General features: G+C 42.1%; 7 protein-coding genes and 1 long non-coding RNA gene across 24 annotated transcripts; 4 read left to right on the top strand and 4 right to left on the bottom strand.

Moving 5' to 3' along the window:
* The first annotated feature begins 55,700 nt into the window (after positions 1-55,700).
* On the top strand, positions 55,701-70,220 carry GPR139 (G protein-coupled receptor 139). Its single transcript, XM_065684265.1, has 2 exons — positions 55,701-55,821; positions 69,286-70,220. Exons 1-2 carry the CDS (start codon positions 55,701-55,703, stop codon positions 70,218-70,220), a joined length of 1,056 nt encoding a protein of 351 aa, XP_065540337.1.
* Positions 70,221-106,446: 36,226 nt separating this feature from the next.
* Positions 106,447-140,652, bottom strand: LOC136016683 (uncharacterized). Of its 2 annotated transcripts, XR_010613672.1 has the most exons (5): positions 140,464-140,652; positions 135,387-135,465; positions 117,317-117,407; positions 107,793-107,888; positions 106,447-106,719 (listed from the first exon to the last, which is right to left on the bottom strand). It is a non-coding gene; the product is annotated as an uncharacterized LOC136016683 (long non-coding RNA). The 2 variants fall into 2 exon arrangements; XR_010613671.1 differs by lacking the exons at positions 135,387-135,465; positions 140,464-140,652 and having other exon boundaries at positions 117,317-117,454.
* Positions 134,358-155,266, top strand: GPRC5B (G protein-coupled receptor class C group 5 member B). 2 transcript variants are annotated; one of them, XM_065684263.1, is made up of 4 exons: positions 134,358-134,536; positions 140,444-141,457; positions 145,929-146,041; positions 154,538-155,266. In XM_065684263.1, the coding sequence occupies exons 2-4, from the start codon at positions 140,452-140,454 to the stop codon at positions 154,595-154,597; spliced, it is 1,179 nt and encodes a 392-aa protein (XP_065540335.1). In that variant the 5' UTR covers positions 134,358-134,536; positions 140,444-140,451; the 3' UTR covers positions 154,598-155,266. The 2 variants fall into 2 exon arrangements, with proteins under 2 accessions (XP_065540335.1, XP_065540336.1); XM_065684264.1 differs by lacking the exon at positions 154,538-155,266 and adding an exon at positions 147,402-149,692.
* Positions 142,288-190,930, bottom strand: IQCK (IQ motif containing K). 6 transcript variants are annotated; one of them, XM_065684270.1, is made up of 9 exons: positions 190,618-190,760; positions 189,167-189,222; positions 187,355-187,493; positions 185,472-185,569; positions 178,225-178,277; positions 177,999-178,076; positions 168,341-168,425; positions 164,336-164,447; positions 159,595-159,980 (listed from the first exon to the last, which is right to left on the bottom strand). In XM_065684270.1, exons 1-9 carry the CDS (start codon positions 190,664-190,666, stop codon positions 159,871-159,873), a joined length of 780 nt encoding a protein of 259 aa, XP_065540342.1. In that variant the 5' UTR covers positions 190,667-190,760; the 3' UTR covers positions 159,595-159,870. The 6 variants fall into 6 exon arrangements, with proteins under 6 accessions (XP_065540341.1, XP_065540342.1, XP_065540343.1 ...); XM_065684271.1 differs by lacking the exon at positions 190,618-190,760 and adding an exon at positions 190,122-190,528; XM_065684272.1 differs by lacking the exon at positions 190,618-190,760 and adding an exon at positions 189,936-190,114.
* KNOP1 (lysine rich nucleolar protein 1) lies at positions 190,621-200,948 on the top strand. Its single transcript, XM_065684262.1, has 5 exons — positions 190,621-190,794; positions 191,667-193,032; positions 197,414-197,482; positions 197,970-198,047; positions 200,339-200,948. Exons 2-5 carry the CDS (start codon positions 191,668-191,670, stop codon positions 200,648-200,650), a joined length of 1,824 nt encoding a protein of 607 aa, XP_065540334.1. The 5' UTR covers positions 190,621-190,794; position 191,667; the 3' UTR covers positions 200,651-200,948.
* A 3,219-nt stretch (positions 200,949-204,167) lies between these two features.
* VPS35L (VPS35 endosomal protein sorting factor like) lies at positions 204,168-260,952 on the bottom strand. Of its 3 annotated transcripts, none has more exons than XM_065684248.1 (31): positions 260,850-260,952; positions 258,092-258,191; positions 256,967-257,149; positions 256,443-256,565; positions 256,066-256,090; positions 254,937-255,013; positions 253,719-253,847; positions 248,830-248,914; positions 247,806-247,865; positions 245,545-245,641; positions 245,093-245,140; positions 243,954-244,047; positions 241,825-241,902; positions 241,321-241,443; positions 240,558-240,604; positions 238,292-238,403; positions 237,969-238,085; positions 237,560-237,613; positions 237,067-237,147; positions 236,153-236,215; positions 235,265-235,350; positions 234,147-234,227; positions 231,702-231,765; positions 229,365-229,463; positions 228,450-228,527; positions 227,174-227,288; positions 216,888-217,027; positions 214,925-215,090; positions 213,038-213,156; positions 205,478-205,624; positions 204,168-204,934 (listed from the first exon to the last, which is right to left on the bottom strand). In XM_065684248.1, exons 1-31 carry the CDS (start codon positions 260,864-260,866, stop codon positions 204,836-204,838), a joined length of 2,907 nt encoding a protein of 968 aa, XP_065540320.1. In that variant the 5' UTR covers positions 260,867-260,952; the 3' UTR covers positions 204,168-204,835. The 3 variants fall into 3 exon arrangements, with proteins under 3 accessions (XP_065540320.1, XP_065540321.1, XP_065540319.1); XM_065684249.1 differs by having other exon boundaries at positions 256,982-257,149; XM_065684247.1 differs by lacking the exon at positions 260,850-260,952 and adding an exon at positions 260,768-260,839.
* A 29-nt stretch (positions 260,953-260,981) lies between these two features.
* Positions 260,982-279,790, bottom strand: CCP110 (centriolar coiled-coil protein 110). 8 transcript variants are annotated; one of them, XR_010613670.1, is made up of 16 exons: positions 277,517-277,673; positions 276,038-276,166; positions 273,033-274,674; positions 271,948-272,072; positions 271,620-271,803; positions 270,795-270,934; positions 270,473-270,589; positions 270,116-270,217; positions 269,715-269,831; positions 269,197-269,276; positions 268,552-268,614; positions 267,518-267,577; positions 266,857-266,939; positions 262,591-263,103; positions 262,422-262,489; positions 260,982-261,752 (listed from the first exon to the last, which is right to left on the bottom strand). XR_010613670.1 is itself a non-coding variant. In XM_065684243.1 (15 exons), the coding sequence occupies exons 2-15, from the start codon at positions 277,661-277,663 to the stop codon at positions 263,051-263,053; spliced, it is 3,042 nt and encodes a 1,013-aa protein (XP_065540315.1). In that variant the 5' UTR covers positions 277,664-277,673; positions 279,586-279,790; the 3' UTR covers positions 260,982-263,050. The 8 variants fall into 8 exon arrangements, 5 of the variants coding, with proteins under 5 accessions (XP_065540315.1, XP_065540314.1, XP_065540317.1 ...); XR_010613668.1 differs by having other exon boundaries at positions 262,422-263,103; XR_010613669.1 differs by having other exon boundaries at positions 260,982-262,489.
* Positions 279,791-280,217: 427 nt separating this feature from the next.
* On the top strand, positions 280,218-286,868 carry GDE1 (glycerophosphodiester phosphodiesterase 1). Its single transcript, XM_065684255.1, has 6 exons — positions 280,218-280,521; positions 282,166-282,341; positions 283,332-283,437; positions 284,186-284,278; positions 285,261-285,472; positions 285,866-286,868. Exons 1-6 carry the CDS (start codon positions 280,267-280,269, stop codon positions 286,011-286,013), a joined length of 990 nt encoding a protein of 329 aa, XP_065540327.1. The 5' UTR covers positions 280,218-280,266; the 3' UTR covers positions 286,014-286,868.
* The last annotated feature ends 1,490 nt before the right edge of the window (positions 286,869-288,358 follow it).

Here is a 288,358-nt window from a genome sequence, read left to right as displayed (position 1 = left end):
CTTGTTTCATTAGATCATTTAACAGAGCTTTGCATGAATAAGGTGTGTAAACACAACACAACCACACCAGCTGGCCCTTTGTTTTGCACACTGAAGTGCTAATTCCTCTTACTGGCTGTGAGTGCACATGTACTGCACTCCACGCATGAGCGTATACATGTACTGTGGTCATGGAGGCAAGGGAAGGTGGTGGGATTTCTCTTTCCTGAAAGCCAAAGAGGAACTGCAGGGAATTTCACAGATCCCTGAGAGAAGGCTTTGACGTGTTAATGGTCTCCAGTATGTTTAGAGCTCAAAATTGGAACTATCTTCCTTGCACTAACAGAGTTGAGAACAGGTTCTACAAGAGCCAACTAGCACTTTGGGACTTGACAATGTATACAGAACTGTCTGTAATTAATAACACTTAGATTTGTAGCAGGACTATGTGGATCTGACAAAGTCAAGGCCTCAAGACTCCCTCTGTTTCCTGTAAAGTGTCTAAAACCTAAGCGTCAACACAGAAAAAGAAAACACAATGAAGGCAAAAGAACAAGCTCCCATTTCCTGGGAGTGAAACCACAGCATGGAAGCAGCACATGACCCTGGCAACAAACCCAGGCGCGAACCCAAGCCCTGCTTTTTCATTCAGCATCTGAATAAAACTCCTGCTCTGATGGTCCCACCACAGTGCGCCCAAATTACATGCTCGTCCTCTCAATGTCTGTCTCTCTGATGAGAGAAGAGATCCTTCCATTCCAGGGCTAATCAGAATGTTAATTTTCTATCTACTTCAGTTTTTCAAAATGAGAGTTCTTTGCCATTCTGACCAGCAAGTTGAGGGTAAATGCTATAACCCTTAGTCAAGCAATGCATCCATTAAGGAAACATTTTGCACCTTTTTTGTTATAATCTTATACTGCACAACTGACTGACCTCCACATCATTGCAATCATTTAATTTTCAGATACAATATTATGATGTTTCCCAAGGAAAACTTCAAAGCAATTTCAGCAACTATTAGGCATTGTCAGTGAAACTCCATTTATGGTGAAGAACAGAATAAACCCCACAAAAATGTCAAGGAAAACAAGAAAGTCAATGTCTCAAATCCTGACAGTAACAACAAATCTAGTGTGAAATGGCATGAGTTTTCCCCGGATATCCATTTTGTAACTTGTATAGAATAGACATCTTGTTGAAAATAAAATTAATGTACAGAGCAAGGACGGCACAAATTAATAAAAGCTGTGGGACTTGAAATGGTTTCTTTCTCTGTTGCTTTCATTTGTGTGTGTATTCATGACTGTGTGTAAATCTAAATATATTCCCAAGCCTGAGGGCAATGTTGATTCAGAAAGGCAGAACACAAATTAAAGAGTCAATGACCTGTTGAAATAAAAGACAAAACTCCCTTGACTTCAGCAGAGACAGAATTTCGCCCCGGATGTTTGGGCCAAACTTATCAATAGCCAGTAGGCAGTAAATGTGATCTCTGAAATCCAGTGAATAGAAGGAGGAAAATGGTCTCCGGATTGTCCATCTGGTCTGTAAAATTTTCCTGAAAATGTATCAGATGATGCTCAAACTTGCTTTCCTACCCCCACCTTGTCATACATCTGGTGATACCTCTTTCTCCACTACCTCAGGGGTGGTGTAAGCTCCTTAAGTGGGTGTGTCAATCTAGAGTTAGGTGGAGTAATTACAAAGCTTCGTGTGAGACAGGACAGATCAGAATTTACCTTCAAGATGTGGCAAATGACTCCATGCTTACTTTGTGTTAAGAGCATGCAGTGGGAGGATTAGTGCAGACTAGCTCATGCGGTATATACATCCATCCATGGCACCCTGTATTGTGCCATATACACAAGCCTATACTGGTTACCATGACTCCATCCTTGAATCTTCTCATCTTCTCCCACTTACCCTTACAGCTGCCATCCTGAGATGTAGAGAGGATGCATGGTCTCACATTTCCAGATGGAGGCACTGAAAAAAAGGGAGACCATATTTCAGCCTCTTTAATGTAATAAAACTGGTTTCAGAGCCTGAGTTAGAGAGAACATAAATGTCATGAAGTGTGCAATGAAGCCTGCCAAGATATCTGTTGATCTCCCTTGGTGGCCCACCAACGCCTGCATGACAATGGTGTCCTTGCAGTCTATTTCACTGTAGCTGCTCTGGACCATGCACTGAAAAGCAATCTGGATGTCATCATTGGCTCCCTCAGAGACCAAGAAGCCTGGACAATTTCACTGACATTGCCTGTGCATATTGCTAAAAGACTGTGGAAGATGTTCTCGGAGGTCTCAAGCACTGCCCTGACTCTCAGGTTTTGACCACCCTCAAGCAACCTAACCACAGACTGACCAGGGAGGGAGGCTGCGAGGCTGCACAGGAACAGCCATTCTCTTGAACCTACCTGTGGGTTCCTGAAGCATCCTGGAGGATGGGGACAGCATGGCATCAGCTCCTCAGAGACCCTAAGTGCCCTTGCATTTCTGGATTTGCACCCACTGCTGGTGATCAGTGGTCCCTGGGCAAGCTTGTCTACTGCACCCAGACCAAGGGGCTGGCTGACTGCATCGGGAAAATGAGGTGCAGCAGGACAGGCACTGGTTCCAGTAGGTTGCCTGATCCTACAAATGAACCTTCTTTCTATTGGCATGAGCACAGATCTTCTCTTTCCTTGTTATGGTGGTACAAAGCAGCACTAACACCCAACAACCACCAGACAGGTAGAATTTAACACCATCATTATAATAACAACAGTCTTCAAGCAGAATGGAAATCACGGCAGAAGAAAGCATCAGCTTAAGGTGGAATGATGCATGCTTGGGACAACCCCTACTGCTCTCATTTTTGTGGTATTCATGTTTTATTACCTGGTAGTTCAGAGTGCCTCTGGGAGTAAATCCCTCCTGGATGAGTCCCAAGGTCACTTCCATAGCTGCAGGTGGGAGAAATGTACTGAAGCCTGGCCAGCTGATAATCTTTTGCCTTGCTTATGCCAACTGAATCCTTTCTTTTCTTGGACAAACTTATCCGGGAGCTAGCTAGACTGTAGGCCCCTGTTAAATAATGATGATTATGTTCTTTTTGCTCACTGCTGACAAAGAATTATAGCCCCTCATTTAGAGCTCATTTCAAAACCATGAGATTCTGTAATTGAAAGTGGCTGAAGCTAATTTGATAACCCAGTTCTGAACACAGCCGACTAACTACTTTCCCTTTGTCCTTTCAGCAGTAATGGCCTTGTCAGGAAAGTCTTCTGTGCTACTTTTAAGAGGGCAATTATGATGGAGGTTGAAAACTATTGTTCCGTGACAGGCTGCAATTTCAACATTGCCTTCAAGTTCCCAGCAAGGTGAGGGGCATGGCAGCAGGTTCAAATGCCCTCCAGCCACAACTGCTCTCTAAAACACCTAAGTGCTCACTCGCTTGGGCCACTGGCTATTGCACTCACCAAGGTGCAGAGCTCTGACCAGGAGAGCATCTGACACTTCACCAGTTGATGAGGATACTTGCTGGGTTCCCCCAGCACAGGATGGAGAAGGTTGTCTCTGTGCCCATATAATGCCTGGCAGCTCCCTCAGAGCTGCCACACTCTACGTCACACTGGACAGAATGGTCACACTGGACCACTGACTAAATCCCACATCAGGACACGCTGAAGGCTCCTCCTCACTTAGCGCTGCCATCAGCTGCTGTACTGGGAGGCTACTGGTTAGATACAACAGATCCCCTTCTTGTGCTTAAGCCATGCATTAAATTTCTACAGCACAGACAGGAAGGAGCAATCTTTACCCCAGTGGACAGCCTAGAGCAGGGACACATGCCCACACACTGCTGACTGCGCTGGCAAAATACCTTCAGTTAGGAACACACGCCAGCAGGATTCCCTGGCAATGCTTCCTGCCCTAAGAAAGGTCAAAGCAGCCTAAACAGTCAATACCACAAAAGATGGAAGATAAAGCCTAAATGCAATGTCTGCCTAGTGCTCTATCTGCCAAACTGCTGTCTCTGCTTTGCTCTTGTGATTAACAGCCCTGATCCCTGAACACATTTACCCCGCTACAAGCAGCAGTGCAAGAAGCCCCTTTTACCTCTGATTCTTGTCTGTAGCCGGTTCGCATCTGCATCTCCAAATGCAGTGGGCTCAGGAGATGAGTCTCCTTATGTCTCCTTTGCAGTGATCACCGAGGGAAACCTGCCCATTGCAAGATGTGCATCTTTGGTATCTAAGTAAATATTTCCAGGTGTGCTGTGGATTCTGGGCCTTCCCCCTGGTAAACAGAGGAAATGTAAATAATACAGCAAACATTTCTCTTGCCGTAGCCTAGAGCTGTGCTCAGAACGGCTCTAGCTGTTGTAGTAATTAGCATAAGCAAATTGCTAAATTGTGTGCTGTGATAAAATGATGGATTACAGCACGGAAGAAATCATTAACACATTGATTAGCAGCACATGCCTTCAAAATCACTATCTAAGCAAATTCTGGGGATTGAGGGAGCTTTGTGAATGTTACAAGCACTGCCTTCCGTAAGCAAGAATCAGGAAATGCTAATATATAAATTGCCAAAGTACCAACATCAAATTTTAACTATTAAAGTTGGTTCTCAAATGGTTTCTGATATTTACTGCAGGCTGTTCACATGGGGCTCCTGTTCGGTGTCTCCCAGTACCCCGAGGCAAATAGCTGTAACAGTGTCTGCCCGGGGCAGGGTCTGGCACTGGGAGCTTCTCCAGGTTTCCTGTTGCATGTCCCCCTGTATCTCTGCCTCTGCTGCATGTGTTTTAAGCATTGCACAGCAGTGGATGGTGCAATGGTGTGTTCATACCACACAATGTATACCTCCTGGCAGAGCAAAAAGATCATTTATGTACAGCATGATAGTACCTCTGTAATTTTTTTGCAGAATAGTTTTGTTTTGAATGTAGTGGGAATCTCATTTTCTTCTGTTCTATTAAAGAAAATGTTTCCCTACACTTGCATATTGAAAGGATCTCCTGCCCAAAGTCTGTGTGGTTCACTGGCAGCATCTGCTGCTAGGTATTCCCTCATGGTGGCTTTAATAATCAAAATCAGCCTGTTATTGCCAGAGCTAATAGACGTAGCTCTGGCAATAACTTCTTATTCAGCACAAGTGCTCAGTAGTTTATAAAATCACTCATTTGAATGGGTTTCCTTTTATTAGGATTAGCAGGCCCCTCTACACCTCCCCCACCTCTTATTTCAAATGAAACACACATATTGAATTTTAATACATCACTGTTACAAAAACGTGTGTGTCAATAATGGCTAGCTGCTCTGCAACAGGAATACAGGAACCCTCCCCGTAGCTCTGTGTCAGCACATATACCTAATCCCAGAGGATTCCCAAGTTCATTATCAGCGGAACATAAAATCAATACAAGGCTGTGATTTCACTTATTGACTTGGGTACTGCCACAGTAGAGAAGATTATACCTGTAGGTGCTTACTGCCAGAAAGTATGAACACTCACAGCCACCGATGGTGGAGAGGATAAATCCATGTGCGGGGACACTAGAGTCTCTGTCTGCGTTGCAGAAATGCTCAGCTCAGTCTCTCCCTGCCTTTTACCACACTCACAACTCAACTGGTGCAGCTCAGAGAACAACTCCACCTGAAAGACAACTGGTTATCACAGCTTGGACCTCCAGAGGTCCCCATTTGCTCCAGTGCATCCCCCTGCCTGTGTTTTCTGGCATTTCCAGCATTTCTCTCTCTATGCATGCAGAATGCTACGGCACCTTCTTGTGTTTTTCCTTTATTTCTGACACCATTCTGCCTTCTAAAATGTGTTGGTCTCTGCTATCACCCATGTGCCCAGTAGGACCAGAGGTTTAGCTATTCTGATTTTACAGATCCCACAGCACACAGGCAGGTCATTAAACCTGTTTTGGGTCCTACAGTGGGCTGGATGGGAAAAGACAATATCTGAAAAATGTTTGCATTTGTTTTGCCAGAAGTAAATATCAGGGATTCCCTCTGTTTCACTATGAGGTTAAATTATGGACGTGGAAACTAGTGACCTAGCACCCATAAATGAAAGAGAGTTTCAGTAAGAGGGTAATTTATTTCACTTAATTAAACCCACTGATTTGCAGTCTGGACCCATTCAATAAAATGCCTTTTAAATAAACAAAAGAATACCTTTTGAAATGGAAAGATTTGCAGATATGATCTTCAGTTCCTGCTGCAAGGCAGTTCTTGGAAATCAGAGGCAAAGCGCTCTTCTCCAAGGAGAGTCCATTTTATGAGTGCTTCGTGGCTTACTGAGCTGCTCACTGCTTCTCTCCCAAGATCTAGCATCTAATTGGAATGCCTTTTTTAATTTTTTTTACTAATTAGGCAATTTTATACATAGTTCTAAAAGCACCTCTCAGGACAGCATTAATTTTAATAGCATCTGAAAATGACGAATTCAAGATATGCCACTAAGTGACTATATGTAGTTAATAGATTTTCTTCTTGCTGCACTTGCTTGGCACTACATTTGTCACAGCAGTGTCCTGTTTTGGCACCATTCTCATCCATTCCTCGTCTACTGATTTTTATAATCACAACCTATCATTCACTAGCAGGATAATTTCTGCATTACCATACAGGCAATGTCACATACTTAACAAACTTTTCATAAACATTTACATCAGGAGCTGTCTGTGTTAGACATCAAATGTTCTCTTCTGGAGGAGTCTGCAGTTTCACCTACTATTATGGTAAATCATCTCCCAGAAACAGCCTCAGAAATATCCTGCACAAATTTAAGTGTCATAACTTCCACAAACAGCCTCCACACAACCAGACATAGAAAACTGTCGGGATTCTTCATCAGCCATAAGGAATCTGCAGGCTGCAGGCAATGCTGATGAATACAGCAGCCAGCCCCTCCACTAGATTGCCCCTCTCAGACCAGCCGGACTAATGGTCTAATAGCATGAGTCCCTGTTCTCCTATTTTTAGTAGGATATTCCCATTTTCATTCTTCTTCAGGGAGTCTGAAGACACTTGACATTGTTTGTGGCTGTTTGAAGAATACATGCTGTTTCACAGTAACACAAAGCAGCACAGTACTTCCTAAATTTGTCTTCCATCCCCTTTGAATTTGGAAAGCTGGTTTGTTAAGCCTAGACTTTTGAGTACTTATTCAAATGGAGCTTGCACATAAAAGCTATGCAAGAGCAGAAATGAAGTTTGCTGCCATTAGTCCCAGAAGAACATAGACACTGAAAATCGGAACCCAGGGAGGATAGTTATGTTTTCCCAGTTATATTTGAGTGATTTCATTAGAGTACTTATACAGTTTTTTGGTACTTCATGATAGCAGTAGCCACAAAGAGCACAACACTACAGAGTTAAAACTACTTGCTGTAGTTTCAGCACACTGAAACTATTAGGTTGTCTGCTAAACCCCACCACTTGTGTTCCTTCTAGAACCATCTAAAATTTGATTAATTGAAGAAGAGGGAACAAAACCACTGGTAAGTCCTTTATAGCACACAAAGCAATTGCTTCAGTGTTTTACTTCTGGCTGTCTTCCTGGAGCCTAGTAATAAAGACTACGACTGAAGACCTTCTGCTATCCAGCTGGGGCCAGGAGTAGATACAAGCAAGGATGGAGGCTTCAAAAGGGCTTGTGTTTTCTGGCCTATCTTCTCACTGTTGATAGAACATGGGACAGTGGCACGGAACAAAGAGGAAGAGCAAAGCTGATTTGACAAGTCTCGGAATAAGCCCTCAGGAGGGCCAGCTGAGAGAAGCTGTTCTAGGGACCCTTTGAGAAAACAGAGTGGAGGACCTTTTGTACGGAAAGACAACATCTCCGTAGCTTCCAGGAGAGGAGGAAGACAACAGCTGGCCTGGATGCAGGAAATGAGAGGCATGCAAAGCAGTAGGGCTCACACTGCACACAGGTTTCCCCTTCCCTGGCTGTTTGCACCACTTCCCAGCCAGCCCCTGACAGCAGGTAACTACCAGGTGCCAGCTTACGCCTACAGCAGTGAGAAGGATTTCAGGACACAGCATCCTCCTTACGCAAAATGCCATAAAATTGTGGTGCATTAAACATTATAGTTGATGAAACCCTTGTTCCACTGAAAGCAATTCCAAAACTACCTCTGACTTCAATGGAGCAAGTATTTTTCCCATCTCACTCTCCCTCTGAGCAGCTCTGTTTCCTGTTATCACTTATTCTATTTTTCTGAAGCTCTCCCAAACATTTTCAGAGGAAATTAACTGATTTCATATCTTCTGGCTTTAACACTTCTGTAAAAGAATTGTATTCTTTGTCCTAAAAGGAATCTCTGTCAATATGCATTTCAGGTTTTCCATCTTGGACAGTTCATTTTTGAAAGAATCAATAAAGGTCATGCTATGTAAAAATGCACAGCCTGAGCAGAGTGCAGAAAAGACCACAGAACTGCTCAGTGTTTCCACAGCGATGCATCTATTTCTTTTTTATCAGCAGATGGTACAGCTGACATCTGCAAAAGCAAAGGGCACAGCTGGGTTGCAGCTCAGGTTGTGGAAAGCAACAACATCTACTATGTGTCACCTGTTTGGACTACATAATTCATCCTTCTCTGAGAACAAAGTGCTTCCCCTATGAATAGAAAATGACTGTGTTTCCTATTTATGACAAAAGTGATGCCTCGACCCTTGTGGGGACAGAAGAGCAAGGAAGGACCTGTAGCATTAACAAACAGGTATGATATTCATAACAAAAAGCAAAGCTACCAACCTTCAAGGTGCTTTATATGTTCTGGAATTGAAACTCATTAGATGAAAAATGTTAACTTAAAAGCAATAATCAGCATTTTGACAAAAAAAAAACAAGACCTTTTCCTGTGGGAATGCATTTGCTTCAGTACTCCACCATTTGTTAAAGCAATGGCGATGTTTGCACTGAGGATGCTGGACGATGTGGACTTGGAGTAGCTGGAGCACCATAGCGGCAGTGAGGGCTGGGGGAAAGGGATGCCCACATGCCACAAGTTCAGGTGGCACCAACAACGTGCTCCCCCTGCTCTCTCTCCCCAGCTGGCTGCAGGTACTGACAGTCATGTCAAACAGAGAGGGAAACAGCTTTCAGTACTGGGAAAAGAGTTAGCAAGCAAACCCAAAGAAGGTATACAAGAAGTTTCCAGCCACTCCGTAGGAACTGGTGAATTTTAGAGAGCACTAATTGTATTTTTTCTGGCTTTACTGTCCAGCATTGCTAAAACGAGCTTTTTATAGTTCTGATGTGATTCATTCTGTGCCAAGTGCTTCCCAGTCTGGATTCCACCTCAGGTATTCTACTTCTGTGCATTACTTGAATGTACTGACCTAATATACAATATTACAGATAAGGGACGTCTGTGGAGAAGGATGCTACTGAATGCAGAACAAACAGTTGCTGCTGTCAGATGCTCTAATCTCTGCACCAGTTCTGTGCATTCAGAGCAGCTGATAATTCAATTTGATGTTTCCCTGGAAGCAGGCAGAGGGCATGCACTTTCAGAGGAATAGATGGCATGACTGCAAAAGCACCCTAAAGTTCAGTCCCACCCTCTTATTTGTACTGCATTAAAGATACTCTGAATGTGTGCTTTCTGTCAGGGACTTTTCTGCATGCTGGTGATAATGTTGCCTTGTTCAGAGGGGTCAGCAAGAACAGTACAGAGTATTTTCCAATTAAATGGTCAGAATTACTTAGCTGAGTCCTTTTATTTAAAAAAATAAAAGGGTTGCTTAGTATCTCAGCAAAACAAGATCTCTTTGGCTTGATTCAGTCTTGCATCTAAGACCAAAAAGGGCAAAAGTGCGAATGGCATCCTATGCTTGGAGTGGGGAAAAACCCCAAAAGTGCGGTCACACCTTCCTGAACTCCTCTTAACTCAGATTTTAACTCCTGATGTTATAGTTCAGCACTGAGGTGCTCATGCCTTGAGCATGCTTGAGTTTCCATCTGATGTATGGCATACTCTCAGCACTATAGCACTTCACAGCTTGATGTAAAACTGTAGGAGTGTTCACAGCCATCCAGAGGGCCCAGAAAATTGTACAAAGTAGCACTGAGATTAGATATAAGCAATAAGCTATAAATAACTCACATTAAGGCACTCCAATCACTGCCTTGTTATCATTTTATATATAGCTAATATTAGTAACTATCAAAAGGGTAATACTATACTATTAGACAATTGATCTCTATCCCCTAAATCAGAGAGGCAGTTGATACCCAGCTCATGGATGCTGCTGAGTAGCAGAAATGACAAGGAACCACAAAACAGGACTTTCATGCGTAACTCATGCCTGGGGCTGTCCTTGGCCTCTAGAAATTAGGAAGGCTCCCCCCATTCTTACTTGTTAAAGCAAAACCTCTGTGATTACTGCATTGAAACCTGGGCTGGGGACACCCTGGGCACCCTTCTCAGGAAATCAAGCCATTGGTCTATAATCTCGAAAGAATATAGGTTCTTTGTTAGAAAGACACTGTAACTACCACAGGGAGTATCTCAAAACTGAAAAGGAAATACATGTATTTTAGCAGCCCAGTGACTTTGGAGCCAGTGCTGTCTCCAGGAGGAAGGGCTCCAGGAGTTTGTCCTCTGGAGTTACAGAGTAAGACCCTGAATTCCACAGGCACAGATCAGTGTGTGACTTACACTGCAAGGCATTTGAGGAACTGCAGAGTAGACTCTAGCTGTTCTTCCTGTTTTCTCTGGTGGACAGAGAAACTTTTCCAAAGCAACTGAGACTATACAGTAGATGGATGATGGCTTACAGGGTTGGGTATGAGCAGGAAGCAAAAAAACTGGCTGGCTGGATTAATACTATCATTAAGTAATAGCAATATGTATTTCAGAGCCTCATTTTGCAGGGCTTCCAGCCGTCTCATTTTCTGCTCTTGATTCACTCTCTCCTTTTAACAAGCCTGTATCTTACCTTGTGCTACCCTGTCTGACGTTCTTGAACACTCCTTTTCCTGCTGGTTAGGGATGAAGAATAATGGACAACTAAGTGTAACTATCCAGTGTGACGCTATCAGATGCAGCATGGATTTAGCAATAAGCATTATGTGCCATCAGCATTCATTCTGTTTGAAAGTCAGTTCCTGCCTTTGAGGACTCCTTGTGTGCACTTCAAGAAGCTTGTGAGCAGGGCTACAGGAAGAAGACATGGGAGACTTCACCTTACATTAACACTTCAGTAGGAGAACAGTTTCCTGATAGGATAGGAATGCTGCTTCATTGAGGGGGACCCCCTCTCCCTTGTTCTGAAGGCATGAAGGCACTCCTGCTTGGCTGGGACATAGCAGCTCCTGGGCTGCAGCCACTACATACTGCAGTGTGGAGGGGAGCAGGGCCAGTCAAAAGCACCTTCGGGGACTGCAGCAGGAGCTTCCCTCAACCTTGTCCTCACCCGGGTGGGATGCAGGATTGGGCTCCCTCCCGTGTCTGAGGAATGCTGTGAATTAAAGGCCGTTTTTCAGCTGAAATCAGCAGGAGCTGTGATAGTGGCTCCTGACCCCTGTCCTTCCCTAAAGCAGACCCATCCTGAGGAGCGCAGCACACTCAGGTATTTGCCTTCTGGGCAGATTTAACTGGACTTTGAGGTGCCCATCATCCTTCCTCCTCAGCTCCTGGTGAAAGGCAGGGCAGTGCTCCTGACTCTGACAGCCACATAATCATAATAAATGCATTTGCTGGTAGAAATTAAACAACAACAGGTGTCCTTCAGAGCCCTCAATGACTGTTAAAGGAATTTACATTTGTGAATAAACAGCAGACGAAATTATTTGTCTGACAGCTTCTCATTATTAAAATTCAGGCCCCGCTTAATCCTGCCCACGTCAGTGGGACCCAAGATGACCCGCTAAGTGCGGTCGCAGCAGTTAATGTTACTTAAGGGAAGTTTTAATGGAAGCAGCCTATTTAAAAAAAAATAAAATAGAGTATAAAAATATTTTGGAGCTGTCTTTGTGGCTGTGGAAGTCAATGACAAAGTCCTGTGGCTTTCAGTGGAGCAACGAAGCAGAACTTTTAGACACTGTCTACAAGTGCCCTATGCAACATCAGAGTTTTGGGGACTTACACCAGGAGGAAGTTTGGTCCTATGCAGTGAGATGTGCTCCACCAAACAGTGCCCAAACAGAAGCTGCACTTCTACTAGGAGGAAATTCATAATCTGCTATGCAGCCTTCTTGTCACCTTGACAGTCCTTTTTTCGCCTCTGCCTGCAAAATGAGTATGCCAGTGGCCATCTGTACCTCTAATGTGCTTTTAAAGCTTAATACTATTGGAAACTTTCTCCCTAGTGCTGTAGTTAAATTACCAGATTTGTGGTGTAAGATAGCCCACAATGCCAACATTTCAAGCAAGACCTTAAATGTAAATCCTGGTCACTTAGGAGAGAGCCTATACCACATATGCTCAATGAGGCTTACTATGAGCAATATTAAGTAAGATGGGGAAGGTTTTATGCTGACCAGCTTTCCTTTTCTTCCCATTTCATAGGTAAAACAATGCATTTGCAACAGATTTGTCAAATGTAAAAGTATTGATTTTTGAAGAAGCTTGCCCGCAGGAGGAAAGGAAGTCAAAGTTAAAATCAACAGGGATACCTTAGGACTTCTCCAGCTATATAAATGTTACAATAACAGAACCTTTCATGCACAAAAAATCCTGTACATCAGATGACAAAAGCAGTTTAAACTTACTTTTCACTTAAATGTTAAAAGGCAAGATAAAACGTCAGTCATCTCTCACTCTACATTTTGAACAGTATGTTGTTTCACCAGAGTACCAAGAGTCCTACCAATGCCCGGTAGCCTCACAGGGTCACACTCAGCCCCTGATGTAGCAACACAGGACACACAGCTACCTGGGGGAGATACTCTTGTCCCAGTAGCACAGAGAAACAGCAGTCTGAGAGACATCATAACCTGTCTGTGGCCACCTCCAAACACTTTCCACCTGCCTGTAAGCCATTTGCCCAAACTCCAGAGTCACATCCCACACAGACAGACACATCTGAAGAGACTGGAAGGTGTTAGTGCCCAAGACTAAGCCTTCTGATGGTTTCTCACCTAGTGCTGTTCACCACTGCGGTTTAGTGACAGGATAGCTCTGTTCTGGGCCTTCAATTACATCTTTGCTACTCCTGTTCCCATCTTGCTTTCCTTCTCTTGTTTGTCAGTGATTCCAGCAAGTGTCTAGCATAGCTCCTTATTTGATCAAGTTGATCTGCACTTCTGATTATTTTATCTCTGTGATGTCTGGCTGAGTTAGGCTGGAGGTAATAAAAAGCACGATTTTCCAGGCAGGAGCAGACATGGCTGCTACTCTGACCTAACGCCATGTTTCGTGGAGATTGAAATGACTCCTTGTCTTAGATCACTAAACAAGGATAGCTCGACCTCTCAGGCACTTTTTTGTACCTGTATGAATTAAGTGATTCTTTTGTTATTTATGAAATTCTGCTAGTGACCTAAAGAAACATTCTGGGTTGTTGGGAATATCCCATGACTGACCACAGAAAGGGAATGGGCAAGCGATCAGCCTTGTAGCTGGTGTGAGAGTTCTGGTGTGGCACATACTCCTGGGAAGAAAAAGGACAAAAGTTCATCTTCCACGTTTCTGCCTGTCTTACCAGCAAGCTTACATTCAGCCAGAACTTGCTTGTGAGAGAAGGTTGGCAGCTCTTCTATTCTCGCTGGGTCTGAGAAAAGATTGTTTTAAATACTTATGATGCGCTTTCACACCATACATTTTTTGCAACAGTTACACTATTCCTGAGAAGTTGCTCAAATGAGACTTTTCAATTGCTTATGTGGGAGGAAGTATTTGGCAACCAGACAAAGGAAAACAGATTCTTTTAGGACATGCTTTATCCCCAAAGTGCAATTGTTTTGTCACACATTTCTTTCACTCTCTCAAGGTTGAAAAGTTTTGGCAGCAATAACTGTAGAGCTTGCAAAAGACATGGTTTCCAGCACAGCGTGTCAGATGAACCTAATGAGACAGATCCTTGGCGGCTGTAAGCGGGTACAGCTCCATTGACAACAGTACAGCAAAACTCATTTACACCTGCAGAAGATAAGCCCCAATATGTTTTAAACTTGGAGGTTGCAATTACTCTGAATACAGCTTAATGGCTCATGCCCTTACTCTCTTTCAATACTGTGTACAATGCCATTCCATGAACTGTGGTAATGGGATATTATACCATTACAACAGTTTTGGTTGGCTTCTTCTTTCTCCTCATCTTGTTATTGGAAATATCCATGCAATTGCCTGTAAACAGATTTCTTTTTACAGCTCTTGATGTAAAATGACTTTTTAATGGTATTTTTGTTGCATCTGCTCCTGATGATGATCAGGCCTGAGAACAGTAAACTTTCTCCAGTACACTTTCTTGACTCGAGGCTGGTAATGCTCCTGGTGCTCAAAGGACTGGACATATGCAAAAGTTGGGACCATCAGCCTGATCTGTATACGTGTGAGCATACTGTTATGAATGCAAAAACCCCATATGTTCTCAGCTGCATGCAAACTGTGCTTTCTTAAGTGGCACAGAAGGATATTTCCCTCTGTAGTAAATGAGGCTTTACAGCCTGTGTCATACTGGGCATGATATTATGTGACTATTGGTTCATCTTGACCTGACAGATAAGAGTCTAAATATTTTGCTTAATATACTCAGCATTCACCCCCAGGAGCATTCACACACACATTGAAAACTAGGAATTTCCCACGCAGGCAAATACCGAATCTGTCAGTGCAGCTTTGCGCTCACTTCTACTTCTATAGATGTACACAAACAGCTGTAAACAATCCTAAAGTGACAGGCACCAACAGCATATGCAGAGGCTTTACATCCACAACGAGATCTGGGGACATGCTGTAAGGGTTCAGTCAGACTGTGTAACATATACCTTTGAAAAGTAGACTCCGCGGCCTATTCTGTTTACCTGGCATGGCAGGTCTCCCATTTCCTTAGTAGAAGGTAATAATCAGGTCCTGAGTGTTAAGCAGAATTCAAAATTCCTATTTTTCATATTTATTAAGATTCCCCAGTGTGTGGGCTCTCTAAAGAGTCATTAATGGATGTGCTCTTTACACAAAATTCAATTCACCTAATTTCCTTATAAGCTTCCCCATACAGAGCTTCCCAAAATGTTCACCAGTGCAATAAACCGTTACAGGGATTGTTTTAAGTCATTTGCCTCCAGACAAAATAGACATTTTGGGACATTTTGATTTCTTCTGTCTAATAAATGAAGTGCTACAATTCTAAACTTAATATCTGGCATCACCATTATTTTTCCTTGCTTTACATCCTTCCTAGAGGATGACATCGAAAGATAAATTGTTGTAATATTTTCTGCACATGGGGAAACATCTATTTTTTCCTCCAGGTTTGTCTTTCAAGATGACTTACTGTAGGTTGCCTTTTCCTATTTTCCCATGTTTAGTTTATAAAAGCTTGACCTCTAATTAGAGGCTAATTCACTGAAGCTGAGAAATGTTCTGCAGTAAATGAGAAGTGTGGATTTTTGGACAGAATCCCACTGACTGTGAATGGACCTTGTCCTTGAAGGGCTTTAACAGGCTTGACATTTCTTATTTTATTTAAAACATTGATGCTTTTAGATATAATTTATAGTTTTTCTTGTATTTGTAATTCTAAGTGCAATTCTGAAAATGTCTTATACTATAGTATAAACACTGCCCACCATCACCAAGAATATTTTCATTGATGCAGTCGAGGACCGTATCAGCTCATTTCAGACTGGACACTTTGGCAGCTCATCATTTTATTACAATTGACTCAAGTTTACAGTCTCCAACTGCTAAGCCTGCAGTATGTAGCAAAAGCCCCTGTAGTCTCTGACACTGAGTCCATCCTGTGGGACACAGATGCTAACACCTGTCACATATTCTCATGCCTCCTTTGGAAAGGATTCCAGTGTTTATCATTCAAAGGCATTTCAGCTAGGAAGCTGGGATCACCAGCCACTGCCAGTGCCAAGACACGTGAGAGCTCTTTGACCTTAAACCCTTAAAAAAGGGTCAGAGAAATAGACCAACCCTAACTATTCTATGATTCATTTAACAATCTTATCATCTCAGTCTTGCCATCTTAAACACCAGCAAAAATGAATGCTGCATCTCAGACATGGTTCCTGTGTCTCTCTATGAAGACCTATTGCTATGGAGCTGTTTAACCATTCTAGCTGCATTCATTCATTCATCATGTATTATGTCACTTATCTCTTGGGTTCTTGAAGCATTACACTTCTAAGACTCATATTGCACAAGCTGTAAATTCATTTGATAGCAGTTTCCCTGCTATTGAAAATAAAAGTAAGAATTTGGAAATGGAAAAACACTAAGCCCAAGCACAGAATCACAGAATCACAGAATCCCAAGGGTTGGAAGGGACCTAAAAAGATCATCTAGTCCAACCCCCCTGCAAGAGCAGGGTAACCTACAGTACATCACACAGGAACTTGTCCAGGCGGGCCTTGAATATCTCCAGTGTAGGAGACTCCACAACCCCCCTGGGCAGCCTGTTCCAGTGCTCTGTCACTCTTACAGTAAAGAAGTTCTTCCTGATGTTAACGTGGAACTTCCTATGTTCCAGTTTACACCCATTGCCCCTTGTCCTATCACTGGGTATCACTGAAAAAAGCCTAGCTCCATCATCCTGACACCTACCCTTCACATATTTGTAAACATTGATGAGGTCACCCCTCAGTCTCCTCTTTTGCAAGCTAAAGAGACCCAGCTCCCTCAGCCTCTCCTCATAAGGGAGATGTTCCACTCCCTTAATCATCTTTGTGGCTCTGCGCTGGACTCCTTCAAGCAATTCCCTGTCCTTCTTGAACAGAGGGGCCCAGAACTGGACGCAATATTCCAGATGCGGCCTCACCAAGGCTGAGTAGAGGGGGAGGAGAACCTCTCTTGACCTACTAACCACTCCCTTTCTAATGCACCCTAAGATGCCATTTGCCTTCTTGGCCACAAGAGCACATTGCTGGCTCATGGTCATCCTCCTATCCACCAGGACCCCCAGGTCCCTTTCCCCTTCACTACTTTCCAGCAGGTCAACCCCCAACCTGTACTGGTATATGGGGTTGTTCTTCCCCAGATGCAAGACTCTACACTTGCCCTTGTTAAATTTCATCAAGTTTCTCCCCGCCCAACTCTCCAGCCTATCCAGGTCTCGCTGAATGGCAGCACAGTCCTCTGGTGTGTCAGCCACTCCTCCCAGTTTTGTGTCATCAGCAAACTTGCTGAGGGTGCACTCAGTTCCCTCATCCAGGTCATTGATGAAAATCACATATAAAGCACACTTTATATATATATCATACTATACCAATGATACCCTGGATAACAAATAAATGCAAAAGTTAACCGAGTTTCAATGCGTGCCCACTCAGTACATACAATTTAAGAGTCTCCCTTTACAGGGAATGACATATTTCAAAGCATTAGTTAAATAAAGTTAGAATATTTTATATACTTAAAACCTAATTTATATCTAGTGCAGTCCTTTTACATCATCCCTCACTGAATGTTCCCATGCAAAGATTTAAGACTGCTACGCTCAGAACAGCAAAAGCATCCTGGTTACCCAGGATCCCGGCCTGAGGGGAGGTTATGCCAGGCTTTTTGCAGTCCCAGTAGTTTGTTTGCAAAATACTTCACAAGAATATGCAAATCCAGCTCCCTGATCCATTGCCTCCTCCAGTGCCATCTTGAGATTTAAGCACATTTTTATAATTTGACAAGGGCTGCATTAACCTAAGAAACCTTGTTGAATCTGCTGTGATTCTTGCTCCAGAATTCTCTTGGATATCCAATATTGCTATCAGATATTATATAGACATTCTAAAGGAGGGAGGGGATGTCTAGCTATGCCTTAGTCCTTTCCTAGAATCTATAAGATGCCTTCACTGCCATTTAGTTCAAGCCTAAGCCTGCTCTCAAACCTAGAGTCACTTACCAGCCACACTTCATATACCAGCATGCACTGAAATGCAGACTCAACCTGAGCTCTCTGGAGGGATCAGTCTCACCACCTTTGGCATCTCTGCATAGGCCAAAGCACTCTTGTAATCTAGGAGCAGGCACAGAGTTGTGTATGCTTCATCCCAGTCTCCGTTCTTCCTATGCCTAGACATAAAGGCAAAGTGAGAACGGAAAGCACATAAGCTGTTGGGCTTGGCACACCTGAGTCTGCCTGAACACCCACTGCCCACTTAAGGTTCTCAAGAGGTCACAACAACAGAATCCCAAGGGCTATCTCGTTCTTGGCACCGCTCCCCTCACTGCCTCTCAGCTATGTACATTCCATGTTTTCCAAGCACTGAAATTCTTTTGGTCATCCAAACTCTCACACCTCCGACCAGCTCACCTGAGCCAGAACTTCCTGTGTTTTAACATTTCAGTAGTCACCTAGTCCTGGGACATGTCTGTTACCTGAAGATAACTTTAAAACCTCTTTTTTGGACAATCCCTCCACAGAGGCAGTGACCATCACTTCAGCCACTGTTCCCAAGACAGACCCAAACTGCCCGAAGGTAATTTCGGGTCATTTACCTGAAATTCCCTAGTGAGTCAGGAGCAGATCTGGCACCTGAAACTAGAGCTGCCAAGTCCTCCTGCACTGCTGTGACACCCCAAGAATGCTGCTTGCTCTGTCATTGCTGTTACTGTGATACAAAGACTCTCAAATCTGGTTTGCTCTCCAAAATGAAATACTGGTGCAACTCTGACCCCTTAGAAGTACCAAACAGCCTGCTGAGCTCAGGCAGATAACCTGTTTCCAGGGTTGCAGGACTTTAGCAGAAGAATCAGAAAAATCAATGGTTTCTCTTGTCCAGCCCTCCTCTTCAGAATTACAAGGAATTTCCAGCCTCCTGGTTAACAGAGACAGTATAAATCAACCCAAACACCCAAAGGGCAATAAAAAACAGCTCAAAACCAGACAAAGCTTGCTTAGCTACAAGTCTGGAAGAATAATAAATGATATATACTGAAACCATGAAAATTTGCTTATCTACATCAATGCTTCTGAAGAACCTTTAATCTTCATTTTGCACAGAATTAATATGATAACCCTGCCTATACCAGGCTCTGAGCAGAGGTTCCTCCCTGCCCACAGCACCAGCCAAGCTCCTCAGTAACACTGCCAAGGAATACCAGGGGCACTGAGGCTCTCCCAGCTCTCCTCCTGACACCTGTATATGCACCAGACCCAGCAAACACTACAGCAGCAAGGAGCAGAGATGAGGAGAAAGCCCTCCATAAGGCATCCACTATGGTACAGAGGAAGGACCTGGACATCCAGACAGTGAAGCAAGACCTAAACTAAACTTTTACTGCTGTAAAAGGGCTGGGTGTGCCACTCGTGCCTAGAAATGTGATTGTGGAGATTGTCTAAAGGGATAAAGGAATGGCAAGATCTAAAGACAATGGCAAGATCTAAAGGATCTTGCCAAGTCACACGGACACTGCACTGCTGCATGACAGAAATGTACCATGATCAACAATAAACTTCAAGAAATGTTTAAGCATAGCAATTAGTTACCAAATTAGAGCCATTCTTGATCTCTTTAGCTATTTGCCTTTCCAGAAAGTCTCAACTCTTAAATTCTGACAGAGGACGTGAAAAAAAAGCTTCTCTCTCCCTAATACCGCGCAGACCTGAAACTGACACTAGAAATCATTCCTTACTACCAGTTTCAGAGCGGCTATATCAGCATAACTTCAACAAGATCTACCCCTTCTTAATGAAATATCCCAGTGTTTCCCCATGACAACAGTGGCTCTCTCAGCAATGTTTTAATTCAAAATGGATCGCCTGTCTCTGTATTTCGGGATTAGTTTGACTACACACATCAACACTATCAATGCATAATCACAGTTTATGAAGCCAATTTGCCAAAAAGTGACTTTATACAAACAAAGTCAATGTTTGCATGCCGCAGTAGCTGGTATGTGCTCAGCTGCACTGACAGTGGGTTCTGAATAAACGCGGGAAGGAGATAGCAAGAGCACCAGTGACTGAGTTATGCAAAGCCCTAATTGTGTTTGCATAAAATCTACCTGATTGGCTCCCTAATGACGTGCTCCTCCAGTTTCCACTGATTGTATCTGCTCCTGCATTCGAATCAGAATATGCAACCTTAACACCCATATTTAGAAATGCTTTGATGGGACCTCTAAGATAGAATCATAGAATAGTTAGGGTTGGAAAGGACCTTAAGATCATCCAGTTCCAACCCCCCTGCCATAGGCAGGGACACCTCACACTAAACCATCCCACACAAGGCTCTGTCCAACCTGGTCTTGAACACTGCCAGGGGAGAGCATTCACAGCTTCCCTGGGCAACCCATTCCAGTGCCTCACCACCCTAACAGGAAAGAATTTCCTCTTTATATCCAATCTAAACTTCCCCTGTTTAAGTTTTATCCCGTTACCCCTTGTCCTGTCACTACAGTCTCTAATGAAGAGTCCCTCTCTGGCATCCTTGTAGGTCCCCTTCAGGTACTGGAAGGCTGCTATGAGGTCTCCATGCAGCCTTCTCTTCTCCAGGCTGAACAGCCCCAACTTTCTCAGCCTATCTTCATATGGGAGGTGCTCCATTCCCCTGATCATCCTCGTGGCCCTCCTCTGGGCTTGTTCCAGCAGTTCCATGTCCTTTTTATGTTGAGGACACCAGAACTGCACACAATACTCCAGGTGAGGTCTCACAAGAGCAGAGTAGAGGGGCAGGATCACCTCCTTTGACCTGCTGGTCACGCTCCTTTTGATGCAGCCCAGGATACGGTTGGCTTTCTGGGCTGCGAGCGCACACTGAAGCCAGCTCATGTTCATTTTCTCATCAACCAGCACCCCCAAGTCCTTCTCTGCAGGGCTGCTCTGAATCTCTTCTCTGCCCAACCTGCAGCTGTGCCTGGGATTGCTCCAACCCAGGTGTAGGACCTTGCACTTGTCGTGGTTGAACTTCATAAGGCTGGCATCAGCCCACCTTACAAGCATGTCAAGGTCCCTCTGGATGGCATCCCTTCCCTGCAGCATATCAACCAGACCACACAGCTTGGTGTCATCAGCTATAGGATACATACAAGTTGTTAAAAATGAGAAGTTCTGTGGGACTATCTGAGACAAAAGTGGGATGTTCCTGTTCCTCCATCCTGGGAAGGTCTCCAATCTCATTATGCCATTTTTTTCTGCTTTAAAAGCTCAGTCAGAGCACCATCAGTTAGGATGGTTTGTGTAGGCTTGTCTTAACCAAAGGTCCCTGTGAATGCTGCAGACATAGCACCCTCCATAAACCAAAGCACATCCTGAAAAGTTTTGCATTTTGATTGCACTGTTTTTCCCATACTTTGTAGTAGCTGAAAGAGCTGCTCTTCCCTTTGCCTCCAGGTCAGTATCTTGAAGCAAACTAAATAAAAAGAAGATTAAAAGAACTAAAATTCTTCAAAGCTGCATTTGGAGGATCTCATCTGAGGTGTTTGGCTCTTGAAGGTTGAGCTAGTGCAGAAAGAATTATATTAGGGTCAAAGTCTATCTTATCTGGTCTTTGTATTGCAGCCATATAATGAATAGAAGCAAATACATACAGAAGAAATTAACTTGAGCCTGTGGAGTTTCCTTTATTTTATTCAGGGCTTGATTTAACGCACTCCTTTCTAAATAGATTATGGTACTGTACTTGTATCTATTTGTTTTTTAAATGCCCTTCCACTGTCAGTAACTATAAAGTAATCCTGGATTACATAGGAAATGTGTTTTAGCAGAACACTAATGAAATGATGAAGTATTTGAAGACAAGAGTGTACCTTTATATGAATAGCTGGAATTACCTTCATGTTATGTGATAGGAAACGCATGCAAGTAACAAACTCAATGTCATTTGCCTTTTTCCCTTTAGTCATATTGCTAAAAATTCATTAGTACAGGGATCTCTGAGAAAGTCAACACCCTGCTCAACTAAGGAACAGTGAGGGTGCCAGAATTAGCCAGTTTCTATTATTTCTGCTTGATTAAATGGATTAAGGGCTGAAGATCATGCGGTGCATCACAACAATGTTCCGTATTTTTTACATCTGCTAGTAAGAGCTGACATTTACAGTCTACTGAAGTACAGGACCCAGCTCTCATCTACTGTAAACTCGTACAACTTTACTGACTGCAGTGGAAAGTACTGGTTTATACCACTGGAGCACTGGCTGTAGAAGTTGGGACAGGTGCTCACTGGAATCAAATGTTTTTTGCTTCTCAGTTTTCCTAGCTTTGAAAGTCTTCGTTACAGCTAGCAATATATCATCAAGTCTATAAAATCCCTTTGAAGAGTAGCACTACTCTTGCCCAGGATTTAGGATTCCACCAGGTCAGTCAGACTTTAGTTTAGGAAACTTAATAGAAGAAATATTAGTTATTAGTGACTTTTACCCTTGAGAACACCACTGCAAATCTGATACAAGTACCTGGATGGACATTAATCAGGCATCTTTGTTTTAACACTGCTTTAAAACTCCCGCTAGAGTGGAAACAGAAAAAAAAGAAGATACGCACAGCATCATTCCTCACTTTCAGTAATGCTATTTACCAGCCCAGTATGGCACCAAAACACCGCCCAGATGTTATTGCAGCCCTTTCAGATCTTTATACATATGTCTCAATACAGAGAAACTCAAGCTGAATACCTAACAGCAATTTCAAGAGACATCTGCAGCCCTCCTTATTCCATTTGAAATCTCTTCAGCTATTCTGTCTCAGGCTTTTTCACATTCTTTAAACATGATTTGGCAAAATAATTACAATGAGAGATCAGATCAGCACTCTTGGTCAAAATGAACTGCTTTTTATTTATTTGAAGGTATATATTGCTCCCTGCTTCATTGGATTTCATTTCCGTGTTAGTGAGCATTTGTGATACTCATTCAAACCTTGTACTTCACATCTTAGTATTAATCTTTATTTCTTCTGTCCTTGATCAGGAATCCCAAAGTTAAAAGATTCTCTAATCTCAGCAGCACAGTCTCCTCATGCTTGTTGTATGTATTAGACTGATATCTGAGAAGTACAAAATGTTCCTCCCCAGGAGAAGGCTGATGGCAAAGTTACTTCTCCCTACTGCTCATCACTAGGGCTTTTCTCAGGAGAGAGGGACTCTTTCGGTAATCTACTTTGTAGATTTGAATATCATTCCTACTCCCAGAATACACAGCAAAGCAATCATTTGTGTCAAAGATGCAGAGCAGGACGTAGTCCCCTCCTGTGGAGCCAGGAGATAGCTGTGATATCCCACAGCCTCCCAGAGGTCAGCTTGCAGTGCTGAGGTGATGCTCTCCTTGTGCTGGAGTTTCACAGTCATCTGAAACCCAGCAAGAGCAACAGGATAAACACAGCCCACTCATCCATTCCACACCAGCCCAGCATGGTCAGCTACCACTGTGGCTGTGCACACTGTTACTTAGTACTGTTGACATGGTTTGCTGGGGTAGAAGCAAGTGATACAGGCTAGAAAGAAGGCAGCTGAGTTCAAGAGATAGAAAACAACATTGGATCTGGCTTCAGACATCAAGTAGTGGAGGTAACGCTCCAGAAGTGAAGTTAATGAAAGACATAAATTCCTCTTCCTTCAATAGACTACTGCATAGTCTATTCACTGTACTCTAAAACACCATACAAAATTTTCACCAAACCAAGAGCTTAACTGAGAACATAAAATATTCCTGAACAAGGTAAACTGAGACCTGTCTGCCCTAGAGGAATGCTGGGGAGAATCTAATAGCAGATAATCATAATATAAGCAATTAGAAGATGCAGACTTCTGCACCTACATTTAATCTGACCAAGGATTTCAGAGCCACCAGATAGCATTGTGAAGGGGCCTTATCAGAATTTAACTTTAAATGATCCATCAATAGAGAGGTGAATAGGTTAGGTTGCTTTCCACTCATTTTACTGGGATAAGAAATCTACTGCAGCGCAAACCTTGATGTTGGCAAAGGGATTGTTGAGCGTACAGCTCCACAAAGAGATGGTTATATAAAGAGATGGTAATATACAGAGATATCAAAGTACAGAGCCCTCAACTATAATGAAAAAAACACAGTCTACATTTTGAGGACACCAATACCCTTCCCCTTTCTAATCTCTCCATTAGCCTTCACCTCTGACTCTTGTTACACTGGTCTCAGCTATACAGATATGTCAGGTTGGGTTTGTCCTCCCCAGCATTTTTTCATTTGGAACCATGACATTTGACATTTTAGAGGACTCAAAACAGAATTAAAGAGAACAACTTGGTTTAAATGCAATAGTAGAAACAACATCAAACAAACAATGATGACTGCTGTAGCCAGCCTAAGCAAATGCCTGTCTTACAAGGGTCAATCCAACCACCTACACACCAGAAACTAGGTTTGAGTCTTCTTCCTAGTAGGTTCTGGAAAACTGTCTGGAAACTACTACAGCAGTTCTTAGATACCCATTGTTCCCTTTTTCTCCTCACCTGAACTGTCTCATCTGCAGTTGTGAGTTCAACAATAAAATGTAGCTTAATCAGAACTAACCCTTGCAGAGGAACAAACCCCTTCCACTGCTGAACAGTGGATTGTCTTCAGCATAATGTGCAAACAGCATGGTTGTCAGCATAAAAAGAGAATGGCAACAAATCTACAGGTAGAACATGCAGTATTGCAGGCAGCTCTACAAACTTCATTCAGTCTCTTAAGAGCTTATAGTCTAACACAAATATATACCTGACCCATCATTCTTGATGTCCAGTGTTCAAAATACCATCTCTGGGAAAGTGTGTGGAGGATAATAAGAGGTGGAAGGAAATCATAACCCATCCAAACATTTCTGAAAGCAGTTTGTCCATGTTGAAAGCAGCTCTAGCTATTTTCAGGTATTTTTTGGTGTGTCTTTGGTGCTATGGCCCATGTGCTGTAAACCACAGAATAAGATTAATTAATTAGAATGAGATTAGCTAACATACATTTTCTCTACACCACAGCACCATGGAAGTATGAAGTGCCTCTATGGTCTCAAGTCCTGCAAAAAATCATAGCCGGGAGGGAGTTACTTTTCTGTCAGCATACAAAATAATTGCTTTGTAGCCAGACACTGATTTGAAAATGAGTTTTTCTTCTCATTTCATCATTCCTGTTATTAGGACACACACTACTCTTTGTCCCAGCAGGCCAAGTCATGCATTCACAAGAGATGACCTGGGAGTAACTGCATTCACTTATCTATCTGTTGTATAGGATATAAGAACTGGGGAGCCTGCCTGCTGTTTCACAGAAAACAGGATTCATCATTCAAGAGAGTCATACTATACTTACATTAAACTATGCCAGTAGCACCTAATGGGGGGAACAGAGATAGCAGATAATGTGCTCAGCTGAAAGCTGGGGAGTTGAAGCCACTGCAACCTGACCACTTACAGGGTGAAGCTTTACCACTGAAACACAGAACTTAGGTGACTTGGCTCTCAGGACAAGGAGCAACATATCTTTATGCTGTCTAGTCATTTTGGCCATAATGACAAGTGAATGACATTATCTGGTGATGATCACACTTTCTTCTAGACAAATCTGAGCACTCGGATGAACATTAAGCTAATTTGATACACATTGATTGGGGATGAGCCTACAGTCATCTCGTTTCGCTGCACTTCAGCTTCCCATTTGTAAAATGGATATAATATTACTTCAGAGGTGATGCAAGGACAAGTAATTTCAAATTCGCAAGGTCTTCGTAACTGTTACTGATGGGAATAGGAATAACTCTTATACAGCTGTGATCCCGATCGGGACAGCACACAGTGCAGCCTTCCACACAACACCACATGCAGTATGCTTCAAAGTGCTCTGTGCCCAGGGGGTGGGCTACAACCCCATAAGCCCCACCAAAACATATGAATCTAAAAGTTCTCCTTTATATATGATTTTCTTTTTTTCTTAATGCTGTATATACAACTATACCTGAGAACTGCAGATATAGGTACTCCTGAAACTACAGCCATCTTTGTTGTATAGCACAAGGTGATCTTGAAATTCAAGATCCATCAGATCATCACAGTTCGAATCACTGCACATTGGGGTTCTTCCATCTAGATAAATTTTCTGATTAAAATTATACTCCATTGCTAGCTAGTAGTAGAAGAATAGATCCATATTTACAGGTTGATTTGATCATAAAGATTTGATAACACAATTTATCTCTTGATGTCATGAAATAATATTTAGCATCCAACTAACACAACCCATCCAACTGAAAAGGTAACTGTATCAACATATAGACATATAAGCATGCCTAGAAAAGTTCTGGTATTAGGTCAGTGCTAACCTAACAACTACAGAGTACTTTAATGGTACACGAAGACTCTTAACTTACACTTAGATCTGCACAGAATGAATCAAGAATTAATTCCTACAAATAATCAGGCAACTTTAATACAGGACTTATTTCAGTGATTTCAGTGGAGCTGTCCTGAGCTGCAGCAGCTGATGCATCAACTCACTGCAGTTACTTATGGTTGTAAAACTGCTGAATAAAAGGCTCCAGAGAAAAATGTCCCAGCACATTACTCAATTACTTCAAAAGTAGCATTGTAAATCAGCAAGGCTATCTACATGGGGGCTTAGACTGAGCGGGTTCTTAGCTTTGTGTTAGTTCATTAATGCCAGGGAACAGTTGGGGTGTCACTACTCTGTGTATTTACTACAGTGTCTGGAAAAGCATTTTATATGCTGCAGATAACTTTGCTCAGTATCTAGGCTTTCTAATAACCAGTTTTGCTTTGCAAGGATATATGAGAGCTATAAACAATGATGATACCTGCAGATCCATCTTTTATTATTTTTCCTTCATAGGAAAGCAAACTCCAGCATATGAGTACATACAACAGGCAATAAAAATGGGGAGCAGAATACAGGAGGCTCCTATGAATAAAATTAATAAATTAATGTAAATCTATGTCTACATTGTTATGCTGACGCATGCAGTTTCCTTCTGTTCATTTATGATGCCACCAGGTTACTTATTGGTACCCACACCGGGGTATCATCCCCCACCAGGCATTACTGATTTGCTTGGGTAAGTGTTGCAATCTAAACGCAGGCAGCTGCAGTGAAGCTTGCAACCAGTTACTCAAGAGCAGAGACTTCATTTTGAACTCCTGTCCCAACAATATCTCATCACCACAGCACTCACCCATTGGATGTTGTAACTGATGCCATCTCCAAATGTCCCAGCAATGGAGGCAAAATCCCACTTCGTGCTGGTGGCAGGAAGAGAATGGCAGGGAGTGGGTGGACAAGATGTCTTTCTGTGAGATCCATGATTTTCAGAGTCTGGCTGGATACAAGTCAGGGTGTGACAGAGAGGATGTGCAAGGGAAGAGAGTGTTGGTGGCAAGAGTGGAAAGGGAGATGCCAGGGAGAGTTAGGAAGCTGTCAGGAGAGGAAGGCTGGGAGGGGTGAGTAGGATTTTTGAGGGGGAAGCTGCTGAAGGGTTTGGAAATGAGTAAGGTGTAGCCCTTCCCTGTTTCCAGATCCTCTGTTCCTTCCCCAGTGCCCCAGGCACAGGATGCTTCTTGCTGTCCCTAGTCCTACCACTGGCCAGGCATTATCTGCCAGCACCTTCTGCAGTGAGGCTTTGGGAAAGGACCAGGGAGGGACAAAACCCCAGAGATTCCTGTTCCTGCTGCCAGGGAGATGGGGAAAAGGATGAAGCCAGTATTGGCAGCACAGGTAAAAGCCTTCCACTCCCTCCTCCCCTGGCAGAGAGCTATGGGATCTGGGAGCAGGGCTGAGCTCTTCCTATCCCTCCCTACGCCTATTCCTCGGCCAGGAGAGATGTCCCCGGCAGCCTGCCAGGCCAGGCTCCTGCCTCCTTTGCCCAAGGTTTGCACCAGCTTTGTTCTCAGTTCAATCTCAAAATATTATATTCAGAATTACATAACTAAATTCATGTCTCGTTCAGCCTAACCTCATCAATGATTAAAAAATTAAACTTATTATTGCTTTTCTATCTAATCCAGGAGGCATCATAATGAAATAGCGTGTCTGGAAGAAATAGAAACAATTGAGCAGTTGCAGACAGAGGTCCAGAGGAAGGATGAAAACCCAACAGGGGCATTTAATGAGTGTCTGGGCTATCACTTCAAAGAGCTTCATTCTTTCAGGCTCTTCAACTCCCTCGGCATCTTGCAGAAGAAGATCCTCATTATCAGTTACCAAATTCTGTTTCGAAGCATGATGTACACATTAGTGCAAACATAACGTCAGAGAAGCTGAGGTGCTGGATCCTTCCCATGTGCAAGTAATGGCTACCCCAATGCTCTGAACTGATGATAGTTTGGGATCTGGGTAGCAAAGAGATGGCCCTTCCTCCAAAGCAGCTCAGCTGTGACCCAGTGAAGTCAATAGAAGGGTTCAGGTTTTGGGAGCCACCAGAACATACCTACATTGTTGCAGCCAAGATCCATATGGGAGTTGCTTTTATGTAAATGAGGATATTCGGTGATAAGGAATTACCAGTGAAAACACTTCACCTATGGAGAATGCTTTCCTCCTTCTTCTGCCAGATCTTCTTGGCACGCTGTGCCTATCTTTTCTCTCAGGCATCTTGTAGACTTGGTCATTTAAGGACAAGGAGTAAAAAATCAGTAATGTGCTACTTTGGCAAGGCTCTGAAGCTCACCTTCATTTAAAACCTGCCAGTTGTCCAACCAAACACAAGAAAGTTTTCATTAAAATATTGTCAAAGGTCATACCCTTGTTAAAGCAAATCAATGCAGAATTGTTAGTGAAATCTCTAACGTAAAACTAAGACGGCTTTTTCAGATTTTCTAGAAATCTGAAGGAGGTTGAATTAAAATTCCTGGACCAAAATCCCTCTTTAAATCAGTTGTTGTACATAGCATTCAAAACACAGGCTCTCATCACCAGCTATGATTATATGCAGCCCAGGCAACAAATATTATTTGCATAGTTGGCATCAACAAAGCCTGAACCTTTTCCTTCAGCTCAGTTAATGCCATCTAAAGCTAGTGCAGAGCGTAAGGCTGCTTCCTCTACACATCTACACATTTGTTTTGGTTAAGTTTCATCCTATCATTTCCAGCAACCACATGGTATAATTATCTGATGTATAATTTACACTGCTATTCAGACAGCATAAATAGTTTACTTTATTGCTGCAGGAGCACAGCATGTCCAGATAACATCAATATTTTATTTATCTCGGTTTATGTATATATTTGGTTATCTAGGTGTTTAGTAATTACTATAATAGCTGAGAATAAATAGGAACTGGAAAGGAGCAAAAATAAAGCTGGAAACAAAATGTGTCTGAAATGAAGTCTGCTCTTCCTCTCCTGCCTGCCAAGTGTCTTAAAAAGAGACTGTTTTCAGGGAATTTCCAAAGAGTTAAACCCACCGGATGGGTAGTTCTCATTAGTGGTGTCTCTCACATTTCCAGAAACTCTAACGACTTGCCTTAACTGGCAGGTCTGAATGAGCCACTTGTATTTTCAGGCTTCTTAACAGCAAATGAGATCCTTAAGGGTGTTGTTTTTAATCACCAATTTAAATTCCATCATCTAGACAGTGATAAAAAGTGACACCCAAAATTCAAGCAAGAATGACGGTTTGACAGCTTTCCTGGAGTTTCATGCAAATAGACGTGTTTACAAGAAGTGAAACAACTTCCTCATTTATTAAAAAGTGACTTGGGTAATTAAACAAAAATTGGAAAATTCTGTGCTGCCTCAATTTTGTCTGTATACAGCAATACAAGCATTAACTGACACATTACATAGTGATGGCAGCTGCTGAAGCATTTAGTTTTTAATATGGATTCCAAGTTAAGTGGGCTAAATACATGCAGAAAGCAGCAGAAATTTTCAGAAAGTTTATGAGCTTGATCCTGCATTGCTCATGCATCAGGAGTGTGAGCAGATTCAATTTCATGTGCAAATATATTATATGAATTGCTCAATCATATTTACTTTGGACTATATAGAAAGGAAAAGAAAGATTATTATGGTGTCTTCAAAATAAGAAGTACATGGAGCTGTTGGAGCAAGTTCAGAGGAGGGCCACAATGATGACACAGGAGCTCAAGGACCTCCCGTATGAAGATAGGCTGAAAAAGCTGGGGCTGTTCAGCCTGGAGAAGAGAAGGCTGCATGGGGACCTCATAGCAGCCTTCCAGTATCTAAAGGGGGCCTGCAAGGACACCAGAGAGGGACACTTCATTAGGGACTGTAGTGATAGGACAAGGGGTAACGAATTCAAATTTAAACAAGGGAAATTCAGGTCAGATATAAGGAAGAAGTTCTTTATGGTGAGGGTGGTGAGGTACTGGAATAGGTTGCCCAAAGAAGTGATAAATGCTCCATCCCTGGCAGTGTTCAAGGCCAGGCTGGATGGAGTCTTGGGTGACATGGTTTAGTGTGAGGCAGGAGGGTTGGAACCTAATGATCTTAAGTTGCTTTCCAGCCCTAACCATTCTGTGATTCTCTGATAGATAGGAGAAGGAAAACACAATCAGCTCTGGTACCTCATTGTTCAGTTGTCCAGTTGTCTCATCAACACACAAAATTAAAATATGTTAATAATAATGCAGGTACAGAACATAAACATGTGATTATGTTATAGTCATATATATTCACTCAAAAATTACTTAGCTTTTCCCTTTTGCATATAGAAATTATTTCTGAAACCTAATAATACTCATATAGAAATAGCAATGGCTGATTGCAACAAAACTCCTTCCCTGCAGCTGCTCAAATTTTGTCAAGTTTTAAAAGAGAATCTAGGGTTTTTTCACTTTGCTAGCTAATGGAGAAGTAAGGGAGGAAAAGATGCAGATTCAACATCATAATGACAAATCGTGCTGAACATTTTGGAGTCATGGAGTTGGTTGAAATTTTAAGCAATCAACTTATTAAAAAAAAAAAAAGGAAAATCTAAATAGTAAAGAAATTTTAAAAATCCACTTTAAAAATCATTTTTTGCTATGCCTTTTTCCTTCCACACCATTTTCACAAGCTTCCCAAACCCAAATTTGCTCCCTCAGCTCTCCAGGTACTGTAATACATCGACACAGCTCTCCTGTAGCAGTACCTCATCTTTCATGCCACTATACAACCACCATAAAGACAGCACCCCTTAGTGGGATTGCTGTCATGATGTGGTATAAATAATTATAAGGATTGCTCAGAAAGGGAATTTCAACTCTCACAGCCCCTCACCTTCTCTTCAAGAAATAAAGTGGTTCTGAAAAATGGAGTAATATGATTCATGTGCAACTTTAAGGGTTTTTTCTTTCATTTCACCTAATTTTTCTAATATTAAATTGTGGTGTTATTATAGCCTATGTAATATAAGGTGCTTAAAGAACAAATGAGTACCAAAGGAAGCAGTTTTCTGGGACATATATATAGGCTTGGGTAGGTAGCCCATCATTACTACAGTTAGCATTACACAGTTCCCATCCCACTAGAATATTCAAGTACAAAGTACTGTAGGCAGCAAAAGAGCTGCCCTGCCAGCAGGCCATTAGTTAGTTCATGCCAGACACTACATACATTATTTGTGGCAGGCTTCTACTTTAAGAATAATGATAAAAAAGCTTATAATGAGAATAAGCCCCAAATGGTCCATCACTAGGAACTGCATGGCTTTTGCAAATACCTCAGCCAGCCAGTCTGATGTACTGTACTAAAGGAGACAACAGCTGTACAAAATACTGAAGTCTCCAGCAAAATAATGTGATTTATTTAAAGAAAGATAATGTTCAACTTCTTTAATGTCACAAAGCTTCAGAGCAGAGAACTTCTTTAAACCCAAGGCTGGGAGACTTCACCATCAGGAGCTACATCTTGGTTTGGGAATGGATTAATTCAAATTGTTCTCACCTTAGCATTCACACACTCAGGAGCCCCAGCCATGAACAAATCCTTTGTGCAGTAGGTCCTACAGAAGTACACAGAGAGCAGAGAGATCTGAGTCCATTCTGCCTGGATCCACTCCAAACCCAGGACACCCAGAAACGCTGGTGCAAAACCATCCCAGTAGGAATTAATCAGTTAGGTTAGAAAGTTGTCTGACTGCAACTTTAAAGCCCCTCCACCTGCATGCACTGTGCACACAGATACACAAGCATGTGTTGAAAACTGAAATCTAAAACTGTCAATAGTGAAGATGTGGCAGGGAAGTGAACTACAGGCTCTTAAAATGATTATTGAATATGATCTATTACAGAAAAGGGAGAAGCAAAACCTAAGCTTCACACTTGTGGATTTTTTCAGTTGCCCAACCAGAGCTCAGCCTCTGCACAAAACAATGGTGTTCAGACTGCAGCAACAACTGCCACACAATTGATGAGCTCAAGAATAACAAGCTGACGAGTGGACTTGGCATTCCCACAGCCAGAGCCTAAAGATTTATTGCACTGGAGTGGTGCACGTCAGTTTTCTTTATCACTGGAGTCCCACAGCAGATTTACACATGATGACGTTAATTGAAAAGGAATAAAGCCACACATTCTGCTAACAACTGGGGCTCTCTCAGCATCTCGCCATCCAGCCTGACTGGCAGCCCAGCACTCACTGCTCTCTCGGGGGCAGGCACCTGGCAGAGAGAATAGCCCTACAGAGAAACAGGATCACAGCTGGGCTCTTTGTCAAAGGATGCTCTAACCCAAATGCCAGCTATTTCCAAGGAATCTATTAATCTTCTACAGCTCTAACACAGTCATTAAATGCATCCCTTTTCTTGCTTCTCATGACCAAAATAGTTAATGATGTCTTCTGTATATGCCTAAGAGAAGATGGGCTTCCTCCTTGTAATTCAGTTTACTCTGCAGAAAAATAAGAGAGCCCTTCCCCTGCTTTACAGCAGTCCTTGTCTCTAACATAACCTGGTATTGGTCTCATTTGAGCCTTCCCACTGCTATTTCCATTACTACCAGAGAGCCAGTCCATGCGTTCTGTTTTCTGGGTTGTTTGCCAAGTTTGTGGAGACACTGACTGCTAAAAAGAAAACCCTTAAACCAAGCAGAATAAATAACCCGTTCTCTCTCCTGTGTGTTCAAAAATAAATGGGAGTTGTGCCTGATAATCTTTCCCAAAGGCCAGTGCTTCAGCAGGATCACAGTCTTCTTCCACAAAATACAATTTCAACCCTGGAAATGAGTAAAACTTTGTCTGCACTGTCGCTGAGTTAATCCTATCCTTAGATATGAATTCCACTGAAGCTGACAGTAGGAAGCATCTCTGCAGAGGTGACCGCAAAGGACAGGTCAGGGTTCCGGCTCCCTACACCACCACTGCCTGGCCAGGGAAGCAGGTCATTGGGGTGGGACATGCCGGCCTCACTCTGTTCTCTTCATGCTGCAGGTACTCATCTGGGAGCTCCATCACTGCTGAAAATCTCCCTGGAAAGCCCCAGCTCAAGGCCCTGTCTGGCCCAGGGGTAGACTCAGGCTCTCATTAAGAGGCTGCTTTCCCGAGCTCCACGCGTATTCCTGATTTCGAGGGTGAGCTCGTGGCATCTGAGAGGTTTTTCAGGGTTATTCTGTCCTGATGGTTACCTGTGAGCCCTGCCACTGACTCAGCCTTCCTCCCCCAGTGCCAGGGACTGCCCAGCTCCCTGCAGAGAGGGACAGAAAATGCCATCCCAGGCAAAGGTAGTTTTATCAAGGAGAGAAACCTTGTTATCTCTGCCCAGATCTTATGGCTTTTTGTTGTTTCCATTAACTTTTATGGGTCTAATAAACATGCCTGATTTTAAAAAAGAAAGTATTTCCCAGTCTTGGAAATTGGATTTTCCACCAAGTCCAAATGTAACAGCCATTTTAAACTGCTCACCAAGAGAAATCACTGGAATAACACCCTTGAGTATTTTGTATTATTTCACTGTGAATAACACGTAGATGATTTGGAATATAGCCACTAGATTAATTGTGTTTACTGTTGAATAAACCCCATGAAAGAGCAAAAAGAGCAGAGTAAAAACATCTTTACCTATGTGATAACTTTACTTACAGTCTTTTCTATCCAGCTGCTCATTGGCCAAATCTTTTAACTTGCTGACTCCATTCGTTAGTGCATTAAATCTATTTTGTGATGGTAAAAGACTTGAAAATAGCAAGACTAATGCAATGACTTGATGAGTCTTTACATACAATCAGCTGGATGTGTTACTGGCACCCCTGTCTCAGAAACATGTAAGTGATGGCAAAGAAAAGATATCATGCCCTGCTGTAATCTCATTTCCCTTCCAGTTCTCCTTCAGAGTTCACCAATCTCACAATTACTGGAACACAGTGGTAGTTCAAAGTCACCTTTGTTAAACCAGCCAAGCTTCAATATATGCATGTCCCTGCAGCCCCATTCTGCACCAGCGTCTGGCTGAATTAAAATAGGTGTGAACCCTCCCTAAAACTTGAGAGGTCTTTGCAAGGACTAAAAGTGTTGCTACACAGAAGATGGCAGCTGAAAAAAAAATCAAGCTAATTGAAGGATTGCAGGACCTGAAACGCAGTCCAGTTGTCCAGAGGGCTGTAGAAAATGAGGTCACATGGACCACACTGCATAATTACTCACACTGGGCTAAATACAGACGAGGACATTGGGTCACTATCCAAAGGCAGTTCCACTGACTTTTAATAGGTCCAGAAGAGAAATAGAAAATTACTAAAAACCTGCATTCCTTTCTGAAAATGCAGGACTTATTTAAATGCCTTTCCGGTAATCCCAGAATTATCATTTAGAAATAACCTAGGTTTTTATTTAACCTCTGTGGAATCCTACTTTATCCAGCCTATTCCAAAACAAACCTAATCAGTTTGCAGCTACTGCAAAAGCCCCAAGAAAGATGACACCAAGTCTTTGATAAAAACTGAGCTGCCTTTCCTGATAATTCCCATATTACTGCACTGGTGTAAGCTGTAATGAGATATAGGAAGTGAGATGAAGGCCTTCCCCTCTCTTCAGCTCATGTTCAAATTATTCTTATAAAACCATTTTGCAGCAAAACCATATTTGTTTGGCCCAGGCCCCAGGGCAGAAATTCTCTATCTGATGTTTAAATAACAACAACCAATTTGCAGGACACTGGTAATCTTGGATCAACTGCCCACAAGCTGTTTTAAAAAATATTAAAAACTCTTCTCTGCACACTACTCAGCAGAATGCCAGTGGGCTGCAGAACAGCGGGAAAACTGCAGAGCAGGGAGAAAACGGAGAATCAGACCAAGAGGCTTTATGACATTGTGCAATCAGCAGCTGCAACCCCGAAGAAAAAGCTATTTAGAAGTCTACTGCCAATGAAAACCTTTGTCTTTACACCTGTAAGCTGTGCACAGTAACCAGCTTGCTCCCACCGTATATTTCATTTGGTTTTTTCTCTTCTGGCTGAACTGTTCGGGTTTCAGCTCGGCAGGAACACATCTCCCTTCAGTCTTCCTCTTCCCAAATAGAACAGGGCATCATGTGGGAAAAGTGGCTCTGAAGACATTGAATGGCGAGGCTCAGCCTCTCTTTGAGGCAGTGGGACCTCAATAACCATACCTCCAGTGATTAGGTCAAGACCGCACCAGTAGGTCTCTAAGGTCAGACACTATTGACTGCATAGGAGACAACCCCTGGAACAACACAAAAAACCCCCGTAGGCCAGGAGACACTGGTCTCGACTGCACCCACCCTGTGCGGCCTCCACCTACCCCCTGGGTGCTGCGTCCTGCAGGCAGGGCCGTGGGCTGTGCCCTGCGCAGCTGAACAGCAGCAGCACCAGCAGGACCCATGCGTTTAGATGAAGCTCTTCAAGAAACATCAATAATCTTTCCCCAGAACTGTAAAACCACCCAACAGAGTTCCACTGTGGAGACAAAATTCCCCATAAAAATATATATGGCACCCAAGTCATCTCTGCAGAGCACTCTTCTCTTCAGGCTCATTCCAGTTTACAGGCTGAGTACTTTCAGATGAAAAACAAAAGGCACAGTAATTTGGTTTTGCCTCATAAGCAAAAATTAGTTACAAAAACTATTTTCATACAATCTGGGATATTGTAACTGGGCTACACAAAATATCTCATTTCCTAACTTCCATTTCTCAGTGTTAAGATTAACTCTGTCCTTCGCTCTTGCTGCATTTCTGTAGTCAGTGGGCGTTGCTGAATCATAGAATCAGTTGGAAACCTGGACACTTGGGTGGTTTTCTTTCTGGTCACACCTGATCAACTTCTGAATTTCAAAATATTCTAGTAACTGCATATTCTCAATAGGTGAAGGTAAAGGGACATTATACAACTAGTGTTGCTGCCATCCACCTACAGACCTGGCTAACAAGAGCCTTCTATCATAAAACTACATTTAAAGGATTCAATCAGACCTCGGCTGCAAGGAAGAAGATTCCAAACAAACCTGCTGATTTCCATGGCATTTCAGTGACTGAGTATAAACAAGTTGCGAGTGTGGAGCCATCTCCTTTTGATTGCCAACAGCTTTCTTTCATCACTAGTGGGTAAGACATGGAGCTATGTCAGGCAAGGTGGCCTCTGCAAAGGCACATCCCAGCCAAAGTTAGACCTTTCACTTGGGGGATATAAAAGCCCCAAGCACAAAGCTGTAGGATCCCCTCCAGCAATAATTCAGGCTTGCTGGAGACAACCAACTTAATGCAATTTTAATGTGATAAACTGCTAACTTGATTGGATTCAATGAGATGTAAATTATTAGATTCAATAAGTACACAGAGACCATTTCACCTTACATTCTGCTCAAGAGATTTCTGCCTCCAGTCTCTTCATCATTCCTGTTAATTATGTGCAATGCATCACAGAGATGGGAACAGTTTGGGACTTCAGTTGACCTCTGGCTCCTCCCAAGCCACCACAGTGTTTCCTTCTGTAGTAAAGTGTTCTATTGAGAAAGACCTTTTTCCAGGATAGCAGCAATCACTTATGAAAGCAGCATGATATGTGATCACTTATGATCTTCAGCATGGTCAAATTTGAACTAAAAACTCTATTCATCCAGACTTCTTCAAAGTTCCTATATGCTCAAGCCAGAGAGTGTCTTCTCATGTGGGTTCATTTTCAGTAATGAAAAACTTTGTGGCCACAAGCAGACATTTATAACTTCTCATTCCCTGAAAGATTCTTTAAAATCTGTTGTTGCACACAGAAACCAGTGCTACCATTCCAAAAAAAAGGGAAAAAACATAGTACATTATGAAAACGTGTACAAAGATATTCACAAAACATATGAGCTCAAACCAGTGCCTCTGAGCTTGTAAAACTCAAGTGGGATTTACACCCCCCTGTGGCTTGTAAACGCTTTGAAAAGATTTCTTCTTCTAACCTTTTCCAGGTTCTGACTCAGACAAGTGATGTTTCTTAATTTTATTTAGCTGGTGTATTTCTAATCAGAAAAAAAGGCAGGTTTACACTTTATGCACTCTGTAATGCTTGCCTTCTTTTCACCTTAAATTTTCCCTGTCTGCCATTGACACATTTTGAACCTTGCACAGTATTTTCAGACATTTTCAATTTACCATAATGTTATTCATAACTACCACCCTTTTTGACAATTAATCTTTGCTGTGATGAATGCACACTTCCACTTTACAGATGTTGCTTTTTTCCCCATCAAACATGTTCTTCTTCAAAATTTAGTCTTTCATCTTAAAAGCCTTTGAGAAAATAACTTGAAATACGTAACACATAATCTCTTAGTCCTACCAGGAACATCACAGTGTACCACTTAGCAGAGGTTGCAGGTATTCCTCTACTTCAGGCATCTCTGAAATGAATTCTTTAAACAAAACATTCCTACTTGAGTTGAATTTGCTCAGCAGTTTTGTACTGAATAACACTGTCAAAATCAAAACTCTGATTGATGCTTTCAAAGGATTTGTTCAAGAGTTCAAAACCCAAATCAGAACAGTTAAGTTCAGACTCCGTATTTCATGTTAACTTTTTCATTTTGCCTTAAGGAGTGCTTGAGAGATCCGAAGTGATATTGTAAATGTTCTCCCCTAATTCCCAAACACAGCCACTCAGCAAGACATTCTTCCTGTCCTCTGTGATATTATTATATGTTTCTATTATTTATGTTTATTATATTTATTATTATATGTTTCTGTGACAAAAGGTAACCAAAGAATTACCTAAGCAGAACAGATCTCTTGGGAGAGCATCTAGTAAACAGAGCAAGGGATTTCCAGTTCCTCTCTAACTCAACAGCCCTCAGATGAGCAGCACAAACTCTAAGCAACCCCCCCCCACAAGCCTGCAGCAGGCAGCCCCCTTGCACCCACATTACAGCTCCTCCTTTTCCTAGGTTCATTTTCTCCCGGTTTGGCACAGATCAGAGCTGGGCAGGGTCTGCCACCATTGAAGCCAGTTTTTCAGAGTCCCAGCTGATACCACACAAGGGACAACAGCAGCACCATGGCTGCCATGGACTAGCCCTGCAAACGTTTTACAGCCTCATGAGAAGGTGGATTGGCCCTACCGTCTGCTAAGAATCCAGCTTAGGTGTGGAGATGGCTTCTTGGTTTGATCATCTGGCCCCAGATGACTACAGGATCGCATATGGTCCCTTTTGTGGGGTTTTCAAACTGATGCCTAAAGCACTGATGCCTCCAACTTTGAAGTTATTATCTCTGTTTCTCCTCTTTCAAGTTAACACAGAGCTTTTGGACATTTTAATGCGCAGTTGCTAAGCAGTGGCATGGCTAAGGAGCCAGTAATATCAGTGGTACCTTTAAAATGACACTTCTGGGTATGTAAGAGCTGCTTATGCTGCTCTTTCTGCTCAGACTAGAACTGAGTTTCACACTCCATCAAAAATGCAACCTGCTGGCTGGCTTCACTGGCATTCCTCATTGCTTTTCTTTTCCTATACTTGCAGACAGCTGAGTTATTTCTAGTTTATTACCAGTAAATAACTAGCAATTGCCTTCCAGATTGGAAAATCCCTTTGTGATCCAAAGCCACAAATGCTGCAGCATGGCCATAAAGATAGAGACTGGTTCAAGGCAAAATACACTGAAGTCAAGAGACAAGAGAGGAGGACGCATCATGAGCAATTGCTGCCCAAAAATACAGGTGCAACTTCCGCAGGGAACTTGTGGAAGTGCCCCTAAAATATTAGTGGTGTTGGATTTGGGAAAAGAAGGCAGAAAACAAAGGAAGAGATAAGGAAATCTCTTCAGTTCTCAACCAGGATTGCTACAGTCATCATCTCATGGTGAAGGAAAATGTGAACCTCGTAAGGTCAACCTGGTTTAAGGGAGCAGTGCAGAGCATTTTGGGGCATGAGGTAGCTCCAGAGAGAGGTAAAACCTGAGTGGGCCTTTAGCAGACAATATCTTTACAGGCTTTGCCTCCAGAAAATTAAATTCTTATCCAGAACTGTGTATTTCCTTCCTGTTAATAGTCCCTCTTAGAAACCCAAAGGGATGGTTAAAGCTCATTCTGCTACATTAATACAAATAGGGACTTTTATTTCCCATTGACTTATGTGCTAATACTTGGCTGTATTATCACCAAGTGTCAATGCATAGCCCAAAGGGTAGGGTTTGAGTCCAGCTTTAATTACTTTACTCTAATGAGGTAAACCACGTCCCACCTTTCCAAGGAAGTAATTTGCACTCTTCCTGCTTTTCAGCACTTGCACCACCTTCTTCATTTGCAATGGGGGTGGAAGTTGGCTTATTCAGGAATGCAGCAATATATAACCTGTATATACAGAAACAAGGAGGAAAAGCTCCTGAAAATGACACAATGGACCAGATGTAAACAAATAGTCAAATCAGAGACAAGACGAGCTGCTTTTCAGACATGTCACCTCATTAGTGTCCAGCTTTGGCAGTGAAGAGGGCAGCCAGCCGCTCTCTGATTCTTCAGCCTCTGTCCCTGAGGCACTCTGCATATTGAACATGACATGGCCATTCCCAGCACATGAAACACAAGCTGGGGCACAGCAAACTCTGCACCATGCAGAGAGGCTGGTGGAGGATGTTCATGGGGGCAGAGCACATCTAGCACCGAGGTGCAAGGCAGCAGGACTCCAGGGACAGCTTGGGTAAACGGGAGCTGCTGAATGCCAGTGCTCTACTGGCCTGGCAGGGACGCAGCTGGGATGGATGGAAGAAAGAAATGGGTCTACAACAGAGCAGGTGAAATCTAAAGTAACAAAAATGTGGACTTTGAAGTTCTTTCCACTTCTCAGAATGAAGGAATGAAACAGGGCAGTTTCCCATATTTGGGGATTCTTCATCAAGCTATTTTTATACTAGGATCCGGAGTACAGGGATACAGGTTCCCTCTTCTGAGTGCAATAACATGAAGGATCCCCAGGCTGGGCCTTCTCCCCATCACTTCCCCTTAACTTCAAAAGCTTACAAGAGTTTAAAACCAAAATAAATAAGAAACCCAGACCTTCAAAAAATATTTGAGCATCAGTTAATACAGTGCATTCAAGAGAGTTGGGGATGAAGTCTGCTAAAGCAGAAGTTTTCAGTTTTTGCAAAAGAACAGGCAAATAAAACAGGGGTCATTTTTCTTTAAAAGTGGTTTAGCTCCTGCTTTCATGCAATGGTAGTCCCTGCAGGTGCCAAGATGGAGCAGCTCCTGCCTTCAGGGGATCAAAGAGACTGTGGCTGCTTTATTAATAGGGATTTTTGTCTCCATATGAAGTAAAGGCCCATTTTCAAAAAGCATTCATGGGGGGCTTTGACAAAGTGATTCTGAAAAGCCCAGTTGTTCATATCCCATACAGACACCTAAATATCTTGTGAAATCTTGCTCTAAATAAAAGTCGAGCAGGACCTCCTCAGGCTCAGTATATTCTAAATAAGCCGTTCCTGGAGATTTGCATTTTCTTCAGGAAAATGTATTGCTGCTGCAAAAATTTATCTCATGTTTTAAAACCACCTCAGCTATAAAAAAGGATTATATTAAGCAAGGGAGAGTCATGAAATAAGAATGATCAAATACTTCCAAGCCTTATCATCAATAAAACTGTAAAGTTAGCCACACCAGTTCACTTCAGGGCATCTGCCCACATGTAATTGAATGATTGTTTTAATTTTTCATTGTTTAAAACCACTCAACCACTTATCAAAAGCCAGTGCTGCTCTTAGAACCGAGTATAAAAACTTCTCGCTCAGCTCCACTGAAAAGTTCATAATTTTTTAGGGATCCTGGACACTGTGAGAGCTGCAGAAATGCAACGGTCAGGCCAGACCCTGAGGTTTCCCAGGCGGAATTTCCTGAGTGGGATCAGATCCTGAGACGTGTCCTTGGGACCATTGCTTGCTTTTATCAGAAGAAACCAAGGTGCTATTTCCTCCCCCAGTCTTTCAATAGGCAGTTTTCCCCTCTGGCATTTTGTTCCTTTAAGGAATCTCAGAGGCTGAACTTTGCCTGACATAATGCAGATAAAGAACACGTGTCCTTCTCCAAAGAGATTGAGTATATGGATCATTTTCTCTTGGGTAAGATGTTTCTGGAAAGCCTGGGGTAACATCTACCAGTATTGGCACTGGAAACACCAATATTGGCACTGGAAACATACCAGTTACCTTGTTAATATAAATGATGCAACCAGTTGACACCTATGAGATTTGAAGTCCTCAGCTCAGCGCTGTACAAAAAGAAAAGTGACCATCACTGCCCCAAAGACCTTCTACTCTATAAAATCACAGCAAAAAAGAGAAGAAAAGCTTTTCTTACACACACAACCAGTACCATGAATGTCCCCATTTCCACTAGTTGGCCAGATTTAGCAAGGTGGATGCCATGAGGGTGGTGGCAGCAGAGCCACACAGTGCCATGGTCTCTTCCCTTCATACCAAAAAGTACTGGCTGTGCTGCAGGAAGAGGGGCACAGTCCGTCTCCCCACTCCAGTCCCCCCACTCTAAATACAACCTAGCTAAAGCCTGCAGAGGCTGACAGCCCATGGGCCAGCACATGAGAAGCAGCAAAAAGCATCAGTCAGAAGAGCCAGATTTCAAGTCAGTGTTCCTGGGTTTGACAAGGTAATTCAATATAACCTCAAAACTTCTTTAAAACCAAGGCCTGGATGTGTGTTTTAATGCCCTGCTGATTACAGCCAGGAAGGTGAGGTATCCAGCTGAGCTCACTTTGTCACAATACAAGAAAGCCAAAGGAAAGGAAGCCCATAATATCTGCATACATAGAATCATAGAATAGTTAAGGTTGGAAAGGGACCTTAAGATCATTTAGTTCCAACCCCCCTGCCATGGGCAGGAACACCTCACACTAAACCATGTTGCCCAAGGCTCTGTCCAGCCTGGCCTTGAACATTTGAATTTGATGGAGCATTTACCACTTCTTTGGAGAAGTGGGCCAGATTCTGAGAAGCACTTGATTTTTCTCCATTGGTACTAAGGCACAAACCACTGCAGCATATTCAAGGTCTAGGCTCTATTTTCCTGGGGCAGCTTTCTCTGCAGCACTCTTCCCTAAAAGAACAAAAGCTTGCCAGCCACATCTCCAGACTAAGAGTGTGCATATAATGAGTGTATATTATGTCAAATCAAAATGTCTGCACTTCCATATTTTTTAAATCATCCCCTATTGTTTTGTTTATCTTCTTTGTTTAATTTCCTTTGTTAAGAACAACTCAATTCTCTAATGTAAACATTTGGTCAGAGCAAAAACTAGAATGTTTGAGAAAAGTAATTCAGCTTCTTCAAAGCAAAGTCTCCTGTTTCCCTCACAAAGTATTTGCTGAATATCATCTGAATCCACAGAAAGCTTCAGATCTGCTGAAACTGCCACTGTTGGGTTTGGGGCTTTTTTAAAATAGTAAAACTTAGCATTCACTGAAAGGAACTTCCCATTATGAGGCTGGCTGTACTGTGAGATGGGTTCTAAAATGATGAGATGTCAAGCAACAAACATCAGACTCTTCAGTCCATGGACTGTGAGCCCTTCCTAGTCCCTCAGCTCATCTCTGCAAGCTCATCTTTGGTACTCTGCAGTACAGAAACTTATTTTTTCTTGTAAGTGAAACTGAGAATCTTATGTAATTGAATGACTCCAGCACCAAATACTGTGATACAATACCAATTTGGAAAAGACTGTAGATGTCTTACGGCTAAACCCCACCGTTTCCCTGAGTCTGGATTCAATGAGTAGAATTACTGTGAGTTTTCTCAGCACGGCAGATGGTGGAGTCTCTAGGGAACCAACTCCAGGTCCCCGATTTTCCTTCCTATCCATGCCCTGTAGTACATTTAATAGTCCCCTATTTTGCCACTGGCAAGGAAACTACCAAGAATATATGGAGAGGAAATGGATTCTCTCACACTACCTTCCCATGCATGAAATTCAACTTATACTCAACAAAGACATAAGCAGAACTGTAAGGGCCACGTTCTCATGCAGATGCTCACCACAGCCTTCCTTATACTGGGGACACTTGTCGGGGTCACCCACAACCAAAAATTAGATGCCTGCTCTTCCCCATCCCTGTGTGATACAAACATGCTGGAATCACAGACAATAACCCACCTGAGATGGTAGCAGGGGCTGAGAGGCCCCAAAGTTACACCAGCTGGATGGCAAAATTGAGGCAAGCTGCAAATTCATATAATTATTGAATCCCTAGGGCCCAGTGCAAGTCTAATTGTCGACATTAAGTCTTTGAGTGCAATTACCAGCTCTAATGGTTGCAGGGACGGATTCCAAAACATTGCTATTTAAAACTTTCAGATCTGGAGGGTCTGGGATAATGCTAAAGCCAAGAAGGTCATCTCTATTAAAGAAGAAAACAAAATTGTGATTACATCTGGGCCATACTTACTTGATACTTGAAATTAAGTGAATGTTATGCCAGGACACACAACCTTGAAAGGGAACAATCTGGATTTTTTTTTTTTTTTTTGCAAATACTGTTTGTGTTAGATATCCAGACATTGGTCATTAGATCTAGTTTTATTACAGCCATAAAAGGAGTGAGTCAACAGCTTAGTCACATCAGGCAGGATATGCTTCAAGCACTGCCTGAATGAAAGAATGGAGTTAAACACTGAGAAATACAAGGTAATTAAGAAAAGCGCTAATATTTTCTTCCCTAAAAAGCAAGAGGTAACATACAGGAAAGCCTTCGAGTAAGACTTCACGGCATACTGGAAGAGAGCAGAGTATGGATTTAAAGGAAATAAACTGGACATATCAGCACACATCAGGATGGCAGTTTGATGGCTTTCAAGAGTATCAGGAGTCTTTGCCTTGTAAAAGAAATGCAAAGAAAGATAGAGTCTGGTTCTTTCCCTACATCAGCACAAAATCTGGCACCTGTTGGCTCCATTTGTGCAGATTATCCAATTACTAAGGCAGACACTGCCAGTGTGAAAACTGGAGGATAAATAAGAGAAACAGGTCAGCAGGCTCTGGTAACTTCACCATGCCGTGTAAGTACAGAGCGACCTTTCAAGAGTGATCCTGAAAAGAGTCTGATGGATACCTTACAGCATTATTTATTTATTTTAAATTAAGCCAGTAGCTAAATACTGTGCCCACAGGAAGAGAAAAGAGACAGTGAGTGGGATGGGAAGAGAGCAAGGAAGGAAATCTTTGCAGATAAGTCAAAAAGATTGTGTCACTGCAGGATAGAAATAAGTCTCTCACAGACAGCACGGCAGATTTATGCCACTCTCGGCTTGACTCCAGGAGGCTGGAAAGTTGGAGTGAGCTTTTTAGAATGTCATTTTATTTCAGTGTGGGTACATGGTTAAGACTCAACACTGAAGGAGTTTAATGAAGCTACATTCTCAAGGGAAACATAAAATATATAGACAGTCACATATGCCCTCCTATCTGATGGCAAGAACTAGTATTTCCTATTGAAATGGAAAATGTGAATGGGGTTAGTGGTTTGTGAGTAATAGACTGAAGAGCACCTCTCACAGGAGGTGGGGTGGGAGCCAGGGGACTGCAGATCCACAACTCTTGGGGTCCTCTGAAGCTCCGGATGTTGCCAGTGTTACTGTAGGCAACTAAGAAGGTCTCTGCACATTTGGTTTATGCCATGTGCAAATAATGACATCAGCTTCTCCTTTGGGATCCACAGATGAAATGGATGATATATCTGTATGTGAGGAAGGATTAATATAGAATCACAGAATCATAGAATAGTTAGGGTTGGAAAGGACCTTAAGATCATCTAGTTCCAAGCCCCCCTGCCATGGGCAGGGACACCTCACACTAAACCATCCCACACAAGGCTCTGTCCAACCTGGTCTTGAACGCTGCCAGGGGCGGAGCATTCACAGCTTCCCTGGGCAACCCATTCCAGTGCCTCACCACCCTCACAGTAAAAAATTTCTTCCTTATAGCCAATCTAAACTTCCCCTGTTTAAGTTTTAACCCGTTACCCCTTGTCCTGTCACTACAGTCCCTAATGAAGAGTCCCTCCCCAGTGTCCCTATAGCCCCTCTTCAGATACTGGAAGGCTGCTATGAGGTCTCCATGCAGCCTTCTCTTCTCCAGGCTGAAAAGCCTCAACTTCCTCAGCCTGTCTTCATACGGGAGGTGCTCCAGTCCCCTGATCATCCTCATGGCCCTCCTCTGGACTTGTTCCAGCAGTTCCATGTCCTTTTTATGTTGAGGACACCAGAACTGCACACAATACTCCAGGTGAGGTCTCACAAGAGCAGAGCAGAGGGGCAGGATCACCTCCTTCGACCTGCTGGTCACGCTCCTTTTGATGCAGCCCAGGATACGGTTGGCTTTCTGGGCTGCGAACGCACACTGCTCATGCTCATTTTCTCATCGACCAACACCCCCAAGTCCTTCTCCACAGGGCTGCTCTGAATCACTTCTCTAAAGATATATGAGATATGAGGATATGAAGAGATATGAGGAAAAGTGAATATGCCACCAGAGGGCAGTGAATGAAATGGGTTGGCTTCTGTTTGTAAAAGACAAGTTACAAGGAAAAAACAACTAAGCCATCTAAATTCTACATGCGTGCTTACAGACACAGCTCATGGCCTGGTTCACTTGTTGTTTATATCAGTTTGGTGCTGGAATGGCTTGGTGAGAGTCAGCAGAGATGTGCTGATATAAAATCACTTTAATGAAGTGACCGGTCAGTGCCATAATGTTTGGGACTGAACACATATTAGGTGGTGAAATAATGATGTAGGGGAGAAACATTCACATAAATACATCTAAATACCTAAAAGGCCGAAAGCTTCCAGCAGAGGTAAAGCCTCCTCAGATACCTTCCATGTTATCTCAGTCATGTAGCCAGGGACCTATATGAAATAGTCTTAATTCTCACAGACCCTTGGCCAAACTCAGAGGACAACAGTCTCCCCCCAGGGCCAGAGGCATTCTCTTGCCCTGCCCTGCTGGGACAGACCACCACCAAGCTTGCCCTTGCAAGGGAGGTGTGGGCAAGGCTGGAGGACACACTGCCATCAACTCCAAGGGCTGTTCTGCATCTGGATTCTGTCTCAGTGGGACATGACTACAAACAATGCTCCACCTCTTCAGCCTTCCCTTGCTTTCAAAGCATCCTCCACCCAAGGGAATATCCTTCCTTTGAACTGGAAGATGATGGGGGCTGCTGCTGCAGCTCTGCTCTGTTACTCTGCTTTGTCCTCAGAGTGCAATTATCCAAAACACATAGTCATAAGACACTATTTACAATCCCTGCAGTTTTTTGGCATCCCAGTGTATTGGCTTACAGACAGATTTTGTAGTAGGATGCAGCAGATAGAGCACTCTAATTACAGATTTACATTAAGAGGAAGGTTTAAAAGCTAATAGGACATTATTAGAATAATGATCCCTAGGTGTTCTTCCAGCTGAACATCTGCCATTACTAATTAAAAACAAGTTAAAGTCAGCCTGTTTAAAGAGAAATCAGTATTTACAGAAACTAGAGACTACCCTAATGTTCAAAGTGCTGCCGACCTACAAGAACCTTCCCACGTGCTAGACAAAATCTAAAGCTCATTGGTTATAAACTGGTACCTGCGCAAAAAACGCCTTTGTAAAAGCGAGTCAGAAATTTGACTCATGCGCAGCTTGTTTGTCTCTCTCATTAGTCAGCTGCCCAGCACTTCCAAATGATTGCCACATTCAATGATACGTTACCCACTTTCTGAGATTGGGGTGTCATTTTTTCCAGAAGCAGGTCAGAAATTACATTTTGAGTGGCAGATGAAAACGATCTTCTTGCAGCCTCTGTCTCCCCTGTCTGCAACCTTGATTGCTATTGAAGAGTCATTTTGTGGAAGCACACAGAATCTGCATCAAACTAACTACATGGGAATGTAAGAGTAAATCCTGGAAGTGAAGACATACAGTTACAGACAGAAAACAATTAGGCAAAAAAATTACAATAGCAAATTGCCTTGAAATCCATTAGCTACCTCAAACTGAAAACCAATGCTTATTTCACTGATCATTGTACAACCATCACAAAACAGAACAAACTCCTGAAAATGAGGAAACACTTGAGTGTCTGAGCTGAGGAGTATTTTAAGATCTACCACCAGTATTGTGCAAAAGAAGTGAAGTTCAGAAATATGTAGGTTCATTCAAAGACTAAAAAGAGAGTATTCAACCCACAGCTGCAGGCAACTCACTGCTAGCACAGTACTCCATCAATGCTTATACACATCCACAGAAGCTTACACCTGCATCATCTGGGTCAGAGGCACTGGCCAGTACCAAGAGAGGAAAAGGAAAGGGATGAAGTCCTCCTGATAGCTTTCCTTCCCCTCTCACATAAACCTAATTCCACTGAAAAAAACACCAAGGCCAAGTCTGACTCAGGAATGCAATACTGCCATTGATCCGACAAAGCCTGTGCGTATTAACCAGCAGGAGCAGCAACACAGCTATGAACTTCAGGCCTCATACTGGAAATGTTGACCACTGACAGCTTCCACTATCTCCAGGTGAAAAGCCAGTGGCCCCTTTGGAAAATACTGTTCTGTTCATGACATATCTGGAAGAAGAGCCCTGTAGTCTGGTAAGTGCTCTAGTGTTCCCAGGCCAACAGCAGTGCAAGAGAAGAGTCAATGGCAGAAGAGTCTCTGCTTTTATAGCAGTGCCCAAGTTGGACTTCAGGGGCCAATAGCAAGCACTTGTGTGACCTTGCATTTGTGATTTCCATAGACTGTATTATTAGAGGCTTCAGTTTGGTGTATGTTTTTGCAGTGTGGGAGCAATAAAGAGCAAAGGCAAGAAACAAAGAGCCTCCGGGTGCTGACATAAAATTAAATCCTGACTTCTCTTTCAAGTTCAAGGTAGGAAAATCACAGCCGTATGTCTTTGTCAGAAGTGTGCCCAAGCACTAATACCATCAAGGACAGAAACTTTGCCATGCAGTCTTACCACGCTCTCTGTATCATGGAGAGCCTATGTGGTCTTAGGTGTAAAATAATCTACTAACCCTCTTTAAAACATGCTGGCAAGCAGGATTAGGCCCCCTGTAAGTAACTTTAGATTACCGCTGCCGGATCCACAGGGAGACCAAAGCTTTCTTCAGGGCAATATCTGATTAGAGGAGAAACAGTTGTCGGCCTCTAGGAAACTGCAAATCATTTTTTGTTCAAACCCACAGGGATTTTTGCAAGGCCTGCTGAGCCAATTTAAACAGGGGAAAAAAATCTGAGAACCCTGCAATAATATTCTCTGCAGTTTTCTAAAAGCCAAATCCTGCCCATCCCACTCAGTGAAGCAATCTTACTGAAGTTAATGAAACTGGTCCCCGCCTAGAAAGCAGCCTTATTGCAGCTCAGCCTCTGCTGCTCGCTTGTCTCAGCTGAGTTGAACCACATCAGTTAGTTTGCAGTTACATCCCTCTCCCTGCTAATACTGACAAGTTCAATTTTCGGTTTCTTTTTTTTTTTTTTTTGCTTTCTTGAATGATGTGTTCCAACATCTTTTCCTCCTGCCACAGACAAAGCTAGGTGAGCTGTGGAATAAACATAAGGATATCAGAGTGCTGCACCTGTCTGTAAAATGACATGAATTTAATCAAAACCATTTTTAGTCTTGGGGCTCAGATACATCACTGGTCCTGCTGCTCTTCCCCCAGGCAACTGCTTGTTGTGCCTTTAGTGTAGGCTCGGACATACGCTCAACATCACCAGCAAGCAACTAAGCAGAGATGTAGAGGGACTACGTTATTTGATTTCCGATTATGTACAGCTATCTTCTTTTTTGTGCTCTCACTGGCCTTACGAATTACAGGAAAACTGCAGCTAACCTGAGCCAGATCCTGCTTATGCCTTGCTTTTGCCAAGGTAAGTTAGGAGAAACTGTGGCCCAGTCAGTGAAACTACATGAGAGTAAGACTGGGTACAAAGCTCATTAACGTTTTTAATGGCACTGCTGTTTGAATAAACGCTAGTTCTCTCTATCTAGAGCAAAAACAACAACAAAAAAGACAATCTCAAAGCGGGAAAATACATGTCCACTGACAGACGAATTACTCTTACTGAAGATTCAAAATAGATTTTTTTACATCAAGAAAATAAAAGCCAGACAAACAGCAGCTTTTATAGCCACTTAAAACATCCACCTGCAGGAAGGTATTTTTGCTGTATCTGCCAAGTGTGGTACCTAAAAATACCCACAATACCCAGAAAATTAGAAAAAATTAGTCTTCTGCTTCTGGTATGTTTTATAATGGTTACATCTCTATGTTTTATAATGGTTACATCTAATTCAGAGTGTAGCAGACAAGAAAAGGAGGAGTTCAAGGAAGACAAAACCTTTAATCTAGTTAATTAATAGGAGGGATAGCATGTGAAAACCATATGTAAAATGAGAACATAATTGTATTCTGCTCAGGCTGCTGCTCATTTGGTAGACAGGCAGAAGTTAACAAGGGGCCTTGCAATCTATTTAATTGGCCACAGGATCAGAGTCTGCATCAGCCTTTTGTCCACAGAGCCACACTCTTTCATGCCTCCTGCCCCTCCACACAGAAAACAAAGGTGATGCTGCAAGAGTCTCCTTCAGCTCTATCAGGCTGTCAGTAATAAGCCACATACAAGTCAGTGGAGAAGCTGCCTCTAGCACTCAGCTCCTGCAGCTGCAGGGATTGGCGCTGCGCACACCCGTGACAAGCACACCAATGCCAGAGCCACCACTCCTGACAAGACACTCTCTGTAGGAGCCTCGTTACCAGCCAGTGATGACTGCTCCATACAGAAACCATTTCCAGCTCTCATGAAGAGGTGCATTGATTTTGCTGGTGCTTGTTATGTTCCAGTAATGCAAAGGCATCAACAAGTACCTATGGGGAAGGAGTGTATTTTTTTCTTGAAGAAAAGCTCCAAAACTAAATGAAAATCACATAGCTTTATCTTGAGATGTGCAAGGAGGATTTACCCAAACCAGCTAAACATGGCACATAGGAAACTACAGAACAAAGTACGTAACTTTGTGACTTAATCTTGAAATGAGGTCTAATGAGGTTTTAGCATGATGAATATGAATCCTTTGTTGTAATAATAACATTTTTTGCAATAATTAGTACGGATAATTGTTATAATGATTTTAAAATAAGCAATAATCTAATCTGTTTTCACTCTTTTTCTTGGCATTCAAAGGCTGGGCTTGATTTCTGCACAGTAATGGAACAAGAAAGTTTCACCTTCATTTGTTAGGCCTTTGCACACTCTATCTTTTCTACAGTTGAACCATGTGGAATTTCCAGCCCAAGAAAAAACTTCAATATTCAAGTACTTTATTATTCAACTTTAAAAAATCCCAGCAGAAGAGACGCAGAGCGTCTGTGACATGAAACTCATGTGCTTCCTTTTCACCTTGGGGAGAGGATAAATTAGCCTCAGTCTTTACAAGTATTTGTCAAGTAGCTACATTTTAATCCTAATTTATGCCTGAATCCAGCAAAGCACTTAAGCATATCCTTATGCTAAACATATGAATTAGCCCATTAACACTACAGTTAAGGATCATGCAAACTCTGATGGATACTCTTCACTTCCTTATCCTGCAGAAAGCATTTTATTTATATTATAATGTATTAATTTTACCTGAAACACCACCTATATGCTGACAATCACAAAAATAGTATTAATTTGTCATAACCACTGCAAACTGGACAGGTGAAGCGAGTTTATCTCAGGGCACATTTCTGCCCCATGTTTTCAATGTAACCTGAAAAGACTACTATGGAAAATCAGGTGTATCACCTACTGGTTAAATGCAAACAAAACAGAGTTACCTTCCTTTGTTTTGCAATGCTTCTTTAAAACAACAGATGCTAGGCTAAATCTCATGTTCAGGCATTTATCACATCTGTTTTCTGTTCCCTTGGAAAGTATACTCACAATAGTGCTCAAATGAATTACAATGAGATTTGTCAGTTGAAACCTAAAAGGGAGTTCAGGGAATAAACATTTAATTTTAGGAGGAAAAACATAGGTGTTTAATAGCTTTAAACACGTTTTCAGATGGTTCAAATAGGCAAAGCTCCATTACAGCCACAGTTTGAGACCTGATGTAACCTTCATGAGGTCTCCAGAGAGATGAAAGGCCACAGGAAGAGGAGGTGAAGAGGAGTCTGCAGGGGTGGGGAGCCTGAAGGTGCAGGTCATGAACCCACAGCACAAGCAGGAGAAGCCTTGATGCACCAGTATTCCGGCCCTGCAGCCTTCTCCAGCAATCACCATCAGCACAAGAAAATTTTTTTCACCTTAAAAATGAATAAATCTTCAGTGTTCTCTTGTAAAACTGGAGCCTGCCTATTCAAAGGCACTGAGGAGGCTCCAGTAAAGAACTTTCATAATCACATTTTCTTCTTAACAGCTTTTATGAGAACACAGGAAGGTCTTTCTCCCCTTCCAAGCCTGAAGAGACCTGGAGAATGGTATTGACAAAGACAGTCCTTCAACTCAGGAGTAGAATTTGACTCAATTATTCTGCGGGCTAACAGTAAGTAAAGATAAAAATATTGAAGAGAAGGGTTCCATTGCAGCAAAATTATATACGAGCATCTAATAAAATATAATCTAAGACTTGTCATTCATACATCTATCATTTTCTCTGTAGCAGCTCTGAAACGAATTCCTGCAGCACTGCTACACAAATAAGACAACCTTGATCAGGTAAACCAGCTCTGTTGCCAACGTCCCTTCCTCTTATAACTATTAGCCCCCTTTTTTGTCCAAATTATACTTCTTCCTTTGAAAGACTCCTTTATCCTCACAATGGCTCTCCTAATCCCTTGTACAGACTCCATGCATTTGTCTTCCAGTTTTACCCTTGCTACCTTCCAGGCATGTTACTCATGCCAGTGTCTTGCAACAACACAACATTTAGTTCTTCCAGACTCTTTGAGTCAATGCCTCATTTCTCTTGAAGTAACTCCTTCTTTCCTCCACAGCTTGAGTGGAGGGGGGTGTATGTGACTAACATACTGTTCGATCTTGCTTCCCCAAGGATCACTGCCTAGCAATTTACAGGGAGGCTCAGTTCCTCTTAAAACCAGAAAGCTAACCAAGTTCAAATAGCTCTAGAATTTTAAAAGCAAAGTACACCTATCTCTTATGTAGCATGTCATACAAAGAATAAAGAGCTCTTTAGAAAAAAAAAATGTTATTTGTTGTCTGAGCACACGGCTGTTTATGAGATGAGATTCAGAAACCATCCTCCTTAAAGCTCCAGAGGAATTCTGCCTTCACTGTTAATTCACAAGCAGAACACAGTGCTCTTCTCACTGAGGGCCTGATGTTACATGTAAATGTCATCCCTTCAGAAACTAGCTAGAAAACAACAAGAAGTTTAAAGATAAACAGCTTCAAGTAGAAGCCAACACTGTGGTTAGGTTTGGATTGGCTTTATTGAAATTTCTTTATGTCCAAGGTTCTGTTACCACACAATTCAGTGAGCAGAACAACCAAATTCATTTCATTGAGGCCAAAAACTCATTTGAAGTTATTTGAAGGACAGAATGCTCTCAAATAGCCTTTTACACACTGAAGAGCAATCTTTGAGCCTTTAATTCTGACACATTACAAAGTATTTTGTTAACTTGTCTTCAGGGAAACAAAAGCAAATCAGACCTGGAAACCTGGTCCGTCCTGTTCTTAGAATCTCTTGGCGCATCAAGGCAGAAAAGTTCCTCAAACTTGAATCAAGTTAACTGAGGTACCAGGAGCAGATTCATTTTCTCTGGCCTCTCCATTTGCAGGGCAGGCCAGAAGAAGTGTCAGAGAACGTGCCCAGATTTTCCAGTTTTTCCCCTCATACACTGGGAACACATCAGATTGCAGCTGCAAAGCTCTAGTGAGAGCTCAAGGTGAGAAGACGGCGAAAGATTCTTTCTCTTCTGACCAAAATCTCCTCTCAGCACATGAGCAGCTACCTGAACAGTGCCCTGGAGACAAGTCTAACTCCAAAGAAACAAATGCTACTATTACAGAAACCTCTCCAGGGAAGTTCTATTGCTCAGGATATTTAAAACTAGGCCAGACAGAACCGTGGCAGCAGCACAACAAAAAAATGGATGGCAGAGGCGCTTCCTTAGTCTCCAGCCACTGCAGGATTTCACTGCTGTTAATTGAGAAGTTGAGAGACCCAGGGCACTGCAAATGGGATATGAAGCTTTTTAACCAGAGCTTGCTGACTACTGCTTCACTGTCCTCTGCTTTTGTGCACTGCCTTACCAGTAAACTTCACATAACTTTGAAACAGGGGGTCACACTTTCAACCCTGCTGATGCACTTACTTCTCCCAAGAAAAAGTTTAAGCAATCACCACTTCCTTTTTGGGAGGCAGTAAGAGTTCTCTTTCCTCACCAGGTCTGTTAGAGGAACATCAGAAGAAATTACACTTTTTAAAATAATAGGAAAACCCTGTAAGTTAACTGTCTATAAAAAAACCAAGCCACCCAGGCAGAGCTGAATTCACAAGGCCTTGTACTCTATAATCACAGCCCCCCCCACACCACTTTACAGAATTTGTTGATCGTTTGAATGAACAGATTCGAAAAACTTCATTTTAAGAAAACATCCAGTTAAAGGCCATACTAGCAGATTGTAACCACGTTTAAGGCTACATTCACAAAGACTCCAACTGAATAAGAAAAGGATAAATATGTTTTTTCCAGCACGTTTAACCTGGGAAACTTAACAGTGGTTTCAGTACAGTTCAAAAAGACCTCTTCTGTTAGAAAGCATGTGAATAATCTCACTGTGTCTCCCAGCAAACTAACCTGCCCAAGCCCTTGGAGGATCTTGCTTGCTCCTTGCTGTGTTTCTAAACAGAAGCTAAGCTACATTTCAACAACTTCAAACAAGCTCATGGAAACCCAAAGGTATACATGTCATTGCTTAGTCACCTGACAGACTGTTACAGCACTTGCCCTACTAGTGCCTTCCCACCTGTAGCATGTTTCATGCTGTATTATTGTTATGTTGGGTGCTTTCAGACAGCAAGAGACCACCTTTATTCAGCTTTATAACCCACCCACTGTACCTTGTGAGCATCCCAACAGACATGTCTCAGTGACCAACTTCAAAGGTATTGTGCACATACACCCCCTTGCCCTGCTCTGGCAGCAATCCAGGGGATGCTTTCCATATGCAGTACCAGGCTGCAGGACTCAACCCTACACACCGGGTGACAAAAAGGCATGCTTTCTCCTCAGTAAAAGTGTAATCAAACATCTGTTTTATCACTAAACTGTAACCTCCTCATCAGTGTTCAGCCCACTGATAGGTAGCATAAAACATAGGGCTCTACCACCTTAATGTAATGAGTGTAACTCTACTCTTTGCTAATTACACACAGGACTATGTACTGAAATATGCCAAGTGCTAAGGAAAAGGTGGAAACGATTTTAGACATCCTGATTTCCCTTCTGCTTTACCTCACACGAACGGCACACACACCTGTGGTTCCTGGGGGCGGGGGGGGGGGAGCACGGTGTATTTCACTGCTGGCCGTGTCTCTCTGGGGAGAAGAGGGACAGTGTAATTAACCCCAGGTTTGCGGTTCAGTTTTGCGGCTATAAATGCTCTTTTCCGGATTTACTACTTCCTTCACAGCCCGTTTGGAAGCGCAACCCGGGCTGTCAGACGGCTCCGCACCGCTGACAAACCCTGCCCGCCTCTCTCCCTACCCTACTGACTTGAGCGCCAGCTCGGGGGATCCGCTCGCTGCTCGTCGCCGAGGGGCCGGCCGCACCCGGGGAGGCTCACTCCCACAGCCGGGGCGGCAGCGCGGCTCAGAGCCGGGCACCCCCGGGCTGCCCCGGGCAGGGGAAGGAGCGTCCCGGGGGAGCCAAGGTGCAGCCCCGAGGCAGGGTGCCCTCCGGCAGCTCCGCCGGGCCACCCCTCCTCCTCCTCGGCCCCAGACCTGCCTCTGCCGGGCCGGAGGTCCCAGACTCCATCACTCGAGCGGCGGCGGGGCTGCCCTCAGTCGGGACCGGCGCTGGGCTGAGGCAGGAACAGCCGCGGGGGAAGGCCGCGCTGAGGCGGCGGCAGCCAGGGCGGTGTGAGGCGGGGGCTGCCCGCCCCGCCCCGCCCCGCGCTGAGCTCGCCGCCGCTGAGCGCGCGAGGGGCGGCCCGTGCGGCGGAGCGGGCGCCGGCAGCGCGGCCGCGGGGAGAGCGGGTCCATGGAGCACAACCACATCCACCTGCACAACGGCTCCCTCCTGGCGCACCACCGCTATGGCTGCGGCCTGGGGTACGCACCTGTCGTCTACTACAGCCTGCTGCTGTGCCTCGGGCTGCCGGGTGAGTGCCGGCCGGGGACGCGCCGCCGTGCCCGGGCTGCCCCGGGAGCGCCTCCCGCAGAGCTGCCGGTGGCGCCCGCCTGAGCGTCCTCTGCCCGGCTGCCTGCGGCGCGGCGCGGCGCGGGATGGGCGCCCTGCGGCGGGGCTGAGCGCGCGTGTTCCTTAGCGCCTTCGCCGCCCGACACGGCGCTGTCCTGCGTCTCGGGGGCTCGCCGGGGTTTGTCCCCGCCTGCCCTCGCACCGCTGCAGCCGCTTCCCCACCCGGCCTCGGGCGCTCTGACTTTGAACTTGACATGCAAAGTCTCAGCCTGCCGTGGAGTTCCGGCCGTTATCGGTCCGGAGATGTGAAGGCAGAGCCGGTGCGGGGACAGCCGGGTCTGTCCCCTGTCGATCGCGGGCCGGGCTGGCTGTAATGAGAAATGCAGCTGAGGAGGTTTTGTAGTGCAAATCTGGGGCAGGGTTGGCTTTAGGAGCAGCATGCCACCAGTGAGGAACTAGGCTGGGGAAGGAGCATGCTATCAAGAGGTTAGCTGACAGTTTTGTCTTATTCAGGAGCCTGTGTCTACAGCTGGTGGAGCAGGACAGTACCTAGAAAGTCCGGTTTTGGGGTCAGTGCCCTGCAAGGGCAATGGCAATACTGACATTGAGATCCCCAAGTGCAGGTACAGGGCTCAGAAGAAAGTCCCAGCTCACAGGCACCAGCCTCCAGCCTGCATAACCCTCAGTGAAATCTCCTACTTAGAAAGGGGACAAAGATGATATAGAGATACTAGAGATGAGAAAAGCAAGAGAGACCCCAAATGGGGAAGGAAAGGATGTTTCAGGCTTGGGTGTGAATACCTGTGAGGCACTGTTGCCAGCATGCACGTATCCACAGCTCAGAATGTGCAGATGCCACATGAGCATCACATCAGCATCAGTGTGTCAGCTGAGACAAGGGAATGAGCAGGTTTCACCTCCCGGAGGGGACTGTCTGAGGCTGTCAGTGAGACACCTTGGCACATAGGAGCACAGGGAACTGCTCGTGCAGCACCACTTCTGCAGTTAAAAGACTGGGCTTCAATAGGCAGAGCTGCCAGCCCAGCACAGCTTGGGTGGGCAAACGTCATGGCTTGCTCCCTCGCTTAACATCTCCAGCCTCAGAGTGCCCTACAGCGATACCAAGGACAGGCAGAATGAGTCGGGGAAAAGTTAGAGCAATGTGATGCACCAGGGTGAATCGGTATTTTAAGGGTGCAATACAAGAGTTTGGTTGTGTCTATGTACAGCTACACATTTAAATCGCTGTGTAAAATGACAAGCAGCAGTGACATTCAGGAGTCTACAATTTCTAAATGTTTTGTTCACCTAAATTCCTTCTTCAAGCAATTAATTCGTAGAAAAAAAATCTAATCAGACATGAAGAGCAGCCTACCATAGCAGGTACCTGCATGAAATGATGTTCTTTGTGGTGGGGTTTTGTTTGGTTTGGGGTTTTTTATGCCTCCCTGGCTTATAATTAAAATTTGAAGATTGGCTAATAGTTCAGACTAATACTTCACAAAACTGGGAAGTTAAGTCCTGTATTTCCCCACAGAGGATGTAGGGCATAAGCAAGTGTCTCTGCTCCACAGTATTGATGAGTATCAGCTCTGACCTGAAGGGACCCAGCCAGCAGGGGTAAGGAGGTAGTTTCCTCTTATTTATTAATGCCTTCGATGTCCACAGTAATGACAAGCTGTGTTTCAACACCTGTCCCCTAGGAACTGACCAAGACCCTCTCAAGATTATCAGGTGAAGAAGTTGTTATGAAGCAGTCTGTAGCTAAACTTGCCTTTGTATGTCTCTGAAAGGGGGAAAGCCTTACGTGCACAGACAAGAAAGATCACTTAATGAGTGTTCAGCACATACTTGCACCAGCTCCCTAGGGATACTGCATTGTACTTACAGACCTAATGCTGTTACTTTAAGAACATGGTTAAAATTGGTGTACAATCCACATTAGCAATGGTGACGTGCATTTCTTGGTGAATCGGGCGTCAGTTGATTAGAGCAGTGGCACCAGTGGTAGTAGTACTTAACAGAACTGACCAAAGCATTTGGTGGTGAAACAATGCTGGGTTCAGTGTACTCACATCAGGTATGAATGTGTCAGCTTGTTCAGTGCACATTATCTGAGGATAATGTTGGCACTAACACCTGAAAACACTGCACATGTACAGTGTGCTGAGTGCATGAGAAATTTATGATTCTCATGTGAAGACTGCACAGAGATGAGAACAAGCTGGATATGTTAAGGGAAGACTCAAATAGCCAAGCTTCATTGAGGATATGTTACAGGGTGAGAGCAGTGCTAAAAAGAGCTTTTCATGTTTTAATTTGAAGCTGCTTTTCGGTTTTCTGACATTAGAAAATTGTAAAGGTAGCACACTTACTACCTGTAGAAAAAGAATCCTGGAGTCTATGGGATCAGAGCAGTTAGCTTTGTGTGGTGCCAAGAATTTAAGAGAAACAGTGTCTAGGATCTGTTCTCAAATACAGCAGTAGTGCAGTGTTTTGCTGAAATGCAAACGGTTTACTCCTTGCCACAAATCTTGATGACAGACTGATGAGAAGAGAAACCAGTTAACTGTTTCTGCCTTTCCTGCTCTAGTGTCTGAAGGAAATTTCACTAACTCAACAACTCCACTTTGAGGCCAAGTGATGCCAGACCTGATTGTGCATGCAGAGAAAGCATCCTTTCCCCTCCCTTGCGTAACCCAGGCATCTCAGCAGATCCTGTTCTCAGCAGCGACTTTTTCTCCCTCGCTGTTCAACCAGGCACCAGAAAGTCTGAGAAGGGCAGAGACAAGAGAGCACAAAGTGAACTCCTTCACCCCTCCTCTGGCTGTGGCACACAGAGGCAAGTTCCAAGCTGTGCCCTGCAGAGAGGGGCAACCACAGAGGCACCAGTGCAAGCAGACCCTGCTGCAGCAGGTACTGTGTCCCCAGGTGGTCTGGTACTGTACTGCAGGTACAGTCTGGCAGAGGTGATTCTGCCTCCTGATCAGCAGGGATGGGAGATCTCTTTTCCTCTAAGCAGATACTGGTGAGACAGAAACTGTTTTCTCACACTTGTTCTGAGTGCAGATGTGCAAAGGTGTCCCACAGGTGTCTAGTCCTGCTGCCAGAAGCAGGCTGTGTGGGACAGGGAGAAGCTGCTGGTGCAAGCGTGGGGAGCAGAGCGAGGCAGTAGCACTGGAACTGGGGTCATACTCCCACTTGTGGGGGAAATGGTATAGTTTACAGAGCTGTTCTGCAGCCCCTCTTCTACCATCCCTGCACTCTCTTTGACTGTCACTCAGAGACAACTTCTGAAGCACCTCCAGTTAGCCAGGAGGCAAGAGCGGGGCTGCAGGAAGGCTTAATGGAAATGTTTCTTGCTTTAGTGAGAGAAAATGCCAGAGAAGAGGTGTTGTGGGATGTGGGGGAGAGAAGAAAGTGCTTTGATTCAATCTAGAAGGGGGCTGGTAAGGTGAGAAAGGAAACAGCAACAGCTACCAACTCTTAGTCCATCCCTTTGCTAGCGAGAGGTGCACAAAGCAGTTATACCAAAGAGCTCCTGCTATGGCTGTGCCTCTGAACATGGCCAGGAAGGTCAAGGAGAGAAGCAGCAGTGCTTGTTGCAGGCACCTGGCTTAGACCCTGATTCCTGCTTTGTTAGAAGGTGCAGCAGCAAGAGTTGCCTTCCATGCAGTCACCTTCCCTGTCAGGGGTGTAGTGTATTGCTGCAGAAAGGACAAAGTGGCAGCATTTCCCACACTGGGGCCTGGCCTTTCCCTTCTTTCCAGGGTTTTCCTCCTGGAGAGGGAGAGTAAAATCTGGCTTTCTTACTGTGTGATCGCTGGTTCCACTTTGCTCCCTGGTCAGTTGCCTACCTGGGGAGCAGCTCTGCTTCAGGGGTCATCACACCCCAGCGACACAAAGTACAGACATACCCGGCCGGCATCCTTACAGCATCTCCGGGAGGTTACAAACCAATGTCCCAGGGAAGTACCACTCCAAACTTTGAAAGTGCACAAACACTTTTCTTTGTGCTTAAAACTGGTCCCATCTAAATGCAAATTCAGGATTGCAAGCTTGGGAAAGCAGGCTGGACACACTTGGTTGTAAGCAGATAGCTCTCATGTCAGACCTGCTGCTGAACAAGGTGTTGTGGAGGTGGGGACAACCTGTATCATTCAAAGCCCAGCCATGCACAGAGCGTACTCAGTGGCCTCCACGCAGTGGAAGAGAAGCTGTAGCCCTGACCTAAAGGAAGTAAGCTCAGCAGGGTGCCTGGCCTTTATAACACACTGTCAAAAGATAGGTACAACATTATGGACCTTCCCCCAGCAGACTGGGTGTCCTCGCACAGCAAGCCAGATGCTCCCTAGGGTGTTGGATTGACACTCAGGAGCGTAACATTTGTACTGTGCCCATGCAAACCACAGTACAGTCACAGGCAAACTGAAACAGTGGAGAACTGGTCCTTCTGCAGGCTTCTCCCCAGATGCAGTGTGGAATAAGGAGGCTACTCGGAAGGAATGCAAGCCAGGATCATCATCCTGGCAAGGCAGGTAGTGCTGGTGGGCTGTGCATCCCTGATCTAAGAGACCACCACCATGCAACAACCCAGCTGTGCTACCTCCGCTGCCACGGTGTAGGGGGAATGAGACCTGAAGAACAGTGCCATCTCTGTGCTTATAGCCATGACCTGGTTAGTACCACGAGTAGGAAGGAGGACAGGTAGCAATGTTTGTTGATGACTCACATGGCATGTAATACCCAATAAATACCAAAGCAGGCAGAAGGTAGGTGTGCATAGAGCACACAGCAGTGCAGAAGTGTGTCTGACCTGTTTTGGATTCCTGCCATCTACTGCCTCGTATATTCTTCTGCAATCACAGTAGAGGCTTCTGATTAAAGAGAGCATTTCCAACACCTGAATAAATAGCCTTTTTCATAAAAGAACACCTGAACAATAGAAGTGCTAGAGGAAGATCTGAAAATATGAGTGGGAGAATTGTTACAAGCAGAGTTATGACCTTGAAAAAACAGCAATCTTTAGCTGTTGCTCATTAGATAGAGTTCATATAATGAATAAGAACTGAACACTCCTGAGGCCTAATTCAACACCCCTTTTAAAGGCCACACTTTCTCTGACTTAAAATCTGAACTGGACACAAAGCCAGTACATTGCATCCTGCTTAAAGGAGGGCAAATAAACTGGCAGAACTTTAGCTCAGCTGTCGGAGCAACTGTAGGGCACTACAGCACATTGCAGTAGCACTAGTGGACAGAGGGAAACAAAACTCCTGCTAACATGCTTAAAATGAGTGATTTCCTATTGTAAAATGAATGCTTTTTCTTTAAGGAAAGAAGAATCATTAGGAAAAAGAACAGTTTCATTACAGTGTCTCTGCATAGAACCGGCGACAGATGGGAGTGATTTAGTTTGGTCACTATGTCTGGAGACTGTGGCCACTAAAACCTTGCATCCTGAATGGCAGAGTGTGGCTGAATCCGCGCTAATGCAGAAGAGGACTTGATTGCGCATCTCTGAATGCCACTACAGAGTACAACTGCTAACTTTGGTTTTCTTCTGCCACATCAGTAGGAAACAGCACTGTCAGGGCTGTAATGATAACGAGGTGCAATATTTGGGAGGCTCAGTAGACTATGAAGTGCACAACCTTACATGGCAGGCTGCTAAAATGGATTGGGAAGGAAAAACTCCAAAGGAGATTTTTCCTTGAAATGACGACGCAAAAGAGAGAGCACAGCCAGTTTTCACGGTAGGTGGGTAATGCGGAGCCCCCAGTCGTTAAGAAGTCAAGCATTCAGTAGCACTAGGCAGTCTAATACCCTGCTGTTCTTCATCCAATCCCTTAGTTCTGTCCTCCTCCTCCTCCTCTTTGTGCTCCCTTCTGTAAAATGGGGGTGAATCAGCAGAAACAAGCCAGCAGGAGAAGGCCTTCATCCGCATACATCAAAACAATTTGCTATAGGCACCAAACAACATGGAGATATCTGTCCTGACGTGATGTGCTCTCTGCTTTCTCATGCCAAGGGCAAAACAGTCCCTGGCCTTTTACCTTCTGTTTCAGGTGGTCTTTTTGAGCCTTTAGTCTCTTTCCCCATTAACTTTGAGACACCAGAAAAGGAAGTAAAGCCACAATTAACCTCTTGAGCATAGGAGGCCTTGCACACAATTCCATTTTTATTCTGCAATGTAAAGATACATATGTATGTAAGCATCCTAAACCCTAGTGTCTGGAGTGCTGTTGGTGCTGTTCTAGGGGTGACCTGATGGGAGAAGACGGTATTGGGTTCCCACCCAGGGCACCAGTATGGTTGTGCAGAGGAAATGGAGTAGAGGCAACCAAGCAGGACCAGAATTAGCAGTACAGAAGATGACTACAAGGAGTTTTATGCCTTTGTAGATGGAAGAGGAGAGAAGCCTGCCTATGAAACACTGAACACGTTTTTCACTGAAATTGTTCTTTTCTACCACCTGAAACTGAGAGTTCCTGGAATAGAGTCATTTAACTTCTCCATCTTTTCAATCATACGGTGCATTGACTCTATGGACAGGTGCACTAGAGGTTGCCTTTGGTTTCAAGACAAATTACCTGTCACTTACATCAGACTAGGACATTTCACAAACATTTGTTCATTCCAGGTGTGTGTTTTCCTCAATGTCCAGACTAGCACGCCAAAGAGTGATCTATCTAGTATGGATGCAGTGTATTCTGTGTGGGGGAAATAAAGCCAAACTGTGATGATTTTACATAGCTTGTAATTTCCTGCATATTGTGTAAAATTGGCAGAGTCTCTGAGAAAGCTTGGCCATGGGGTTTGCAAGCATGAGCTCCTATTGCATTAGCTAATGCTTTAGGAAGACATAAAGACTGGGGTTTTTTTAGTAAAACCTCAATCAGAAGTAAAATCCTCTTAATTATTCATGTTCAGTAAAGAATTCATGCTGGTGCCCTTATGAAATCATGTCCTCCCTCCGTCCTAGTCATGCCATCAAATACCTTTGGCACCTGCCTTAATGCTTTGGTGTTTGGTATCAGAAGGGTATAATGCCATCTTTGAGCTCAAGTTACTCAGCTTGAGATCTCTTAAACTTTACTGACAGCCTACATTTAGAAGCCACAGACACCTGCCAAATGAGTTACCCGAATTGCCTTGAAAATTTCCTTCTTTCCAGATATGTTACATGGATAACCATCATTTTGCAGATCGCTTTTTCCTCCTCCCAGCACAAATTTCATGAGAAAGCTTTACTGCTATGGTGGCAAGATGCAACACTAGACTGTGAGATGGGAGTATTAAACATTTTTGTCCTGGTGCAAGTGCCTTTAAGAAAGGCTTCAAGGAGGGGGAGAACGTCCAAGAGTCATTAGAGGCTTTCTGCACTGCTCAGGACAGGTGGATAAGGAGGGTGAAGATGGCAAGAACCAGATCCCTGTCACATTCACATGTGTCATCAGTGAGCATGTACTGGACCTCCCCACATCCTAGCCTAGGGATCCTCTGGGCCATTCTAATATTGCAGAAATAGCCCTATTTTATAATCATTAGGGAAAAAAACCTACTCCAATGGACTAGGAAAGCCAAAAGCAGCACAATGTAATTACACTTGTCTGCCAGACAAGTTACTGCACTTAAACCAGAGTGGTTGGCAAGGCTCAAAGTGCATACCCACCATTGGCATCTCCATACCATTACCACATCTGTGCCCTCCAATAGAGAGGAAGTGCTTTTGGCTGGATTAAAATCCTTCTCTGGCCTCCATGACCCACTGACAGCTAGTGCCAGCTATGGAGCAGAGTACCCCATTCACTGCATCCTTCCTCAGAGCCACCTCAGCTAAAGCTGTCAGTGAGAAAAACAGCCCTGGGGGCCAGACTTCCTCATCAGAATCTGGCCTCTGACACTAACTCTTTGATTCACTCGTGACTTGTAAGTGCAAGGCCATGCCGTGTTTCCTCTGGCATCTGGGCAGGAGCTTGATCATCCTCTACCTTCAGGTTCACTCCCACCATCAAAACTGGCACAGTCTGTCCCTGTGCATGTGATTTCTAAGCACAAACCACATGAGAGCCTTCCAGCAACATTCAAAACCTCCTCCAGTGGCAGTCCTGCATCCGTGCCCCTACAGTAGCTTTTGTGATGATCATTTTCCATCTTAGACCCCTCTCCATCCCCTGGGAAGTGATGCAGGCACCAGCAGAAGGGGCTGAGGGCTCTCCCCTCCCCTGAGGGCGAGCAGGTCCGTGCCATTCAGCGCACTCAGACAATTGAACAACAAATAAATCAATTTATTTTATAAGTCAATCCTCACAGGAACTCTCAGGGAAGGACAGAATTGTATTGCACTAATTATAGTCTGTAAAGTATCTCTTTACACTTCACAGTGGTTTAAGGAAGGATCTCAGAATACAATAATAAAAGAGAGAAACAAATTACATTAGCCATGGGCAGGCAGCATTCACAGGGTCTGTCCCTGTATGCTGTAGTGTTGAGTTTGGCCAATACCAGTTGTATGAGGAAAACATGTAACTACCCTGTCTTCTTCAGGGGCAGACAGCATCCAGGGGTCATTTTAAAAGACCACATAACCAGCTATAGCCAACATCAGTAGTAAACACGTTTCTGTTACCACAGCATTTTATTTTCTTAACAGTTCTGTTGTGTAGCTTCCGTCAGAAATCTGACATTGTCATCATCTTCTCCAGAGAGCCCACACACAGAGTGAGTGCTGAATACCATCCTCATCTCCAATCTGGCAGCTATTGGCAAGTGACTATCTTCATAACCATGGTCAGATTTGGCTGCTGGACACTGTACCTGTTTACATCTTAATAACATTACTTCCTAGTTTAGAGGAAATAATCTATTTCCATCTAGCCAAGACATCACGTTTTTTCACCATATACTTTCAGCCTATTGGACTCAGAGTTTCTAAATCTAAGGAGGAGGTGTTACAAACATGTTTTCTATACCAATTTAAGTTTTATACTGTTTGTAACCATCTCTCCATGCCAGTCAGGTGACTAACACAAGGCCTGCAGAGTAGTTTCATGCCCTGCACAATAATTTGTAGGGATCCTAGCAACAACTGCATTCGGTAAAGGTGTCCATTATAGTCAGTGACCTAATGTTTATCACACTCAGTAAGCGACACTCACGGCTACTTCATTTAGGTGGTTTATGATGCTGAACTACTGCACCACACAGCAGGCCTTATTCCCAACTCAGCGGTGCTACCACTTGTGTTGTAAAGGCTATTTCACTGCACAGGCTGCTGTGTACATGCAAAATGCTCTCTCAATAAAAAAACCCACCACCAAAGCCCAGAAACCTGCCTGTTTCTTCTTTAGACAAATACAATTGCTCCTGCTTAAGCTCACACACTGTGATAATAGTCAGTGGAAGTAGCGCCGCAAATCGCCTGCATTTGAGCTATGACTATAATCCATAAAACAAGAAGGTGGAGAAAAAACTGTGCCTTTAGGTCACAGGCAGTGCTTTGAAGAGGCACAGAAGATTGACTGGGGTCTGCAGGCAAGGCAGAATGGCATTGGTATGGGAAGCAGACCTAAATCCACATGAGAACAAGGGTTCCTCCTAAAGGATGACCCCTCTCAGATACATAGGATCCCCAGTGGCATGAATTTCAGTGCTACAGTTTGTACTCAGAAGATGAGTCAGAGGAGATGTCAGAGATGCAAGTATCCCGTGACGAAGCCCGCCTGGGTTAGAAGGTTGCTGTATTTTGAGCAGTGTGGACCAATTGTGTTTGGGTGTCAAGAGACATTCTGATGTTGTGTCTCAATGTCTGAAGGGAAAGACTTGAGAGTGGCATTGTTACAGTTACTTCTCATCATCTGCTAGTGACATCTCAAGGCTTCAGCCGTCTAGTCCCTAATCAAGCCCTGGGTCTCAACCACATGCTTATAAATTCAGAATGCTGCACTGCAGCAAGCGACAGTGGCAGAAATTCCCATCTATCATCCCCTAATCAACTCCCAGCACAGTGATCAATGTCTTTTAAATTCAGATGATCTTAACTACTTCGTATCTAGAAAAAACACTGCAAGAAATGTGCAGTATACCACGCAGGACAATTTAGGAGCACTGACCTATCCAGTAGCTGCATCTCCCCAGTTACAGTAGGGACAAGACACTTTTATATCGCCATCGCAGTCTCTATCATAGTCTTTATCACTGACTACAATATCAGTGCAAGAATTAGGGTAAATTAAGTTAAGATCTGGCTGCAAATACTCTTTCATCACCTTTCACCTGGAGTAAATTTTTGCCTACAAGAGAGCTTGTGGGTTACTGAGTATGCACCCAGGAGTCACCAAGGTGCTAGCACAAGGACACCGTTATTCATGCAGTGTTGTTCCCACCCATTTCACTGAGCTTTAGGCAGTGTTTGAGGACACACCAGTGAGGACACTGGCTAGAAAATGGGTGAAGGACTGAGACTTGTCCATAGCTCATCTTCCCTTTCCCTATACATCATGCAGCAGGAAAAACAGTCCCAAGCCCTGTGCTAAGGCACTGTGATATTGGCAACTTTCTGCTGCACCCCAGTGTATGTCTGCTTTCATAAAGTAAATGATATTACGATATTTCATATAATCCAGCCAGAAAAAGCCCTAATGTGATCCCAGAGAAAGCATTTCCAATACAAGATACTGTAACCCTTGCAGAAAAATGGCATGTACTTTGTCAGATCAATTTTCTAATCCGGCTCATCAAGCAAAGCTCGCTGGCAGTAAGTGAATAACTTGCATTTCAGTACATGCTATTATTGCTATTGCTGGGAACCCTGAGAAAGACAGGGAGAGGGGGTACACAGGAAAGGACTGCTCATAAATCTACTCCTGTAGGAAAGTAAGAGTGGGGTTAGAACCAAACAGCAGGATCCCCACAATGGGCAGAAGGGGTGGGGAGCAAGGCTGCTGTGCCTGGACATGGTACGACTTCAGCATCCCTGCAGGATACCCTCCAACAGGCAGGCCAGTGTTACCAGCAGTGACCAGTGTCCTCAAGCATTCCCCTTGCTGCACACTGGCTTCAGCTGCTGCCACTGGAGTGAGTCATATCCAGAGGATTTAAAGAGAAGATGAACCCTGTGGGTCACATCCAGTAATTGTGAATCCAAGCCACTCAGCCTGGCTGGCCAAAACCAACATTTGCTGCAGAGTCAAGATAAACATTCCAGCTTGAGGATTTCCTTGACAGTACATCACTCACTGTACCTCTATAGCACAGCAGCAGGCATAACAGACGCATTTCATAAGCAAGTAAGTGAAAAATGACACAGCAGTTCTAGCTGTATTGCCCCCCATCTCCCACACCTGCTCTGAGCAGAAATCAATGCAGTTTTGCATTCATGTTAATTGAGGGCAGAACTGGGAAAAAATTACCCTGAAGGCGATTTGAGACTATGTTGTTGGAAAGTTCATGCTTATTTTTGTATTCAGGGAAGGAGTCAGTTGATTGTCATGTTTCATTTAGTTTTGTTCCAAGTTACAAAATTAATATATGAAGTTAATACAAAAGCAGGTGACACCTGTGAGGGCTATTACTCAGTATCATTCACTCTGCCGCAGTTCATTTCCCTGGTGGCAGAAGTCTGCACCCAGACAACAGGCTTTGAAGGCACTTATGAAGGCACAGGTTTTCTCCAGTGCCAACACTTGAAAAAGAATGAGCATTTTCAGTTGTAGGACGTATGTCCTAGGTCATCATTACCTTAACGTCAGCAACTTCCTTTCTCTCCGATTTAAAAGAATCCTTATAGTTATTGTTGATTTGTTTTGGGAAATCCATCAAAGCTGACAGAAACGTTTGAAGCACTGAATTCACAGAAGAGGTGATTTGTAGAACGCTTATGAAAATGTCAAATACAAACATTTGGCAGTCTCTAGTGCAGTAAACCAGAGCCCTGATTTTTAAGCACTACTTCAGGTATTGTAGGCAAATGATACAAACTTCTGATGGGAACAGTTTCACCTGTCTTGTTCCAGCCATACCACTAGTAATAATAGGATTTTTTTTCCCTGTTCAAGACTACACAGTAAGTTCTATTAAATGTGAGCAAGTGGTTAAAGTTCAGCTACAACTTGGTGCTCCAGGAAAGCTCTCAAGGACTGCAAGCACTGTTTGCAGCCATGGTGAGCAGCTCTGCCCGGCCAGGGGCTGTAGGACTGTGTCCTGCCTAGAACATCCCTTACAGCACCCGTTTCAAGCAGACACCAAAACATATCACAGCTTTAGAAGACTGAAGCAAACCAGACAGTGAAACAGCAGAGATAGGACACTTGCTTCACTGCAAGTGACACTATTCAGTGTCATGCAATACATCTAGGCATGGTTTAGGTGATGGGTCTGTACTGTGGCCAGAAAGTTGCAAGCAGATGCCTTTTCAGGAAACTCAAGGATGTTTATACTTAGCCTGAATTAGAACATCCATCATGTCTGAAGTGACCAGCAGCGTTTCCTTAAAGACTCAGCTGTATCACTCCAGAGGAAAAATGCCTTCCAGTTGAAGGACTTCTAAAGAACAGCTCTGGATAAGCAAGCAGGTCTGTGGAACAGACTGTTTCAGTGGTGGGAAGGGAGAAGCTTCTTCAGAGCCTGCCTGTAAGAGATGACAATTATGGGAGACTCATCCTGGGCAGAGCTGAAAACTTTGTGTGCTGTAACACACCTCCAGCTCTCAGGAGACCCAAGGACGTGTTTCCCCGATAGTCCCTCTCTAGATTAGGTTCCCACTCAGTCAAGGAAGAATCACCTAATCCAGGTGGCTTTTCAGCTCTTTCTAGATGGAGTTCTAAACCAGAACAGGGAAGCACCATGAGCTAGGATGAGGAACAAAGTGTCTCTCTCCACAGCCCACCCCATCCTTCTCATCTGTCAATTTAAACAGTGAAAAAGTGAAAAAAGCAAGTGGGGAAATAAGAGTGTGTGTGAGAGATACCAGTTCCTTTCTCCTGCTGCCCTTCCTTGCAGTGCACAGGCAGGGGCCTCAGCAGCCCCTGCTCACAATGCTGCTGTCATGCCCACAGCAGCAGCCGGGCTCCCCAGAGAGCAGCAACAGAGCTAGCACTATGACTCTACATCTGCTCCAAGGAGCTAGCCAAGGGATGTTGGATACCACCTAACCCCATGCCTGGGGTCCCACATTCCTGTGTCTCTCAGACCAGTCTGCCAGTACACTGTCAGTGTGTCCCACAGCTGGGAGCAGGGCCACGTGCTCCTCATTGCAACAGCTTCTCTGAAGGACCCAACCGTAGTGCTTTCCTTTTGGTTTCTTGTACTTCATTAAAGGTGGCCATGTTGATAGGTGATTGAACAGAGCTACTGCTCCAAGCAAGTGCTCAGGAAAGGTAGTGTTATGTCTTAACTGCCTAACTCTGTGTTTCTGTTTCCACAGCAAACATCTTGACAGTTATCATCCTTTCCCAGCTCGTGGCTCGCAGGCAGAAGTCCTCCTATAACTACCTTCTAGCTTTAGCTGCTGCTGACATCCTGGTTCTGTTCTTCATTGTCTTTGTTGACTTCCTCATGGAAGACTTCATCTTAAACAAACAGATGCCTCAGGTACTGGACAAAATAATTGAGGTCTTGGAGTTCTCTTCTATCCACACCTCCATTTGGATTACGGTTCCACTAACAATCGATAGGTATATAGCTGTGTGCCATCCGCTGAAGTATCACACAGTCTCCTACCCTGCTCGTACTCGAAAAGTCATTGTAAGTGTCTACATCACCTGCTTTTTGACCAGCATCCCCTACTACTGGTGGCCTAACATCTGGATTGAAGACTACATAAGCACATCAATGCATCACGTCCTCATCTGGATCCACTGCTTCACCGTTTACTTGGTGCCCTGCTCCATCTTCTTCATCCTGAATTCCATCATCGTGTACAAGCTGCGTCGAAAGAGCCATTTCCGACTGCGAGGGTACTCCACAGGGAAAACAACAGCCATCTTGTTTACTATAACTTCTATTTTTGCCATACTTTGGGCACCGAGAGTAATCATGATATTGTATCACCTCTACGTATCACCTATAAACAACAGCTGGGTGGTCCATATTGTGTCGGACATCGCCAATATGCTCGCGCTGCTGAACACTGCAATTAATTTCTTCCTCTACTGTTTTATTAGCAAAAGATTTCGCACAATGGCAGCTGCCACGCTGAAAGCCTTCTTTAAGTGTCAGAAGCAACCTGTGCAATTCTATACAAACCATAACTTTTCCATAACAAGCAGCCCTTGGATTTCCCCAGCCAACTCGCACTGCATCAAAATGCTTGTTTATCAGTATGATAAGAATGGAAAGCCTATAAAAATATCACCATGAAAGAGGCAATAGTTTGAGTTTCTGGATGCAAGTTTTCAAGTGGCTACATCTTCAGGATGTAACTTGCTGAAATGGCTGTTTTGACAAGTGGTCATTTGATTTCATTTCCCTGGGAGACCGAGGGCAGATCAGACTGTTAAGGAGGAATCAGGAGCACTTGATTTTAGGAGCAAAAGTGAGAAGGCAAATGCCTGCATCTCTTACATAGCATTTTGAATATGCTTCAGAGTTCAAGTCTTAGTGTTCAGTTGCACTCAAATGCTTTGCATCCCAGCACCAGTGCAGTCTGAAGTCATTGGAGAGGGGAAGCCACAACAGTGTTTAATTACAACTTTTAAAACACAACAACAAAACCTTACTTGACCTTGCAGTTCACTATCGACAGAGCAAATTGATGCTTTTATGTACTGTGGAAGGTGCCATTTCTGCTGTGTGCACTTGCCAAAAACCGATATGTTGTTGCTGACACAAGGTACTACCACAGCCTTGCTATCAAGACCTTGCTTCAGGAGGTAGCCTGTGAGACGCAAACTGGGACATGCCCTTTTTGGCTTACCTGAACAAGGCTTGAGGACCGTTATAGTACCTGTCACAGCCTTGGCACGGATAGCAATCCTGCACGCTGCCAATATTCATATGTTTTAAGTTGTTATTTAAGAATGAGACCAAGACAGGAGAGCTCAAGGGAGGGAGGGAGGGAGGGAGGTTTCTAGAGCCAAGAACAAAAGCAGCATCTTTTCCCAGCTATTTCAGTTATGGTGTCTACAGACTTTCAAGTGTGAGGCCAAGTCCTGCCTAATGCAGAGATCCCACTGAAGCTGCTCCTGTGAGGTTTGGAGTGATCACAGCCTTCAAGTTCCCTCTTAACCAGTAAAGACTCTCAGTTATCCCCATGTTCAGGCCTTTAGTCATTAACATATAAAAACCTCAGTCTAAGATTTTTCTCCTGACAGTTTATGCCCTCCTATTGCAGATTTGCCATTTAATTGTTTAAAAAAAAAAAAAAAAACAAAACAATTTGTGAAATAAGTCCATTAAATACCCAACAGCAGTAAAAATAGATCAGCTTGGACTAAGGCGTTTAAGTATTTACCTTATTTAAATTAGCTTAACTTCTCCTCCTTTACACTCAATCCCAGTAATGCTGAGTGTAGAAATTGAGAGGAGATTTACAGGAAGGCTGAAAATGCATTCCTTGTAATTTCTCTCCTTCTCAGACCTTGGCATGTGGTCTCTCAGACCACATACCACCTTTTTACTTCTATATTAGACACTTAATGCAGCCTTACTGAATGCGAGAGCAGACTTCCTTGCGTGGTGAACACAAGCACAATGTGGTCAGTGGACATAGCAGCTTCCCAGCAAATGAGAAGTAGCCTGGTGCTAGCTCTGCATTAGTGCCTGTGCTGCCCATCTCCATTTCCTGTGGGGCATCAGGGGCTAATATCAAGGTCCTATGTGAAAGGATCCAGTCAATCCCACTTTGGTGGGATACGAGGGCTGAAAGCATTTCTCTAAACCCCATGGATAGCTCAGTTTTGGTGCATTTCTCCTAAAAAACACCAAGGTGCAAGAGTCCTACTGAGGACAGCAGCTTGGTTCCCTTCTGCTACAAAGGTTGCATTTGCACACCTACTTATATACTAGCATCCTGCAAGAGCAAAACCCATGCCAGACCTGAGCATGCCTTCCCCAGGAGGGAACGGCAGCACAAGCCATGAAGACCAGGACCCCAGGCTAAGGCTGGCTTGTGTGTGAAGGGGCTTTCTCAGGACAGATCGAGGCTACTCAGGTCAGTCAGGAGCACAGAGACAGAACGCCCAGTGCCTCGAGGGGCACTACCCAACCCTCTCCTACCAGCAGAGCAGTCGGGAGAGCTGCTCAGCACTCTTCTGTGAGGTGCTGGAGCACTGCAGGGACCACTCTGGTTAGAGCAAGGAGAAGGGGAGTTGAGAGCAAGAGGCGACCCTTTGCACCCTCACCCACCAAAGGGATGCTACCCACCTAAATCTCCCCAGATTGAAAGGAAAATGAGGAGCTTCCTCATCCTGTAGGCTGCTTGTCCCTGTGATCTCAGCAAAGCTTCACACTTACTTGCAATAATAAAGCGTAAGAGGGATGCTCGGACTTGCTGTGTTTGCCATGGCAAGGCTGAAACGATTGCTCCCTTTACCAGAGTTTTACAGAAATTCAGTTTTGGGGCCATGCCTTTTACCCTCCTCTCAGAAACCTCTCTCTGGTCTTTGTCATTTGATAGTAACCAAAGTTACCTTATGAAAAAGGTACTGTATGTTTCATTTCGGGAAAACACTGTATTTATAACTTATTTTTATTCTAAATCTGTTACGAGGAATGCTTGTCTGAGTTACATGTGAATGAGTCTGAAGTGCAATATCTGTATAGATAAGTGGTTCATTTTGGAGAATGTATCTATTGAAAAAAACTATTTATACAAGAAATTCACTATTTGCTTAATATAATAGTAACCTTACAGAAAATAGTGAATGTTTAGGGCTTTTATTTATTGAAAAGATTCAATTAGGTGCATGGCATATGCTGCCATTCACGTGGTGTGATCTGTTCGTTCCTGTAACATACAGTTTATCCTGCAAACAAGCAGTGTCATCTGATTTTTCCTGTTCTGATGATGTATTTTTGTAATTCCCATATCTGAAAACAAAGCCTTTTTGTGTGAATATTTTATTTCCCACTAAAAATAACCCATTAAATTGTAACTTCACTTGAAAAACCTCGCCGTCCTTTCCCATATCATTTTAGAAATGACAAGGTGCAATTTTCATGTGTGGTAGATTGGTCATTTCATTTCTGATAATTTAGGGTTTCAAGAGCTTACTTCCAAAGCCCCTTGAAGTCAAAGGGAAGGTTGCTTGTGGGTTTTGTGGTTGGTTTTTCCAATCCCCATCAATTTATGAGGGCTTTGGATCAAGCTGTATCTTGCTAATGGACATTTGAAGCCTTCTTAGAGTCCAGTTTGGATAACAAAGCCTTGACTTTTTAGTCTGCCATATGGAAGCTGCTGTTGATAATACTTGCCTTATTTTTGGTTGTGTGAAGCGTCTTGCAATGACTGTTGCTAACTAGCCAATGTCTTGCTGTATTATTCGTACCTCCTGATTTTCCAATAGTAAAAACTTAACCAAGCACATATAGTGCCATTATTTATGGGAAAAGTATCCTGGAGACAAAACCATCTCTGTTGTGGAGATGGTCTTTTGTACTCTATTTAAGTTATATTTTAAATATCTGCCATTAGAAAAAATAAGCTGTGAATGGACAGTTTTACAATTACTTACAGGTATATGTCCTTGAAGACCACAGATAGGAACAAAATTACTTTTTAGACGAGTTGCTGGTATATAAAATTATGGGACCTATCACCTATTTAAATTGTGAATATCGATATTTTCATAAGTAGACAATATATTGTGTTTGACAAACTTGTTTGTATTATAATAAATTATGGTGCATAACTTACTGCTGTATTTGGAGCTATTGTTTGATTTATAGATTCTTATGACATACTTTTGATTTATAGGTACTTACACTATAAGTAAGACCAGTCCTTGGCAACCATTACTCAGTAAAACATTACAGATTTGTGTGTTGTTACATATGTGAACACGATAAACGTATTATACCTGTTGCCAGATACAGAAAGTGCAAGAAAGGAACTATGATCAGAAAATACAAAATCCTAGAGTGGATTCAGGACCTCAGGGGACTGCCTGTGGAGGAAGCCCAAAATTTCTTCAAATGAGAAATACCAATGCTATGCATAATTCCTATCTTCATCAAATGTAGAACTTTGTGGGCTCAAGCTCCTGACTTCTCTGGAGGCGTAACAGGGCATTAGAAGACTATTTTAATTATTAAAACTAAGCAGAAAGTGGAATAGAGAAGGAACTGATTAGAAGAGTCCAGTGTCTTAGAGATCAAGAAATGTAAGGTTAAACACATGAGAGGAGAGGGTGATCCAGGTAATGCCCAACCCACTTGTCAAGTCTCCCTGCTGTAAAAGGCTTGGCAACAGGTCTTAAAGGACAGCATCAAAGAGAGGTAAGTGGGGAAAGCACCCTGCTGAAAGGGGCTCAAAGTGTCAAATTTGATGGAGCTTATCAGAGCTGTTCCTTACAGAGGGAGCCTGAGATCTGCCCGTCTCCATGCTTTCATTAACAGCCATGGCATGCAGAGTACAGATGAAGCTCCCAGATTATTACAAAAGGCATTGTATTTCCTTCGGTCCCCCGTTGGCAAGGTATTTCATGTAAGAGCCGGATAACCTTGAAGATTCGAGTGATAAAATGGGATGAATTCAATACTAATAAACAAGGCTCTCCACTTGTCTGCCTGTGACAATACATTTGCTATAAACCCTCAGTAGGCAGAAACAACCAAGAACCCAGTTGTGCCAGCTGGGCTTGAATGGCCATGAATCACCAACAGAAAGCAGCTGAGAAAAATCCTAGAGTTTAATCACAGACATTTCTAAAGCTACAGCATAGAATTAATTACATTTTACAAGACTTCACAGGCCATATGCATTCATATGTATAAAGGGATAAATAGCAATAGAGAAGAGCTTGATACACAGAGCTAGAACGAGAATAAATGGTTGTGAACTTTCCTGAGGTAAATCTGCCCTGGGAGTTAGAAGACAGTCTCTAACTGCCAAAGCAGGGAGTCTCAGCAAAAGCCTTTCCAGCAGCCAAGATCTCCCCACTGGTTTTAAATGGAGTTTAGGGGTTCATAGACAGGATTGAGACAAGGCAGGCAGCAGGATGGACCTGGACTGTGCATTCCTGGAGCTGGTAGTCCCACACCCCTAACCTGCACCAGCCAGGCAGCTCAGCAGGTCCCCAGCTCAGCTTGAAGGACATCAGGGGTGTCCCCCAAGCCTGTTCACCCCACTGGGGCTGCTTCAAGGGAGATGGCCAGCATGAGAGCCATCAGCTATTCAAAGTGATTCCTGTGTGCAGGCACAATTAGCTCAGCAGCAGTCATGGAGGATGCTACCAGTGGGAAAACTTGCAACTGACTTCTGCCTCAGCTGTTCAGTTCTCTAAAAACCTCTTTATAGCCACCAAGCAGAGCAGAATAAAAAGCAGCCTCACAGAGTCTTGAACTGTTAAATAATAACTCCACTATTAGCAGGCTGGGGCTGGATTCAGGAGACCTGCCATTCTGACAGCACGCAATTAATTCCCAGGAGTTGCCAGACACAACAAGGGGGTTGAAAGGCTCCAGCCTTTTGTAATAAATAGGCTTCCCAACTGAATTTACTATTACCTTGTTACAAGGGACCAAAGACACAAATATTTATTACAAAATCATGTAAACAGAAACATTAAAAGCTCATGTGATCCTGCCTTACCGACAGGCTAGAAACCTCGCTCCACCCATTTCTCTCCCTCTGCACCTTCTTTTAGCAGACTAAATAGACAAGATGAACTGCAGGCAAAAGTATGATATTGAATATTACAGTCAGAAGATTAATCTGGTGTAACAGAGTGTACCAAAGATCTTCAGCTGCACCTTGCATTGGCTGGTGGTATACAGCAGCACAACAAAACAGCTCCTGGCCTGAGGACTCTGCAGGGATAGTTGGTGTCCAGGCAGACAGCCTAGTGCTCCAGGAGGTCCATCAGGTACAGGTTAGGCTTGGAAACAGGTCATGAGAAAGGCAATAAAATAACATGGAACAGGTAGGCACCCTATGATGCTGTCCTCACCATGGCAAGGAGAGAGGTCTCAGGACAGGTCCTACTGCCAGAGCACAGCTCCTAACGGGGCAGTGACCCCAGGGTACAGACACAGCACTGCAGGTGAACAAAGGCCTTCATATCCCCAAACAAAAAGCAGCAGAGGGTTACTGTCACAGAATGGATCAGCTTTTGGTACTTTAAAACATCTGTGACTCCTGCCCTTGCAGTGTCACAGCACAGCAAAGCATCCCAGCTATGGAAGAAGTGTACTGTGTCCCCTTGCCATCCCTGCAGATGGGATTCTCCTCACACAATGGAGATGCCCATCATGTAGACAGCTCCCCATCAGCTGCTCACCCTGACCGGCAAAGAAAAAGTCACCTCAGCTGCTGGAATTGCCCAAAGCACAGCAGAGGAGCCCCATGTGCCATGCCCGAGTCACTGCCTTCATTGTAAAAGTGAGGGCAAGCACACCCTGCCTCCACCAGCCAGGCTGCACACCTAGAAAAGGGCTTAGAAAACAGGTACAGAATTTACATGAGCTAAGACTTTACCCTGCTGCATTCTGCAATGGATTTTTCAGCCCAGCCTCAGGACAGCCAGGCTTTCCAACAACAATGTTAGAGACATTCAACCTTGTGAATTAAATATTGCTGTAAAGCACGTGACAGGCACTGGTTTCCAGCAGTACCTCACTGGTCATTTCTCACAGTCATCTTTGTAAATGGAACCGATTCTGCTGGACTGAGCTCTCTCAGGTTTCTGTCCTGCAGGTACAGACCTTCAGCACTGCTGTGTTTCTGGGGTAAAAGAGGTAAAATAGGAGTCCAAGCCTGAGATGTTGTGTTCATGAGGAAATCGATCAGAGCCTCTGACTAGCACACATCTCAGGTATTTGGGTACTTGGGACCACATGACAGTCAAATCACACAGCGATGCAGCCAAACCAAATTGTGCATTTAGCAAACATTGCTTAAAACAGGCTTTAGCAGAGATGCCTTTCACTGATTTACTTCTATATGAAGAAAATGAAGAAAAAGAGCACACGCTGTGGAGTTTTCCCTCCTTTTTCTTCCTTTTATCTACTTAGGAGTTCCACAGAAAGCCATCTAATTGAACCACAGGTGGTCTCAAGGAAGGGATAATTATGCCCAACAACACAGGCGCAGTATCAGAGGGATCATCAGTATTACCTCATCTTTCAGCTCTATCACTAGGGGGCTCAATTTAAACAGAAACCACCCAACCCCCCATGACATGCTATGAATCCTTAACAGGTCCTACTGAACAGGGGTCAAACGATGTCTTAAACAAAAGCAAAGCATTCATCTAAGAAGTCCATGTTGGTTGAACAGTGATGTTCAAACTGCCCTGGCTCCCACAGCAGCTCCTGCTCTCTCTGCCTTACCAGCTTCACTCCTGCCCCAGATTGGCTCTTGGGCCCATCCATGGCTGCCTGCTCTTCAGTCCTCCTCTTCCCCAACCTGCACAGCCCCAGCACCCCCCATTTGCACTCCTTTCCTTTCTCAAACGAATCACACTGTCTACATCTTTCTGATCTGATCAAATAGTGTCATTAAAATAGCATCTGTTGTTATTTATCACAAATATAACAAGAGGTTATGTGCAGAAAACATGAGCTGAAAGCTGCTTTATAGATTACAGCTGACTCAGGTTAGAAAAGTACAGCCTAAGTAAAGAAAACCAATTTACTTCTTATGTTTGGCTTCTGATACATCCCAATAGAGAAGAGTGTTTGAAATGAATCCTGCTCAGTGCCCAGCACAGCCCAGGCACTCCAAGTGAACCAGAGGTGGTTCTTCCCCTTCTGATGCTCCACGTACCAGTGGTGCGAGTGACAAGCAGCCCTGCACGTGCTGGTGAGAAGCGCTGTGCCCAATTGCCATGAAAAGTACCACCAGCCCAACTGAGCCAAGACAGGCTCAACTACAAGACATCCAAACCATCTTTTAAAGCTGCGTGCATCCCAGAGGATCTCCAGCAGACATCTGGCCACAGCTGGCTGCCTAATCAGCTGCCTGAGGGAAGAGCCACATGCATAATAAACCAATTTTCATTTAAGCCAATATCGCACTGGTGTGACCTTTTCCAGGAGTGTCTATGTGTAAACTCCAGCAATCAACAGCACTAATGCTCAGCAGCTGCGTGCGGGAAGGCTCATGCCTGACAATTCACCTCTCACAGCCAAACCCAGCATACACCAGAGAGAAGAGCACTTTGTGTTTGTGTCTGCGAGCACGGTGAGGGTAGCAGTGCTCATGGGGTGAAGATAAGGATACGCATCTGCAGCCTCGCGGAAGAGACCTGCTTAACATGCAAAACCACCACCCTCTGTGTGAGCAACTGCACCAGCGATTCAGGGATGAGAATGAGTAAGGATGAAATCTGAAGTTTAATTAAACTACTAGGAATTATCAAAGTGGGGAAAACTGAAAAAAGGCACAGGGGAATCCATGGGCAGAAGGCAATGGCCATTTTGTTAGGCTGTCATCTAGCGCAGGAGTATATTAGTATAAATAAAGGAAATCTAAATCTCAAAAGCATCAGGGGGTCTCTGCAGGGAGGATCCAGAAGGCAATCCAGGAGGCACAAAGATAAGAATTAGGACAGCACAGAATCATTTAGGTTGGAAAAGACCCTTAATACCGAGTACAACCATAGTCCCAAGTATCAGAAGGGCCAGCGTTCCTCTGGATCACCATCTCGGAGGGGTCCTACCAGATCCCCAGAGGCCAAGGGCAATGCAGACTGTGCAGAATGAGCTGTCCTTCAGGGGCCACCTATAACCTGCTACAGCCAGAGACCATAAGTCCCCCTTAAGTGGCAGCCAGCAGATGTGCCACAAGAGGCTCTCCTCTTCTCCAGGCCAGGAGAAACCTTGGGAAAGGAAAGCAGTTTTGGAGACTAATGCAGCCAAATAGCACATGTGAACCTGCCTTGATCCCGGCCACTGTACATTGCTGCTAAGGGGGACTCCATGCAGCAATGAGCAAAGGCAGGCCAAGCCTGCACACCAGCAGCAGCACTACCTGCTTTTGTGGGGAGTGAGAATGGAGCTACAAGCACGTCTCCTCCCTCTGCACTCATCGAGGTTCACAACCATCCCTCAACACAACCTCCCATGCCCACAGACAACCTCCCCTTCTCCTCTCCCAGAACACAGGGAGCTGCCCATGCGGCACAACCACTTTCCAAGAGAAAGGCACACCGGCACATTGGTTTTAAGGCTCTATGTGTAATCACACGCATTAACCACGCCACTTCATGAAGAGACAGGAGCTACTGCTTGTTTGGTAACGACTCCATGTCTGCCAAATGGAACAATTACTGCATCGCATCAAGCTGACATGCTGCAAGGTACCCCCTGAGCACAGAGCCAGCCACAGTCAAGCAGAAAAAGGCAATGGCAGAGATGACAACTAATCAGTGCTGCTGACGCAGGTTAAACAAAAACAAACCATTCTCCACTGAGGCCTCTGCACCAGTTATCCTCTTGACCTCCATAAAACTGAAAAGGAGAAATATCGGGTAGACTTCCCCCCCCGCCTTTTTCCTTACAGCTAAGTCTGTCATCATCTTTTCCCTGTCTGTACAAGTCTTGGGGACTTAATGAGGACTTGTCCTTTTTTATGAGGACAAGTTGTTTTCCTCTGCAGTCAGTGATCCCTGGCCTTGCCCACTTAGAAAGTTATTTGATTTATACCAGGGAGAGAAAGCCCCAGATGGAAGATGCTGCCCACAAGCACCCCACGGTGCCCCCTTTGGCAACACAGGACCCACCTGCAGAGACCAAGGGTCACTTGTACGAACAGCAAGAAACTGCCAGGCTCTGCTGCCATCAGAGCTGTGGCTACACTCCAGGGGAGCTGAATGGGGCTGTAGTTGGAACCATACAGCTCTCCATGGTTTTGAAAGCAGCCCCTCTTTTCCCAGGTCTTCTCTGGGCTCCCTCCCCAGGTGAGCACAGTTGTGCAGGACAGTTTGCTGCCCCATGCAGGTGAGTACCATTGGCACTTGCACTTACAACAGTGGGTAAAACTGGGCAAGATCCACCCTCTCAGGTGCAAACAGGGTGGAAATGCTGCTGACTCACACATTTGCTTCAGTCTGGGTATGAAGGTGCTCCACTTTACCAAAAACATTCATAAACCTAACCTCAAGGGGAAACTGCTTCTCCAGCCCCAACCATGCTTGGGTGCCTCTAAGAAATGGATCACACATAATGGCTAGACTGAGGGGCAGATGGAGAATTTTAATACTTTTCATGCTAAAAAGCATATAAAAACTTCATATAATGGATCGTCTCTTCTATCTGTCTTTTACACATTGCGTATCTCACAGGTTTATAAGCTTCCAAAATCCATGCCCCAACATACCAGTGCTCTGTTTGTGCACCAGACTGCCAAATCCCCTATTCTCTGAATTAGCACATGCACCCGCATGCCCTACAAACTGGTGTGGATCCAGACCTGACTCACTGGGTGCCCATTTGATGAGACCCTCAAGCACAAAGGTGCAGGGCCCAGCCAAGTGCTCCCACAGAGCAGGAGATGGTGGTAAGGAGATGACCAGAGCCCTGATTTCCATAACAGCCACTGAACAACAACAGTGATACAAGATCTTGCAGGATTTAGACAGGGTATCCCTTAACCTACATGTTGCATGTGGAAGGGGACAGCGTTCACATCAGCTATTTTAGCGTCTGCTAGCATCTGGGTTCCCATGCTTGCAAAGGAGCCAGCAAGAGGCTGCACTGAATTGCCACAAAAAAACATCATCTCTTTCTACATTGAATTCATTCAGGTGAACAGCTCCTTTCCAAAGATGAACTTGCAAGCTGGACTTAAAAAATAAAGCATTTTTCCTTCTTCTGTTTTAGCATTTACTACGTCTGATACCAGGCTCTGAAGCTTGAAGTGTTCAGGAGATGAAAGTATTAACTAGAAAACGGATTCAGCAACCCTCATCTCCACATGCTCACAGGAGACTGAGCATTTAAAATCTACGTCGCACACTCTTTTAGTATTTTCCATAAAACAAATACATTCTGAGTTACAACGTTTGCTGCACTTTCCTTTGTCTATTCGTCTAACAGGCAAACCGCAGTGTGCGGCACTTAGATTACAACATTCATTCTTCCTGCATCTGCAGCCATCATTCCTCCTCCCCAGGCCATTGGACATCTTTCTCAGCTCACGAGCCACACACCTACCCAGAGCCAGACTGGGACCACAGCATGTTCCCTCCCCATCCATTTCCTTAATGCATCAGTGATTCACAGAGGAACACAGACCCCTCTCGTTAATCAATAGCTTCTGGCAGTAGGTATCAGGGAAAACCCAGCTTTTGCATTCTTACAGAAGACATTCTGAGTTTGGACATCTCCCACGAGCAGCCACCACCCTCAGCTGGGGTCACACCAGGCGTCTGTAGCAAACACTTCAACTGACTCAACACAAATCCCATGGGCCAGGAGGGTCTGGCAGTCTCAAGCAGCTCTCGTATTACAGGGAAAGCAGGTGGAGAAATGAATGTTGCCGTGGGTTCTCAAACCAGCGAACCAGCCTCTTGCTGGTTATAAGTGCCACCATGCCAACATTACCTCCCACCAAAGCCGCTTCCTGCACCTGCAAAGCCCCATCTCCTCAGTACATTCCCAATGGCCGTGTGATGCTCACTGATGAAGTCTGTGACACAGTTCAGACACTCAGGGGCTCAGAAATGGGAGCTGCTCATGTCCGGTGAGCTCCCAGCTAAGCAATGGATGATCAGAGTATCTATCCATCAAAACAATGTTTCAGAAGCAGCTCATCTGGATCAGTCTTTTGAATCACCTCATTCTTGCCAAGACAGCTCAATTTTACAGTTCCTAAAGCAACCTTTCTTTCACATAAACAACCAGGGGCTGAAGGCTGCGTTAGCACAGAGGCAGACAAAGGACACCTGCAAGCACACTAACACTTTGTGAATACAGTTTATACTGAGCTGTGCACACTGTTAAGGTTTCTCTGGCCAGGCTGTCCTCTCAGTGGGTATGGAGATCTGCTTCAAGACCTGGGGCTAGGATAGACAGCTGCTTTCCAGGACTATGGGGGTACTCTCCAGGAGCACTGCCTTCTTATAAGTACTTTGTTTAGAGAACTGCAGTGCTGCAGAAACTGCTCTAAGGATGACTGCAAATACACGATCCAACATTAAACAGCCACTTTAAAAGCCTATGCATGATCCAAATGACCTCTGCCCTCTGTCAGGAAACCCTGCAGGCAGGGACAGATGTGCTAAAGCCAGTGTTATCTGACAAAACTGAACCAAGTTGAACATGACTCCATCAATACCAAATGCTGCTAGCACCACGTCTGGTCACTTGGGACAAGTTCCTGTGGCAAACACAATTGACTTCACAGCAAAACTGTAGAGAAAAAGCTGGGTTATCTTTATGGAGTAAAGATTCAGGAATAAGAAATCTGCTATTTCCAGGGAACATGTACCAACATTCAGGTCAGCAATTTAGGTCACTCTGGCCTTGCTACATTGCCATCTTCTGCTCTGTAACAAGCAGCCAGATCCAGAGAACAATGCCTTAATATGCAAGCGAGGTCATTAACAGGGAGAGGCCAAGAACTTCATTTGATGCTTTTTGTACTGAATGCAAAAAAAGATGAATATGAAACACTAAGAGAAGTTACAAATTGATAGGAAGCTCCAGAATGTGAGAACAGAACTGTAATGTCCAGGAGACCAGGACACTGTACTTTTCCAGGATAGCCATTAATATTCTAGCAGCTTCTAACCTCTTGTAATCTCTGGAAGAATACTGGGAGAGAACAAACTTGCGAGTCCTGAACAAATGTAACATTCAAGACAAAAATAAGGTCTACAGTTGCTTGCCATAGAATAGTTAGGGTTGGAAAAGACCTTAAGATCATTTAGTTCCAACCACCTGCCATGGGCAGGGACACCTCACACTAAACCATGCCACCCAAGACTCCATCCAACCTGGCCTTGAACATTGCCAGGGATGGAGCATTTACCACTGCTTTGCGCAAATCGTCATTATGCTTATCAGGAAACAAAGGAAACCAACTGCAATTACAAATTCTTATGCATTAAAATTAGCGGCTGAGCTTTATTTCATGTAAAATAAGAGCTGTAGCCCCAACTCCACTGGTGTGCCCCACCAGAGGTGACGACGGTAAAAATGGCAGGTGAACAAGGAAGAGTGGTTGCCCTTACAAGACCACCTACCATCAGAAAAACAGGTGACCAAGTATTCAATTCCCAGTTTTGGAAAAACAAAAAATATTTAAAAACACAACCCCAAAACAAGCAAACAACCCCCAAAACAAGCCCCAAGAAAACATCCCAAAACAAAACCCAAAAACACCCCTTCTGCACCCTTCTGTTTCTGGGCACAACATAAGCTTGTTCAATTCCAAGAACCTATAGTGTAATCACACCATGTGAACAACTCACATGGAGAAAAGCTGCTTTCTGCATCCAGCTTGGCAAGTGTCAGTAATGGGAACCATTGAACCTGATCATTCCCCAAAAATAAATAGCTTGGGAACAAAAGGATGGACTTGCAGTGTAAGTACTCAGGAGTTACAGCACTAGGGAAAGCAGAAAGATGAGAAGATCAGAACACAGAAACAGAGCACAGCATGCTGGCTCCCAGCAGCATCTGGGACCAGCACTGGATGGTCTGGTTCTCCGGCTATCTATAGATAGTCATTGGGATTTCTAAGCCTCCACTAAGACTCCTGCATGTCCCATCGCCACATTTCACATGTATTTTATCAACCATCAGTTTTCACTCCCAAGAAGAGGCTGTGCTGGCATGTTTTGCAGCCCAGCACAAGGTGGGAGATCCACAAGCAAGAATGGGACATCTCAGCCGCGCAGCAACAGGGCCATGACAGTGACTGCAGCTCTCAGCCTGACCGCGTCCCAGACCTGGCACTTCACACCTAGCTCTTCAGACACAGGCAGTCAGGTAATCTTGTAATCACACACACATAACCAGATGTTATGATAACTCCGCTGTCTTGGGAATAGCCACAGCTAGAACAAATATTCCCCACATCTGCATTTGCTAGCTACCTGCCTGCAGCACATTGCACATGCAGAGGCTTACTGCTATGCTCTATGTATGTGTAAATGCATATACCTGTATATGCTTGTGTGGGCACATACACATTTGGAAAAGCTGTGTTGCCAAGGGCACTGTCAGTAGCTGCTTCAGTGACAAAATCCAATACGAGACAGTCACATTGCAAACTTGATCCTCCACATGGCTGTTGGAACAGAGCGCTCCAGAGAGCCTCCAGATGGTACTTCTGGCACTGCTTTATTTTATTTGCCAGGGCCACCCTAGAAAACAGTATGCAGGCATTGAGCTAATAAAACTAGCTGCTAGGCATGAAGGGTTAACAGTTCATCTAGAAAGATTAATTTATGCTCAAACCCCATTCTGTTGTCACTTACCATGAGAAAAAAGTTAAGCACTGTAAAATGGGTAGCAATAATTGCATTTCCTTAAGGACGTGTCTGGCAGGAGGTTGCTATCTGTTCCATGAGGTACGTGACCATGATACTGTCATTTTGACAGCATCAATGTATGTAGCCATTAATCTTGCAAGTTAAAAACCCATAAATCTGTTAAACCCACTGTCATTGATTAAGAATTACATTACCACAATACACAGAAGCCTTTTAATATTGTTTTTCCTCCAAAATGAATAAACAGGTCTGTTTGGTTTATCTCCTCCTATGCCGGAGCGATAAAGGGCAAAGCCATTTCATGGCTATGCATCATTGTTTTGGAACAAAATCATACCTAAGAAGCTTGGGAGAGGGGAAAATGAAAAAAAATAGGTTTCCAGAGAAATTCCAGGGCAATTTAGCCCAGCTACTTACTATCTTTTTTTCAAAAGTATCAAACACTGAAGCAGAATATGTCAAACCTTGAATCTTGTAAATTTGGTTAACATCAAACCAGTGACTAGTTCAGCAGGTCTCTTTGTAAGAAAGAGAAGCACATTTGTTGCGTTGGATCTTTATCTGTTGCCTTTTTTAATGTCCTAGCTGTTGGAAATATTCCAGATTGATCAATTATCAACGTGGTGAATCAACCTTCCAAAGCAATGTAGATAATAACTCCTCATTACAGTAATGACTCAATAATCCACACATATTATTAGGAAATCTACTTACTACTGAATTTTGACGTCTGGGTGCTGCTCTAAAATGTAAAAGCAGACGTGAACTTCAGCATACAGACAATTCCATTAGGGTCAGGACTGACGTGCTGATAGTTCAGCACAAGTGCTTTACTAGACCAGTGAACTGACTTCATTTTTCCTACAAAACCCCTATAGTTTAGGTGTGATCACGTCACCGCTTCATCTTGTTCAAGCATTTGATGAGTGTGGGGGAAGGGAGTGAAGCAAAGCAAGGGCTTTCTGATAATTAACTATAAAACTGAGAGCTGCTGTTCAGATTTAACCATCTGCCAGGTTTATTGTTGATGGGTACATATAAAACTTCTGAGAATAAGGACACACTGACAAGAGCTTTCTGGATGATGTTTTTGTGAACAGCCAGTGGGAGACTGAGTGCCCATGGGTATAGTCCCAAAGCAAAACCAACATCCCAGCTGCATTCCAGTAGTTCCAGCAGGAAATAAAAAGGGCTAAAGGACTGAAACTTGTTCAACTCTCCTGCCTCTTCACTCACCTTTTCTTGCACTGCCCATCTCCTTTACCTATGGCTTCAAACAAGAAGAAACTCAACCAGCTTGTCGTAGTTTGTATACAAGCACCTCAACGGAGGGTAATTAAATACAGCGTATGTTCTCTTTTAGTAGTTGTTTACAGCTGAAAGATCAAATGGTTTTCTCAGACTTTGATCTTGATGCTTCTCCTTGAAAAAACACACAGACAAGTTCAATGGACCCCAGTGGCAACTTCTTAGGGGTGATGTTGATTGGATGCAGCTCCCCATGACAGAGCTGCACGTCTGCAGGATGGGGAAACCAAGTCAGTTTTCTGCAGTCCATAAGGGGCATATACAATCAGTTGAATTAAAAGGGAGTGGAAGCTCAGGGTGCGAACCCCAACAAGGCAGCTCAGGAGCAGAAGTCGAAGCAACAGCCTTTCAGCATCTCGTTCAGGCTGTTCTCAATGGTGTGCTGGGAGCTGCTTCATCCCATTCCTGCTCTGAAGAGCTGGCTGACCTCATCGCTAAGTGCAGTACCACTGTTCCTTTAAGGGGAAAGGACAGATATTTTGTGTATCTTTTATTGGCACAAATGGGCCTTATGTAAGAATGTCATACTGGTTTTATACAGTTATCATCAGGAAGTTTTTCCTGATTTTCTGGCTAAGCTCTTGCTCTAAGGACACAAGGCAGGTTGTGTAACTTACACAGTCCCCAGGACCCAGCCCAGCCTAAGGAGACTATGGGAGACTGACAGAAGTCAACAATTTAATTTGCCTGAGGGCTAGAAAGCCAGAAAGTAGAACAAAATCCCCTGAACACCAAGTGGCCTTAATAAATATCCCCCTTCAGAATCATTACAGCTAAATCTTGCTTTTCACAGTATTACACAGACACCAGGAGTCACTTAGGAGCTTGCCAGCTCTCAAATTGGCCAGGAAGCCAAAGTCAATCCAATTGGAATTGGAATAGAAACATTTGCCAGAGTGAAGTGGACCACCCGAGATCAATAATATAGATCCTGGGACAAGGGAAAATTACTGTGTCTGAAGAAGGAAACAAATGAGGAAAGAGAGGTCCCAAATCAATTATTACCAGGATCTGGGGAAAAAAAGAAACAGAACATGGAACAGCAAAATGGTAGCTGTGTGTCTAAGATGCGTAGATACGGGATAAAACATACGAACTATATACATGAAGACTAACTCCCACTCCAAATTCACACAGCTCCTTCCACAAATGTACATGTGCCGAGAGGACACATGGACTGGATTCAAAGGGAAAACAGTGAAAGCCATGATACAAACCAGGAAGGTTCATTCCTGCAAATGCACCTTTCCAAACAGCACAGAATGAGTAGAGCCTGAGCAATCACTATAAGGCTTTGAAAAGGAAACACTACTTCTATTTGCTTTCAGTCAACTTCAAATACTAAATACAGGCATTGATAACCCATTCACTGCAAAAATATACAGATAACAGGTAACAAAAATGGCAGCTAAGGACTTTTAGCCACCTATTAACCAGTGACAGAAGCCAGTTGCAAAAAGTATGGTTCAGTACAGTAACCATTACAAAAATAGGATATGGGTAAAAACTGCAACTCCGTGATGAGGCCAGGCAGATTTTCAGGGATACACACACACACACTCAAGGTAACCTCTTAATCACCCAGCTATGATTTATAGTGCTTATGGTGGTGTCTACTGGCATGGATTTGAGTCTACAAGATCAAATGTCAATAGCTTGCCTTTCAGATCACCTAATGACAACACAGAATCATAGAACAGTTAGGGTTGGAAAGGACCTTAAGATCATCCAGTTCCAAGCCCCCTGCCATGGGCAGGGACACCTCACACTAAACCATCCCACACAAGGTTCTGTCCAACCTGGCTTTCAACACCGCCAGGGATGGAGCATTCACAACCTCCCTGGGCAACCCATTCCAGTGTCTCACCACCCTAACAAGAAATAATTTCCTCCTTATATCCAATCTAAACTTCCCCTGTTTAAGTTTGAACCCGTTACCCCTTGTCCTGTCACTACAGTCCCTGATGAAGAGTCCCTCCCCAGCATCCCTATAGGCCCCCTTCAGACACTGGAAGGCTGCTATGAGGTCTCCATGCAGCCTTCTCTTCTCCAGGCTGAACAGCCCCAACTTCCTCAGCCTGTCTTCATACGGGAGGTGCTCCAGTCCCCTGATCATCCTCGTGGCCCTCCTCTGGACTTGTTCCAGCAGTTCCATGTCCTTTTTATGTTGAGGACACCAGAACTGCACACAATACTCCAGGTGAGGTCTCATAAGAGCAGAGTACAACATCTCAGATGCCAGAGAAGACAGGAGGGAAATTCCATTTTGAACACTTCAGTTTACGCCACAAGAATTGTGTTTTATGGCTGGTTGCAATGAGTTCAGCAATTTTCCTATAGGTATCTCAGTGAGACCTGCCCTTCCAGGCAAACAAACAAGCAAAAGGTTTCATTTGCTCCCTCCACATGCTTTAATTAAGCTTACTGTAGCAATGAGGTATCTTATCAAAGATTGCAATACGGTTTGGAAGGGACCCTGGCAAACTAATGATTTGCCAGTGACTAAAATCAGAGGTTTTTTTTGTTTGTGGATTAGTCAGCGGCTAAAGATGATTCCTTAATTATGAAGTTTATAAAGATAATTTCTTTATTTATGAAGTTTCGCTTGCCAAGGACCCAACCATTTGTCAGTCACCACACTAATCTTGCTGTCTTTCTACAGCCAGATTCCTAATTATTGCAACTTCAAGAAGTCCTGTGAACAATCTCCTCTTATTCAGATAATGCCCAGTCACCCATGTGCAAAACCCAAGTCTTTGCAGTCATGTTCACAGCAGAGTACAGATTACAAGCCAACAGCTTTCAGCTGGCATAGCCTGCTCTGCATACAGTGCACTCTTTGTATTTCTTTTACATGTTCACTGAGGCAGCAGGATTAATGGATGTTTTCCCCACACCAAATATGATTTCCATGCATACGGCACACATTTAAGCAAGCATTCTGGTAGTGCCTATCCATCATAGGTAGTGTCAGTGCAGAGATGAGCATCCTTCTTCAGATACACTCAGCTGAAACCATACCAGCATCAGGAGGACTGCATGGTTTTGTCCATACCCATTTGCTAAGTTCCTAATTTCATTTATATAAAGTTCAAGAATTTCAGCACATTTTTATATAACAGGATTTCTTGGAGCATAAAGTGGGTGCTAAAAAACCCAGCGTAGTTAAAGTTGGAACTAATGGGCGCTTCTGAAATAACAGTACCAACTACTAAGTTAGCCTGTGTACAGTTAGCTAACAATAAAAATAGGTCTGTCACATGAGACACCAGGTCATTTGCTGACACAGATCAGAGCAGCCCTATGGAAGAAGCTCTAATGCAGCTGATTAAAGGCAACTGAACATATGAACCAAAACTTGTCTAGGAGCAGCTTTCAAACATGGATAAAGGCTCCTGGTGGAATTAAGAGCTTTTTGCTAGTTTAGAATGACAAAATAAAAATTGTTTTGGAGCAGTGACCATTGTAAAAAGTTGTACTACATTGCGTTTCTATGTGTCTGTCAATTCGGATGTGATGTTAATACCACTTGGACAAATAAGGACTAATTCAAGTCCATTAAAACTGAAGAAGTGAAGCCCTAGATAACACAGGCATGAAACTGCCTGAAATGGAGATCCTTCCCTTGAGAAGGTGCAGTGCACCCAAGCCATCATTTAGTACCTCTCAGGCAGCGTCCTGTGCTCTCAGCAGAGCAAGCAGCCTGCCTCCAGAGCTGAGCCCTGCCAGGGAGAGCACAGCATCAGCCTCTCCCCACTCCTGGGATGGGGCTTCTCTGCCAGGACAGTGCAAGGAAATAAACAAGACAAGCCTAGTCTGGGGTCACATCAATACCCCCTCAACCTCACCATCACCCCATGCGCTCCCCAGAGGTGCAGCCAGCCAGGCACACTGCTGCTCCAGGGCTCATCTGACAGCAGGAACAGCACTGGACACTGAGGGTTTGGAGAATTCACCCACTGCTGTCTCTGAAATAAGGTGGAAAGGATACAAGGAGCCAGACAGCCAGACAGGATACAAGGAGCACACTGCTGCTCCAGGGCTCATCTGACAGCAGGAACAGCACTGGACACTGAGGGTTTGGAGAATTCACCCACTGCTGTCTCTGAAATAAGGTGGAAAGGATACAAGGAGCCAGACAGCCTGGGGGAGGAAGGGGTGGTGTGGGGCAGTGCTAGGGTAGGTGGGAAGCAAGTGCCCAGATCAAGAGTTCTGATCCCGAATCAGAGCTCTGCCTTCAACCCACCCCCTCTCAAGGGGAAAGAGATGCAGGGACAAACTTGCAAGTTCACTGCATCATCTTTGGTGATGTGGATTTAATTTAAAACAAAACCTTCCTGTGATTGATTGTTAGGACAAACTGCTTACTGGTGTCTCTCCAAATCAATATCTTACTGCTTTCAAACCACTCACAGTTGTCCTTCCCCACAGCAAAAGCCCATGTGAAGTGCCTGTTAACTTTAGCAGTATTTCGCTAAAGGCCAGCAGTGCAGATCCTCCAACACGGTCAATCAATCTTTATGGATTTCAGTGGAGTTACACTGATTTGCACTAGCTGAGTACCTGGACCAGCCTTTTTCCCAGTAGGAGCCTGAGGAAGCTTTCATATGTTTTTCATGTCACCTATAAATCAAGATCTGGTGGCACCTGCAGCCAGCAGGTCTACAGCCATTCATTTTGAGTAGTTAGCCCACAGAGCCATAAACCACCACTAATGTCTGGTTCTCACCCCACATAGGGCTATAAAACAAAACCCCCTCTTGATTAAAAGTTGCATTCAGAAATGCTGCAGCTGGCATTTCACACAGCGATCAACTTGGTATTGCCTCCAAACCCTTCCCTGCCTCCCCTTCGAGGCTCTCCTTTGGAGCAGAAGCAGGTGCCCCTTCTTAGCACTGCAGCTGGTGGTGGTACTCACACAGGCAGGACAAGGGCAAGACTGCCCATCTCCAAGTGTGAGGAGGAAAACCTGTGGCTTTGTAGGGATTCCCACTCACACCAGTGCCAGGGATGTACAAGAGGTACCGAGCAGCTCCAGGCCTTCTGCATCCCTATGTCATCACATGGAGCAGAGAAACGTAACTCTGCCTTTACCATCTTGCTTAAAGCACGCGTAGAAAAATCTCTCACCTACTCAGGACACTTGTGAGCTTGACTGGAAAGGGTGAACAGTGACCTACAGGTAATTTTAGCAGAAAATAAGAGGCAGAAGGACATTATTTTTCTTCTGCTCTGGCAAGTCTTGTCTCCCAGTGGTTACCCAGCAGACAGCACACAATACGTCTGCCACGGCAGATCATTTCCAGCAAATTGGACCATGCATTTTAAGCTGGGAATATGTATATCATTTCTCCACTGCAGCTCTCCATAGATTTTACAGCTCTGTGGAGACTAGCTGAGAAAACCTAAGGATTTGTGAGCTTCTGCTAGCAGCATTGATGCGTTTAATTCCCTTTTCTCAGGCTGTCAAACTGACTGGAATGAGAAGTTCCACTTCTTACCCAGAAGGAAACCGCTATGGGAAAGCCAAGCGCCCATGTCAGAGCTAGCAACGGGTGGCCGAGAGAGCTAGCCTGCACAAGTCTTGGGCTGCAGGCACTGCTGTCACCCTCACTGCACCGCTCACTTCCACCTGTAACTACACCAGGCACTCAGACGACAGGACACCTTCCCTGCACCCTGTCACCTCACTAATGGTCTCCAGTGAGGTGAAGTCTATCTTCAAAGATCATCCATCCTGTTGCCTACGCAGAGGCTAAAGACAGCCTAAAGCACATCATAAAAGATGAAAACTATCGAAGTCTCTCTGACCTTCCACCATCAAACAGCCATTGTACCTTTCTGCATCACCAGGCTTTTTGCAGCCACTTCAACCCTCTGCAAAAGGGCTCTTGCCCTGAGAGACAGTAATTTCACAGGTTTTTTCACAGACAGAGCAAAAGCAAATCTACAGGCAGTCCTTCCCGGCCAACACCTCCACCCAAAGGAGCAGGAACAGCCAGCCCTGCTAGGTTAGCTTCATGTACAGAAGTCACATTCAGTCACTGTAAGTCAAAACACCCACAGTCCATCACACCCCCGTCCGGCTGAAGCATTATTCTACAGTCTGAGCATTCACCATGGCAAAGCACCCCAACCCTCTCCCCACACACAAGTGGGGAAGGAGCCCTGTTCTGCAGCACAGGTTTGCCACCAGGCAGATTTTTAATTAAGCGGAAAGGGCAGAACCCACAAAATGGTTAAACATCTGCCAGGTACTCACCCACTTGCCTGTGATTCCCTGCAAATGGCCAGCTTCCAACCATGACTCACTTCTGGAGGCAAGGGACCAGATTTGTCTCTTCAGCTGACACTTTAAAGGTATTACTGAAACACACACAAGCTTGTTTTCCCTCCTACTGTAACATGAGGTAGCCTTATGAGCACTCAACTTCTCCATGAGTTAATTGCAAAGTGGACAAACACACTGGGAGATGTCTGCGGTGCCCAGCTGCAGCACCAGCCCTGCTGGGGTGCCCATGGATGCAGGTCCCTTCTCACACCCTCGGATCTGCAGTGGCATCTGGCTGTGCCCAAATACCAAAGCTGCCCCTTGCATCATTAGATAACTGCTAGTTTTAGGCCATTAAACCCATCCACGTGCTGAACACCAGCGTATTGCAGGTCAGAGCCCCATCTTAGCTTGTTCACAGCCATGGAGGAGCAGCAGGAGGTCTCCTGCATGGCAGGTCTGGCCATGGCGCAGCCAGAAACGCAACACAACATATTGCTGCACCTGGGACAAGCCATTCACCCCAAGAGATCAGCAGAGCAAACTAAGGGCTCAGGCTGCATTCTCTTCATACTTATGCAGTGCCCCAGACAAATCCACACAACACAACAATCCAGCAGGGCTGGATTCAGGCACCTCCAAGGACTACAGCATGCTTTTGAACATACCGGTTACTCAGAACATACCCACCTCAGGGCAGCAAACCAACAGTTTTGTTCTCCTATATTTGTCCAGGTCACCTGTCTGCCCCCATCTCCAAAGGAGCACGAGGCACGGCAGGCCCCCATGCAGGTCTGTTTGCTCCTCAGCACAGACTGTACTCAAGCACTCCCTGTACTGCATTAGCACTTATCACAATATTTGCCTTTATCACCCTAGCCTGTCTTAAACCAGCCTGGCTGTGCCTCCGTCTAGCTGTCTCGTTACACATGATTCTGTTTACACACAAGCTGTTAGTTCTTTGTGCTGCTCAGCACCGTCTTTGCAGAGCCTCCTCCCTGAGAATTGAGGCGTACCCTACAAACTGCTTTGGGTTTACATCACCTCTCTTCTCTGCATTCAGTATCATGCACTGCCCTATCATCTGCCAAGGAATGGCTTGATCAAGCCAAGATGCTCTTATCACACCAACTGTACACCAACACAGCATTTACCACTCTTAGTTTGTACCAGACCCAAGGTTTTAACTTCAGGCAAAAGCACCACAGCAGCAGCTCATAAACAGGGTCCAGCCCACTCTAAGCACTGGATGACAGCTAATGATGGAGGCATGGGGACAGCCTGGCTCCCTATCTTTGTCAATGCTGGCACCAGCTTCACAGCTAGCTAAGCTGCTCTTTGGATGACTGCCACATCTCCCCCCAGAGATGGGCATCACCAGTGGAGAGCTGGCTCTACACCAAAGCCCCATTTCCTCCCAGCACTATATTCCTCATATCAGAGCTTTTCAAGGAGTTCAGAATTTGGCACCAAATACTCATTTATACATAAAGCCTTTGGAACATCCAAGGGCTCCTCCGTACCCCAGTTTTTAAGACCAATTTCTCATATTCCACAGTTGACAAAAGCATTGTGATGTGCTGCCCCAGCACAAGGGCACATCACCACCTACCCAAAGGGTCTGGACGAAGGGCGGGGAAAGAGGAAAGCAGCATTTATGGGTGTAGCTGTGGTACTCCCCCCCCTCCACTGCTCCCAAGACAGAATAAAGCACTGGCCACTGTCCCCCTGCAGGGAGGCCAGCCTGGGCAAAGGACAGCAGCTTCTCCCCAGTTTTTGTGCTCCCAGCCTGAACATTTACCATCCATAAATGGGATTGATTCGTTCATTCTTCCTCTTCACCAAGCAATGAGATAAGAGCACTGGTCAGTGTTAACTGCTCCTGAGTAACAAATGCAGTTGGCATTGGGATTGCTAAGGCTGGTAAAGAATTTGCTTGCTCAGCAAATGCATTATCAATCAGCACAGGTCAAGCACTGGAAAACACATTCCCAAAAGGGGAATGCTTTTACTGTTCAAGCCTTACTATTTCTTCACACAGAGACAGACAGAGGAGCCCATCAATAGTCTTCAAAAGCATAGAAGAGGCTCTTAAGCAGTGTTCCTTGTTACTTGCTGTAGAAGGGAAAGCAATAGTTAAAGCTTCTCCCAGTGACATTCTGAGCCTCAGAAGGTGAGCAGTAATAAATACCGTATCACAGATGGTGGGTCTGCTGAGCACCCCATTCCCCTCCCTGCAGCCTTGAGTGGGGGCTATGCACCAGGACCTCACCTTCACGCCAGGACAGGAATCAGCACAGGGTCACACACCCAGCACTTGCATCCCTTCTAAGACCTGGGTGCTCTCTTGTCTGGGTCAGCCTGTCCCAAAGGTTTGGAAGAGATGGGAAGCAGGAAAGCATTAAGTGAAAAAGAATCAAGTGCTGAGCAGTGCCAGGGATCCCTTTGCCAGGCTATACTAGCTCAAAGCCATACCCAGAGCTAAAGCCTTTGAAGGAAGTTGGTTGGGCAGCTGAACAGCTCTGGTAACAATCGCCACATTTTACCTAGTTTTCTCAGCCAGGAAAATATTCTAGAGAGAACAAATATTGTTGTGAGTCCATGTAACATCCACAGTGACCAGGGGGTTTTAAGGGATATACATATTTTCCCAGTGAGCATAAGATGTGGTCCTCTCCTTTGTGAGAGGCTTTGGTTGGAAGCTGCACCCTAAAACTATTGCTGGAGAGGACAGAGCCCATATATTGCAGAGAAGGACTTCTGCTGCTTCTTTTATTGGCTTTAACTCAGCAAGGTCGGCTCTATTCACTGAAGTACACCAATACGCACATAAATACTTTTCCAGTTTAGGTCATTATGAAGAATGGGATTCACAGAATGTGATGAACATGAGTGAATTGTGTTAAAGGATCTGTCCTTACCAATGTATATAAAAGGTGCTAAGGTTAGGGTCCTAGAGCAAGCTTATTTCTGCTCCACATGTGTCTGGACCTGAAGCCAGCTACTTCAGCATATATATCATGCTAATATTTAGGTCAGAAACATTTAAATTAAACAAATTCAGACTCCATTTGAATGTTTAGTCTTTATTGTGGTTATATATTTGCCTTAAAAGGAGTCTGGTTCTCAGAAAGTCCCAGGCACCTACTTAATAAATTGGGGCACTTAGAGTCTCAAGCTGGGCACCCAGAAAGAGTGGGAAGGAAGCCACGAGACCTGCTGCTGAGCAGAGATTTGGTAGGAGAACAAATGCTTCCCAGCTCCCAGACTGTAGAGAATTTGGGTTGAGTTCCTTATTTTGTGAAAGTGAATTTATTTTAATTAAAAATACTTGGCATTATTTCAGTTACACACAGCACTGATGTTCTATACCCTGCTTACATTATTTTGGCCAAACTAGTAAATCTGATAATTCAGGACTGGATATAAGCAATTAGATTTACTGTATGACACACCATAATCTGATCAAGCAGTCTCAAAGGATTTAACTTGTTAGCATTTCAAAAGCATAGGAGGTTTTTGAATAATTTATTACATTTCTTTCAAAGCTCATCTTTGTTAATCCATTATGTAAAGATAAGGCAGATGTTTTGCAGAGACTTGTGCCATACCTGTTTTAACTTGTATTAATCTGTTTCCAAAGACCCAGCTTAATCAGACAGCTCAGCTGAAAGTAGCAGACATTGAAAAGCTTCAGAAGGAGCTGAGGGTTGTGGCTTTCAAAACTCAGGTCCACAGACACGGGGATTTCCCCCACCCTCCACTTTCTAAGAAGTTGTTGGCCTTTACTTCTCCGTTTTCTTGCTTGTAGCCTCTCTACCTCACCCAAGTTTGGGTTGAATACATCCACTCATGGTTCTGCTAGAAGCTGCACTATTTCTTGCATTGAAATCTCCAGAAATAGACATTAGCTGGATTAGACAAATCCACACAACCACATTCCATCTGGTAGAGGCATTATTTCACCCTGCCCACTAACGTGACTTGTGAGCTGGCATCTGCTCAACCTCTTAACTACCAGACAGCCCAACCTCCTTCCCTACAACACCAGTTGTTTCCAGGGAGGTGGCTTGCTCCCTCACCTGCATCCCAGGAGGATGCCTTCATGCTTTCTTGTTGTCCTGCCCAACAAGTTATTCACCAGAGGTTTGAATTCCTGTGAACAAACTTCATTGGGCTCATTTGGAAAAGGGCACACATTCATTATTACTTGATCCCTTTCCTGGGAGCTCAAGACAGAATGATAACCCCCAAGGGCTGCAAAACCATATCTTTCAGCACAGATCCCTCTTCTCCCACTCTTAACTGAGTGATGGCACTAGAGTGGCTCTGTGCCCAAAGACACCATCTCATAGTGATGCAAAACCAAAGCATAACCTTCTCTTCCTAAACTGAGTCAGGATGCTAACTTTCCCCAACCCACACTGATCTGACCACTCACTGTAAAATCATTTTAACCTGGATTCCTTTTGCAGTTTAAGCCAGATACAAAGGATATTTTTGTCTCACTGAACTGTTTTTAAGCACTCTTACCCCAAGTATTAACTGCATTTTTGGTGATAAGTCATTCTTTTTGTAATGACCCTTACATGTCAGAGAATGTGCCCATAGTATCCACCTCCACATACATCTGCATTATAGCTATTATTACATATATATGTTGCTATTCTGATTTCACTCCAAAGAATCAGCTACACCTTGCCTAGTACAGTTGGGTGCTGCATGCACCGAGACTGACCATAAAGCAGGTCTCGGCACAGAAAAGGAGGTCAGCACCAGACACCAGCCCAGTGCAAGTCACAGCATGCTGCTTGGCAAGAGGCACTGTGCCCCACATGGACAACTGAAATTACTTGGTGCATGAAAGGATGATTAAGCACCAAACATACTCAATTCAGGAAACATCCTTCTGAAATACCTGTTCTACAGAAGAAAAGCTTCCAATACCAAATTCAGAAGTGTTTCTCACACCAGGAGCCCACTTTGGTCATAGAATCATAGAATAGTTAGGGTTGGAAAGGACCTCAAGATCATCTAGTTCCAACCCCCCTGCCATGGGCAGGGACACCTCACACTAAACCATCCCACACAAGGCCTTGAACACCACCAGGGATGGAGCATTCACAACCTCCCTGGGCAACCCATTCCAGTGCCTCACCACCCTAACAGGAAAGAATTTCCTCCTTATATCCAATCTAAACTTCCCCTGTTTAAGTTTGAACCCGATACCCCTTGTCCTGTCACTACAGTCCCTGACAAAGAGTCCCTCCCCAGCATCCCTATAGGCCCCCTGCAGATACTGGAAGGCTGCTATGAGGTCCCCATGCAGCCTTCTCTCCTCCAGGCTGAACAGCCCCAACTTCCTCAGCCTGTCTTCATACGGGAAGTGCTCCAGTCCCCTGATCATCCTCGTGGCCCTCCTCTGGACTTGTTCCAGCAGTTCCATGTCCTTTTTATGTTGAGGACACCAGAACTGCACACAATGCTCCAGGTGAGGTCTCACAAGAGCAGAGTAGAGGGGCAGGATCACCTCCTTCGACCTGCTGGTCACACTCCTTTTGATGCAGCCCAGGATACGGTTGGCTTTCTGGGCTGCGAGTGCACACTGCCGGCTCATGTTCATTTTCTCATCAACCAGCACCCCCAAGTCCATAATTTCTTGACGAGCCAAGCTGACAACCACTGAAGTAAGTGTGCAGAGTCACTCTGAAAATGCAGAGCTCCTATGTCACAGACTGTACCAAGCAGTCTGCTTTCAAGGACGACGTCTTGAAGAGACCTACCTATCTAGAGTGCTTCTTGGTGTTTCTTTACTACCAGTGTTAGAAGAGGCTTGATACTCCTCAGCTGCACCAAGAGACAATTTGTCTCCCAGTAACCAGCACTCATGACAAACACTCAAATCTCCTAACAGCAGTTTTCCTCACCTTTTTTGGTTGGCACAAAAACCACCAGATAATACAGGATTTCTGTTTCCGTCCCTTTACCTCTCCCTCCTACCCCCCCTCCAAAGAAAGCCATCATTAGGTTCTGATACGAACTCAGACTTCACCGCTGTAGTATATTAATCAGAACAGGGCCAGATTATTTAATATCTGTGTTTAGATACCAAGTAGTCACCAACTGTGGTCAGCTGGAAACCCAGGGTGAAATTCATCTCACCTAAGTAGCAAACAGTTATCGCAGTCTAAGCAAGCTGCTGCAATTCAGAAGCTTCTCTTGGGATAGGATGGATCTGGAGCTATTTCTCTCTACTGGCTGTAGAAGGAGTGTAGACAACTATCTTAAACTTAGCAGATGTCTAAACTTAGGGTGACAGGAAACCCACTGTTCTTCAGCTGGAACAGTGGCTAAATTCTGCAAAGTGATGCATGTTCACCTGCAGTTGTCCACAAACAGCACTACTGATGTGTGTAAGCAAGGTTATGGTCTTGCCAAGGGGGTCAGAAAGGGAAAGAAGAGATTACTTGGAGATTTCTTAGAATGCTTCTGCAAAAGGCGTCCGAGTACTCCGGGTCAAGGGGTTCAGACACAACTTGAGGAGGTGTTTGCTGGAGCTGAAGGCTACTTGGAAGCAAACTTGTATTAGCAAAAGCTACAGACATGTAGATGAGAATTCTGTGACCCGGACGGTGTATGTCATGAATGAGCAGTACTTCTTTAAGGGAGGATTAGGCCCATTTGAGGAAGTTCCTGCTGTTTCCAGTTTGAAGGTCAGCAGCTGAAGTTTGGCAAGGCTACATGGAGACCATCTGCACCAACCAGAAACATTTCTGTAGGCAGGCACATAACAAGATGGCATTATAACACCTACCTGCAGCAATGCTCATGTGCCATATTCATCTAAAATAGAAAACCAATGATAAAGCTGGAATGATCCCAACATTTAATACTATTCCTTAGTAATCCAGAATAATTAAAAAAAAAAAAAAAAAAAAGAGCTTTGAATTAACTCAATAACCAGAAGCAAATTCTGATTCAGGAAGCTGTATTTTATCTTCATTCCATTTCCAAAGCCATCTGGACACGCATCACAGATAAACCAGTATCAAAAATACATGACTATTCCTAATTACGGTATGCTGTGCCATTTCTCCCACCACCTGCTAGTGATGACACAACATTACTCAAGAATAAAGCTTGATAAGCTCAATGAATAATTTTTAGACTATTTTCCTCAGCTTGCAAGTGATCTCTGAGCAGATTTTCCTGCCCCCCATATCTGTTATTTAAAATTAGTCACAATGGTTTTGGTGAATGATTCCTGATCCGTAACTTGTTTATGAGCTCTGCACCGCAAGTGCTTGAGATTTGAAATGCAAGTCTTTGGTGCACAGTTTAGATTTGACCTCTGACTCGAGAGTGGTTTACGGCCGACTGGATAACCCCACAGTCACCATCCCAGGATGAACTGTTGCATCTGTAGCCTCAAAGCTCACTTTCTACCACCTTGTAACAGTTCCTTACAGTTTGCTGCACCTTCAGACCATTCAGGGAACACAGAAACAATGCAAACATTAAGGAAGCTTGCGGGATGAAGGAAAAGGTGGGAGAGGTAAGGAATTGTCTGTGCTACTGCTATGTTTGAAAACACTCCTGTAAAGCCAGAAACCAAGTCAGCTACTCCTAGCAATGCTTCCAAACAGTATGTTCACCACTGGATCAACGTACTATGGGACTCTGCAAGCACCTGCAAACCAAGGCAGAGACCTTCTGAAAACAACTGCCCTCAGCACTGTTCATCTCACAGCCATCTTCCTGCATAGATAGATTGGCCTCATTAAAAGCCATAAGACGTCACACATGTGCACTGATCACTGGATTCAACTTCCTCACATCTCCCATCTTTTAACCTCCATGGCATTCACCATTTTGAAGGTGGACATATTTGAAAGCACAACATCTATAAGCAAGGTGTGTTTTCACATGGAGACAGCTCACTGAAGTAAGCAGGAGTATTTCTACAATCCCACACTGTTCAGGCCCTGCATTTTGGGAGAGGTTATCACCCTGTGGGTCAGAAGAGACAACATACCTCCCTTCCTCTGTAAGTCCCTTCCAGTGCAGCACAGGAAGTCTCCCAGTTTCCATACCCCAGTTCCATCCAGCCCTGTGCAACCAGGACTACCGCCCTGAGCTTCAAGACATCCCAAGATTGATCTTTTTCCTCCTGGTTTATCTGTTTTAAAAGACATTTGATTCCTCCCAGTCAGGCTCCTGTGGAAGAGCTTCAAGTCAGCATGGTCAGGACAGCAAAGACCCCTGCAACTTCTGCGGTTTCAGAATCGTCCCTCACTAGCTAGCCAAGTCCCTTCTCCATGCTTTTGGGACAGCACACTCCATGACAGGGAACAGTCAGCACAAGGCTGATCCCTAAGGGAAGGATGAGCTCTGAGTGAGCCCATAGCATGAACGTCCCCACCCACCATCACACAGTCCCAAAGGCCCCAAGCACAGTGCACAGAACCACATGCTGGCTCAGCATCCATCAGCAGCCCTAGACGGATAGCAGCCACCAAACACACTTCATTGTCACTAATATCAGTCAGCCCAACTATGCATCATCAGAGCTTCAGAACAGGTGCCTTAGAAATAAAAGTTGCCATCTTCTATGTGCTTTTCCCTCCCAGGCTATCAGCTTTGCCCACGGGCTTTCCACCCGTCTTCAGGCTGTATTGTAGAACTTGGTTGTTACAGTACCCAGTGCTACAGACCTGCTTGTGACTGCTGAGCACCCATTAACTTTAGGTACATGTTCACACGCTCCTCTTGTTTCCCAGGTGCATTCTGAAGGAGGATTCAACATGAAACAGGCATGCACAGACAGAAACACTTTCAACCGATCCACGTGGAGCAGAAGGTGGGAGCAGTAAGTGCCCTGCCCGGGACTGGGGAGCTGAGTGCTGAGGAAAAGCACAGCCACTGCAAACCACTGGGGATCACATCTGCTGCCCATAGCCCCACAGCAGGCAATCACATTCCTGGAAAGCAGCCTGTAGCTCAAGGTGGGTTAAGAAAACCCCTAAATCACCAGATAGCATCTCCTGGCCTATACTTCTCACAGGGTCTGCAGCACCCTAAAGGGATGATAAATGAAACTTATGAGTTTCATATGAGTTTTCATATTCATTATGAGGAAGAACTTGCACTTTCAATGCAAAACAGGTTGGCTAAACAGTAGAAGAAATAGCTCATGAAGCAGCTGTAGTATCTGCACCAGATAGCAGATGTATCAGATAGTTACACAAGGTGTAGTTAACACTCAAAGCTTCTGCCTTCCTTTGTATGATCTCTTTATCCTCAGATCCAGATTTACTTCCCAAGGAATATTTTCTTTAATGGACAATAAATCAAACAAGTTTTTAAAATCATTTTGGAAATAAAAATACTACATCTGGCACAGTTAGGCACTGGCAACACATTTTACTGGCAGCAACAAGTGGCTAAAGCAAGGATAATAAATGGGAAAGTATAAAACTCAAAACGTGGTGTAAGGACCTTGGCACTAGGACCGTGGGCTGTAAATTTGTTTCCTGCTGCTGTGCTTAACCCCAAGGGAAAGGTAAAAGTAAAGAAGTGAGGGTTGGGTGTCTCTGTGGGACTGGGAATAGGACACAAACTGTTGCCTCCAGATACAGGCTTGCCCTGCAACACCAGGGCAGCAGTCACAGTGTTACTGCCCGCAGTGTGGAAATCAGAGCATTTCTGGTCCTAGCCCAATTTCTTGCTTACACACTTGTCACCAACAGTGCTGCCGATACGGGATACTGGGACCTGCTCTATGCCTTCCCAGACAGCCCTCACCACCCACTGCCTGTCCCCAGGGGCATGAGGACTCAGACATCAGGCCATTAGCTACTTTAAATAAACACTGCATTAGTTTAAATCATGAGGGAGGGGCTGGGTTTCAATTGCTTTTTGATTTCCTAATTGTCCCTGCCACCCCATTTAATTTCCTTCTTTTTCCAACAGTAAAACATGTTTTATTGTCTCATTTGCTAGCCTCTATTTCTCAGGGAAAACAGAACACTGTGCTGGAATATCTCCCTATTCTCATGGTCTATTTCATACAGTAAAACCAGCCAGACAAAGTACACAGGGTACCACACATCTTGGGCAAAGATGTCCTCACGAGGCACAAGGTTAAAGGCTCTGGTCTTCCCTATAAATTACAAACTACTGTAAAAGGGCCTAAGGGTGGAAAGAAAGAGGAGAGACTCATCTAATTTGTTAGACCTCTGTTACAGCTGCCTAACTGTTACTGGCTGGGGAAATTACTGTCAGCATGCCCAGCTCTTCAGCCAACTCATTCAGTGACATTACTCCTACTTGCAGTGTGTCTCACAGAGCTCAGGAAGAAAGCCTGTGCTCAGATCAAAGCCAGATACCTGCCACCAGCTCTGGCCTGAGAGAAAGACTGGTGACTGCAGTGAGCTAAGGGCAGAGCAGAGCATCACTGCCTGTCTGCGAACAAAAAACTACCTGGCTTAAGAAGAAATCCTTCACCATCCAGAGCCAGCAGCTTGACATTAACTGCCTAAAGGAGGTGCTGCAGTTCCATCATGGGCTACGCAAGAGCAGCACAAGTGCTGGAGGTCAGACTAGGCACCCTTTCTGTTCTCACCAGAGCAAGGATCCATCAAGAGACCTAACTGGACCCAACCTTTGTATGACACCGTCTTCAGCTCCATCAATTCCTGCCTCCTGGCCATGTGAAGGGCACAAGCCCCTTGCAGCTCATCCACTGCCCACAGACCCTACCACTGTTTAGTCTTAAGCTGCAGAGCCTCTAACAGATAAGAAGAATGTCCTAAAAGAGCAAACCTGGGATAAAAAATAAAAGTCAGTTCTTAAAGTACTTTGACTCCAGTTGCCAGAGCAAAAGAAGCCCATCTCTTCACAGAGGAGCTTAGGGAACTGAACTGAAAGCCAGGAGAGAAGGGAAGGCAAAAAGCTGCAGAGAACAGCAGCTGACATGGGAGAAGTCAGATGAGAAAGGAGGTCTTTGCAAAGGATGTTTCAGCTTCGCTCTGCATCATCCAGTTCCACTGAAGGCCCTAAACATGCATGCATTGGGAGGATTAGGAGCCACAGATCATGAAGCAAAGCCTTAGTGAAGCCAGAAGCCTCGTTGACACCACCAGCTTCAAGGGCAACTAACCCACAAGACAGAAAACACATTGCAAAGAGATACCTGCAGATCCACCCACCAACATCCTCCTCTGCTTCTCCCCTCCGATTACCTGTCTCTTCAAGATGAAAAAGGCCATTTCTAACAAGCTGACGCACACCAGCGCACTTGACTGAACACATACAATGTTTTCCATGTGATGGTGAACAAGTAATCACATACAAGATGCTCTTAGGTTGCACAGGGAGCACACACAATACACCACAAAGTTACACGTCTATTTTACCTGCATGTCGTGTCTTAAAATTGTCCTGTACCAGAGACACACCAACTAGGATCACTTGCATGTCAAGGCTGTAGAAACAGGGTCTTTCCCTCAAAAGCATGTGCTCAGAAACATCCTAAGGAGTCTCATTTTCAAAGTAGTTGGGTCCCCACCCCCCCCCCCTTTACAATATGAGCCTGGACTTCACACCCAGAGGGCTTCTGAAGAGCCAGAGTCATCAGAACTATTTGTTCTTGAGAACAGCTCTGATGCCGTAGGAGCTTCCAGATTTCATTAGCACAGCTCCCATTCAGTTGAGAGCACCACTGACCACCAATCTATAAACCACACATCCATGCGCTAAAGGCAGTAACAAAACTTGTAGTACTTACAAGCCACAAACATTAAACTGCGTGTATTGTGTATTTAAAAGCATCACAAGGTTCTCATTTGTGCGATTAATTACCTGCTCAGCACTATAATCAAATGAAAAGCACAAGAACTCTGCTGACCCCAAAACACTTAAAACAATCAGTAATAGCTATTTAAGAACCCTCCTCCATTTCACTTTCCTGTTTTACCTTTCCATATAGCTTTATCCCCCACACAGCCCCCAGTGCCCCAGCAAGATGACATAAGTCTTTCCAGATCCTCAAAAGCACTTTCACAGACCTATTTTTAAGTCTACTAAAGTCACCTTGTTAACTGTGTCTTCTCAGCTTCCTCAGATGACCACTGCTGAGGGTGACTTCACTCTAGGGACAGATTTGACTGCTTATGCGGATATTCACACAGCACAAAACAGATTAGCAGAACAGACACTCTGAACCGAGTCCTGGTGCTTTATTACACAAGGTGTTAGCATCAGCAAGGTTATACTTTGTGGTTCAGAACTCAGTGAGCACCTGGGTTGGTAAGGAAGGCTAAATAAACAGCACATGCTCAAAGTGAGTTTGCAAACATGCTTACCATCTTCCCTAACAGCCACAGAAATGCTGTGCAGGACTTGGGTGTAAGAGTCAAGCACTGTACCTGAGCTATCTTTAAACTACCTACCTCCAGCTGGAATTAATACAAGCCAGCCAGAGCAGGAGGGAGCCTGGTACCTGGGGAGCAGGACCTGTACCTGACAAGCTACTTTATGCTGGACTGCTGCTGGCAATAAAGTAGTTGGTCCCTCAGGGAAGACAGCACAAGCCACACTCACTGCTCTGACACAGCCTCAGCAGGTCCCACAATGGCATCGTTTCTTACTTGCCCGCAGGCCCGCCATCCTGGTTCATCATGTCAGCTCTCCATTCATCAGGGCAGCGAGACAGGAGGGTATTAGCTCTGTTTGCTTGCTCTCATCTTACCTATTCCTCTGGGAAAGTTTTGAGCCTCCTAACTCTTGCTGTCAGCTGTCAAGACAGAGTTATTGTTTATTGCAAAGCACTTTGATTGACATCTTTGTAAGAGTGCAGAGCTGCTGTCCTGCAGCAGAGCTGGAAAAAAGCATGTAGTACCAATAGTCTTGAGGCAGGCAGAGAAGAGCTGGTGCTGGGAATAACAAAGGATGTTATTCCTTTGGCTTCCTTTTTACAGCACTTATTTAACAGATGACAATGCAATTTCTTGCATTTAACTTTATCTCAAGTGGGTCAGACAGTCTCTGACTGCTCTTTCTCAATGCAATGGTACATCCGGAGAGGAAAGAACAAAGCCAAGCAAGGCTTGCTAGGAAAATGCATTTAGCACTCCTTTATAAAGGGTCCCAGCATTGGTTTTGGGAAGTGTCACCAGAGCTTTTCTGACTCCAGCTTCAGGAGTTTTGCTAGGTCATTGCTTCTCAGTCATACACATTACAAAACAAGAACAGATATGAACAGCTTAAAAATATGTTTCCACAGGTCAGCATTGCTCCTTCCACTGGGTTACATCTGAGCTTTCCTGTTCTTTATCTGTAGGGATCTACTCCCCAACTAATGCTTTGATATGGCACAAACCCCCAAGAATAAATAAGAACAAGTCTACAGTAATGAGGACAAGACCTGCTTATATAACGAAATGCAAGAGAATAAAACTTGCCTTTTAAGATAAGAAAATAACACCCTGAAAGCCTTCGGTTTGGAACCAAAGTTGTACTACTGCTGTAGTTCATAGTTTAATACATAACGTGATGTGAGTTACCATCAGATGGTTGTGTTCATCCAGGACAGGCATGGGTTTACTTTAATCTCAACTCTTTCTCCTCTATGCAAAAAATACCTTTCCCAAAATGCAAAGGTGGCATGGAAAGTCTCACCTGAAACGGCTCAGCTCTTGTAAAATTACAGCAAACCCAAACCTTATGCAATAAAGCAGCAAGTGTTTGGTAACCCCTCAGGGTGCTATTTCTCAATAGATATCCTGGCACACAACGCCTGACTCCTGAGCCCAGGATCAGGCTCTGACAAAGCCACCCACCCTGTCACTGCTCTGCTCAGTGTCTCCAGTATTTATTAACAGGAAAACAATGCACAGCACCTGACCTCTCCAAACAAATGTTTCTCATTTGAATGCACGATGAATCTCCAGATTGGGTGCATTCAGCAAAAACCCTGTCTTAAACAGCTGATCTTCTACCACCTTTTCTCCCACTCATTTGCTAGAAGGCATCTCCCGAGTGTTTTTCCCCCAGCAAGATATGGAGGAAGGAAATGGATCTCATATTAAAAGGCATCCTCATCAGCAACAAAGAGATCTATGATCAAGGGATATTTACTGTTTATAAAAGAAAAAATAGGCTGCTCTGTGCTGTGCAGATTAGAGGTTTTTTCAAAGGTTTAAAACGAGCTGGCACAAGCCCAGAGACGCTGTAGTTAGTTAAAAGGCAAGAAGTAGGAAGAATTTTAATAACGGAGGCGGATTAGACCATTCCTAATTAACAATATGATGGAGTTCACGCTGCACCAGGGTGACTTTGGGTAGGGAAAACACAGTCTTAGTAGTAAATGAGTATTTATATTTATTTTGTATTTACACTTGAGCTCAGCATAGCAAAGCACTGCCAGAACACACAAAGGAAAAAACAGTTTATTCATGCTCCAGCATTTTTTATGCTCCCCATTTTCTCCTATTCCTCTGCAGGGTAACCCAGACCTCTGAGAGTTGGCACCATCAGCCCTAAGCTCCACACCTCCCCAGGGCTTCAGAAAGACACATGGAGCTGAACTTCTGCCTGGCAGCTCTGTGAGTGGCCTACTTCCCAACAGCAGCACCAAAAGCATCCAAGCCCTCTCTACGCTTGCACTCAACTCTTCCTATAATAAAAAGATAAAGTAAGCCACATTGCAGCCAGCAACAGTCAGAGCTCCTCCAGCACTTTTTGCTAAGCAAGGAGCATAGGGATGCAGAAGCCTTCTCAATTGCATCTCCATGCTGTAGTGACCTGCCATACCCTGCCTGCATTGAAGGCAGTGGTGTGGTTTGATCCCTCAAAAGACATTGGCTCTCATACATGCAGATGCAGCACTTAAGGATATGGTTTAGTAGCAGGCTTGGCAGTCCTGGGTTAATGGTTGGACTCAATATTAACGGTGTTTTCCAACCTAAATGATTCTGTGATTCTATGAGCATCTGCAATTAGCAGCACTTATCCGTTTCATCCATCTCCAGTGCTCGAGAAGCCAACTGTCAGGATAGCTCTAGCTGTTTTAATAAAGCTCAAGCCTGCTGTCTAAAGGTTAGTCACTTTCTAAACTACACTTCAGGTGGCCTGGCTTTGGGGGTCACTTGCACAAAGGACTCTGCTTCCCTTATCCCTTTATGATTTGAAGGCACAAAGCAAACAGAGAAAGAGGCAGAGCTAGCAGGAGTAGTGCTGCAGCCCTTGGAGGGGAGGGCAAGAAGGACCACTGTTAAAAGCCTTCCAGCAACCAGGGAACACGTGGTAAGTGCTCTGATCCAGCACACAGAGAGCAGGATTGATAACATGCTAAAGGGTAGCTTACAGGCTGCAAAAGGACGTGGAGACATGAAGGAGGTGACCTGCATGTGGTAGCAAGGGCTGCTGAACACCTCTGTGCATCCACAGCAGAGTGGAGATCAGCTCTACAGGCCATCTTCCCTCCACCATCCACCTGGGCAGGCCAACCCCAGCTCCCACATCCTGCTCAGTCCTCCAGCTCCATGGTACAATGCCCAAGACATTGATTTGCCTCAGGACCAGCAACTGCATTGCCACAGATCTGCCCACCCCACTCACAGCCAGCTCCCCATTTGGTTCTTCCATTTGTGATGAGCAGAGAAGCAAACATCAGTAGGGTTGCATGGCTCATAGCTACGCTAGACGTGGCAGTGAGTTACTCTGACTCCATTCCTAAAGCTAAGTCACCTGCTGTCTCCAATGTGTCCGTCTGCAGGAGGTCAGTTCAGAGCGGCACAGGCAGAAGCAGAGTCCCCTCTTTCCAGAAGGCAGCAGTCTCATATTCTATCAAGAAAGTCAGTATAACGTTATGCCATGTCATTAATATATGATTCTATGCCACCAAAATCAGATTTTAATGATATTTTCCAGCAACTACTCTCCAGCACACAATCTCTTTGCCATCCTCCCTTTAGACATTGTCATCCTTAGGTGAGTTTATAGTTACTGGTCCTGAATACCCACCCAAACGAAGCTTGAACACCCCTGCTAGGTACTGCAAGGAAAAGCCCATCAAGCTGCAACAGCCCCATTCATTCTCTGGAAGCATTTCATGGCAGCGCAGGGTAACCCTTGAAGCACCACACCTGACCCCAGATCTGTAGAAATGGGGCAGTTAGCACAGCTACAGGGAAGGCTGAGCTGGGAAGTCTGTTGGCACTTCCTAGTGATTGCCCCAGCATCACAGCAGGAAAAGAATACAGATGCCTGAGGCTGGCACTCTGTACCGAGGCCAAACCCAGCAGCACCAAAAACTGCTCTCATTATGAATATTTCTTGCATGTATACATTGGCTTGGGGCAACAAAGCTTCCCCTGACTTCTAATAGAGGGTCAGGGATGAATTTCAAAGGCACAAATCAAATCACTTGCACTGTAGCATCCTACAAAACAAATATCTGAAGGATTTTCTTTATAGATGGTGGATTTAAAAAAAGGCAGAAGACAATACTGCAGTTAATACTAATCTAATGATGGACTGTACAGCAGAACAATGCTTAGCAAATTGGTGCACAATGGCAAGCCTAACCAAATCAGATTAGGAAAGGGGAGGGTGGTGCCAATCATAAGACAGCAACAGAACCGGGTGCAGCCTCTCAATGAAGTACCATCCTGCCAAAAACAGGCAGCCCATCTCACACATCAAGCACGGAGCATTCATCCTAATTCAGACCAGGCTGGCGGGCCCTTAGTGCAGAATTTACACTTCTCAAGGTCTTTTTACTCATTTCCTGTCTTTCTGGTCTGAAAAGAGGCACTGTTCAAAAGGAAGAGGTAAAAATGGGACAGCATCTTAATGCAGAGAACTGGGAACATTTGCATAAAATGAGATTGGAGAGGCTTTCAGCACAGACTGTTTCTGGGTAGAGCAGGGTGGCTTCTGAAGTATCAATTTCACTTCATCAGAGACTAAGTGGAGCAAGACTGGATGGTTTTTAAGACAGTGGCCTTGACAAGACCATTATTCTTTTCCTTTACCCTAAACTGGGACATACATGCTTTGCAATGTCCTGCTGAGGCTAATGCAGCTGCAAGACACCAACACCAGCACTCCACAGAGAACCTGAGCCATTTGTGCTTTCCTTGGAGCCTCCATTACCACACTGGGACAAGTGCCTGGTGCTTTGCATGGCTTTGGTGAAGTGCCACCCACTGTCAAGCCTGCCCTCCTCAAGCAAGTCCCCAGGACCTCAGGATCAGCCCATTTAACTCAAAGCTCTTTCATACCAACCACTCCAGCAACGCAAACCAGTGTCCATTGCCACATGCTGACTTCATTAGAGTGACAGTATCTTTCATATGCTCCATGCCTCACCATGCTAAAAGATCACCTTCCACTCCCTGCTGAAATCTGAGATATGGGGAGAAGTTTTCTTGGTCTATAGAGCTGGCAGAAGGGTTTTGATTCAAGGGGATCCGAGGAGTCAGGCCTTTTTATCTCTGCTAACAAGAGATGATACATTAAGAGCCACCAGCTATTTACCACTGCAAGATGCTCACTGCCCATTCTTGTCCTGAGGACCAGATAAAGGGAAATTGGCCCATGACTGATGTTAGCCATGTTAGTGCCTGGAGGGCTCAGAAACTAAAGATATATATGCACGCAGCACCGGAACCTGTGTGGAGGAGGACAGGTTACAGGGCCATCCTCTGGTAAATTCACTCTGCTTGTCAAAACACAGCAACAAGGAAGTATTCCCATGTTTTTCCCTTGGGTTCTCATTTGAACACTCGTTTCCCTAAAGCTAAGGTTCATACCCAGCAGTGAATTTGTAAAGAGAGGAACTGCACAGCAGACAGCAGAGTTCAGGAAGCTTGAATGAGGTGCAGTACCCAACAAGCTGAAATTCCCTTGGAAAGCAGCAGCCACAGACTCAGCAGCCAGTGTCACTGACACCAGGCAGCTCTAAACACTGCCACCAGCACGTACAAATGCGCAGAGTTCTGATTTCAGTGTCTTGGCTGCGCTTTTTAAATGCGATAACCTTTGGTATAGGATGGGTCACTGTCCAATCAACCAGGGGTTAGGCAAAGAGCAAAACGGGAAGAAAGGATAAACAGAGTGCCAGTTATTTTTTCAGCTCATTTCAGATTCTCTCCATCCCCACCTGAGCCTCTAGCTCCATCCCTTGCAGCTTCTAGCATTTTTCCCCACCATCATGCATCACTTATCACTCCTGCCATTTGGTTCCTCGAGTCCTCACCTAATCAGTGAAAACTTTATCTGCCTCTCCCGAAGTCTTAGCAAACTGTTTCAGAAGAGATGCCAAGAGCATATCTTTCTGCTGACAGGTAAGTCCGGGAAACTGCCTAATCGTGGTCCTGATACCCTGTATGATGGTCCTGATACCCTGTACGACAGTCTATTCAATATGTTATCTGATACTTCATGGCATTAAAAAGAGAACATAAGTTTCTTGAAAAGCTCCTGATGCCAAATCTCAGGCAGCATCTTCAGCTCCAACTGCCCAAACTTGTGCTTACTCATCCATTGTTATTCCCCGCCGCACATTTTCTGAGCAGGAAGTCAAAAAGCTGAACACATTTTAGCTTAAATAATCATGCACTGACACCAACAGCAGCAACTGCTCTAAATCACTGACGTGTCTCATATTTTAGGGTGAAATAAGGTTTTTTGCACTGTATTTCAGCTGGTGCCTTTCCCAGGGAGAGGAATCAGGACAGGAGCCAGGCAGGGCTGGGGTCGGTGCTGGGCAGGCAGGAGCAGGCAGACCAGGAGGGAAGAGTTCAGAGTGATTTTTCCATAGAGGAACAAACTTGAATCAGAGGTAGCAAAATTTACCCAAGCATATAATGGCATATTATTAGTATATACTTACCATATTACAATGGGTAATAGGATAATGTATTTATATAATATAATAACCACCTAAGCTTTGAGTAATACATTAGCTGTAACTATAGAGCTTTCACCCTACATTCTGTGAGCCAGCCCAAGGCCTCCCCGGGCAACTCAAGCTGACCCAGCTCAGGCTGCAGGCAGCAGCACAGAAGGGGAAGATGTACAGTGTCTCCCTTCAGGTCACCTGGGGTTTCCTAACTTGATGACTGCTCAGCAAGTATCTATGGGGGCAGCTACACACAAGCACAGATTTCTAGATCCATCAGGGGAATACCTAATCCTGCCAACACCGCGCTTCTGCTGCCACATGGCTTCAGTGGGTCCCCTTTGCCAGAGCCCCTCCTGCCACCAGGACACTGGGGGCACTAGCAGGCTCCCCAGGGTTTAGAAACCATGAATACCCACCATAAGGAAACTACTCCCAGCTGAGACAGCCTAGCAGGTCCTGTGACACTGGGCACCAGCACTTCATACCAGACACCATGGTGTGCTAGGTGAAGCACACCGTACAAATCAACAGCAGTACTTGTTCAAACAATCCCATGCTTGAAGATTTGGTTCGCATCCAAACCAGGACATCAACCTGGGCAAACCCCAGCACTGGGAGAAGCTCAGCCCTGAACTTTGCAGCTTGTTTCCACCTGGGTGATCAATGCAGAGCTCCTCTGTACTTCAGGTGCACTTATGCACTCACCAGCTTAGAGGCCACCACTTACCTTTGAGTCAGCCCTCGAGTACTCCCAAGCCTGAGTGCAAACAGCTCAAGAGCAGGATGGACTCCCTGGCTTTTAGTGCCCACATGAGCCTCCTGCCCTCCCACCCTCCTTAGGCTGGGGTTATATCCAGGGCTAGAAAGTGGTTCTTAGTTTCCACTAGTACAAATCAGAGCACATTGAGCCCCATCACATGACAGGACCCTCATCAGCACAATCTTTAATGAGCCAGCACTGGAGAGCAGCACTTTTAATGTATACAGCAACAAAAGCTGCAGCTGCCCCCCAGATAAGGACATTCATCAGCACACAGAGCTGCCTCCATGCTGCTGCAGCCACCAGCCCAGGACTCACTGCAGGCTCTGCACACTTCCCAAGGAGCTGCAACTAATCCTACCCCCTGCACCAGCATCCTCCAGAAACACAGGGCCATTCCCCTGAACAGCAGGCCAACACAGCCCTGCTCCACTGGGTATGCTCCTGATCATCATAGTGTTAGCAAAGAGGAACAAGTGGGCAACAATCACTTTTCCTGCAACAAAAGAATTATGCAATCATAGACTGCTCTGGGTTGGAAAGGACTGGAACACACCTTGAAGCTCATCTAGTTCCAACCCCCTGCCATGGGCAGGGACACCTTCCACTAGAACAGGCTGCTTAAAGCTCCATCCAACCTGGCCTTTTTTTAATGTGTTTCATATGCTTGTTCTCACAATACACATTTTAATCAATCACTATTCAGTTACAGCAACTTTTTATTTCAGCTGACTCTGATAATTAGTCTCAAATTTCCTGCACATTGCCTACCACCCCTTCCTATTCCCAGCACTATTTTTCCATTACTTTACATTGGGTTCTGCAGCAGAAGCGTCACGTTAAATATTTACAACCAGAATACCCCCAGCAAGTATTGGTTTCCGATTTAAAAAAACAGATGTTCCAGTGAATGCTTTGATTATCTTAAAATAAGGAACCTGTAGGGAAAAACCTTTTTGGAGTAGCTCTTCCTGCAGTTACTGCTTGTATCACTGTCAGGGTGCCCGCGGCAAGCTCTCTTGGTACAGGTTGGCTTTGAGCAAAGCACTAGTTTATAGCAAAGACCCTGTAATGCTGGACAAGAACAAGATAAAAGCCAGGAATGGGAAGAAGATGAAATGAAACAGTAAAAAGAAAATCCTCTCCTTCCCACTGTGACAAGTTGGTGCCAGAAGAGCTAATTACCCAGCAAGACCATGGGGTGCTGGTGAGGGACAAAGAACAGCAGCAATATTGAGCATTCATTTTACTCCTGTGCAGATGAACCCACAGCCCCTCCAGCTGTGCTGGGGCCAGTACCCACACTGCTCATCAGGGAAGGCGAGAGAAGCTCCATGGGCCCACGGCACAGGGTGAAAGGCAGCTCTGGTGTTCAATTATTCTGAGTATGGGAGATGCACGTACCCTCAGTGCTAGCAAAAGATACAGAGACCAAAGCTGTGCAGAAGATACCCCGAGCATCTCCCCCTTGGCCCCTTAGGAGACAACTGCTGGCCAAGTCCTGCGCGTCCCATCTCCTCGCTCCTAATTCAATGGTGCCACCTAGTGTCACCAGCCCTGGCACCGGACAGGGCAGCCCTCGCCGCAAAGAGATGCTTCACTCGCGCATCCTTTGGGATGCGAGCTGACTCCAGCCAGCCTGCTGTTCGCGCGGTTCTCCCACAGACAGCCCGCGGTGGGATGGGGTTTAGCATCCCCTGTCGCACTGGTGAGGGTGGTGCTCAAGCAAGGAAGGCTTCAGGGGCAGAATTCCTCTTGAGCTTTGGGGTGCAGGGTCTCAGGGACATGCTCTGGAGAGGGCAGCTGTGGAGGTGCCCCCGTTAGCTGTGAGGGTTGACTGTACCCTGACTTCCCATCTCCTGCCTTCACCTTGCTTCTCCCAGGGAAGGAGAAGGGGACCATGTCCCATCACTACAGCTCAGCCAAGCTTCCTCGCCACAGGCCCCTGCCACCCCCAGGAGGGCCGGTGAGCACTCACAGCCCTCCAGGAGGACTGCAGCTCAGGAGCAGCCAGAGGTCAGATCAGACACAAGAACAGGCTAAAATCCTGCCCTTCAGGCTTGAACACCTGCAGGGTGTGATAGAGCTGTCAGAGCTCCCTGAGCAGATGCTTATTATATCGAAGAGGGACTGCAGGTCTGGAATCCTGGGGCCAGTACAGACACGCTGGGCAAAAAGGAGACAAGTTCTTGGTGACGCCAGCAGAGGTAAGAACCTCCAAAGGGCCCATCCATGGGAAGTCCACATGTGACAGTCATACGCTCAGATGACTGCGGCAGCAGAGCCACATGAATAATGACACAGTTAAACCAGGACTGCAAATGGCATCAGTCCTGGCTGCATTAGCCAAAATCCCAACCAAAGACTGCACAGACACTGGGTGTGCGAGCAAGCCCCAAAGCTTTGGTGCTTTGCATTAGCAAGACCCTGTGCAGAGACCCACCAGATTTCAGTGTTTCCGTGTTCAGGCATGGGACAAACACAGAAAACCAGGAGGCAGAGTGAAGCCGCAGCCCCCCCAAGACCAGAGCCATGGCCCATCAATGCTGCTGTACTGGCAGGATGCACCAAACAAGTTAAGATGAAGCAGACTGTTTCTGAAAGCTGTGCTATGTGACAAAGGCTGGCTTAGGCACAGGTTACTGCTCTAGACCCTGCTGTACATGAGCAGATATTTCCCTCTGGTCTCACTGTGCTGTGAGCTGGAGCTCAAAGGCCAAAGGCAGAACAGAAGGAAGGAGACTGGCTGCCTTGCTGAGCTTTTCACCTGCCACACAGAAGTACAATAAAAGCATCACCGCTACCAAGGCTCTCCCTTCAGGATGGTACTTCAGCCCAAGAAATTACAGATAGTTATAAGAGGCACTTATTTAAAGGGATACAGTATTCAAAAGTCTTTTTTTCTGAATGCATCCATTATTAAGTACATGATTATTAAGACTGCATCCGCTGGGAAAACACTCCTGTAGGAATACAGCCAAAATGTTCTTACTATTCCGAAGTGCAACCATGCATACATCCAGGTAATTCCAACTAAATTAGGTTGAATTGATCTTGGAATCATCATTTCTTCTACATGGAGGTAGAGATCAACTTTTATTATCAGCATTAATTAGGGGCACTGGTCACTTGATTGTGCATTTATTCAAGGGTTCCCATTGGGTTTCTGGAAAATCAGCCTAGTCTCTCTTTCCCAGGGGCGCACATGACCTGAAAAGGAATCCCTTGATTTCACAGCCTTCAGAGACAAAAAGGCAATTTCAGGTTTTGGCAAGAGGATGAAGTTGGATCTGAAAGATGGGGTGCTCATTTAGATCAGAGTCCTGGCCAACCAGCACATTGATGTCAGCTCACAGATCAATGCACAAGCTGCTTTTTGGATCTCTTAATTGGATCTGATCTCTGCTTTGAGATGCTGTTCATGGCTCCTGCACTCCTCGTCTCAGCAACGTCTCCTGGTGACAGGAGCCACGCAGGCTTTGCAAGGGGCTGGGTAGTGACATAATGAACTACTGTAAAGTGAACTTGAATGTTACACTCTTTATTTGGATGTATTTTCATGTTTTCCCTATAGTCCTTAAGCACTATTACTAGTCAACAACAGCAAATTCATCACGCAGTGCAAGGCAGGCTGCAGGGACACAGTACCCAGATGAAGTGGCACGCAGGGAGCACGAGGAGGCCATGTGAGCCAGCCAGTGTTTGCATAGGTCTGTGCTCAGGCAAAAAGCGGCCTCAGCAAGGCAGAAAACATCTCCCCACGGCTGTGTCCGGCAGCTCACCTTTACCACTGCCTCTGCACTACCACCTCCCTGGGACTAATGTCACCATGACACACCACCACCAGGCACCAGGATGCTCCTGACCTATATCTGGGGCTAAAGAGCGGATAGCAGACCTGTCAGTCCCACCCACAGAAGGACCAGGAGTACTTCTAGGGACAAGTGGATGTCACAGCACATTGTGCCACAGCCGCTGCTGACCCTGCTAGACACAGGCTTTACTCAACTCATACACAGCATGTCTCAGACCCTCCTATCCACCTCCCTGAGGCATTGTCAGGCTGCAGATACTCCTGAGTAAGGCTGTACCAAAAGCAGGCATGATTTCAGTGTGCAAGGAGAGAGTCACTCACTTCTCTCCAAGCCAAAGCAAGGGAGCACCTCACTGCCAGGGCAGGCTGAAGGAAGCACAGACAGGAAGGTCCATGCAGCCCTTCCTAGCCCGGAACCAGCTTTACCTGAGCATACTGCAGTCTCAGTGCTTCAGTGTTAAATACAACATGACTCTATATTCCCCAGGACATAGCAGTTCAATGGCACTCTTGAAGACAGATTGCCACACAGCCCCAGTGGCAGAGGGTACATGAGGTGGCACTGACCATCCTCTCTGCAGCCCAGAGGCTGCTCCAGCCTGCAGTCCCTTGCTCTGCACCCACAGCAGCTCCTCGCTGCAGAGGTCACAGCAAAGCCACCCGTACTGCTTTAAGTGTACCAGCTTCTTCTGGTGTTTAAATAGTCCTTCCTCTCCAGAGAGCCAGCCCTCCAAAGCACATTTCTAACCCCAGCGCCAAACAGGACTGCTTTCCCCAGACTCCTCTGCAGTCAAGCCATGAGATATGGGCTGGAGAGATACAGAGCATTTATAACCTTCCACAGGACTCTGTGTGTGTTCAAGCACAAGAGCAAAGGCTCTGTGCAAGACCTAGGTGATTAACAGGTACCTACTTGCTCACACCAAAGCGAGCAGCAGCTCTCAGTGCAGCCACAAAATCCCTGCTAGCCAAAGCTGTAGAAGCATTATGTAGTAGCGTCAGAGCCCTGCTGGCTTTACCTGTGCACTCACTGAGACCAAGGCAAGAAACTGAGCCCTTATCAAAAAGTTCCGTTTCCCAGGACATTCTTCGGCAGCCCCTAGAGAGCACTTGATTTGTTTGTGAAGTGTTCGAAAGTACCAGATTTTACAGAGGAAGGGCACTAGAAGAAGGACACCGGTTTTAAATGAAAGAGATAAAAAGCAAGGTTACATGTGCTGACCCCAAGAGGCTTTCAAAAACATGAACAGCTGATTTCGCACCACAGCCTTTACGTGGGGCCCCTGCAAATGCCTACATGCTCAGCCCAGAGCACATCCCTAATGCAGCTCCCCCACCGTCAAGGGGGAAGCTCTCCACCACTCACAAATTCTCTGTGAGCTTTGCTCCCTGGCACAAATTTGTCAGAGCACATCAGAGGAAAACAGTTTCTGAAATCATGCAGAAACAGGACAGGTACAGAGAGGGGCAGCAGACAGGCACCCTGCACCTCCAAGGCCAGCAGCGAGGAGAAACTAAGCCACTCAAGCACAGCTCCCATGGGGAGCAACGGGGATCAGGCAGGTCAGTACAAACAGCACACATGTGGATGTACTTTTCTCCCCTTTCCACAAGTACTGATGAAACCAAACCACCTCTTCCCCACATAAACAGCATCTTCCCTTACATGAAGCATTTGCAGCACCTCTTGGGTTCAGACACAGAGCACAAGCAGTAGTAGGGCACAGCGAGGGCCAGCTGCACCCTCAGGACCAAGCGGGATAGCAGCTGGCATACCACTCACGTACCTGAGCATGGTGAGCAGCGCATGCACAGTGACCACTGGGTTCCAGCAGGAGTCGAGATCACCAGGCAACTTTACAATGACGAAGCAGCAACCTGGCCAGACAAAACACGGCTGTAGCTGAGCTGGAGACCACCACCCGTACAACACAGCTGCAAAAGAGCCCGTCTTCCCTGGACGGAGCTTAAATAGAGCTCCTGACCCACAGGTGGTGGAAGGGGAGGCCTCAGGTGAAGCTGACTGGGGACAATGAAGACCTATGAGTGTGCTCAGGCCCTGAAGGCAGCTGGTAGGAGAGGCAGCCTTTTCCAGGCTGCAGGTGGTGCCTGATCTTTACTGTCCCCAGCGGCTGCAGGGCTAGAGGGGAAGTCTCCTGGGGAAGGTCCATGCAACAGGATCTTAGCCCTCCTCCAGTGTGAGCAGAGGGGCAGAAGATGTAAAGGAATCAGGAAAGATTTCTTTAATCAGACACAAGAAACATCCCTCCACGGGCCAAATCATCCAGGCAAGGATGGCTCCCTTGCCAACACAACTGCTTATTACAGCTTAATGTGAAGGCTTGAAGACTCCGCTGCCGACAGCCCTAAACCCCAGGAGTCTTCAAAGCCCCAGGACATCAAAAGCCCTGCCATTATCTCAAGAAAGAAAAGACTCAACAACATAAATAACATTTAGGCAGAAGGAACGGCGGCAATGCCAAAAGGCAGCCATGCAGCGTGGCAAGGGGCTGGCTGAAGTCCCCATGCTGATGGCATGGGGCACAGCTGCTCCCACATCACTGGATGTGGACTGCAGCAGTGATGTCCATGTCAAGCTCTGTCAGGTCGCAGCTCATCTGCAAAAGCAGGTGGATTAAATGGAGAGACCAGAAAGGTGGAAAATCTACAGGCTGGCTCCTGCATAGCAGTGTCCTTGTTGGGGGTAAACACTGAAGGCAGGGAAAGTCTGTGCGGATTGTTGTAGGGAAAATAAGAATCACCGCAATTCAACGGGGAAACCACGGGGAGCGGGGAGCTGGCTCGGAAGGCTGTGCTCCCTGCGTGCATTCATCCAGCTCTTGGTGGCACCGCAGCACCATCTGTTGGAAACGCGTTAAAACCGGCCAGCCTGCGCTTCCCGTTCCCGGCGGATGCTGAGGCACAGACCCTGTCACGCTGCCGTGCACAGTCTGGGAATGGAAGCCCCAATGCCCCAGTTCACCTGGGGGTTACCAACCAAAACCTATTAAATGTGTATTTCCCCAGGCGAAGGCAACCTCCTGAAGCCGCCCCAAATCTGATGACCACCCCACACACCTGGGTGCTCCTTCCTGCTGCTGAACCTGGTGACTGCATCGATATGAAGACACGAACGTGGTCCTCAGCAGTGAACTGCAAACCTAAGGGGTGTCCTGAAGATCTGTGTCACAAGGAGGTCACTATGCCCCGAGCCCAGGCTGCAAGCTGCACAGACAGCATGGCTCACTGGAAACTGCACAGCAGACATGGTAGACTTACCTTAGGGACAAAATTTAGCCCTTTGTGGCTCTTTGGGTGGTCACAGTGCTGGACTTTACACCTGGGAAGGCTGGCGTAGCTTAAAACACATGAAGTATATATGCTTCATAGCTTTCTCATGGGAGCTCCCTGATTTCTTGCCCCCAATATAGTAGGACAGGCCAAGCGGTGCCAACCTCCATACCCTCCCTGCCAGCAGGCACAGTGCCATTACACCAGCAAGGCAGTGGTAATGCCAGGGCAAGACTGTTACTTACAGATAAAAGTGAGTGTGCTGTAGCAGTGGAGCCCTCCTTCTGTGCTTAGGAAAATCCATGTTTGGGTTTGGGTTGATCATCTACTGCCTGCCCAGATAATTCTGAACTTCGTTTTCACAGGGAAAACCCTTTCTCAACCCCATGTGCCAGCTTCAGGGGTTTCAGAGCTGTGGATCCTCCCCTGGGGAAGAGCTACTGCAGCTGGAATATGTGCTTCACCGGGCATTCCTGCCTGTGTCCTCTCTGGGCTGCACACACACTGCATCATTAAGCCAGCACTAGTACTTATCCCCCCTCCTAGTGCTGCAGTGGCAGGACTGGCCCTGCTCTGTCCTGCAGCTTGGGGAAGGCGTTTCTGTTAAAAATATAATGAAAGAAACAGCTTTGCAAAGACTGCACCTTACTGGGATGCTTCCTGGCCTCGTTCCTCCCCAGTGCTTGCAGAGGCATTACCGTATGGTTGCCGATGGCCATCCAACACAGGGGCTGCAGCTTGCTCAGTCAGTAGCACCTGGGGATTACTGGACATGCCTAACCATGGTGAACGTGGTGACCCTTCTTCTGCTTCATTCCTCTCACCTGCGGGGACACAGGCTCCATTGCTACAAACACATCCCTTCCCCGCATTCATTTGCTGCCTTCCCTCTCAGCATTATCATTTTATGTAATTGGCTATGTCAAAAGAGCCCTTATATAACCACAGCCACCCCAGGCACATGTCTCCAAACACATGCATGCCTCCCCTCTCTGTCAGCTGCAATCTTTTGCACATGGCTGGATTCAACCCTTCTGCAGGAAATACTAAAAATAAAGAAAACACACTTGCGAGAATCAGGAACTCGCAGAGCTTGGTGTGTTTCGTGTCTCTCACAGGCAGGATCTGTACACTAAAACACAGAGAGACCTGGAAACAACATGTGCCAGTGGGAAAATAACTTGTTTTACTCATAGTCACCTTCTCTGTATTCAAGCAGAGTGAGCTCTTAATGAAAAAGTATGCTTTTAACCTTTGCAAGTGCACAGATCTGTGTACAAGCCATCCATACAGACCAGGTCCTGTTCAGAAGCTAGAAACACTTTGGACCAAGTCATTTTAATCATCTAAGTGATTCCATTGATTTTTCTGGTTACTTGCATATCTAAATGATTCTGAACAGTTGCATGACTGCTGCCCAGAAGTTTACTGGCTAAAAGCAATGGCACAGTAACTTCCCCTGAGATCAGCTTTACTGCTGGCACAGGGAACTGTATTGACTGGCTCACCACTCTGTTCGCATGGATCATTTCCAAGGGGCAGAGTATCACTCACGGGCAAAACAAGCTGGAGCTTGCTGTGAAAGGTGAAGTCAAGGAGCACCTTGGCACTGACTTCAGGGAAAGCAAAATCAGGGCCTAGATAACTAAGGTCATGATTTGTTTGCAAAGCAAAACGACACTTATTCCCCCTGATTCGTCACTGCAACCTAACTTTGACAGCAAGATGGAGTTTCTTTTTCTCTTCATGCCCTTATTCTGCTACCACTTCCCATACGCCCTAGGCAGGTGTCTCGTCTCACCCCATCATCATCAGTAACTGCAAAGCTGCTAACTCCAGGTACATGCTACAAGCAGTCAGCATCAAATCACATCCATGAAGCTGATTTTGGCCTCATACATGAAGGCAACCAGTTGTTTCCTCCTTTTTGTAGTCAGCATTTTATTTTCCAAGGCTCATTACGACAGCCCTTCAATGCCCACATAGACTCCTAAAGAGTTGTCTGGCCTGAAAATCTTCCTAATTCATGAGAGGATGTCAAAGTCTTGGAGCTGTGGAGCTGCACTGACATTCCTCCAGCATTAGCTGATGGCCTTTTTGGAAGGCAATTGCTTTATTTTTCTCTTGGGTTATGATCACAGATTGTGTTAGCGTTATTAACGGTGACCATGGAGTCACCAGATAGAGGCCAGTCATTTACTAGTCATTTCCTTACATGAACGAGCTTTTTTAGACCAGAAACTCAGATGGCACGGAAATGGCAGTGGCTTTTTCCTGCCTGGATGTGAGTAGAGCTGGGCTTTGGCCAGGCACTGACATCAGCTTGATACCAGCCCCTGGACACGACACCCTCTTGGCCAGCAGCACTCAGCAGGTCACATCATGCAGGCTGGTGGAGATGCCCAGCACTTAGACTAGCAGAAAGCCAGGAGAGCAGGGACTTTGGAGACAGGAGATGATCTTTTCTGCTTAGCGATGTCTTGTTTTGCTATTTTCGCTTTTTAAATTAACAGGATGTGATTTGAGTATAAGTTGCAGTGGGTTAGATTGTCCACACTAGAAAAGTGAGCACATTGGGCAAAACCTGTTGTGCTCCTGGTGGAAAAATTCAGCCAACCACATGTTTCACAGCCCTGCCTCAGACACATGGATACTTGGCACCTGTGGCTGACCTCTGGCTCCTGACCATGCAGGCACAGTAACAATCCAGCTGACGGGAGGCACACCTAACCCCAGCCCTGGCTCTCACAGAAACCACAGCACTCACTATTTTGGCAGCAAGTTTTCAGCCAGCTCTAATGAAAATCAGAGATCCCCACGAGCCGCTCTTGGCTGTCATCTCCTCACCCCCTCCTGCCTTTTTTCTCTGGAGAGCTCACTGTCTTACAAGCATTAATTAATTAAGCCTCTCACGCACTTCGGTTGCTTGCTGGGAGGTAAGAGATTTCTGGATCGCTTCACTGATGGCTGGAGCGCAGTCAGCCGTCCGGAGAGGAGCACAGCAGCCTCACACCCAGCTGCAGGACTGCTCTGGGTACCATCTGCTGTACCTGCAGCAACCCAGCACACCGCGCCGAAGCCAAGGCAGTCACACCAGCAGGAACAATGGGAAAATGCGGGTCTGCACCCAACCATATGTGCTGGGGACTTTGGAGATGGGTGATGCAGCCACTAGAGTCTGCACAGGTCCAATAGCTTCCTCCTGCTGGGAAAAGTGGAGGGGTTTTTTGTAAACCAGCTGAGATTCCCAGCATGTATTTCATCCAGACATCTCTGCAACACGTCAGTAGTCTGAGACTAGGAATTTGCTGGAAGCTTTAGAAGCTCATTGCTCAGACCCAGCAGTAAGCATGTCTGATAATGTCATTCTGACAAAGCTATTTTACTTCGAAAGTTCAACTCTCTGGAGTAAGAGAACCATATTCTGAAGGACCAGCACGCTAAGCACTCATCTAAGCATTTTCTCCTACTTTTAGCACTGAGAAGACACTCCGTGTGATTTCCTTTTACGTTTTTCCAGAGATACAATTTGCTCTGCCTAGGTCTCGGTTAAAGCAAAGCAAACACTGGGTAAAGGCAGGGAAGCACAACACAGTGTACACAAAGCAAAACTCAACACAACCTAAACACCGCTTCTCTCCTGGAAGTCTCCCAACTTCCCACAGGCTCTCCACATCTCTGCTCCCAAATAACAGGTCTGTCATAGGAATTAAGACCGCATGTGCTGAAATGTGGTGGTATATGCAGGCCCATACAAGCACAGCAAATGCCTTGCCATATTTACAGGAAAAAAAAAGCATGAGCTGGGCTTACGTAGTTTCAAACAGCATGTGAGTTGACCTCCCACTTCTTCCGGAGGCACAACAACCTTGCCTACCAACATGAGCTTACCTTTAAGCCACCCATCCACATTCCCGGTGTCAAAGTTAGGAACAGGCATCAGGTAGTTGTGATATGATACTATGCAAACATGCAGAAAGGGAAGTACGTGAGGCATTAATATAAATACGTTCCGAATGCCGGGGTAACACTGGGTTCTCAGTCATAACTCTTCAGAACCATGGCACAGCGCTGGAAGGTGGTCAGGGTGGAAGGCAGCTTCCTGGCTTTGCTATGGCTGCTTAGCGCTGTAGTGTACACACACCATGGGCTTTATGTTCAGGGCAATATTACCAGGTGATCTCTGGACAAATGACTTAGTAAGCAAGCTGCATGCTTTGGGGAAGGCCCAAAGTATCAAGTTTGGCCAAAATCTAAGAAACTGTGACCATTAAAAAGATATTTTAAGATTTTGCTTTCATGGATCCCGAAAGAAAATTTCTCACTCAAATTTACCTTCTTAGGCATTTAAAAAGTCTAAAAAGGAACTGAGTCAAAATGTTTGCTTTTTTTGGTGTATGCTTCAGTATGAAAAAGTCTCTTCAGTCTGAACAAAACAAATAACATTTTAAGAAGCTAACCACCATTTGTGGTCAGGCACCAGCCCCCCCTTTTCCCACACATCCACCCGCTTACACATTCCTGCTCTTAAATTTTGCTGAGGGATCTTTAAATCTGCACTTGGGCACTTTATTTTAACATCTTTATTTCCCACCTTCCTTTCCTTTCTCATTTCATCGACAGCATTAGATCAAAGCATTGTGATGCTCTGTGGAGATGTTGTGAAATCAAAAGCCTTCCTCAGCAAGCTTTGTCAGCTTCTCCAGTTCCAGGAAAGTAAAGCTGGCTCGAGTCAACAGCACAGCTTGTTACAGCACAAAGCATCCATCCCCGAGGATAAACAAGTTATTTGCATGCTTTTTCACTCTTACATCATCGTGCTCTCCAGCCAAATGAAACACTGTAAATAGTAAAACAAAGCAAGGCTTCATCCTGCTGGCTAAAGACCTTTATCTTCTGAGGTTACAATGACAAACAACAGACAAATGAAAACTCTCCCAAACCAAACCAGAATAATGGTTAGACCCAGATGTTGTATTTTTTTCCATATGGGTATACAAATCCACCTGCCAGATTAGAAAAGGATAAATATTGTGTCTGTACATAGCTGCCTGCAGCACCTGGAGCTGTATTTGCTGTTCAGGTCCAACTGGAGGCTCCTGCTCAAAACCAGGAGTGGGACTCTTCTGTTTACCAGGATGTTAAGTCAGACTGAAAATACTTGACACCTAAGGGGCTTGCGAACTAAACACAATGTACTTGTACAAATGTACTTGGACAAATATTTGTAAAATCAAGATATCTTAAAAGCACTTGAAGATTGTGATCTACCTGACTGGCAGCACAACTGCCTTGCTGCAGTGCTCCTGCGCCTGCCTGCCAGCTGAAAGCCATCCAAGTCTGGGGTACACAGGCCAACAAATGCCCCCTTCGAGGGATGTGACAGAGACAGTCTGTGTGCACACAGCAGATTTAAACTAGAGACTTTCTGCTTGTGCAACACCTATTTGGATATGCCCCATCCCTGGCAGTGTTCAGTGCCAGGTCGGACAGGGCTTTGAGAAATCTGGTCTAGTGGAAGTGGTCCCTGCCTGTGGCAGGGAGCTGGAACTGGATGAGCTTTAAGGTCCCTTCTGACCCAAACCATTCTATGATTCTATTATATCCTTCATCAAGGCCAAGAAGTTAATGAAAATCAATCACTAATATTTCTAAAACAAAGTTTCTAATTTTCTTCATTTTAGACCCTAAAGATGGAAAGGGCCTTTTATTTCTCCATGCTACAAAATAAAACCCAAGGGAGACTAGAAACTGGAAGGAGCCTGGAGAAATGTGGCCCTCAATGGCCAGGACTCTCAGAAACATCAGATGTTGTCCAAAGCGCCTTTGGATATCAGCCAGATTTGCAGCCTGAGCCTGAACCTTAACGAAATGAAATTCCTCTGCACCCTGTAGGAAGAACAGCAGCTGGCCAAAGGGAGGGGGAGGAAAAGGAAAAGGCCGCTTTCTCACAGCTGTATCTGGCAGGTAGCTTTGCTAACAATAAATAGGCCTATCAGTGTGGTCCTGTCTGCTGGTACTGAGTGACCCTTCAGAAGCTGCTACCTCTTTGCAGACTTCACTTGATTGACTGCGCCTGCAAGTAGAGGACAACCTGCCCTACTATAACTTCAGGGGAGGCAGAGGAAGGGCCACAAGATCCTGCCCAGGAGGCAGGAGGGAGAACTCTTGGGGGCCTCTTGTGAGCAGGGTGGTGGTTCCTATAAAGACATCCTGCCAAATGGCCTTTCCCTGCCTCCGAGAGTGTGAATCCCACACCAAAAAAAAGAGGGTGGAAGGTCCAGAGCTTTGAACTATGTACACCTAAACCTCTCTCTCATGGTGTGCTCCCTGAAGAAGATCAAAGAGCTTCTGACCTCCAACAGCCAGGTCTTACCTGGGAAAAAATAAAGACACTTAACTTTCTAAACAAATTCAAAGTCAAACTATCAGTGACTGAACACGCAGATCTCTGCCTACCCTATTTCAGGACTTGGCTGCAAGTCAGTGACTTTTTGAGCTGCAGCCAGCAGTGCCTGTCCAAGTGAATCTCTGGGGAGCCCCGATTCTGGCTGCTTCCTGCCCACTCCTCTGCCATTTCTTGATCTCTGTGCCCGAACTGATCCTGCTCCTGGGCTGTGCTTCCTGTCTTCAGTCCCCTGCCCAGCTCTCAGATCTTTCTCTGAATGTGCTCAGTAGCACAAAGGGCAGCCTAATTCTGCATCCAGAGGTATCATCAGATCCAGTCCCTGCCTTAAGGCACACAAACATAATTGGGGTAAAAAAAGAAACAAGGAAAAAAGATACTCTTAGTGACAAAAGGCATGAAAGATCCTCCTTTGAATCTTGTGACTTCTGCACTACCCTGCAGTCCTGTAACACTCCTGATGTGAGATGGAGGTGACTTCCAACAACCGGGTGGATGCTCTGCTGCATATTCCTAGTCATGGCTGATTTTGCCCAGCAGACAGCATCTTCCTCCAAGCTTCACAGCTCAGCTTGTGTGGTTCCCCCCCCCTCCTCCCAGCCAAGGCAACACTCCAAAGGACATCTGCAAAGGGACCATCCTGCACCCCACAAACGTGCTGCCATAACACAACAGTTTCTCTTTCCTCAACAACCTCAGTCAAAAATACTTTGCCTTGACCAAGTCACAACAACAATTTGTTACCTCAGGTTGTGAGCATCATTATAACCATGGAATACAAGACCCTGGAGGGAGTCCTGTTAACTCCAGGAATGTTTTTAGAGGGGAGGAACAAGAGGAGGATCTGCTCTTCTCACTGTGACGGCCCTGTCACCAGAAATACCACTGAGTCTAGACAAGCTTCAGGTGACTGAAACTCTAACACAGCACAACAGATTTCTTTCTGACCTTCAGTTCTCCTTTTGCTGAGATACATCATTGCATTTTCACAGCTTGAGCAGTCTCTGCTTGCTGGATCCATATGAGACCCGTAATGTTTTTGCCCAAACTCTATTCCTTCCTTCCCAAGCAGTAAGATCTCAAAGCAGTATGACTCAGCCTTCAATAAAACACACATCAAGGACCATTAAAATTAATACACAGTGCAGGGATAAAATTCATAAGCTACACTTTTTAGGTTAGAATCTTCGTTGCCCTTCATTTACCCTCAAAACCAGTATTAACTCATGTTGTATCTCAGTGTGAAGTAAATCTACCAGCAAAATAGCAGTTTTGAATGAAATCTTTCTCCAGTGGGGAGAGAATATCTCAATCTAATAAAGTGATAGATGGGACTGAAGAGGCTGGGTGACGGCCCTGGGGAGCCCACACTCCCATGGTACTTAGAGACAACACTCCTCAACCACCTTCTGCCTGAATCAAGATCGCAGCAGCTCCAAGGAAATGACTGACTGCGTGTGGGTGGACAGCAGAGAAGGGAGCCAAGCAGAATTTTCTCTGGCGTTGTACTCACAAGTTGGAAAAGCACATTTCAGGCAAAGATGTGTGTTCTCAATGAAGCTGAAAAGGCTCTGGTTTTCCCCGTCGATGTTTGTGAGAGCTGATCCAAGGGTCTAGGTGGCTCTGAGCCAGAGGTTTCTAAGTCCTCTTGACATGGAATGGCCTTAAAGTGTTTTGCTCTTTTACAAGAAGTGAGTAGTGAAGTAACCTATAGTAGTGAAGTAACCTATAGTGAAGTAACCTATACTGTGAGCCAGAGGTTTCTAAGCCCTCTTGACATGGAATGGCCTTAAAGTGTTTTGCTCTTTTACAAGAAGTGAGTAGTGAAGTAACCTATAGGGGAAGTAAATAGCATTATGCTTCCTGGACAGTGTGGGGGACTAAGACTGAGCATCCCATACAAAGGCACCACCCCCAAAGCCTCTCATGATTTGAAATCTGATCCTAAATTCTTTCAAATTACCCTTTTCACTGAAATTAGTGGAATTTCACACAGACTCTAATCTCCCTGGTTTTCTTTTAAACCAGCCATGTGCTTTCATAAGAGAGACATCCAGGCACCCAGTGTTCTCTGACAATAATAAAGCTTGTAAGTGTCCAAGTTCAGGAATGAAGGGAAATAAGGGAAAACAATGTACCCATTTCACAAAATTACCTAAGAAGAAATAAAACTGTGGCCACTTTGCACAAATTCAGTGCTAAGGACTGACTCCAGACAAGGTCAGAAAGTGTTTCTAAAGTAGGTGAAATCTATTTTTTACAGATGGGAACTAACAGGTGTGTGAAAAACATCCATAAAAACACCTCCTTTTTAAAGTTTCAGTACAACATGCAGCAGTGAGCTTCAGTGCCGCTTTAGACGTGCTTTCAGCAGCAATACCCGTGTGTAACACCAAGTGAGCTGAGGATACTTGTCATGAAACAGACTCTGTGGCACTGGCTTTCCTTTCCTACCAGCAATCCTGCAGCATGTCAGTCATGCAGCTCGGTAACACACAAGAATACAGATTTTAGGAAGAGCTATGGAGTGATGCTCTATTGCAATAACCAGTAAAGATGCAGTTTTGCACTTTGGCACCTGCTGCTTAGCTCAGCAACTCATTTCTTTGTCTTAAACAGAAAAACTCCCAGCTGAACAGTGCATTTCAGCAGTGTGTTAACCTGCTCGCAGGTCTTGGAGGAATGGGAGAAGAAGGGGGACACTCCTTGAGACAGAGAGAATCAACCATCCTGCAGTGCTATATTGTAGCAATGAATTCAGACTCACTCTTATTTGTACAAGTTGAGATTCTGGCCCACAGACTGGCAGAAAACGAACTAGCAGTGACAACAGATGTGTGGGCAGGACAAGGACAACGACAGGGCTAAAAGAGGTTTTCAGAGCAATTCTTCTCCTTTCCTGTAAAAGCTGTAGAGTAGATCTTCTGTAAAGGCTCCTTTGATTCCTGTTGAGCTCTGATGGTCAATACTAAGATGCGGCCCTTTCTTAACGTCATCTTGTACCCATGGTATAATGTGACAAAAATCCACCACAGACAGAACAGCTGGTCTTTCTTCTTTTTCTTTCCTTTGAGTGTTGGTTATGGTTTATTTTGCTGTCATTATATTTACTTTAACTAGCATTTTATTCCACATCTTCACTGTGATGAGACCCCGGTTTCCTTTGCATTGAAACTCCATGAAATCTGGATATTTGATAGATGAGGAAGATTTCTGGATTCCTGGTCCACCTCCATGTACAGAACTACTGCCCTGTTCATAGTTAGACAAGTCAGGAACATCTTCGTGGTGTAATTTCTAAAGGCAAAGCTGAATATTTAACTCATCAGACTTTGTTCCGAGCTGCTGGTGAGCTGCTCGGTGGCCAGCAGGTGACAGTCTCAGCAACAGAAAAGCCCGGGCAGCTCACAAAGGGGGTTTGTTCGGTGTTCTGCCGGGATGTAAACGTGATTTATTTGGTTTTAGACACACGAACAGTCCTCAACAGCGACAATACTTTTCACCAAACATGCCAATAAGGAGGAAGGCAGAAGAGAAGCTCCTGAGGGTGGTTCCCTGCCCCGCCCGAGGAGATACTGCAGATGAGGGCACTAACAATCAAGAGGTACCAGCACAAGTCTTCGCAGCATTCATTGAAAACCCTCAACATCCCATCGCAGATGTGAAACTAGCAGATATAAATAAAGGCACTTACAAATCTAGCCCATTGGAAACACAAGTGCATTCAAGGGTGGCACAGTTACACTGGCTGGTACTTGTAACATTTTGAGGAGGGAACAGGATGTAGAAAATCTCAGTGGTTTTAGTGATGGCAACATCTTCCTTACAGCAGCTCTGGACAGGGCTCAGTGCACAACCAGGGTCTGTGAACACAAGCATGTGCTTACAGCACGCCTGGTTGTGACGACCAAGATAACCTTTGCAGCAAGAGCCAAGAAAACATTTCCTTTGTTCATTTAGACACACACATGTTACTTAGCGAAATGGCTGCATCTTGTTTAACATCTAAAGAAATACAAGAGCTGCTTGAGTGGATGAGTCCGAACCAGGATGTGTGATTGAAGGGAAAAATGAGAACCCATAGTGGGTAGAAGGAGGTTTTCTACTCCACAACGACTTCATGTTATTCCCTACTGCCAAGCTGTCACTACAAGAAACCTCACTGCACCCACTACCACCTACAGCTGCTCACTAGATAGAAGCTCTAGGTTCTCAAGCAGAAACTGCCAGTCTTGCCTGGGGTCACTACCTCCCAAACACATGTAGCTCTAAGGAGATGTTCTTATGCCATGAATCATTTGCCCTAACTGGGACTTTGCCTGAACAAAGGTCAAGTATAAACTTGTTAAATTGAAATGGTCTAGTTTGAGAGGTATCTAGCTAGCTAGAGCCTCAGAGAGTGCATAATATTAATTCAATAAATCAGGGATACGCTGATTTAAATATCTGTCTCTAGAGGTTTCCTCGTGAAATGAGCATTTGAAGGTGTGCTAATTCCCAACCATAGGAATTTTAATCACATATGCCTGCTGTCACAGACCGTTTTGATCCAAATTGTGTTTTAGTCAAATTTGACCAGCTGCATTAGATCTTAAAACTTGTCCATGTTTCTCTGCAGTTTAAAGTAAGCATTTTTGTATTACTAGCGTGATAAAGAAATGTGTTGAGAAAACAAATTAATATCACATTGTCTGCATTGTAAATTGTGCCTGCATTGCTACTTTCTTGTCCTGGCGCTGAGAGAATGACTGATAAGTGGAGGAGAGTCACTGCCTCTCCATAGGGCATATGCCACAGCAAGTAATAGGGTGACCTGCAGGACAGCTTGTATTTATTACCAAACAGTCAAAGAGTTATTAGCAGGCACAGTGCTATATCTTACCTTAGTTTGTCTAATTGAAGTTGAAAAACAGGTGTAATTTGGATTTGAACTTGGATGTAACATCTGATACTATGGCTGTTCACCCACACTATCCATCCTGAAAGCACCTTTCTTTTGTGTTATGGTTATAAGTTCTTCTGGATTACATTTCTCCGTAATGTTTCAATAATTGTTTTCTTTCTCTCTCTCTCCCATGCATCCATCTCCTTCCTGCCATCCATCTTTTGTTTTGTATCGATTTCAAGACTCTTTATTTCTTTCATTTCTCCTTCTCCCCTTCTCCTCACTGACCACATTTGGCCACTCAGACCCATTTAAAGGAGCACTGTGGAGAGCAGACGCTGCCTTTGGCAGTGCAAGGAGCAACCAGAGAAATCGTCTTGCAGTGGTCACACAAATCTCATCGGTGCCTTGGTGCTGCCAACCAATGGGAGCATCAGGATTTGTATCCTGCCCTGAGGAAAAGCAGGGCAAGTATTAGGCAAACTAATCACACTGCAGGGATTTATGTAATGAAAAGTACCTCTGCTTGGGGATCAGAAATGGTGTCAGTCAACCACACACCATTGGTTGGGTGTACAGTTCATCCAATATCTCTTTATGCTCTTCTGTCATGTTCACTATTGCAGTGTCTGAACAACTAGGAAGTGATAGCACAGCCTGGTCACTCTGGGATTAAGGCACATGGTTTGTCACGGGGTATTACTTTAGAGACTGCTGAACAAACTGCTTTACCAACTGCACTGCATGCAGGAGGGCTGGCTCCACCTCGCTTCCAGCAGCCCTGTCTCTGCTCAGGGCCTCTACATGTTTCCTAATGCAAACAACAGTAATGCAGACTTAATGATCACTGTCATTTCCATGTGCCTACGCTGATCCCTTAATGAAATATTCTGTTTAAACTGCACTGGCACAAGCACAGTTCCATGATGGCAGGAGCCACAAACTCACTCTACCAAGAGAAAAGGTTCTGCAGGACCTGCCATGCAATAGGAAAGCTGTTGGTGAAATTCTGTTTGACAGCTTTTCTGCCTGCTCCTGCAGTAAGCATGACACTCTCCTGTCTTCCTGGAGGGGAAAAAGGGAACAGAAGACAGAAATTGCCTTTATCTCAGATTGGGACACAGAAAAAAGTCTGAAATGGGAATGAGAGTCTGTGGCAATATGGATTTGGTACTTGTTAGTGGGTGGGTGCTATCCACTCAGTGCTGCTGTAACACACTTCCTCTTTGCTGTGATGAAATCCTGCTAGGAGCACTGATGCAGAAGAGAAAATCTTCGTGACATGCAGCATCACAGATTCTTTGTTCACCTATTGGCAAAAGCAGGAAACCAAATAATGAAAAAAGTAGTAAAATTCTGTTCAATGACCAAATGTGAGCTGTCGGCAAGAGGAAAACTACTGAAATGTGGTGGGTTTTTAAAGCTGAGAACGTCATATGCCCAGTCTAAAATAAAGACAGAGATAACATTTGTACTCTTCACTATTTCAGAGATGAACAAAAGCATTGAGCTTACATCTTTTAATTCATCAGCTCTGGGAAGTGTTGCATCTCATAAGCAGAGCTGTCTAAATGTCACATTTACTTTGGTCCTACACATCTTGGCCCTTCCCCAGTCTCCTCCAAGCCCTGCTGACCTGCTGCCTGCAGCTGCCACAGGGTCCTGGGAAGCACTGTAGGAGCTGGGGGCACCATGTGAGATCAGGGAATTCACGCGTTTCACATGGGTCATAGCACCTACTCCATCCTCCCTCCAGCTCTCTTGTTAGCAAGGCAATGCTGAAGTTGCTGGTGAGTTAGTGGCTGAGTGGTGGAAACACCTTTCCCCTTACTAAAAGCATATTTTCAGAGCATATTTTCGAAGTTAACTACTAATGAATTTAAAGCAAGGACAGCTGCCATTTAGTCCAGCTACTCTACAAAGTTCTTCGACAATGTCCTTGATGATTCTGTCCTCTATGCACTTTCATGATAGCTAATGATAAAAGCTGTAATAGTTGAGAGGGACATTTGCTTCTGTCACTGAAAGGCAAACAGGAGAGGCTGCTTCCTTTACTGTACCAGGGGCTGTGTGAGAGACACACAGGAAGAAGGGAACAATGACCAAGATTTGCATTTGCTGAGGGGCTGAGTACATTGCTCCCTTGTGAGCGGGCCAAGACCTTCAGCACATGAATTCTTGTGATTCATCCTCCCCCTTGGTCTACCTCTCCGCATCCAGCATGGTACAGAGAACTCTGTGTGTTTATTTAGACACAAAAAGGTCTTTGCTTGTTACTGTAGTATTTGGGTGCTTGGCTCAGGCTCCCAAGCCGAAGGGGAGTACAGACTGATCTGGTGAATCAGTATTTTTACTCTCCTGCCAGACTGCTGAGTGACCTTGAGCAGTTTGCAGCTGCCTCACCTCTCATCACCTCCGTTTCTGTAAAATTACCCCCTTTTACTTTTGAATAGCATGTAGGTATGGGCTGATGCAAGGGCAGGGTGTTATCGCTTACGTGTGGCTCAAATAAAGCCAATGACTAAAATCCAGAATCAGCAAGGCAGAGAAAGTGAGAGAGAAAAGGGCAGAAATGTGAAATCCTGCCTCTGCCTCAGCTGTTCTCTCCCCACTGCCCTGCCTGAACACTGGCAATTACAGCCCAACACACCATCCGGTTTACTCTGTGCCAGCCATGCTGAGAAGTTCAGGTAACCCCCTAAGGCGTAGTAAGTGACATCTAAATAAGCCCACGCATGTCAGGATGAGTCTGTTTAAAGGTTGCAGATCTTTTGTGCTGGAGAATGGATGTTTTGGAGCAGACGTCTGCCTTTGGAAGGCTCTGGATACTGAAGCCTAGCATCTAAAGGGGGTGACAAGACATCTGGAGAGGGACTGTTTACAAGGGCATGTAGGGACAGGGCAAGGGGGAATGGCTTTAAACTGGAAGAGGGGAGATTTAGTTTAGATATAAGGAAGAAATTCCTCCCTGCAAGGGTGGTGAGGCCCTGGCACAGGGTGCCCAGAGAAGCTGTGGCTGCCGCACCCCTGGCAGTGTTCAAGGCCAGGTTCAAAGGGGCTTGGACAGCCTGCTCTAGTGGAAGGTGTCCCTGCCCATGGCAGGGGGTTGGAACTAAATGAGCTTTAAGGTTTCTTCTGACCCAAACCAGTCTATGGTTCTATGAAGCCTGGTGAGAAAGGCAGCATGCTGCCCGCTCTCAGAATGGACAGGCATCAGTCCTGACTGTTGATAACACCATGCCAGCTGTAGCTGCCCAGCTTCTCATTAGCTGTTTAACATAAAACCACAGATGCACAGTGCAGTGTGGCTGCCAGTCTCTGGTGTGTCTCACAAACATACTCGAATCACTTGAAAAAGCAAACAAGTTTTGCTGTTCATGAACATCACACACTGAAGCTGATGGTCCTTCACTTCCCCAACTGACTCCTTCTGGAGACTCTAGGAAACCCTGTCCTGGACAGAAGAGTTACATCTGTCTCAGAGTTGAACTGTGGAGAAGCTGGAAAGCTGGAGATGAGCTACATGCTGGGAGGTGGGAGGCAGATACCAAACAGATCCCAGCATCAACTTTTCAGGGCCTCATGCACTCACAGGCCTGCTCCTGTGTTTTGCTGCCTAAGCAGACTGTAAAATGTCCCTTGCACGATAAAGAGGCACTTCTCATTTTCCTCTCCCCAGCGCTGAGCTGCTGTCCAGGGCAGGTTGGACAACGTGCACTGGAAGTACGTTTAGTGAATGCATCCAGCCCATTGCAAACCCCCAGTTTTCACAGGGCTGCAAATCCTCTCACCCCTCAAGTCCCCGAGATGGTCAAGGTGTGCACACGCAGTGGCCCTGGGAGGTGATTTCCCAACGCACGCTGCCTGCACACAGGAATGCCTGCCCGATTCCGTGCCCGCTCACTGTGCTGTGTCCTGCCTTCCCGTCACCTTGCAGGAGCACGGAGAGCTGCCATCAGACCTGTGCCACTCTGCGCTCTCAGAGGTGTACGCGTGCCTCGCTGCACACGCAGGATGTGTGCGTGTGTGTGTGTGTGCGCACACTCGCACTGCCCTGGTGTCCCCTCCCGGCGGTGCAGCCGGGACCGCCGGTGCCAGGAGGGGTGCGCTGACCCTGCGGTCCAACCGGCGGCACCGCGCCGTGCCGCTCCGTGCCGAGGAGAGCCGAGCCGAGTCGGGGCGGGGCGGTGGGAGGGGGCTGGCCGCGGGGCCGTATCGCGGCGGGGCGGAGGGCGCAGAGCACGGCGGGCAGCGCACCGTACGGTATCGCACGGCACCGCGCCGCTCTGCTCGCCGCGCACCGGCGCCAGGCGCTCCATGAGCCGCCGCCGCCGCGGGGGGGCTCGGCGCTGCGCTCGCTCCCCGCCGCCGGTGCCGGGATGTGACTTGCGGCGGGCTGGCGGACAGAGCTGCAACAGCCAGCAGGTGAGTGAGCGGGCGAGCGGGCGGGGGGACCGGCCCCCGGTCCCCGCTCCCGGGGCTTAGTGGAGCCCTCGCCCGACTCCGCTTCGTGCCCTGCCCGCGGAATTAGCCCGGTGGCCGCAAGCAGACAACAGGCTGGATGGGGGAGTCCGGGGGGGATTAGGCGGGATATAGAGCAGGGCGGGGGGTTTGGAGCAGGGGCTGCGCGCCGCGGAGGGGAGTACGGCAGACAGGCGAGGAGGGGAGAGGAGTTCGGAGACAGGATGGGGGAAGAGAGCGGGGAGAGGCGGGGGAAGGAGAGACTGGGAAAAGAAACCCAAGAGAGAAATGAGCGAAGGGACAAAAGAGAGGAGGCTGGAGCGGGCTGCCCTCGCACGGGAGGAGGAGGAGGAGGTTGCAGGCGGATTAAGGGAGCACCGAGGAGGATGGGGCTGCCGGGCTCCGCGCCCTTCCACGGCCGGGGGTAGCCGCAACCAAGCCGGGCACCGTGCCGTGGTTCAACGGCGCGCTTCCCGGCGGGCGCCCAAGGGCAGCGGGGCCGGGCCGAGGGCAGAGCCTCCCGGTGGCCCCTCGCCGCCGCTGGTCGGTCCTTGCCGGGGGCAGCGGGACCCGCAGAAGGGCTGCGCGGCCCCAGCGCTTTTCTCTCCAGTCAGTAAAAAGCCCTGCGCCTGTATTAGCGCTCCCGAAGCCGGGCAGCGCTAAGATTAAGCACTTAGGTGAACCCTTTGTTTACACCTGGCCTAATGTTTATCCCGAGGCTAACAGGATTTCCTGCGTGCTGAACCTAAACACCTCGGCTGGTCATCATCTCTCTTAAGACTATCTACTGCTCGGTGATATGCATGCTACTTACCAGCAGTGAATGTTGGTGTTGAGGTGTTCTCTTGCTGCATCAAAAGAAACCAGGTGAAGGAAATCCATCTGTCTTGAGGCTGTGACATGAACAGAAACAATCTGAGAATTAGCAAATAAAAACATTGATTACTATCATTGATTGCTACCAGTAGTATAAGGAACATTAAGCATTATGGTCAGAAGTATCTGGGCGCGGGTGATGTACAGAATCTGACTGAAGAGCATTGTGAGCACCTAGAACATTAGAAAGATCATTTCATATTATATTCAGCATTGCAAAGTATTTATAAGTGAAAGCAGTGCTTTTTGTACATGTCCTTTTGGAGTGGAGTCTTGCTTTCTGTGACCGTGAGGCTGTACGGAGCATAATGTGTATTATTCTAATGCAGGGGATGTCTCAACCTCTGCTGTATTTTTGCATACAAAGCATAATTGCACTATTAATTATTATTCTGGAAGTACATCTCTTGAGTAGTCTGAGCTCAGTTTGGCGCTGCTGCTCTGTTATCAGTCCTGAAGCTCGTTCTTCAGATCTGATCAAAAGGAGCTGGCAGAGATCCCGTGCTGTGATTAATTCCTCCTCACTAGTGGCTCTCCACAACACTTCGTGGTGGGGGTGGTTTTCTGTCAGAAATTGTACAGTGAACCAGTCTTCTGCCTATGTGTGGCAGAGCAGGTTACTATTTGTGCTACTATCACTTTTATTTACTAGGCTGTTATTCTTCTTGGTGCTTGGAGGCATCTTCCTGTATCAGTTGATTAACATGAAGACTCAAAAAGGGGAACAAATAATACATCTAACCATGAATAGCCCCTTAAATCTTTGCGTGATTACAGATTTATTCTTTCTATATATTCTCAAACAGCATCTTTTTGACCAGATGATATTTGCAGTCAGAAGACTTTGACTGTTGAAAGCCTCATTGATTTTTAACCATGACAACTTTTTGATGACAGCTGTGAGATTTTCTGTTTGTGCTTAGTTGCTTGTAATTGTACTTTAAACCTGCTGGGGCAGCTTTGTGCCTGCAGTTTCTGTAGTGATTCTACACCAGGTAATGTAGAAGACTTCACTCTGTTGAAAACAGAGAGAAGATTGTGAATCAAAAATTGAGGACTGGATTTGGAAGCTGTCCTGCAAATTGTTTGCTGCTTTTGCCTGGAATGTGTGAGGCTTATTGGTTCATTTGATGTGCTTGTGATTGGTCTGGGTTTGGGTATATTGGCTTAATAGTTTTAATGAAATACAGTTTTGGAGATGGATTTTGGGGAAACAAAAATCTCAAGCTGATTTCCTCCTGTATGAACAGTTCCATTCAGCTATGTGGGGATATATCAATGTCACTTACTGTATCTGTGCTAGAAATCTGTGACATTGCTGTGTTACTGTCGCTGTAGCTGTCTGGTAATAGAAGTGAAGTGCCAGTCTAATAGAGTGCTGTTGTTACTACCGTCAGGTTGCATAACATTGCAGAGCTAATCTAGATATAGAGGTAAAAATACTACTCCTTTACAGCTGCTGATTTAGGTAACTATTGGTGGTAGTGTGCAGACAGAGGATTTTACTACAAAATCTTGAGACACACAGGACTCTGCAATTCTACCCCAGCACCAACTTGAGAAAGACACTATTTTAATAAAAACCTCATATTAAAGTATTTTTCCAAAACAACTTTTCTGGCAAAAAGATTTTCTATTTCCCCCTTGAATTATTGAATCTATGGCTTCAGCTGAAGTAGTGGTATTCCCTTGCCAGACTTGCATGTTGTAATGCAGTGTTTTCCCTTGTTTATACAACTGTCTGACTCGATGCTGAGTACCAGTGCTAGATGGAGGATTTGGGCTGGTATTATCACAGGGGTTTGGTTATTAACGCTGCCAGTTTTTACCTAATCAGGCAAAAATAAATAGTAAACAGGTTGTAAACATGGCTCTGTTGACAGCAGTGGTGAGGAAAAGATTCTTCGTTTGGAGATTTTAGGCTTGCAAGCTTTGGTGTGGATAGGATCTAGTGTTTAGCAAGACTTACTTCGTAGGAATACGATTTCAGGCCGAGAATACCTGGCAGTATAAGGAAGTATAGGTTAGCAGTCCTAAGGACTTCTTTGTCAGTACTACAGCTAACTAGGAGCTTTCTAAGAGAATCACTGTTCATCTCCATCAGTTCTCCCAAAAGTAATTTCACAAATGGAAGTAACTTGGGAAAACTCTTGAGTTGAACGTCTCTGCATTTCTGAACATGTATTTTGAATTCTCAATATATTTTATCACAGATTAATTCCCCCTTTCCAAAAGAAACTACTTCTTCATGGCAGGGGAAATACTAAAATTCACTAACCCTTCCTCCCCCTCTCCCAAATACTTCCAAATAGGAAGAGGAAACAAATGACGGGCTGACAATATGACTGCTTACCCATGCAGCGCAATCTCCATGGAAACAGACTGTCCTAGAATAGCTCAATCACATGAGGGTTACATGACATGAATAAAGTAACCAGAAAACTGGAAAATATCTTGGAACTGGACATACTTCCACTTAATTCATTACCCCTAGGTCTTTGGAGGATAGCTATAAACAAAGCTAGTATTGAAACTGATTTACTGCATGCATATCATAGTTTGTAAGTGATAGGACAGTGGAAAATTAACATGATCCTCACTTAAGGGCTCTTTATTGTTTCCAGTTTGGGGCAGCATTTAGAATGAATTTTGAGTGATTTTCCACATGATCCCTTCTTGAAATTGGTACCAGTGGTTCACAGCATTGCCTTAGTAGGTCCTGGTGGATTTCCTCTCTTTGTGTCAGCAGGCACTTACCATTTCACGCTTTCTGGGACATTTTGGGTATTCTAAAGAGTGAATGTGCTAGTTGAAGCAGGAACTGCCTGCGCACAGAAGGAATTGTAAAATTGCCTTCAGAACGTTTCCTTCTAATTAATTATGTACTCAAAGGGCAAGGAGATTTATTGAGTGTAACCATAATACCAAAATGAATACATTTCACTGATGATTAGTTTTCTGTCTGTAATGTCAGTATTTTTAACATGAGTGTTGTGACAGAGTCATTGAGAAACCTGTTATACATATGAGATACAAACAAGTAAATATTCTACCACTTCCCCATAAAATAACAGCTAGGTAGAAAAAAAAATAATCATTAGTCATTAGCTGCAGGTCATTGCATCATTAGAACACTGTGGCTCTTTCCACAGTGCAAGGATACTGTAATTTCTATGGGCAGGCACAGATCATCAATTACTCTTTTCGTGTTTGTCTCATCCCAGATTATGTTATTTGTTACAGTTTCTACTTCTGAGATGAAGTATTTGTTAATACGCTTTTTCTGTCTGCTGTGTGAATGAAAACCACAAAGTCGTTATGCATTTATATTAGTACATTTGCTGTCTTGGTGTCTCTAATAGGAAACTGCAATTTCCATCATACATCTCCTGGCGGAGACCAAAATAGCCATTGGTCATTGTACTGTGAAAGGGGAATGAACATCTGTTTGAAGATTGGGATCCCCAAGATGTAACTTTGGTCATTACAGAACTGTAATACACAGGAAGAAAACCTCTTGTTCAGAGCTGCAAGATACTCTGTGAGGTTTTGGCTAGTCTACATAAACAGGTTTTGTGTTGGTTATGACTGATGGTGATCAACACAAAACATCGCATTGTTACTTTAAACCACTTCCAATTCTCATTAAGTTTTTGACATTTTCATTAAATACATTTCTGACTTCTGAAACATCTTTAGATGTGCACTTAGGGCTGTTTGTCTAACTTACAAAAGAGGTACCAACAGTTTCTCTGCTTCTCGCTCTGTATCTCAGACACATCACATGAGCCACTGACTGACGTTACTGCTGGTGTATATGGTGCTTTTCTTCTGTATGGTCATACCATGCATATGGAAGTTAAACTGAACATTTTCACGTAGGCATGTTGCTCACATCAATGCACATAATCCTGCTGGAACCTCCAGCACTAACTGTGCAAGTGAAGGTTAACAGCGTCAGGTTTCATGTCTGGTGCGTGAGTGGGCACTTCAGACTGCCCTTATACGGCAGCTATTGCTGGGACAGATTGCTCGTGTAAAGGTTACATTTTTAATAGTCTCCTTTGCCATGCTTTACTTCATAAAAACAAGTGCCATAACATATATCTTTTTAAAGCACTTAACCCATGTTCTTCTAAAACTAAGTTGGGATTCGTCCAGACTTTTGGTCTTCATGGTTGTGTGGGATACGTTGTGTTCCTAGAGAGTTCACCATTGTTTGCTCTCTGGGTCAGGGAAGGCGATGCTCTGTTTTTTGTTGTTTGTTTCCTTTGAATGGCTTTAGATGTGCTAAGAAGCACAATGAGTCATTCATTTTTGATTACTTGATTGATGACACTGCATGTGTGCACCATTGTTACAGAAGATGGGATTTCTCTAGCCAACCATTCCCATTTGCAAATGCAATCTAATACCTGGGCTTTGGAAGAGGATGAAAGGAGTGAATACTGTAACTGCCTATTGACTGAGCATGAAAACAAGAATTTCCTTTATCAAAAAAGCACAAGGTTTATTCTCCTGGGACTATTCTATCCTTAAAAAAAAAAAAAAAAAATTTGACTCAGCCTTTATTCCAGTGAAAGGAGCAAGGCTCTGAGTGAAACTAATTCTGATACAACTTATGCTTGCACCACGCCCAGTGCAATTTACACAAGCTTTAAGCACCTGACTTTGAGCAATAAGGTACTCTAGATAATATATTATTTTGCAGCAGAACACAGAATTTCCTCCGGTTGCCTTTTAGGATATTAGCAGGGGCAGTGTTTGGAAGTGTTGTTTTCAATCAGTGCAAACACAGTAATGACTCAGTTGGCATTCAGAGCACAACAGGCAAAAGCAGCTTTCTGGGAGGGCAGCAAAGGGGACCCGGGGTAGGCTATTGCCAGCTGCAAAAACCCAGTAAACACAGGCTATTGAGACAAGCTGTGCTTCCAATTGCTGTGAAATCCTCCAAAGTGAACTGTAGCTAAGCAAACAAATATTTTGTTGTCTCAGACAGAAAAATGAAAACCTACCGAGCCATTGGGTTCTTCCTCCTCTTCGTGATCAGCTATGGCTCTTCTGAAAACTCAAGTACGTCTCGAGGATGTGGACTGGATCTTCTCCCTCAGTATGTTTACCTATGCGACCTGGATGCCATCTGGGGAATAGTGGTGGAGGCAGTTGCAGGGGCAGGTGTGCTGACCACACTACTGCTGATGCTGATTTTGCTGGTGAGGCTGCCCTTCATCAAGGACAAGGAGAAGAAGAGCCCCCTGGGAATGCACTTCCTCTTTCTTTTGGGGACTCTAGGACTGTTTGGGCTGACATTTGCTTTCATCATACAAGAAGATGAAATGGTGTGCTCTACCCGAAGATTTCTATGGGGAGTTATCTTTGCTTTGTGCTTCTCATGCTTGCTAGCTCAAGCCTGGAGACTTCGTAGACTAGTTCGCCATGGGAAGAGTCCATCTGGCTGGCATCTAGCTGGTGTGGCAATCTGCCTGATGCTTGTTCAGGTCATTATTGCAACTGAGTGGTTAATACTGACAGTTGTCAGAGATAACAAGTTGGCCTGCAGCTACGAACCAATGGATTTTGCTATGGCTTTGATTTACGTTATGTTCCTGATGGTATTTACCATGGGATTTTCTCTTTTCACTCTCTGTGGGAAGTTTAAGAAATGGAAGAAAAACGGAGTATGCCTCATTATAACACTTTTTTTTTCCATTCTGATTTGGGTAGCCTGGATGACTATGTACCTCTTTGGTAATGCTGAGCTAAAGAGAAGAGACAAATGGAGTGACCCCACTCTTGCTATTGCACTGGTGTCCAGTGGTTGGGTGTTTGTTATTTTTCACGCCATCCCAGAGGTTCACTGTACCATCCTTCCATCACAGCAGGAAAACACTCCCAATTATTTTGATACTTCACAGCCAAGGATGCGTGAAACTGCTTTTGAGGAAGATATACAGCTTCCTCGGAGCTACATGGAAAATAAAGCCTTTTCAATGGATGAACATAATGCAGGTAAGAATTTACTATAGAGGACTATATCTTTCTGTAGAAGCCAAGAAAATAGGCAGGGAAGCAATACAGAAAATACTTATGTTTGGTTAAAATGATTCTTCTGCATGTTGTTTTTCATTGAAAAACTGAACAATTTCAAATGCAAAGCCAAAACTGAAAGCCTACAAAAATCCACTGTGGGGAAAAAATAGCCTCTATTTTAAAATCATTTAAATAATATTTGTTGTCATTATTAGTTAACAACATTTAATATGAAATAGTTTCCAAAACCCCAAGAAAAAAATGAAGCAAATGTTCTGTTACAAAATGCTCAGCCTCTTGAGCAACAAAGTAATTATTATTAGTTGTATTTCCATTAAAATGGGATTTAGTGCCACTTTGTGACACTGGGGAGGGGGCGGGGGTAAAAAACTCAGAGTGGCATATAGACAAGTTCAGAGACAGTCTTTGTTCTTAATGTCTGAGCAGAATATGCACAGATAGAGGTTTTGAGGTAGTGGTTGCTTTCCTTGTCATTGCTGTTTGATGACCCATTGATATAATTCGCAATGATAGTGTTTTTGAGTGGTTGATGGAAAGGCCAGCAACAACTGGTTGCTTAAGAGATGCAAACCACTGCTGAATGCTTAACCCATGTGAGAAAATACACAGGGATGCTGATGTGAGCAGCAAAGGGAAGCACGAGCCAAACAGTGTTCTGTAGTGCAGGGTACAGTCTGGTGCTGTCCCACAGTTGGATAAAGGATTTTGTTACTAGTCACACTGGTTTTTATTCACTCTAATTGAGAAGCGTGGTGTCACAGCAATGTTCCCACATTGCTTTGGCAGCTCCCAAAAGGCACGTTGTCCAGGCACTTCACCTTCCTATTCATTTTTACGTATCTTTTATTTCCTCTGAGTTTGATGTTTCCTCTGGATATAGACCAGATGTGGAGGAAAACAGCACACTTGTCTGGCATGATGTCAGCTCAGGAAGGCGTTTTTCCTCTTAAGTATTTCAGCAGGAACTTTAAAGGTCTCCTTCTAGTACAGAAGCTTTGAACAGAAAGGAGTTAAGTTCTGTGAGTATATTCCAAGGGCAGTGGTAAAACAAGTGAAAAATCACATGGATAAAAGAATGGTTGTTTATTCCAAATGTTGCAGAGGCAGCTTTATGATGAAAAAGCACTCTTTTTTCCTTTTGGGTTTTTTTTTTAGTGTCCTCTATCCCCCATCACATTAATGGCACAGTAAGGTAACTGCAGTAGCTTCAGTGGAGCTATTTCTGACTAAAGCATGTCTAAGAACAAAACCAGATCTTCCACTCTGTATTATTCCCATTCATGCATAGACTTTAAAAAAGAGCTGGAAGCTCCTTTTTAATCTGATCATTCAGTGATTAAGTCTTTTAGTGAGATGAATAGATGCAAGATATCTATAAAATCATTATCATGTCTATTATAGTGCAATTTATGTTCTCTTTTAATCTATCTGAATCTTACATAGTACAATACAAAAAAGATTTTTCTTATCTTATGCCATTATGAATATTTTTCATAACAAATGCATTCCTATTCCTATCGCATGCGTGATAAGGATACATACATTTTTAATAAATCAAAACAGATTCATTATTCCTAAAGTGATTCTTCAAGTACAGACTTACAACGACAGGGTTTGGAGTCAAAACTTTCTAGTATGGTAGAGACTTAAAGTAAATACAAGTAGTAATATTCCAGGCATGTAGTATGGCTGCTGAAGTGTTAGTTGAAGTCAGATCACTATACTGATGGGTGTCAGTGGCTAAACAACTGGAATCTATTAGCAATTGTCTTTCTGCAGGTATGTAGAGAATGTTCTCTTCTTTTTTCATTTAATTAATCTCAATTAAAGAATTCATCATTAAGAGCTTAGAAATGAAAGGAAGGGCACTTGCTTCAATTATACTGAAGAATGATGTTTAAGAATGAAAGATCTACTAGTTGTAAAATTATGGAAGACATGGTAATCAGAAACCGCCTCTTGGTTCCCTGACTAATACTTGTTTCCAAAAGCAGTTAGGTTCCAACAGAAAACATGCTTGAATAAACATATTTTCAATTCTCATTATTTCCGTTAGTACTTGCATAAAGATGTTTAATAATTTTTCTCCTTTTTTTTTCTTTTAAAACAAGAAAAAAAGAAATATTTTAAGCAGCATTTTAAGAATCTGAACAACCTTTAAACTATGGTTCAAACAAGCGTATGTTCTCCTAGTCTCTTTCTTAGCTCCAAGTTATGCATAACAAGAGCTGCTATATTCCAGCAATATCATTAAGCATTTATAAAGCAAAATTATTTTAAAATCAGTTATTTAAACATCATTTCAACAACATATGATCTGGGATTTTAATATTCATGAGAGAGAAGTTGAAATATCTACGTGAAAGAGTTATTTCCATACTAGTGTCTTGTAAAAGTGTCGGTCAAGTATTTAGAAGCCCTGGAAAAAAGCAACTGGAAGTGCAGTACACCAGAAACAAACACCAATAGGACAGCTTCTGTAAGGCAAAGAGAATTTGCCTTATATATGACAAATCTGGATGTGCAATGCAGAATGCTACAGCTGTCAGGAAACCCAAGCCGAAGCAGCTCTGGTACTCACTGAATTTCATTTAATAACTTCTAGCACTGCAAGTCACGCTTGGATCCAATGCCTAAACCCAAAGTTAACAAAATACATGTGTAAAAAGGAGACTTTGACAAGACACTTGCTCAAATCTTGGCACTGTTTTTTCTTCTTACCTATACGTGCTCTGTGTAAGTAGATGCATTCAATAGTAATGGAAAAAGTACAAGGAAAAATGGTAAAACTGGTATGAGGAAAAAAAATCCACAGTGAGTATTTTGTCCATAAGCTTCGTCTCCGATTCTGATGTTTAAAGAATTTTAGACTTATTGCAGGAATAGGGAAGGAAAATTCAGCAATATGGAATTGAATTTACTGGCTCTTTAACTCTGAAATGACCATGGAAATTTTGTGTAAATACTTTAATGACGGTATGCATTCTAAAGAGATTTTTTTTTAATGTGTACTAGCAAATACCAGTGCAACCACTCGTGTTTAACGCACAATATGAAGCCAAACTGCAAAGAAAGACTACTACTAACCCCAAGATGGTTAAATGTAAAATAAAAAAATAATAATTCTAGTTTAGACATTTCCATCCATTATTCTCCCAGTGTTTTGCAACAATATCTGATTTCAAACTGTAGAGCGAGTGAGGGTCTGTGTGCATCTGAAGTCAACAACTGAGCATTTGCAGGGCTGGATTTCTACGTTTCTGTCCTAAGTCAATAGTGTCGCTCATCTCAGCGCACAACCCCCAAAGAGAGGACTGGCAGTGGACAGATAACAACATATGGCAGCAGGATCCATTTAAATCTTGTTCCACAGAGTGCAACTATATTAAATCCTGGCTTCATTAAAGCCTGTATTGAAATTCTTGTAAACTTCAGCTCATTCATGATTTCAACCAGAGTGTAGAACTGCCATTTGAATTAAATGTAAAAGAAATTCTTGCCCCAGGTGCCTGAACTAGGGGTGTTTCTATTTACCAGCTCACAGATGAGTATTGCCCATTGTAACCACGCTGGTCACACGGATAAATGCGCTCTGTTCCCTGGCCACATCTGAGTTCAGTGAAGCCATTATTTACCCTGAAGTAAAAAGAGAGTTTGTATGTACTAATCCCTGGACTGAGTTAGGGAGAAAGAAGCACATCCCTAGCTATGCATCTCTCTCATTCAGAATCTACATCTTGAATCCAAACTTGAGCTCAAGTTAATGGAGAGGCTTGTGTATTTCTGGTATAAACATTGAGAAGGACAATCAGTATCTTCTCTTTCGCTTCAGTCCTTCACCATGTTTAAGCTATTCAAAAGCAGTATTTACTTCATGTTTCTAGTTTCTCAGAGTAAATATAATCTGAAACATCTGGAAAATCCTTATATGCTAGTCATGCTGAAGTAATGCTCAGGGGGGTTGCGAACATGCTTACTGGCTCGAGCAATGTTTTGGATCCCTGTCCTCTGAATTTGATAGAAAGCAAAATGTAAGACCATTTTACTTAACCCCACAGTATCCAGACCAATACAGTAAGTGCTTTGCAAAATACACTGCGCAAGATACATCAAAGGTTTCGTACTTGAAGACTTTTAACTCCTATTGAAATGAGATGAAGCAAACTTCAACAATTTGCTTCCAATAAGCTTTTTCCAATTCCACAACAAACAGTTAAGTTTATGTAAAACTGATTCTTCCGAGATCCGTCCCCAACAATGTAAGAAAAACAGCTGTTGAAAAGCAATGTGAAAACTGGTATAGCATAGAAGTTAAAATTGGTGGCTGAGTTCCCAGTCACTAAACTGGAAGCAAGACACTTCATGATTTCGAAGGCAATGCACAGCATTAATTGTATTCCTAAAAACGATCTTTTTTTTCTAAATACAGCACTAAGAACAGCAGGATTTCGAAATGGCAGTTTGGGAAGCCGACCGAGTGCTCCTTTTAGAAGCAATGTTTATCAGCCAACTGAGATGGCAGTTGTGCTAAATGGTGGGACTGTAAGTATCAAAAATATGATAATTTAAGAGATCTTTGATATGCACTGGCATATACAACCACTGCTAACTAAAAACCTGCTTTAAGCTTATTCACAGCAGGGGGAAAAGCTTCACGTGAAAACTCTGGCAGCAAGTATGCATGTAATGCTTCCCTTCCCTCTAGAAAAGATGTAATTACAAAGTATTTTGCATTTCTTTACTTGGCCATTCACATCTTGCAGTGTAGCTTGAGTGAACCAAGTTCTTTGAGACTATATGTTCAATAGCCCTTTCAAATTAAATCTGTGTTAAGGTATTTAATATAACTATTAAGTGACACTATTTCTAACCTGTTTTTTTCTCAAGGTGATGTGAGTCAGGTAGATGTTTACAGGCCAGTACATTACTTTAAATAAGGATCACTGTTGCAGATAGTGCTGGTCTTTCACCTATCTTCCATTTTCTTGTAAAATATATGTAATTCTTCATAAGTAAATTACAGAGGTGTATGTCTCTGGAAAAGGGATTAATAAAAGATGAACAGAACATTTTAATGTTAATAGCATTGATTTTCCTTTCTTAGACAATAGTTTGGCATGCCGTTCTTTGATAGACCTGTTTTTCTGTAGCCTGGTGGTTGTAAAAATGGCTTAGTGATCTGATGCCAAACAGACGTTCTAAATGTTTTTCCCATGATGTGTAATTTATACTTGCAGACATTTCATATAGCAGACATACTGTTGAAAAAGAAGAATTTTCATCCCCGTATTTTTCATGCATACCTACATGCTTCTTAAAAATCTACCCATAAGCCAGTTTATACTCATATGACTTGGGTTTGCTTTATTTTGAATCATGAGCTGATTCCATAACTCAGCCTCTACATTTCAAACCAAATAATGTGAACTGATTGCAGGTCTCTTTTGGCTGATTTTAGTGAATGAGAGGGACTACATAGAAGGATTCTCCTGTAAGACAGTGGGAAACATATCGACTTAAATAAAATGAAAAGACTTGCGTTTTGCTGACAGTAATGAATAGCATGCTTGGATTCATCTATGCCTATGTTTTCTGATACCAGACTATGCAGCTCAGGGAAAAGGCTGAGAAGCTGGAGGATTTCTTTTGGGGTTGGGTTTTTGTTTGTTTTGCAGTAGACACAAAGCTTAATGGAGACAGTAAAATGAGAGATTAATGTGTGCATATAGTCATGGGTTTTACAGAGACGTGAATGCTCTGTATGGGTGTAAAGATGAGTTTGTTTGTATCCCTTTGTTGTGGAACTGCAGTCTGGAAAGCTGTCATATACATGTAGCATGATAACACTGATTTTTGAACAGACTAGATCTCTCAGTTATGGGTTTATTATCCTTATTTCCAGATACCAACTGCTCCGCCAAGTTACACTGGACGACACCTCTGGTGAAAGGCTGTAGGGAGTAAGAATCCTTATTGCAGATGTTGTCCCCTGGCAATGTGTCTTTGAGGGAGGAATCCGTAACAGTACCAGAACAAAGCAACAAACCATCCAGGATCTTTCGAAATCCTACAGAGGATTTTGTCTAAATGTGAACACCATTGAACTAATAAGATAATTGCAAAAACAAAATTGGAAAACTGAAGCTGAATCTAATTTAAAATAGCAGTAGGCACACCTGAAATTGGAAGAGAGGGATATTGTATTCTGAAATGATATTCTCTTGTCTGTAACTAGTGTGCGAGGCAAGCCTGCTTTTGCTGGTTGCCAATTGCTTGCAAGATACCCTCCTCTCACCTAAACTTAGTTCATGTTGCCACAAGAGATTGCCACTACAGCATGAAAACATGCCGGATTTCTTTCCATTTCGCTCCTTTTCCCTTCATTTCAAACGTCATGAGAAGTTACCTTGTTTGCTTCATTATCTAGCTGTTCTGTACAGTCACGTAGCATAGTGTGTGGATAAGCATTGTCACTCTGTGGCAACTAAATTACCATTACACTGTAGGCCGATACTCTTTAAAAAGCTGGTGTAGGAAATGCAGTTCTGGAGGGATGAAAGGTCTATGTATGTTTCAAGCAAGTTATGGAGCTTCTTGAGGCAGAGAGAAAAAGCATAGGTCCAGCACAGAGGCAGCTCTCCTTGGCCACATGGGACAGATTCCTGGTTATTCCAGCCTCAATCCTGGGTGCAAGGAAAGAGCCGAATGCTCTCACGTCTCCTACAGACGAAGCCATGAAGCGAAACTATGGAAGGATGTACTCTTGCAAAGACTTAGCTGGGGAGAGAATGTGTGACTCAAGTTTTCCAGGAGGAGTTCATTGTGATGGTGGATTAAAGGCAACCCACTGTACTGCCCAAGCCAGCCTGTTCTGAGTGCTGATGGTGCCAAGCAGGACAGCAGTGGCAGCTAAGAAGCACTGACCACCTTTCAGGAGAAACTCAGCAGCAGATAGGGTCAAGACCTTCCTTTCTAATCCCTGTTCGTATGAGTAGTCCCCTTGACTGCAGCTGTTTGTGCATTTCAATGTGGTTGTGCATTTTAGTGCCTAGCTAATAGAATCTCCGTGCTGGAGGTGGTTTGTTGTTGTTTTTGTTTTTTTAAGGTGGTTTCTTCCCTACTCCTCCTCCTTCCCTCTACCTTTTTGGGTTGATAGAAGGCAGACTTTCTCAAAGCTTTTTATCTTTGCTTTTTCCAGGTTATTTAAAAGGTTCCCATTGCCCATTGTTTGTGCCATGGTTTTCATTATGTTTAAGCAATCATTCCTTTATTTAACATTTAATGCATATCGGACATTAAAAACATCATTGTATCCTCACTGTTTGGCCAATGTTAACCCTAGCTTTTCTTGACACTAAAAGATAATTGTTTTTACTTGAGGGCATGGGAAACATATAACAATTAAACTTTGCATATGCTGTAATAAAAATATATATTTTCAAACTAAAAATAATATAATGTACAAATAACTGAATAACTTGGTAGCTTCACAGACAGAAGTTACTTGCTGTATACTGCAAAAGAAAGACAAGCTTTTTATTTTTCAAGAGTCTTCCTGATTCTTCATGTACCTCCATTTCTACTGAATTAGGAACCTAGTCCTGCAGACTTGTACTCCCACCGGTAGTCCCATCAACACCAGTAGGTCTACATACAGGTACAGAGGCTGCAAGACCAGTCCCTAAGTGTTGCACACAGATATAGATGTATATATATATAGAGAAAAAATATATATTGCCATTCTTGCCATGATCATCTTATGGGGTTTTATTTCAAAGCCCTTCTGTTCCAGAAGCAATGTTTTTCTGTCATGCATGAGTAAAGGAGTATGTTAGCTCCCCCCTGCCCTTCTCGCCTCGAGGCAAAGGAAGCATGTGCTTGGTTTTGGGATTGCTTATTTTATTTTGTAAGTAACTAGATGGCCTTAGCAACCAAGTAGGGTAGGGGTGGATATTGCATGCTATCCAGTGATTTAGAAATACATTTTGCTTGCTTTAAGCAAAACTTTGATCAAATAAGATAGTATTTAAAATAATAATAGTTACCCAGAAGATGCATCATTTGGAACAACAAAAAAATCTATTACCATCACTTGCCTGCAGAAATTTGCCTTTAAAAAACAATTACCCCCCCCCCCCAAACAGGATCATAAAACTCTATGGTAAAAACATATAAGATGACCATGGCATAAATGGTAGGACAGCTTTCTTTTCAAAAGTTTATCATGCTACAACCAAGATTAATGAATTACAATGTGCATTTTACAGACCTTGGACAAAATTGTACAACATATATTTATCTTAAACATTTTTTATTTTCCTAGATGTGACTGAATTGATAGAGTTCCCAGTCCTGCTCTGACAAAGTTGTTTGGCATTTGAGGCCTATACAAAGATAGGGCCAGATCCTACAAGCTCCCATGGCTAGTCTCATTGGGTTAGTCATGTGGACTGTTCATAAAATTAAAAGTTAGCAGGATTGGGTTTAATTTGTGGTGGTGAAGGTGTGGCAATAGATTAGGAGGGTCTTTATTTTCCAATTTCATACAATTAGTAATAAGCAACTTTTTTTGTAAATCACTAGTCTGTGATGTAAAAATGCCCCAAATAAAACTGTAATTGAAGAAAGCACCTTTATGTTAACTTGTATTTTTGTTACAGTATTTACTTTTGCCTTTTATGAAAGTTACCTAGAATGTAGAGCATCTGTGAACAACATAATAAGTAAGTAAGCACAAGCCTTTCACAGTTCAGTTAATTATAATTAGCTTTTATACTATAAAAGCTACTATGTTCTCCCTTGATGGTTATGTGCTCATGATATTCCCATGCAGGAAAATGAAACCATAAAACATCTGATAAAACTACTACTACCAATACAAGATTTATAACAACTGGGATTTGATCAGTGGCTGGAAAAAAGGTCAAAGCTGTATTTTAGAGATCCTGTCTGCCTTCAGATGAGTTGAGGGAGTTTGACACTTGCCAGAAAACATGTAGTATTTTAAAAAGAAGACTCTCAATACATACGGTTGTTTATAGTAACAAGGTACACGAACTACTATAGAATTAGATGTTTCTGGTTTTAGTCTAAACACAGGCATCTTGGTTGGCTTTGTTCAAGCTTGATGTCTTAGGTTCTAACCAAAGGCCACGCAAAAGGGAGCATTGTAGCTTTTATAATAAAACAATTGGACTATTCTACCAACTTACAGGATTACAAAGCAGGTGCTTTTTATTAATTGATGAGAGCTGAAGCTCATTTTTGATAGATAATATATATTTATTAAATGTATTAATGTGTGTTTTATAACGTACCCTTTTTTTCCGCTGATTGTTGCATACTGGTATCTTATTAAGTACATCGTTAAAGGATTTTCAAGACAATCAATGTGTAACATGATGACTGTACATAAGTATACAAAACTACAAAGGTTGTAAAGCATGGGCAAATGTTTTATTTTCAAAATGCTGTTCTTAATGAGAATAAAGGCTTTACTATTTACTTACAATGCTTGTGTTAACTTGGGGCTAAAATCTGCCTAAAATGTTTCTATTTCAGTAAACTAATGGCACCATCCTGTGTGTGCTACCGTGAGTGCAATTCTGCAATATAAGCTAAGTTAAACTGAAGGAAACTGGCTCTCAGAGGCTAGGGCCACATTCCCATACTTACCCTTAGCTCTGGCACCTATCAGACTCACAGTGAGCCAGTAAAGGAGCTGCACAGCCAAACTCTTAACACGAGCAGGGATTTTTTCTCTTCCCAGTTGGCTCAGCAGTTTCCTGTACTGGCTCAATTGCTAGTGCTTGTGAAAAGGAGGGGAGAGGATCATACAGCTGGGGTTGAAGAATGCAGATTGAGAGTTTTTCTTAAATGGTTTGATTTTCCTGATCTGGTGCAACAACCAGCACCACCAACCAGGAAACTAATGAGGGCAGGTACTGGCATAATACTGAAGACAAGGTCCACGTAAGTGATGGAAGAAATCTATGTTGAACCACAGAAACAGCTAGGGGCTACCCATGATTTATCATCCTTTCATTACAAACAGCCAGACCTTTGATTGACTTGCATGGAATTAGTAGTAGAACTTGCAAGTATCTTCTCTAATTATGGAATTAGAAAGGCCTAAATAGGTCTCTGCTCGACAAGACTGAGTTAAAAAATTAGTGAGGACTCCTTAGCCCCAACCTGATCTTTATTCTGCTTGCACTTTATGTAAGTATGTACACATAAACAAGATCACTGAAAATGCTCTCACTGTAATCTTAATTCTACACTTTCTCAGCACATGTGCTAAGTGATAACAAAAGGGCCTTTGACTTTTCTCCCCTGCAGAAATGCAGAGCAACCCTCACTCATTGCTATCAGTTGGAATTAGAGTGGCAAAGCCTTCCTGAAGTTAGATGAGTTAGGAGCAGAGCCTGGATTTGTGTAAACTGTCACAGCTCTACACAAGACAGTGAAGCTACTTTGTTTATACTAAAGGAAGAATTTTGCCTTAGTTTTAAAACTTGCCTGCATGTGGGTGTAACCCCATTTGTTACATCTTGAGTTCTGTCCTTATCAGAAAAGCTTGCACAAGAGCATTCAGAAACATAGACTCAATATTTTTGGCTAAATGTGCACAATTCCATCTGGTTTAACAGAATTATGCTCGCTTTGACTAGGGCTGAATTTTGTCTTGGCATGCTCAGTCCTTATATAATCACCCTTTGATTTATAACACCTCACATGTAGAAGTAAAACTGTGATGCTAAGAGCCTTTCTAAATCAGCACCACAAAGTTAGAGCCCATGAACTTTCCGTTTTGTGATATTGGTGAGAAAACTAAAATTGAGATGTTGAATCACTTTGTGTCTGGTCTCCTAAGCCTTCCAATTTGCTTCCCACTGCAACCACATAAAATAAAACATTACTTAACTTTCCAAAACAGCCACAGAAACCAAACAAGCAAACATCCATACATCCACAACAAACACTGCTGTTCAATAAATAATATTAATGAAAAAGCCACCCAACCCAACAGACCTATTTCTTCTGTGCATGGCATTTTTTTGACACAGCTTCAGCACTGAGATACTTGCACACCGTTCTCAGTGCCATCTGTGGGAGTCCTGAATGTGTAGCCAAGGGCAGAGTTGTTTGCTACTAAGAAGTTACTGGATTGTAAAAAAAATTAGTGAAAGAAGCTCTTTGAGGTTTTTGATTTGAAGAATTTTCAATTAAAAGTCAGCACTGAAGTCATACAGTTCACCTAGTATATAAACATCTTTTTTGTCATTTAGGACAACAAGCAAGGTCAATAAAGAATAGTTTTTCTATGTCTCAGTGGAAAGAAGAATGTTATCCATGTGATTGCAAAGGGTCTGCCAAATGGGAAGAATCAGTCAAACAAAGAGCACAGGGTTGCTCTCTGGAATAAACAATTCTAAATGAACAAAAGCTCTACATAAAAGTAGAATGTCCCACCCCCTACTGAAAGCTGTTTTCAAAGCTCTGTATTCTTTCAGAATGCTGTAATACAGATTAACCTAATGTTTTTCTTCTGCTGATACAACAGTCTGGTTCCTCGGTCTACTTCTGTGATTTCAGCTGTCATATTTTGTTCTTAATATTTTTGTATTTTACAAACTGCCTTTTAACTTATACAGATAGAAATCTGTTTTTATACTCCCTACCCTTCAGAAAATGCATCTGTACCATCCACCTTTTACATCAAGCAATTTATGTATATAAGTTATGCTAGAGGCAAAGGAGGCCAAATAAGCCCCCAGAATCCCCTTTTGGCTATACAGTTTCAGGAGAGCTTACCTACCCTTTCAAGGCACGCACCCTTAACCCAACAAACTCAATCCTCTTGGTATGTGCCTGGAATACTGGGATGCAACAGACACATGTGCTAATTTAAGGTGCTCAATGTGCTACCAACCTGGAAGACCTCAGCTCATTGAAAACACACAGGAAAAGTGATGTATGAGGAACATAGACAATACCTTAGAAACCCAAAATATGACTGCAGTGACAGGATATGCCCTATGTTCTACAATGGTCAAGGCAGTACCTGTCCAGTGCCTTGCTGGCACAAGACCCTTCTTGATTTTAGGGCTTTTGTCCGTACAGCTGTTGAGGAATAAAATCAGAGTGGGTTAAATAACCCATAAGACTATGAACATCCCATGTACAAAATACTAACTACTGCATTGGATTTTATCTAATATGCCTAAGATTCCATAAGAACTACAACAAGTTCAAACCCCCCCAAAGCTCACACACACTGTCCCACATTAAAATGAGGAAGTTTTAGGTAGCTGCTAGCAGTTCTTTTAGTCAGGAGTGCTCATGTCTTACCATAACCTGTGTTACTTAAGCATAACAATTTCAAATCACATCACACTAACCAGGAAGCACAGGTTGTCAGCATGAATCTGGAATTCAGACAGTTACTGAAATAGTTTTTGACATAACCTTGCTTCCTATGCAGATAGAAAAGTAAGATGTCCTCAGGATTCAGCTAAGCTGGTAAGAAGCTGCCTGGCTAAGTCTTCTCACTAGAAATTTCCATTGGAAATTGTATTTTTCAGGCTGTGACACTTCAAACTGAACTAACTTGCTTAAAATATTTGGAAATTCCCAAGGAATATGTTTAGTTTGTATATTAGCATTGCTCCTGTGAAGTTTAGAACAATTTATATCAACTCGTAATCCAGCCCATTTCTTTCTGACAGCATGTATCTAAACCCAATGAATAGTGTAAATGTCAATATGAACAAGTAGCTTACAACCATGCCATTCATATGCTGAATTTTAACAACTGCAAGCTTAGGAGTCCTGTCATTCCTTCAACAGAGAAATAGAAAGACCCATTTCTAGCTTCAGTTGCATTTAAAAAATAATGAAAGTTGAACTTTAACAGCACAGTTCCCATTTTATCCCTCTATGTCCCTTGTCACTGTGTGCAGTTATGCTGGCAGATTCCTACCATGGCAGAGCTGCGATTCTATTGCAATGGAGACAATTTCTTTTTCTTCACAGAGATTTCCTGCATACTGGGGAAGGGCGTATGGACATAACGGGGCAGAACAAACTGCCTGAGGATTGCAACTGTGCACTGCTGCCAGTCTCAGGGAAGTGCCAAGAGAACCATTTTCACAGGAGGCTGGATCCAGCTCCCATGAAAATTACAAACATCTTAACAATCAAGATATTTGTGTAACAGAATGTGTGAAAATTACCTACAGAGAATGCATAATCACTAACGTAAGGAGGTGCTATGTAAGATCTAAATAGAAGTAATGCAATCATGATCATTGGCAGCATGATCACAGTATTGCATACAGTTTTAAAACATCAGCTCCTGTTTTAAGTCCTGAGACAGAGCAACTGAGGCCCTTAAGTGCTATGACAGTGTAAGTTAAAAACCCCTGACATCTCACTTCCAGTATTAGCGCTTCTATCTATATAGGTCATATAGTTTCTACTCTCAAGACAGTTGAATTTGTTAGCACTGTTTCAGTCTCATTAATCTTATTTTTTAATACAGAGCGAACCTGATTAAACTATACTTTAGTCGTGTGTTCTAAATCATAGGACAGTATAACCATTGCTACAATAACAAGCACTAGAGAAGACTGATTAATTTCCTTGGGAGTGTGCTGGGGGTTGCTCTGAGGAGGTTAGCACAACTGTTAAGTGTTATTTTTGACTTGCTACTCCTACTACAATAAAGTTATCCATTAGTTTGTCTGCCACATTCCTTGGAAATGCAGCTCATTTGATGCCGTTTCTCATGTATGTGTCGCAATGTGGAGGCACAGGGGATGGCTAAAGGAGGCTTTGAATGCATTTGGATGTACTGTTTTGGTTAGCTCCTGGGAGTGGGATACTCAAAACTGCAAAACTCCTATTAGACATCTGAGGATTGGCCTTTGTTCTATTTACACATGCATTAAATTCAAACATCTTTACCACCTATTCTGGATAATAGACACAAATTTCCCTCATCGTAATGCACAGGACTGGCGTTCTGGTTTGAGACTTAGTTGTTTCAGCATAAAAGGGAACAAACTGACCTACTTTGTACACTACTCTATAATAGAACTGGTTTGTGGCAGTAGCTTATGAAAGGTTTATATACTCACACTGTTTTGTTTAAATAATAAGAAATATGAGAATGACATTTAGTAATTTAAACAGTTGAAAACAGTAATGAAAAATACCATAGACCCAGACAGTAAGAAGATGAAAATCCATTAAAGAAAATCTATTGCAATAACTTATTAGCAAGGGCTTATTGTAAAATATATATATATAGAAAGGAGTTTCATCCTCACCTCCCAATGAAATGCCAAAGAAGCCTGAACATGAAATTGGAGCCACCAGCCATCTTTCTGAAATAAGACCTGACTTTTAAAGAAACAGCTCTTTATAAAGCCTAGATAATTTTAGCCTCTTACTACTAGAAGTCAGCACGTATGCAAGCATCAGTGAAACCTTTCACTTCAGGAAATCTTCAGTCACCAGTGATAGGAAAATGATGTCTTGAAAAAAGGTTTATTAAACAGACAAATAAAATAATAAACCGGGAATAGTGCCCATAGACATTCCTTCTACTCATGGATCTGGAACAGAACTGTCCGAGGATCACTCATCAGGAGAGGCTTCTGCAGAATGGATATATAAAAGTGATAGGACAAACCTAATTCTCCAAATCAGCAACAGAGTTTGTAAAATGCTCAGTCTTTCCTCCATGACTTTAGAGAACAAACAATTTCAGGGCATTTTCTAGTTCACTTAGGACCAGATTAGGGAAGCAAGAGCTGACATTGGGACTTCCAAACACCAACATGCAGTAAGGCAGATGGGGAAAAAGATGGCTGAAAGAATTTGTCCAATGCACCATGCTTTCCTAGTATTTTGACAGAAAGATTAAGAGTTCATTTGGATATATCTGGATGGCATTTTACAACTCAGGGTCTACAAAGAGAAAAGAAATATTGGAAGATACAAGCATTAGGCTAGATGAAGAACTGACATGAACACCTGAGACTAGGAGAGAACAAACTACATAGGATTAGATGTACTGGGTAGCGTATGGCTACTGATTATGCAAGTGCCCTCCAAATCACACAGTGATCTGAGATTCATGAAGAGACAGGCACAGAAACACAACAGTTGAGGGAAGAAAACTCTCAGCTGACAGAAAGGTCCAGTATAAGGGCAACCAGCCCATCCTAAGTACATCTGATTAATGCAGGCTTTTTCCATGAAACAGTCAACACAGAAAAAGAGAATGGTGAAAACAGAAAGAACTGACCAGAAATGAAGAGAAACCATTCCAGAGTGGCAGCTCCTCAGCAAAAAGCATTTTGGGCTTTACAGGCAGAAGCCAACATAGGCAGAAAACCAGAACACCAGATTTGCTGGGCAGCTTCATGAAACCTGCATTTACACCCATTAGCCCCTCCTGTTTCTGAAATGTTTCCTGCTTGCAAAATATGATAGGTTCTGTAGTCATGAAATTTAAACTCTGACACAGACTAAAACAAGTGATCAGGTAAAAAAAAAGGAACAGTTACATTGAAAGAGTATATATACTATATATAACCTAAGTGGTTAATGCCGCTGTCTGGGTTTAAAGGGAAGTCTGGGGCAAGTAGCTGTATGTTCTGCAATCTGTCACTCACTTCTTGACTAATCTCTGAATCGTATTTTAAGACTCTACTATCAGTTCATGGACTTCCTTTTCTTGCCTACCCCCCTGCCCCAAGAGTCTCAAGTCTGGTTTTCCTGCAGGACTCCAGGGGTTTTACTTTTTAACTGGTGACAGTCTTTTATCCAGGCTTTTACTGCATCTCATACATAGAAATTTTGGGTATGCATCTCTAAATGACTAGCAAAAAACACCAATGTTTTTTTCAGTAAAATCTCTCCCATTTTTTCACTGTTATCTTGAAAAAGGTTAAAAGAAGAAAAAGCGAAAAAAGATTTCAAAACCCATGAAGAATTTTTCCTCCTTTAAAACAGAAAAACAAACAAAAACTATTATGTGTCCATAATGACGGAAAAATCACCACATTTCAATTCTCTCTTTTCCATTACAAATCACTACTAACAACTGCAGAGTGATGGGTAAAAATACCCCTTTGGTACTGGAGGATTAGTTGACTTGTGCCAGCAGATACAGAGCTGTGCCTCTGCAGCACAGTTCAGCAGATCACAGAACACGTATTTTGCAGCTTATCTAAATGATCATCTTTCTTTATTTTCCAAACATTCCCAACATAGCTCCAGAAATTCAATGTACTGCAATCTTGCTAACTTTTCAAAGATGTCTGAGGCCGGGTGTGGACCAATAAAGAGGAATCTGTATCATGAGTCTTATGACTTTTATCACTACATTCTCAGCTGTTAGTGACAAGATTAAACTTCCAGAAGCATCTCAAGCATCCTGAATGAGGCTTGATGAAAACCACCACATACTCAGCCCTCAGCACTGCTTTGTTCTTGGTTTTTGGGTGTTTTTTTTCCCTTTTAAAAAGAAATATTAAGGTCTTCTGTGTAACTGAAACCTTATACATGTGCTTTTAAATCAAAAGCAATCAATACACGAACCTATTTTAAGCCATTTTGACAGCAGCACTTTTGTTTTCAGAAAGAAACAACCGAATACCTGTAAATACACTAATGTTTAAGGAAAAAGGAGAGGCAAATTCTTTTAATCGCAGTGTCCTACTGACAGCAAATAGCTTTCCACTTCAAATCTGTTTATAAGGCTCAGACTGATCAAAATAATTTGAGGAAATACTTTCAACATGTCAGACCTCAGTACAGAAACGTAATTGTATATATGTTAGATAATACAACAGGTATATTGAAGGTGTAAAACCAGGAGTATGGGCAGGTCATCTCTTACAAGAGCTCCATAATGATATTAACTGAATAATTGCAACTACAGTAAAAGGAGGGCAGAGGAAATCAGAAACAAATTATTTTGCTTAATATCTTCCTAAAAAATGACAATATTCAACCCCCCTTGGTAAAAGCTAGGGGAAAAGAAACCTGAAAGAAACTCTCACATAAACTTGACAAATTCCTTACCATTTACTGAGCTAAATTTCCTAGATAAACCACAGAGGTGGAATCTTTAAAAATTTCATTACTATTCAGGCTGTGTTTTCCTAATCCAGCATTATTACCTACAGTACATTTTAAATATATTTTTTCAGCCTACTGTAAGATGTCCAATTTAGATATATCCCCTTTCCAATATTTTCCTTGGGAAACCACTCAGCCCTTCAAACATGCATGTGACTGTAACTTCATTTATGGCCCCATTAGTAAGGATCTATTACAGCATGTGACTACACTCATGTTTATTTGTTTATGGAATGAATTCCAAGAAGTTTTACAGTGTAGCCTATTTGTTCTGGGTACTGAATTAAATGTTTTTCCCTTCCTCAATTCATTCTGCTTTGATGTGATATGATTATTTACTTTGCTACAATTACATGCAGCCATCCTTCATAAGGGTGTAGACCAGACTTCCTCTGTTCAGCTTGGTAAGCATATTTAGCTTTCGAATCCTTCCTCATAATTCAGGTGGAGACACATCACAGCTGCATAAGGAGCGACTGACTGTATTTCGTTGCTTCTTGACAGTATGCATCTGTTCCTGCTCTAGTGCTCCTAAAATATGCAGCCTGTTCTCCCCTTTATCTGCAATCTCATTCATATTTTCAAGGATTTTCCTGTGACAGAACAGCATGTTGCTGGTCGCATCTTCCCAAAGGAAAAGATTCTACCAAAAAACCATTTGTAAAATCTCTTCAGTCTATGTGAGTAGTAGCTTCTACTGCCAAAGGAGTAGTACAGCTGGAAAATCAAATGGAATGTAAAAGAATATTCCCTCCTGTATCTGGAAATCACACACACACACACACACACCCCCCACCTGCTGTGAAGATTACTTTCTGCCTCAGTCTGGTTTAACTAGATTTTCCACACACTGTGTACATTTACTGTTACAGAAGTACCTTGCAAAGCCAAGGCTATAGTTGATCTGTAAGAACTGCTAGCTAAGAGGGTCACAATTGGTTTTGCCATAAAGCCAGGAATATTTATTTCTTATACTAAGAACAGTGCTTTTTACAAATAAAATTTTGCAAACTTTAAACAGGTAAGAAGAAGAAAAGAAAGCCCTTAGGAAACAAAATAGCTGAAAGTACTAGACAGCGTCTACAGAACCAACAGCCTTTCCACAGCACACCAGCAAAGAAATAATCATTGTAACAGTGTCAGGAGAGTGTTTTGTTCACGTAAGTGATGAATGAAGATTTAGGTATTTTCATTTAAAAGTTCAAATATTTTCAAATTCCTTTCATTGTAGGACAGGCATTTTTCATTTCCAGTGATGTCTCAGCAGTACTGCATCCGCATAACACACCACTCAGAATCATGGCTAGATGGGTTCTGTCCACTGCAGGGAGGTACAAAACAAATTAACCAGGTCATTAACAAAAACCCAAATGTTTCTTCTTGGAAACATGAGAGGAAAAATACAGCTGGAGCTATGTGGGATACCAGCTAGAAAGCCAGCTGCAGGAAATTATGTTCAGTTACAAATGGATGGTTTAGGGTGCAGATACTGACAGAATTGATACGGACAGCCCTAGATAAATGCACGCTGGGAAGAGTTCTCCTAAGCAATCTCATGGTAGAACATCAGCTGCATGAAACCAAAAGCAGATCTTGCGATGTGCATGCCCCTGTGCCACATCCTGCCAAATAGGAAAACATAATCTCAACATGCAGGTTACATACATTTACATTAAAGTAATTTCAGCAAATAGGAATAATAAAATCAGAAATGACATAATCTCAGAAAAAATAAAAAAAAAAAACCATGCTCTGCAGCCTGTTCTTTATTGACTGTGCTTTCTGTAAAAGGTAGTATTTTTTATTTTTAAAGATCTGTAAAATATTCTGGAACAAATTTATCCCATTAGCTGTGCTATATTGGGGAGAATGCTCTCTCCCTACAAGTCTAAAGCTGTGAGCCACTAAACTGAGTCTGTAGTGCTATGCTTCTCTCTACATTTTCAGTCTGAAACTGTGAAGAGTAAGGACTATCACACCTTAAATATAGATCGCTTTGTGGAATGTGAAGTTACAGCTCTGGAGCATTATAGCAAACAAAATGTCAGCTAAGAATGTTGTAGCTTTATGATCTTAGGTAAAGGCTGAAAGAAACACACCTCCTTCTTGGCACTCAAAAAGAAATTTGGCAGGCATATGCACTAAAGAGGTCAACAGTCCTTGCAAAATGGTACTTAGAATTTTCATGCAGAGTTTTCATACTTCCTATCCTAGGACACTTTCTGAAACGAGTAATACATAGCGTAAAAGATACAGTGAAAGAATTACAAAGAAAGAAAATAAATGTTACACTTTAAACACACTGTGAATCAGGGGGAGGATCAGTGGTTTATATGAGGCTACATTATACCCAGCCTACCAAACTAAGCAGCCACACCATGTAGGGTATGGTTTCACATGACACAACAGGCACAGGCCAGATTAGCTGATCTGAAAGTGACTGGACATCACAAATGGGCAGTTTGCCTTCCCTCTGTTTACTGTTGCAGTATTTCTCTTACAGTGGATGTAAGGACTGTGTCATTATTGAGCAAGCCAGTTTGTCAGGCTGATCCAGCAGAAAACTAACCCGAGGGGCAGCAGACCGGAACTGAGGAGCAGTTCTTTGTCAGATCCGCTGAACCAACTCACCGTGAAGCCATGATTGCTAGTGCCAAGAAAAGGAAAGGATGGCAGAAGCCTTGGCCAAGGAAGCACAGGGCTGCCTTTTTCCGGGAAAAGCTGCTAGATTGCCTTAGCTGCCCAACAGAAATCAAACTGGTCCTTACTTGAAGAAAAACCTAATGAAAACTAAAACTTCACTATTTGTTTCAATAATAATGAACATGCTTTAACACAATTGCTGAAACCAGAAAAATTAGCCAAGTGCCTTTGTATTTGTTAATTACAATGAGTTTATTTTTAACTTCCTCTTCATATCCTTTTTAAGTGTCAGACTGGTCAAGATTATACAAACATACTTTCGTAAAATTATAAGTCTTTGCCTCAAACATACCCTTGAAATAAGGTCTACACAGCATTGTGCTGAAAGCCACAACAAAGCAGAATCGGTTAGCTCACATTATCCAAGTCTTTGGCTGATATTTTCACGAAAGGTATGCTGATATTTCTAGTAGTGTCAATAGAATCACATTACTGCCCAAGTCAGCATTTTCTAAAAGCTATTTGGCAGCTCACCATTCATCCCCTACAGTCAGATTTGACACTGTTTACAGCATCTAATAAACAGGGTTAGACTCATATACGAATTTAAGAGATATTTCACTGTTACTCTCAATGTATTTTACTTTATAATAAATTGTTGTACCTATTTAAAAACATTTTTCTTCTTTTTCTTTTGATCATGAATCTTAATGCTTTATTTGTGACATCTGAATGTTTAGTAACAATAAATGCTTTGTCTGCTTCATGAGAAGAGCTCAGTGATTTACTTGAAGGGGATTAAATTCAATTAATTCAGTTTAACCAAATGTATATAACAACAGGTTAAGAAGTAGTGGTGTTATGCTATTCATTATGAGTGCTCCCAATCCACTTTAGCACAAAGTCAGCTGGGTTAGATGAAACCACTGCTGAAAACAGTTTAAGCTAACCTTGCTGACTTTACCATGAAATGGGGTTTAACAACATTAATAAAGAGCAGAATAATAATAGCAGAAATAGGAGCAGCTGGAGCACTAACAAAATTAATTGTGGCATCACAGCCGAGATTGATAATGAAAACCTCTGGACAGTAACTTTTCAAACTAGTACAGCTGTTTCCAAAGAGCCATCTGTCTGGGCCCCAAAGCTATTTTATGTATGGATACTCTTAAATTAACTTAGCAGAGCACAGTTAAAGAATTACAGAAACAATGTGATAATACTGAATGCTAATGTGATACAAGGAATATAAACTGTACTGGTTTAAGAAAAAAAAATGGAAAAAGGGCAATTTTACAAGTTTCTTTGAAGTGGAAAAACAGCTGTGTGTCCTACAGTCCTAAAGTAATTGATCTGATGACAGCAAAGCTCTATGAGAGTGATTAAAAGGAAATTTGTTTTTCCTTTTAAAACAACTGGCAAAGATGGCAAAAGAAACCTTACCACTACATTACTCTCCAACACAATATACAATTTATAAACAGAATGTATGTAAAGACTAAATTTCTTCAGGGACTGGAGGGTATTTTAATCAATTCAACTGCCAACTGACACAGTCCACTCCACCCTTAGCACCTCCCTTTCTTAGCTGCAACATTTTGACATAATTTAAAATTCATTATGAAGCCTGTAAGGTCAACTTCTATCATCACCCTCAGGAATGCTTTTTTCAACCATTAACACTGACAGAATTAAACACGTATTACAAAGAGAAGAATTTGGCTTGTATTTTTCAAATCTATAATGAGATTAATTTTATCATAGTAAGTCTGAATCCACTGTTTTCAAATCTTCAAAACCAGATCTATTTATTTATTCTTTAAAAAAAATCAACATTATAATCAACTCCTGCTAGTCACCTGGAGATTGGCTCTTCCTAAGCCAGGAACAAATATACAAGAATACCTTCTCATATTCTGAGCAATTTAACCAAGCTGTGGGCTGCTGGAAGCAACTATGCTTCTCTCTCCCCAGTTCACTTTCTCCTTTATGTTAGATACGGAGATCATGTGGCAACAGCACAGTGGAAAACTAACCTGCTCCGTACCAAAACTGTCACTGATCAAAACCCATGGTGCAGGTACACAATCACTAAAACTGACGCAAGAGCTACAGAGTGGGATCAACCCTTTTGGCAGCTCCCAGTTTGATCCTCTTGATTCCATGAAACTACTCCGAATGCTCGTATGTAGTTCAGGGCAAAGGCTGACCATCTGAGCACACATCTACAACAGTCCCATCAGACCTCACAGTGGTGACTGGTACAACATAATTTTCCCTCTCTTCAACACATGAACAGTACAGCTGAATAACCTCTTCCCACCTCCATCTATTGGTGTATAGTTGACATCCTACATGCATCATGTCACAGTCCAGTCCACAGAGGCTGATAAAAAGCAGACTGGCTGAGGAGCTAGTGAATCCTCCTGCAGCAGCAGACAAAGAGACTGTGCAAATAATCATAATTACACCTCTGTGCCTAAGTGCATGATAAATTTGGCTCTGCCAGTAAAGCCTTGTCCACAATCAGGGCAAATGGGAACATACTATGGTGCTGGTTCTTAAACCAATCTGTTTTCATTTCCCTTGGCAATTATATTGGGTTGTTTGGGTTTGCTTTCTTTTTTTAGAACTGTACGGGCTAACTCCTGCTATAAATAACTACAGGAAAATGCCAGTAGAACATTTACTAGATTGAAATCCCACAGTTCAGAAAAACTGTACTATAACCCATCTGGTAAAAATCAGCATTTCCACGTTGTGTAGCTGGTAGAGGTCTGATCCTGCCCTACAAAATACTGTGCTAGCATGCTGTCATAGTCCTCTGAAATCACTGAGTTTTGGACCTGTACTGCATTTTCATTGCTACTTTCAGCCATGCAGGCAACTAACTCAGAATAAGTAGTATGGAAACAGCCAGCCATTTCCATCAGACATTCTCTTCTGTGTGTCCTATTTTATTATGCACCTTAAAGTACAAAAAAACAACACAATGTAAAAAAAAAATAATAAAAAAATACACAATTCACTTACCTTTGGCTTCCTGAATAGTCCAGAATTCTTTCACTACCTTAACAATGTTTTTCTCCTCTCTCAACTTCTTTTGCCACTGACGTAGCTCTTGTACTTCACTGTCACAGCGGACCTGTGAAAAGGAAAACAGAAGATGCTAGTAAAATCATATACATTCATGCTACCCAAGAGGATCATACAATTTTTTCTATGGGGCTGTGACTGGGCAAATACATGACATTCATCCTTTTTTTTTTCTGGGCCTGGTAGAAAAGCATAGTCCCAGGGGTTTACAGTTTTCAACTTGCACAGAAATAAAGCCCACAAAACTGACAAAGCCTATTGAAAACATAAATATGCCAATTAGGGGATCATTTTGATTACAAAGGACTCCTGAGAATGTGATTGCAGTGAGGTACTCTATTCTTTGAGTTAATTAAAATTTAAAGCATTATGCTAAAGGGTATTTGTGCCTTTAGAAAACCACAACACTGTAAAACCAACCCACTGACCAACATAATAGAGGAGCAAAGGAGCATGAAAGGTCATACAGCAGGAAATTTATTCCAGCAAACTGATTCACACCTGCTATCAGCTGCAAATAGGCTTACTGACAAGCCCAGCTATACAATTTTCACAAACAGGAGAGCCATTAATCTGTTATTTAAAGTAATTGGAATGCATTACATGATATCTATTCTTTGTCAGTCACTCTCTCTATGAAGGGCATAATTCCGCTTCTACATAAAATGACAATAGTCACAGGCCTTGACTCCATTTAAGATTTAAGTTGAATTCTTCTATTATTGCTTTTGTACTAGCGTAGATCCTACTAATGTAAGAAAGAGCAAGCTTTACATCAGCAGCTTTTACCACTCTGCTACTTCAACTCGTTCTAAGCAGGATTTGATTAATTAGCAGTATGTTGCCTGTTGTCTACATCGGCATTCACACAGTTACTACCTCTGTGCTGGAGCTAAAATCCACAATAGATACTGTCCTGAAAATGGTGGGCAAGGGACATGCTAAAATTAGCTTAGACATTGGTTAGTGATTATTCTTTTAAACTCATATTCAAATTATAATAGAATTATTAAAAATGCCGTTTCTGGTGGGTTTTTTTCTAAATGTTATATAAGTAAAATGTCATTATGTTTTAGGACTTAATGCCCTAATAATTCAGTCTGGAGTTGAACAACGTGGTAGAAACAAGCAGCAATAAGCTTAAGGCCTCCTGAACACATTCTTATTCTTGGGAAACTGACTACTTATTTTTGTAGAAATTTTCTTGTATTTATTTTATTCTTCCATGGTAAGGTAATGGGTTTGCTCTGTGACTTGAACTCTACTACCCTACTCCATTACACTCTGCTTTTCTTCGACTTTCCCAAGATACCTACAGAGCAAAAGAGCAGGATATGGTTTTTCACTAGTTAAAAAAAGAAATAAAAGAAAACAATATAAATTATTTATCATCAGATATATTATTTCCACCCAGAATTTCTCCTTTGTGGTGCAGGTGGGAATGCAATAGATAGTAGCTGACTCCCACAGCAATTTTTAATCCATTTAGAAGATAACTTGCTATGTTTCAGACAGTGTGCTGGCAGAGCAGAAAGGTTACATGATCAATAACGCCAGGCAAGACTTCTGCTCAGTGACTTGGCCATCAGATACCTCTGAGGCCTCTAATAATATCCCATTATACTAATAGAGTTCTGTATTATCTTCTATAAAAGTTATACAAAGTTCTCAAAAACCCATTTTCTATTTTCAAATACTATTATCTATTTTCAGATACTATTTTCAAAAATAAAATACAATCCCCAACCCAGGAGAGTTTCTTTAGGCTTGCAAGACACTTTTGTTTCTGTTATACTGTAATTTATGCCTTTATAAAACTCGTCATTTCCTATTGCATGGAGTCAGTTTATCTGCACAGGAAAGGGTTAAGGCAATGCTTATGGAACATGCAACTGTCAGTAGCAGAAGAGGCAGAAAGATAGAGATATTACCACCTCTGTGTCTAAATATAACATTTTTGAACAATTGAAGTACTCATTTCCAACTGCAGCTATGTAAGACCTGTATTTTGGCCTGGAACACTGATGATTGGTCTGGAGAAGACCAATAATGAAGCACAATACACTGTTCCTTTATCACAGTACCATGTAAAAAATGTATGCGTGCTTGCGTTTAATTATTCAATATTATTATAATGTATAATTTTTTATTTTTATAATAGTGTTTAAAAGTTCCAAATTCTCTAAATTATAAAATAAGGTTTAATGAAAAACTTCAGAAAAAGAGCTTAAAATATTGACACAATAATACCCTTAGAATGCAAAAGGGCATACTTGTAAGTAAGTGTTCAGTTATTGCCACAGTAAATCCCTGTTAGCTGACAGAGCTATTTATTTTAAAAGCAAAATATTTGAATTCTTTGGTGAATTTTCATAATATACTTTATCATTAATGTGTTGAAATGCTGTTTAAGCTTCGTGTTCTCTTAATTTACAAGCTCAGGCATAACACATGGCCCTATGTAGTAATTTGTTACTAATGATTTTTGTTTTATAGTCTTTATTTTAATTTAAAGTTAAATTTTTAAAACACCGAGTTCTGTCAGCTCTAATTAGCTAAACCATTTCACAGCTAATTTTATAGTCTGAATTATTTTCTCTGTCTCCTCCTTTTTATTGTACAGTTTCTCATTTCTGGGAACTCGTTTAGAATGATAAATAGTACTGTGAAAATTCTGACGTTAATATATATAACAAGGAAGGACAGTGTCCTTCAGAAGCTTTGGTAGAAGCACAGGGTATCTGAGCAACCTTGCACTGTTCAGCAAACATAACTGTTACTGCATAATGGCTGCCTTTGCAATACACCGCTGTAAGGATGCCTGCAGTGAGGCTGTCAGTGCTAATTAATGTTAGTATCAATGCCATCTCTGCTTTAAAATAAGAAAAAGAAAGGAAAATGAAACAGCAGAGAGCATCACACAAATCTATCAGTCAAGAAGATCATTTCAAGGTATTTTATCATCTTTAGTTGCATGGCACATTATGTATCCACTCATATATTCATGCTTGTTAAAAGCAGTAAAGAAGAACTTAGCAGTGTTTTATACTGATTGTTACTTAAAGAACACCTAACAGACAGACAGAGGTGTCTCACTGTCCATCACAATGAAATTACTGCTATCACTGAAGGCTATTTACAAGCATAAAGTTTGATAAAGGCAGTCAAAAGACATTTCTTTGTCACCAGTGTCACCTGAATTTCAAGTCAATTTCTTTCCAAGGCCTGAAGGTGTTAGAGCCTTTCAAAGAAGTATTTGATAAAATCTGTTCAGGATTTTCAAAGTAATTTATTTTGTACCCCGGGGTTAGCATGGCTGTTACCCTCCACAAGAACGCATTAGCCCATTTTCTTTGTATTTATTTTATGCATCTTGCTTGTCCCCTTAAATAAGGATTTTCTTAGTGTTATACTACTAGTACCACTTTGTTTTCCCTTTCCTTGAATAAAAGTTCATGCCTTTCCTACATCTCCTGTCTCATTACTGGTCTCAATTTCTTTTTCCTTTGTTTCTGTATGCTTTTATTTCTTAACAGACCCCACCAATCCTCCTTTGTGCACCTTCTCATATACTCACTCACTCACATACCCCTGCATGAAGCAAAGTTAACACTTCATCCTTTAGCAACAAGCCAAAGATTTTGAAAGAAATAATTAAAAAAACCTAAAGTTGATCACTGTTAATTGCATTTTTGAAAACCAAATTTCTGTGGATTTTCTGTTGTTGAGGAAAACAGTGAGACTGCATCAGCAAAAATGTCAGTGAAAAAATTGTAGTCACTAGGCATAAGGCAAAGCAACATACAAAGCCAATGAACCATGGGGGGTCTCAGCAGCTATTTATAGTATCCCCTACTTAAAATTTATGTAAGGATTTTCCCTGGGGCCTTCACAGTTCTACAGTTTTCAACATCAAGCAAAATAATTATAGATTACTCTTACCCGATAACCTCTCCAGAAGGACTGAATTACTATGCTTGCTTCTTCTTCTGATAGAAGGAGAGAGAGAGGAATTGGTCGTCTAGGACTTAAAAAAAAAATACATGCTTTGTAATCAGACAGCCTATAAATGTAAAATACTTTCTTCCCTAACAGCATATTTTACAAAAAAATAGAAGAAAGGTTATTCAGGAGCTTGAAAGATACAATTTCTTACTGCTCCAAAGATAAAATGTGCAAAGAATATCTCCTTTAAAAATATATTCTATGTTATGTCTACTACAACCATTTCTTCTTTAAAATAATAATAAGTAAATAGCATATCAAGAGGTGTAATCTTTCTTATTCTTCTACATGGATTTCAAGTTCCAACTATTACAGTAAAGTTTGAGGTGGCAGTGGGAGAAGGGCAAGAGAAGTAAACGTGCCATTTATTTCAAAAGCAGAGGAGGTTTTAGTGTGCACACAAACAATGAACAGCCTCATGACATAAATGCTTGTAACAATTATTAAATACATGGAATGTAAATACATTTTAGTACATTAATTTACAGTATGATTTCACTAAAAATTAAAATGCACCCAAAATGTAATGATTATCATAACTGCATAAGCATGGGTCCACGTTTAGAAATGTCTAAATGAGTTCTTAAAATACTGAAATTTTACTTCTAATATACACATTATTTGGGGATAAGAGAAAGCAATACATATGTGAAGTCAAGAATTTTCAGTCAAAATTTACAGTAATTGGGAAACATGTTTGCTGATTCTGTCACTACCAATTTTAATGGGAAACATTCTAAACTATAATTACAATTCAGCCATCACTAACAAAACCTCAAATCACTGTAACAAATCCTGCTTCCCAAAAGCCATGTTCTATGGATGTTGATTTTTTTCCCACACAATGATCAGAAAGCATCCGTTGGAAAGGACAAGATGAAATTAATTGATGAAGTTTCTTTCATAATAAATGTAATTTGAAGCTAATGAACTATAGGGCAATAATGTTGCAACTCACGAAAATACCTGTTATGAACACTAGACTTAGCACAGGATTAGAAGGGCTGCTAAGAGCGACTCTTCTTTGTATGGGAAACAGGTTGAACACAAACTTATGAACCTGGATGCAGCAATCATCTACAGACACATGCAACCAATGCAGAAATGTTATTTACCATATATATACTATAAAAGATATATCTAAAGATATACTGTTATGACCACTATTTAGCAAGCTATTTATGCAGTCTTACACTTTCTGGGTAAAACATTTCTTCTGCCATTTCTTTTGGAAATTTCTTTTACAGTATATTACAGCTCAAGCTAGGAGACTTGACAGCTTACATTTTCCCTTCACTTAATTTCATTCACATTAGTCTGTACCCTGGTAAGCTTCCTGTGCTCTCTGACATCTTGCTCTTAGAGCTTGTCTTCAGTGAAGGAGCATTTCAACTTAGGGCACAATCTTAACTATTATCTAATGCTACACTGACTGCACCATTTTAGTCTGTGTACTCAGCTAAATTGGTCTCATCATCATGTCAGCTGGGTTTTGGCCTACATTTATTTTAATGTGAAAGAAAACCTTGGTCTTTTTGGAAGAGTAGAAATAAGGCAAAAATAAAAAGAAGTCTCTCTATTAAGCTAAACAGTTTTAGCCCTGTGAACATTAATTAGCATTTCTACTGCTCAAGGGAATCTGAAGTGCTGGACAAGCAAAGCTAACGGCTTCCTACGATCAGACTTAAAAATACAAAGTTGGGCTGTACTGGTTTACCTGATAGGCTTTTCATCCTCTATTCTATTTTTGATCTTTTTGAAAATCAAAACTTTGAGCAGGAAAGTCACAGAAAGACCTACATATTTTACAGCAGTTACATCAAAGACATTGAACTTTCTCTGTGAATGAGCACATCTCCAAAGAACAAGCTGAGAAGTCTCTTGGCCTGCAAGGCTGACTCAAGCATTCACTTGCTTTCATTTTCAAATTAGAAAAATATCTAGTTTATAATCTAACACTAAATTTGAGAAACTAATATAACAATGAGGCAAGAACAGGACTTAGTTTTCAGTATGACAGTCACCAGTAAATATCAATCATTTCAACAGGGCAGCTTTAAAGAGAGAAGTCATGCCAGGTCCAGTTTTGTCTGAGAGAATATACGCAATTGGCTTGGGGTCAAATAAAAATAGAATCTGAGCAGAAGCAATCACCCCTCAGCGGTGAACTAGGAAAAGAGGGAATGTATCATTTGTGGCAGAAGCCAGCTGTATGCCTCCAAAGATTAAAACTGACACTAACTATATTCTGCCTGTTTAGTCTTTCATTATGCACCATCTTAAAAGTCCATGCATTAAACACGTTGATACCTATTTTTAGATATATATATATCTGCTATACTGTTTAATGTAAGTTAAATGATGTAAAAGAGCATCAGTAAAATGATTTTTCCTTATTACTGTATTTTACCAACTCTGAATAAAGCAGATACCAAGCAGAGGAAAGCTGTTTCTTGCTTTCTGAACAAACTTGCACAGATCCTGACTGTGTAAGATACTTACTAATTATGTTACATTATGCAGGTGGGATGTGGCACCCAAAAGATAGACAAAAGACTTGGATTAAATAAATGTATGAGGTATTGAAAAGGTTTTTTATTGAAGATGTATACCTGATTTCCTCATGGGCAGCAGTTGGGTTTCTCAGTGAATTCTCAAAAAGGGAGGGGGGGAAAGACCCTCCATTATCTTGTCACCAAAATAGAGAAGTTAACCTCTTGGGGTTCATAGCCACGCTGACAGGCACTGTATACAGTCACTAATTTTACACAGTAATGTCCAGAACACCCAATTGTCATTAAATTCCCAATGTATCTGACAGATAGGTCTGATTTTTATCTTGAAAAGGAAATACAAGAAAAACATTAATCGAGCAAAATTTTCATTATTTGTAATTCAGGATTTCATAATTGCTCATTTTATTCGAATCTATTCCCTCACAGTAACAGACAACCACTAAATTTAACCACCAGCCTCACAGCAAGCTGCTACAGGACCACTGTGCCAGCTATGGAAAGCATCAGTGCCTGGGGTGGATGGTGTGTGTGTGACAGTGGGATATCCAGGCACAGCCCATGAATGCCCAGGGTTTCTCTCTGTTTTCAGACAGCTTGTCTCTAGAAATAGTGAAGCAAACTGAATTACAATGATCAGGCCTTCTGGAGGCCTCTAAGTTTCAATACGACAGCTACTGCCATATTAAACAGCAACAACCACTTCACCTTTAATTTGACTGTGATGATTATTGATCTTGAATATTTATATCATGTGTGAACACAGGCAATGACAGAGTCACTGCAAAACTCATAATCTAAAAGACACAAGAACTGACCAAAGAACAGGGATAAATATAGGAGATGCAAGTAAATGACATGGTGATCTGTGTATCTCCTCTGATAAAGTCTATGGCTTGAAAGTACTCCAAAAATTCACATGCTGGTCTGAACAACCAAAAAAGTTCTGGAAATTTTTCAAAGTTATTTTCTTTCATATTTTCTGCCAGAGAATCTAGAAATACTATAGCAGCACCTGACTTCATTAAGACTTCTTCTTACAATGCCTAATCCAGAGTTGCAAATGTGCAGAACAATGAAAAAGTATTGTTTTGATTGAAAATACATATTTCAAAATCTCTGCCTGCAGATGCTATTAAGATCATTCATCCAAAAAGCAGGAAAAACATGGTTCATAAACAGTCAGACACTGAAGTACTGATTTATCTGACCTGTTCGAAACCAATTAGACATGTTAATCACACATTATACTATCACTGTAGGAGCCTCACAGCTTTACAGGAAACATTCCCCCAGACACTTAATAAATACATGCAGAACATTTTCTCAGGTAAAACTGAGTGCGAACTGAGACCTTTCTTTGTAACATTTTAAGAATTAATACAACTATTCAACAGTCAGAAAGAAATTACTGTTTTTCTTCTGCAGTATGCTAACTGCACTAGAATAACAGAAAAGTATTTGGAGAAAAACGTATCTTACAATATATAAGAAAACAATTTTGTGCATTATATGAAGGGTACATTTTTGAAGCATTGTAAAAATAACCAAGTTTAACCTTCTAGAAAGGAAGTGCAAAGGAGCAGACATTTTGAAGTGTGACTCCTGGTACCTGCCTGAACTCTTCTCTATCACCTCCAAATAAAAGCTCCTTTATACTGTCAATAGCTAAATGAAGAATTAAAAAAATGTACTTTGACCCCTTTTGCCCCCTCCATCCTCTGCATCCTCCACTGCTTTCCTGGTCTTTTGAAAACACTTCTGTACTTTGAATATCCCCAAATACAACGGCTGTATACTCCGAACAAACAAATTTCCTGTTTCATTTCTGTCTCAGCCACAATTCTAAAAAAAAAACCAACCTCACAACACCGATCAAAACCCACAAACTTTCCCCCTTCCCCTGAAGATTCAAAATATTACAGTATAATAAAACCATAAAATTACACTCAGAATATTATCAAAGTGGTCATAGTGATAATATGCATACAACTGTTAACACATACAGACCTCTAAAAACACTTGTTTACCTTTTCATAATGAAGAAAAGACATGGTAAAAAGAAAAGATAGTGCGGAATTAACATGACAAAGCTGCTAACTGGGGAGGCAGAGTCATATAACAGGGGAATGAGGCAGAACAGGTGAACAACAGTAAGAATGTGAGAGGAATTAGAGGAAGCACAGCAAGAAGTCTTAGTAGTGAGAACACGCCAAAATAGTGGCAGAGCAAGAATCTTTTGTCTTCATTTCTGTCTGAAAATTATAGTAGCTTTCTTGCCTCTCAGTATGCTTTTTACTTCGGGAGAACTTACCCATTTTAATGATAAAACTCAGCTCTCCTTGCATACTTGCTACATATTTCGCAAGTCACAGTGTGCTGCCTTAATTTTCTCTTTTGGAGTTCCAGTATTTATATAGTCTGTAAGAGTGTTTGTGGTCCCGGACTGAAGGAAATCAAACATGGAACTATTCCAAAGTCCACTCATGTTAAGGGGCAAATTTCCATCTGTGTTTGTGTACTTTAGATCAGACCTTGTATCCTGTAAACATGAAAAGCTAACAGCAGGAAGAATAACCTCCACTTACTGCTCTAACAGCAACATTAAGAAGATGGCACAAACCACTAATATATTTTCAATTTTCTCATTGCCATTTTGACAATCTTTACATAAATTAAAGCAAGTTTCATCAGTGCATCAGGATTTGAGCCACAGAACCTCAACCATGTAAACCCATTACACAATATAAATATTTTATACAGTAACTTCATGCAATTTTCCAACACACAGTTGTAGGGTAGGGTTTTAAGTCAAAAATTTCTCCTTCATTAACTCAAATCCTGCCCCATAGCCATAATTACAATACTTCTTGGATCCACACAGACTAACATCCATACAGACATATTTGTTGGACTTTTCTGTTATTGCAACTAAATGTGCTGCATACCATCCCTCCCCCCCCCCCCAAAAAAAAATAAAGGAAATTAAAGCTCAAATTATTGAAGAAAATGAAAGAAAAAAAACCAATGTGAAACAAATATACTCTAAACATGGTTGGTTTAGAGACAAACTAGTGAAATACAGCAGTGCGCAGAAAGCAAAGCTTGTAGAAACTGAGCACATTATGGAAAGAAAGCAAGCAGTCATCCATGCAAAATTACAACTACTGGCCATCTGAGAACTGACAATGAAGTCAACTGTAAAGACAGCTGAGACCAGCAGACATCCCTAATTAAAATGGGAGGGGGATCAATGTATATATGTGAATATACAAATATTTGGCAAAAAGCCACTATGTGAGATTGATTAATAACTTTATATACACAGATATATATATTTATTTTAGCTGTCCACTTCATTAAAGCCATGACAATTTTGTTTTCTCTGTATCTGCGCATTTGTTTTAGCAGACACAAAGTAAACCAGGAAATGTGTCCTTCGGAACTGAGTATCAAGTGAATACCTCTATACAGAAAATGAGAAAATACAGCTGAACAATTTTGGTGTATGAATGTTTATTTATAAAGCACACCTTCAGTTCCTGTAACCCTGTAAAATATGCATCCAAAGACTAACCTTCAACAGCTAGGAAAATACTTATGCTTATTCCTAACCTAGATCCATACACCATTCTCTTTCACTGAATGTAAAGGTTTGAAGGTGAGCTTGAATAATTCTGCCATATTAGTAAATTCACATGACAGTAGACTTTTATGCTATCACTCTCTTTCAGAGCAGTGGAACTATTTTTTATTGTTCATATTTCTTTCATTAATACACTAAAGATGGACAGTGATACTCCTGTGATACTCAGAACGAAGACTCAGTCTAACTATGCCAGAAAAGTAAAATTTAAGGGGAATGAGGGCATAAACACAAATCACTCTTTCCCTATTCAGTACATAGAGCTTGGATACTTGCGCTGAGCTTCACTGCTATTGAACCAGAAACACCACTGGAAAATGCTGACAAAAGGCAACTGTGTTGCTCATTAGCATATTTATAGGAGTACAAAACATTCACGGCTCTAATTGGCTGTATCACCAGGCTTCAATGTAGGAATAGGGGCACCAGTATGTACCTCAGCCAGTTCCCCAAAAAACTTGTTAGTTTCTTGTTAAACTCCAGTTTCTTGTCCTCTGAAAGGTCCAGCTGCCCTTTTAGACAACAGGAATGTTTTGTGTTCTGTATGTGAAATGTAGATTACCAGTGGGTGTTGAGGCTGCTCCTTCCAGGCTTTTGAAATCTGCTTCAGGAATCAAGAATTCCCAAGGGATATAAAATTTTGTCAGTACTGCTGGTAGCTCACAGACCCCAGTGGACACAAGGTTAACTATACTGAGGCTTTTATTTACTGATGGCACTGCAATTACTATAAATACTAAAGCTGGAAGGAAATCCAAATTTTACAAGCTCCTTCACCTACAGTACCCAGCTTCTAAAGGTGCCATGTTTGCATTTCAAATTCTGGAAACCAATACAGCATTTGGGTCTCCTTATAAAGGAAAAGTAGGCTGCAAGATCTCATTTAGAAACACAGAATACAGAGAGTGGGGGTAATAAGACTGTGGCTTTGATTATTCTTTAAAAAAGAATTGAGCTTCAAAGAAAAAACTGGAGGCACTGGAGGAGAGCCAAAAAAAGTCATAGTGAAGTATGGAATATATTAAGAAAAAAAAAAAAAAGCTGGATCTCTGACAGAACAAAAAATTATTTCTCTTGAGTTTTTATGGTTTTGTTTTCTTTCTTTTTTTTTAAGCATGAAGACCACTTTGCTCTGATACACCCTATTTTAACACAGCCTAGAAATGTATTCCTATTTAACAGACTTCACAGAATGCTTTCCAAATTTAGACAAGTAACTGAAAAAGCAACACAAGGGTTTACCCCTTAATATTACAGCAATGCTTTTTACTTCTTCTTCTTAATTACACCATCTAAACAGTTGGAATAAGGCTATTTCCCATCAAAACTTGACCAGCACACTTTAGCATATTGTCTCTTACATATTCATAAATTCTGATAAAAAAAGCAAACTCTTTTACAAATAAAAATGGAAATTACAATAAAAAAGCATAAAATTAATTGCATTTTAAATGTGATACTTGGAAGGATACAATAATAAACTATTTATCACCTATCCAGGAGGACATAATGATAAATTCTCCCATTTTTATTGTTATTTAGTATTGCAAGCTTTCATATGCTCTAATTGCTTACTTTACAAGCAATATTTGTTAAGAAATCTGTAATTTTAAGGTATTTCCACAAAAAGTTAGGTTTTAATAATTTTAATTGTTATTTTTAAAGGTCTACTTGTTTACAGGATTTAAGATCAAGTGTGTATCAATTTAAGCAGGCCTTTGACACTTCAGTGTCCTTGTGGAGCTGTCACTACGTTATTTAGGAGCACAAGTACTAACAGAAGCTATGAGTCATTCAGGCTGTGATTCCACAGTGTATTTCTCTTGTTGGCAAAGCTGACTTAAGCAATTCCTTCTACCACCTCTATATCTTAGCAGCTCATTTGTTCTCTTCACCTTGCCCTGAGCCCTTCATTTTAATCCTTCCTTTGTGCCAATACGAAGGTTTGTCATACTCCCAGGTGAACCAGAGTGGAGAAATTATCTATATTTTAAATAGCTATGCAAAACCTCCTCACATGTTTTGGCAGACAGATGCCTAACTCAGAGTAGGTCCCTGATCAGAAAAACCACGCATCCAACCACACAGATTAGGTTGCCTACAAGCAGGTCGGGGTGAAGAACAGGAGAGAACAAGGAGAGATTTTGGTCAGCTTTACTTCCAAAAGAAATGCTTATAAAACTGCTATCTTTGATTTATCTTAGGTACAAATATTCATTCAATTCAGTGGTATCAAAACTGCCTTACTGATGGTTCTTCAGTATGCTTAAGAAATGAGTATGACAACCTCACCACAGTTCATAATCAGTTTCCAAACCACAAACTTCTCTTCCTTTATCTGGAATCTTGTTGGCAAGACCTAGTTATCTACAGAAGGAAAATGAGAAATGTCCCACCAGTGGTAGGTTTGAACAGCAGTGGCTGGACAGTACAATGCAGTAGCAGGTACCTGAAGGTATCGTTTGAGATGAAATGGGTTGTTTTCCAGAGATGCCCATCTCTTACTGCAGGAACTTCCTACCCAACTTTGATCACATGACTACCTCTAAGATAGTCAAAGTTAACTGCTCATGCCACAGCTACCAGCTTATCTCCAAAGACCTGTGAATGTCAAGGAGCTTTCCTCTTGCTGGATCAGTGAATCAAAGTTCTAAGTTTCACAGGTCAGGAGTTCAAGAAAGCCCAATTTCCGCTTACACAGTGTAATGAAGTAAACACTCCTACAAAGGTATTAACATCTTAAGTTTTCACTGACCACCAACCTAGCCTCCAAGTAAGTTTTCAAATCGAAAATTTTCTTTAAATCTGGCCTCTGTAATTTTCTTATCCTCTCACTGTGGACTATTTACTTCTCATACAACAATTCCATTTTAAAACAAAACAGTCTCAAAGACAGTACCATTTCTTTCAAAACTACTGTGTAGTTTGATTCCACAGGAATAATGAAGAATATTGATTGAGGCTGTCAAAACAAGTTCATTTCTCAGATGCAGAGTCATAAATGTCTGCAGAAACGTACCCTGACACCAAGGATTACTGCAGGTATTTTTAAAACAGCTGCTTACAGTTAAAGGAAGAATTTCTAGACTGCGTATCCTCAAAGACTTCCATAGTAGGAAGCAGCACTGAAAACACAGCTTTGTTCCTTAGAACAAAGATATTCATAATACTACCAGACTACTCAAATGCTATACAATCTACAGTTAAAATATTTAGGCATTTTAAGCTAATTTATCTGTGAACAATTCTGGTACAAAACACCTTGTAATTCATTCACTACCAAGTTAGAGAGTATCACATATTCCTTTGTTTCACAAAGTAAAGGGGTATTTAGAGGGCACAACTGTAACACATCAAAGCTCTACTACTTTTTTGGACTACCAGGGGAAAAAGAGTAAAAGGAGAAAAGGTTACTCTGAGTATTGTGATAACTTACTGGTCCTTTAGCCAGTCCTTAACAAAAGGAATGGAAAAGAATTCTGTGAATGACTCATCTTTCCTCTTTGGGTTGTTGCTGATAGAGATAAAAAAAAAAAAAAAAAAAAAAGAAAGAAAAGAGAAGAAAACAACTCATATTAATTTAGATTTCAACTATTCGATTGGCAAATTAATGCCTTTGATTCATCAAGCATAATTAATAGTAAAAGCCATGATTAACTTACTTGTATAACCACTCGGTGAGGAAATCACAGGCAATAAATTTGGTCCTTATTCTCTAAAGATAAAAGATAGTTTCAAATTATTTATTATCCTTGGACTGGACACATGTTTTTACTACTGGAGAGGAACAGAAGCTAAACTGACTGCTTTTATTAAATCAAATATGCAGTACATTACTCTGTCTACTTTCGTATTGCTACTGCCAACAGTCAGTGGCTCAGCCAAACTTTTAGAAATTTTGTGGAACGCTTTCAAGTCAAGTCAAAAATGACGAGAAACTTCTACATACACTATCTTGACATTTGCTGCAGTGTAGCTATAACAAATATCTCCGGTGTGCTTTCCAAGTGGCAATCTCATTGCAAGGAAATTCACAGAACTCATACACGAAAACGCATTGTAAATTACTTGCCATTTTGTTCAAAGTCCTATTATCATACTTCAACTACTTCATTGCTTCCAAGGCACAGAAAGAATATTGATGCAATATTGTTTTCTCCTGCATGGAACCAGCTTGAAGGTGTCGTAAATACTTAAGACACACAGAGAGTGTTATATGGCTGCTCAGATAAAATCATCTGTTGGGTAATCCAGAAAGGAAGGCCTTTACAAGGCATGTACATCCACAACCATGGGTACCATGGACATTACAAAGAATCAAGTAAAAAGTTCAAAACCTGGAGCTTTGGAGCTAAACATCTGTGTCCTTTACTTCCTGTTCTAAGACTTCTTTACTACTACGAAGATTGTGGTGGATTGATTTTGCAAAATGCTATGCAATGTGTTACCCTTAGTGACTCCTGCAGCCAGTACCTGTTAAGCTGGACAGCACTGCACACCAAAAACGCATTTTGAGTTCAAAATTCAAATCATTAATTTTGATCAATACAGAATTAATTAGGATCTTCCTTTTCTCAGATTTCCTCTTCACATTCCATCTTTACAGACTGAATGTATAAGTAAGTACTGGTGCTTATTCTGCTTATCACAAACCAGAGTAACCGTGATGTGGAGAAGATAATGTAGATTTCTGGTTGGAATAACAGAAGACCTTGACTAGTACCTTCTGAATCCCTCTTACATGAGATATGTTCTGGATGTGCACAGCCCGAGAGTCAACACTGGAAGCCATTAAGCCCCCACAGAACAGAGAGGCTGAGTGCTTTATCAAAGTAGCTAAGAGAAAGCTCTAGCTCCCTTGCAGAAGGTAATACTTACCCTGTCAAATAAGGGATTCAACTGCAATTACTACTTTTTAGGAAAACAATTCACACTGTTCAAACACATTTGTGAAACTGCTAAATGTCATGAAAGAGGCTGGAGTCTTGATTAAAATGTAAGAAATGAAGGTACTATTACCACCTGCTAAGAAAAATATACTAAACGTGTAATTGGAAATGTAATGCATGATGAATGACTTTATTCTATGCATTATCCTCACCGTGTTTCTCCCTGTGCTACAAGAATATGATGCAAAAAGGACTGGTGGATGTGAACAGAGAGGTAGAAAAAAAGTGCTGTACATAGCATAATTTTTTCAGTTTGGGATATTAAAAAATAGCATAATTTGGGGGTCAATCAATTACTCCAGCTACAGGTGAAGTGGAAGAGGAACATTATGTGAGATGCTGACTACACAGTGAAGAACACAGGGTAGTCATGTAGTTATGGGATGAAACACATCTCCTTAAGGCATTTTCACACTTGTCAAGCTAATACCAGAAACTGTTCTGAGAAGCCAAACACCTGAGCTTTAAGAGAGCAATACCTTCACTAGAGAGTTTTCTACAGGTCATTTTAGATGTTAAATTGATAAATTTTGACTTGAACAGAATCTGAAAACTAATAGCAGAGTCCTACAATCACTGTACAGCTATTTGCAATCACAGTATGAAACTGCGTGCCATCACTTAGTGAATTGTTTCAGAGAATAAATTCTATACTTTGACAACAAAATTCAATTTAATCTTGCAGTCGTAATTTAATCTAAGTAAATTGCTTTTCCTTTGCAATGGGAAAACACAATCGGAACAGTCTTGTCAAAACAGCCATCACCAAAGGAATCAAATTTATCTTGCCTTATCCTTGTTAGATCCAGTGAACTTATCAAGGAGGAATTTGGTCAAGCTGAGTATTTTTTTACTTTGTTATTTCTTTTGCCAGGAAACAGTTCCCTTTGCTGTGAATTAAATCATTAGTTGCACAGCAGGCAACATTAATAGAAGGGAAAAAATGACATAAATTGACCTGCCTTTGACACATTCCTCCTATGCTGCATGAATCAGGATAAACACAGGAAATATCTGCACAATGTGCATTGTTAACCTGCAGATGTGTTTATCAACTATTTATATTCAGAATTAATTTCCCATTTTTCAGTTTAAATATGATGTGCTTGGTAATAAGCATGCAAAATACTAGTGATCAGAAGCTGGCAAAGTCATTAGAAAACCTTCTTCCATTCACTTTCCCTGATCTATCACACTCTTAAATATAATATATTCCATTACAGAGTCTGGTACAGCACTTTCCTTCTGTGACTGCGAGCTAAAAAGAAAAGTCAGAATTATGCTAATAAAAACATTTAAACATTGTTCAATTTTAATGCTGAAAAATGAATGCATTAGCCAGTTCTCATGAGAGAAAAGATTTAAGAAAATAGTCTTTCCCCCAGAGACATTTGACAGCAGACAGGATAAAGCACAGGAGAAGTTATGCTAGGGAAAAGAAAAATCAGCAAGGGAATACACTGGGCAAGCTAATAGGTTTCTTTCATCTCTAATTTAAAAACTAAGCTTTTGCAGGCTGTTCTCATATTTATGTCAGTTTGAAATCTGCAAATGTATCTAGCAGCTGGTGGTTTTTCTATGAGTTTGCTTTTCAGATTTCTCATATGCACTACGTAATGCAAGACAGCCTATTTTTAATTAAATGTTTAAGTTGCTATAGCTTCCAAATAAGTTATAGTTGTTCTATATAGTCTTCCTAATAAGATCTTGCAGCTTTCTTTCCAAAACAAATGACTACTTTCAACACAACCGTCTCCCTTTCCTGACTTTCCCATCTGATTCTATAATTCTTCCTTTCCAGACACAGGTGTGTCTTTTCTGATCTCTTCCTTGAATTCTTCTGCTTGTCCCATGATCTGATCTCCTTTACCACAATTTCAAACAACTCTCCAATGTAATTTTTACCATAGAATGATAGAATGGTTTGGGTTGGAAGGGACCTTAAAGATCATCCAGTTCCAACCCCCTGCCACAGGCAGGGACACCTTCCACTAGACCAGGTTGCTCCAAGCCCCATCCAACCTGGCCTTGAACACTGTCAAGGATGGGGCAGCCACAGCTTCTCTGGGCACCCTGTGCCAGTGCCTCAGCACCCCCATAATAAAGAATTTCTTCTTACTGTTTAAGATAATTCTACCCTCTTCCAGTTTGAAGCCCTGGTCCTGTAACTACATGTCCTAGTATCAAGTCCCTCTCCAGATTTCTTGTAGCCCTCTTTTTAGGCACTGGAAGCTGCTGTAAGGTCTCCCAGAGCCTTCTCTTTTCCAGGCTGAACAACCCCAGCTCTCCCAGTTTGTCTCCAGAGCAGAGGTGCTCCAGCACTCTGGGCATCTTTGTGGCTTCCTCTGGACTGGCTCCAACAGGACCATGCCTTTCTTACGCTGGGGGCCCCAGAGCCAGACGTGGTACTCCAGATAAAATAATACACCATGCAAAACTGCTAATTGTGTAGATAGGGAAGGGCGAACGGTTCAGGAAGCTGCGCTGCCCCTTGCACCACAGAGGTGTTTCATTTGGAAGGCTGCTGAAGGCTGCTGACAGTGGCTCTGGGACCTGACCCCGTGAAAGTTACCACTACTCTTAAAATTACCTGTGGAGGGCCTGGCCCTGATGCTCCATTACTTAGGCACAGGAAGAGGGGAAAAATCAGTGGAACTTAGAACTAAAAACAGTTATCCAGTGTAAAAATTAAAAAGTGTAGGTGCTGGGCTGGAAATAACAAACACTGAGCTCTGTGTTTGCTGGTTTTATTTGTTGCCTGTTCATGGCACGCAGAGGTATAGAAGACTGTTACTGAGGACACTCTAGATTTGAGCTGCAGCTGCATCACTGCTGCTTTTGTCAAATAGCATTGCTTTATACTAAGGCATAAGCTTGTCTAGCTTGATCTCATCAAAACCGTTACAAAAGGACACAAATGTGCAGTAAGACACCTACATCTGCCGAAGGAACAGGCTGTCTGCACTTTCTCCCAAACCTTTGGAACCTGGATTCCTGCATTCACAAATTAGAAGTCCCAACAGCTTTTCTGAGCACAGGCACAGGAATGAACATGGAGCAGGAAGAGCACCCGGCGTGGCAGCACTCTTTGCCAGGCGGCAGCAGCCCGTGGGATGAGTCCTGCCCGTCACACCTCAGTGGCTGGGCTCCCTGTCCCTGGGACCGGGCTGGCCTAATCTGCTCGCGGTGCTGGCTGCCGGACGGCCGCAGGGCGCACATCTGCAGAGTGGCTGTCGTTCTTTCATGGCAGAAAATACTTTTCACGTGCCCGTACTTGTGGGCTCTCGCTCCAGCGGCTGGGTGACATTAACGGCCTCTGTCTTCGGCTCAAGGACAAAACCCCCCGGGAGCTATGCTGCCTGCCCTGCACTGCCGCCTCAAGATGGGCGGGCGGTGTGCACGCACGGATGTCCCGCTTCCCTCCCCTCAGTCAGCTCCATTCCCTTTCGAAAGATGGGCACGTGTGGGGTGCCCCACGGAACGGGCGCTCCGCGCTCTCCGTCACAAGGACCCCTCTCTTCTCACAGGCTCATTCAGTGTTGACTGCAGTCAGCTCAAGTATTCCTCCCCTTCTTCCAGTGCTCCTTCCATTCACCTTCCACTGGTTTATTCTGTACAGCTGCCCTTTACAGGCTTTAATGAAGCATGTCTAGCCAAAATTCAAACCCAGTACTCTGTTCCCATCCTTCATGACTGCAGTTAGCTTAATCACAACTAATCGTGCTCCTCTCCTGCTCTCTCAGGAGTTCCATGAAGCTCTCGACTCTTTGCTCTCCTGTTTTTTGAAGCTATATTCTGGTGTTATCACAAGATCCTTTCTCCCTGTTACTAACTCTGGGTTTCTAAGAGCTCTGGTTTTGATCCTAAATCTGTTCCAGTTATTGCACTAACCATTTAAATACAAATCATAGCATGTTTTTTAATCCAGATCCACATGGAACAGAACATTTCTTATGAAACAAAAGTACAACTTGAAGAGACGTATTTAAGTCAGATCAGGAAACAGAATGTCCAAGTACCGGCACCTGGACAGTAATGGAAAAGAACATAAATATTCAGTTATATGGCAAGCACAAAGAGCCATTGTTTTACTAGTTATTGTTCAAAAGAAGGAAGAAATGATGTCACAATGGAAAATGATCATCTGACATAAGCATGCTTTCCTAAACTACAACTAAATAGCAGGACATCCCTTCATGTAATGACAAAAATCACTCTTTTTATCAGATATGCTCACTTTTATGATGTTTACATACATTAAAAAGTAACTGGGACTATTAGTTTACTATAAGGCAGCACAGACCCATAGAAAATTCGTTTTGAGAACAGATACTTTCTAATCTATGTACTACTGAAGCTCTGCAAAATTGCTCAGATTAAAAATAAACAAAGTAACCTAAGATTTGTCCTGAGGTTGAAACTGAAGTATTTCTAAGAATTCCAGCATTTTTGTATTAAGTGCTGGTTTATTGCCTCCAGAAATGTGGATCATCTATCAAGGACTGTACTTTAAGCCAGCTGTAAGACATGTCTTTTCCCTGTTAAAGGATATGTGCTTCCTTTAAAAAAAAAAAACCACCCTGATCAAAACAGATTTCATTAAAAGTGTGATGAATAATATATATATTTGAACTGTTCTTGGCTAGGTAATGTAAATGTGATGGCAGGAACGATGCACAGAGGTGTCATGCCATAATGACATGTAAATGAACCCTTTTCCTATTTCACCTGTATTAATTACAGATTATAAATACATATACACACATCTGTCAATGAACCAGTTTATAGACACACAAACCTTGTGACGATCTAAGTAAAAACTGAAATAACTTACTATTATTAAATGTACCAATCTGGATTTAAAATGCTGGTTTGGGGTGGCTGTTCAAGTGTGGTAAGCTTTGTGTATGTTGGCTGCGTGGGGCATGTACAGATCAGCGGCAAACAACACATATAATGTCTGTTATCATATATACAGATCAGGGCCTAAGATGATTAATAAACCATGAGTAACAAAGTCCTCCTCATTTCACTATCATTTTAATCAATAACCTCAAGAGCACAGACTATTTCTCAGATGTGTATTATGTAGAAAAAGGGAGAAATTTGCATTTGCATTTATATGAATTGCTTTTTTATATTATGAAGCTGCGAGTAAGAGGAGGCTCTGCCACAGGCATAAAAATATGGAGAGGTTTTACATTGGAAAGTGTGGATGAAAGGCAGAAAGCAGGAAAGAAGCAGAAAAAATAATTGCTTCTATGGTTGAAGAAAATAGCAGAAATGATGGAAGACCCCAAAACTCCCAGTATGTAATCTGTTGCTGGTGGTTTTCAAGTTAGGCTATGCTGATGCAATAAGCTTTATTTTGCACCAGTTCTAATGCTTTTATTGTTCCCTATATACAGTGAGGAATATCTCTCCAGATATGCACACAAACACTGAAACCGAATGTATAAAAATATATGTAACAAAATTATTTTTAAAATGTACAATTTTTATATGCTCATTAATGCTGAATATCCTGGTTTCCAATTAAATGGAATTTACACTGAATGTTAAACAACTAAAGAACAAAATACACCTTTGTTAGGACACCAGAACAGCAAGAATATTTGAGTATTGAAGTAAAATCCAAATTCTTTACCTCATCCTCAATAGAGTGTATGAACCTGAAAGGAAGCCTCTTTCTTTAGAATACAACACTATTTAGGCTGATAAAACTGGATATTTAAGGAGGATTGGTTGGGAGTCAGATATCATCATAAAAATCAAGTGCAATATGCAAACTATTCTAAATCACTTGAGAAAACAATATCCAAGACCAGATCCAGAACAACTCATGATATGTTATTTCATATTATTGTGACTGGTTTTCTTGCAGAAAAACAAATAAAGAAATACAGCCTGTGAAATAAAACTCTGTGATTTTCTGCCAGTGACTTGAACTGAAAACGAACCTCAAAACACTTTTCCTCCTGTGCTCGATGCAAGAGTTCCGCCATTCCGGGTAAGAGTACTGGAAATACGTAATACTCTAAGTATTCTCGAGGAGTACCTGAGAAAACAACACAGCCTTTACTTACAAGTAAGCACTCGGATTTCACAAAAAAGCAAACATTAGATATCATAAACTAAGTATCAGTTATTTTATCAGTACCACCACAGCCTAAACTAAACAGACTAATTCAGTTCAGATACAGCCGCAAATCTGTCTTCACTTCTCTTTAGCCAAGACAACATAAACTTGAGTAAATTTCATACTAAAGGTGCATCAACACTGCATACTACAGTGATCCTTAGAGATGTCAGACTTAGTTTAAAATGAGCAAGCTCAGACACCAGAAGCAGTTTAATCTACCCTAACAGAAAGAAAAGTAAATTGGCATGCCCTGAACTCAGTCCTGTTACAGCTAGACCACTTTTGGTATCTATCCTCATGCCCTTTACAATGTGCAGTAACAGAGTTGGTCATAAAACTGCATTTCTAGACAGAATTAAAAATCAAGGTCATGTTTCAGTGGTGCTGTGATTTCTTTCTTATAATTACTTCCTACTTGCCAGATCCTTCAGAAATTTGAATGTGCCTCCATACACCCAGTTTTCCTAACTCGAGAGGGATGTCTCAGTTTGCATGTCTCTCACATTTGACTGCACTACCCTTACTGCTTACCACACCTCACATGCTTGCACACATTGGCAACATGGAGTTCCATGCAGAAGCAAGCAGTTGCAGGCTTTATCACCAAAAACTAGCAGTGCTATTGCCCATGCTCCTCTACATATAGCCTAATAGCTACATGTTTGCTCAGTTTAGAGACTCAAGCTCCCTTTCCTTCTCAGCTTTGTCCCACATCTCCATCTTCACTAACAGGACCTTTCACCATCATAAACTGGGTGAAGTGGAAGAGCTTTCTACCCCTTTCTATGAAGGCACTGAACCCCTGGGCCAGAGGGAAGAGGGAGCCTGACCCTGTAAGAAGGCATAAGAGCACCTCCTTCAGAAAGATGAACAAATCAAAACCTGTTAGGATCCTAGACAAGCAGGCATGGCTTATTGGCTAAAGGACTGTCCTTGATTTAAAGGCAGACTGCCTGCCATTCAGTATGTATGTGGGTTTTGGTGTGGTCAGTAAAGATTAAGTCATAGAAGTGTTCTCTTCTGGCAACACAGCTGAAAATTTACTCTCTGCTTTATACCTTTAATTGGTTCATGTCCTGCCAAAAAATATTCATAACTAGAAGGACACTATATATGTATAATAGCCAAGGGTAATACTGCTTCTGATTAGCAACCTGAATTCCTAACAGGCAATGGAAGAGAGGAAGAGCCAAACAGGAGGGCTAAAATGCATAATAAAAACACATTGGTACTTGGTAAATTTTATAAAGTATAGAAATAGATAAAAATGAGGGAACAAAACTTTAGAGCTGTTTCCATTCTAATTTGTAAGCAGATGGGTAAAGATGGTATTTTGAAAGCAGTTTTCAAACTCAATTGTCTATTTAATCTATTGATCCTAGTTTTGCATTATTAAATTAGAGGACAAAATGCCTGCCTTTCTCTGATTTAAGTGGTTAAATAAAATGTCACTTATTTGGAAGAGACAGAACCTATCTTAACAGCTAGACAATGCTACTGACTCATGATGCACCAGTTGAGCTTTCTTCCATTGACCAATTGACCAAGCTGGCTCCCTGTTTACAGACCAGCGGTCCGATCACGCAAATTCCACTTAAGGTATTGTAGCTGTTAACCCTTTAAATATAACAAATGACAAACCCTTGCCAAATGCAAGAAAAATAATCACAGCAGGGTTCAAGATAATATACTCCTACTTACACGTTTTTGGATCAGGTGGTTCTGGAAGGGGATCTGCCTCGGGTGTGGAAAGCAACTGTTGGACAGAAGTACCAGCTGCAGGGGCTGAATAAAATTGTTCCATACGTAATGGCTGCGCTATTCCTGCTTCCAAAGACACCTGTTCAAGATAAATGTAACCTATATAAGTATCCCAATTAAGACGGTAAAAATAAAATAAAATCCAATTCAACATGAAAAAGTATAAAGTCAAAAAATATAATTTCTAATTAAATATTAAATTGTTTCATTATTTTATGAGTACTTTCAAAGAAAGAATTAAGCTTCAAAAAATTCTGCACAGTTCCAGCACAATAAAGACATCCAAACCTAACAGAAGGTGTATGAATGCTTCTAAGAGAATAAGGTGAGATATCACAATTTAAAAAATACTTTAGCCTTTGCAAGAAATAGTAATTCTTTGAAAATTACAATTTTATGAATAAGTATTTTCCACTCAGAGGTTGATATGTTTGTTTCTGTATGGTTCAGGAGTCCTGACACTAGCCTCATAAAGAAAAGAAACTTTCCTTCTAAACAAAACACAGACAAATTCAGAGCAAATCCTTAGTTTCCCCACACAGGGGCATTTATGGATATCATAAAAAAAGATAGCCCACAATTTTATGGATGTTTTCAGGAGTGCAGGAACTGTTACACTGAGCCTGCAAAATATTCCTAAGAGACACTGAGCTACACCTGTTATAGAAAGACAGGTACAGCTTTTTATCCCCAAGAATGCACCACATTAGAGTTTGCTATGGAATATGTTATGAAAATTACATCACCTGAATAGTTTCACTTTAAATTCAACTGGATTTATGAGCTACTGCAAAGCAGGTGGTGGGATCAGGCCACTACACTTGTAATACACTGTATGTCAATAACTGCAGAGATTCCTTTTTAATACATGCAAGATACAAAAAAATCAGTGTAACAAGGTATACTATTTCATTTTCAATGCTCAAATATATCAATATATTGTGCCCAGACTAATGCCCCAAGCAGAGTTCACTATTCAAATTTAATAACAGCCTGGAATGAAGCCAGTTTCATCTGGGGAAACAGGGTAAGTCTGAACAGACCCACTGTCAGACTATTTAAACCATGTCTTAAAATAGGTTTAAAATAACAAAGAATAGTAAGATAACACATCTACAGAAGTGCCTGATTTAAATGAAAGCTAACTTTGTATGAGATGCCCAAAAGAATTAATCTTGCTGCTCCTAGAACTTTTGGGGCCAAAGGTTTAAACTGGTTTGTCTTTCTTAAATTTTTATCTCTGCCAAACAGATCTTCCTAGACGGAATTTATGAATATTAGACTCCAAACCACTCTGACCAGGTTTAATCCACTAATTTCAATGGCCACATCTATATGACCTATCATATATGTGACACTGGGCAGTAACTGTCGCTGTGCTTGCTCCCCTCTCCCGTGTATTGCGGTACTCGCTGTGCTCAACCACCACCCAAAGGAGCTCCTGGCATGCTTCAGAGCATGTGAAGCAAGCAGACAGTTGCAGCTAAAAGACAGCGAGACGTACAAACCAAACACAGCTGCCAATCTAATTTTAGTGTAACGCCACCCAAGTTGCTTTAAATAAAGTAATTATTTGGAATATTATGTTTGTTGATTCACAGAAGTTGTTTGCAAAATATGGCTGGGTTTTGGGTTTTCTGTTTTTCATTTTATGAATGAGTGCACTCTGTGGGTATCTAATTTTCCCATTTAGTTATGCAAAATATTTCTAAAAGCAGCCCTATACAGATTTTTTTATTGAACTATACTCACATATTCTTGTTTTGATCTAGGACCATCTGGAAATTGAGGCTGCTCTGCTTCATACTCTGGCAGTAAAAAGAAGTATGACATTTATACAGAAGACTTGAAAAACGTAACTGTTTTTCTCCTAAACAAACATTACTTTCTAAAGATACCTATTCCAGATTTAAACAGAACTTAGTATACCACAAATGTTTAACATGAATTCTAGTGTTTTAAAACAAGTGAGAACTTCAGAGCCTCTTGTCTGGGATTTAAGTCAAGTCCAAGGTTCTCAGTTATAACAGAATCCTTTAATGGAAAGAGATCTTTAATGAAATTAACAATTTAGAATATTTTAATGTAAGTGAAATGCAGATGCTTGCATAGGATTAGCCATTGTTTTACCAGTGTATAATACTGCTTTTTAATTTCTATTTCTCTATAAGCAATTAAACCCCTCGGACATTGCTAAGCATTAGTCTCCACCTTCAAAACAACCAACCAGTCACCCAAAACACAACAGGCGAAAACAGTACATGACCCATACAGATTACTGAGTGAACCAGGGGAATGAAATTAAAAGATGAGGACAATGGAATTGATATGAAAAAATCTTATAGATTCCACAATACAGAAAACGCCTACATCCAAACCCAGGTTTACCATTCTACCATTATAACCAGATTTACTGGCATTGCCGCTTCCACACATACTACACGTGGCTCAGCTGAGTTATACTAGAATAAGAAAGTTTATCCCTGCATTTTAAATTGCCATTTTAACACAAAATACCTACTTTTAAGGCATTATAAAGTACTAACTGAAGAGAAGCCCACAAAGCCACGGTGCTGGTCTCTCAGCTTCCTGATCAGCCTCAGCACTCTGACTTTGGGAAAAGGCCAAGACTTCCGCCGTTGGAATCAGGCTCTGGTAACAGACGTGCATTCACTGAACTTGCCCCGAACGGCAGGAACATCCTCACCTCTCTCCTTCCCCAAGGCAACAAATCTAACTCCGTTCCCAGGATAACCCACAAAGCTGCCTCCACGCAGGGCGCAGGCCGCGACACTACCGCAGTAAGCTGGGTCCTTCTGGCCCTGCTGGCAGCGGGAACACGCGCAGAGGTATGTTCCTGTCAGAAGCCGGTGACAGCCAGACACATAACGCTGCGGAGCGGCACCGCTTACGGGGCTCGCTCAGCGGTGCGAAGGGCGGGTTTTAGCAGGTACAGCCAGCCCCTCCGCCGGCTCCACAGTGCCGCTCAGACCGGGCGCCTCACCGCCAAGGGCCGGGCAGGAGCGCCCTTGGACGCTGCAGCAGCGAGGAGCAGCTTGGAAGAGCCCCGAGGGCCCGAGGCAGCGGAGCTCCCCCCGCGGGGTCGGGGTCGGGGTCGGGGTCGGGGTCGGGGCCGGGCCCACCCTCCCGGTGCCCGCAGCGGGCTCAGGGCCGGGCCGCCCCCCGCTCCTCCCGGCTCCCACCTGCGCACACGCGCTCCCAGAGGCCGGGCTCCTGCCCGCCTTCCGCCATGCCGCGTTGTGTGGTTGCGTTGTGTTGAGTCGTGCTGCCACGGCAACCGCTCCGCCAGTCCCCTCGGCGGCGTGGGCGCGGCCACGTTCCCCTTCCGGGTCGGTGAGCGGTGCTCGTGGCCGCGGCAGGTAAGCGGCGGAGCGGAGGGCTGTGTGCCCGTGGGGGGCCTCCGCGCTCCGCCCCGCACCGTCCATCTAATGTAATGGGGGCCGGAGTTAGCGGGAGGGCAGAGCCGGGCGGAGGGCCAGCGAGCGGTGTGCTGTGGTGCGCTGGGGGTTTGAAGGGTTGCGGCAGGGCTGTAAGAGGCACTTAAAGGAGCCCTGTGGGTCAGTTACTGATTAAAGGATGGGAGGCCATCTAGGTTCCTTAGCAAAGGCAGGGGTGTCGCCGGGTGGGTACCACAGGTACAGAGGTCTGCTATAACCTGTGCATACGCACGAGTGTCCCAAAACACAGGGCAAGGACAAGCAATCACAAACAGAAGCAAACTCAAGGTAATTACTAAGGTGCCTTGGAAGGATCCTGTAATGCCAAGTGGGCAATAAACGGATGTAAAGTTCAGTGCTAAGTGAAAAGTTATACATGTGTGGAAAAGCATCTTAACTCCACACACATATGTATACACACATCTATACACACACACATACATATATACACACACACATATAGTAAGTATCTGCTTTGTCACTTAGGAAAGATGTTTTAGAGGGTAGCTAAACCTGTGAAAAGGTCATGCTGGGCAGCTGGCAGAGAGACACATAAAAGGTACAAACAAACAAGGGACAGCAATAAAGAAGAAGATGAAAAACCACCCTGTGGCCACTCCAGTGCACCCTGTTTTCAGTGCAGCACTTCTGGTTCCCTGTATCACAGAAAGCAGATTGTGAAACTGGAAAAAGAGTGATAATGAGAGATGCAGGATGGTTTCAGAGTAAAGGGAGACCAGATAGCCTGGGACTTGTTGAAGCTGTGCGCTAACATCTCCATTTCATGGTTTTAGAATGGTAAAGAGAAATGAAGTTCATGAGGAACCTGTACAAAAACCGAAAAAAGCCAAAAGGAGTAGGAGCCAAACTACCACTAAAATTGAGGAAGATGTTAAAAATGTCATTAAAATTGAGGGTGATGATGAGCTTGAGACAAAAACAAAGAGAAGGAAAAAGGAAAAATTAAAAGATGAGCATTTAGACCAATTAGAACTGAAAAATAAGAAGAAGAAAAAGAAGAAAAAGAAAGCTGGCTCTGGATTACCGAAAGAAGCACATTCAGAAAACTTTGTGAATGTAGAAGGCCATCTGGATTCAGAACCTAAAGAAGAATCAGAGGAACACATTAAAATTGTCAAAAAGAAGAAGAAAAAAGCCCAATGTCATTCCTCCTTCTCATCGGAGAATAATGAGAGTCGTGATGTGGAGCTTTCAAATCACCATGCAGATGGTACTAATGAAAATGGATTTGCTTTTAGAAAAAGCAGAAAGAAGGCAGCTTTGAATTTGGAACTGGATGGTGAAGTAACCAAGAAAAAAAAGAAGAGAGGCGTTTTTTCTTGTTCATTAGAGGACACCCAGGACAGTGAACATGAACAGGCTGAAAAAGTTCCTAAAAAGCCACAGAAGTGTATTTCACAAGAAAAACCTTTTACAGGTGTTATCCAGAATGACGGGGAGAGTTATGTGAGAAGAAAGAAGAGAAAGAAGAAGAAAGATAAGCCTGACTCCTTTTTACCACAAGCAGATAATCAGGACAAGACCAGTGGAGGTCCTGATAGCCCCACTGCATTAAGTGACTCTGGAAAAAGGCAAAGAAATAATTCCCTGGAAAATACACTGACAAGCAGAGCGGAAGAGGACACAGCTGAGAACTCTGGAAGTAGCAGAGAGACCAAGAAGAAGAAGAAGAAAAGAAAAGATGTTTCTTCCTTAACACATACAGATAATAAAGACTACAGTCACGGTGTTCCTGATGAGCATCTCCCAGCACAGCAAAAAGTTGAGTCTGAGGAAGAGCTTTCTGGGAAGAAAAGCAGGAAGAATATAATGGATAATCATGAAGTCATCAAGAAGAAAAAGAAAAAGAAGATTCAGAAAGAGGAGGATTCAAAAGTTTTGTTAAACAATGACGGTCCATCGGAAAACAAAAAAATAACACTACTCGAAAGCACTAAAAAGAACCAACAGAGGGAAATGAAGCAAGCAGAATGTGTCACAGGGGACACTGTAGATGGGGTATTACACAACAGTAACCACACACGCTGTGATGGAAAAAGGAAAAAAAGGAAAAAAGAATCACACCAGGACTCCGCTGAAGAACCAGGTTCAAAAGCAAACACAAAAAAGATCATAGAACACACGGGAAATGAGGCGCTGGTAAGTTGTAAAGAAAAGGATGTCTTTGCTAAGGAATCTTGCTAAGGAGTTGAAAGCTTTTTTAGGTAGGCAGTTTCTTCCTGCAGGCTGCTCAGCCTGGTCAGACCATTGGGATACACTTAGGTCAATAGGGGCCTTCTCTGGGGTTCAAGAAGCAGGATCAGCTGATCTGTTGATTTCAGCATGTAAGAGTTGTGAAACACTGCAAAATGGTTTTTAATGCCAGCTCTTGTAGTGATCGTGTTTCAGCTGTGAAAATGTAAATATTACAACTAAGAGCAAGTATTGGCCCAAAAAGAAAACTTGTATGTACAGACATAGTGGTGTTTTGTCCTTCCTTCAGTTGCGCTTGGCTAAGTGGCAGCACTCCTGTAAAATAGGATTTTAATACCATGTCATTTAACCTGAGCAGGTTGGTAACATTGGCAGCATGAGTGCATCTAACTGTGTTAGACTTTTCCTTAAGCTTTTGCTGCTGTTAATGCTGGAATTGCAGTGTTAGAAGTAAGGGGGAAATTTACCCAAAACCTGTCATCTAACTTGGACAAAACTTTAGAGAAAATCCTAAGAATCCAAAGTGTAGATGAGGCCTAGGAGCACTAATGTATGAATTCTGATAGAAGAATACTAGAGAACAACCTAAACACAAATTCTTAATTAATAAAGTAAATCGATGCAAGACAATAAATAGATGCAAGAGCTGTAAATTATACCTGAAAGTAACTGGAATTGTATCCAGACTGGCTGTTAAAGGAAATCCCATCCTGGAGTCTTGCAGTACTGCCATTTCTGAGGTGAAACAAACATAGGAACTGATGGAAGATTTGAAATACAGAAATACAGAGGCTTCTTCTTTGATTCACTCCCCAATTCCCCGCCCCCCCCCCCCCCCCCAGAAAAAAGGGGGGGGGGGCTATTAAGATCTTGTTTTATTGCTTTAACTAACTTTTTTTTTTTTTTTAATCTGATAATCTTATTAGGGTCCTATTTTAAAGCTATTTAAGTGCCTAAAGTTAGTACCTACATGCCTAACCTCTGTTGTTATCATTGGGAATTAAGCTGTGAGATGCTAAGAAATTCAATAGGTACCTACCTGTATTTTTACTACTTAGAATCATAGAATAGTTAGGGTTGGAAAGGACCTCAAGATCATCTAGTTCCAACCCCCCTGCCATGGGCAGGGACACCTCACACTAAACCATCCCACCCAAGGCTTCATCCAACCTGGCCTTGAACACTGCCAGGGATGGAACACTCGCAGCCTCCCTGGGCAACCCATTCCAGTGCCTCACCACCCTAACAGGAAAGAATTTCCTCCTTATATCCAATCTAAACTTCCCCTGTTTAAGTTTTAACCTGATACCCCTTGTCCTGTCACTACAGTCCCTGATGAAGAGTCCCTCCCCAGCATCCCTATAGGCCCCCTTCAGGTACTGGAAGGCTGCTATGAGGTCTCCACGCAGCCTTCTCTTCTCCAGGCTGAACAGCCCCAACTTCCTCAGCCTGTCTTCATATGGGAGGTGCTCCAGTCCCCTGATCATCCTCGTGGCCCTCCTCTGGACTTGTTCCAGCAGTTCCATGTCCTTTTTATGTTGAGGACACCAGAACTGCACACAATACTCCAGGTGAGGTCTCACAAGAGCAGAGTAGAGGGGCAGGATCACCTCCTTCGACCTGCTGGTCACGCTCCTTTTGATGCAGCCCAGGATACAGTTGGCTTTCTGGGCTGCGAGCGCACACTGAAGCCGGCTCATGTTCATTTTCTCATCAACCAGCACCCCCAAGTCCTTCTCCGCAGGGCCGCTCTGAATCTCTTCTTTGCCCAGTCTGTAGCTGTGCCTGGGATTGCTCCAACCCAGGTGTAGGACCTTGCACTTGTCATGGTTGAACTTCATCAGGTTGGCATCAGCCCACCTCACAAGCGTGTCAAGGTCCCTCTGGATGGCATCCCTTCCCTGCAGCGTATCAACCAGACCACACCGCTTGGTACTTAAACAGCACCTAACTGCAAGTGACTAGGAGCTTGCTTTGATATTCAGAGGTAATGGGGAACTTTTTTTCTCAAGAACTTGGATGTTTGGCTTGTTTAAAAGTCAAGCTCTAGTAAATAAAGCATTATTGAAGATTTCTGTAAACTAGGGACAGGGCGGGCTGCAGCACTGGCTGCCTCTCCAGCCAGCTTCATGGTGTGCTTTGCGTTGTTATGCACTCTTGTATGCAGTTTCTTCATGTTCTGTGGAAACCCAGCAGCTTTCTGGTATCTGGCTAATCATTCAATACAGATTTTATATAAGCATGTTCTTCAGTGTCCATGGAGACACAGATAGAGGCTTTTCCACAAAGGTTCGTGTTGGGAGTGTGTATGCTTCTCAGTCACCAGGTGAGCAGATGTTTGGGGCTTTGTCCTTAGGTTTCTCTTTTTGACCATTCAAAGGACAAGATGGTTTTATTGCTCGCATATATCTTCTAATTCAATTGACGCTGACTTTTTGAGACTGTTAGACATTATTTAGATTCTTGTAGCTGTTCACATTCTGTGGAGGCAAGATAAGCCTAATAAGTAAAATCTCATGATGAATTACAATGGAAAACACAGCAAATACCCTGCAAACAATTGAGGAGAAGGATGTAGGATGATGCATGTGTTGTTTCTCTTTCCCATATTCAGCTCTGACCTTTATAATGAGAAGCACTTCAGGGAAATTCTTGTGATCTGGGTAAATCAGTTCCAGAGAAATCTAGTTCCTGCCAGACCAAAAGACACTGTTGTAGTAAATGGCAGATAATGTCAGTCTTGCATTTAACTGTGCCATGGTCTTGACACATTTTCTAGTCTACAGTGTGTCATGCCTTGAAAAATCCTCTGTTGGGTTTGTACAGCAAACAAATGAGTGAGTTTTTCGAGACAATGGAGAGTGATACCCACTTTATATCAGTGATCACTGTTTTTCCAATTGGAGACCATTACAGTCATCTTGGGCAGAGTGACGACTTGGTTTACTTCTTTGATGTTACTTGCCTGCAGATAGCATAATCCTACCACATGTGAACGTGCTCCCCTTCCATGAAGCTGGGGGAAGACCGCCATTCCTGGAGGGGTAATTTTTGCCACACAGCAGCCCTCAGCAAGCCAGCAACAGGCTGTGAATTGGCAGGGATGAGGGTGCACCCTTCCTCCTTCCTCATCTTCCACTTGACCTTCCAGCTAGGAAAAAAAAGCAACATTGCAGCTGTTTGCAGAATCCTGTCACATCAGTTCTGCTTGTTTGAATAGATCTGAAAAGACAGTACCAGGCCATCTAGAAGTAAATTGGGGTTTTGATCTTTTCTTTTCATCCAAGAGAACAAGCTCTCCTTATTGCAGACAGTGTTCTCGCATTTTTAATGGTGCATGTACTTGTGTGTGTGTGTGAAATCAGTACATAAAAGGTGGCTTTGGAAAACGAACTAAATCATTCATGGCTTTAAATAAAACTATAAACCCTAAAAACAGTAACAGCAGCTTTTGCTGACAGAACTATCTTACAAATCTTTCCCTTGTCCTAGCATTCCCTGGCTATTTCATGCTTGGATTATTATGTTAGCTGTATCAATAGATCTTCCCTTTGGCCACCTTTTCCAGGCTGGTCTAAAGCTTATGGCTCTAATTTACCTGTCCTGGACTTACTACTTACCCCATTACACTGGATGCCCCAAAATCTTACCCTTATTACCAATCTGGAAAGGAAAGGCTGAGGACAGTGATCTGGAAGTTCCAGTTAGTGGGAGCAGAACCTGCTGAAGGGCTGCACTTTAGAGTAGTATCAGTATTTACTTGGGGACTGACACTGATGTACCTCTTCTTGTCCTGCCCAGCCATACCTGCCGGAGCTGCTCTGTCTCCACATCAGCTCCCCATTCCTCACTCCCAAATGTGGAACTAAAGTGCTGTTTGCTGCCATTGTAGGAGACGCTTTGTGTGCATGTGCACCTCTTCCCGTGCTCTTTCCAGGTTTTTATGTTAACTTTCACTTTCTGCCCCCTACTTGAAGTATAAACTTAAACTGTGGTGAAGTGGTTTAATTTGAAATGACCCTGTCTGCAAACTTTACTGTATGGGCCAGTGACGTGGGCAGTCCATTTTAATGTGTGAATTTAAAGAGATCCCTTATGCTCTTTGTTTAAAAGGAAAAAAAAGAATCTCTTCCTTGGGGAGAAAGTTTCTCCATAGAAATACACAGCTTTAATTGGCATTTCCAGCTTACCTTTGACTATTTCTTGCCTCACATTAGTACTAATTTATTGCTTGGTGGTTTTACTACTTTTGTAGTCAGAGCTATGTAAATTCTAATTAACCAGAATGAATAAAGACTTCCGTACAAGCTTTTTTACCGTTTTACAGGAACATGTGGATGATGTAACTATTGTGCAGGAAAAAAAAGGAAACTGTGATGAAGTTAACATAGACAAGGTATGCTTTGTCTTAATTGTGTAAGATTTCAAGCAATTCAGCGTTTATTGTATGCACAGAATTTGTAACAAAAAACCTTTGTTGCTTGTTTATGCCAAGATTTCCCTAGATAGAGCTCTGCTTAAAGTGTGTTTTACCTTCCATGGGTTAAGTCCAAAATGTACAGCTCCAGTCAATGTCTAAGTAGCTTATTAAGTTAAATACAGGTTTCTTTGCGTCTCATTAACTTTGGCAGTTTCAGTGTAGCTGTTACCTGCAGTTAGAAGACTAAATATATCTGATACAGCAAAATGTTCATTTAAAATACCACTAGCAAAATCACAGTTCTGTTGTTGAGGGTGTAAATGGATCACATGCAACCTTTTAACTATCCTTGCAAAATTCTGAAGAGAACTAATTATTTTAGTCTTATCTTTTCATTGTGAATTACATTAACTCGTTTAACACAGAGAAAATAGTGTCTTGTGCTGTTTTTTCTGCATGCTAGGTGAGGCGACAGGCTCTGCAAGAAGAAATTGATAGAGAATCTGGCAAAACTAAGGCTTTCAATCCCAAAGTGAAACAGGTATGTATAAACTTAGATCATGATCTGACAGAAATACTGTGTCACAGAGCAAGTTCCTGAAAAAAGCACTGTACTGTTTGTACGTGGCTCAGGTACAAGGCTTGCCACAACGTTCCTCCTTTTGACTGTAAATTTAAGGGCATGCTCTAGAACAAGTTAGTACAATCCCAGAAGAGTCTGTGAGCTGACCAGTGAACTCCCAACAGCAGCTGGCATTGTACAGTGCTCTAATTCCCAGCATCAGTCCTCAAAAGCAACATTTTGTCTGGTTCCTCTGGCGAATGAGCCATGGCAAAATGCTACAGAAGTGTTTTCTGCTGACTCTGAAATACAAATAATTCTAGACTATGGATATAGCAGAATTGTTATGTGGAAGACATCCAGAAACGGGGGTAAACATAGAAAGGTGAAAGGGATGACAGCTGATAACACGTGTGATAACACGTGTCAGTCCTCTCCTAACTTTTACATCTTTCTTCTACCCCTTTGAAAGATAATTCTTTATTCTTTGCTTTTGCATCCCACTGAGCCTGTCTCCTGACACATTTACAGGAACATGGTAGAAATTGTGGCAGTAGTATAGCAGTGGTAGAAAGATTCAGAAAGAGGGAAAGCTTTGCTTGTAATTCAGGATTCTTAGTTGTTTCACCAGACTGCCAGTATGCCTAGAAAGTTGGAATATACCTCAATGAAAAGCCAGAAACGACTCCTGTAGGTTTTTACATAGTGGGAGACAAACTGCAATAGCTCTGGAACTGCAACTATCTAATAGTCTTTGAAGTCATTGAGAAAAATTACATCCTTGGCAGGGGATCTCCATTCTGTGGTGCTGATCTGTCTCTGTTTAGGAGTACACAGAATAGAAAATTAATTCATCAGCTTCACAGAGTGAGCTGGAAGTGCTGCAGCAAAAGCTGTGTGTAATGCCTGCCAGTGCTTCACATAAAAGAAATTACAGAGTTTGACAAGGCATAATTATTTCTGCATCTGTGCAGATGTCTCCCATGCCAAAGGGAGGACATGTATTTATGTGTATGTGCACATGCATCTGCCACAGAGCTGGGCTTATACAGCAATTTGTCTTTGAGCACAGTAAAAATACTGAAGTATTACGGATAGCTTTTTTAACAGCAGGTATTCTGACCTCTGACACTGAATGACACTCCAGCCTTGGATTTTTTTAGCTTAAAAAGCCTGCTACAGCTTGCCTGCAATATTGAGTAGCATGCTGTGTGTCATGTTGGCTGTCGAGTGGAGAATGACTGTTTCATGCAAGCTGGAACTGTTCGGTTGGAAGGATTTCAGGCTTCCATAAAATATGCCACTAAATTCACGTTTTTTTCCTTTGATGTAGCCAGCTCAGTCTATCTAGTATCACCCCCAATTTTAAAGAAAAAATCAGGAGTAGCAGTTCTGCCAAAACCAGTTATAAATGAGAACAGAGCTCCTAGATATAGCTCGGGAGTCAAATAAGATCCTTAGATAATGAAGTTTGTTCTTAAGTAAGCTGAAAGTTCATGAACTTTATAAATCATATGATGTGTCTTTGCTAATCCACAAATGGCTGAACCCTGATTTTACTTGGACATTGGCTGTTCTCTTAGAAGGGACACAGCTGCAGACAAAACAGAAATCCTGAAGGAGTGAATTAGTTCAAAGAATACAGTGAGAGGCGAATACGAGGAGCAGAGCAAGCTGCACGGGAGGGATGCTTTCAGAGTACTATATTTAGTCTTGTCAGATAAGGATTCGCCCTCAGTTTTTGCACCCTTGCGATATTAGTGGGATGAGACTGCAAATATTACTCAAAGCTTGAGAGCCAGATTGAACACTGTCTCCAAAACGTACTAAAACATTGCTAAACCCCACAGATACCTAACTAGGCAACAGGAAAATGAGAAGATAACTGCACAAAGTGACAGAGTGAAAGAGGATTAAGCTGTCAGTTGTCTTAGAATAAGAGAAATGATTGGACAATGTCTGGCTCTTTGAGTATTATCCACAGTGCAGAAAAGCCAAGATTCCTAAGACAGAGGGAAAGGAGATTCTCAAAGTGCATTAAACCTTGTCTCCAGGTTAAATGAGCTGAAATGCTAATGAGGATGCACTCATGCAGGGTTGTGTCATTCTTTTATCATGTCCTTCGAGAGATACTACCCGTAAAATTACTGCCTCTCAGCCCTGTTGGGTTGTTGTAGTTGGTTCTGTTCTCATGGTACACAGCCAGAAATTGTCACTGCCTTGATCTTGGTATTATTTAATATTAGCACTAACCTTGTTTTGCTTCACAGGATACAAAGTTTGGCCAGTGGAGTACAGCTGCTTTTCAAAGTTCTGAGCAACAAATGAAGTTTCTTAGACTGATGGGTGGCTTTAAAAAGGGCTCTGGTCCTATCCAAAATCTCTCAGCAACTACAAACAAATCAAACATGGCTCTGAACAGGGAAGGGCAGGAGAAGTTACAGCAGGCTCTAAAGATGGAATTTGATAAAGCAATGGACTTGAAGCAACATAGAGGAATTGGTCTTGGATTTCAACCTGCTGCCAACAAAAAAGTATACATAGACAAATATACATCCAGATCTATAAAATTTGAAGATTAAAACTCTGAAGTAATAAAAGGAATAGAAATTTAACAGGCAAATTTCTTTTCACTTTCCACATCTTTTCAAGTTGAAATAAGATATAAAATACTTAAGAAATGTGATTTATGAGACACTTGTACTACAAGTTGTCAACTGGATAAACCAGAGCTGAGTCCTCACTTCAGCTAAGCTGTAAGTTTTTGATACCTTTACAGTGTTTTCTACAAGGCAAGCAACAGTCTGCTTTGAAGACTGCAGCTACATGGGCAATGCCTGTAACTTGTTGAAACTTTAATAAATTTTTTGAAAATGCTGATTTTATAACCTTATTTTCAGCTACATCTGTGTAGTTTAAACTCAGCCACACAGTCTCTCTCTCACTACCCCCCCTTCCTTTTCCCCGCCCCCCACGCCCGGAGGGATGGGGAGGAGAATTGAAAGAACTCCCACAGGTTGAGATAAGAACAGCCCAGTAACTAAGGTATAACACAAACCACTGCTGCTACCACCAATGATGTTAATGATAAGGGAAATAACAAGGGGAGAGAATACAACCGTTCACCACTCGCTGACTGATACCCAGCCCAACCCCAGCAGTGATCTCCCCTTCCAGGTAACTGCCCCCAGTTTATATACTGGGCATGACGTGCTGTGGTATGGAATACTCCTTTGGCTAGTTTGGGTCAGGTGTCCTGTCTCTGCTTCCTCCCAGCTTCCCCTACTCCCTGGCAGAGCATGAGGCTCAGAAGTCCCTGGTCAGAGTAAACATTGCTAAGCAGCAGCTGAAAACATCGGTGTTATCAGCGCTGTTCCCAGGCTGAAAGTCAAAGACACAGCACTGCACCAGCTACTAAGAAGGAGAAAAATGACTGCTACTGCTGAACCCAGGACAGTATCCACCCCTTATTCCATACCATTCACATCATGCTCAGATCCCACATTTTCAATATACCATCACTCTTATATATACACATCCATATACATACACACAGATCATTCCTTAGTGCATGGACCAATCCCTATAAAGCTGCCGAGTCCATCCGGTCCATGATGTCAGGCTCCATCTCTTGTAACAGTCTTTCAGAGCAGGAGATGCTGTTTGCAGTTTTCGCATTCATGAACAACCTGGGCAATAGTGTCCATTGCTAAGTCCAGCCCTCAATCATGAGTCCGTCTCTGTGTTGCATCTCTGCCATGAACCCAGGACAGTATCTCAGTGATTCAAAAGGATTTTGGTGTTCTGTAAAATCTTGATATTTTTACACGCAGTGAGTGGTACAAAGTGATGGTGTTTGAAGAAACACTACTGATGCCTACAAATCTGATGATACATTTTGGGCAGCTCCTGAGGAGAAGTGAAAATTATGGAGACACTCCATCTTAAGGGGTTGCTATGAATCCATTCACATACCTGGGATGAAGAAGATGCTGAACCACTTCCTGCAGGGCCTTTGAGGAAACATCTCCTTTATAATGTCATTTAAAACCACCACTACCTCAGGGTGAGTCTGTTTTTCACCAATGCTCTCAAAGTTCAGTGACTGGCTTCAGCCGGCACTTCTACACTTCAGCTTTTGCTTTACTTAAACCCAGGCAGTGGAGGTTCTGTTTTCTGTTCCAAGACAGATGCTGAATTCAGGCCCTCAGCTACTTGCCTAGCAAGAAACCTGACGTAAAATAAAGGAACAGGTAAGAAAATGTCAAGTAGTGACTTCATTTAGGAAGAAAGGGACAGCACATACAGCTTTCTGCTGCAGAGCCAGTCCTGGATGGGTAATGACTGGTTTTGCACTACCACTGACAAGATGCTCTGAAGGTGATATTAGTCCTAGCCTTGCCTTTAGATAAGAACTCTTTTTCCCCATCTAGAATTGCATAATGTATACCAGTGTGTTGTTCAACTGCAGCTTTGTGGCCTGGCACCTTTCTCTTGATAATCATGTACACATGGAAATGTAGCTTGAAAATCAAGACACATACGTGGGGAAAACAACTGTCAGCTTTTTTTCAAGCAGAAAAACTTGGTCTGGCCCGTATATGTCCTGCATATAGAAGAAAGAGGAGGTCTGTAATACTGTACAGTACTGTAGGTACTGTAGTGATAGGACAAGGGGTGGCGGGTTAAAACTTAAACAGGGGAAGTTTAGGGTATAAGGAAGAAGTTCTCTACTGTGAGGGTGGTGAGGCACTGGAATGGGCTGCCCAGGGAAGTTGTGAATGCTCCATCCCTGGCAGTGTTCAAGGCCAGGTTGGACAGAACCTTGGGTGACATGGTTTAGTGTGAGGTGTCCTTGCCCATGGCATGGGGGTTGGAACTGGATGATCTTAAGGTCCTTTCCAACCCTAACTATTCTGTGATTCTAGTAAGTGGAGTGTTTTAGCTAAAATTAGTTTTTCTCTAACATGGAAATAAGCTAAAAGCAGTTTATTAGAGTGACTGCATTAGCTTCTAAGCTAGATTTTTATAGAGTTTACTTCTGATAACTAAGCAGAGTTTTCTGCCTGTTGTTGAGCTATTTTTGCACTAAGAAAAGTAGTAGTAAAGCATTTCCCATGGTGGTGTTGCATCAGTAAAGGAATGAAAGTAATACTGTGCTTCAAAGACAACAGGCAAAAATGGATGCCTGCACGGAAAGAGGAACAGTGGGCATGTCTGGAAGCCTGTTGTAAGAGTTTCTATTTTACAGAGTCTGAAGGAACTCCACACTGGGTTTAGAGCAGTACATTTGCCCCCAGAGGGCAATTTCTGCCATACCACAGCTGCTTAGTGTGACCCACTTGGTGGTTTACAGAGCTCAGAGTTTAATCCCACTTACCCAGTTTGTGGTTTATGTTTCCAAGCCCAACATGAAGAGTCATCTCTGTACTGTTGAGTTGTTTTGTGCAGCTGCAGCAAGACTGAAAGCTAAATTAAAGTGGGACATGATAACATTTCAATATCTATATGCACTATATAAAGAATTTTTTAAGGAACATCAGTATAATCAAAATGGCCATGTACTAAAGTTGGAAAGGTTCTGTATCAAGCTGATACCACTTCATAGTTATCTTGTATTCCTGCAATTTTACTTAGGTTACAGCTACAGCCTGCATCAGGACAAAAAAGTCCTGGTTCATTTCTTTACAACCTCAACACAAAATACATATTTTAGATGTACCCTGCTTCTGTAACCACGGAGAAGATGAAAAACAGGCAGTAAAAATGCTTTAATAATTTGGGTGGTATTGATTATCAGCTTGCTAACTCCTTAAATATATGGTTCTGGCAAAATTGATTACTTGTTTAGCCTTAACAAAATAAAGCAGTTTTGTGCAATAACGTATCTCAATATCTGTATGTGGATTTAGCTCATTAAAATACTTACCACTAAGCAAAACCAGCAATAGATGCAAGGTCTCAACATGGTTCCTCCTTACCATGGGACAGAAGTGGTGAGAGTGAAATGTTATTAGATGTAGTAGCAGTACATGTAATTTAATTCCACAAGGGTGAAGCGACAAATCTGTATACACAAAGTCCCCAAGAACAAACAGATGAACTGCAAATTGTTTTATTCAGGGATAGTGTACTTTGCAAACACAGAGTACTTTGCATACATTTCCATTTTTCTTTGCAGACAGCACTTAAAAGATTCTTTCCATTTTACAAAACAACACTGAACTAAAATGAAAGCATAAACATGTCCATGAAAATATATTGCAGAAATTAGAACAAGAACACCTCGGCCATTTTTCTCTTCTACTGGAACTGACCAAACCAATGTTGGCAGCTTCCCAAAGCAGAAAGATGACTTAGTAAGATTATCATATTGAAATGCTGGTTTCTACAGAGGAGAAAGACTATCCTGCATGTGGGATGAAGTCTGGAAGATGTGAACCGATCTGTGCAATTTATCTTCTTTCTTTGTTGCTAAAATGACAACAGGTTAGATTTCTAAAGGCTTTTGCAACCACAGAGGTTCAAAATACCATTTACTGAATCAAAATCAGCATTTAATAAGAATGTAAAGGTAAAACTGGAAACAAATTCAGGTTAAGTTATTGCACTCAGAACAGTTTTACCTTTACCTGTGTCCACGTAAATCTGTCACACTAACTAAAATAAAAATACACTGAACTCCTCCAGTCACAATCCAGATCAGTGATTTGGGCCTTGGCTACACACTCCCTTGTGCAGGTGACTCCTTGGGAAAGCAGCATTCCTCAGGTCCTGGACTGCAGAGGAAGCCGAAGGGCCAAATCTGTGAAGTGACTCATTTCAGGCTGTTTGCTTCGCTTCTTGATGTATTCTAGTGTTGTCACCTGGGTCAAAAGAAAGGTACTTTGAGATTTTTAGTGTCTTTGTTCTCAGTTCACAGGCCATCACTTAATCTATGTGAAGGTGTTTTGAATAGACAGTCATGATTTTCCCTAAATGTCACTGGCTACATGAGCACTTGCTTTTCTTGCTCCAGAGATGCTTATCATGTATATCTTTCTTAAAGGCTCTAAAACACCCACTTTCCAAGCTTACACCATGCAGTTCCTTTCACTAATAAAAATGTACTTCTCTTAAAGACAGTTTTCTGTACTGAAAAAAGTTATAGCACCCAACATTTGCACATTCCTTAATGTGTGAAATATATGTGAAAGTGCCAGAAAGATACAGACCACTTGAAGTAAGACAGCTGCTTATTCCTTAAGAAGCATTTAAAAATGGTGGGGTTTAAGCTGATTTATTTTTGAAGACAGCAACTTGTAAAATTATTGGCTTTATTAAGATAAAGAAATGTTACCTTTTCTCAAATGAGGATTTCAAAAAGATCTTAAGAACTACAGTTTCCCTGCATTACCCCTTTTCCTTACCATAGTACTGGTGTCAGCAAAGCCATGCTTCTGAGCAAGATTCCAGAGGTTGACTGAAAGCTGGTTTAGTTTGTTGTTCCGTAGATCCCCATGAGCTAGAATAGTGTTAAAGAAATAGAGTGCCAACTGGCTCTGTCTCTTTAGGGTCTATAATAAAGAAAAAAAAAAATATATAAAAATCCTGTATTATCAGGCAGTCATCCCAAAATATCCAGCACAGCCTCACTGTATTCTCTGAACTCTCAGAAGTGCAAGGGGCAGACACTCATTTTGTGATACACGGTAATACACAAGAAAATGGGCATAGTTTTTCATGTCAAAATACAAGTACTGATAATCAACAAATCAGCCCAAGTTGCTGTAACTAAAATGATTACGTAAGACTCCTGCATCTTGTCCCACTTCAGCACAGCATGTAGGTCTGACATGTTTTTAACTCAAAGACTACCTACAACTGCACAGAAATCACTCCCCACCAACCAGCCTTACATCACCATAGCTATGTATTTTTTTAGAGAGACCACTATCATCAATCTAGATGAATGCAACTTCAGGCCTTTTCCAGCAGTCTGTTCTACTAAAGACAGTTTTCCTCTGCTGTTCTTTCACTGAGACTTCGGTGATACCAACATATTTGTACCATATTTGCAGCTATTTTGCCAAGGAGGGACCTTAAGAAAGAGCCATGCTTCGTGGTAAGATACCATAGAGGAGCATCATGCCCTTTAGCCTCTGGAAAGGAATTCTGGGGCACAGACAATCCTGCACTAAGCTTACAGGATGCTACCATGCTGATTTAGGATGAGTGGAAAACAGAATGAAAATGCTATTGCAGATTCTGCTTATTCCTTTAGAATAAGTTCTAAAAGGCTAAAAAGATGAATTATTATTGGATGCATGTGAGTGTAGTATCTGTTTATAGTGCTTTGCTGCAGCTATTCTTTGTTTTTTGCTCGAGACGGACCACTAATGAAAATATAGTTCCATCTTACACAGAAACCACAGCAGCAGAGTAGTAGTTAAAACAAAACTGCCAGCTGAGCAGCTCGATTAATGAACTTAATACTTCACTTTAGCCCCCTCAGTTCAACACATACTAGGTAGCTATCACACAGCATTCAGATGTGAAGTTACAGAAGACAGAAGCAGAGACTGGGATAAGAGGAGTGCAGCAAACTCTGATTTGTGCACTCCTGAAATGATACCAGTGCAACCTTGCAGCCTCTGCCCCTTTCCCTAAGGGATCAAAAGTAAATTAATTTCCCTTCTCACTGCCAGCAAGAGAGGTCAGATGCTATTCATCAAAGAAAGGGCACACACTGAGCTATCAGTCCTCCAGATAAACATGGAAAAGGAGAAAGGCATCATTAAAAACCAAGCTAACTAGAAAAGAGAACACAGCATGCCCCAGACTAGAAGCATCAGACTGCTACTGTATGTACGAGACACACAGAGCAGATTTGTGCACACAGAAAAGATCTGACACATCAGAAACTGTGCACCCACACACAAGCATGCATATGCAATGCCCAGAGCTGCTCCAGGCCCAGGAAGTTCCCTAAGCACTAAACTAATTGCATGAAGCTCCTGAGATGACAGCTGTTCCTCTAACAGCTATCTACATTAGCAATTTCCATCCCAGTATCTCCAAAACCTGTTCATAGGCTAAAACTACAACCATCGTTTGGAGTGTTGAACATACCAGACAGAGAAATACAACTGATCAGTCTAGTCCAGTAGCAGTAACAAAAAAAGCAGAAATACAACTCAAAAAGACAATAAAATGGAAAGTGGTTATGTTTAAATGCTACTGTAGTACTTCTCTTGTAGGACTCCCATTATCTGAATAATACAGAATAAAACAGAAGGTACAGCCAGCTGGTCCATGTTTTGCCATATTACTCACAAGACATCCTGCCACATTAACGTGTATCCTGGATTAACAAAATAACCTGTATTAGCTATGTGTTTTTTTCCCATTGACCATCTAATGCCTGCATGTCTTCTGCTGAATACAAACTTCAAAGAGGTTCCTGGGAATTGCCTGGAGGTTTCCTCATGAGAAGTGGGACAGTCAAATTATCAGGCAGAATGCAAAAGCAGCAGTACTCTGGTCTGAGTATCAACAAACCAAGTTTTCCAGGCAGTACCAATGCAAATACAAAATCCGTTCTTTAAAAGAAGGATGATATTTTGACTAATTTAAAACACATATAATTCAGAAAGGATCACACTTCAAAAAGATTCTAAAAACACATTAAAAACATGGAAGAATGAGATGCACACTAACTCTCATTGTATTGGGGTAGGTGTAACAGGATGTTGGCATCTGGTCATCAGTAACACAATACAGAGAGAAGAGAGAGGCAGACTTGGGTATGCAGTAAATCCCACGATGTCTGAAAATGAACAAGTCAGAGAAAAGGCTTCACATGATGATGAACAGGAATGTTTGTGTACCATGGCACTGACCTCCAACCTGAGAGAGACACCTGTGCTAGCATGCTGCCACGCCTGCTGACATACCCGAGATGGAAAAGTGGATGGCACTCCAATTCACAGGACGTCTTCACAGGCAGCAAGGAGAAAGCAACAGCTCAGCCATTTGGCAGCCACAGACATCATGGGGCTAGCAACTCCCACACCTAAAGGAATTGCCAGCCTTCTAGGCAGCATGTTTTCCATAATTTTTGGAATAATGCTGATGACAGTGAAACAAAACACCTCATCCCAGAATGTGACTCCCTTGTGCCTGAGCCCCTCTACTGAAGTGCACAGCAATGCCCAAATTTCATGTAAACGTAACAGAAAAAAAAAAAAGACCTTCCATACAAATGCCCGTGTAACATATTTCACCAAATTCTGCCTAGCAATTAAAATATTCATTCCTGTCTGTCAGTGACTTTGCCAGACATCGATGTCATAAGGATACCTTGAGCCTTCTGTTCGAAAAGCATCTGTGCATTCAGATACGTTGCTCCTCTGAAGGTGCATCCAGCCTGCTGCAGCTCCCGTGTAACAGGCTCTGATACTCCTTAACAGGCCATCTGTGGCAGCACAGAGCTCAGCATGGCCTGTAAAGCTCCTCCAAGGCACTAAGTATATCAGTCTAGGCTGAGTCTCCATGCTGATACAACATCTGTTTGCTGGTGTTACCTGAACTATCGAGCCTGAAACTAATTCCAGCACTACTGTGATGCTGGTGCTTACGTCCTTGTGATCCAAACCTACATACTCCTAAAGAAAGCCATAACAGGCAGCCTTGTCTTTCCTTAAAAGCTCTCACGTTAAGCTCTTTAGGAACCTTTTAACATCTGTTTGTTCACTGGAAAGGATCATGAGCTGCATGGGGCAGACCATGTGCTCAACTCTCTCATTACACAACTGTCCTAACACAGGATAAATGAGGCACCCAGCACCACCAGCAGCTCATACAGGCTCATTTATAATAAAGGGAAATAATGATCTGAGAAAACACCAAGAACCAAGCTGCAGCTGGGAGCTCTTATACCACACAAGAGGACATGTATCCCCTGTTTCACCACTCCTCTAGCACACTGAGATGGACAGAAGAGAAAGAGCTTTCTCTTGGATACAATCCTTGAAACAGCAGTCCTGAACCTCCCTCTGAAGTACTCAATCTCAGTGACAACTTCTGCTGGCTCAGGGTGCAGTAACACACCTCTAGTTAAGCCAGGCTGAGACACTCTATTTCTAGCTCTATACTGGCACCATGGCAGCTTAATTTCTATTTCAAAGTCCTTCATGTATTTTTAAAGCTTTTAATATTCATTGTGCTGCTCACATCAGTTTTATTTCCCTCTAAAATTAATCCAACAAAGAAGTGCTCCATGTAGAACTAACCTGTGGTTCATGGACAACCAGACCATACTTTCCAAAACTATACTGAGTAACCCTGCTGTAGGCTGTTAGCAGAATCCTCATTTATGTATTTTGGTTTCTTCCATTTACCAAGGATGCTGCAAACATGCAGAAACAATGTTCCCAATTAAACTTTCTCTAGTCTTTAAACTCCACCAGCATGCCAGAGGCAATGATGTAATAAAAGGATTAATCTGGGACTTCAGACTCTCCAACTCTGAGACAAAGAAGTCGAGCTGACACGCACTCACCAGCCACAGCTCCTAACTGCAATGTACCTATCCTATTGCTGACCCATCAGCAGGCAAGCTGCAAGGTGCCAAAACAGGAACCTCCACCACCTGCAGTGTCTTCTGGAAACTGCAGCAGGTAAACTCTCTTGTTCCTCTCCTCCCAAAGTGGAATATGATGTTTAACCACCTTAGAAAATCTTGGCCAAGGACAAAAATTCTTAAGGATGAGCAATCTCTCCTCAATTTAAAACATAACCACACACAGAGAACTATGTCCAACTCTGCTTCTAGTTCAGTATTCAAACACATGAAATCAAGTGAAGTTTTTGTAAGTTTATATAAAATTATCAATCAGATGTTTTGAAAGCAGAACCCTCAAGAGTATATCCAGAAATTGCTTTTTATTGCTCCTTTTTCAATGCTTACTATAAATAATCCACTACCTATCATACGGTACATGGGAAGACTGCCATCCTAACATGACACTGCCAAGGACACAACAACATGTTCCGAATGTTTTGGATCAAAAGTCGTGTTTGAATAAAACATACTCAATCTGGACATTTATCACTGAGTAGCAAGAGGCAAGGTATTTACACTCCTAAGAAACTGAAGCGTAAGATCAGCCTTCCACCCACCCAAAGGCAGAAAGGATTCACGGGTACACACTCTTATGACCAAAACCAGCTTGAAGTTTACAGAACTATCCAGAACAGAAAATGTCCATTCCAACACTGTCACGTAACTGAAGCATTCTCCAATACTGTGAAAAGATCATGCTGTGTTAACATAAGATGCACTGTTCTCTTCCAAATCGCCCTTTCGGTGAAAGCATTTTACTGTGAGTAAAATTTATCTTCCTTTATAGCTTTTAAAGGAAATGAACCAATAAAAAATGCAGAATCAGAGACTTGTTCATTTAAATGAGCAGCCAAGAAGATGAATAATAAAAGGTCACTGACACTGAAGCAATCCAAATACCAAAGTGATTTTATGATTGGTTCTACTTTAGCACAAATGGAGGTGTCTGACAATATTCTCGTCGCCTCCATTCCCTCAGCAACAACAGCTTCCTCAAAAAAACATTAATTCTTACAAACCAACTTTTATCTCAACCTCTCAAGGACTTGTACTCAACTAAGCAAAATAAATGCTCCCTCTTTGTAAATAAGGACCAACAGAGGAGTAAATCCAGGGTCACAGAGGCAAAGGCAGGGCAAGGACCTATAACCATGCTGCTTAGCTTTAAATCCCGTTTTCTATGCAACAACTGCTTCAGCGAAATAACACAGGATCTCATTACTCAAAGTACTAAGCTTGAAAGAAGAAAAAAAGAAAAAGCCTTTCAGAAACCACAGATTTCAAGCTTTACAAACATTCCCACACACATACTCCATATAGGAGTCAGATGCAAAAAATACTTAATATACAAGCCACAGGCCTGAAAACACTGTTAAAAATCTCTTCCTAATATCTGCCTTGATATTTTAAGCTGTGCGAGAGTGGTTGTTTTCTTCTGTTACTGCTCTGAAAAAGAACTGCTATTCACTGTGGTGATGTGTACAATAATGTGGAGTCATTTGAGCAAAGAGTTCATTCATCTTACGTCTCTACTATTGCTAAAGGAAGGATAGATAGGATATCAAAAGCAGAGAAAAGGCTAAACTTAACATAGTGTCCTTCAAATACTTATCATTCAACACTGTGTATTGGCAAACACTACAGGCTATTGTGCAAACAGGCTACCTAAAAAGTTACATCAAATTAATCATCCCCTGCCCTCCCATTTCACTCCACAAGAAACAGGATTTCTATCAATACAGCAGTTTAGTAAGGGGTGTTTAGGAAGTTGTGGAGGGGCTCGATCTCAGAAACAGCAAGTTCTCATTATTTCAGTAATACTGAAAACTTCACTCACCTGCCTTTCACATACAATCCATTACCCTGTATTTGATCCCTCAGAGATTCTGAACTCCAATCAAGAAATCCAATAATCTGCCTAGAGTTTTCTGTATTCAATATTGAACAAATATGACCCTGCATTAAAAACAGGATAAAGCCAAAACACCTTTCCCCTCCCTCTGCACCTTTCTTCTGACTTCATCCTAGTGTCTGGAACCCAAAACTTTTACCAGTTAAAGGCGGTTGCCATTGTATTTTACCCAGTAACAGACTAGTATTGTGTACAGTTCTGGTGTCCTCAACATAAAAAGGACATGGAACTGTTGGAACAAGTCCAGAGGAGGGCCACGAGGATGATCAGGGGACTGGAGCACCTCCCGTATGAAGACAGGCTGAGGAAGTTGGGGCTGTTCAGCCTGGAGAAGAGAAGGCTGCGTGGGGACCTAATAGCAGCCTTACAGTATCTGCAGGGGGGCTATAGGGATGCTGGAGAGGCACTCTTCGTTAGGGACTGTAGTGACAGGACAAGGGGTAACAGGTTAAAACTTAAACAGGGGAAGTTTACATTGGATATAAGGAAGAAGTTCTTTACTGTTAGGGTGGTGAGGCACTGGAATGGGTTGCCCAAGGAAGTTCTGAATGCTCCATCCCTGGTGGTGTTCAAGGCCAGGTTGGACAGAGCCTTGGGTGACACGGTTTAGTATGAGGTGTCCCTGCCCATGGCAGGGGGGCTGGAACTGGATGATCTTAAGGTCCTTTTCAACCTTAACTATTCTATGATTCTATTAATTCTTACTCTCCCATTACAAAACTGGGCATTTCAGGCTACTGTTAACTTAGCTGCCAAGAAAAGATGGTTTATTTACAGAAAGTTGACAGCCATGAAGGATAAAACAGGAAGGACAGATACAGAGCAGATTTTAGGCATAACTGTATGGCAGTCAAATGAGTGACTGTGGCACTCCAGTTCTCTTAGGCCAATAACTGCATACCGGCATCACCCAGCTCATTATAGTCAGACTCTCGTAAGAAAAAAAGTTATCCCAGACTGAGCATCATATTTCCATAACCAAACTACACCAGGACTCAAGCCTATTAATTTAAAGCTAACTCTAAACCACAGAGCATCATGTTTCCATGATCAGACTACACCTGGTTAATTTAAAGCCAACCTCACTATGCTGTTCTGCAATCATTATTCTAGGCACTGCAGGCGCACAATCAATACAACAGAGTAGCTTCTACTGTTTGTTGGTTTGTTGTACTATCTGTGTACAACATATGGCTAAGCAGGTAACTTTAGCCTGAATATTAGAAATGTATTATAACTGCTACATGATCTGTTTCGCATCATTAGGTCTCCCCACCACAAGCCTGCCTACATGACTGACCGACCTTTTAACAAGTAAAATTACCTTATTTCCTCCTGTTGCAAGGCTCCTGGAGCTTTGTATATAACAAAGCCTGGTCAAGAAGCTAGACCATTTACTGAACTCCAAAGTAATTTTGGTTTTGTACTGAATTGAGCTGAGTAAGAACATACCTCTTCTTTTCCAAGGGTTTTCAGATGATCCAGGATCTGTGCTATCACTGTTTCACACAGTTTATTAATTTCAGCCAGGAACTTGGAGTCTCCACCATACAGGGTATCATTAGAATCAACTGCAGAAATGAATTCAAGCTTAGGTTTGGCTAAAGAACTATGCATTCATTTGCTACTGAGAACACCAGCTATTTATAGAAGACCAGATTTGGAAGTTATAAAATGACCCTTCTCCTCCATGAAACACAAACACAACAATCTCATTTAAGTGCCCACCACTTTGTTACCTACGATCTCCTGATTTATGGAAAAAACCACTGAAAAGAATCTTCTAGGTTAAGACCAGTCCTGTATTCCTGGACACAGCCAGGTTCAAAAACTTCTGCTAGACTTAAATGCAAAGCAACATACAGTGTTAATTTTCAGTTTTCCTGCAGAGACAGACTCCCTGTTCCCATCAGTTTAGAAGAGTATGGCTACCATCAGTTTACTTACTAAAACCAGCAAGATTTTAAAAGGAAACTGCCTTTTTTAGCTAAAATAAAGCCTTGACTACCTCAAAGTTATGGACAGAAATTCAGGAAGTGTCTTTTCAATTTCAAAGACCTTGAAGGATATTTTTTGGGGGGTAAGGGGAAAGAGAACTCCATGTTTTTAGAGCTTATATAGTTGTGATTTTAAACATGTATTTTGGCAGAATTTATTTATGTTTTAGTAAGAAGCTGGTTACAAAAATTCGTAAGTTTAAGTGGTTTAAGTGTATTGTGGGTAAATCAGAGAGCACTCGAGGTAAAAGGTGATCCCCTGTTCCCAAGTAAACATTTTAAGAAGCTAAGGTACATGGGTCCGCCTAGGAAAAAAACCAAAATCATCCAGCTACAGGGGAAAAATTAGTATCTTATATTTCCATGCTTCTTTCCCTTGAAATGTAATTAATTCGGATTTCTCATCTTGGGATTATGCAGCTGTTTTGGTCATATAAAACACAGAGTGAAAAAAAGGCCAGCTAAACCACATTTCCTTACAGAACCTGAAAAGTAGATTTACTATAGAGTACTTCCTCAACTGACAACTATTTTCTGTGCTGATAACTGCAAGAGGTGTTTTGTCATGGTTGGTAACTGTGACAGACTATCCAGCAGGAAAACTGCAGAATGTATTCCAGCCTGCCTCTTTTGTGAAAGCCTTGTGCAACTAGAACAAAAAGCCGAACTAGCTTGGCCACTCAGACTAACTAATCATGTCAGTGTACTTTAAAAGGCCTGATTAACACTCTACCTTAATTTAATAATCTCTTTATGATCAGAAGGCAAACACTCAAATCTTAGAGCATATTACAAAATATTACAAAAAGATTACAGCTATTTTATAAAATGAAAAATCTTCAGATTCTTTTTTTCTAGATGTTCTGAAAATTTTTGTAAGTTACCACCACAATTTCCAAACCTAAAAGCCTGCATGCAAAGCAGCAAATACACCCTTTAATAACAAAGAGTAGGCATTGCATGCTAAACTGGAGTAGTTAATAGATGTGAACGAAACACCAAGAACAGGTGTAAGTCGACACTAGACTAAAAGAAAACCCTCCATACATATGAAGTTCTAATATTTACTTGAAAAAATCATAGTTCTAAGTATTTGCACCAGCACCACCAGGAATAAACTATGTAAAACACTCTACACAGTTCCACATTGAAGAACAGACTGTACATCTGTTCTGGAGTCACTCCTGTGATTACTTTAAGTTACAATATCTGGACCTGCATAGGAAAATAATCCATTCTGTATTATAGACTACCACTGATCTTCATTAACTAGGTAAGATGATAACAATACTACAAATTGCATGGTGGAACACAAGGATACAGAGCCACCCTTATTTATTACCTTTATCTACATGGTAGATATATACTTCTTGAGTCATCGCAGACAGCAGATGCAAAACATTAGTATAAATCCTGACTTTGTCATCACTGTTATCCTCCCAAGTGTAATCCTGGATCACATTTAGTAATCCTCGCACAAGAAACAACACTCCTTGTTCTGGATGGTCCTGTAGAAAAGAAAAATCAAGACAAGTCAAAACCACCACCATAACCACCCCAAAACCAAACTTGTATTATGTGCAGGAATTCAGGGGTTTAGTTATAATATTACCTCTATAAAAGCAAAACCCACAATATAATTAAAGCTGACAACTGCTTTTCTTAAGTAAGTGCTTCCTGCAAATCCTTTTAAAAAACTGTTCCAGTTTCCTTCGAAAATGCCCATTTGACCCATAATCATAAACTTGATCTAAGGCAGCCTCCGCAGACAAACTTTGAAATGCTTTGTTTTCCAGTCACGGGGGAGTAGTACAAAATTCAACTGCCAGCTTCGTAACAGCTAAGCCTCTAAAATTACACACACTGGGTAGACTTTTTAATTTAAATAATGTCAGTAAGCTACAGAAACAAGTATATTACTCATATAATTATGAGTTTCAGAAGAACACCTACACTGGGAAGTCAAAGCTACAGACAATCAACAATCTTTCATTATGAAAGGAATATAAAGGCATCTGATTTACATAAGCTATGGGGTTTTGCAAGTAGTTTTAATACTGTGCCCAGCTTATTTCAAGCTGATGGTGCAATGACACCAATATACATAAAGACAAATCACAGTCCACTGGGGACACTTCCTTCTGATCATATATCCTGTAAAGTAAGGAGAAAAAAGTTATGGAAGCTAATCTCTGAATCCTGGTATCTCATTGCGAGTTCCTCAGTACTGAATCCAAGAGGCAAATTCCTCCTTCAATTATCTGATCCAAGACATTTCTCTGAGCAGCATCAAGTTCTGATATAGCCTTCCTTAAGTGGAAGGTCAGCAAAATACCTTGGCTGTGTAAGTTTTATCTCAGATCTTCCAGACTAATTTACAAGTTTTCCTCATCTTTCAGCTACAGCTGAAAATATAGGAAGGAAAATTACATCTCTATGTCTAAACTTGACAGCTGGCTAAAAATTGGAAGGGTGCAAAATGGCAGTATTTTGTGAAATACTCATCAGAAGAGGAAAATCATGCACAAACACATCTTTTTTTTTTTTACTCAAAAGATTACGCAACCTGTAACATAGTAACTGAAACTAACAGAAACTAAAGCTGTGTATTTTTCCCTCCTCAGGTTTTATGAGTGCTTAGCTAAAATACCACTTTTCTGCAAGGATCTATTAAACTGGTAAATTATGCTTACACAATTAAATGATAGTGAGATTTCATAGAATCATAGAATAGTTAGGGTTGGAAAGGACCTTAAAATCATCCAGTTCCAACCCCCCTGATATGGGCAGGGACACCTCACACTTAGCCATGCCACCCAAGGCTCTGTCCAACCTGGCCTTGAACACTGCCAGGGATGGAGCATTCACAACTTCCCTGGGCAACTTATTCCAGTGCCTCACCACCCTCGCAGTAAAGAGCTTTCTCCTTATATCCAATCTAAACTTCCCGTTTTAAGTTTTATCCCGTTACCCCTTGTCCTGTCACTACAGTCCCTAATGAAGAGTCCCTCCCCAACATCCTTGTAGGCCCCATTCAGATACTGGAAGGCTGCTATGAGGTCTATCCAAATCCAGTTAAGTGCAAGATGCTACTGAGAGAGGCAGTGCTGTTCTCCAGCTCCAATTATTCTGCCTCCCCATTTTGCACTTGGGTGAGTGACTTTGCAGCCAATAAGCAAATGGGTTCAGCTTGCTCATGGAAAACCAAGCACTGCATCTCCCACTCCCAAAAGCCCATTGTACTCTAAATTTTTAAACAGGAAAGTCAAAATAGCCTATGTGATATTCATAAATACATGACTTACCGGAACAACTAATAAGGTGGAAAAAAAATTACAAAGGAATTCCAGGAGGAAGGCATCAGAAGGTCGCATCTTTCCATCGACATTGATCATTTTTGGTACTTCAGGAACAAGGCTCACTGCAGCTTTGAAAAAAGCGTCAGCTACAAAATAAAGTTGCTGTATTATTACTCCAGCTGTGATTGCACAGTCATGCCCCTGATCTAATGATTGCTTCAAGTTTGTTTGAAATAGACCACAGAAAATGAACCTATGCTTAACTGCAAAGAAACTCGAGACTCAGCAATCAGTACCTGCTGCAATTTAAGTGATGCTGGTTTTTCAAAAGAAGTTGCCACTTCACTTGAGACTTGTGAAGTTGTAATTCTCCTTTGCTTAACAGGAAGACACCACTCTTTCAAATAGATTGCAAATATAATTAACAAGAAAAGCACACAATTCAAAACCGACTTATCTGACTAATGCTTACACCAGGAGAATGGGGAACCCAGCAGGGTGTGCAAGGGGAAGATCTTGCCATCTTGTTCACAAATTCATTCACAAAAGGCTATTAAAGTTCTAAGAAAGTATGGGTGGCTTCACTTCTCTATTTACAGTTATTAACAGTAAAATACTGATATAGTACCAGAACCCAAGGTATCGCTGGATAAAATGATTCTAAGAATCACAATAGAGGAATTACAGAAACTATCCACCATTATGGCCTTGGCAAAATAGCTCTTAAGAAGTTTTTCATAACTCTCTATTAAGTCTCTAATTCTACAAAACCCCTCAAACATGAGAACATCTATTCCTCAGTTTATTAATATTCATAAATTAAAACCAGTAGTTTCCCTCTCACCTTACACCTCCTATATATGCTAAAAACTCCCCCAAAAGATTCTGACAGCAACACTGTTTTGCACTTTCTTGGCTACATTTCAAAATATCCAAGCACCCAAATCCTACTCAAGCTGTTTAGCTATATACTTCAAAGCAACCTTCAGAATTAATGCTGCATCTTTACTTTAAGCACAGAGATCGAGGCCATGAAACCAAATTTTAGCGAAGAATAAAAAAGAATGCTTGGAGGTGTCCCATGGCTGAGATGGAGGCACCACTGCCAGGCATGCACGGGCACTTCCAGGAGTGCAGCTTGCTCTGGAAAAATTCATTTGAGCACATGGGACTCCAAGCAAACTTGCTAAATATAGCCTCAACTGATACCTAATTCCAGCTCCCGAGGAATACCAGGGAAACATCTGCTTTGGAAAAACTGTAAATTTTCCTTACTCTTATTTCTTTTCAGCACACAAGTGCTCAATCCCTTCTTAACTTTTCAGTGCTTACAACACAGACCCCTTCAGTCAAACATCATGCTTCTTTTATTCTGCACATCTGAGGTGAAAGAATGACTTATTTCAAACATACAAGTTTGAACAGCCAACCCAAAGGAAGGCAAGTAATCTTGCTGAGCTTTATTAGGGGAAGGAAAGCAGCAGCTGACCTTCATTCTAGCACAAGTAAATGAATCGCTGTCACTTCCACAGTTGTCTCAGGAGAAAAAAAAAAAGCACATGCCCTACATCACTTAATGATAAAAACATGTGACCAGACACATGAAAAAATGTGTCTCAGAAAATAGTCTGCATTCCAAAGTACCCACATCTGTGCAGAGAATACCCATGCCTTCTGAAGTTATTTCACAGCGGGACAAGAAGGCTCTGTGCAGCAGTCTCCATAATGAAAGAGAAGTAAAAGTACCTCACCTGCTCTCCCAGCAATCACAGTCCTAGACATTCTCCTCTAAACTTCAGCCACAGCACAAAACCAAACCCTCTATCTTCAGTATGACTTACTGCAATTTGATTAAATTTACTCTTCCTTGACCCCCTGCAGTCACTGCAAATGAGAGATGCCTTCTCATCTGGTTGAGCACCTTCAGAGACACGAGCTCCCTCATGAGACCTGCTAGTTAGAGCAGCATGCCCAGCTCTGCAGATGACTGCTGGCGGGAATGAGCAGAGAGCTGTCCACACCACAAACAGCTCACCAGGACCTATCCTCATTGCAACAAGCTCCTCTGTGCCTCCATCTTGGTCCTTCCTGACTATGACAGTCACAGAACTGCTGCCTCCCTGCTATGACTCTTCACGGCTGCTGTCCTCTCACCACTGCCACATGGTTGTGTTTACAGCCCCACATACCATTGCTGTCTCAGCACAACAGGGGGACTGTGGGGTTCTTGCCCCTACACTTTCGATTCTTCTTGACTCATTCCTCCTGCCCCACACAACACAGCCAGGCAAGCCAAAAAAACAATAGAGCATAGAAGCAGTTGGTTGCATTTTCTGTTAAAGAAATGGTTATTTTACCTTGGTACATCCAGAAGTACTGGCAAAGGAGAATATGTTCATTCTGCTATGAGTTCAGCCAATCTGCACTAACCACAAAATGGTTCTTACATACTAAAAACACATTTATCCAAGGTATATGTGCTTTGTGAGAAGAAGCAAAAATAAATTCACATTAATGCAAAGGTTTTACTACAGGTTTTGCAGAAAACTGTCCCCAAACACTACCACCCTGTTCACTTGCAGAGAGGTGTCAGAGTCTATATCACATGTTCTGAGTTTGGAGAAAAAAATTCACTAAATAAAATGTCACAGACATGCTCTTTTCCTAATAAGAATAAGCACTGGTATTTAATACTTAATTACATTAATTATGAGGTTATGCAACGGTGCTTTCTCTCTATCTTTTAACAGTCAATTTACAAAGCTATTGCTGTAGAGATGTTTCAAGAGAAAACCACATGCTTGCTTTTCCTGGTTTAAGGAGACACATGAAAAGTACCAAAACCCACAATGATGTTGCATTCTTGATTAAAAAGAAATAGAAAAATATAACATACATAGAAGACGACTTCTTCTGGTGAAGGAAGCTGTCCTCTTACCTGCCTAATGTATGACGCTACTTCTAAAGTGAGCCACTGTTAAGCTGGATAAGGTGACAGCAGCCTGCACATTAAAACAAATCATCATGATAAAGTCTTCCCAGACTGTTGTTAATATCTTGTGCAGTGCTCCGAACATGACATACTTCATGCTCTGCTAAATTTATCCTTTCACAGCAGCTCCTTCATTTTAGTTGGCCATAATCCTATAAATCTTTCCCCCAAGAACACATGTTGACCTTCAGGCTACAAAAACTAAGTCTTGGGTATCCAAGTCAGCACTTCCAGTAATACTGTCCCCTATGAAAAAGCAAGTGAAATCAGTGTTGAACATTTTGCTATTGTCAACATTCATGATGGTGCATATACACACACATTTAATTATACATACACACAAATATGTGTACCTCCATATATTTCTATATATCAATCTTCCTACAAATAAAACTTAACTTACATCATACTTGCTGCATCTATGAGAATCAGGCAAAAAAACAAGGAGGAACAAAGCCATTAACAATGGGGAAAACAATTAAGCTCCTTAAGTCCACCTTCAAAGAGCAAAAAGGGAGTGAGTTTGACATACCTACACAAACTATTTTTAGTCATGGATACAATTACACAAGGCTAAGTACATCCAAAGGACAAGATCAGGACCCATATGCAGTGTTCTTTCTGTATTACACATCACCTTCATGCCCTACAACACTGCCAAGCCTATTTTAATACTCTGAAGATTTTGCTTCCACATATGACAGATGTTGGAAATATAATGAAGCCTTATACTCTAGTGCAAAAAAATAATGGGAAGCAAGTGTGTGGGGGTTTTGTTGCCTTTCCTTTTTTTTTTTTTTTTTTTTCTGTTAAATAAAATAATGCATTAGTGTTTTGTCAACCAAGCATTGCAAACATCTGGAACTCCTCCTCCTCACCTTGGTGAGGCCACTATGAGAGTCTTCCCACAATGCTGAAATGTGTTTTTCCCCTTGAGCTATTGAACATTCTCCATCTTAGAATTCTCTACACATCACTTCCAATCCAGAAACTACAAAAAATTATTTGAACAAAGATGAAATTAATGGCTGCTGCATGAACTGGAATGCACTGTTAAATAATACTATTTCATACTAATTCATACTATGAATTAGTTGCAGATAAAAAGGTAATTATGTGGATGAAACCTGCTAGTGCTAGTTAGACGAATAGCTCGATTATAGATTGTTACAAGGCCTTAGTACTTCCAGACAAAGGCATACAGAGGCGTAAGTGGAGGAGAAGATTTGTACAGGGAGATTGTGCAGTATGAGCAAGAACACTGGATACAAGGTATTTTATTCTTAAACTGTGATCAATAAACACAACACCACCACCACCACCCAAAAAAGAAAATAAACACAACAACCCCCCCCAAAAATTCAGCCTGACTCTCTAAATTCCATGTAATCGCTAAAGACTAAGGTATTGTCAGCAGTCCATCAGTAATACTGTAAACTTTGAGATGATAAACTTAATAAAGTTGAATACTGTAGTTTCTCCTGGTTATTATGAAATGGGGAAAAAAATTCTATCAAATGAGCAGACACAAGGAAAAACCTGATACAACACTGAAGTGTCAATATGGATTTTGGAGACAGAAATCATTCCTCAGAAAGTTTTCAAAAGAGCCCACAAGTTTGTGTTTAAAGTGACCCACAGCCAATAGGAATACTCAGATTTGTAAAAAACTAACAGTGCTCCTCACACAAAAGGCTGTTAAAACAACTAAGCTGACAAAAGATAGGGAGGAAAGTCCTCCTGAGGATTCATAACTTCATAAAGGATGAGGTGGAGGGGGAAAGAAGCAGGAATAAAAAGTTTTCACAGTGGAGTGAAATGACTATTGTGTCCTTAAGGTTTGTCAGGGAAACATGTCCTTACAATGAGCTGGGAGGGAACAATGTTTGCAGACTAGTCTGGAACAGGACTGCAAAGAATCACAGATGGATCTCGTGATTCTGAGCAATAAAACAGCAGATGAAATCTAATACTAGTAAGGCATATGGAGAAAGAAGCAGCCCTTGTAGTAACTATAGAAAGTTAAGCTCTAAATAGGCTATTTACGCTCATGAAAGGTTTTGGAGTCATTATAGATGGTTCCTTGAAAACTACATCCTAAACAGCTGTTGAAAAGGCAAGGCAATTATAAGAATCATTAGGACAGTAATGGAAAACTGAGGTGTCACTGTATCATTTTTATAGCTGTTGTGCATTTATAGCTAGGATATGGTCCCGATCTTCCAATTTCCAAAAGAATAGAAAGAAAATTTAAAAGGTCCTAATGCCTGGAACTGTCTCCTTATTAGAAAGGACTTTACTGACTTGAATTCTTATCAACTTACCAACTCCATCATCTCATAAACAGTGTGAAGAAAATGAACCAAGAATAACTGAATTTATCACAGTACCACTAGTAGCTGCTTGCACTGAAACACCCAATATTTAAACAGCATACAAAAATAAATCCCTAAGTAGTAGATTTCCAAGTACTACGCAACCATAGAATTCACTGTCACATGAAGTTTCAAAGGGCAAAAAATAAAACTTGGTTTAAAAGGATGTATTTAGACCACCTGCAGCTGAAAGCTAGGAAGCATCATTCTACATTATTGTTTCTTCCCTTGGGTAGATACTACTAGACACCTTCATAAACAGGTCATGGGCTGGACAGTCTTGAAGAGCTGACAAACTGCTATGAAATGCTAGTCTGAAAAGCTTACAGAGACAGAGATGCCCTCTTTGGAAAAGCTATTGGCAGGGATAAGGAGAGGAACAAGAAGCAGCTCGATGAATGGGAGAAGTTTCTAGCTGTGGAAATTCCAGGTAAAAGTCGTAATTCTGTTCAAATAAAGCAACATTTAGTATTACTAGCGAGGAAAACTGTATCTCTTCACTTTCTCCCAAAGCTACTTTGCTGCCTTCAAGGAAAACAGTATTTAAAAAGATAACAAAGACATAGTATCAGAGACAGCATACACTGATATTGCCAGAAAATCCTGAGCCAAGAAGCCCCAAAAGCATTTGCTAAACAAAATAAAGATCTGTGTCGGTTGATTTGGGGGGACAAAGACTACCTGTTTTTATGAAGTTTTATGCTTGACAATATCCCAGTGAAATTAGTCACACAGAATCAGCTGAATTACTTTATTCACTCAGCATGTTACTTGTGAAGCGAGGCAAGGATTTCATGGCCTTTAAAATGAAAATGCTGTTCAACACACATTACCAGAAAGTTACATCATCCCTACCCACCTGCTGAATGCTGTGACCAGCAATTAAAAAATCACGCTGTTCTCTGACAGGCAAAAGCAGCATTTCAGCAGGGAGGAAATATATGCAATTAAAATAATACCTATAGGTCTTTTCCAACCTGGTTGATTCTATGATTCTATCTCAAAAATTCAGGAAAGTGGTAACAGAGCATGCATTTAATCTGAATTTAGTCCAAGCACTCCCTATGACAGAAAGCATGACTGATGAGAATTTAGTATTTTATGTTGGCAGCATGTAGCATTCTGTGTCTCAGATTGAAAAAAAGAAAAGCATACCTCCGTATAATCTAGCATCTTCCTATCTTCCTTTCTAGGGTGGGCTCTTAATAGGCTCACCACAGGTACAAACTGTGCATCCAGGACAGAATCACTTAAAACGTGTTGAACGTAATTACAGATTCAATTTATTTGAAGCGCTTCTTGGGAGCTGGAAACAAAAGAGACAGTAGTCATAGTATCCCAGACTGGTTTGGGTTGGAAGAGACCTCAAAGATCATCCAGTTCCAACCCCCTGCCATGGGCAGGGACACCTTCCACTAGACCAGGTTGCTCCAAACCCTGTCGAACCTGGCCTTGAACACTGCCAGGTATGGGGCAGCCACAGCTTCTCTGGGCAACCTGTGCCAGCGCCTCAGCACCCTCACAGTGAAGAACTTCTTCCTAATATTTAATCTAAATCTACCCTCTTTTTCAGTTTAAAGGGTTCCATGATTAATACAGGTTGAACAGCATGCCTGGACAGACATCTGTCAGTGTATTAATACTGGACTTTTCACGAGCCTGTGAATGCATTTTGTCTGACACAATTTCATCATATTAAAGAAAACCTATTCCAAGAAAAATTACAATTACAGTTTTCCAATACTGAAGTTTTTAGGTGAGTTCAAACAAGCACCACACAATCGCTTTGATTAACAGTGTGGCAAATCCCAGCAGGCAATACTCCGATTTGATAGAGGAAACTGGAACAGCGAGACAGTAGGACTGATGGTTACTACTGCTACCCCTTGGGATTGGGAACGACACAAAACCCAAACTCCTCCACAGTTACAGGCAGATTAGCTGCGGCTCTACAGTTGTTCGTAATATCTCAGTGCAATTCTCAAGACTGTCAAACTTTAGTTACCGCTATGACCTGCACATCCATTTTATAAAACAGCAATCTTTCAAATTCCCTTTATCTACCCCAATAGGTACCATAACTCCCTTTTCAAGTTAGATACATTGGCAATTTAGAGAAATCTTCCTATTACCCATTACCAAGAGAAGTCTATTCTGTGAAATTCAATTTAACGGAAAATTCAAATTCACAGAAAACAACAGCTGGAATTTTAAAGAGGAATTGCAGGCACATGTACACACACACATGCATACCTCACTGGTGACTGAGCTATCAGATCAGGTACATTAACCTTTCAGTTTTATTTCTCTTCCCAATTCTAAACTGATTAAACTAACTCCAATCAGCATAAAATAAAGGTTATATACAAGGCACAATTTCACTTCACAGCTTACTGCTATCATTAATTACACACTATTAAAACTTCACGTCACGCTGCATGAGTTCTTGCAGATCAGTGTCTAATTGCCATCAGTTAACTCAGTTAACTGACTGGATTTAAAGTTGCTGTTATGAATTAATCAGTACTTCTTATACAAATGAAATGCGTTACAGATTAAACTGTGTTAAAAATGACCTTCAAGGACATGTTATCTGACTACAATACATCAGAATCAGCAAAAACAATTCACAAAAAATGTCCCAAGGCTGGTGTCACTGTTCCCTAACTGGTTAACACATGCTAAATTACTCATGCAAGTGACATGTCTCTGACTACAAATTATACCTGAAATAGCTTTCCTAAGGAAGCAGAAAAGTGTGTAACAATAAAACCTTGGTAAACGAAGTGAGCTACTGAACACCAGCTTTGCATATACTTCATTTCAACAAAAACTGAGATGGACCAAATGCTCCTCCCTCTAGACTGTGGGTCTAAAATTCAGCGGCTAATAGATGTATTTTAGAGATTGAGTTCACAATATTTTGCATATACCTGTTACCTTAAAAGATTTTAGAATGGGGATCCTACTCATTATTTTAGTGAGTGGATTGTGTTCATATGTCAAACTCTCACACTGAAAAATGCGGACAACTGTCAGAGCCCAGGAGCCTCTCTCAGAGAAGACCTGGATCACAAACATGGTGGGAAGGCAGTTTATAAATTGAAAGATTATTAAATCACAGAGATGGTCCCAACATGTGCAGGATATAGACCTCAAAGACTGAACATTGCAGAAAATCTGCTTTGGATTTGCTCCTAACTAGAGATACACTGCAACCGAGCAACAATAATAAAAATTGATACAGATGATAAAGTAAGCTGGTCAATTAAACAAACACAAAGAAGAAAAAGTGAGTCCATTTTTGGTAAACTTTGTTATCTACAAAGAAACTGCACAGTACTAATTGTACAACAACAGACTTTGCAGATCTTTTATTTGCACAACATACTTGGACAAAACAGCTTTATTTCAAATCCCTCTGCTTTGCTACATGGGCAGTGTCAGATTCAAAACAAAGAAACACAACAGTCACCCTGTACTAAAAGGTCTTTATCAGCATCCTAAGTCAGCTTGTTTGTGCAGCTGGAACTTACTAGTAAATGCAGGGCTTGGAAAGCAAGCTCTTGTGAAGAAGCAGACAGCTAAAACAAAGAATTAATAGCCACAACAAAAGATGTTGCAAAGTAATCCAATTTATTACTCTCATAGCTCCACTGAAAACATGCATAGGAAAAGCATTCACCATTAAAAAGCAGACATTTAAAGTCAGTATTAAAATTGCAAAACAAAGTAGAATGACTTCACTTTAAAAAAAAAAGGAAAAATAAAATACTGCAAACAGCTAAAAGTATGAAAAGACTTTCAGAATGGGTAACAGGTTCCATTTGTGGTATGAATAGGCATAAGATGACATTAACTGGTGACGCAGGCTTAATACTCATTCTGGTGCTCACAGGAGCTCCATTTGTTTCCTCAGATCACTTTTTGCCAGAATTTCCAATTACTTAAAGACTGAGCTAAAGGATGGTTACAAACTGTACTCAGGCCAAGGTTCAATAAATATTTCAGATCAAAACTAGAAAATACATTTTTCATCCTTCACATTATTTGGTATTACTCCATTGCTTCACCCTGATGCAGGGGCATATTTCTTAGCTAAACATTTTTCACACACGTGCTTCGGTAGCAAGTTTCTAGCTTCAGTGACCCACGTTTTAATTCTTTTCCAGCTTGTTGCAGGATTCTGTCAGCTTGTGAACTACTACACAGATCACAGAATCACAGAATCCCAAGGGTTGGAAGGGACCTAAAAAGATCATCTAGTCCAACCCCCCTGCAAGAGCAGGGTAACCTACAGTACATCACACAGGAACTTGTCCAGGCAGGCCTTGAATATCTCCAGTGTAGAAGACTCCACAACCCCCCTGGGCAACCTGTTCCAGTGCTCTGTCACTCTTACAGTAAAGAAGTTCTTCCTGATGTTAACGTGGAACTTCCTATGTTCCAGTTTACACCCATTGCCCCTTGTCCTATCACTGGATATCACTGAAAAAAGCCTAGCTCCATCATCCTGACACCTACCTTTTACATATTTGTAAACATTGATAACTAGTTTCTTTTCCCACAGTTATAATAAAGCACATAATTTGTGACTAGAGTGCTTGCATAATTATGCAAGAGGAAAATAAAACATTCCATGCTTTCCATAATTTCTAAGTAATTTAGGACAACCTACCTCATAGCCATGACTATGTCATGCAGACTCAGGTATCTGTCTTGGTTGTTTAGATCACAGGATGCATTAGAATTGAAGAGTTGCTTTATGTGACAAGCTTTCACTGTAACAGTGCTTGAAACAGGGCTGTATTTTAATTACATCATAAATATTCTTATACAACTTATGTTTTCAACCAAGTTACTATTCATAGCTAGAAATACTTCTGAAATAAGAGAACCTTTAAATAGACAGATTTGTGCCTTACCTTGTGAAAGGCACTGATTTGCCAGAGCAACCTGTCCAGAGTGTAGATACAGATTAAGGCGTGTGAAGATACCACTCAGAGATGGAATTGTAATGAAGCAGAAGGCAACACAAGCCTAAAGCAAATTAAAAAAGGAAACTGAAGAAAATTCCTATCTCAGAGTGAATTCCCATCTCAAAGTTACAGCAATCATTACTGATTTTATACACCATTAGGAATCAAAATCTGTAAATCGGTTTTGTGAAAGACTTTCCGTAAAAAGAAAATACTATGTGAAGTCTAAACCCAGCAACTTCAAATTTCTCATTATTTCAATAAGTATAACAATATTTATTAGTATTAATTATTGTTATTATAAGTACATTAGCTCAAAGCTTACTCTATGACTCCAGCTCAGAGTCCCTCTCAGGTAACCAGCTTGCAGCTCAAGACCAAAATCTAAGTAGGAAAGCAGGGACAATCCATGTCAAGTGCACTCTGTGCATCTGGGAGGAAGCAGATCCAGTGCAGGATGCTGCAGCTCTAAACCTACTGGAACAAGCCAAATACCTAGGTTGAGCAAGTAGCTCCCAGGCATACAGAAATTGTCCCATTCCACCCTCACTATCCTTTGCCCAGGACATCAATGCCCAGGTACCACAAACAAAAATCCATTCTTTAATGGTAGCATATGTAAACACCTTCCAGCACACGAAGATGAAGACATCTTAGTTGCTATATTTCAGGTGAGAAGAGGGGAACACAAGCAACTTGCACAGCTTGTGCATGATTCAAAGCTCATTTGATCATATCTGTATAGACTCGGAGGCACTACAGTTGAAAGCAGCACTTTATTTGAAATTCAAACACTGGTTTCAGCATATCAACACTGGTATTACGAGACAGTTTAAACATTCTTTTCTCCTTATCTCCCATTCTTGCTGCAACTGTTACACAGAAATTATGTACTTGGTTTCATACCTAATTTGAAAAGCTGAGCTTTCTAGAATTCACATGAACACCCCTCCAATGGACCTTCCTTTGAAGAGGGAGTCAGTCTTGCTGTTCTTTTTTAACACAAAGCTGCTATATTAGATGCTTTGGGGCTTTTTTTTTTCCTAAAATGGCAGCATTTGCTTTACAGAGTAAAGATCAACGGTAACAAGAGAAAACGGGACTACAAACAGTGTAAAAATTACTAACACATTGGTTTTGCAAAAAGCTATAAACTTAGGTGGCAGCAGATAGTATTATCTGCTACAGCAGCAGGCTCATAGTTTGTTAGAGTCAGACCTACCCTGACAAACGCTGCCGTCTTTCTGGAATGATTCCCTTTCATCACCTTTCTTGTTTCCATTGCCAGCTGGTTCACAGACTACACATAAAAACCAAAAGCAAATCATTAAAGAAAAATGCACAGATTTATTAGGTCAGCAGCAAGTAACAAACTGCACATTTTACTGCATGCATTTAGAGACCAGAAACTGCCAAAAGGGACCCTGATACGTTGTGCTCTCACTGTACTTCTTAGCTTTTACTTGGAGAATTTTAGTGATTGTGCCTTAAGGCAAGTATGATTCTGACGGTCTGTGAAGGGAGACTTGCTGATTTATTCAGGCTTTAGGTCCTCCCTTGCTTCCCAGCTATAATGCTGTCATCACCTCCTCCCTGATGGAAAACCCACAATTCCTAGTTTATTAAAAAAACCCAAAAAAAACGACCAACAAAAAACAAACCCAACCGCAAAATAATAAAAGGATTTAAGGAAAGATACAATGCTGCAAAGGAATCAGATGCAACTAATGCTCACCTGACATGTGACTGAATACAGAAAAGGGATTAACCTTCCCAAGACAGCAGGACTCTGCCTGTATCTGCAGCCAGACATAGTCTAATCTCTCCTAGATGGAGGATTATAGAAGATAGAACCGAAATTCTGACTGCATAAAAGTGCCATTTATTTTGTAAGACATGAAATCTCTAGCAAGATAGCCAGTTTTCTTTGTTGCAATGATACCATGCATGCCTGCCAAGCAAGAACTTCACAGAGTTTAGCATGATAACATGAGAGACAAGATCAAGGTCTACTTTAAAAACACCTGATAAGAAGACTTCAGACTTACTCTGACATAGACCAATAATCTGGACAGGAATGGGAGAATGGCAAATATATACCCAATTGTTAAGATAAAGGAGATGAACTGAAGCTTACATGAATCAACTGGACTAGAACAGGCTCCAAATTGCAAAACATTGACCTGGCTTCAACATAGAAACTCAGCTGTTGCTCAAAGTCACGGCCAAATGAAACCTGTAAAAGACAAAAAACTCATAGTTTTTACCATTGTAGGCCATTAACATTAAGAAACAAACAAACAAAAAATGCATTCAGACAAACCACAGATATTCAAAAGTCAAAATCCCTATATAGTGGGGTAAGAAAAAACCCCACCGCTAACAAAAAAATAGCACCTGGGGAATCTGTGCCCTTGTAACTGTATGATTTCCATTACCTAACCTTCAGGGAAACTTGAAGGTTTTGCTGGGTTTTTTTTGTCCGTACTCCACAGGATCTCATACTTCACAGCTCAAGAATTTATCAATAAAACAAAATTTAAATCCTAGATTTGTGAAGTCCTTTCAAAACCAGTGGAACTCTCAATTCTTCACAGAACAGGGATAAACACTTGTTATAGTTCATACTTAAAAAGCAAAACAAAACGAAACAAAGAAGTTCTTTACTGTGAGGGTCGTGAGGCACTGGAATGGGTTGCCCAGGGAAGTTGTGAATGCTCCATCCCTGGTGGTGTTCAAGGCCAGGCTAGGCAGAGCCTTGGGTGGCATGGTTTAGTGTGAGGTGTCTCTGCCCATGGCAGGGGTTTTGGAACTAGATGATCTTGAGGTCCTTTCCAACCCAAACCATTCTATGATTCTAAAACCCCAAAAAACAGAAAAACAGAAAGAGGTCAGTGAATCTGTATTCAGATTCCTGTAATTTCTAGTTGATATAGGGCCTCTGAGAGAGATCAGCATTTTCCTAACCAGATGTGCCAGTTGTAAAAGCAGGGTTTCCTCCAGTTTGGTTAATAAATATAGCCTTATATAACATGGCAAAAGCCTGCAAGCTTGCATGCTGGCAGGAAAGGAGAGAAGTCAAAAAAACAACCCTTGTGTAACTGCACCCTTATTCCAAGCTTCTAGATTTTAAAAACCCAAGTGCTGTCAGCTGGAGTGTCTCAGCTGTCAGTTAAAAGCCCAGCAAGAGAAACAGTCTCCAGGCAGTCTGCATTTATGGATTCAAATGGATTTTTTTCTTCCTAATAGAAGTAAAGGTTGCATTATTTATTATTTCTCAAACCACATGCAAAAGAAGATTTTTTTCAGAATTAAAATGAAAATGACATTTAATCCATACAGTGAAAGATCAAAGGAACTGCACTGGAAAACAAAGGATTGCTTCTTGCATTACAGACAACTGCCTTCGCCTCTCCTCTTTTTGTGCAATTGCTGATTATTGACTACAGGTCTCAAGAAAACTTCTCTAAAAACACAGTGCTTTCCATACAAAAGCCTGACTAAAATGACTGCTACAACACCTTCCCATCCCACATCTAATGTGTGCTGGTTTAAAATTTATAACTAGTCATTTTGCTGCTACGGGATTTTATTTCCCCCTAAATCAAAACTGTAAAGCCACATCAAATATTACTCAATGTGGGAAATCCTCCTAAAGGAAATAATACAATATTATCCTGCACATAAAGCTTAATAAAGCAAAATTATATTAAAACATATTACATAGCAAATTATTATAGCTGAAGAGAAAGCAACCATCTAAATTCACGGCACTGTAACAAAGAACAAAGACGACAAGTAGAGACAAAGCCTGTCAGCGCTGACTATGTGAAAGAAAAGCCAAGCATTGAGAGTACCTGGTTAGACAATAAAAAAAGCTTGAGAACATCTCCCTAAAACAACCTGACATCCCAAACACAACAGACGAGAACAAAAGATTTTACTGGGATAAGAGGGAGGGAAGGGTTAAAAATCAATTTCAAGATAAAACAATTGGAGTTTTTGTGGGATTCCTAATTTGATGATACAAATTATCTTATTTATAAATTAAGATAAGCAGAGATAAGAAATTGCAAGTCTTTTTTGGTCTGTTTTTTAAAGCTAGTATTGTCTCCATTTACAGCTGGATAGTGGAACTTCATTCGCATAAATCAGCTATAACAGGCAAGACTTTAACTGCTGTTTAACTTTCAAATACTTCCCATGTTCCCCAAAAACTAGCAGAAAACACGGTTAAACATATGCAATTTAAACTCTCATAATGCACCATGTCAGCTTCAACACTGTATGACATTTATTTCAACACACACATACTTACTTCATAAAATTCACCAGTTGGGCTTTTCAATGGTCTTAAGCCAGTCAGACACACAGTCTAAGATTCAGTGAAACAGGCACCTGTTTCTCATGGGGATCCCAGACAAATCCGAGCTGTAAGGTACAACCCCAACAGTTGCACACAATTGTCACTCACCATTTTTATGAATCCATTTATCAAAGCTGCTAACATTCTTTTCTCATCCTCAAGTGTTAGTGCACTATAAGAGAAAATTTATATGGCAAATATTAGCATATTTCTTGCCTTACTCTCTGTAAAGGTTCAAATGACACATAGTATTTTATATAATGTTATGTTTATATAAAGTATTTTTCACATTAAGTTCACTAAGCTCATAGTTTTAGTTATAAAGCAATAAAACTAATTTTTGAGTATCATTAAGTCAACCATGCACCAAACTAAATTCCAAATTAAAGAAAATAAATGTAAAAATAACCAAGACTGTCTTTAGATTTTACAGAAACTCAATTTTGGAAGGAGAAGGAAGCAAAGCTAATGTTCTTTTCTGCAGCAAGCAAACGGCTTCAGCCTTGTGTTACAACTTGAGAATTTGAGCAGGAACTGACTATAAAAACCTAAAGAAACTACTAAATCTATTCTTAGAAGAAAATTATCCTATTTAAGGGCAAAAGCTTTTAAAATACACTTTAAATAGTACACGTAACAGTTAAAGTGCTTATTTTAGAAACAACATCCATTCATTGTTTTGCCTGGGTTTTTGTTTGGATTTTTGTTTTTAACTAACCCAGCCACATAATTAGAAAAATAATTAACATAACCTTTTACAGTTCTAAGTTTTTGATGTTTTAGTAAGAAATGAATTAAAATAATATGCAAAAATAGTTTCTTTTCAAGATTATCACAGACACCTATTCTACAGCAACAGTCCAAATCTGATTTGAAACAAATTTGCATCGCATGAAAATCCAGTAAGTCAAACCTGTTTTGCTGAAAATGGATGAACAAAAAGTTAAATTGCAATTAACTAATACAATTTAATCCTTTTACTATTATCTACTTGGTTCCAGCTTTGACCTTTAGTCTATCAGTTACCAATTTCCTAGCTCAGACACCAGATGGGAAGAGAACAATAGTTTTATTATACAAATTCAGTAAGGGAGGAAAGAAAATCTCAGCATGATTAGTTCATTAGTGCATTGCCAATCAAAAGAGCCAACTGATGGGCTCTGAAAGGCTCAGAAGACTTGTAATGAGATCTCTGGGTCAGTTATAGGTTTCCAGTTCAACTCTGAATCAGACCCCCACCAGCCTACAGGCTGTTATCCTCCAACAGCTGTTATGGGGGTCAGTGAGCCCTACACAACGGCTTGGGAGTTTCCTGAGCCAGGATGTAAAGTAGCTGCAGGAGTTACTTTAAGTTAGTTAGAACTTATGATGATTTGCCAATCAGAGATGACACAACATAAACAAGCTAACGATGTACCAGCTTATCCCAGCTAACGAACTGCTGGTTTAGGGGACTTTCAGGATCCCAGTAAATGTTTCAAAATGCTCTGGCAAAATGTCAGAGGGAGCACCAAATATGGGTTGCAATAAACAGCTTAATTTTTTTAACAAGCTCTTTCACCTTCAATATATTGTTCTATGCAAAGGTTGAAGTTGCTTTTAGTGCAACATAGAGCCAAATAAGGTGCTTTGACCCAAAATAAAGCAATCTAGCTCGTATAAATTGGAATTACATGCCAAATTGGACTTCTTTACAGGCATTAAATCTTGCATTCACGGCATATCAAGGCTGAGAAAGTTACAAGTTCCTTTATAGCATCTGCCATGCTAAGAGGCTCTTGGCTCAGAGTGCAAAAAGAAACTGCCGTGCTACTCAACCTAAACTGGAGGAAAAAAATTAGGTTTTTGCTCTTCAGATCTAAAATTTGCAGCACTGTGATGCTGGCTCTATTTTCAGACACAGTTTTCTGTGTGCTTTTTCAAGTTACCTGCAAACCACAACTGTTTTTCACATTGCACAACTACTATTCAAACAGCGAGGGTGACACGGTAGCTAGGATTCCCAGCAACCTCAGCACTTAAAGTCAAGGGGAAAAGAGGAGTATTTAGGGGAAAGGCACTGAATTTTCAGAGAGCTTTTCCTTAGTTCTAACTTCGCCTGCTCAAGTTCCTAGAGATCTTGCAGGTGACCTTTTAAAGATTTCACACCCCTCTGTAATGGCTGAAAAAAGTGGCCCAAGAAAAGGTGTAATTGAGCACGAAAATTTGTGCTTTAATAGCTGAATATTCACTTACATCTCAAAAATAGCTTATTACTTGCTGTAACTCAAAGATTAAATTGGTTTCTATCTCTGCTTAGAGTCCCTGCTTCACTAGAAAACTACAAAACTGTTGCTACTTTCAACATTCTGCTTCAGTATTCAAAATAAAGCAGTTAACTAAAGAGCAAATGGTACATGCTGCAACTTCACTGCACTGCTCTTCCCTCACCGCTAATTGGATTCATGTCTTAATCCACCATGAAACAAACAGCCTCAGAAATGTGAAACTGTACACCAAGCAGCCAAACTTTGCAATAAAGATAGTTATTAGTATGAGTAAAGTTAATCTTACTTCACAGAATCATGCATTGTCTTGCAGATATGCAGAAGAGCATTGAGTATAACTGGATCCTTTGTAGATTCTTGCTGATGCCTGTAAAAACGTTTAAGGAAAAGCGATGAATAATCCTGCTCTGTCTAAATGAAAAACAGTTACTAGAATAATACCAATTTAATGCATAATTCAAATTATCACTATTGTATGACACTAGAGAAGTTTTATATTCATTTTTTAACCAACAGAACTCCTAAGATCATGTAGTTACAGACGTACAATTCCAACAAATGCCAGTCAGGAAATATTATCTTAATACATGGAGCTTTACTGTCAAGCTACAGAATCTGACTCCTTAAGGGACACAAAAAGCTAGACATGGGATACATTAAGACAATCTAGGCACATCAAAACAAAGCAATCCTAGATCTGTTCAGAAGTGATAAAGTTTCTCAGCTACTGATGGACATGCAGGCAGGATGTATGTCACGTTTAGGTACAGAGGCACATGTGCAGCAGAGCACCACTAAGATGATTAAGGGTTTGCAGCATCTCTCATGAGCAAAGGCTGTTTAGCCTAGAGAAGAGCAGGCTTTGGGGGAATTACCACTGTATATAAATACCTGAAGGGAAGATGAAAAAGTAAAAAATGTTCCAAGGAACCTGTTAATTATTTCAAAAGAAAAGGACTGTTTGACTTGTACAACATTTGAAGATTAAGTCTCATCTTGTAAGTTCATATTCAACTGTGGAAATACCCATTTTTCTACATAATGGAGCTTGTAACAAGAGGCTGTCTCTCTTCCTCCATTAAAGTAACAGTTCTCTGCTGTCACATCAGCTGGAACATGAAATAAATTTCATAAACTGATTTAGGCAACATAAATTTTAAAAAACTCAGATTATGACTATTGTGTTAATCCACAGCAAGTCAGCATCAACATTATTACTTCAATTTCAGCTTTGTGAACAGTTATACAGTCAATCAACAGATTAACAAAAGTGACACATTTTGATTTTTTTTTCCCAAAAACCTGGAATACGTGGCCTATATACTGACTCACCTGCCCTAGCAATCTGTCAACACATTCCCCAGACCCTCTAGAGTGAATTTAATCTCAATATTCTCCACTTACTTAATAAAAGATTCCATAATGCACTTGCAAACCTCCACTCTCACACTTTCCTTCTGGAACATATCCAGAAACGGCAGGAATTTCTCCTGAAAGTACAAATACATAAACAAGTAAAATTAGGTATTTTACAAACAATACACTGAAACAGTAAATATGTTGGGTTTTATATTCATAACTGTTTCAGTCAAAATTATTTTACTGAAATAGTTTAACATCATGACAAATTCAGACATCTACGGGAACTAAAGAAAAGATATTAAAAACAATGAAAACAGGCCATGCGCCAGCAACCCTTTTCCATGTACCCAGGGCAACTTATGAAGGTCCAAGATAGTCACATTTCCTTCCAAGATAAGGCTTTAGGTTGCTAAAATACTGAAATACTTTGTTTCTGTATCATATCAAGAACATAGCAAGGGTAAGTTTTTCAGAATTATCTGAGCAATCTGTGAACAAGACTTGATTCCAAATCCATGGGGTCACTCCTGAATATTGCTCTTCAACTGGTTTCAGCACTTTGATGCTCTTTGTTCCTCTTTCTCTACCTCATACACAATCCCTGACCTCTCTAAGTTTCACTTGGTTTCAATGCCAAATTTAAGCCCTATAACAGAGCATGTTAAGTACAGACCATAACATAAAACCAGCTATCAGCAATTACACAAACACACAAACAAATAAATGGTATTTTATCTTCCACTGATTGTCACTTATGCCATAGTAACAAACATACAGAACCTAACAGCCTAAGGAAAAAAAATGGGGGGAAATTTGAATCAGAATAATGAATATATAAGGAATAAGGAGCAGTTACCAAGTCAGGTAAATTCTCTTACAGAAACAGTGCTAAATGGTTTTTAAAACGTTATTAAACAGAGTATCACTTACCACTGAGAAAAGCAAAGAGAAGTCATAGATATAGGTAATAACTTTCTGAATAATTGACTGCAGCTAAAGAGAAAAAAAGGGAAAAAAAGTGTAAAAAAGAGGAAAATTATTGTAATACAAGTTGCATCAAGACTGCCCACACCAGGGATCATTCTTCTCTAGTTATTCATAGAAAACCAGGTTGGAAGACACTTCAAGCATTCATCAATGTCATTTCTTTCCCCAAAGCAGGATCAACTACAGCTATGCTGTTCCTAGCAGATGTTTTTCCAACATGCTCTTCTGAACTCATATAAAGAGAGGGTGATCAGCCTGCCCGGGCTTTATTTATCCTTTATAGTTAGGCAGATATTTCCGATTTATAGTCTGCATATTCCAGCTCTCTGGACTGAAAGAAAAAAAAACCAAATAAACAAACAAAAACCAAACCAATTTGCTAAATCTTCTTTTGTAGCCACTTTATCTACCCTCCAAGTAACCACAAAAACCTTCTTCTAGAACCTCTTCAACTAATCCACATCTCACCTGGCATGCAGAACTGGACACGGTAATTCCCTGAAGCCTAAACAGTGCTAAGCAGAGACTGATTATTTTACGGTTTACTTCTGTTTAAACAGCCTGCCATGATTGCTCATTTTCTTCAGCAGAACACCACTGCTAGTGTAGGAGTTAACTATTGCTACTTCTAAATACATATGGCATCCTGGTTTAGCATTTTTCTGAAAGACTGATGTGCAGAGAAAAGTGAAGGAACAAATCGCAGCATTACACTGCTCCAAAAGGCTTCTGAAATTATAGCCAGGGTTTAAAAATAATCATTTTGTGGTAACAGGCACCAGTAATGTTTAAGATTTAAATTCATGTAAGAAAATGCACATCAGATTTTTACAGATCAGGCAAAGCAAATTCTTTACCTGGGGGTAAGCATCTTCAAAGGCTCGATCAGGAGTCATGTGTTTGATAACATCAGCCAAAACTGTATTGACCTCCCGTTTCTGTGTAGTGAAAAATGAGGTTACAAAATACAGTAATGAAATCAGCACATGAATCAAGCCGCTGAAAACTAGTCGGAGTTCCATTTACCTAAGCATCAGCTTTCTACAGAGCTCTAGTTAAGGCAGGAACTTCAGACATAGCTGTAGTAAATCATTACTTAAAGTGGTTCTCCTGCCATTAAAGTGTAAGAAACAGGCAGTGCTGGGCAGTGGTGAAGACTCCTTCAAAGCTGCATCTTTCGTCCCTATTCATCTTTCATGAAAGGAAATACATTTTTTCTTTCACTACTGAAGTCCTATACACTTATATTGGATACTCATAGCTTTTCCATTTTTAACACCAAATTGCTAATACAGCTACTTAGTCTGTATTAGAAAACCTTTCAAATGAAACAAAATAAGTTGCACATACCGTAAAATGCCTGCATGTGTACTCCACCCACACTTCAGCACAGTTGATATAATCCTAGAAATACACATGGCTTACAATTACCAATATTTACAAGAGGTTACGAGAAGTATATTTGCAAAAATTACACTTAAAAGAATAAACTTCTGAGGTACGATACATGTGGACCTAAAGATCCAGCACTAATGACAGACCTCAAAAGTTGCTTATGTTGCTTACATTATATAGAATTAAGTTGTTCTAACAGAACTCAAAAAAGCAGGGATCATATACAGATATTACCAGGCATCATATTTTTTGACAACTGTCTATATCTAGAAGAGGTAAACCATGTTATGCTAAGCATATGCTTACTGAACAATTTTGCCTTAAACACAGAATGAATAGTGAAACAGAAAAGACAATAACTCACCTGTGGGTTCTTCAGCTTTGTTATAACCTTCCAGGCTTCATTTAATATTTGAAGGCGATCATTTTCAGGAGGATCAGCCAATGCCAAGTTTAATCCCAAGGAGCGGAAGAGGAGATGCTGAAAAGTTAATGACAAATTTTAAATTACCAGCAGAAGATGCATGTCTGTCCAACACTGCTCTGGCACATACACTGTGCAGGAAGAGTTTTTGATTAAACTACCCTTAATTTAAATGCTGTGCAAGTTGGGCAGGCAACTAACTGTATAAAGAACTCTGTCAGCCAATGAACAGGAACTGTTACAAACTGCATACAAAAACTTACCTTTGGGAATCCAGATTCATCACACTCTTTAATCATGCCAATGAAGTCCATAGATCTTGCAGCAATAAACTCTGCTCTGAATGCCGACATTATTGAATTCAACAGCAAAGCACTACAATGAACATAAAACAAATCAATTAGGCTCAACATCAACGAAACTTCAGTTGTCCCTTCACTTCCATTAATCCTAACTTCTTAAACTAAAAACTGTGCAGAATCAATTCTAAATTTTAAAGAAGGCGATAAGGAAGAAAAAACCCTAAGCAAAACAAGAAAACATTAAGCCATCAGATAAGGAAAAGATAGCCCAGCTTGTAGAATACTTGTTCCACACAGGTTTATCTGAAGCCATTGTTCTACCAGAAATTTACTAGAAAGACCAAGTAAACTAGGAGTAGCCAACAAATTTGGAAGCTTACTCTCTCTTTTTAACTACAGTTCAGAAGTATATTTTGGGAGGGCAAATCTCTATTGAAGTTTTTCTCACTGAATTAAAATATATATATACACATTAAAAAAGTGAAATTTCTAGCAGCTGAATTGTTAGGATTTAAACAAATCCAAAGTCATTATCATACAATAACTGGCAGTGACATATTCAGACATTCATGATTAATCACTCAGACCCGTATCTTTATTACTACCAAGCTAAAGTTACCGATGGGAACAGAGAACTCATCATGTTACTGTAAAACCAAGTTCATTGATTATATTATGCAAACATAAGAAACAAAATCTAGTACCATTCAAAAGGCAGTTGCTTTGGGCAAACTCAGCCATGAGTTAGCACAGAAGCTGCCTCATGAAACACTGTGTCCTTCACTAGGCTGAAACAGACAGTTTGAATACAAGGCAGTTTACCTTGAGGGAAATCTATGGAGTGCTTAGAATAGCCCAGCATCCTCTGTGCTTTCTGACTGAGCTTTAGTGGTCTCATTGCAATCTGACTGGGACTTGCATTTTATCATTAGACAAGAACTTCCAGTTCAGTAGGTATATGCTTCACCATACAGAGAAGCAGGCTCTCACTTTTCACTTAGATGGTGGCAATGTAGTTCACGGAACACGCTGAGATTATTTAAAGATTTATACACTGATGCCTCTTGCTTTGTAATATTCTGACAGTCATGAGAAGACATAAAACCACAGAACTCCACTTTAAAAGAAAACTGTCATGCTTTATAGATCATCTACAATGGATTAGTCAACCTCCCTATAATAATAATCATAATAATACCAAAAAAGATATGTCCTAAAAACATTTCTTCAAAAAACCTCAACTCATCATACTCACCATTGTCTTTCCTTCAAAGGGCAAAAAGGCACAAAGAAAAGGCCCCTTGCCCCACTTTACAAGAAATGCTAAAAGGCGATTTATAAGCAAGTTCCACAAAGCAAATCAATACCTATACAAAATAATTAGTACAGCAGAGCACATGGATTATTACCCATATTATACACTCTGATATAACAGCATCTTCACATTGCATTTTTAAAATCACGCTTTCCCCATACCCCTTCGCTAAGTCACAGAATGCTAATGCTAACATTCCTCATCTGAATGATTAATGTATTTCAGTTCCTCAGCTACTGCAGGACTGGACTGTGCAAAGCACATCAGGAAAAAAACAGATAGCCAAAAACTTTCACAGAACTCAGCCTACCTACCCTACAAAATGAACTGAGATTAGCTCACCAGCAGGCCAAATTCCATACACACAGCTCAAATACATCCAAAACTTTCAGACCATCTTCCTGAACTAGTCACCGAAGGTGCTTATTCTGCACACAAACTTCTAGGAGACATTTCGGATACCAATTTTAATGTTGAAAAAAGCAGCCACCTAAATATTACCATCTTCCAAAGGTGTAAGGCTGCTTTACAACTTCCCTTGCAAAATTCATATATGGACTGACTGTGGCCAGTGCAGGCTAGGGGGAAGGAAGGGTAGGAAAACAGAAAAATGAAGCACAACCAGGAATCAAACATGGTTGATGGGGAACATATGTGTCCTAAACTTTGGCTGAGAAACCAGAATGCAGCAACCAAATTAAATTAATTAACTTTTGTTCTACAAGTAATTGACCATATTCTAGAATTCACCTCTGGAAAACATATGTTCATAATCATGATTTAGTAAGATACTGGGAGAACAAAAGCTATACTATGCATTCAAAATGTGTTTTCAAAAGGGAGAGAATTTTATTGCAGGGACTCACAGGTACTCATTACAGACTCCTGTCTTCTACACTGTACAATACTTACTTGTTCCCCAAATTTTTGCATCTCTCCATCATCTCAGTAAGCAGAACCTGAAAGAATTACTTATTAAAATTAGGGAGTAGAGACTGCAAATAAATTCAGCTTTAATTGCTGTAGTAAAATCTACTAAAAGCTGTTTTAATTACCTACCCAATACATTCCAATAATCCTGCCCTATCCTGCATTTACAATACAGGATATAATGTCTTATAAATTATCCTTCATTTATAATACAAGAAAACAACGGTGTAGTACCACATAAAACACACCTACTGGAATAAGTACAGTGGCATTTTAATCAAGCCCACCATTTTATGGAAGTGAAATTTGCAGTCCTTCAGCCACGCCATTTCTCAAAGTAATTACTATTTGCCAGCCAGGTCAATTACCTCTGGCAAGAGAGGTGAAGATTACCAACTCTCTGCCACAGAATGCAAAACAGACTGCCTGTTGACTATGTTAAGCAATTACAAAGCTACAGTTTACTCAAATCATTTTTATATCTGTATGACAGAAGAAACTAATGAATTCGGGAAATAAAGATTAAACTAGCTAAAGGACAGCAAGAAACGAACAGGAATACTGCCTATGAATTTGAAATGGTCTAACTTGAGCTTTGTGGACATGAACATTTGTCCTGTACCGGAAAGATAAATAGACAGTTCTCACAACCATGTAAATACTGACTGAGGGTGGTTTTAATATGCAAAATGAACACTTAACCCAAACACTTTTTTCAGTATCAAGTACTACCATGCTTCCTTACCTCAGGAGCACGATATGCAATGCACTGCAAAATCCAGTCTATAGCAGGAGAATATAGAGTCAAATACAAAGGAATCTCCACACATTGCACTACCAGCTGATTCTGAACTGTGTCCCCATGAATCTGTTGAAACAAAGACAAACATGTTGCTGTGAAAGGGTACTTAAATAGGAGATAAACTGGGCAAAGTTTGTGTATGAATCGAAATGACAACAGACAAGATCACAAATACACAGAGATTTTCTGAAGCAATTTATTGCTTGCTGGGGCAAAAATATCAAGCTCATAAGAAATTACTGTTAAAAGTATGGAAAAACGCTGAGCAGAGCAGTCTCAATTTATCTGAATGTATGTAAAGTTTCCCATACTGCATCTGGGTACAGGAGCATCCCCAAATCTAGATTTAAGAATTCTAAAGATTCTTTAAAAGTATGTGGTAGTTTGGTTCAGGAGTGTATTTATGTGATTTTGCAAATAAAAAACCCCAACACCTTATCTGCTTACTTGTTTAAATGTTAGAAGAAAGTCAAAGAAATTTTCGTTAAGGCTTTCTTTGAGTTGTGGTGCCACTTCCATTCCAACCTGTATTAAAAGAAAGATTTTATCTGCACCTATCAGCTATGATTCTCCTTCAGTTGTAAGATAAAACACATTTTCCAGAGTATACCTAATCATACACATCAAATCAATACTGAATCATGGCTTTGACTGATTATTCCCTTGCTTACTATGTTAGTCATGTCCACTAACAACTACCCTGAAGTAGTTACAACTGTGTTTAAACATGGTTCTCCTAACATCAGATCCAAATGCCTGTAAACAGTGAGGAAATCAATGTCTACCCCAGTGCCTGCACTGGAACAGCCTATATTCATTGTATGCAGAAAGCCTTATGATGAAGAACATTTAAAAAGTCAAAGTTCAGAAGCTGCTTAAAATCATGTGTATTTATTCCATGGACAGAATGAAGATCCCAAAGGAAAATACATTGACAGATATAATATTGATTAATATAAGCTGATGCACAAACACAAGGCCTATGTAGTAAAGCTGGAATTGCAAAGGAAGCTAATCCTTACATGACTGTTTTCAGTAACACAGATGAAAAATACCAAAAAATTAAAATATCTTTAATATATTACTAAATATGCAATAATGAATGAGAAGCTGCTGACAGATTAGTAACAGATCAGGCTTAATAAACAAACAAACCCATCCCAACAGCCTAAGGTCCCCCTCTTCAAACAAACCCAGGGGTCTGAGTTTCTGGGATCCCTGAGAATATGCAGTTCTAGCTGACTTCAGCACAGTTCTTTATATATCATTTCATACCAAACCATGCGGCTCCACTGTTGTGTAAATATCTGGCTCTTTGGTTTCATACAAGAGTTTTATTTGCACAATTCATTACACTGTGGTTTTAGACATCATTTACATTCATACTGCAAGTTTCCTATTCCAGAATTCATATTTTTAAAAATATCTGTTTTCCTTATCCTCATTGTGAAAGTATTAATATAGTTTCAGCAGCTGGAATACAGAAGATTAAATGCCTCCCAGTCCACTAAGATTTCTCATTTTAAAGAAAAGTCAGGATTTTAGTAGCTACTCTTTTATTCCAAAAAACATCATCTTTTTTATTTTATATTATCATCTTTGTGGACAAACAGATCGCGCTAAGCACTCCCTAAATTGCAATTACTAATTACTATCACTAGATTATTAGGCCTAACTGCTCTATCATTAGGCATCTCTTTTAGGTGTATCAGGAGTAGTAAAGGTGGACTGTGCATACAAAATGTTTTCTATGAAACCTTCAGAAGCCTTGCACTAAGTAGCAGGAATGATTAAGCTACAACAAAAATGCAATATTGTATTTCATGATTCAAATAGACTAAGCAGCTCGTCTATAAGAGTAAACCAGAGGTTAGCCATTACTTGCAGACAAAGGAATCCACATGGACACCCTTGAATAGTGTACCAAGTATTGCTAATTAGCAGCCCTACCATTTCCCAGTCATAGTTGAGTTCTTTGCCACTACTTCAAAAATGTGTTTCACAATTATTTTTCTAGTATTGATGACTTCTTGAATCATTTTAAGGTCTCTTCTTGAGTAATTTTATCTTGGCTGAGCTGTTAAGGTAACTGCAGGAGTAGCTGAGGGTAAGAAGACAGCCACACTGTGCGGACACTGTCTGAACATTTCACCAAGTGGCTCCTCTGCCAAGGAGCTTGCCAGCCCTCTACCTGCCACATACACTTGAGCAGCAGAAGGAAGATGAACATAGAGAAAGCACTTAACTGTGAACAACAGCACCCAGCAATCAGACAACAGCATGTAGTCTCAAAGTCCAAACTCTCTTTCTACTTAGGTCCCTTATATTTCGCCCTACCTGAAGATGAAAAACTAGCATAAGCAGCACATAAAATTATTTTTACTTATTATGAATATTCAACAGAAGATTCCCCATTATTAAAACAAGAGAAATTTATTTTTTGGTTTATCAGAAGGAGGAGACAGGCTGCTGACTGCTTCAGATACAAACAGTAGTTAAAAGAAATTCCCCTTTAGCAGCAGAGCTAGCTGCAGTAAATCTTTGTGACAAATCTAAAGTGTCAAATGACAGCCTACCCTGCAAAGGTATGCTCTTGCATAGACTGCAACCAGTGGATCTCCAATTCCTCTAATCATAGATGTTAACCGTGGGAGACATTCCGAAATCCCCCTGTGAAGATTTTTCAGAAACAAAAATGAGATTCAACAATTGGTAACAATGTCATCACTGAGAGATAACGTCAGTAGCTGCCGTGTAGACTGACAACTGAGTCTGAGTCACAGAAACACCTACCAAAGCAGCAGCACATTAGCACAAAAATTTATTTCAGAAGCAAAATGTTATGTGTATAGTAACACGCGCATCCTATATCCAAGTAGCAGTATTTGCCACTAGGGGTAGTGCAGATAGCCAGGTTGAATGCTTGGCTTCTAAAGACAAGCACAACTGAAAAACTTACTCTATTTCAGAGGAACAGCAAAGCTATAGAAGGGCTGTAATTCAATAAGAAGAAAGCAGCCACTTAAAGCAGAACTGGCAGAACAACTTGTATGTCTCATTTTCCCACAGGTCCTTTTTGACAGAGCTGTACCAGTGCCTGCAGATGAGGCCCATCAATTCCAGTAAAAGAACAGCTTTTTAGGGATAATAGAGTTGTCACTATAGTAGCAATTTGGCTTACAACACTCATTTCAAAATGAAACTGAAAAAGGAGGATTACAGGTGAAGGAACATTCTCAGCTCAGCAACTGACACTGTTTGCCAACATAGGAAGCTTATACCAAGATTTTCAATAGATAGCAGTTCATTGCTCCTAAATTGTTTCTCCAACTCTGCCTTTAGCAGCATGACATATCAGTATTTTCCTTTCAGTTTTTTATGCCATCTTTCTTCCACACTCCTCATTTCAGCAATCTTGCTTCCCCCCCCCCCCACCATCTGAAGCCACTGGTTTTTAATTTGCAATCTCCTGATGTCACAATTATACCTATATTCCAAAACTGCAAAGCACTTTTGTATTTCAAATTGTATCACAGTTCACCTTGAATTTTTCTATAGCATTCCCACTTAGCACTCCAAAGCCCCTCAGGACTGCTTCTCAGACCTATTGAGACCCTAATTCACCATTAATCCCAGAATTTCCATGCTTAACTCCTGAGATTAGTTTATAAACCTGCCCATTCTCTTCCTTCCCATACTTAACATTTACTCTTACATTTTTGACAGGAACTTATTGCACTTCAGTATTGCTGCTTCCACGTAACTAAAAAGAAGCCAAGTTAAGGAACAAAACCAAGATACATGCCATTTAAAAACATAAAAACAAACTTACATACCAAATACATATTGAATCAACTATTTCAAGGCTTTCTGTAATTAATTTCACTGCATTTTGTTGATTTTTATGATTTATCTAGATTTTTATTGTTTCAAAACTTTTCACACATCATCTCTTCTATAAGTGCCACACTGCCAATAATTCAGCATTCAGCTGACTATGAAACACGACTCAAATTTAAATTCAAAACGTACAGCCTGAAACAAGCAAAACAAAGTCAGTATAAACATCAGATGCTGTGGATTTCATTGAAACAGACAGGTTCATTTGAGGGAAAGTCTACAAAAAACCTGCAAACAGACTCCAAGAGTCTCATTTGACAAGGATACAATCTGGGAATGAGCTCTCTGATGGAAGCAATCTTGAAAAACCAGTTTAAGCAAGTTTCTTTGGCCGTGTCGTTCACACTCTCTGGAGAAAAATTATCTGGGGGGAAAAAAAAAACAAGGGCCCAGAAACAGTTACAGTCTTTCTGGAAAGAAGTTACTTTACAGCCGAGGTTGGTTTAAAACTGCATTTTCTTTCCTTTCACCAAGAACTCAGGCGCACCATAATAAACTAGGCAACATGTTTCCTTCTCAGCTCTCCCGTGCAGCAGTAAGAGTTGAGTATACAGACAGCAAAAGTAAGTAGAGCTTCTAGCTTGCATTAACATGTCAGAAGCTGAAGTTGAGCACTTGAAGTTAATCTCATATTTGCTACTTAGGAATCTAACTTCTGCCTCCCCCAAAAGGAGAAATTGCAAGAAAAAACACAGGGAATCTGTGACAAACACAGCTACGTAAATCTATACCAAATGCATACATATAAAAGAGATTTAAGCACTCAAATTCTTTACTTTAAAAGGCTAATATATTTTTAAAGGATATTATTTAAAACTATATTGCAAGAATTAAGAAATACTAAACACTGACAGAACACTAACATGTAACACTGCAGCACAGTTCTTTCCTCACGAGCTCTTGGAATATTTGTGTCAGCTGCCAGCAGGAAAAAGCTGCCACCCTCGGGTGGAACAGATGGGTTGGGGGGCAGTGTTCTGGTCAGGGGGGCACGCAGTTGCACAGCAACTGACTCCTCTTTCTCTACATTGCCTGAAGCAGAAGGCAAAAATAGGCTTCATGGGATCAACCAAGGTCTGAGACAAAACAGTTGGGGAGGATGGGTTCATTTTCTCTCAGTGATAAAGCTACACAAGCAGCTTCTGCTGTGAATGTGTTTATAAACTCTTTGGGAACAGTTCTAAAATACCAGTGCTCTCCCAGCCCTGCCCCCAGAACGGGAGAAGCTCCAGCTCCATACAACAGTTTCTAACTTCCTAGACTAGTGAAGCTGCACACTAGATGCTGACTGAGTAGAGGAAGACAATCTTTCTCATCTAGAGCCACAAGAGTTCTTCTCCAACTTTGTTCCACATGGTTCCCAAGGGATGAGCATGGAGGTTGGGCCTGAAATCCCTGGGGGTTCACAGTGTGCGCACAGCCAGCACAGATTTTCCTTCTCCCTCCCACTTTTATAGCTGCTTGGGAAGTTTCCACCAGCAGTGCCTCTGACAGCTCTGTAGTACAGCTCTCCAGAATGGAGGTAGCTGTGCCCAGTAATCATGACGTGCTATGGGAACTGTCTGCCTTCATTAACGCCTATCAGAACAGTTTGTCATATCTGCAACAACCAAATCTATCATAAATATTTCCTTTATGCTTATTTCAAATTTATGTATTTGTTGATTTCAAGCTTCTGGCTCAAATCCTACAGTTTTAACTACAGCCTAATGGTACTGTTGAATTGCCAGCAACAGAGTAAGAATGTTTCAAGGACACGCATTTAATATACTCCAAATTCCAAGAAAATGCTTGTGTTTCCATGGAATATATCTTTGGATATAGGACCTTCCTAAAGAGGTTTTTCCATACACATTTGTACTGTAAATGTCAAATTAGACTTTTACATTGTGTTGGAACTCCAAGTGAAAAAATAAAAACAGCCCAAATTAGAAAGATTGTTCTATCCTAATAAACTCATCACCAGCTCAAGGACAGCCTCTGCAGCTTCTTCCAAAAACCTGCCCTAATTAAAGCAAAATTATCAAGTTTCCAATGTAGCAGCAAAAACATCTGTTTACCAAACTCTGAGATTCTCAGCTTTGTTAGATTTGTACCACTAACTTTAAGCTACTAAACCGCGGTACTTCAGAAAAGAGCATATGCTAACAAAAAAAGAAAAAGGTCTTCCTTCATCTAATTTGGCCATTCATGTTTCATTCTCCCTCTACTTATATATCACTCTTTGCAATTCTGAGTCTCAGGAAGACCCACTTTATGTTTAGTAACATCAAAGCAACAAGCATATTTTATTATACCTTAGGTATACTCTTCATGGTTACCATGTAAGCTTGCATGAACAAGCTTATGAATAGTGAATGGTGGAAGCTGTAAGTAATGGATTTTACTCTGCTAAAAACTAAAAATTACAAGATTCAAATCAGAACTTTTCCCACAGGAGATACAGTAGATAGGTCCTGCTTAACCTTCCTCAGGTTAGTTCAGACATGGTTTTTCCAGGAGCACAGCAGAGGCAAACACCAAGTTACCTGGCAAAGAGACACGGCTGTCCACACACATTGACAGGATCCTTTCATACACCAGTTTCCCTGGTTTTAAAAAGAAAAAAAAAATCATTCAGAACAAACTGTAAAACACAAAATGTTGATACAAAGGTTCCCTCTCCAACATGCACTGGAATCAGCTGGAACAAAGCCCTCCAGAACACTAAAATTGTGCTGCCCTCTAGTGAGGCTGCAGCGTTAAGTCTGAATTTAGCACTTTGCACACCATAAAAAAATAAGATGAAATGATTTGGCTGTCTTAAGAGCAGAGCTAGCACAGGTCAGATTTCTCCCCAGCCAGGAAAGGACAGCCAGTGTCCTGCCTTTGCCGAGCTTGGGTATTATGTTATCGTCAGCAATTTTTGGTAAGTAGGAAAGAGCATAAAGGGGAAGCAAAGCCTGAAAAAACAATTCGATCTGTCATAGCATATCCTGCTAAAAATCAAAATACCCTTCTACTTGGAATGCCATTGTAAATCTTTTCCATAACATGGCAGAAAACCAAGACAATCACATGAAATGGATGACAATTTCACTTAAAGGATCATTTAAAAATTATTAATATAGATCAAAAAAATCAGTAACTACTTTCTGATCACTTCATACTCCCTGTTCAGCTAAAGAAAACTTCCCAACTTCTACTCCTCAAATATAAACAGAATGAAATATTGAATCAAGAGGCTGCCAAACCTAAAATATTTTCATGATAACGACAGTGGTTTAAATTTCAAAATGCAGAGATCATTTTTCTTCCAGATATTCACTAATACATAAAGCACAGAACTAGAAAATGAAGTATTCTTATTCTAAAGACTTCATTCACAGTTTTTGAACAATTACATACCATGTTTATACCACTAATGCCCAAATGTTTATGTTGGAAATATTCCATGTTAAGCCAGAGTAATTTCAGCAATTTTCAGATAACTCTGGTGGTTTGAAACATTACGAGTAATAATTTCACCTTTTTAACAACTGTGTAGTTAAGTCTGGCACACAAGACACTTACCAAAAGTATCGAGGATATCTGTAATTAAAACAAATTTACTTGGATAGAACTGGATTACTGTCGTGTCTGAAAGAAGCTTTGAACACTAAAAGCAGAGAAGAAAAAAAAAAAAAAACAGAACAGAAACATTTTTAGAGGACAATGCAAGTTTGTGTTTTCACTCCAGACAGGCTAAAACAGATTAATATCTACAGATGGAAAGAACCAACATGACCTATCCAGCAAAAAGCAGAAGAATCCCTAACATATACTAACCAAATACTCTTGGTATTTTTCAGGTTATTCTTCATTTCCAGCAGAGCTAGACACAGATCTGGTTTTCCTTTATGTAAGGTAATCTGCAATGCAAAACTTCAGCTGACCATGCAGATCTGTGCATTTGTTCAGACAAGACAAATCCTCCCCCAGAAGAAGCATTAAAAGGCACTTCTTTCCTAAAATAACTTTTTAAGGGGTTTTGGTTGCTGGGGTTTTTTTTCAGTTACTCAGCATCTCTCTAAGCATCCACATCAAACACAAAATTTTGTATGGACTAAATTAAGAAACAATTTTAAAAGTCTGGCTAATGAGTTTTTCAACACGTTTGTGTTCAAACATCCTGGAAACAGGCCAGCTGATCCAGAGTCAGCTCCAGGGAGGGATCTGTGATCAATCACCATCCACAGGCACCCAACATCATTGTGGCATTTGGATTATAATGGTAGCTGGTACAAAGTCACATATGAAAACATATCAGCCCATTTAGTTCTAGTGTCGCTGAATGTTAAGTCCAGCTAGGAATGTGTCCATCTAGGATACAAATTCAAAATACACACTGAGGAATGAAGACACTTTGAAGATATTTAATGAAACGGTACTTTTGTTTTTTGAGATGATGCACAAACTGCAGACTGAACTGGAATCAAAACTTTGGCAGAAGTTTATTCACAAAATAATCAACTTCCACCTGAACAAAACAGGCAAATGACTGACTGGGGAGAGAAACCCACCTCCTCCCCACTTGAGCTAAAAGCAGCCTTTGACCACGAGTCTTCTCTGATCTCTATTTAAGACTGATAAGTGCAGTATTCTCTGTGATCTCTGTCCCTTCTCTCTCCTTTGTCAGAAAACAGTTCTTTTATCTCAGTGGAATAAAGATCCAAGTTTTCATTTCATTCCAAAAATCCAGGAAGCAATCCGATACCCCACAGGACTGCTTGGTTTTGAGAAGAACATAATGACATTTGAACATGCTTAAACAAGGGGCACACTTAGCCTTTTTGCTTTATCCATCAGGGAGGAACTTAAAAGTGAGTGCACCAGAAAGACAGGCAAGAGAATTCACATCTTACAATGAAAGCAGAATATTCCCTACTGCATGGCAAATCTGTCATCTTCAAAGAAAGGTAATTCAGTAGCTGTTTAGAACCTACATGTACCATGAACACTTAATTACCACTTTTCTCAGAGCACAAATAATCAGCTTACTTCAGCTTACTCTAAGTAGCTTATTCCTTCTTGACAAATAAAGTATATTGTAAAAAGGCACTTGAGGAATCATAGAATCGTTTGGGTTGGAAAAAAGCCTTTAAGATCATCTAGTCCAACTGTTAACCCAGCAGTGCTAAGTTCACTGCTAAACCATGTCTCTAAGTGCCACAGCTACACCTCAAGGATAGTGACACCACCACCTCGCTGGGCAGTCTGTTCTAATACTTGACAACCCTTTTGGTGAAGAAATTTTTTCTAATACCCAGTCTAAACCCTCCTTGCTCAGCTTGAGGCCATTTCCTCTTGTCCTATCGCTTGTTACCTGGGAGAAGAGACCAAACTCCACCCCCCTATAACTTCGTTTCAGGTAGCTGCAGAGAGCAATCCAGGTCTCCCCTGATCCTCCTTTTCTCCAGGCTAAACAACCTCAGTTCCCTCAGCTGCTTCTCCTAAGACTTGTTCTCCAGACCCCTGAACAGCTTTGGTGCCCTCCAGCACCTCAAGGTTGGTCTTATATTGAGGGGCCCAAAACTGAGCATAGTATTCGAGGTGCAGCCTCATACAACTAGCCTCAGCCCAACAATCCAGCCTGTCCACATCCCTCTGTAAAGGCTTCCTACCCTCAAGCAGATCAACACTCCCACCCAACTTGGTGTCATCTGCAAAATTCCTGAGTGTGTACTCTATCCCCTCATCCAGATCACTTATCAGTGACCGGTCACCAACTGGATTTAACTCCATTAACACCACACTTTTGTGGTCAGCCAGTTTTTTGCCCAGCACAGTACACCTGTCCAAGCCATGAGCAGCCAATTTCTCCAGAAGAATGCAGCGAGAAGCAGTGTCAAAGGCTCTACTCAAGTCTATGCAGACAACATCCACAGCCTTTTCCTCATTCACTAAGTAGGTCATCTTGCCCTAGAAGGAGATGAGGTTATGTCAAGCAGAACCTGCCTTTCATAAACCCTGTACCCTTTCAGTATACCTGGTTGTCCTGTACATGCCATGTTATGGCACTCAAGATGATCTGCTCCCCAACCTTCCCCAGCATTAAGGTCAGGCTGACAGGCTTTTAGTTCCCTGGATCTTCCTTCCAGCCCTACTTGCAGCTGGGCTTCATGTCTGCTAACCTCCAGTCGACTGGGACCTCCCTGATTAGCCAGGACTGCTGATGAACGATTGACAGTGCCTCAGTGAGCACTTCAGTCAGATACCTCTGTCCCCTTGAGTGGATCCCATCCGGCCCCACAGACACGTGTCTGAGTAGTGTAGCAGGTTCCTGATCATTTCCCCTTGGATGACGGGTGCTTCATTCTGCTCCCACCCCTGTCTTCTGATACCCAGAGAACAACTGGGGCAAAGAAGGCTTTAAGTACCTCAGCCTCCTCCTAATCCTTTGTCACTACGTTTCCCTGCATCCAATAAAGAATGGAGATTCTCCTTAGCCCTCCTTTTGTTGCTGTTGTATTTATAGAACCATTTTTTACTGTCTTTAAAGGCAACAGCCAGATTAAGTTCTAGTTGGGCTTTGCCCCTTTTAATTTTCTCCCTGCATAATCTCATGACATCCTTGTAGTCCTCCTGATTTGCCTGCCCCTTCTTCCAAAGGTCACAAACTCTCTTTCTCCCCGCTTAAGTTCCAGGTAAGCTCTGTATTCCCCCAGCGACTATGCACACCCTGCCTTAATAACCAGAACTCTTTTTGCACTTAAAGCTCTGTAAAACTCGTGCATCAAAATGACAGCTTCAACCCCAGTGTCCAAATGAAAGATCAGTGTAATTTCACCATTAGTTCTTAAATCACGATAATTCTGGCATTCAAATCAAAATTGCTTTTTCCAGCCTAGCATACATTTCAGAAAATAACAAAGGCCAAATTTACCCCTCCTGTTACACACCAACCACTAGGTGATGATAATCATAGACTATGCATATAATCACAGCCTGATGTCAAGAAAACTGCTTGGTTCTTTTAGAGGATATAACACTCTTAATATTACGTTATTTACTAGGCAGAAACACAACAAGGAAAGCTCAGTCATGTTTACACCCTATCCTGCTTTCTAAGTCTAGAATTGTTAACCTTTATAACTTTTTATTTGTATTAATTACTCAAATACCTATTTCATTCTTACCAAGTCTTTCAATTAATGGTGAGCATCTGCAGCATGAAGTTCAAGTGCAAAGTGAACAAGACACACAACACTAACAGATGAACATACGGCATTTTGATACTACTTTCCTAAGAGGAAGGACTGAATCCCATCTCAGAGACTACATTATTTCAAAATTGTTTGTGAAACCATTTAAAAGAACATGTGATTGGATATTATATTAACGAGCATAGAACATATTTATGCAGATTGTCACTGCTTGTCAGATACTGTATACATATACATTTATTAATGCACTGTAAATACAGTACATCCGTGTCCCTTTTCATCCGAAGACTTTCCATATTCCCTTTCACTAAAATATTCACACTTCAAAATGTTATATATAGATTTTTTAGTATTACAGTATTGGTGTTTTTCATAGTATTACAACAGAACATTAGTCACCCTGGGTCACATATAATTATTTGATCTCACTTACTTTATGGTTCATTTCCTTTATTATCTTTACCACAATTTAAGCTGAAATTACTCTAAGCAGTTTTCAGACAAAAGAAAAAAAAAAATCATGACTTTATATAACCCCACTTGATGCCTATGAGCATTTTATCAGTTTTACAGCTTTTAAGGATGTCATTATCTCATCTGTCCTCTGATGCACTCTGCCTCTGGCTTTTTTTAAGGGTCAAGCCAAACAAAAAAGAGCATTTAATTGTGCTGTTTCCCCCTGCCCCCCTCGGAGCCCATCATCCCAAATGAGCCAGAAGATGACTCTGGACAAGTTTAAAAAAGAAAAAAAAACAACCATACACACACTTTAAAAATCTGGAGTTGTTTTCTGTAGCTTGCTAGGATCCTAAATCAGATCATTCAGTTGCCTTAGTAACTCTGGATGGGAAACACTGACATTCAAAAAGTCATTCTGTTATGACTTGGGGTAGGGAGCAAGGGGCTCGAAGTGTAAAAGGAGAGGAAAAGAAATTAAATGCCCTCAAAAGAGTTGGTATCACGACATGTTATTTATACTAATTATCCCTCACCAGGTAAATTTTCCACATCTGTCATTTGGCCACTCTCTTTATGAGAATTCCATTCCCCATACCCTAGTCAAAATTAATACATAACGACAAAGTTGAAAATCCAACTGTTGTCAGAAATCATAAAACTCAAAGAAATTGGTTTCAGTGAAGAACAGAAGCAAGCAATAGAAAAGTATTAGAAAACGTTCCCCCAAGAAAGAAATGGGACAAGCCACACCACCACCAAACTCACCAGTTCTGTGCAGAATGAAAATGTAAAACTGACCTGGATGACTATTTTCAGAGCTTTTACTTTCTGATCAGAGGACCAAGCATCCTTTAAAGACTGGTTCAGTTCTTCAATTCGGTTCACATAATCCTGCTGAGTCAAATTCAACAGCTCCTTCTGAGACCCCTGGCAATTGAAAATAAACCTTATCAGCAAGAGAGGGAGACCATCTTCATTTCATGCTCAGAACCAAAGCACTCCTATGACCTGTATTCTCAAAGACCTTACAGACCTTAAAAAAAGATTACACAGCAAAAATAAGCTAGTTAAACCTGGAAACAGAAATAATTGTTTAAGCTTTAGAACCAAACTGACACAGGAAAAAAGTGACTAAAAATGCATTTAGAAAAATCTTAAGGTGGTTCTGGAACAGTCTTCAGCAGAAATAAGAGTGACATTAAAAACTAGCTTCAGGACTAGTTTTGATGAGCTTATTAAGCTGTATTACAAAACAGATTTCATAATACCTGAGAATCTAGAAACAACCATCAGTAAAACAATCACAGATGAAGAGATAAAATGCAAACACAATTACAGTTTCACAAAAGATTACATATTTCCTTATGATAAAGGGAACTTGATTTTTCTACTAACATAATTCAATCCTTTGTGGTATGCAAGTATTAGAACTGTGCTGGCTCAGGCAACAAGAAACTTGAAGTTAGTGAAGAGGCAGCAGTTTCAAAGCAACATTACTCAAAACAATTCTAGAAGTACCCCACAAATTCAGGTTCTAGAAAAGTGAGTTATGGAAGATCTCATTTTTGCACAATAAAATACTGCAGTTTGAGAAACAACTTGAGTACTCAGTATTTCTACCAAGCACGTAAATGTAACTTTAATTAACTCAGGTAGACAGGATGCAGCTTCTGCAACAACAGCAAATGAAATTATCAGATGTTAAAACTTCAGGGTCCACAAAATTTTACAGCATCTGCAGACCACGAACAGAACTGAGGTAAAGCAACACTGGTACATCAGGTGAATTTTCAAATCACAATTTCTAGTGATACAAAAATATGACTCTGCCTGAATTCTGCAACCATAAGGATTGAAGCTCCAAGAGGAGTCCCGTGGAAAGTATACACTTAACTAAATATTGCATAAGCACATGTAGAATCAGGACCTTTTTAAAAGTTTCATAAAAGGCTTTTATTTCACAAATTTACTTTACTTTTTAAATGGTGATGTACTTGGATCAGAAAACTCTCTCACCTCTTCCAGATCATCCAGTTCTTCTAACCTTGTCCTCACTTTTTCAGAAACTGCTGAGCCAGTAGTTGTAGCTTTTCCTGTAAAGAATTGCATGCTTGAGTTTCTTTACTTGGACCTCCTAAAGGGAAACAAACCTGAAGAAGCTTGACAGACTCAGACAACTAGTCAGCTTCCATGCTAGAAGACAAGTGGTTTGATTTATTTGGTGACTATTTCTGAGGACACACTTAAACATACCTACAGCTCATTCAATTTGAACAGGGAATGGCAAGTAAGCAAAACTGAATATAAATGGATTTTCTTGCAAGTTTTGCTGATAAGAAAGGACCCACTGGGTAAAACCACCAAATAATTTAGACTAGAAAAGCCCTGTGGAGGTCTGTGTCCAACTCTCCTCCTCAAAGCAGGTCTGATTTTGAAGTTATCACAGATTACACAGGGTTACATCTGGTCAGTTTAACAATATCTAAGGACAGAGATGTCACACTCGCCCTGGGCATCCTGTTTCAGTGTTTGACCATTCTCATTCCAAAAAAGTATTTCATATTTTTGCAGAAGCTGAAGTGCTGCATGCTTAATCATATATAAAAACTCTTTTTTTTTTATTTACAAAAGCTATAACTTTGATTTACAATCAGCTATAACTACTAAGGCCAGATTGCTTTGCTAGAAAACATGATAAAATATTTAACATTTGGTTCTTTTTTGAACACTCAGCATACAGCTGAAACCATTTCACTTTCATGTAAAGAGAATAACTGAAAAAGTTCCCAAGGGACTTGTTTGCTTTCCCTTCCAGCAAGCAGAAGAGTTGATAAAGATGACCTTCAGAACCTTAAATGAAAGTTTTAAGCTATAGTGGAAGGTAATGAATGCCATTTTCTTCCACAACACATAATCACAAATTCATCAGCATACAGGAATACAAGACAAAGGTGGCTGTATGGTTTATTTTCAGTAATTACTTTAAGTAAAATTCCAACAGAAATCTTGTTCACAAAAAACACAGATCCAACTACATGTCAGAATAGGGGAGGACAGGAAAACACTTTTCAACTAGACTTGACAGCAAACCTGTCACTATACCCCACCCCAAGCAAAATTTGTTGCTGTTAAAGAAACTGCTTACCTTTTTCAGATCCCATGTACAGATTCTGTGAAGAAAAAGCAGACTTCAGAAAACATGTACTCACTACCATTCTAAGAATTCACAGGGTTATTACACTGCTAATGAAGACCCTAATGGTTTAGAAGCAGATATAAGACCAGAAGTAATTTGTATTATTAAACAAAAAGACAAAGTTATGGCTTCTAAGTATCCACAGATCTCTGGACTTGGCTCCAGAACACTTATTATAAGTTAGAGTTGTGGTACAGCTTTCTACAACATTGAAACTGAAATCTAGAGGGACAGTACTTAGTCATTAAATAACTGCAAAACAACAACAACCAAAACCCATTAAACGTCTAGTAGAAACAAATAAAACTGGAGAAGCTGCCACTTACAATAGAGAGCTTCTCTGTTGTTGTGTATCTAGCAAGGATTTCACCACGTTTGCTTGACCATGGTTCAAAGTCACTTCCTACTGCTGAGCTGTCATCTTTATCCCGTTTCTTTCGTGTGCTATCCTATGAGGGGAATTAGAGCACAAATGTTAAATACGAATCTGGAAAAAAAAGAGAAGACCCATAGAGGTCAACTTCATATTTCAAGTTATAACTGATCCTTCCAAAAGGTACAATATTTCTAAAAAAACCAAAACCCATATTTCAATAAATATGCCAACATCAACCACATAGAAGAGGTAAAGAAAAGAAGAATATGCTATTCTATTAATCATAGAATCATAGAATAGTTAGGGTTGGAAAGGACCTTAAGATCATCTAGTTCCAACCCCTCTGCCATAAAATAAAGTATACTTCTCATTTGCATTAACCTCCTAATTGGCAAAACAAATCTATTTTATCCAGGGTTGGCTTTGTGGGTTTTTTTTTTGAGGGAAGGGGTTATTTTATGTAGTGGACATAACTGCCTCCAGTGTTACCATGGTCCCAGTAGTAGTCACAGGATCTGCAGCTGCTGCGAACAATGACAAGGGATCAGTACCATCCAGTACACTGCTCAATGGATCCAGCATAGAACTGGAAGAGGAGGAGGACGTAGAAGAAGTGCTTCCTTTCCGGTTCATTTTCTTGGTCTTGGATTCAGTAACCTAAAAGAAAAGCTCAGAACTATTAAAAAGGCTTTCTCTTCCCCATTTTTTCTTTAATAAATCATCAAAATATATGCTACATAAATTGTGCTGTTGCAATGAGAGCAAGGACAACTAAAACCAACTCTAGAATGAGCATCCGCATTTAAAATGAAGCATCTCCTTTACCCCTGAACCTGGAGGCACTCTTTGATAGCACTTTCATTACTTTTTTTTTTTCCCTCTTCCAATTCCAGGTCCACAGAACTGTAAGAACAACCACTCTAAATTTCTTTCTAGCAACCCCCCTCCATTTTATTGGTTTTGTCCATCCCCTCCAACCTCCTCCTTGCTATCTGTTTTCCTCTGCTTCTCTCATCTTTACTTTCTCATACAATACTCAAACCTGAAACATCACGTCCATTTTTAAGACCTCCGCCTTATCTCCCTACTGACCTTCCTGAGCAGAAGGTACTGTCCATTTATCATTCATCACTGTCTGATTATCATTTCTTTGAAACTGGATTTTTTTTGTGCATCCATAGTTTTAAAAGCCTCTCATACATTAAAGACATGATAAATGTTTTAAAGCATACAGCTGACTGGAAGTTAACCCAAAACCAAATCTTACATCAAGCAATTATGCAGGTTATTTGTAATGCAACAATTTGATTTTAAACTTATCCATTATTCAGCATTTAATGCAACCAAGAAAACCCACAAGTTGGAATGCTATATTTGTCATTAGGAGGCTGGTTTTGACCCATAACAGCATCAGCAAATTTCTGTAAAGGACAAACAGAATAAACCTTGATGTCTCCAACGTAAGCCACTAACAGAAAGCAGCTTCACTAGTACTACCACCAGCTTCGAAGCATTTTAATTTTAAAGGAACAGAAGTAAAAAGAAGAACACAGTTTTAATTTGCGTTCAATTTTCCAAAAGTACAAGAAGAAAACTCACTGTAATGGGCTTTAGTGGATGGTAATCGCCAAAATCCAAGGGTATGGATTCCAGTTTGCATACTTCAGATTCTGAAACATAGTTTCTCGATCTTGCATGCCTTAAAAAGAGTAAAGTATATATGCATATAAATAATCATATACGTACTTAATGAACAGAGAAACACATCCTACATCTATACAGATGCAGACACATTAACAAAAAGAAATGCATGTTGAAAAATAAGTCAATGTAAAGCCCAGAATTTCCCTCTCTACTAAGATACATAAAACTGAAACAGAAGAAATTTTACTTTCAGCCACTCAACTCTCCATACCTCGTCTTTACAGATATTTCCTATCTAGCAGTAAATAAAGATGTTGCTGACAGCTCACACTTGGCATACCACTCGCAGGCCAACATCAATCCTACTCTAATTAGAATGCAAGACATCACCAGGCAGTATATATGTCTAATACATGCGTGTGAATGATGAGCAACTGTTCACCCTGCAAATAAGTCTCACAAAAGTATATTTACAATGCGGCTATTCAAGTGGTAAAACAGCTTGTAACGTATCTAATACAGGGGGCAAGCCCAAGCTTGCACTGAAATGATGCTCCACTTACTCTCCAGGGAAAAGAGATGAAGAGTTTCTTTCTTGGCCACAGCAATGCAGCCAACTTCTGAGAGTAAACTTATTTTAAGTAAACTTAAAATAAGGCTTGGGCCAAGCAAGGGTTTCATCTCTAGTGCATACTGCAAAATACACCCCTGCCTGCAGGTGCTGTTTTAACAGTGGCTTTCAACCTCCTTATACACACACAAGCACCACTGCAATTGCCACCACTCTCTACCTTCGACACTTTCCAGGCTGCCAACATCCTAAAGCACAGGCTTCAGAAAGCTTGCAGGGAGCACAGACAAGCATGGCAGGTAAAATGGAAAAGAATCTCTTTACAACACTAGAGATATATCGGTATTGATTACAGAACAAAGCGCACCCGACAAGCGAATGTACCCATTGTTATCTGAATATTAAACATAAACCCCAAACAATGTATTTAGATATTTACACATATTTAATACAAAAAAAAAGAATTCTAGCCCTAGGTTTTAAGCTTCATGTATTTGCAAAACAGCTCTTTAAAATCAGCATCCAACAACGCTTAAAGGCAGCCAGTGTTCTGCTAAACCCTGCAGCAAGACAGTACCTTCCACATTACAGAAAAACACGCATCAGAACATTTTACTCTAGTTTGTTTTTTCTCCATGGCCACTTCTGCATCAGTGTTACCACTTGTTAGCCAGCTACCTCAATGCTGCACCACACAAAACCCAAACTGTTGGCAGCCCCACTGCTCTGCTTTCTGGCTGCAGGCCTCCGTTTTCATCCTGTTTTGGTACTGCTAGAAATTCATCAGTTACAGACACATTTATTCCTTCCTGTTTCTGCAAGCTCACTGACCACACACACAGATCCCACCAAAACTACTGTGCTCACTAAGCACCAACAGTTCCAGCAGCCAGCTGTGTTAGAGCTCTCTTACACCCACAAACTTCCTCAGCCACATGGGCTCAGGTTTTAAAGTATTTCATGCACGGGTGCGTTCATTATAAAAAGCGCAGCTCTGGTGTTTTTATGAAACCAACTGAGTTTTTATTAACTTTTTAAACTTTAAACCCATGAATTATTTCCACTTTTTATTAATCATGAAAGTTTACACACATATTAATGTCATGAGAGAATAAGACAGGTGATTTTCAGCATGGCAGTGTATATATAGAGGAAATCTTCTGGCATCCTAATGCTCTAATTGGCTCTAACTACTGCCTATCACTTTTGTTGATGAACTTCACATGAGGTTTCATGTCTAGTTTGCTCAGGACTATAACCCCTCAGCCACATCAAAACCTAGAACTGGGTGTATTTGTTGTGTTAAAAAAACAACAGAAGAACACAAACAGAAAATTAGCTAATTTTAAACAATTCTGAAGAAAAACAAACTATGAACATATTTTCCTTTCCTCTGGCAGAGAAGAGTGCCTGTTTTATCCTTCCTTTCCACAACAACCACCAGACTAAGCTATTCCATGTCCCACTCAGTGCAGCTTCTTTAGCTGTACACCATACTGCACGTCGCAATAAGCTGCCTTTAGTTTGCAGCCCTTAAGCACCGTGTCTACTTCCGACGGGCCAGTGAACGCAGCAGCTAAACCGTGCCAGTAACCTGTGAGGTAAACTCAGGTTCACGATACTAAAACTTCATCTGGTTCCGCTCCTTCAGCGGCTCCTTCCTCCGAGCAGGAGCATGAGGTGTTCAAACCAACCCAACACCTTCTCGCTCAGGGACAAGACCCGCTCCGGGGCCGCCCGCTCCCTCGGCCGCCTTCCTCACGGACCCCGAGGGCTCAGCGCCCCGGCACCCCGCAGCGCCCAGGGTAACACCACCGCGCTGTAAATCTGAGCCGCACCGCCCCATCTCTCCGGACGGCCGCCAGCACCACCACAGGCTGCGACCCCACGGCAGCGCAGCCACGGCACCCAGCGCCCCGCTCCCTCCCGCCAGCCTCGGACGTCCCACTGCCCTCAGGCCCTACAGGAAAAGAGCCCCGGCAGCGGCGAGCGCTTTCGCTCCCGGAGGGCGAGGCTTCCCCCTCCGGCGCACTCGGGCGTTCTCCGAGCCCCCTCCCCACCTCAGCCCCTCGGCTGTGAGGGGCGCAGAGCACGACAGCCGCCTCACACAGCCGCGGGGACCCGCAGAGCCCCCCGCCTCACCACGGAAAGGCAGCCATCTTGCCACCGTTCACGTGACCCCGCGCCGGGCGGCGCCTTCCGCCGGCATTCCCCGCCCAGCCCCTCGCCTCAGGGCCGGCGGCCGCCCCGGCGCGGCCGGTGAGAGAAAGGCGGTTGTTGTCAAAGGCGTTCAGGTTTATTGTGCAGTATGGTGTAAGTAAAAAGCAAGGCTGGTGGAAACGAAATAAAGTACAAAAATAAATACACCTTCATAACGACGTCACAGTTCCACGCAAAATAAAAAGATAAATAGGTATAAATACAAAACACCGAGTACAAAAACAAATTCTGGCACTTGTCAAGAAGAAAGGCCTCGTGAGAGTTAAAAAAACCCTTGTGCTAGAATGGTTTAATACACACACCGGGAGCATGCTCAAAGTCAGAGAGGTTTAGATGTGAAACCTGAACAGAAGGCAAGCACTCATTTCTACCAACACTTAAACTAAACCTAATTTTACACCAACATATCGCCTATGCTAATAATAAATACAGCACATAAACATCCACCTTTAGCACTGATATACCAACAGCACATCTTGTGGCCTGTGACACACGTTACTCTCGTCAAGGGAGATGTTTCCCCTCCAGCTGTTTTCCACTCCCAAGGAAAGGTGGGAACCAACCTGGAGCTTCCATGGGGGAGCGGGAAGCTTGCCTCGGGGTTTCCGGCATTACATCTGGCATTTTGAGCACCACACGTTTGTAAGGGGGGGACAAAACTCTTAAACCTACACCACGAGGAATCCCCACCGCAGGCTCTTAAATAAACACCGTGGTAAAGAGCTGCCAAGCAGTGGTGTTCTTCAAGGTGTTCAGGCAGTATTTCCTCCATTGCCCAGGTGTGCAGTTTGGGTATAAACCCTGTGCTCTGAACAATGTCACCAGCTGCAGAGGACAGACGTGGTCACAGATGAAAGCCACAGCCCGTGCCACAAGCAAGACAATTCACTCATTGCTGCTCTGAAGACACTCTCCTCACCCCACCATTAACATTCCTCTTTCATGCTATTTAACACAAGGAAATGTTTGGTCAGTCTTTTTTCTTATAGCCATATAAATATGTTACAAAGCCTTCAAAGTCAGGGTGTTGCACTGTATCCATACTGGGAAAATAACAATACACAATCAGTTTCACATTCTGTCAGTCAGCTCTCTACTACTACTGTTGCAGAGCAAAGTAAGCACTGCGAAGACACACACAGCCAAGCTTTTCCTTATCAATTCCCTATTAATGTGTCAAGTCAATTAAAAGAAGTTACAGAATTCTGCTCGAGTTGAAGTATGCTATCCACCAGGAGGAAAGCCAAGGGAAAATACAAGCACAATCTTTTAATGTTAAGATTTTTACAAATATGAGATTGTGTTTGCTGGCATTTAATAGGGATATTTTTCCTCCTTGGAATCATTATTTCGGTACAAAGGCCTGTCAGATCACGGTAGAAGAGAAACTGCTCAGCAAAATCGTGACTGTCATCAATGAAACAAAAGATATCTGAATTATTATTACGAACAATCACTTGTGAATCTGAAACGGTAAAACAATTAAGATCTTGCCTTCTGAAATTCTTGTAGCACATACACTTCTCTTCATCTTGGCCAAAAGTTGTTTCCGTAAGAAAATGCTGTAGACAACAAGGAAAAAAAATCCTAGGACTCTTTCAGCACATCAGTTTGATCTACCTCACGTATAAAAGCACTGTTTCAGTATAGTCTTTGAAAGTACCTCTGTCTGGTGAGCAGTGAATCTGGATCCATGTCTGTCCAACTCAGCAGAAATGCAAAACACGTAGGCCATTAGTATTTAAATTGAGGTAATCTCAGTCATACACAGAAATTGTGATTTGAAGTAATGCAAAAAGTGTGTGTCAGACACAAGAATTAAGAGCGGGGAAAAGTCACAAATTAATGTTGCCCTGTGGTGGTCTTCAAATAAACAAGATTAATAATCTTATGTGCATGTAGCAGTATGAATATATAAGTTTTAGCATGCACTTTTTCCACAGGTATTCAAGCTTCACAGCCCTTTATTACTTCAATATGATTGTATTAATGTGTCATCATCTGGAAAAGACAAAATATGTTTATAATTTCTAAATATACGCATAGGAGACGCAGTATGTCAATCAGTGCTGAGAATGCCATCATTAAAGAACAGCCATTTTATCCCAGTGAGTGCTGTCTTCTTAAATTGTCACAACATTTGGCTTCTTTCTTTGGGTTCTTCCTGCATATGCTCCTAAAAGTGAAGTAAAAACATTAGCATTTTATAATAAATACTACTGGTTTTTCTAACAGGATTATCCATCAAATATAGCTGAAAAAGTGTAGGACAATTTATATATTTTTAAGCTTTATTATATATCCAGTGGCTACTTTTAAAATGTCAGTTTTCATAACGTTACACCCAAAATGCCTTACAAAAAATACCTATGGGTTTGAAAGTAATGACATTTTGTAACATTTCCTTCCTCAGTAATTATTCCATCTTCTTTTCTGCTACTTTAAAACATCTACAACTATAAATTTTTTTATAGCACACCTGTCACATTACCAAGACAGAGATTAAATGACTGATAAGTTTAACTATGCCACATATTACTTTTAAACAACCTATCAATAAAAAAAAATTATAAAAATAAAATATTTAAGATAATTCTTTTCTCCAGCTGCCACATTAATAAATCAAGAGACAGTTGTAGATTTCTGCAGGTTCCATATACACAAAGTGCAGTATGAATAAGGTCATCAGGCAGGGCCCTTACAAAAGTGAAGGTGCTCAAGTATCAAAATAATAACAAATAAATCTCTGCACATGAAACAAATATATACACAGATTTATATGTTTATAAAGCCATACTGTATTATGCATAGCACAAATATCTTCCAGTAATAAGGGTTTAGCGCTGCAGGCTGCTAAGAAGTAGCACAAGTCAGCATTCACTAGGTTCAGGCAGCTACCAAGTGCCCAGCAGTGTGACATTCACACATTCACACAAAGCAGTGACAATCGTACCATGTGGTGCAGAGCAGTGGAAATGGAAGACAGCCAGGGAGAGAAAGAGTTACCAGGCAAATAAATGAATGTAACAAAGTACATGCCAGTCCTTTTTAGGCTCTTCAGCTACTCTTCCTCAGGGTTGCAGTTGTCCGAGGGCTACGTTCAGCACAGTGCAGAGCAGCTTTGGAAATGCCCACAGAGACCTCACCCTGTCAGGATCCCTCACATCTGAACACTGTTTCCCACTACACAAAAAGGCATTCGTGCTGGCCCAACACTCTCCAGTGCTGTACTCTTCAGCTCACCTGTGTGATCTTGTAGGACAAACAACCAGGCTGACAAGCATGATGCTTTGTTAGTGATTTTACACTAGCTCTTCACTTTCCTCCAAGTTACATAAAAATCTCCCACACATAAGAAGATAGTATAGGGAAGTGGCCTTTCTCCTATAGTATACAATTGACCTGCTCAGGTCAAAGGCAGGGCAAGCCTGATGCCTTTCTGCAGTGCTGGCCCAATTTAACACACTTCATAGTACACACCATCTCACACAGGCCATCTTGCTCCCAGCTCAGACCAGACAGGCATGAGGGAAACACCACACCTGGCAAAGTGCTTCTGCCACCCAAATACTCTATACGCCTCATGCCCTCTTTTCCACAACACTTAGTCAGACTGGGCAAAACCAAAGGAGATTAATAGGTCTAGTTGTAGCAGCAGCCTGATCTCAAACACCTTTTTACCACAATCAGACCACATTAAATGCCACCCTGGCACAGCTTACAGGCTCTTGACTGAACATCTCTGTGCTATTTAAAATATACTTCTTTGAAAACTCAACAAATAAAACTCTTAATAGATTTATCAGTTTGTACTTTTCTCTTTAGAACGGAACTTTGAAGGAGTACAAAGCAACAAAAAAATAAATTTAGGGTCACTAGCTGATTCCTGAATGAGATGCCTTCTTGCCAGAAAAAGACAACCACCAATTGGAGTGGTATTAAGATACAAAGCACTTTGTAGACAGAAGTTAAAACAATCAGAAAAATGAAAGAAGAAAAAAGAAGAAGAGTTGGATGAGTACAGTATTGTTTTCTTCTGAAGGTTTGTCTTGCATCTAATTTGAATGTATTTATAATAGCTGTATTCTACTAATCCTCCTGCCCTTTTGCCCCCTGATAGACACAATTTAACTGGGAGTCAGGGATGAATGAAGACAAGAAATTAAAAATATTATGGGTTAGGAGTACAGCAGACTGGTATAGTTACAGATATAAATAAATCTCTGTATTGCCTGGACCAAGCCACTGCTACAAGTCTTTGTTTTCTGACATGCACAACTTACTACAATAAGAGAAGCATATGTATTTGTCTGGCTTTTTACATCCTCTTTTCAAACCTCTATTCAACTTACTGCCAAGTCTTTCTTCACTATTCACATTTTATCCATGTATAAAGAAAACAATTTCTATTTAAATGCACTGAACTTAAAGTTCTTTTTATTATTGCAAAATTATGCAGATTATTTCTTTCATGCCAAGTGTTCCTCACCTAATAATTTCAGAAGCCATTTTTATTAATGCAAGTAGTCTAATCTATGTATAAAGGAGCGTATGGAAGTATTGGTATTACAACATGGGAACACATGATGTCCAAACACTAAAGGAGGTTACGTTGTGCAACCAGAACTAGACAGCATGAAGTTGATTAGACACTTCTGCTCTAAGTTCCAAGGCCACTACTGAAGGCATTGCACAGGTTTACAGGTACTCAACAAACATCAATAAGGAAAGCCAAAGAAATTTAGGGATATAACCCAAAGCATTCTTTTCATTGCCAAGTATCAACTATTATGACTTCAATAATTAAGACTAAAATAAATTCAGAGATTAGCATAGCAGCACACGCTGCCGACACAGAAAGAATGCTTTAACTGGAGGTCTGATGCCAGAGGCAAAGGTAAAAAACACTGCATATCATTATGAGCTTGGCATGAATTATATGAAATTGGGGATGGCATCCGAATCTTAAACCAGTGATGAACCTGACACTGGCATCACCCTTACCCTACTACTCTTTTACAGCCTCTGTAACTGGTGCACGTATTGACTGTTTTGTTGTCTTCTTCAGCACTCTCATTTACTAGCCAATACCAGACACAGTTTTGCAAACTTGGAGATGAAGACTTCCCTTTATGACTACCTCTGGTTGTTAAAATTACATTGCTTACTTAATTTTCTTCTTTATATTTCAGATAGATTATTTACAACCTTTGCTAGTTTTGCTGGAGCGTCACTGAGTTCAAATGAACAACTGCCTTGCTCCACTTTAGTGGTGACAGCACTAGGAGAACAGAAAAATAAATGAACAAACCTTGTCTGTAAACTCCATGTTTGCTTTTTTATTTTCACCTCTTCAAACTGAAATGCTACAGATGTGTTTGCCTAGTTTCTTATGGTACATCCTTCTACAGCCACTTCTCTTGGCTTCACAAAGTACTATGGAAAGACCAAACACTATGGGAAAACATCACATTTAAACAATACACACTGCACTAAACCTCGCAGAAACTCCCTGCCAGCACTGCTCCAGGGCAGTAATAAATAAGAATTTCCCTTATTAAAAAAGGTTTGACACTAATACATTCCGTAGGATGCTAGATTAAGATTCTAATCCATTATCCATCCAGATAATCCACAAGTTTATTTTGACTACGAGCTTCTCAGAGTGAATATGCCTGGCAAACTTTTTTATGACTGAGCATCTGGTGAGTGAAAGCAAATGAGCTGTGCTGCACATTCTATATACTATGTTTATAGAATTTGAAAGTGGATGATTAAGTTACCAGCGCGTTTGTTTGAAAAGATAGGTTAGATTTCAGACATAGCAAAGCAGGTGCACAAGAAAAGGAAACAATATATTGCCCATTTACTTTTTCTAGATACTAATAACATATTTACTATAAGATCCACGCACCAATTTTCTACACACCTGAAACAGCCTTGTTAGACATTCTGCTTTCTGAGGCCTTCTTTCTATTTTGCTCAACCCCCTTCATTGAGGTCTTAGGGGTTCTAATTAAATATAAAAGAGTTAATAAGTCACTTGCAACAAAGTTGAAAGGCTGTATCCAAACATATAAAGACACTATCAAACTGTGATTGGCATGAAAACATTTTTACAGTGTTCCACAGAGCCTCCTCTTGAGTACAATTCCTGATACAATTCCTGAGTACAATTCCTGAGTACATCCTGATGTTATTACGGCCTACATAGATAAATTAAATAGGAGAACATCTCCCCATGAACAGTTTTTTAAAGCTCTATTCAAGAAACTGATTCAGTTCAGATACTGAATATAAAAATACACATATTTCATTACGTGGAAGCGAAGCTTTGTGGAATGAATGTTACAAATAGAAATGTTGGAACACCATGTAAATGGAGACAATACACAAGAGGATGAGAACACTATTTTCTTGCAGTATAAGGTAAAACAAAGCTTCATCGCTCTCTCCAAATACTGTGAGAAGTAAGTATTTTTACTTTGCACAACAGTTGCACCAGTATGAGTAAATATTATTCAGAAATCAGTGTGCTCTTACACTTTGCTTTACTTTCATATTCAGGCTGTAAAATGCTGTGTCCTTACCCTTGTCTGCAAAGAAGCCTGTGAACTGGGGCATTCTGTCCTTGGCTGGGTTGAAGTACGCTGGTAAAACACAAACCTTTATTAGTGCTTTTTTCCTTCTTAAAAAAAAAAAAAGACCAAACAAAACAAACTAAAAAAAAAACAAACCAACTCAAAACTCATAAGGAATACCAAATTCCAACATACATCAGGTTTCATATAATACATTTCAGAAAGACCAACAGGTTCTGTAACGCAGATGACATGTAGGCAAAAGTGGCTGGAATTAAAGCTCCAGAATAGGATTACTACTCTCGCTATTTAAAACAAAGAAACAAGAAAGCACACAGATAAAACCCCTCAACAGTGTCTTGGGGTCCTAGGCATTGATAAGAACATACAGGAAAAAAGGACTAAATTGCTTAGTCACTGAAGATTGAACTGTGTTAGTAGACAGCACATCTTCAAAGCTTTTGCGTAAGCATGGGATAAAAATTGGTTTCAAGGGATGCCAAGTATCTGACATTTTATATTAGAGAAAGGTGCTGACAGGCCTTATAAGGGAGCAGCTGCTGTCTTCCTGGATAGCAAGTACTGAACACTAATTTCTGTGATCTAAAGAAACCATCACACAATCTAGGAGCAAGAACATCACATCACAACAGAAAACTGCCTCTTTTCTGACAGCATTCCAAAGTTAAGCATATCAATGATTACATTGCAAAGTAAAGGGTATTAAAACAAGCAGTGTCAAACTCAAGCTTAAGAAATACTAATAGCGTATATTGGAGAAAAACCTTGAACCTGAACACAGACATTTAAAGCCATAAATAAATAATTTCTGAAGATAAAATTTCAGAACTGACTCTAAGCATCTTTTCTAACTTCTAGTGAGCTAATAAACCCCTTTTCAGCACATGCTAAACCAGATTTCATTACTGGCTGTCATAACAGTGGCAGGAACTGAGCTGACCAATGGCAAACCAGCAATGCAGATCAAGGAATCTCTACGACAGTTCTTTAAATGCATTCTAATACAAGTAATCTTCACTCACCGGCTTTCAGGAGTTTTTTGTTTTATGATTATTTTTTTGCTCGGCATTCCCATTTCTGAAGCCCTAAAAAAACAAAAGTATAGAAATATATTTAAATCATAAAATCATCATTTAGGTCTTGAATGGAAACAGTAAGAGAAAGCCTACAAAAGGATCTACAGCAGTACTACAGATTATCACTTTTTATCCTCAAGCAAGTGTCACACAACTGTTCAGTCCACTGTGTTGCAGGACAACACCTGCTACCATCCCCTCAAAAAAATTTGGCAGAGATAGTCCATCAAGTATCTCTATTGCTAGGCACTTTAGAAAGACTGCTAAAATAACTTGGAACAATTCTGCAATTTACAAAATCAACCATAACCTAAGTACTCACCACTGGAAGATAACATAAATGCACAACTTAGAACAAACATTTTTTCTCCCATGCAAACAAGAGGTCTCTTAAAAGTAACAGTGAACTACTATCACTAAGACAGCACGCACCCACAGACAGATTTTTATTTATTCTTTCTGGGAGATATGTCCGTTTGCAAAAAAAGCTCTTACTCCAAAAAAGTCTTTTCACTACTTCCAATGCCTCCTACTCATCCTCTTGCCATCCACCACCACCCACCACCACCACAAAAGGAGAACTGCACATACTTCATGTACTTCTTCCTGTCCAGAGATTTCTGTGTAGCTGTTGAAAGTGTCACTCGCTCTCTTGGGCTCTTTATTTTATCCTAAAAAAGCAAAAGAACCGACAAAACCAGCAGTGTTTTCAGTACTAATTTCACATTCAGCCTGAATTCAAGGGTTTTTTTCTTTTTTAAAATTCAAGGATGTCCTTTACATTCCCAGGTTAAAAAGGTTTGTGTGCCATAACAAATTCTTGTGAGGGACTTTCTGTTATTATTTTCACCATGTTTTTAATTCTAACTTTTTATACATCTACACATTAAAGGTTTCAATATAATAATTCCTACTGCATTGACCTCTCTTTTTCCCTTTTTTTATCTGAAGCATAAAAAGCATAAGTAAACAACTTACATCATAAAAAAAATTAAGTAATTAACTTAGATTTTAAAAACTTTTTACTGGCTGAGGAAGAACTTTTTAAAAGCAAAATGGTTCAGTACTGAAAGTCTTTAACAGTTCACATTCTCTTGAATGTAACACACCATTTGCCTGAGCATCTTCTCTTTACGAACTTCACGATCATGACGCAGAATATTCATTCTTTCAGATGCCTCCATTGTAAAAAAGATGTCATAGATGTCATACAGAGCAGCTCGCAGCTGGAAAGAATAATTAACATTTATTAACATTTTGATAAAGTAACGAGTCAAGTTTTGATCATCAAACTCTTCTTGCTTTCAATCTAAACAAAACACTTGAAAAGATAATTCTGATATCTTTCTTAATGTGTCAGCACAAAACCGGAATCTTCTCTCACTGCCATATTTTAAAGTCTTTACTTTAAACAAAGTCACCCTGAAGGTTTTAGGTATTTACACTACAAAGGCAGAATAGCTAGGAAAGAAAAAAAAGGGGGGAAAAGAAAAAGCTTAAATTGTGTCACCTGAGCCATGACTCTTTCATGAAGGGATGCATCTTGTGCAGAAACACTTCCTCTTTTTAATGGGGCTTCAGACTGAAAATTCTTTATGAACTCCATTGTATCCTGGGGAAGACAGGAAAACAAGATTAAGCACCAACCATCATCCCTCACAACAAAGAAATCATTACAAACAGTATGCGTTGGACACACAGTCTTTGACTTTGGCCTTATGACACTGAGCAGTACCATACTTAAACATGTTCAAGTGATAGACATGCCAAAATTCTTCTGAAAGCAGAAAATGCATCATGTGTCATGAAGACAGGAACAAAACCAAACAGGAGGTGAAGCTGCACAATATAAAAATTCTGATCTTACTTTTACAGTTTGCTTCAGATGTTTCAGTTTTTCTGTCTGCAGGAGTCTACGAGTGAGAAACCCCTTTGCCACAGCAGTGATCTTATCGAACTTCATTTGCATCTCAGGACTAAAAACCTTAAAAGAAAAAAAAGAAGCATTTTCTAAACATTTGATTAAAAAAGCCAAGAACTATGCATTTTCACTCAACTAACATCAATCATGCGACCGACATTTTGAGGTGAGAAACAAGCTGTTTATGATAGTTTTGGCTGTGCCAGAAGCACCCACTTACAAGAACTACAGGATTTAAAGCTAGAAATAGCTTTTTTTTTTTCCTTACCTGAGTCCACCTAGTTTTGATCCTGTTACTTGGCCTAGATACGGAGGTTTTAATAACTCCAGTGCCTGATGGTCCCCAGAGAAAGAATGACGTTTCACTTGTTGTAGCAAAGGTGGTAGGTGTTGCAGTATGAGCAAAACCTGCATGCAAAGCAGAAAGTACAGTTCAGCCTACACTTTTGTCCATAAAGTAATGGTGCTGTGTGTATACACTCAGCTCCGAGGTAGCAGCTTTGTTTACAAGGTCAATTGGAAGAAGCAATCTGAGTATTTCTGATGCATTTTCTAGAAAAATTTGCTAAACAGAAGACAAACCAGAACATTTCATAATGCCCCGGAACCAGTGAGAGGTGTTCCAACAGCTATAGCTGTACTTTCTTGCATTCAAGACCCCTTGGGAGAGCCCTTCTAATCCTTCTACACAAAGGAGAACATCTGTCACACTGCTGTGCAGCTACATGGCATGAGAATGAATCTTCAAAATGACGCATATCCACAAGCACATCCTTGACCAAATGAGTTTTCTCTTAGCCTGTTGTCCTCAAATATGCCCTATAACAATTATATAACAAATGCAGTACATGGCACAGTACAAGGATGGCTGAAACTGTGCTAAATGCCATCTAGACAAAGATGCAACACAGAATTTGTTTTATATGTGCTGGAGACAGCTGGAGGCAGCAGCTGTCCACACGATCCTTATCAACAAGTATCCCAGGGCAGGAACACTGCCTTTATCAATACAGTGGGGCACCTCGTCCCATCAGGCACTGTGGAGCAAAATATATCACAACATTTAATCTATGTTCTACCCAGTCAGTTTTACCAATGCTGGTAGAGTTTGCATTATGGACCGTCTCCAGCTGAGACTGCACACTTTCCAGCAAGCTGCTTTCGCTTTTTTTCCTCCACTCCAACTCCATCCTACTGTTAATGTTCACTTTGGAAATCTCTATTTCTGTTGTAGCAACCTTCTTCCCTTGCAACTTTCTCTCCTGCTCTTCCAGTTCCTACAAAAGAAAGAATTAAGTATGAGACTATTTTTCTACCTCTACAAAGCAACGGAACATACATTTTTACACCAACTGCTTTCTGACAAGATGCAACACAACACACATGCCCTTTGCTTAGAATTTTTCCTCTTTTTACCTTACCTTCTGCAATTTCTCCTGTTCTCTCTCTTGTTCAGCTATCAGAATCGACAGCTGTTGTGCATGCTGTTCCTCAAGTCTCTTCCTCATTTCTTCAAAGGCCAACATTTTAGTTTTTAAAATCTCCTCTGAGAAGATACATTACAAAGAATCAAGTATTAAATAATTTCTATATGATCTTTGCCATGGACATAGATACTTTTAACAGAAGGATTTTGCATCATCAGTAAGAATGTACAACAGGTCTTTGCTATCAGGTTTCCGTTATGTATTACAAAGAACCGTGATATCACGTTTCCATGATGTCTTGCAAAGAACCTCATCAGTCACTGCAGTCCTTCAAAATATTTGCATGTCCACATTAGCAGGATAAGCATTTGAATGGACCAGCAGTAAGTTCATCTCAGCCTATAGAAAAATGAGGTCACAAAAAAACTAGCTCTAATTGCACACCTGCCCCTACTTGGGTGAATTATGCCACTCCAGCTTGATTTGGTAGAGGCACATACAGATATAACAGTCTTGAATTTTAACAAAATACCTACACAGTGACTTGCAACCCATTAAAAGGTATTTTAATATACACAGGCTATCTTTAGTGATCTTATTTAAACCTCGTGGAATAAAACATGATTTTCTTAGCAAGACCAAATCTAGATTTCTACATTCAAACAGGAAATTACTATTTGTGCTGTCAAATGATACCATTGAGAATACAGAATTGACAAAACTGATACACAATGTTTTAGCCCATGTTTCCTCATCAATTGTTTCATCAAGTATTTGTTACAAATAACTGTTGTAAGACTTTTAACTCCAAGTGGCTCCTAAGACAGCCATTACTCCATCCTGTAGCAGTTAAAAACAGCTCATGTAGCAAGTTGAATTTCAGAATGTGCCATTACTTAAAAATGAGAGAAGTAATGAGGTTACTGACAAAAAGGTAATTTACACTTAACAAAATTTAAGTTTTTTGATATATGCACATACTTCGGAACACCAATGACGAATGATCATTGAGTTTTTTCCCAAAAGATTTATAAACTGAGAAGGGTAAGAAAAAGCCTCTAGCACAGGAAATCTTTTACCTTTTGCCATATTGTCAGGGGCTGCAGTCTTGGTAATGTAAACTGATCCCACAGGATACTTCTGTTCCTGCAACCATTGCTTCTCTTGTTCTTCCATTCCAACTGTTGGAACACAGGGACTGTTTTCTTTTTGGCTGTTGTCGATGTCCAAATCAAGTCTACGCTTTACCTTTTCAAAACTATTTTCTAGAAACTGCTCATTTGCTGAGGAAACACTTGGAGTGTCCATCTGCTGTTGCATATTCTTGCTCTGCATTAGTAGTGGAGATGGGTCTTCTACATCGTATGACTTATTGAGTTCTACTGGAGAATTACATTTAGTATTTTCTAGCAGACTAGATGGGTTGGTTTCATTTGCAGTCAGGAGCTTCTGTGTGACTGTAGACTGGCTGCTGCCAAACGGCTCATTCAGTTTTGCAGCAACAGCATTAGTGCTGGTCTCAACTTTATAGGGGCCTCTGCTGTCCATCACTAGCTGTCCTTCCACTGTAGTCGACAATGTTCCTTTGCTTTCGAAGTGCCCAAAGGAATGGCGATTTGGCCTGCCAACTCCCAACCCATCATAAGGGCCTGAAGAATTCCTGTTGACACCAGGAACTCTGACAGGGCAAGCCATAGTGAAGTCCACCATGAACTTTGGCACTGATTCAGACACATTGTTTTTGTCTGCAATATCTTGCATGATTAAATCCATCGCTCTACCCTTGCCTTTAGGACTCAACTCATAGGCGTTCACTGGGTTATTTATAACTATGTGTCCCATTGATAAAGGTCTCGGGCGCCTCCGGTGCATTTTAGGGCTCATGCTTGGCTCTGGGCTTGGCAATTTGGCGTAAGAGCCTGTGAGGCTCCTGACAATGCTACTGTCACGATCAAACACAGGAGTCTTTTTAAATTCTTCATCTGAATCTGAATCTACCAGTGGCGGTGTTCCAACTCTCATTGGTATGTCCACTTTAGAAAAACTGGATAAAGTGGACACACTTGTGTTATTTGTATGAGTAGAGGCACCCTGGAGAAGAGTATTTGATTTATTAAGACTAGGTTTATCAAGTGTCACAGCAGCGCAACTTCTGCCTGCAAGCTTTGTTCTTTCTTTCACAGAGTCAGCTGGTTTAACACCATCATTTTCTTTATCTGAATGACTTTCACTCATACTCCTCTTTGAATTAGTTTTTGAGCTACGCTTGGTTTGCTCTTTCTCTATGGACTCCCTAGATTTCTTCATCAGGTTCTGAAGACTCATTACATATGGATCTTGGACTTCCTCATCTGACGGCGACGCTCCTAGTCCCTCCTGCTTTTGCAAAGCAAATGAAGCAGGCTTATTCACATTGTCAGGAGATGCAGCGCTTGGACAAGGTACATCTTTCGAGATATGACTCTCACTTTGCTTTGAAATAACATTTTCTTCTGCTGCTTTAACTACTTCTGTCACATTTGGTGTCACCTGCCCAATAGCATCTGATGCCTTAAGATCTGGTGTCTTTTCAAGCACTGTAGAACTATGCCTTTCAGAAGAACATGCCGAAGTGCCATCTGATAGAGCTGTGAAGTCAGCTGAAGCTTTTGAATCTGAATCAGGGCAAGTATTCTCAGCCGCCTGCGTGTTCACGTCACTCACACTAGGTCGTCTCCTGGTCTGTAAATAAAAATTGAAAAATATTATATATTTTCAATTAAATCTCAGATTCCTGCAAGCTTCATCTGATTTTATAAAAGAATACTACCACCTTAAAACCCATACAGTTCAACTGTTACCAATTTTTCTCTCTGCAATGAGAAACAAATTATTTAAATTAAAATTTAAATTTGAATAATGATCCACTTAGAATTTTTACTGATACCAAGTATCAAGAGTGCAAAGATGCTCTTTTCTTCATAAGGTAATCTGGATATATCAAAATCATTTTATGGCTTGAAAATATGTTGCAAGATTCCTCTTAAAACATGAAAATATGTTTACAGTAAGAAATGTAATTTAAAAAAATCACCACAAAAAACAGATAAACCTATAGAAAACTAAGAACAAATCTACGTAATTCCTAATGAACATAGTGGAACTAAAAACTGTTCATTTCTTCACTAATCCAGGGACAATTAAAGAGTTTTTACTTGTACAGTAGTTGGAAAACCACCTTTATTTAAGTATTATATGCTACTTTTAGCCAGCATCTGTTTAAAAGGATTTTCACACTGCAATTATCCTATAGGTTATTCCGTGTATTGCAACTGAATTATTAAGGGGACACCTTCGGGAAAAAAGAAAAGGCTAACTTATTTTTGTATTGTATTCCTGATCTGCTCTTCCAATCCCAAACCACGTGAGCGTTGCCATGTACAGTTCAGTTAACAATGCAAACCACAAAGTTTTGTTTGCCACCTTAGCAACTCAACAAATCCAGTGTTAACTGTATTTGTTTAAGCCACAGGTTAATTTAAAGACTGTATCACAACTGTTTCAAAGGCAAATAGTATCTCAATTAGATGTATTTAATAGCTTTTTCAATTTAAGCTTCTAGTAAATTAATCAGTGAAGCAGCGAAGAAAACAGTTGCAGTAAAATTCCAAGCACACAGAACTGCAAGTTAATTGTAATTCTGTAAGGTTGAATATAGATTATTTTCTGATTAAATTGTAAGCTTGCAACTACAGCAAGCTCTAACACCTGGAAGGGGTAAGTTGTTCATTTGTTTTTACTATTTAGTTGTTTCAATACAGATACAAAAGCAACAGTCATTCATCTGGTGTGGTCTGCCTTTTGCATATACCAACAAAAGCAGTGAAAAGCAAGTCCCATGCATTATAATGAATGTAGAGATTATCACTAAATAATCCATTATCTGGTCACATACCATAAAGTACTGAAGTATTAGCACGTACTGGTTCTGGAGAGTTAACTGCTATTAATTTCATGGTGAATACTTAAACCCCAGCACTTTCTCAAAATACCCATAAGGCAATGTTTTCTGTAAAGCTGTAAGGTAGTTTTGGACTCACACTACCTGAACATTATCTAGAATCTCCTGAACACGATTCAATAAAGCTCTTTTCCGGGAGTTCTGTCTCCAGGTCTCTAGGTCCAGTGCTTTCTGTTTATATTGCTGTATTTCCTTTTTCTTTTCAAGGCTAAGCTGCAAAACAGAGTGTAAGAAACATGGTTTATATCACTAAATGCAAATTGCAATACAGAATTACAGAAATAAATTAGAAAGACAAACAAAAGAATAATACAACAGAACGACAACAATCACCTGAGACTTTGCACACATCTTAAGCGGCAGCTTCTTTTTAACCAATTACATTTTTTTTTTTTTTCCATGGAAGATCCACAAAACTCCTTCCTGGCACACATGCAAATGAGCATGACTTTAAGAGGCTGTTTATGAGAACATTGCATGAATATTACATGCTATAGCACCAACTCCAAATGACACAGGACTGACACTGCAGGACAGGTCTTTCTCAGTCCTCTACAGAGACGGTAAGTTTGGCCATCCTGTGGAGCCCCTCTGCAACTCAAACCCGTAGTCAAAATAGTCAGTTCTGTGAAGGACTAGCTAACGTGTGCCCTCCTGAACCAGAGGGGAATTTCACAAGAAAGAAATGTATGCAAGCAGTCTGCTGGATCAGAATCTGAAAATCTCCTGAGTTACAACTTTAGAAGATGTGGTTTGGATAAAAGTCAGAAGTAGATCTACAAAAAACAGCTATAAAAATTAGTTTCACAAAGTTCTGCAACATTTAATAGTATCAAGTCAAATGATACATTTATTTTATGAAACCTTAAAATAACAACTCATTTTTAAATTAACAGTATTAAGATACACCATTTATTCTCTGATGTATATCTGTATCCTGATTTTTGGACATGGTTGTTAGAGAGTCTCTCCATTCATACTTCCCATCACTGAAACAAGGAAGTCAGCTGTACTACTGCACAAACTACCAACAGTCTTCAGCTTGGCTCTGTTTGCATTAACCATAGAATGACTTAACATAATTGATGAGCCTGTGAAAACGTTAGAGGAAGCTGCAAACACATGCAAAAAAGAAATCTACTTAAAAGCTTTTTAAGTGTCCCAGTATTTCCTATTTGCACTGGGTTTGTTGGGGGGTATTTCTGACACTTTAAAAAACCCTCATGTATTCAACATTTGGCATGTTGATATGATTTTCTATTAATTCAAGTGCAACAATAATATTCATCTATTTAATACCACAAACGCTTTTATTCCCCTTCTGATAAATTCAAAAAATTAAAGCAAACACAGTCAGTGTAAAAAAAAGTACATTTTACCCCTTTACTTTGTAATATTAAGGCTAAGAATGCCTAGAATAAAGTGAAGAGCAGGCTAGATGATACCTCACACAGAGCTGTACCTTCAGTAGAATCATTACATGCAGACATCAACGCTCATGCCAATAGCACAAGTTAGCACACCAGAGAAGAAAATAATAAATAAATAAGTAACAGCCCTTACCAGAGGAGAAAGCACAGGAACTCCATGGAATTGAATGAGGGAGATATTTTTCTGCTGAATAGTGAAAGAGGTTTCTCTTTTTAGTGCCTCTTCTTGGATTCTGGCAAGATGTTTCTTACAGAATATTTCATAATCCTCCATCTTCATTTTAACTAAGCTACAAAGAATAATAACATTACACTTCCATGTACTTCCAAGACCATAAAGGGAAAACAGTATCACAACTATTTCTGTATTGCTCTATTCTGGGAAACAAATTATACATTAGAAAACCCAAGTAAGTTTCTCTTCTTCCTATCACTAACAAAAGCTAAAAAGCTTTTCTTTTTTTTCCCCTTATAAAAATAGAATCTGAATGAGCAAAAAATGATGATCACAGGTACAAAGAAGCAAGCAAGCATCGAGATGATCGATTTACAAAAGTACACATGCCACAGACAATCTCCACAATTTCCACCCAAGACTAAACCTCTAAGGCCTCCCACAGCTATCAGACAGATCCCATCAACTGCAATGAACAAACAAAATTGCAGTAAAAAAAATTATAGAAATGCTGGTGTTAAACCAAGACCAGCCTTATATTTAGGGGAATGTGTGTCTCAACCCCACAAGCCTCCTCCTTCATACATGCCTGTACGAACACACGCCAATGCTTCTACCAAAACCCTAAATTAGCCTTGTTTCCCTACAGAAGCCGACATTCCTCACACTGCCCATGACGACCGGAGTCAGAGCCGGCCACCTCCGGGCAAGGCCTGCCAACGTTTTTGTTCCCTTCGCACATCCCTTCAGCCGATTTGAGCCTGCCCGCCGGCCCCCGACCCGCCCCGTGCGCACCGAGCCCTCCACAGGCCGGGCGGCGGCCTCTCTTCTCCCCTCCGCTGCCCTGCCCCACATCGGCTCCGGGAGGCCTGTGTCACCGGCGGGGCCAGGCCCGGGCCCGGGCACGCCGGCCCTCCCCGCCCGACGGAAGCGCGCCCACCACAGCCGCTGTGCCCCGCGCAGCCCCCGCGCTCACGGCGGTTCTCTCGGTACCTGCTCGGGGCCCGGAGTCCCGGCCCGGACGCCCCGAGCGACGCCGCCTCCCGGCAACCGAGCCGAGCGCCGCAGCACTACAGGCCCCAGCGCGCACTGCGGCCCGCTCCGTTCCGCTCCTCCTCCCGGGCGGGCTCGGGCACACGGGCTCGGCGCTGGGCCCTCTGCGGCCCAAAGTTGAGGGAGAAACCCTCTTGATTTGGTGTGGGGAAGGGCGTGGGTGCGATCCGCAAACCTGTTCCCATCACTGAGCCCGCGGGACAGCTGCCGGGCAAAGGCAGCTCCAGCGTTCAGAGGCGTGAGGTGGCACCGAGGGCCGCCCGGGACTGATTCCCACCCAAAAGTTCCCAAGAGGAGATCCCTGTCGGCACGGGTGAAGCCTGTTCTGCTTTATCACACCAAGTATCACACGGCTGCGCGGTTCCCGTACAACTTGGGCCACAGACTGTCACTAGCAAGTATTGGTGCCACCAGACACACCGTGATGAGCAAGATAAACATGAGAACTTGCTAATACCTGTTCGAGGACAGCATCAGGTTGTCATGGCAGATATTCATCCCATCCCGCCCGGGCGGCAGGCAGGTGCTGGTCTCACCAGCCGAGGAGCAGGTAATACTCACCCAAGAGGCAGATCAGATGGGAAATGCACACTTGTCTGCCAGCAACGGGCCCAGGAACAATGAATTTAACATCTAGTTCCCCATGAACGTTCCTAGGTGTTAAAGGTGCTGTTCTTGTTTCAGAAACACAACTCCACCTGTTACCTCTTCAATATGTTAAACATCATTGAGGGGGATTAAATCTTTGTCTTTAATCCCAACAAATGCTGTTGTTTATCAAGAGATCTCTAAACATGTAAGACATTTAATTATACATTCCATTATGTTACGCGTCTGCATGTGTGTGTCAGGTTTTTCTTCAGACACACCCAGCAGAAACACAAAGCCACAGGACAGAAAAGAATATTCAAGATGCTCAGAACCAGGTAGGACAGTATGTGACATATATGTATATGTCCAGTTTAGAAGATTACCTGGTGCCTATTCCACCTCTGGTTGGCAGGAGCTCCTCACTGCAATCAGTTTCTTCCCATCCTTCCTACAGAGAACACAAAAACCCCCACAAAATCCTCATTTATGTGAATACAAACTGCTATCTCCTCTGCGTTGCCACTCTATTTATGGACTAAACAAGCCCAGTTTCCTCAAGCTTCACCGATTTCCCTGTCTTGTTGCTTTTTTCCTTTGCCTTCTTCCCTTTTGTCACCCACAGCGCCAGGAGCGAGCATCCCTCTCCAGCAGGCGCCCCTCTGAGCAGAGGGAATGCGGGCCTGTCCCTCGGGACCTCGGCCCTCCTCACAGCACCGGGGTTTAGTCTCGGGTTTGGCCTGGGAGCAGGCGTGAGGGACAGCTACCTACAGGACACACAGAGGTAGCCGCACATTCGTGTTTAACCGAGCGTTTCCAGCCCGGAACCCTCCGCACCTCGCACCATCGCTCTGGCCATTCCCTGAGGGGGGCTCCCGACACCGCCTCACCCGCCCCTCGGCGCCCCCCGGCCGGGGGGGGGCACAGCTGGTTGGCGGAAGGCTTGCGAGCGGAGGGCACCGATTGGCTGCTGGCGGCCGGGCTGGGGCGGGGCGGTGTTGCGGTCGCTGTCGCCCCAAGGCGTGCTCGCGGTGTCGGTGCTGTGCGGCGCGGGGGGCGCCGCCGCCATGTTGTGCCGCGGGGAGGGCCTGCTGGGGCCCGTCACGGCGCTGCTGGCGGTGGCGCTGGCGCTGAGCCGCAGCCCGGCGCTGGCCGGCCTCCTGACGGCCGGCCTCTACCTGGCGCTGCACCTCTTCAGCCTGGAGCCCGCCGCGCCCCAGAGCGCGCAGCGCGTCCTGCGGCCCCGCGGCCCCGCCGCCCGCATCGCCCACCGCGGCGGCGCGCACGACGCCCCCGAGAACACGCTGGCGGCCATCCGACAGGTCAGCGCGGGGGGGCCTCGCTGCGCCCCGGGCCGGCGGGCACAGCCGCCAGGGGACGTGCGTGGCGCGGCCGAGGTTCGAAGCGTGAGGCGAAGGTGCCCGGTGCTCTGCTGGAGCGGGCGAGGCCCGGAGGCTGTCTCCCCGTGGGGCCGGTGGAGAGGCAGGAGTCGGTGGGCAGCACTACAGGCCTGTGGGGTCTGTTTGAGGACCTGCCTTCTCAGCGGGCACCAAGCCCTCCCCGCCCTGAGTAGCTCCAGCTTCTTCCAGCCTGCCACCGGGAGCAGTGCGTGGATGTCAGGCCTGCATCCCGGGGCGGGATCACAGCGGTTTGACCCGATTCGAGACTCCTGGGAGCTGTGTTACGTCCTTGGTGCTGGTGGATATTTTAGCAGTGTAGCGATAGTGAAATACTGCGTTTTGCTGATGCTGCAACAATATAGAGAGCAGACAGCAGCCTAGTTAACAGCTTGTTTGCTGTGTCAGCCTTGACGGTCTGTAATGAGAATCCACCGTCATGGCAAGATCTGATACTGTGAGAACTCCACTGGTACAGCCCTGCCGTGAAACTTAACTGCTGCCTCATCTGCGAGGCACCGTGGTGCTCAGGGTTCAGTCTGCTTCTGAGAACCTTCTGAAACCGTGGTTAGCAGCCTCTCAGTGCAGCGTACCTGTAATGATGGGACCTTGCTGCTCTGATCCTTTCTTACCTTTGGGCGAGGCAGGGCTCGCTCTTCTGACAAAGCCTGAAGCTGTGCAATAGAGATACTAACTTGGCAGGTACCGCTGGAGTAACCTCTAGTGCTGTAACCTCTGGGTTACATGCCTGGTGTTTGTCTTTCTGCTGTGTTGGCCCTTCTCCCAGGAGGGCATTTGGCCTTGAGAACAATTCAATTTGCAGTTCACTTGGGTGCTTTTCTGAGGAGTTCCTGGGAAAGAGCCAGGGCAGGAGCAGGATGTATGAAATGCTTTAAGGCAGCCCAGCTGCTTATGGCCCTTGATATGGGCATTCCTCAGATAGGAGCAGGGATTTGCCTGCATACATCTAGTATTTAGTACAAGCATGGTGTGTGGTGCTTGTGGGAGGTTTTCTGTGTACTGTGTACGGTGGATTGACCATACTGCATGTGAGTAGTGAATCTGACTCTTACAGGAAATACTGCACCTGTGTGCCATAGAAAGAGGGGTAATAACTTTTCCTTGTGCAAGCAGATACTATGCTCTGGTGGCCTGCTCTGCCTCTGGCTTCTAAGTGTTAATCCATAAATTATCTAAAGTGTAGGCATTTGCTTCCCTTCTCTCATCGAAATTAACATAACTGAAGGACTCAGGGGTTATTAGACCGGAAGGAGAATGCAAGATTATTTGCATTTTTATCTTGAAACAGTCCCGATCCCAAGACTGAGACATTAGCACTGTGGTTTTAGCGGTAAAATAAGTTACCTGCTTTCAGTTGATCTACGAATGCTTCTCACAATAACTTGGATAAAACCTACTTTGTTCCACAGATCAAGCTTACTGAATAGAACATTATTAGTTGGGGTTTTTTTGCCAGAATACGAACGAATTACATCTGTGCCTATATTCAGTATCTGTAAAGCTGTCTCCTGTTGTGTATGTGATTTTGTTTCTTCTTTTTTCTTTAAGGCAGCTGAGAATGGAGCAACAGGTGTTGAGCTGGATCTTGAATTTACTGCAGATGGGGTTCCCATCCTAATGCATGATGAAACAGTGGAAAGAACAACTGATGGCTCTGGAAGATTGCGTGACTTGACTTTTGAGGAAATTAGGAGGCTTAATCCATCTGCAAAGCACAGGCTACGGTAACTGAACTGTTGCTGTTCTGAAACTACTGTTTCAACAGTGAAAAAAAAGATATTCTTGGTAAAGAAAATTATTGATTTGATCTGTCACTGGTGAAGACTTCTGTCAATTTGAAAATGACTCCCGTATGCTCCTTCTGATTTGAATTTAGAAGTGTATGAGGCTGTATCTCCTTACATATCCTGGCAATCAGAACAGTGGAGCGGAGTCAAGATAATTGGCTTTCAAGGATAAAATCCACAGGTATCTAATGTGAAACAGGTTAATCTATACATAAGCTTCCCCTAAACTGACTGCAGGACACCAGTGATACTGGGAGTTTCAAGATACGTCAAAATTGGCTTGAGTAATTACTTCTAAAATTAATTTTATTCACGTTTTTTTCTTGAGTGATTGTGTCTTAGGGATTATAAACATCAGGATGTTGAAGAGGAGCCAGACAGATTTCCTGGGTAGCCTCATGTAGGAGCTGTGATAAGGTCCTTTCCAGTGTGTGCAGGAGAAAGTATTTTTATATGTTACTAACATTTTGATAACAGTGCAACTGATACAGTATCATAAGTGAAGCCTTTTTAGAGGAAGAGCTTTTAGTGTGTACTCCTGAGACACTGCATTAGGGATTTACAGGCTCTTGTAAATGTACCAGCTGTGAGTCTGTAGTTCAAGTAGCATCTTCCCCATCCGTTACTGGGAAGGCGGTCACCTGAACCACACAGCCAGAACTTCCGCATAGGCAGTTACCACTAACCAGCTGCTGTGTATTGTCACCTTACCAGGAATAATTTATGGATATGTGAAGCTGCTTCTCCTATATCCTCATTTTGTCTGGCTTATTCTGCCAGGATCTGTGATTCTGGCTCAGGGCTAGGGACACAGGCACAGCAGGGTGAAGTCAGAAGGCCCTAGGAAACAGCTCTGTGTAGTTGTGTGCCTGTGTGTGTGCACATGTGTATCTTGACTGCATTCCAGTGAGTTCTTTGTCTCTGCAGGAGCAAATTCCAAGGTGAAAAGGTACCAACTCTGAGAGAAGCTGTCGTGGAGTCTATGCAGCACAATCTTATAATCTACTTCGATGTCAAAGGCCATGCAAATCAGGTACTACTTGCTGTACTAAGACACCTTTTTTCACCTTTTCTCTGGGTTTCTAACCTGCTTTTCTGTTGGTCTCAAACTGATGTGTGGGACAGTCCCTTCTCTAATGAACGAGAGTGGGTGTGCTCTTTGTGTCATCCAAAGCTGGGCTGTCAAAGCAAAGACATGTTCCCTCGTCCCATTCCACTGTCCAGGGAAGCTGGAACTTAAATTGGCATGAGACTTGTGTGAGTGTTGAGTTCAGCTCACACCACCACCACGAAACAAAGCAAAGTGGATTCCCAGCCTGTGCTGAGGGGAGTTAGTACCTTGTCTCCAGCTTCCAACTAGGGATCCCGCTCTTGTGTATAATTTGTGTTACTGAAGGCAGATACAGATGATCAATCATTAAAAGTCTATGCAAATTTGAATATTTTCTCTAGCATAGCAAAATATGGAGAAAAAAAAATCCCCTTGAAATAAACTCTAGGTGTGCTTCATTTTATCCACCATATATTTAAGGGTATTGTGAACATCAAGAATGCTACTCACTACTGTAGACAGAATCATGCTTGTGTTGCAAAAAACTAAAATGTCATTTGTGTGTTAAAGCTATAAACAGTACCCCATTTTTTTCTCCCCTTTTCTCCCTGCTTTCCATTTCGATGTTGCTACACAAGTATTTTTCAAGTGGATTATTCCAACAGGATTTTTCAGTGTGTATATGGGTGTATGTACAGATATAACACCTGAGTGTCTCTCCAATTGGCAGGCAGTTGATGCCCTGAAACAAGTCTACCTGGAGTTTCCATCTTTGTACAACAGCAGCATAGTCTGTTCTTTCATGCCAGATGTTGTGTATAAGGTGATGTTTCCTCAACGTTTACTTTGGGGTTATTTCGTTTTACCTGGGAATTTGTTAGATACACAACTGCGGTTCAGGATTCCTTTTGGGTTGTTAAAATTGCCAAGACTTTTGAAAATGAATAAAGTATATGTTTAGTCTGGAAAAGAGGTGGCTCAGGGGGGACCTTGTCACTCTCTACAACTGCCTGAACAGAGGGTGGAGTGAGGAGGTGGCTGGTTTCCCCTCTCAAGTAACAAGTGACGGGACAAGAGGAAATGGCCTCAGGTTGTGCCAGGGGAGGTTTAGATTGGAGATTAGGAACAATTTCTTCACAGAGAGGGTGCTCAGGCATTGGAACAGGCTGCCCAGGGCAGTGGTGGGGTCACCATCCCTGGAAGTGTTCACAAACGGTGTAGATGAAGCCCTCAGTGATACGGTTTAGTGGTGGCCTTGGCAGTGCTGGCATAATCCTTGGACTGGATGATCTTGAAGGTCTTTTCCAACCTAGCTGATTCTATAATGTATAATGGTACCGGATCACTCTGTGCTCATTAGATGCACATAGGAACCTACAGCAGTTCTGTCCGTCCTGAAAGCTGTATAGAAAAAAGTGTGTTGCTTTTACAGTTGGCATGTGGCCAGATATCTGTACACAAGAGACCTGTTAGATAGACCTCATGTTTTGATGGAAGTGTAGACTATTCTTTAAACTGCTTCTTAATTCTCATTGCCCTGTCCATTTATTGTGTGTTTTATTCCATTGCCTCTTGCACAGTTTTTTAACATTAAAGCTGTTGTCTATTCAAGTATGTTTTAAAGAAAAAAAAAAACACCCAGTGAAATACCATAAGCAGCTTTCTGAAAGAGTGACAAAAGGATCAGGAGGGGAAGGGGAGAGCTGCAAATGCAAGCTAGCACTTTGTACCTAACCTCTCACAGTTCATATTTAATGAAGCTTGGGGTTTGTATGAATTAGAGTCCTTTCTCCTTCATCTTCCAGATGAGACAAGCTGACAGAAATGTTGTAACAGCACTAACACACAGGCCTTGGCAACTGAGCCATTTTGGAGATGGGACACCCCGTTTCAGTTCCTCCTGGAAACATCACTTGTATATGATGCTGGATGTCATTCTAGATTGGAGCTTACACAGTTTCTTATGGCGATTGTGTGGGGTTTCAGCTCTCCTCATACAGAAAAATTTTGTTTCTCAGTAAGTGTTAAGCTTCCTAACATACTGGGAGGTATTACCGTTCTGTTAGTACAGAAGGATGGAGTTAACATAGTACGTGCTAATCAATGTGTTCCGTTCAGTGTTGTGTAAGGTTTATTGAATAATTCCTTTACTCCAAGCTATTTTATAATTTTAAGCTTCTATCACTTTAATCTGTATTTTTATCTTATGCTTTATGTTTAAAGGGGGAGAAAATGGTTGCTTTTGTTGTTTACAGTGATAAAACACAAAAAGATGACGTTGCAAAAGGATGTGCTGTCATTCTTGATGTGGTAACTGGTGTGAGACTAAAACTCAGCTGTAGCCTCAGCAGTGTCTGCCTTAGATATGGTAGTGCCAGCCTTCCTCTTACGGTGTCCTTGTTCCTTGCAGAGACTACGTGAGGCACTGGTCTTCAAAAGGGATTCAGGTGGTTGCCTGGACAGTGAACACGTTTGCAGAAAAAAGCTACTATGAAAGTGTCCTTGAATCCAACTACATCACCGACAGCTTGGTGGAAGACTGTGAACCTCATTATTAGACCTGTGCTGCGCACACACCACCCGAAGAAAGCTCTCTTGCCTGGGCAGCCTGAACTCCCCATCAGGAGGGTACCCAGTAGCACAGATGGGATTGCCAGCGGCGTTCTGTACTTCTGCTCTGTGGTCAGACCTCAAATGCCATAACCCTCTGATGCAACACCAGGAAAGACAAGGTACAGGGACATGCAGTCTGAGTAGATCACACTCTTAACACGAAGGGATCCAGTTTGACAAGTGACCTGTTGCTTTGTGATTCTCAGACTCTTCCTTTGCTTTGTGCAGCTGTTGATTATGAAGCCAAATCAGCAATTTTTGGTGGCAAGTTTTAAAGTCGTATCTTGATTTTTTTTTTTTTTTTTTTGTAATTTAAACAGCCTGTTCTACAACTGTATAATAATTTGAGATTGATTTATGGTATCTTAAAAACATTTACTTTTCTTAAAACAGAACCTGAAAATAACAGTGCCAAGTAGAGCATGCGTATGTTTCCCTCCTGCTGCATAGGAAGATGCCTGTGCTGCGTTTTGACCAGGGGAAGCAAGCCAAATTTCAGTGTTCAGTATGTAGACTGAGAATCAATGAATAAAACTTGAATAGCTGCTTATCTTCCAGACTTTTTAAAGAACCAAGGGAGCATAGAAGGTTATTTCTTCTAATGACACAGAACATGAATGTATTTATTTAAAGAAAGCTGTGTATTGAGTGCTGGAAGCAGTAGAACAAACGAGAGCTGAAATGTCTTTTAACTTTCCTTATTGTTTGGATGATTGAAGGGCCCCCACAAAGATATGTGGGAAACTGTAACCCAGGTTTAACTTGAAATCAGAAGTTACAATAAACAAGTAATCTGATAACTCACAGTTATGGTGCTCTTTATCAGCTGCACAGCAGCAGACTGATGTAAGCCACCAAAGCCAGCGCAGGTTGTGTGCTGTTTGTTCTAACATGTAAAACCCCAGGTGTTTCTATCAACATGCAGTGAACAATTTTGGCTCTGCTCTGAAGGGAGCTGGGGGTTAGAGAAGACTGTCAATGCTTAAAAGGGTAGAAAACTCCTGTGGAGCCAGCCCTACCATAAATTAGACCACCTTTTCTTCATGGCCAACACATGGAGTTACTAAGTTTAATGTTTTCATTTCAGTATTAGTAATTAGTATTATTCAATACTAATTTCAATGGAAATGAGGAATTTGAGCATTTAACTTGTTACAGGCTGCAGGCTATTCAGACACAGTCTCACAAGACACTGTTGGCTGCACGTAGCAATATGCATACTCAACCAGGAAGTGTAACCACATTTAAGTAAGGTAGTTCCTTGTGCGGCTTCGGTGGCATTCAACTCACCCTGTTTGGGCACTGCTGTGTTTCAGGTGGGGTACTGCAACTGTGCACTGGGTGAGCACTTTACAAGGTGCTAGGGGAAAGCTGCCTTTCCCAGAAATGGAACAGCAGACTGGGGGTGCAGCTGGGTACTGTACTTCGGATATAAGTGCTCTTGAGAGCCTGCCTCATGATTAGAATTGGTTCTCATTCACAGAGCCAACTGGGACTCCTAAAAAACCTTCTATAAAAGATGGTTTGCCTAGAAAAGAGACAAAGTGTAATTAAAAAAACAGTAAAAATCAGTCACTGGTAGAAAGAACTACACAATTGTCCCAATTAAGGTAAGTCCAAACCTATGAATTAGCAGCAGATTAATGCTGCCTTCTGCAAGGGGTGATGGATTTTTTTGCTTGTACCTTTAGCTACAGCTAAGCATGAAGAAACATAGGAGTAAAGGAGCTGATTTTTAATGGCAGGATAAGACAAGACCCTCTTCAGTTCCTGTCCCTCATCTACCCTGCACTGCAGAACCACCACACCTCATCTCCTGGTGCACATCCTGTCACACATGTATGCTATGCTTGTGACCTCTGCCTTTGCTGCTATGTCCTACAGGCACTCCCTAAGCAGCTGGCAGGAGGCCTGTTGCTATATGAGTTACTGGCACTGAAGTCATTGTCCTCAGTGCAAACACCAGGCCCATTTCACAGAATAGTTAGGATTGGAAAGGACCTTAAGTTCATCAATAGTCACAACCAGACTCCAAAGCTCTGCATGCAGAAAAACATATTAAATACAATTGAACCTCTGGTCTCGCATTGTATATATAAAGTTCATCCTTTTTTCTGTACCTTTGTGGCTGTTTCTGGATTCTTTCACCCAAATTACAAGCACGACAGCAAGATGCGCCTCTTCCCTAAGGCATTTTTATGTCTAAAGCAATGAGAGAGGAATAAACCAGGAAGTAGTAGAAAATGGGCTAAAAAACAAACAAAAAATCATCACCAGGGCAAAGTTGTGC

Source organism: Lathamus discolor, chromosome 6 (genome assembly GCF_037157495.1).
Source record: "Lathamus discolor isolate bLatDis1 chromosome 6, bLatDis1.hap1, whole genome shotgun sequence".
Taxonomy (NCBI): domain Eukaryota; kingdom Metazoa; phylum Chordata; class Aves; order Psittaciformes; family Psittacidae; genus Lathamus; species Lathamus discolor.
The sequence above is the reverse complement of the archived record's forward strand: the minus strand, read 5'-3'. Positions and strand labels throughout refer to the sequence as shown.

Excerpts from the sequence above, each read along its gene's own strand:
- GPRC5B (XM_065684263.1), top strand. The coding sequence starts at position 140,452 with ATGAAAACCTACCGAGCCATTGGGTTCTTCCTCCTCTTCGTGATCAGC. Across the intron at positions 141,458-145,928 it reads AATGGATGAACATAATGCAG|CACTAAGAACAGCAGGATTT; the intron begins GTAAGAATTTAC and ends TTCTAAATACAG. Across the intron at positions 146,042-154,537 it reads TTGTGCTAAATGGTGGGACT|AGATTTCCTGCATACTGGGG; the intron begins GTAAGTATCAAA and ends TTTTCTTCACAG.
- IQCK (XM_065684267.1), bottom strand. The coding sequence starts at position 190,860 with ATGGACGGTGCGGGGCGGAGCGCGGAGGCCCCCCACGGGCACACAGCC. Across the intron at positions 168,426-177,998 it reads AAGGACTGGCTAAAGGACCA|TCCTAGACGACCAATTCCTC; the intron begins GTAAGTTATCAC and ends TTTTTTTTTAAG. Across the intron at positions 164,448-168,340 it reads CCTTCTGGAGAGGTTATCGG|GTCCGCTGTGACAGTGAAGT; the intron begins GTAAGAGTAATC and ends TCCTTTTCACAG.
- KNOP1 (XM_065684262.1), top strand. The coding sequence starts at position 191,668 with ATGGTAAAGAGAAATGAAGTTCATGAGGAACCTGTACAAAAACCGAAA. Across the intron at positions 197,483-197,969 it reads ATGAAGTTAACATAGACAAG|GTGAGGCGACAGGCTCTGCA; the intron begins GTATGCTTTGTC and ends TCTGCATGCTAG. Across the intron at positions 198,048-200,338 it reads TCAATCCCAAAGTGAAACAG|GATACAAAGTTTGGCCAGTG; the intron begins GTATGTATAAAC and ends TTTGCTTCACAG.
- CCP110 (XM_065684243.1), bottom strand. The coding sequence starts at position 277,663 with ATGAAGATGGAGGATTATGAAATATTCTGTAAGAAACATCTTGCCAGA. Across the intron at positions 268,615-269,196 it reads GACAGGAAGAAGTACATGAA|GGCTTCAGAAATGGGAATGC; the intron begins GTATGTGCAGTT and ends TTGTTTTTTTAG. Across the intron at positions 263,104-266,856 it reads GTCTAACAAGGCTGTTTCAG|GAGCATATGCAGGAAGAACC; the intron begins GTGTGTAGAAAA and ends CTTCACTTTTAG.
- VPS35L (XM_065684248.1), bottom strand. Across the intron at positions 241,903-243,953 it reads CAAGAGCATACCTTTGCAGG|GTTGGAATGGAAGTGGCACC; the intron begins GTAGGCTGTCAT and ends CTTTTAATACAG. Across the intron at positions 240,605-241,320 it reads TTGCATATCGTGCTCCTGAG|GTTCTGCTTACTGAGATGAT; the intron begins GTAAGGAAGCAT and ends TAATTCTTTCAG.
- GPR139 (XM_065684265.1), top strand. The coding sequence starts at position 55,701 with ATGGAGCACAACCACATCCACCTGCACAACGGCTCCCTCCTGGCGCAC. Across the intron at positions 55,822-69,285 it reads GCTGTGCCTCGGGCTGCCGG|CAAACATCTTGACAGTTATC; the intron begins GTGAGTGCCGGC and ends CTGTTTCCACAG.
- GDE1 (XM_065684255.1), top strand. The coding sequence starts at position 280,267 with ATGTTGTGCCGCGGGGAGGGCCTGCTGGGGCCCGTCACGGCGCTGCTG. Across the intron at positions 284,279-285,260 it reads TGCCAGATGTTGTGTATAAG|ATGAGACAAGCTGACAGAAA; the intron begins GTGATGTTTCCT and ends TTCATCTTCCAG. Across the intron at positions 285,473-285,865 it reads CAGAAAAATTTTGTTTCTCA|AGACTACGTGAGGCACTGGT; the intron begins GTAAGTGTTAAG and ends TGTTCCTTGCAG.